This window comes from Oryzias latipes, chromosome 22, assembly GCF_053564925.1.
Source record: "Oryzias latipes strain Hd-rR chromosome 22, Olatipes_Hd-rR_3.1".
Taxonomy (NCBI): domain Eukaryota; kingdom Metazoa; phylum Chordata; class Actinopteri; order Beloniformes; family Adrianichthyidae; genus Oryzias; species Oryzias latipes.
Window position 1 is genome coordinate 18,408,229 of NC_136258.1, and position 283,095 is coordinate 18,691,323.

The following is a 283,095-nucleotide window of genomic DNA, read 5'->3' on the forward strand; positions in this document are numbered from 1 at the left end:
TTGGGGAAATACCTCCGGACACTGTGGGACTGCCTCCAAGCTGCAGCTGCTGCCTCTGTGTGTGCGAGTGCATGCACGTAACACATGCCCACTTAAAACTGTCCTTGTGAGTTATGGTCTCTGTCCTTGACGTCCAGATCAAACCTGTGAATCAAGCTGGTTGCATCTCCCACTGGTGTTACAGGCAACGACAGACACCCTTGCTCTGCCGAGCAACAGCAGAGAAAAAAAAAGAAACCAAACATTTCCTCATTATCCTTTTTATATAAACCCGGCTACTTCGTTTTCAAAACACGGTTAAGCAAAAAGCTGTTTGGCTTATAGTGTCCTCAGCAGGCTGGTACCCACTGACCCCTGCCCTCTCATTAGTGGGACGTAGAGTGGTGGAGTACCATAGTCCTCAGGTCATGTTACATATGGCTTGCAGTCTGCTGCGCCTTATTAAATGTCAGCTCTGAAACCATTTGAAAAAACAGAGGTCAGTGTTTTTAATAAAGCAAGAGTAAGAATTCCTTCTTTTGCTTTTTCACCCAAACACAGCTTTGAGAGTTGAGCACAAAACGAAACACAAATTCATAAGGATGTTTCTGTTTTAATGCATAATCGAAAACGCTCCAACTCAACTTCCTGCTCCGGCGGTGTTCATGAAAAAACATGCAACTCAAACCTTTCTTGGCAACCGCACCACTTTTCAGTTTAACTCGTGGCCACAATGGACAAAGGTGGAATTTGGAGTTTTCTGTGCCCACCCTGTCCTCCAGCTCCCCACCCCGTGAGATCCACAGACCTTGGGCTCTTTGCTCCAAATGGGATATTGTTCTGGGCTCCAACAAAGCTGTTTTCACCCTCTTCAATATTACAGGAGTTACCCGATACCTAACAATCAGCTAATCCACTACCCATGGCGACGAGGTCACCTGTGCTCAGGTAACTTTATCCAGGTTCCCTCTCCTTCCTGCTAGTCCGTGCCATTTTCTTCTCCTCTTCTGTGCCTGGCTAGTGAGCACAGACAAACAGCCTCTGTTTATTTAGATCACCGGCTAGATCATGTGTAACTCCTGGTCAGGATGGGCTAAGGAGACGGTTCCTCTACGTTACTGCAGGTATGTAGTACATGAAGTAAAATCCTCAGCTCTTCAAGTCAGTTTCATTTTTGTCTTACATTTCCCTGCAGGCTTGGTTAGGTGCCCATAAAAGAATCATTCGTTGGATAGAACTTCGCAATTTTACAGAGAATCCCCCGAAGCCGTGACAGAAGCTCAGCCTCTTTCCTGGACGAAGTGAGTGACAGCCCCTCAAACGCGTCCTTCCACATGTTGGAACAGTAGGGTGGTGGGGTTTGGCCTTCGTTTAAGGCTCTAAAGGCCATTGGATTGGATTGAGCTGTGTGGAGCTGCAGACCCCCCACCCAAAAGGAGCTTTACCTCTGGAAATCTCATTGCTGTTTATTTGAATTACAGGGGCTGAGATGAGAAAAGGAGGCCTAATGAACTCCAGGTTGCCAGGCATGTGCAAATAATCACGGCAGGTTTGCAGAGAGCTGCAGCAGGCTTGCTGGATTACAGCATACCACCCCCAAACCCCCACCCCCTCATCTGTCCTCAAAATTTGGCTACATGGGACTAAATGTTAAGAGGACATGTTTTTTTGTCTGTCTTACACTTGTAATTCTTGCAAAGGTTTTATATCGCCAACATTGCTTTAAAGTTCAAAAATCAGTCATCTAAATACAAAACAGAGAGAGATCAGATGTACATTTTTATAAATATAAACTTTTATTGCAGTATGGAGATTTAGAAAAATACATTCAAATAATTTCAAATAACAAACATATAATTCAAACTAAGATTAAAAAAACAAAACAAAAAAAACATAAAATTACTTTTTTTGCTCAAAATTCTTTTGGTTTGAGACAATAAAGCACTGAGCATTCTAAAAATCCAGTCATATGTCCCGACAGTGAAAAACATTAACAGTCCACTGGCATTTAGATGATGCACTGCTAAAAGTGGAGGATGTTTGTTTAAAAAGCTCCTATCATGAAATGAGGTGGACAGCCCTTCACAAGCAGTGCCAGCAGAGGCGGCGGTGATAAATCTCCAAAGCTGCTTTCGGCTCGCTGAGCTTACATTTAGAGTTGCACAATAAAAAATAAAAAAAAAGCTGTAAAAAAACAGAAATGCACTTGATTCCAAAACTTTTGTGATACCATGCACAGATAAAGGATTTCAATCTTTTTGTTGGTGCAGAGGGACAATAAAACAAAGCCAACTCTGCTGTTTCATTTCCCTTTGTTCTTTGAACTCTCCAAAAGTGCACACATTATATTTGTGAGCAATTGGCTTTGAAGAAAACTGTCATGACTGAGTGATGAGAATTATAGTACAATGACATCATATCTCTTTTACATGCTGCAGGCAGCAGCAAATTTAAAACATACGACAAAAAAGTAAAAACATGAGACCTTGAGATCTCCATTTTTATCTTTGCATCAAGGGTGACGGATGACACTTTTACTCAGAGCCGTAACTGTGAGGTTGTACATTGTTGAGGGGTGTCGCATGTGGACCAACCCATCAGCATGAGAGGCTGTTTGAAACTTTTTAGTGTCATGTAGTGCAAATGCTAAAACCAACCAATACTACTGAGGATTTAGGAAGCAGAAAGGCACATTCATCTTCACTTTTCCACCACTTCCAGCTCCACTACGTTGTTTTAAAAGATAGAAAGCACAAAGTGGTGAACAGAGACCCATTCAGAAGATTTAAAGTGCTTCCTGAAGGACACTTTTTTGTTTTCAAAATCAGCAGCTTTTGAGTGTTTATTGACCCATTCTTCATAGTCCTTCAGTGAAGCTTTTTAACTGACGAGTTTTGTAGCGTCTCTTCCTACCTCCCCTCTCATTCCAGAATGACCTTTTTGCTCTGACCCACATGACGCATTTAGTTTGGAGGAACGTCCCAGTCACGTGACGAAAGGCATTCTAGCACCTGCTCCTGCAGATCAGATCCACTCAACAGGAAGTAGCAGGTGCTGTCTATAAAAATGCACATTTGAACGAGGCTCAAACAGATATGGTGACTCTTTCTGTTAGCTCGTTGCAGTCATAAGGGTTCGTCTCACGAATAGAGCTTCTGAAATGTGCCACAAGCGTTTTGTTTTCCTCCACTCAAAGGGCTCTTTTCTGATTAGAGTGCATTATAAAAAATCAAACAAATGCAAATAATTTAAAGGAAATTCAAGGGTTTTGAAACACACACGCACACTCACACATAAGTAAAAAGAATCATCATATCAGGGGGTTGTGAGGCACCTCTGTGAGGGGTCAGATGCAAGGTTAAAGGTCAGCCATGTCTTCATCCATCTGCACTGTCTGTAGTTTGGCTAGCTCCTTGCCTCCCGCCGCTTCCATCTCGCCGCACATCGCCCGCACCATTTCATTCATGCCTCCAGACCCTGATCCATCTACTTTACTCTCAGGAAGGTTCATATAGTTGCTGTTAATACCAGGACCAATCAGGTGTGAAGATGAGGCTCCTTGTCGCCCCTCGTGGGTCCTGAGGTACTCTGTGGATTGGAGGTGGTGGTTGTTAGGGTCTGGTTGAGCCATCAGTGGTGCGCTGACAGTCAGGGTGGTGTAGACTTCTGGCTCGGGGCTGGACGAGCTGACAGCATCAGTAGTGGAGGCGGTATTGTGACTTGAGGCAATCTCCACTGAGTTGGGGTCTGTGTAGCTGATCTGACCGTCAGGGTTCAGGTGGAGCCCGTGGTGGTACGAGGAGTACATTCCTGCTTCTAAGGGCTCCTTTTTGATTGGCTGCTGGGCACTGCTGCTCATACTGTAGAGGATGGTGCTGTGGTGCAGAGACGTCATGGTCAGCTTGTCCTGGTGCTGGAATGAATCATCGCTGGAGGAGGACACTGCTACGTTATTCAGAGGCATGGAACCTATGGGACCACAGCACAAGATCAATGCAAATGATGATGTTAAACTGAAAAATATCTCATTCCTTTTTTTTATTTTAAGTACATTCCGTCCCTGCATATTTCAATTGTCTCCTATATTTTAAGCTCCAGCGTCTGTGGGGAAAAAAATTCACCAAAACACCAAAAATCTCCAATTTTCATTTAATGGTTTTCATTCTGACTGATTCAATTTTGGGGGATAAATTACCTGCTGGAATGGCTTATTTTTGTGTTGATGTGTTTCAGGGTTCCTCATAGTTCCCCTACTTGCTCTTGTGATCAAGAGTGTAATAGAGATGAGTGATGGTGTCTTCAAGACCTGTTTTTTTATTTATCTCTAGGGCTCCAAAAAGACCACGACTACTATATATATAGATGTGTGTGTGTGTGTGTGCTTTCTTCTTGGCTGTGTTATGTATCAGGCCCTTGGGCTGTGGCCCAAACACAAGCAAGCAATAAAACAAGTTTGTTGACCACTGGGGACATGCAACATAGCGCTGAAACATTTGAGGAGGGCAAAGGACAACACTGACCTGTCATAAGACTTAAAGATGTTAAATCTGTTTTTAAACAACCATACAGTTCAACAGGTAAAGGTTACTATTAAAACAAATATTTTAAAAAAGATGTAGTAAAATAATAGATCTTTATTCTGTCTCATTCAAATTTTAACAGCAAGGGGTTTTACGCTTTTTACCCACCTTGTTCTGTAATTGTTGAAGAAGACGACGCCGAAGAAAGTTGCAAGGGAGGAAGACCTACATCACTGTTGAGCAGTGAGCTGCCATCATTGTCTGTCACTCCACTTGGTACCTGGACTAGATTGTAGCCACCCAGATGTAAAGCAGCTGATGGAGAACTGAAAGTCAGCACAGAGGAGGCTCCATTCTGGACCGCCATGGTGTGAACCCCTTCTGCCTTGATGTCTTCCCCGTTTAAACAGCCGGAGTAGGTGTGGTACTGTAAGGAGGACTCCTCAGCACTGTCCAGTCCTTTTTGCTGTCCACTCTGCATCTGCATGTCCAGTCCAGAGCCGCTTAGAAGCACCCCACCAGACGACCTCAGTGGGTTAAACGTCAAGGGCTGAATGCCCAGGTTGAGTCCATTGAAGAGGATGTTTCCAGGGGAAGAAAGGTAAGACGAACCATTGTGAAATACAGTGGAGGGTGTGTTACTGGTTGCTAGACTTCCATTGTAGAGGCTGCCACCACCGGATCCTGGAGGCACCTTAATGTCCCCGATCTGTTGGATAACAACACCACTGTCCAGAGATCCCGACTGAATGGGAAGGGTCCCATGAGTTATCACTCCATCGGAAGAGTTGGAGAGCGGCCGAGGGGATAGCTCCTCCTGGCCTTTACTTGACTCATCTTCTGTGCTGTGATTGCCATCGGATTCACTGAAGACAGACAAGAAATTACAAACAACACATCAGAACAGTTTCAAACATTCTAATCCTCAAAAAATCTACTGGAAAAGAGACTTGCCCACATTTTTTTCTTGAATAAAACTTTACTATGTAATTCAATTCAGAAAAGCCCCCCCACTTATTTTATTCTCAAAGCCCGACTTCCTTTTGTGTTTGTTGTTGTGTGTTACTGTGCACCTTTGAAGAGCAGGGTCTGTTTTTGAATGTGTGACCTCATGGAGAGCTGCTCTGACAACCACCATCAACAACCCTGTGACCATTTGGTGCAATAAACTCATGAGAGAAAAAAAACCTGTGGCCTGACAAAACAAATGGCATTCAGTTTTGTTTCCCCTCTAACTAAATGCTACAACTTACATCTTCACTTATTTGGTTTCCAAAATAGAATTGATAAAGTGTTCGTTTTTTCCCCTTAAAAAAATTATAGCCTAATTTTCAAAAATGGATTAAATCACTTCTGTGCGGAAACACTCTGGAAACTATAAGAACAAGGAGAACAAGAAAAAATAATCAACGTAGAGCAAACAGACATCTTGATTTTGTAGCATTATAAGACTGTGCTGCGCCCTGTGTCAGTGCGCGCATGTTTGAAAGAGCGGGACAGAGGGGTCACCTCCGCCAGGTGTGCGTCATCTTTGTTCCCACAGAGAGAAACATGAAAGAATCGCTCTCTCATCTCAGTCTGTTTGTATGGGGGATTATGAAATGCAGCGCGGGGAGCTGATGGAAGCTCTGAGACCCTTTTGGTCCTAGAGGGGGGTGGGTGAGAGAAGTGATTATGAAAATGATTTATGTCCTGTGGGATTGCGCACGCACCGCCTGCACTTTACTAAGAAAAAAAAAAAGGAAACGCGCCCTTCTAAAGTCAACTTTTGAACTTTTTCGTTAAAGTTGCCATCTCAACGCGTCCAGGCCGATCACTAGTGTGGCATCTTGTTACTTTGTTACCTATGGTTTCCATGACTCTTAGTCCCGCTTCAGTTGAAACCGGATCTGAATGGCAACAGCTTCATATTTCAAAACAATAAAAGCGTGCTTCAACAAAATTTCGTTTTGTGTTTTAAACTATCAACAATTTTTGTTATTACATCAATCAAAATCAGCTTTTTAGAAAGAACTTGAAACTCCGTGGAAACAATCAAAGAAGTCGTTCCTTTTTTAATTACGTTTAAGAACGAGTTGATCCTAATTTGACTTTTACGCACGGAATTTGGTTGCTTGAATGGTGAATTTGTGTCCGGAAAAGGGGCCTGCAGTGCGCCTCACCTTTTTGATTGTGCCTCCGAAGGGTTTCTGTCTCTCTGCCTCCTGTTTTTAAACCAGTTGCTGACCTGGGTCAGGGAGAGTCCTGTTATCTTGGCGAGGTTTCTTTTCTCAGCTGGAGACGGGTACCTATTTTGATTATAGAGATCCTTCAGCGCGTTTCGTGACCTTTCCTTGAAACAATAAACAGTCTCCTCGCCGTCCCAGATAGTCCTGGGGAGAGGGTACTTTCTCCGGATCCGGTACTTGTCCACGGCGCCCAGGGGTCTTCCCCGCGCCTTCTCCGCCTCGGTATACCGGGCCTTGTACCACAGATCTTGCAAAAAGGTGTGGTTGGACGGACTGAAACTGTGGTTCTCTAGAATACTATAAAGCTCCTGATACCGAGCCTGGTGGAAAGCAACTAGAGCTTGGGCTTTAAGGATGCTTTCGTTGCCGCGGAGCAAGTCGCTCTGTGGCAGAGACCACAGGAACCTGGCCAGCCGGTCCACATTGCCTCCCTGTTGGAGCGCCTCGCAGACGCACGCTACTTGCTCCGGAGAGAACGCAAGAGAGGAAGCGGCGCTCACCAACAGCTCCGTGCGCACCGCGTCAGTGTTTGGAGCCGTGCGCTCCATGGACAACTCTGCTGCGTCCAGAGCCACAAGCTTAATACACTCCCGTGTATCCACCTCCTTCACATTTTCCCTCTTGATGTCATTTGCTGTTGTGACCTCTCCGGCAGAAGAAGAAGACATTTTTTTTGTTCAAGCCTTCCCTTGTAGAGTCACTCCTCCCAGCTCGATCAGGTTACCCCCTCGCCATGCGAACGCGATCGGATATCTGACAGCAGCTGTAAGGAGATATCTCTCTCCCCTTTTCCTTCCAACGTGACTTTTACTCTGCGGGGACTGGAGCTAGAGGGAGACACAGTTGGGGCTATCTGCAGGAGAGCCACGCTATTGGCCAACGAGGGCGCACATAAGGGAGGAGCAAGCAGGATCCATACACAAATGTTTGGCTTTCAGCTGTCATTCATCCAGGCTGCTGTTGTGCTTCACCTGCGCTAAAACCACAGATTTAGTCCTCTTTCTACAACAGATTTCTTTCGTTTTGTTGTCCGTGTTGTTGAACCAATAATTTTACATCAAAGTGGGAAATCAAACAGATTTGTTGTCAAAGTAATTTGGCAGATAGTTCACCCTCATGGCATTTGAAATGAAAGGCCCAGGCAAGCAATATAATTTACATGACATTTCATTTTTAGCAAAGATCTTGCATAAATATGCACTTTAATCTTTGTGAAATTCAATGTGGTTTAAATTTAGACAAAATACAAGGGACTGTCATTCATTTCTAATTCTACAGTCGTATTTTTTTATGTTTTATTTTTTTTGAAAAATTATCTTAAATATATATAAAAGAGTGAGTTTTAAAAAGCAGAAAAATACATTAGAAGTCCACAAACCTCAGAAAATTTGATTCAGTGTGTAAATACCAAAAACTATAGTTTTAAAACTTTTTGTTGATTAAATATAACAACAATTTAAAAAAAAATCTACACATTTTTATGAATTGATACCACTGAACCATTTTTTCATCATATAAACCTAAGAGCTTTTTTGGTAAATTTATTTTCTCACTTTCAACAATTTGTTGAGAAAAACATTCAAAATACTACATGAATTGCTTAAACATAATTATTTGCTTTAATTAAAAACATCGTGATGTCACACAGAAACATTTACGGTAAGTATTTTTTTTAAATTAGGCTTTATTATTCACATTACAGTTTAACGTTGACCTTGGTCAAAACTTGTAGTAGAAACAATGTTGTGACAAAATTAGTTACGTGTAAACAAGTAGTTTAGGTAAAACAAGTAAATAAAAAATAAATAAAATGTGTTTTTTCTATTTTGCAGTGTTTCTACAGGCGATTCATCTTGCCAATATCGTTGTGTAGGAACTAGTGTATGCTGGTGTTTCTCGTCGGACTCCTTTGAGTGTAACGCAGCGGTCCACCGGTTTGAAAACAGCTATAGCTAGTTGTTTGTCATTTCCAGAGGCTCGCTGATTTGTGTAATTGATGTTAAAAAATGGACGACCAGGGTTGTCCGAGATGCAAAACAACAAAATACAGGAATCCTTCGCTGAAGCTGATGGTGAACGTCTGCGGTCACACGCTGTGAGTCTTATTATGCAGGACTACTGACTGAGGTTAACGGGGGATGCAGTTGACTAACTAACTATAACTAACTAACACAAACATACAATATGCCTAAAAGATACGTTTTACTCTGAAAATATGTTGCATCTTTAATAGTTTGTTTATGCTCTACTATAGTGCAAGTAAGGACTGACTCCACAACAATCTGTGTTACTATAAAAATCCCCATTCCATATTTTAAGATGTATAAAGTTACCCAAGCAAGTAATTTGATCAAATATGAGTTCAAAACTCTTGAATCTTCTGATAATATTTGATTATATAATCTAAGTAGCTTTGTTTTAAATGTTTTAATCAGCTGCTCTTCATCTACACTACTGTATAGTTTAATCTAACTATTAAATCTTTCATCTTAAAAAGCTTTTAAATCCTATCTGAAATGATCTTTTCATAATTAAAGACACTATCTTTATAAATGTAGATTTCATTGTCCAATTTTTACTTATTTTTTATTATCTTACTGTCATACATAAACATTGTTAATGGTAATTTTCTTATACTGCTGCAGATGACAACAAAAGTTGTATTTTCTAAAGTTTTTTTATATTTATTTGTAGGATTTTTATTTTACAAGCCGACAGAAATCCAGCAGTAATTGTTTATTTATTAAAAGAGAAGCTTTTGTTTTATTTCTGCATGCGAGCTTTCTTATTTCTTCATTTTTGATGCATGTGCTTAGACAGAATAAAATTTATTTTCCAGTTTTTTTCCCTTAGCTGCTGTGATATGTTTACAGTGAATTTATATAATTTGGAAAATATGTTTTGCCATATGAGTTTAGCGTTAACACAACCTGCAGAAGTATTTTAATCTCAAATTTTTCTGCTTATGCCATATGCTATAAATAGGATATGTGCTTGTCTGAAACCATATTGACTATGTGTTTACGTAATTTTGAAGCCCAGTTAAGAGAAGGATAAACCTTCTTTATGAGCATAATGCAGTGATGGTGTTAGCCTTATGTCTTTTTGACCCTGACTGTTTATTGACTGTCCCATCAGGAAGTGGTCGTGCTTTGTCATCAGGTCACCATACTCATAACGCACTGCTGCTGTCCAGATGCAGAGCTACGGGCTAAAAAAAAACAATAATAATTTTGCAGAGGAGCACTTTGTAGTGATGTTCTAGTCCAGGTCACCTTGGATCTGTTCTGCGAGATGGTGCACCAGTGAATTTTTCCATCACTGATGTCATTCGGTGCTGAATTTAAACACCACAGACTCGTACTGCAGTTTAACCATTATAGACGCTTTTAAAAATTCTAAAAGATATTCAAGTGTAAGAAAATGTGATGGTTTACTCCAACTCAGGAAGACGTAGCCACTTTTCCAACCCAATGTCAAACATTATATTATTAATCCCAATGTTCTGATTTTAGTAGCTTGCTGTTCAATCAGCTAACAGTATTGATTGGAAGGTAAATGTTATCTACAATTTATATAATTTATCAAGCTAAATGATAAATGATGATTATAAATTAGCTTTTTTGGGATTGAATAATTGTTAGGACATAACATGACATAAAGTAAGTGCCTTAAATCCTTTTTCTAAATTGCAAATCATCATTTCTCCTTCATTAACAGCTTAACTACTGTAACTGTAGTCTCATTTCCGTTTTGGTACAGGACTTTTTTTCATTCGTCTGTCTCTAACATTGTCTTATCAAGCCTGTCTGCGCCTTTAAATTGAAATTCCAATTCAGCACATTTTGTATTTCTGTCACCAGGAGTATTTTTTTAGAGGGTAGCGGGGTTATTTATTGCCTTTTAGAATGACTTTAGGCAGATGTCCTTTGGCAGTTGACAGGTCAGATGCAGTGAAGAAATATGTTTTTCATGGTTTTTGTTTTTGTTTTTTAAGTGACTGTAGAATGAAAGACACATCTAATGAATGGGTGGATTATGTAAAGCTGCATTTGCAGTGAGGTGTGAAATGTTTTTTATGGATTTTGTGCAGAATACTTGTTTTTGTGAAGTACTTTTATGCTTTTTTTCCAAAAGAAAAAACCGTCAATGACAGTTTTAAAAGAAGCTAATTTCTTAGTATTGGCACTTTTCAGCTTGGTTATTACAGATTGTATGAGGATCAGGATAAAACGTCATCCAAAAGCCAGCATTGTTTTATCTGAACTTAGTCACTTGTTTGAAAAGAATTGGGGTAGAAACTACAAACAACAAATAACTGTTTATGCTGCTGTTTCTTTTTGCAAGAACGAGAAAAGGGGACATAGCAACGAACAGGGAATGTCATAAGGGGGTGGTAAGGTTGACTGTAGGGAGGTGAGTCTCTGCTGAGCCAGGACCCTGTTTGCCTTCCTATTACCACCCGCGTCTGTGACCTGCTGACAGCTGCAGATAAAGAGATAGGAGCCTTGAGCTTTGAGCAGGACAGGTGAAAGAGGGAGAAGCTCTCAGTAAGCAGCAGCAGCAGTTTTGGGACGCTGAGATGACCCACTTTTAGTTGTCTTTTTCACTTGAACGCTCTTTCTTACTTTAGGTGAATAGAATTATCAATAACGTTTGACACCCCACCTCCCCATTTGGTAATGCTTACAGAAGGCACTCTAAAAGTAGGTAGAAATCAAAATCTAGAGAAGATATTTGACACTTATTTTCTTTGGAGTTGCTCAGGATTTCCCTTTGGGGGGAGTTCTGTTGTGTGGTCCATTTATGGGGCAGGGGGGCAAGCCGTGCTCCGCTCCTCGGCCCGTGTTGATGAATCGCTTCTTTGTGGGCCTGTGGTAACAAGCAGAATCCCTTCGTCTACCTCCATATGGCAAGTCCCATAGATCTCCTGTTGCCCGAGGCTCCAGTGAACATCTGCCTCCTCCAAAGTGTACTTGAGTGGGGGCTCCAACTGGCACCAACTGGACAGAACACATGTCCCTCTCAGTAGTTTAGCTTTCATTTTTAATGTTTCATCAAAGCCGAGCTAAATCGGACGTGATAGCTGTGGGGCTTCGTTTTTGTTGTACAGCTGCGAAAGGTTTGGCGTCACACTCAGCAGGTTGGGCTTGTTTGACCCTTATGAGAAACGCGAGGTGTAAACAGACAAATTCCCAGTCTCTGCACTTTCTTCCTTAGCTGATTTAGCTTTGAGTTGTGCTGATGAAGTGAAAAGTTTTGCATGATGATCATAGTCCTCTGAAAGACACATTCCCCTGGGAACATCTGAGTTAGAAAGCCATGCGGCCAGCGACACATTTTCCCTTGTAGTCCTTAAACTCGCTTTGTTGCAGCATCAATCTTCAGAGGCAGATCAGGAAACCACAAGGTCCAGCAAGGTGGATTTCTTTGGCAAAAAAGCTCATGCAGAGCATACAGTGCATACGTTTATCCAAGCTCTGACCTGTTCAGGGGAGAATTAAGGGACAGTCCCAATTATCTTTGCTGTCTGCTCTTCCTTTAAGTATGTTTAATGGGTAAACGCCTGCCTGCATGAAGGTAGGATTGATGAATAGCCTCAGGCGTGTTGCCTCAGGTAGGCTAACTGACTGATTGTCAGAGAGTTTGCCATCGTAGTAAAGTGAAGGAAACTTTGAGCTGAAAAATCCTCGTCTCTGTTTCAACAGTTTTGGTGTGTTTATTGTTTGGAATTGATCCAAATCACAAGTACCAAATAAAGTGGCTGTTTTTATCTTGGAAATGTAGACAAAATCTAAAATATTAGACAATGTTTGCACAGAGTAAAAAAAAACACATTGTGAAGGCCATTAGAGAGCTTGTTATAAGACTGGGAACTAAGTTTTATCTTTACAGGTAGTTTGACTGTTTAACTATTTTTCTGCTTGAGTTTCTAGATTCTAAATTCAGCTTTTAAATCTGTTATAAATTGAAAAAAGTGAGGGAAGTTTAGAATGCTGAGAAGCTTTCAGCTCACAGAGTGCTGCGGTTGTAATGTCCACATATTTAGGATATAACCACTAAGGCTTATGGGAAATGTACACATGGGGTTATTTTGTGGCACAGCATCTATGACGTTATCTATTTGGAAACAATACATTTAACCAGTGAATGTTTTATTCAAAAAGTAACAAAAAAGTGAACTTTTATATTAATTGTGAAACTTTTCTTTTCTTATATCTTTTAAATAAACTGTCAGTATAACTTCAGTCAAGAGAACATTTCACAATGATCTAATTTTAATGTTTTAACTAAATGTTTTCCTTTTATTAGCTTGACATCAGTGTTAAATGGAAATAATATTCCAAATATTCAATTTAAATCAGTCTTTATTTACAAACTAATAGTGAATAAATGTTCAGTTTTAGTAACAGAAGTCCCACCTTTGTTTATTTTGAAACAGTTATCTGGGATGTCTCGTATCCTTGCATGTTAGATTTGAGTTTTTTAGAATGTGAAAACGATCCTGATATTGAATGGTATCATAAACTGAATCATAATTCTGTAAGTGGATTTGGAAAATAAGCAGTGATACCAAACTGGAGGGGGAAAAAAGAGCATGAATGCAACATTCTTGAAGTTAAAATGCGTATAGTTGGACTTTATTCTTTTTATCTGAGTTAATACGTTAAAGAAAACTTTATTGTTGCCATTCTTGCTTATAGAAACAGAACTGTATAACACCAACATGTTTTTCTGACCTCATATGTAAATAGATTGTTTTGTTCTCAATTATATTGATTAAAATGGATGATTGTTTAAGTTGGAAAAGCATTAAACATTTTGTAAAGCATTTATAAATAAGATATAGTGTAATTTTTAATGTGGATGTTGCTGAAAATGCGAAAATGTACCAGGAAAAAAAAAAGAATCCTGATTTAACACAAGTATAGTCTATATATTTGATGCAATTTGGTAGAAAGGCTAAAGTTTGTGAAAAAAACATCTTTCCAGTGCAGACAAGCGCGCTACCCATTGGCTGGGAGACTTTTTTCCTTTTGTTTTAGAGTCTGAGTCATCCTAAGTGACATTCCAGTCATAATCCCAGTCATCTTTAAGCACTCCGAGGAAACATCCTAATGCCCCATAATCACCCATTCAGCCTAATGATGCTTATCAAAACATAAAAACACCCAGCATTTCCTTACACGGGCACACGCACGCGTAACGCCGTCGTCTGTGGTGGGTCATCTCTGGAACGTCTTGCTTTGCTGGATATGAACACGTTTTTATTATTTTTTTCTTGTCTGGCACAGATGTGAGAACTGTGTGGAGATGCTGTTTGTGCGCGGCGCCGGCAACTGTGTACAATGCAACACGCCGCTGAGGAAGAACAACTTTCGGGTGCAGCTCTTCGAGGATCCGACAGTTGACAAGGAGGTGGAAATTCGAAAGAAGGTCATGAAAATGTGAGTGGGGGGGATTGAGATTGTGAGGTGAAGGGGTGTGGTTCTGTGTGTTTATGTGCTATACCATCCCTCCTCCCATTTCTTAAACTGCCTTTGTCTTTGTCATTACACTGTTTGTTTTGTAGACAATGAGTCTCCCTGGGGGGTTTCAAATGGGTTGGCTCTTTCTCTGCCAAATTTTACTTCGCAGCCCCTCCCTGGCCCTGCTCTTCCCCTCTTATTCGCTCTTTTTTTTTATATAATACCCCTTAATTTATGTTCTAATGTGTGTCATTCAGGTGGTATGCAGAAATGGTATTAAAATTGGCTGATTTAATGGAGGCTATAAATGTCGGCTCTCGTTAGGTTTTACTGTTTACATCGCTGTTCCTACTCTTCCTCTGCAGCTACAACAAGAGGGAGTGTGACTTCCAAAGCCTCAGAGAATACAACGATTATCTGGAGCAAGTGGAGGACATAGGTAAGGGGTTCCAGCTTGAAAGGCTCTTCCTAAAACAAGTGTTATTATTTCTCCTTCACTCTGGGGTGTTTTTAAAGGGATTAGTGCCAGCCAGGGGCACGGATTAGGGAGCACCTCTGCCAGTGTTGACACGTCTTGACTGGCAGTTCTCTGAGGACTTTGTAGATTGTCATTATAGGGAGGGCAGAGCGCAGGTTGGCCTGTCACTCCTAATGCTAATTTGTTCATCCCATTGAACACCTGTGCTTCTGCTCGCACCACTCAAAAGCTTTTTTCTTTTTAACCATCGACTATTATTTTTAAGAAGACATTTGTGAAAGCTTTAACCCATTAAGACATCACAGCCTCCCAAAGCCCAGGAGGACACATTTTCAAATCCGTTTATTTGTCCAGACACCACCACAGTCACCAAGTACAGATGAAAGAATAACCCTCCAAATGAAGTCAAACTTCTGTTGAATCCTTTAAGACTTTTTTTTAAAGTAACCTGGTGCGAGGCATGTTAATGTGATATGATGGTACAATTTCGATTTTATGATTTAATATCTGGCTCCAACATGGCAGCATCCGTATCGCACAAAAAATGGTGACTGAATTGACCTCCTTTGGTTGTAGCTGGTAGTCATTTCCTATGAGTGACGTCACACTCACTCAGTCGAGCTCTCATATACAATCAATGAGTTCTACTTAAATATAGAAAATCTCAACTTTTTCTATATTTTTGCATAGTAAAATGTTACTAGTAGCTGTTGTGAAATCCTATTAGTCTTACTTTAAAGCATTTTCTTTATTTTAAAATTAAACATTAATGTGTCCGATAGGTTGAGGCGCCTCTCAGTTGCTTTTGTTTCTATCTATATTTTTAGTGTACAACCTGACAAACAACGTTGAAGTGGAAAGCACCAAACTGAGGATGGAGCAATACCAGAGGGAAAACAAAGATGTCATCCAGCGGAATAAAGCAAAGCTTGTATGTATCTCTGAGTGGTGTATTTCTACATTTTATATTTGGAAGATGCTTTTATACAAAGCGACTTCTTATGATTTAAAACATTGGGGCGTTAACTGTCTTGCCCAAGGATATAGTGATGACCAAGCAATTTGAATCTATGTCTAACCAATTGGCAGACAGCTGCATAACCCACTTCCAGGAAAACCCAGCTTTTTCTGAATTTGTCAAAATATTGACAACACAACTTTAAAATTCACATTGAAAACACAGAGTGGACCATTTTAGGCTTTTGTTAACTCCTTAGGTGAATCATCTCCCTGCTGGTTGCTCCTCTCTAATATTTTTAATATTTGGGTGCAGAGATGAAGGTGGTTAAAGACTTCTGCAGTGTTTGTTACATGTTGCTTTTGAGGATGCACCCATCTGAAAGTTTTAGGGGTAGAAGTGCAGGAGGGTGCACTAATACCTCTTTAGTTCTTAGTGCACAGTGCACTTATTGTTTGCAAAATGTGTTCTCAGACACGAGAGCAGGAAGAGCTGGAGGAGCTGCTGCTGCTGGAACAGCAAAGCAGTGAACAGCGGAGACTGGATGTGCTGCAGGAGGAGCAGAGACAGCTGCAGGCCAAGAGAAAAAACAAACAGGCTCTTCTGGATGAACTGGTGAGAAACAGACACATTGCAAATTCATATTTATCGCGAAAGAATGGCAGGAGAACATGCCACCTCTTGACATGCAGTACGTTTCATCCCTAACCTACTCTTTGCCCGGGGGTTCCTGGCTATGGGATCATTAAAAGCTTATTTTCAGCGGTTGTGCTTTAGCCTACATTGTTCCACCTCTGTGATTTAAAAGCCCATCGGCTCCACTTTGTTGACCCATGGGCTTTGAAGGGTATTGTTCCTGCAGGGCGCCCTGCTGAAAGACCATCACAGATAGCAAACTAAGTTTGTTGTTTGTTTGTTTAAGGCACAGCGCCTGTTGACTGTAGGGAGATGAGATCCTCTTTACGCCCCCCCCCCCCCCCCCCCCTCCTCCCACACCAAGGGGTCGGCGGTGGGGAAGTCTCTAACTCTGACAGCGGCATATGTCTCTGCAGTCAGAAGGCTTAGCGCTTGGACAAAACATTCATCTGCTCGTACATTAGATTCTACTCTGATATTTCCGGGAGGAGTTTTTAACTGATCAATAAAACGCATCACTGGGAACTTTCAAAGCAAACGATCCTTTTCTAATAAAAGATTAGAATGACATCCATCATTGAGCCTGAATTATTCATCTGCAGTGATACTGTTTGGATTTATGGAAGTTGAGACTGCAATATGTTGAATATATAGACATTTGGGGTTTTTTAGGGCACTTTTACCTTACACTTTGAAGGGCTGACATTTTTTAGATGTATGTTCCTTAGAGTTTTGCATGATATGAAGCACTCACGATGGTAAAATGATCATTTAAACTGTGATACAATTCTATATTTTTTATTTTTAAAGCATTTTACAACAACAGGATCAAAGTGCTGCACAAATAAAAGTAAAGACACACTGCAAATCAAAAAAAGAAAAAATCCACTAAAATGAATATACATTTATTAGGTAATATTAATGCAATAAATGCCAACATTATGATCAAAAACATACAAAAATATAATTCCAATATTAAAATGTAAATATTTTAAGTTACAAAGTTGTATCAAAGACCAAGTCAAAGTCAAAAGGTTGGATTCTGTTTTAGAAGATCTACGGGAAAAGCCAGCTACCCTCTGAGCTTACGTTTAAACCACTGACCGGATGACCTGAATCTGTGATTAAAAAGAAAAAGCGACCTTATATATGATGTAATATTTCATAATAAAACCTTCAAACTTCTGCACATACACTGCAAAAACAATATTTATTCATAAAGCATATTTGGTACACAATACAAAGTGCTGTACAGACACGCCAACGCTTTTGCAACATACAAAAATATTACTATGAAAAGAAAATGTACTCAATAAAAGTACATTAAATGAAACGGTAAGTGTGGAGTTTTCTTATTCTGCTAATTATCAACACGTAGAGATAAAGTTTTGTAGGTGGGTTAACAGCTTTTGTTGTCTAAGCTGCAGTTTAATAATGAAAACTGCTAATAAAAAGCTAAATTCCCTTTGTTTCTCCAGGAAAAGTCTAAGCTTCCTGCCACTCTTTTACTCGCTCAGCACAAAGTCCGTGCTGCTCAGCTGGAGACTGAAATAGAGCAGCAGAAGCAAAATGTAAAGCCTACAAGTTTGTTCTCTACTGGAATTCAAATGGTGAGTAAAACTTGAAATGAAATTGTTTATGTAAGATGGGATATGGTTTGTTCATGCAATGTCAGTAAATGTCTTTCTTCTTAATGCCAAAGGTTTACAGTATCACAGGCCTTTACAGTTTAAAGCAGCAGAAGGAAGGCACTTGAACAGCCATCTGTCTTCCTCCAAGCTTTAAGTTATTACAAAACCACAAAAACCTGAACATGGGAATGGAAAATTCCTTTAGACCTAAAGATTTATAATGAACATAGACAAAGAGCATTTTCATTATTACTTAAATAGATATGATACCAAATATCCAAAATACAATGGTAAATTCACAAAATACTGTAAACTGAAATCCTGATTGATTGAACGGTTCACCATAGTGCCAGAAAAATAGTTGGTTAGGTTTTTCCAAACCCACATTTATCCTTAATAATGATTTCAAACTCTGTCCCCCTTTAGCTATTCAATATTTAAAATCTGAATAACCGGATCTGGCAGTCATTGTGTTTTAATGTAGTCTAGGGTTGCACGATATGAAGAAAAGTCGCGATATGCGATATTAGTAATTAGTATTGCGATAACGATATAATTTGCGGTATATAAACAATTAGCAAAACAACCAAAAATATTATTCCCATTCCATTACAACAGCTTAAAAATTATACTACAAATGACCCTTGTTGACATAGGAGGCGAACATGCAACATAATAGGGCGCCATCCAATTAGTTAACAACGTGAAGGGGTCCATCTGATTGGTCAAATGCAGAAAGGGATTCTTTCAATCCATTAAACACTTCAAGCTGCCATGAGATTGTTTGGCCAGATCTAAGGTAACCATTTATTGCAAATTTGCTGTCTTTTGCGATATGCATATTGCACAGCTTGATATTGCTATAACGATAAATTTGCGGTATATTGTGCAGGCCTAATGTAGTCATTTATTAGCCTGGAAGATGCTGTGGACTTCATGAAAGGTTATGTTAAGCATATAGTTTTATATATTTTTGTTTGTAAGATTTGGGATCCTTATCTCCACTTTTGTCGTATTGCCAATTCACAATATAAATAAGTGTGGGATTGCTAAAACCCTATTTTAGGGCTAAAACTAGGGATGGGCGATGTCCCTTAAATTGGCAGTTGACGATGTTTGCTTTTGTTTGATGGACGATGATATCGATGATTTATTACTTTATATATTTTATTTCCCAACTAATGACTCATCTGTGATGATCCAGTATAAACTGAGGGAAGTGACTTTAAGAAAAAAAAAAAAACTAACAAACAAAATAGAAAATAGTTAGTTTGCTCCTGCACACTTAGTCAGGTGAAACTGAACGGCTGGATATCCCCAATATTGCTTGCCATTTTGTTGCACTGCAAGTGTTAGGCTGTGGGTGTGAGGGGCTGTAAGCTAGCGGGAGAGAGTGTAAACAAAGGGATGATGGGAAAAAGGCCAGGCTTTTTTTTTTGGCACGGCAGTTTCGGTTTGAGTCACTTCTGTACCGTTTTGGTACCTTTTTTTCTTTTTTTCCCCGCATATGCATTGTTACGACCCAGCAGCTTTGGCACTCGTAGCGGGGAAACGAGAGTCGAGCTGCTAATCAACTAGCTGCGTTGACTGTCCTTGCCCCATACTCCACACGTCCTCAAACAGTCTCAGAGAGAGTAGAAAGAGAAATAGATTGCTCCATCTCCTTTCCGACATTAAAATCCATTTATTATGAACACACACGAACAGCGTAACAACATGAACCTCACTTCTCTTCATAGTTCTCTCTGTGATGTCTCTCTGATGGTGAAGGATTCAACACACAAGATTTCACACTTCCCATGAGTCTTAGTGGCTATAGGTGGGGCTAACCCCCAGGTCGCCACTGTATTAAATTTGCGACGAGGTGGAAGTAATGTTAGCCGTGAGTTTCCTCTGAGACGCAATTAGGTGACGGACAGTAAGCATGTCAACACATGGCTAATGCAGACGCGAGGCCAGAGATGAGGACCCCCCCCCCATCTCCTTACGCTCTCCTGTGTGGGAACACTTTGTTGTCATCATTCATGAAGGGAAAAGACAATTGGATAAGTCGAATGCTGTGTTTAAACATTGTTACACAAAGATAGCATATGCCTAAGGTAACACATCTAATCTGTTAACAAACTTAAAACAGCATCACCCGACTATAACAATCGGGTCTACAAGAAAAAAAAAAGTGCATGTTAAAATGTTTTTTTTTTCAGGCCAGTGTTAAGTATCCAAAGTTTTTGGTTCCTGGCAGCTCATAGTTTCTTATTTTATTAAGCAGATCACCTACATAGGTCAATTTTATTTATTGTTATGTAAAACCAATAAATGCATTTTGTAAGTAATTTTTTTCTGCCTTAGTTTTTTATACCGAAAAAACTTTATTAATCTCTCAAGGGAGAAATTCAGGTGTCCAGCAGCAAAATACACACAATAAATAACAATAAAATAATAGTTCATGAAATAGCAGTTAATATCAGGCAGATTTGTCCTATCAGATTGCTTCAGTGACCACTGTATCATATATTGCATTTGGAAAATTAAAACTCCTCGTCTTCCCCCAAAATTGGTCAAAGTTCGACAAACAAAAATATTAAATATTGATAACTTTATTGAAGATTTGCTTAATATTAATTGGGCTAAACTTAACTTAATTCCTTTCATGAATGAAGCTTGGGACTATTTTTCCACTGAGTTACTGAATGTTATTGATAAACATGCACCACCAACTGTGATCCGAGTAAAAGGCAAACAGATGCCGTGGGTAAATGGAGAACTGATTAGTCTGTTCAGACAGAGGGACAAAGCTTGGGAGAAATTCCATCGTACTCAAGACCCTGCTGATCGGGATGCTTACAAACGTTTAAGAAATATCTGCACTACAAGAACTAGAAATGCTAGATCGAACTATTACAAAGATAGTCTATCTAACAGTGCTAATAATCCAAAACAATTCTGGAGGCAAATTAACAACCTATTAGGAAAAACTGATTCTGCTTCAACTAATATGCTTATTAACAATGTGTGTACAAATGATCCGGCTGTTATCTCTGAGGCATTCTGTCAGCATTTCTCAATATCACCTCCTATTGAATCTCCTTCTCATTCCATTTCTCACTGTGTTAACTTGTCCTGTGACAGTACCTTTTCCTTCAGAATGGTCAATCCGACTGATGTAGAACAGGTCATAAATGAGCTCTCATCTACCAGTAGTGCTGGTCCAGATGGCATCGAAGCAAAATTTATTAAACTTGCTTCTCATGTGCTTTGTTTTCCCTTGGCTGCTCTTTTAAATCTCTCTTTTACCACGGCTGAAGTCCCCTTGGCTTGGAAACGTGCAAAAGTTATACCTCTTCATAAAGGAGGGAAATCTAATGACATGAGCAATTATAGACCAATCTCAATCATCAACAGTATTGTCAAAGTATATGAAAAAATTATCTTTAATCAACTTTCAGAATACCTAACACTTAATAATATTCTATCTCCTTTCCAATCCGGTTTTCGAAAGCATTTCTCCACAACTTTAGCTTTGTTAAAATTCACCAATGATATTTTCTCTGGTTTTGATAATAACATGTTAACTGGTGCCTTATTTATTGATCTTACCAAAGCTTTTGACATGGTAGATCACTATCTGTTACTGGACAAACTTCATTCAATTGGCCTTGATAGATCCTCGCTCCTTTGGTTCAACTCATACCTTCATCATCGTCAGCAGTGTGTGCTTTTTAATGGCAGCTATTCCAACTTTCTAAGCGTAGACAAAGGCGTTCCACAAGGTTCTGCACTCGGTCCCCTCTTATTTTCTATTTTCATTAATGACCTTCCAACTAAATGCATTTACAGCAATATTCAACTTTATGCCGATGATACTGTCATTTACTCCTCTAAATCCAACATTGTTGACATTCAGAATTCAATTCAACATGATTTTAATTCTGTTCAATTGTGGTTACAATCCAATAAACTTCTACTCAACAAATCTAAATCCTATTTTATGTTGTTTCAAAAAAGACTATGTCCTGTAGCTGCAAGTGAAATACATTTAACTTACCTGGACATGTCACTTATTTCAGTAGCAGAAAAATTCAAATATCTTGGTTTGTGGCTTGACTCCTCTCTCTCTTTTAGTGCTCATATACAGTCCATTGTCCACAAAATTTCGTATCGTTTAAAATTACTTTATCTATCAATCAATTGTTTTATTCTCTCAGTCAGGAAGAAAATCATCTCACAACTGATTATCCCGACTTTAGATTATGGTGACATCATTTATCAAAACACTACTCTCACTAACCTCCGACCACTGAACGTTATTTATAACAGCTTGTGTCGGTTTATTCTTCGTTGTCCATTTAGAACTCACCACTGCCTTATGTTTCAGCAACTGTCCTGGCTTCCCCTATCCTCTCGACGTCAATTTCACTGGCTATTGTTCATTTTCAAATGTATTAACCTTAGCTATCCAGACTATCTCAAACAATATTTAACTCCTTTTCAGTCTTCTTATAATTTACGTCATGCAGATCAAATTTTTTTTGCTGTCCCAAGAGTTAAAAAACAAATTGGAAAATATTCATTTAATTATAAGGCTCCCTCCGACTGGAACAATCTTCCTCTATCCATTCGCTCTTTAACCTCATTCTTTGCATTTAAAAATGCCTGTTTAGTTCATCTTCAACACTCATGTAACTGTTTTTGATTTAATTTGATTTCTTTTCTGCCTTTTATTTATTATTTTATTTCCTTACCTTAAATTAATTATTAATTACTAGTAGGTGCATTAAATGCCTATGTTTGTGTGTGTGTGTGTGGGTGTGTGCCTGTTTGTTGTCTTGTAAATTTTAAGTTCTTTTTGTCTTGTTTTGATATATGTAAAACTCAGCTGTATCTGTCGGTTATTTATTTATTTGCTTGTTTTGTTGTATTTTGAGGACCCCCTTGAAAACGAGATGACACATCTCAAGGGGCTTATCCTCTAAACAAATAAATTGAAATTGAAATTAAATAGCAGTACTAAACTGAAATGTACCAAACCAAGCCCTATGAAATTAGGAATCAAACCGAATTGAGATTTTAGCGTATCATTACACCCCTCATCGGAGTGGCTCTGCAAGGTGGCCGTTGGTGTGAACAAGAAGATTAGATGGAGGAAATTGATTTGCTGTGTTGACACCTAAAGGAACCCTAAAGACCATGATGCCCTTCCTAAACTTTAATAATTAAATAACAGTTGAAAAACATCAGACCAGACCAACATTTTATTTGTAAACGTATAGACAAATGAGTTTATTGATTAAAAATTAAGAACCTTCCTTGAGAAATATATTTGCTAAATCTGTACATACTTGTCGCATAGTCGTATACATTTAGTTAGAGTTTGGATGAAATGACCTTCTGATTCACCAATAAAGTAGACTGTAACAGTGAGTCCATGTTGGTAAAGGTGATGTAATTATAAATGAATGAACACTGACTCCAAAAGGGAGAGGACCAGTTACAGATTTGGTGTGAGTTTCAGTTCAGCACTGATATAAGTGGAGAACCTTGTTGACAGCCATGTTGATAAAACCTCAAACCTTCAAACAGGATCTTCTTCAGTGTCTGGGGGCTTCTTTAGTTTGAAAACCTCCCTTGACCCCCACAGTCATGTCATCACATTCCTCTGTGCAGGCAGTGGATCCCACAGAAACAGAACATGGGGGCTCAGGCCTCTAAATGTGCAGCCCTTTACCCATCATGTCTGCAAGGACCTTCTACTTGGCTCTCGTTCAGATTTCCAGTCGTTTATTTTCATTTTACTAGGATGAGATAGGCTGTGTCATCATCCCCACCCCTTCCCCTGCAACCCCCATGAGGTACGCTTGTCTTCCCACAGTTCAGTGGTGCGTGGGAGATATCTGCCTCATGCTCACCTAAAGGCTGAAATAAACAATTTACATACTCAAATTCTCTTTTGCAAAGAGACCAAAGCCTTATCCCACTACTAAAAGAAAGCAAAGAATCGATCCAGGAAAAGAAAATATGTCTTTGTATTTTGGTTCCTCCTATGCTCCTTGCAGAGTCTGTTGGTGGAGCAGAGCTTTCCCCACACATTTGCTCTGCTGGGCGAAGTGACTCCAGTCACGGGAATGTGTGGGTTTGGATTTCCTTCACTTCAGAGCAGGATTTCTGTTTGACTTGGTGGGGTTTCAGCACAGATTGGTGGATTCCTGCAGATTTCTGAACTCATTTATTGGCCAAGTTGGGGTTTCTTTTAGCAAAGGGGTTCATGCTTCTCATCAAAACAAAAAAAGCGTATTATTTGAAAATGTCTTTTTGATAATGTTTATTTTTAACAATAATAAATGATGTCATATTTACATTAATAAGTATTATATCTTGGGTAATCATCAAGCAACATACCTTAAACTTAATTAAACAAACTTAATAATCATCATAAAAAGATTGCCTTGGATGAAATATGCTACTCCGAAAAAGCATAAATATCTTGTATTTCCAATTTAGGAAATATTGAAACACCTTTTATGTTGTGCAAACATTCGTGTCACCTATATTTATCACATCATTTTAAATACCAGTAGTCAGCAGGGATTCAGCACCAAACCATATTGGCTGAAATAGCCATATCCACAAACATTTTAAACATTTACCATATTGGGGGGGCTGCAGTGGTCAGTGTTGGGGAAATTACTTTTAAAGAGTAATTGATTACTTTACTTCAGTTACTGGATTAAATTGTAATGAAATTGCTTTACTCATTCCTCAATTTTGAAAAGTAATTCACTACTAATTACCTTACTTTTGTAAAACAGGTTTTTTTTTGTTGCACTCTCTTCAAAGAGATCGCAGATAGAAGAAAAACAACACAGTTCGCTAGAAAAACTTCCCATCAACCCTTCTGACCAATCGCATGCCTCTTGGCACTTCTAGGGATTCTGGGTAGTTTAGTAATACCACATTATTTGACTGATTTGTGTTGCTTAATAGGCCATATAACTGTTGGTCTTATGTTCCAAAATTACAGCCGCGCATACCATCTAAAAAGGAATTCTTCAACTTTCCAACGTTTTCCTTTTTCACGTGTCAGTCTCGCATTGCATTATCTAATGATTTATATGGAAGAAAATGGGTGAGTCTAGCTCTCACTGTTCCCCTCATATATTCAGAATTATGAAAGGAGTCTCCATACCACACTCTTAAAATCAGCAGAATGATTGCATAAGTTTTGAATGAACTGTTCAGGAAGTACGGAGGGAAAGTTGTCTCAGTCCAGGTGTAATGCAAAGTGGGATGGGCCTGGTCTTGCCTCAGGAATGGTCTGGAATCACTCACTAATCCCTTACTTTGTAGAAACTCTATTGAACCACACATGCCCATGTGCGGGTGCACACACATAAATACACCCCGCTCCCCCCTCCAGCAGTCTAAGTACACATCCTTTGAAGTGTAATGTCTTTTTAAAATAGATGTCTGCTGATATCAAAAGGTAGACTGTAAGGGAGGGAGGCACCAATCTAGTGTTTAAACAGGTTGCTTGTTGTCTGACATAAAACCTCAGTCACAGCCCATCATGTATATAGGAGTCATTATAGTTTGTACCTGCTTTGATCAGAAAAACAGAATTAAATCAAATCAAACTTTATTTATAAAACACTTTTTATGCAAAAGGCAACACAGAGTGCTATATGGAATAACACAAATTTTAAACGTCAAACAAAAATTGAACACGCATACAAAAACTGTTACCCTCCCATCCGCTGCACTAACAGAAACTTTGTCACTTTGACCAAAAATGTTTAGAATAATATAAATCAAAAGAAACGATAAGCATAAAATCTTACTTTTGGGACAACTGGCCTAACATTGTGTCTCTTTTAGCAACTTGCATAATAATGTCAGTAATATGTGATTGAGTTTGCCTGTGCGGTGAGCTTCATATTACTTTCTTATCTAACCGTGTGCAGATTGTTCATAAGCTGCTACATGCCTGAACGTAGTTGACCGTGTCTTTCAACCTTGGCATAGCTTTCAGCACCATCCTAAATGAAAGGGCCCAGGTTCCAACTCCACTGGAGCCGAATCCACTCCTCAGGTGACGGAGCAGCTGACATACCTGATGAAGCCAGTATTGGCACCTAATGAAAGCAGGAGACAAACACGGACATAAACGCCCTACACTTCACATACACATTATCAACAAAAATGGTGGGGGGTATCTTTGGACATGTGGGTGAAGCTGCCTGAAGTAACCTTAGGTTTTTCTTTGCCTTTCTTTCATTCTTTACCTAAGTAGTTGAGTTTGGCAGGTATGGAAATCACACAGGTGCAGTCATACATGATGTCAGCTCTTTCAGATCTGTTTAACGTGGTTAAGTGCTCGGCTGTGACCTGTGGTCAACAGCACTGAGCAAGCTCTGCCTTATTTTCCTCAGACAAACTGGCCTAACTGGTTTTCGCAAAGTTTGTTGCCATGTACATGCCTCAATGCCAACGCTCTTCTTCAGTGTTTCTCACTTTTTATTTTTTATTTTAAAGCAGTTATTTAGAATCCCACCCAAATCAAGTAATTTAGGATTTATAAGCTAAGATTATGATTTAACTTGTTAAAGTTTTGTTTTCGATATAAAAACATGCTTTCATGAATTCAGTTATTTAAACTGTACAATTGTGTATTTTTGGTGAATAAAATGATACATTCTTGCATCAAAAATCAAACTAGAAATAGCTTTTAAAGAATGTAGTTAAATTGATTTGATGCAGCTATTAAGCATTTTTTAAGAAAAGACCAACTTGATTAATTGATTTTTTTAAAAATTATATATTATTATTATTTTTATTTTTTTGTTATATCGCGATATCATTTAAAATCCTCCGACACAAAAAAACAAGCATTTAAAACTGAAATTGCATTATTTTATAAAGCTTCTCAGTCATTGGCTTTCTGGTTAATTTGTTTACTCCCATATGTATTGATAGTTTGAAGGCTCTCTGAAAATTTGGGGTTACCTCAGTGGGGTAAAGAGAACTAAGATCCCTGATTGGCACCAACAAATGTGGGCATTTACACCTCTGCCCCTGCCCTACACTTGGCCCTCTTTATGCTGGCCATAACAAACACTGCCAACAGGCAGGACCAACCCAGCGGAAAAAAAGAGTTGTCAGCTTTAGGGGCTTTGCGCCGAGGCAGCTGCCTCAGTTATATTTAAACCTGTAAGGCATAGGGAGGCAGCAGTTTTTACACTTGCTACTTGGGGCTCAAAGCTCTTTATCCACACAGAAACACTGGCAGTGCCAGGACAGATGACGGACGATTTGGAAATCGGAAGGTTCTTCCATCTACTTAAAATGTTAATATCTTATGCAGTATTACATCTAGACCAGTGGTCCCCAACCCCCGGGCCGCGGATCAGTACCGGTTCGTGGGTCACTTGGTACCGGGTCGCAGAGAAAGAATAAATAACTTACATTACTTCCATCTCATTTATTTCCGAATCTGAAAGATGTTTTATTTGGAAAAATTGCCCGATTCTCTGTTACATCCGTCTATGTCACTCTAGACACAGGCCAAGGCGCTCTTCTCGGTCACATGATAGGTTACCGCTAAAATAAAACCAAGGAGCTAGCAAAATGAGTAAAAAACAAACGTCTTTGGAAAGTTTCTTTGCCAAGGGGAAAACGCCCAGCCAGGAGACAAAAGAGGAGCCTTCGACTTCTGGGAAAAAAGAAAGCTACATTTAATAGACAGCACTTCTTTTTTGCACCATGAGTGTGGGAAGGGGAGAAGATAATGACACCTGTGCGATGTACAATGTCATGCGTGTCAAAATAAAAGCTCATAGTTTGTTTTGTCACATCTCTTTTCCCCCTTCGTTGTAGTGTTGCTATATTACTCATCAGCCTACATTTGAAAGACCGGTCCGTGAAAACTTTATGTGACGTCATACCGGTCCGTAGTGTTAAAAAGGTTGGGGACCACTGATCTAGACCACTCCCTATTGTTTTCATTGTAACATTTTGTATGAGATGTTGGACAAACCAAACATTGAAGAATGACCTATGAACTCCTTAAGACTAATTTAATGTAGACGTTTTATCTTTTTAAGGAGGCGTCTAGTAGAAAGTGTGGAAAAAGAATATTATCTCCTTGCCTTTGATGCATCTCACCATTCTGATGAGTTAAGGGAAGAACAGGATGCTGAAGAGTGCTGATATTTATGCAGTTTTCCAAAAGCTTGAGTAGTTTTTTCTGGTAAATAGCACTTGGACAAACAGATAAGTCTTTCCTGTTTGGAGGAGAAGCATTTTAGTGAACCTTTTTTCTCATCCTTGTTCTTCTAAACCTTGTATATTAATTACTTGTGTTTCACAGTAAAAAGAAATCTGCAAAAATAATGAATCCAGTTGCTATGGTGTAAAATAAAAGAAGCTACTGGGAGGGAATAAAGGGAATAAACTGAAACATGTTTATAAAACATTTTTTAGTTTTTTTTATGGATTCAGATTTGACAAATTCATTGACAATAGCACCCATGGCCTAACCCTAAGCGTATCTAGAGTCAGCCTTAGTTTTGGCACGGATGCATTGCTCTTGTAGCTTAAAGACAATCTGACTTTTATGGGACCTCTGTCTCATAAAATATTCATGACTATGTGCCTCAACAGTCTGTTGCACTAACACAGTTTTTTTTCTTTCATTAGCGAGAAACACAACAGTATTAAAAATGATTATGTAGCATCATAAACATGTGATGAGTAATGAAGTTTGTTGAGTTAGGACTTCTGCATCATATTTTTCCACCAGTTTGAGGGATTCATAACTAATAAAGCTCAGTGTGACCATTTAGAAAAATTCATATTTAGAGTTGGGCAAAAAAATATTTTCAAAAGAATATGAGAGAAACCTGACATTTTCATCACAGAAACAAAATATGAAGAATAAAAATGTAGGATTTTTAAAAATATATTTTTTATGATAGTGCAGAAAGTGAGTATTTGGTCAAAAACAAAAGTTCACCTCAATACTTTGTCATGTAACCCTGGATGGCAATGACATACATCAAACATTTCCTTTAGGTGTTCTCCAGATGTATACATACTGTATAGGCCTGCACAATATACCGCAAATTTACCGTTATCGCGACATCAAGCTGTGTAGGCCTGCACAATATACCGCAAATTTATCGTTATCGCAATATCAAGCTGTGCAATATGCATATCGCAAAAGACAGCAAATTTGCAATAAATGGTTACCTTAGATGTGGCCAAACAATCTTATGGCAGCTTGAAGTGTTTAATGGATTGAAAGAATACCTTTCTGCATTTGACCAATCAGATGGACCCCTTCCCGTTGTTAACTAATCGGATGGCGCCCTATTAGGGCTGCACGATATGAGGAAAACTCGCGATATGCAATATTTAAGATTAATATTGCGATAACGGTATAATTTGCGGTATACAAACAAATAACAAAATAAACAAAAACATCATTCCCATTTCATTGCAACAGTTTAAAAATTATACTCCAAATGACCCTCGTTGACATAGGAGACAAACATCTAACATAAAAGGCTTCCATCCGATTGGTCAACAAGGTGAAGGCGTCCATCCGATTGGTCAAATGCATAAAGGGATTTATTTGATTCGTTAAATGCTTCAAGCTGCCTTAAGGTTGTATTTACACATTTAAGGTTTACGATTTATTGCGATTTTCACTGTCTTTTGCGATATGCATATTGCAGAGCTGGAAATTGCAATAACGATAAATTTGCGGTATATTGTGCAGGCCTACGCCCTATTATGTTGTATGTTCGCCTCCTATGTCAACAAGGGTCATTTGCAGTATAATTTTTAAGCTGTTGTAATGGAATGGGAATAATATTTTTGGTTGTTTTGCTAATTGTTTATATACCGCAAATTATATCGTTATCGCAATATTAATTACTAATATCGCATATCGCGAGTTTTCTTCATATCGTGCAGCCCTAAAGCTGTGCAATATGCACACTGCAAAAGACGGCGAAAATTGCAATAAATGGTTACCTTGACCCTTGTGCTATCCTAGGCACTTTAACATTGGGAGTGGGGTCATCTAGACCCACTAGACAGTGCTCTGAACCTTTTTTCTTCAATGATTTGTGAACCTCACTGGTGTCCATGGATTACATGAAATCTTTCCACCTTTATCCACCTTTGTCATGGTAGGGAGAAAACGTCAAAGTAAGGGTGGGGTCATCTAAGATAGCACAAGGGTTAATTGTGCTAAAACAAACTCATGGCAGCTTGAAATATTGAACAAATGAAATAAATCCCTTTATGCATTTAACCAATCGGAAGGACCCGTTTACCTTGTTGATCAATCAGATGAGCCCTTTTATGTTTGATGTTTGCCTCCTATGTCGACAAGGGTCATTTTTTGGAGTATAAGTTTTATACTGTTGCATTGAAATGGAAATTATGTTTTTGGTTGGTTTGATATTTGTTTATATACCGCAAATTATATCGTTATCGCAATATTAATCACCAATATCGCATATCGCGAGTTTTCCTCATATCGTGCAGCCCTAATACTGTAGCTAGCATTTTGGTCCATTCTTCCATGCAAATTGTCTTATGAACTTTGATCTTTTGGGGCTGTCATTGGACAACATGGGCTTTCAACTTCTTCCTCAGATTCTCAATTGAACTGAGGTCCAGAGACTGGCTCCAGAACCTCTAAATGCTTTTTAGTAGCGACTCTGTCATTGCCTTGTTATGTGTTTTTGATTATGAAAGATCCACACACCTGCCCCAGGTGGAGGAGTTTAAATATTTTGGGTTCTTGTTCACAAGTGAGGAAAGACCGGAGCGTGAGATTGACAGGCGGATCGGAGCAGCGTCCATAGTTATGAAGTCGCTGTATCAGTCCGTTGGAGTGAAGAGAGAGCTGAGCCAAAAAGCAAAGCCCTCAATTTACCGATCGATCTTGGTTTCAATACTCACCTATGGTCATGAGCTCTGGGTCATGACCAAAAGAACAAGGTCCCGAACAGAAGCGGCTGAAATGAGCTTCTTCCGTAGGGTGGCTGGGCGCTCCCTTAGAGATAGTGTGAGAAGCTTGGACACCTGCGGAGAGCTTGGAGTAGAGCCACTTCTCCTCCACATCGAAAGGAGCCAGTTGAGGTGGCTCGGGCATCTAGTCTTGATGCTTCCTGGACGCCTCCCTCGGGAGGTGTTCCGGGCATGTCCCACTGGGCGGAGGCCCCGGGGAAGACCCAGGACACGCTAGAGAGACTACGTCTCTCGCTGGCCTGGGAACACCTCGGGGTAAGATCCCCCCAGAGGAGCTGGAGGAAGTGGTTGGGGCGAGGGGAACCTGGGCATCTTTGCTTAGACTGCTCCCCCCGCGACCCTGTCCCAGATAAGCAGAAGATGGATGGATGGATGGTTGGATGGACGGACGGATGGAGATCCACACATTATTACCCTCATTGCTCTCACTGATGAAAAGAAGGTTTTTCCGGCCCAGAATCTCATCATGGCCCCATTCATCCTTTACTCAACACAGATCAGTCGTCCTGTTCCCTTTGCAGGAAAGCATGATATTCACACCCCCATGCTACACTGTGGGAATGGTGCATTCTTCCGCCTCCAAGTGGTGTTTATACCAAAGTGTTTTCTTTTGGTCTCGTCAGACCACAGGAAATTAAAATAAGAAGTATTGATACCCTTAAACGAAAAGGAAATTTTCAATCACTGTCCTTCCGATAATTGTCAAAAAACACCCACTAAAAATTGTTTACGTAAAATAAGCTGTTGAGACAAAAGGGTGGGGGGTGGCATTGATGTGTGCTTACTCTCTCAGGAGTCTGCTTTCATGCAGAACGTCGTTCCACTCAAATGTGGACTGGATTTCACAAGGACCATGAAAGCTCTCCGATTTTATATTATCTCATTGATCCCCAGTCCTTCAACCATGTCTCCCTTGTTGTGCCTGTGTGGTGTCGCCATCTCTCCCCCTTCTGTTGCTTTCCTTCTCTGTTGCATTTCAAAAACAACATTCATATGCTGTAGCTTACACGGGCTTTTAATAGGCGGTGATGAGTCCATGACTGAAAGCTTTACAAGTATTATTAGGTGTGCTGAGGGCTCTCTTGGGGGGGGTACACATTCTGTATTTGTGAACAGTATAGGTTCTCTGAAAGACTTGGCTGTGCTCTACTGTATGATCTTATATGTGCTGATGCCAGCTTTCAAGGTGCCCTTCTAAAAGAATGCAAATCACACGTTGGAGAGTGGGCGGCGTCTTATCTATTTGTCTCATTAAAAAAAAAATCTGATTTACCGAACTGCAGCTGTCTGCAACTCCCAATATACTTGCTTCTACAGCGCCCCCAACCTGGACATGTCTGCTTTCACCGCCTCTCACACCCCTCTATCTCAGCACCTTGCTGTGAAAGCAGTAGAAGTAAAAGTCTGAAAATAAAGATGGATGGAGAGATTGGAGAGTTTAAAAGGGAGATGGTGACTAGGATTGGGTTTAGTCCTCTGGGTTTGATTAGCCTGGGAAAGAGTGGGATGGACAAACTGTTTACTGGCACCAATAGGTTAAAGGTTAAATAGAAACCACAGAGAAATGTCATGCTTATATTCTTTCTTAAAATTCTATAAAACACAAGTTAGAGTGTGCATTTTTCATCAGGTCTTTTTGCATTATACTCTAAAAATCTAACTCTTTTTAACAACCAGCTTGAGTTTGATGTTACTGGTTTGATGTTATTAGCCTTTATTAAAGCTCATTGGTTGGAGAGAAGAGAACCTGTTTTCCCAGCGAGTGTATAGTCTGTAGTTAAAAGACATTTTTTGTTCCGAAAAGACATTCAACTTTCATTCTTTCTTCGTTGGAAAAACCCACTTGTCAATGCACTGCCACTGTCACTGCTGCACTCCTCACCTGCTCAAACTTTAGACTTACACTGAAAACAACAAGTTCTGGCTCGTAAGGATTTACAAACCAACCTGATTTGAAGTCATTGAGGAAATGAGAGCAGAGTTGTGAGGATAGATTAAAGCATTAATCTCTAAATGGATTACCTGCCATACATAGAGACTAGCCTTGAGCACCTAAGCTTTGAATCAAAAAGTCTGGTTAGTTTCTGATATATAATGCCTATATATTCAAAAGCTGTTGGACAGTGTAAGAAATCATTGGTGTTAATAAATCCCAACATTTCCTTCACAAAGAAAACCCTTCAATAAATCATAGGGAATACTATAACAGAAGATGTACATCAGTCTTCTGTTCTATTTAACTTTTTTAAGGTCTTTCATGTTTACTTGGACAAAGTTATCCTTTGCTTTAGTTTTAAATAACACATTGGGAATGACAATCCCAAGCTTTTGGAACTTTGAGTTAGGCTTTGGTCACTTTATTTGTGTTGGTTTGGATTTGTTTTGTGTGTGATTGTATGGGTCAAAATCCTATGTGAGGGAGGGAAGCGTAATCTGTGGTCATGAGGCATATGTTACTTGTTTGGTTTGGTTTTTCATCAGCTCCCTTCTGTGTTCTTCTGTACTCCCTTTGCTACCTTTTCTTGTGGTTTTTTTTGCTTCTTCTCTTATCTTTTTATATTTCCTTGTTGTCTTTAAGTTCATTTGCTTTCCTTTTAAAAAAAAGAGGTTTGTTCTCGGCTAAACATCTTCTGTTTAATTCTGCTTTTATTTCATGACCGTAGCTTGTCCTCTTAGTTTTTTTTCTTTCTGTTTTAATGTTGGAGAAAACACAGCAGTCTGACGCTGTGTGGAAATTCCCCTTTGATGGCAGAGCCTCAAATCGAACAGTTCCACTGCGTCCTTGAGAAATCTCAAATTTCTTGCTCAGTCTTCATTGTCGGGAAGATATAGAAACACAATATTCCTCCAAAGTCTTAGATTTGAGTTCATTTTTATCCGTTATCAGCCATGAAACATGCTTTAATTTGGCTTGATTTTGCTAAACTTTTGTAGTCCCAATATTTGTGAGTGAGTCAACCTGGATTATTACTATCATATGATCATCATGGACTTTTCCATGGTAAAACATTTATGAAGAAATGTGGTTTCTAATTGAAAGTTGACCACATTCATTGTCATTATAATCCAATTTCTGTTTAACCACATTGTTGATGCGGAGCCAGGTCTTCTTTGTGTGTTTTTAGGGCTATAATTACTAAAAATGTCATGTTTCTTTGTGTAAAATAGTATATTTGTGTGGTGTTTTTTCCCCCCAGAACCAGACTGTGTCTCTGCAGCCTTTGCCTAGGATAGAGGAAGCTCTCTACCACTACAAACCTCTTCAAGTTGAGACCTACGGACCCTCTGTGCCTGAACTGGAGCAGCTGGGAAGATTTGGGTACACAGTTATTTTCTCAGTTTTCATCTCACTGCAGCTATTCAGTCACATCGTTTTAAATGTTTTGCTGAAAGTTGCATTTACTGAAGTTCTCATATTTAGTGAGGTACTCAACTGCTTCTTGTTTATTCGGAGCAAACTTATATTTTATTGTTGCCACGAAAGATTTTCTACGCTTTCAATGCATTAGAATTGTGACAGACTGATGTTATCTGTAAATTGCAAGTAGCTTAAAGGGTACGCAAACCTTTTCAGACACAGTTTTTGTGCCAAATACAAATAATTTAGTTTTAAGAAAAAACCAAATCTGATTTGGTGTGTGAGATTTGTAGAAACAAACTTCCATGACCAGTAAGCTGAAACCATCAAACCATAGAAGAACCATCTCTTTGCTTTTTAAACTGGCAACCAAAGTCTGGATCCTCAATTAAAGCCAACATATACATTGGGAAATTATTCCTGTTTTTATCCGAAGTTTCATGTTTTGATAATAACAAAGACCAAAACATGGAGGGGTTTTAACACACTATTAGAAAATATCAGAACATTTAGAACTAATTGTTTGATTTTTTTTTTTAAAACAGGGTTCTTTTTGTGGACATCATTACCTGGGGTCAGTAAAAGATTGCAGTAAAAACTCCTAAGTATGCAAACGATTTTGGTATGAAACACATGTAGATCATAAACCTGTTTTGACTTGTATGGGAATTTCACAAAAATAACTTTATATTCTAGCTTTTCCACGTTTTGTTTTTGCATTTTTTTTATGCATATTAATTGGGATATTTTTTCACAGGCTTAAATTTTTTTGGAAATCTTAAGTTAAAATCTATTACAGTTTTTTTTGGTTTAGTTATCCCCATAACATTCCTATTTGTCTTCATGCTTGTGACTGGAGCTAGAAAATCTCCACTCCCTGTACTTGATTTGAAATAAGTTCATTCAAATTCAAAATTCAACTTTGTTTCTGGGACACTTTTCCTATTTCAGAACACTTTAAAGTGCTTTACATAAAATAAATAAACATTATGAAAAATAACAATCATGATAAAAGCCCCCCAACACACCCACACATTATAGAAAAACAAACTGAAAGAAACAGTCCATTGAAGTCTATTAAAATAAAAGTGTCAGACCTATTTAAAAGCCTAGCTATAAAGATTTAGTCTTAAATTTTTTCCTAAAAATCTCCCTAGTAGATGAAGCTCTCACATCCTAAGGCAAGTCGCTCCACAGGCGAGCTCCACCGTGCTGGAATGAGGCCTCGCCGTGGATTTTTGTTCTGACCCTGGAGACCACCGGCAGACCTGCACCTGAGGGCTGGGAGGGTCATAAACTAAAACCAATTCTTATTAAAAAAAAATTGTTTTAATTCAATTCCATTGAGACTTTTATAAACGGATAAACTAACCTTAAAATTGATCCTAAAGCTGAATGGTCCGGTGCAAAGATTTCAAAAGGTATAATGTGCTCCTTCTTTCTGGTCCTGGTTGAAAGGTGTGTAGTTGAGTTCTGAACAAACTGCTGCTGAAGTTTACTGGTTTGCTTGACTATGCAAACCAAATTTGGTTGTAAATTACACCTTATAGTAAACTATCAAACACAACATAAGAAAAAAGTTACTTAGCATCTGGAAAGAATAACTGTTTCAGTCAAAAAATGTGTAACTTTGCTCCTCTGTAGTTTAACAAAAAAAAAAGAAAAGATTTAAATAAAAAATGTTGAAAAATATAACCGAAGGGTTTAACAGTCCACATTATTAAATACGTTTGGGATCCAGTTTATGCTCTCCTCTTTTGTTTTTGGCCTGAGATTAAGAAACTGTTAGAAATGGCAAATTAGGAGGATTTTGATTTAAAATGTTGAGTTATTCATTTTTATAAAAAGTTTAATTCCGATAAATGTTTTAAATCTATGAAATTGGGCTGAGTTGGATGCGTGGCAATTTGCTTAGCGGTTCTCTATTGAACAGAATTATTAGGTAGAGAAAGAAGAAATACGAAAAGCCTGCCGCAAGCCACCATGGAGCATTGGCAGGAGCGTCCATTAACACACACAGGAAGTGCTTTCCCCGCCCGACGGCCCCTTTGGGCCAATCAATCCACGACGCCATTGGTCCAGCCTTCTCAGAGTGTAAGCCATCCATCAGAGCGTCCAGCGCCCAGCCGTCTGCACTTCAGCTGGCTGGCAATACAGCCTGCCCACACACTGAGAAAGGCCTGCTTTTATTGGGTGACAGGCAAACCGGGGTCATACTGCTTTGTGTCAAGCTCATTGACTTTGAGAATTGCTTCAACCTGACAGTAACCTTCATGCGACTGAGATATGCATAAGGTCAGCATGTTTACATTGTAGCTTTTTGTTTATTGTTTGTTTTTTAATGGACTTTTTTTCGTTCAGTCACATTTTACCTAATTAGCCAGAAAACCCTCTACTTAAGGCAAAACAGGTTTCTAGACTTTAAGCCGAATTACTACTTATTTACATTATATATTCAGGGAATTGCTGAGCCTCTACTTCTTTTGTCCAAGCCAATCAATATGCAGATGAAACGCGGCTCACAATTTTTGCTGCATACTAGATTTGAGACCAGGCAGGACTGATGTCAGCAGATTAGGGGTCCTGGAAGAACTCTGCCATACGGATAAATAAGACTTTCTTTGTGGGAGGGGACGGTTTCCATAGTGCTGACCCTCTGCAGTGACACGGACAGGCTGGATCAGACAAACCACATGTCCCAGGATGCATTATTGCTGACACTCGTGCACCGTTAGCAGTTTGGAATTCAGCAAAGTTTGACATTTAGTGATTCTATATAAACATTCAGGTAAGTTTACACACAGCGCAAAAGGAGCTCCTGTTTTCTCATTATATCATTTAGAGTAATATTTGCCACAATTGAACAGCATACGATAGAATGATAGTTGGTTAGCAAGAATACAGACAGTGTTCGAAGAGTGAAAAGTGGGTCCCCTGTGTACACTGCAGCTCCACTCCTGTGACCTGTGAAAGGAATATGTTTGAACTTGCAAGAAGATATGGATGTGCCAGAGTGTGGAAGAGATGGAATGGAGTGTGAGGGGGCAAGTACTTATTTTAAACCATGACTGTTTGTCTTGGTCAAGGCCCACTGTGACAGGAACACCACTGGTGATTTGTCTTGGACATGGTCATCAAGTGAGACTGGTACGTTGAGCTCACCCCCCCGTGGCCCCAGGGCCTCTGGGGCTTGTCTATTGCACAGAATATCCAGCCAACTCAAGACAAACTGTTGCTATGTTTTTTTTCCCTTTGATTTGCTCTTGATCTTCTTTTTTCTTCTCCTTTTTTCTCTACCTTAGTGTCGTTATCGTTTTGTCCCTTTGCCCCCCAAAAAAACCACAGGAGTGCTGCATGAATGCCAGAGAAAAGAGGCTACACCTCTTTTGCTGTCTCTCTTTCTCCCTCTTTCTGCTGTACCTGAATAAATATGAGCTGGGCTCTTATATTAAAGACATCTGGCTCAACACTGGAGCGGAGTAAAGGTTGCATATTCAGGGGGCCTCCAAAAGTGCTCGTTCAGCTTTAACCTCAGCTTCTACCTCCCCTTACACACAGAGGTACACAACCAAAGGATCTCCTCGTGTGCAAGGGTGTGTTGTGATTTGCCCCAGAGGATATGACCCTTAAAAAATTTTGCGAGTTTTCTGAATTGTTTTTTATTTTTGCCATCTTTTTGGCGAGCGCAGTGTTTTGCAAGAATTCTAACTGCAAATGCAGTACTTCAAATGTCTTGTCATTGCTGTTCACTTTTATGTTGAATAGTTAGAGCCTTTAATAAACAAAATCAAAGAAGAAGTAAATGTGGCTGTAGAGAAACAGAGAATCAGTGTTTAGGCTTGCATGCCTTTTTAGATGAATCAGAAACTACAGACTATAGAAGTTTTTGTTAAACCTCCAGAGTCTCCTATGTGCCAACTTATGAATACATTGTCAAAGTCACGGCTTCCTTATACCTAAAAACATTTCTATCAAAAGATCCTAGTGCGGTCAAAAAAAAGAATTAAAGAGCTTCATTTTTTATTTATGTAAATGGATTTTGGACCGGAATTCGTGCTTTACAAGCGAATACTTTTGAGTTCTGACTGCGTAGGCGATGAAAGAGTGGAATTTTGGACACGGACAAATCAGATGAGGGGAATAGGGGAAAGAGAAATTGGCTGTGGAGCGTTGAAAAATTTGACTCAAACCTCAAGTGCTGACAATGAACGCTCGCCAGAACAGTTGTTTGTGTTGGCACGCACTGCCCCAAAATTAGCCCATCTCTTTCTGACAGAAGTTGCTCAATGAGCTTCGCCAAATGCCAATGTGTATAATATTTTGAAGATCTGCCTCCTCCCCCACCCCACATTGCTTTCTATAATTGGTGGAAAAAGTGAGGTTTGCCATCGGGAGGACTCGTCGGGGATCCGTCTCTTGTTAGACAGTTGAAAGGGAGCAGCTGAATGAGTGAGTGTTTAGTCTGGAGTCCCTCTCCTGGGGATGCGCTTTTATGCACAAGGAAGTAGTCCTAAGAGCACTTTCCCTCACTAAGTCACTATCTGTGAGGTTAAATAGCCTTCGGTAGTTTGCTGTGACCCACAATCATAAACACGGGCAACAACTAATCATTTTCTCCTCTCTAAACTGCCTCTAGGTCTTCATTTGAAGATAATCAGTGTTTTTGTGGACACAAAAATAATACATAAATCACATGAGAACACTCATTGAAAATGTTGAGCACGCCGTGTGCTTACGGATCTATTTGGGAGACAAAGGTTAATGGGTCTCTCAGTGATGCTCTTTTTCCCATACATCCCCTGGTGCATGTGTTTTTAAATGAACTGTGTGTGTATTTTTTTGTTTTATTTGTATGTTGATTTATGTTAAGCGCTTCAATGAGAAGGAGGTATTCAGGGTAGTCGGCATTAAGTTCCTGACAATTAACCGTAGCCACCTCTGCCTGGTTAGTATGACACCCCCCAATCTAAAATCCCTGTCTTTTTTTAGGTTTTGGCCAACTGATCAATTGTTTTTGGCTCTGGGAGATTTTAAAAAATATTTGTAACAACTTCCACTTTTAATTACAGTGCTATGAAACTGAAAGCCAGTCTTTAAAACTGCAGTTTTGTAGAACAAGCAAAGCAGTCAAGAAATGGCGAATAGTTTTTCCATATTTCCCTGATTCTCTGATCCCTGCAAGGCACTCATCCATCTGTGGGGCCTGATGGGTCCGGGAGACCTAGGGGGCAGGTCAGAGGTCACTGACCATGAGGGACCCAAGGCACAGCACCAGGATGTCAGAGTGTGAGAGCTGACAGGAGCAAAGTGATGGCACCTTGGAGAGACGTGGCTCGCATTCTGGGCCGCAGAGACTCGTATGCTTTCACACTCTCCCACAAAATGCAGCTTTGATGCTGAAGTTATGGGAAGATGAGGTGCCAGTTAGCATGACCTCACTTGAACTCTTCCAAGGGCAACAGCCTTTGATCTACTTTTACTAGGTCTGATTATATTTTAGGGCACTTTTTTTTGTTTACCACTTGGCTAGCTAGAAAATCTTAAAATACACATTTTATTTTATTTTTTATTTGGCGCTTTCATAACAATGGGGTCTTCCCCTAAATACTTGGACTTGCCACTATAACCAGAACTTGCGGCTAAACTTGGTTTCTCAGATATCAGACACCTTCCACACTATACACTTGTCTCACGTGCTGTTGTCTTGTGTTACTGGCAGATATAGACACAATCACAAAGCTTCATTGGCCGTTTAAGTGTTTTCATAGCTTAGGTCTGGAAGCTGGACTGCAGACATACACAGATTTAGAATTTGCATAACCAAAAGCGAATGTAGGCATTATAATAGTGTGGGGGCAGGAGGCTAGTTATTTGACTTGTAAACCTGTCTGTGACAACAGGGTGCCACGTCTTTACACAAAGCACTTTTAGCCACCACCTTGTGTAGACACTTGTTTTCTGCACTTCTTGTTTCTATCAAAACTCTACCAGAAATGGAGGATATCATGGCTGCCGTCTGATTCTCCACCAGCCAACACCCAGACCATTATCCTGTCTGTCTCAGTAAATAGACCATTAACAGTCAGGGTTGGTGGAGGCCAGATCACTATTGTTTTCCCTTCCATAGATCTGAGCAAATATTGATCTTCTCTTGAAGTATGAGTCAAAATAAGCGCTCCCTGTACTTGACCAGAAGCTTTTTACTTGTGGGTAATCATTTCTAACCTGAAGTACAAGAAGAAACCAGAGGGAGAATTACTGGATGACAGAATGGGAAATGCATTTGTCTTGTTTTCATAATTTGAGAGAAGTCAGGCTTTTTGTCTCTGTGGCTCGTGTGCTAGACCAACCAGCAGAGAATCCCTTTGAGATGAAGGCTATGATTAAAAGTGCTCCGACTTTAATGATCATGCACACAAATGGATTTGAACCCCTAGCAGCTCCTCTGCTCTTAAAGCCAGTGGGGGGAATGGCCCAGCTATGAGCAGGGGGGGATTAACCAGCTCATTTTCCCCTCTTAAAGGTTGGAGAAACAAAACAAACTCCTGTCTTGTGGTGCTCGGCCATGGGGACTTGCCACACACATCTCAGGAAAGGAGGTGCCTCTTCCAGATCATTTATGAATCAACCCCCCGTAGTCAAACTCTCTTGCCCTTTTCTACTGAATAATAGTACACTCTGCTTTTTCCCAGTACTTCATATGCTTCAGTAACTGATACCTGCAGACGCAGATCCCCGCTGGGAAAACTCTTTTCTTCCTCTGTTTGTTGGGGATCTATTTCCAGTATGTTACATCTAACTGTCCAAGCTCCTTTTGTCCTGTATGTGTGTGTCTTTGTGCGTCTGTGCGTGTATGGGTGTGTCTCATGATAGCAGCCATTCACTGGACAGTATATTTTCCTCCATTGTGTACAGCCCCATTTGGTGAACGATGACACTGATGTCATGTCATTATCTTCCCTCTCCGGTGCGGTTTGCCTCCCTCCCTCTCGCTTCTTAAATTTCCTTGGGGGGGGTGTTATCAAGTGGCATCTCATAAGGTGAAAGAAAGATGCTCTGTGCGTCAGGTGGTTAGAGGAGTGTGTAATGCCTCTATGTGCCCCACCGCTGTTTCCATTAAGTAGTGGCTTTTTAAGTCTGACAGCCTCTACTGCCCCCACTAGGCTAGACAGGGTAGGTGCATGTCCATAACGGCAGTCTGTAATGAAAGATGACAGGTGATGCTTGAACAGGAGGGGCAGATCGGGAAGAGGCCTCATGGCTGTCACCTCTGCAGTTCTGGCTTTCTAAAGAAAAAAAACATTTCTCTAATTATTACATATAAAAACAAGCTGGGTTCTCAAGAACAGTTTTCGGATTGTCACTCACTCTCCTTCTGGGAATGTTTTTCAGGCGTCGCCCCCCCCCCCCCCCCCCCCCCCCAACTTCTGTTAACACTTTTTAACAAGTTCCCTTCTTAAGTAAGTGTTTGTAGCACTCAAAGCCCGCTTCTTCTCACTTTTGGAGTACACAGAAACAGACTCAGCCAGTTAGGAGTGATGATAAGCTACATGTTAATGGATAAGGGGATGTGTGATATATATGATGTAAGCTCGCCAAGCCCCCTCAAGCACACTCACTGGAGTACGACTTGAGATAATCTGATGGACAGTGGGTAGGCTAATGGCTGAGGATCTGTCTCGCTGGCTTTTCCCAGAAGAAGCTGCTTTCAGTGGAAAAGAGTGTGACCTCTGACCTGTAATGATGAAAGACCGCTGCTGACAGATATTGTATACCTGTGAGAGTTATCTGTGTTTTGACCGTCTGCTCTGCGGGGGGGGGGGGGGGGGGGGGTTGTTCTCACATTCTCCACTGGTAAAATTCTGCTCTATCGCTCGGTCTTTAATATCGACCCGGGCCGCTCTGCCCTTAGATAAACATGTAATTGCATTCGCGGATTGCGTGGATGCACACACGGGCACTCGTTGCACACCCGAACAATGCAGTCAGTGTGACATGTCTCTCGCGAGGGGTATATTTTTCTCCCTGGGAAGAGTGTGGGAGGGAGGGGCAGATGGAGCTGAAGTGCTGTGAGTGAAACTGGAGCTGCCTGAGGAATGCATGCAGTGTTTGGGGAGGACTGGAGGGGAGTTTAGTGGGTGAAGGGGGGAGGTGGGGGGTTATGAAGGGGTAGGATGGGTGATTAGGGGGTGACAGCTGAGTGCTGACCCCTCTATAATGACAAATCATCTGGCAGGTGTGTGGTTCTGGTCCCCCCTCCGTCTGTTCCTATCATTCCCAGGCCAGGAATCTCCACTGGCTTCTGGAGCACAGCGCTAAAGGAAGACTTCCGAGCACCCATACATGCTCAGGACTGCTCTTTTAGAAAGATGGGATCGCCTTCACTTCCATAAAGCTTCCTCTGCAGGGGATTTCACACTGAAAGCTTATATTTTTCACAAAATTTAAACAGGCAAGAATAATTAGGTTATAAATGTAAAAACAATGTATCCCCAAATAATGCAGGTTTTTTATCAAGAGAAGTTTTAAATACCCATCCAGATGAAAATTGTGTTTTTAACGTGTTCTTTTACCGTTTTTTTGATGATGGAGGACATATAAAAAGAAAATTATGCTTAAAATTGCATTTCTGAGTAGTTCTTGTTGAAATTGTTGTGAATCAGGAGCAGAAGGAAAAATGTCATTTTGAAAAAGCTTCTAGATGTGACATAGAAATTGCTACAGCAAGCCACAAGCTTCCTGGTCCGCTCCATGCTGATGCATCTACTTGTAGACAACTAGATCCATGTACGTCTTTGTTTTCTTCATCTGAGCTGGCATCTGGCCCAAAACTGTACGGCTGGATCGCTCCAATGTTGCTCGCCATAGAATTAACTTGAATTTTATCAAAGGCTACGATAATCATTCTGTCTTCATTTCTGCTCATCTGTAATCTAATACTATGTTGCTCGCCATAGTATTGGGTTGGGGTTTTGATGGATGATGGAAAGGGGCAAGCTTACTCCGTGCCACCAGTCCTGCCCACAACTCAGAGACAAATTTCTTATGAACTACTGCCGCGCTGCAGAAATTATGTTCTAGAAAACCAACAGCTTTTTCGATTTTGGCTAAACATCGCATTATCATAATTACAAGACCACTGAGAATTATTTCAGAATAGATCAAAAGATGATGGAGTGGGAATTTGAATCTAATATTTATGATAATTGACTTCTAAGACTGAACAAACATTTTGAGTCAACAGATGAACAATTTATTTTAAAAAAAACAGCGTCAGAGAGCATCAAGTAAAATCCGAACATTAGTGCTAAAAAAGACTACTTTGCTCCTTAAAACTTACAGTAGTGATAAAAAAATTCAGCTTTCTGTATTGTGTCAATGACAGGCTTCTTCTTTGTTTCCTTTAAAAACTGAAAGCGATTGCTCTATTTTATTGTGTTCTTACTCTGTGTAAAATCTACTTGCTAAATTAGTTTCTGTTCTATTGCTGGCCTTTTTTAAAATTTTCAATCCACCCTAAGCCTCTTTCAGCTTTCACTAGACAAATGTAGCAGACACACGAAGTCTAGACAAGAGGCCTTACACGTTTTCATCAAGTGTCTGCTTGTTTTCTCTACTGGAGACTCAGCTTTCCAGACCCCCTTTTTTTTCCCGAGGAGCTCAAACCGTCTGCCACAGTAGTGGCTGGACCTAAATGCAAGAAGCCGTTCATTTTCAGCTGGAAGTCTTGCAAAACCCGCCGGAACATTTCACCACTTATCTTTTCACTTTGAATTAGAGGTGGGGGTTCTGCAGCATTTTCCAGGCACCGGAGGTCGGGAATACATGCAGGGTTCCATCAGGAAAACTTCTCAGCATTATTAGCATTAGCAGGAAACACTGACCAGGTTTTTAGATTTCCAGACCCAAGTGGAAAAAAATGTGCTTAGCTGTAAAGGGTTTTAGTTCAACTTTAAGCAGAAGGGCAAAGAGGAAAATAACAGTAAACGGTTCAAGTCCCCAAGTTTTAACATTCGTGCTGCTTTTTATTCCAAGGGGACCAAACGAAAGAATGGAGGTTCTCTGGGGAAAATGAAATATGGCGGCCTCGTTCCCTTGTGGCGACTGCAATCTGAAGCAAACATTGTCACACTGTGTCACTCGGTTGTCTTCGTCACCTGCACTCTTCTTTTCCAGCTCCCCTAAGCGACATAATGGGCCAGTCCAAAGTGACCCATATTTACCCAATAATACAAAGCTTTGAAAAGACCCATATCCAGTTGCATCTAATGCTGCAGTGGGGCCCGGAGAGTGAAAGATGTTACCAGGCGAAACAGCTTGGGTTTCAGTGCCCTGCGAACAAAAGCCTGTCCAGTCTTTTGGAAGGGAGGGGAGGAAGAAAGAAGTGTGTGTTGTGGGTGGGTGGTTGGGTGGTTGGGGGGTTAATGGGGTGGGAGAGTGTTGCTCCATGCAGTGGCACTGTGGAGTCAAAATGGAATGAAGTGTGTATTTTGTTGAGGTGCCTCATTTTCTGATTGACACGTTTTTGCGGTTACGCCACGCACTTTCAATCGCTTTCTCGCCACTGTTTGACTTTCTGCCTTGTTGGGCCTTTCGAAATAATTCAGTTTCCTTATTCACGCGTGTGCTAGTGCACCACCCCACACCCCCATCACCCCACCGCCACCACCGGAAAACGCGGATACAGCCGCCAAGTTAATGGAGCACAACTGAACCAACTTCTGGTGTTCTAGACGAGCACAGACGGAGTTGTTTTGGCAGAGGCGGCTTTGTAATGATGATACCCAAAGGTGACTTCATCTCCTATCTCCCAGTCTTTTCCAACTCTCAGCCCCCACCCCCTCGCACTGATGCAGTTCACCTTCTTCCATCGCTCTCCTTCATGTTCTCCTTTTGCTCCCCCTCTCCTCAGGGGCAGGCAGGTATAAAGTTACACAGAGCTCTCAGCTTTCTTGGAAGGAATGACCACATGAGTAGCTTGGGGATTAGATTAGCAGGAAGAGCAGACTTAGCCGGGCTGTAAATAGCCCACTTTTTTCACCATTAAAAAGGCCCAGTACAATATAATCAATAGATAGCACTCATCTGATGCAGGAAGCCATACGAGAAGACCTCCCTCAAGTGCACTGAAGGACAGGCTACAGGAGCTATGGCTTAATGAAGTTATTATTAATCACTGGGCTTGCTGTTTTGAACTTGTGTGTTGTTTCTCTAGTGGGTGATGAGTGGTCTGATCTGATTGACATTCTGTGCCATGAGGTCCTCTGAAACTCTGTGCGTGTCTCACTTTCACTCTCTGTCAGAGCTTGTGTGTGTGTGTGTGTGTGGTAGTAATACCTTTTAGTCTTTGTTGAGGCATGTGACAAAGACGGTACAGCCCCTTTCAGTTCTGCTGTTTATGTATCCAGAAGACTAAATGGTTTGGTCCTCCCCAGGCCTGCAACCTTAAGTAAATGTTTTATACTTTAAAACATAAATCAGGCTATGTGGAAAAAACCTAACTACACTTTGTGAATGGAAAACTTTAATACCTATATTAAATATTTGATTTTTTTTTTTAAAGAATATTGAGCTGCATACACTGACTCACTAATGTTCCAACACAACTTTATCTTTTCTTGCCGTTTTTTTTTCCTTTTGTTTTTTTTATCATTGGAGAAGCACATAATTCTGGAAATGGTTTATTTGCAAACATTTTGGAGTTCATCGTTTGGCATTACATATAAATTGTTCTCAAGTGTTCAGCTGCCATTCCAAGAAGTGAACATGCAGCCGTTACACCAAGGTCTGTCCTTTTGTTTTGGAAATGAATACAAAAAAAGCAAAAGCCTCATGTCAACCTTTACAGACTAAGTTAATTTTTAAAGAACTTTAAAAGAGGCCATAAAAGCATTTTCATGACATTGGCAGACAGAAATCTGAAATGGACAAAGAACCACACAAGATGTTCAATTTCCGGGTGTGTCTTTACTCAAATGATTGTGATTCACGAGCAAACCAAAGAAAATGCAGTTTGAAAAAGCCTTTAACTGTGATGTGGGTCACAAACATCGGGCCACAAGCTGCTTCTGATGCATCGACTTATAGACGAATAGATCCGTGTACGTCTTTGTTTTGCTCAACCGAGCTGGCACCCGACTCAAAACTGTACTGTTGGATATCTTTAATAAAGCTCGTCATTTTTGTTGCACCGGCAATGAAACAAAGGGATGATGGGAAATGAGGGAAGGCTTACTCCACCATCAGTCCCACCAACAACGCAGAGGCCAATTCCTCATGAACTCCTGCAACTCTGAAGAAATTATGTCCTACCTAGAATATGACAGTTTTTTTTTATGTGGGCTTAAAACAACAATCATCATTAAAAATCCACTGGGAACACTTAAATAGAGGATCAGAGTGGGACTTTAGGTTGAGTTATATATCGATTGCCAAGTACTCTTTCAGTATTCCGATGAAGATGCTTCTTAGGGCCCTGCAACAGACTGGCAACCTGTTCAGGGTGCCCCGCCTTTGCCCAACAGTAGCTGGGTTGGCTCCAGCAGACCCCGAAAGGAATAATGCAGGTTCTGAAGATGGATGGATGCATCATAGGAAAAAGTCTAAGATGAACTTTCTATAAATTTAAATGTCAATAATAGGATGATCAGCAAATGCTTCCAATTTTTAAGTAAATTGTCCCCCAGTAGAAAAAACTCTAATATTTCTATGAGATTTTCACTCTCTTGGACATTTGTAACCAGTGAAATCTGTTGGAATTGATTTTGCAGCTCCTGGTTGCTTCTTGGTCTTTAGATGTTAAAGCTGAGCTTCACACCTTCTGCGTTTAATATTTTTGACTAAGGCAAAGCTGTGAGGTAGAATCTCATGTGACCAACACCGATTGCACTTTTGTTCTTCTCCCATTCACACACCTTAACCACCAGGCTGTGAGCCTCCCCACAGGTGTTGGGTTACTATGGAAAGCTGCCCGAATGTACAGAGAAATCACAGAGTACTGCCTGTGCTCTTGATTCACATTCCTCTTTGAAGTTTCCCAAGCTCACAGGAACACAGACCACAATGCCAGAGTGGTGTGAGGGCTTAGGACCGCACAGCCGAGGCTGATGGAAAACTTTGTCACAATCGTCATCTATTTCTTGCCTACATCTGTAATCGCTGGAAAAACAAAACAAAAAAAACCACCTAAAATAGAGGTTTGTAATCAAAGCTTCTGACCTCACGGTGTTCCACTGCTTATTAGCCCGTTTTAAGCTTTCGAAGAAGCAGAAAACGATTTTGCCGTTTTTCTCCCCATATTTCATTGCAGCTTCTAAGCAGAGATGTTCTTGTGTGTTCTCAGGTATCTGAACCACGTGCGGACCGCCCTCCCCCAGGATACAGCCGGAGGATACACCTCTGCTTTAGCATGTTATCGAGCCATTCAGGATGCATTCAGTGGGCTCTTCCCCCCAAAATTCTGAACCTGAACAGTCCCCTGTGGTTGTTAAGGCAGACCAGACAATAAGTGATGCTTTAGTAACAACATGTTGTTGTGGATAGTACTCCTCTGATCTTTTTTTTTTATAAAGAATTTGACAAATATATTTATATATTCAGCTCAGTTTTTTTTTTTAATAAAATGAAAACCTAAACTTTGTCATGTCCCTTTCATTTTTGCAAAAAAACAAACAAAGAGAAATTTTACTTTCCAACAGGGAGAAAGTTATAATTGGACTTAAAAGAAAGTCACCCCAGGAAAGTTTTTGTACAGAGAAGTAATGAAAAACAACAATTTTGCAAAAAAATACATAAAAGGTTATTTGAATGTTATCATTTGGAATGATTGGATTCTTCACATTTTTGTTTCTTAGAAGCTGGTTCCTCTGAAGGCTCTGCAAACACACACAAAAAATCTGTTCAGAATAAAACAATATAGCTTAACAGTAAAAATTCTGTGAAATACACCAGACTTTTGAGGTGATTCTTATGTTTTGTCCACTGCGTTTATAATAAAACAGGATTTTTTAAACCCAAAGCAAAGTAAGAAGTATTGCTGCAGATGTAGGTTTAATACTGAGATTCATTAATATATAAATACTGGTTAAGAGGCCAGTCATTAAACACCCTCACATAAAACATTGAGGGGCCAATCACTGTCAGTTATTACATTTAAAATCCCCAAATTTAGGCCAAAAAAGAACTACATTTTGTGCAGCTTAAATATTTGGTTGAAAACTATTTTTAGACTTTATAAAAAGAAACCCGTACTAACATTAATTACATTTGAGTTATTTAAGACTAAAACTCACCTTGAAGCTCGTCATTTTTGCAAAAGAGGACCTCCTTGGGAAGAGTGAATCTTATACACATCATATCTTTGTTGGGTGCCACATTTCGCACAAAATGCACAGTGCTCTTGTTCTCCAGTGGGAATCCGAGGCTGCTGGAAGCCCTCTTCACCATGTCTGCGCCAGGGTCTTCATCCTTGGAGAAGCCATAGCAATACACTGTGGGGAGGTTCAGGTCACAAGGGGGTTCGTTTTTCAGGAGGCCCCTGAAAGCATCCAGGAATTCCAGGGCTAATGCAGGCAGGTTCATGACCACGTGAACACCAGCCCCTCCCTTCACAAGAGCAGGCAGCTCCTGCTTCAAAGGCCCCCGGATGAACTCTCTACCATCCAGATTGAAGGTTCGGACTCTGCTCTCCACCTTGTTGAGTCTGCTGTTGTGCTGCAGCCATCTGTAGGACTCTGGGTTGAGGTCGTTGGCAAAAATGTTGGCACCCCGGCGGGCGGCTGGGATGGTGAATGGCCCAACACCGGCGAACACGTCAAACATGGTGTCCCCGCGTTTGACCAGCTGTACCACTCGCTCGTGCTCCGTGCTCAGGCGAGGGTTCCAATAAACACGAGAGAAATCAAACTCGTATGTCACTCCATTTTCTTTTACCTGAAAAAACAGAAGCAAATTTTAAATGCAGCTTTCATCACACGCAGATTATGAAAAATAAAAAAGAAACAACATAAAATAGTGAAATTAAAGCCCAGACTTTTGTGGGAATAAAAAAAATGTGAGTATTATTTGAAAAAAGTTCAGATTTCAGGATCCCATTAAAACAAAAGGTGCAAAAGTTTGAAAGCAATAAATCCTGTCAACTTGAGAAGATGCATTTAAAGGAAAACAACGATTTGTTTCCGCGGCACAATGCGGAACATCATTGTAAATCCCAGATGTCTTATGGGAGTGTATCTATCACCCGGTGTATAAATGTGAACACTATGCACTATAAAAACTGCTAAAACATCAAAAAAAAAAAAAAAGCTAAAATCTTTTTTGTATTTAACAAAATCAAAGTTCTTTACTTCCTTTTTATTATATATAAATGCACAAGTTACAATTATTTTTAAAGTGCCACATTACATCCTGCATACTTTAATAATTAAAATTAAATTTCTTCTCTTTGGACAGGCTTATTGTCAGACTAGGTAGTATTCAGAGAATATTTACGTTACTGTTATTTTTTTTAAATTAAATTTAATAAATGTCACTAGGATGCTAGAAGTTGAAGCTGGGGAAACAATGGTGCACTGGGGTTCTGTCCTCTTTTCTCATCTACTTCTGCCCTCCTCTCCTCTATTCTTGATCATTACTTAACATTTAGTTCTCCAAGCCTCTGTTTGGTGCAGTGCGATTCATGTACTGTCCCTCTTACCCTCTCCCTTCCTGGGGAGTGGGAGTGCTTCCAGATTTCAGTTGGCTCGTTCGTGCTCCTGTACCTGACCATGTACCTCGTCTCTGGCTCGCCTCTACTGCTGCTCCTACACTTGGCTGTGGATCCTGTCTCCGGCTCGTCTCGCGCCGCCCGCCGTCCCCCAACTTCAACTGGATGAAGATCATTTGCTGGGCTTTAAATATGTAGTTGTAGAGGTAGATAAGCTAATTCTCTCTAAAAGTTCTGGTAATCGCCTGTCCGTCCTGGGGGAGGATCCCTCCTTCATGTGAGCACCCCTGAGGTTTCTTCGTTTTTTCCAGGTTCTGTTATTTTTTTTTTAGGAGTTTTTCCTTACCGCAAAGGGGGGTCTAAGGGCAGGTATGCCACTTTAGTTTAGTCCGTTTAGTTGACGTTTTGTATTATCCTATTTTGATTGTATGTTTACCTTACAATTACCGGCATGAAGCTCACTGAGACGACTGTTGTTGTGAATTTTGGCTATATAAATAACATTGAATTGAATTGAAAGTGAATTTGTACGTACTTTGGCCACCATGTTTTCTTCTCCAGCCAGCACCTCCATCTTGAAGTTGCGGTAAGTTGAGTCAATTGTGTTTGTTTTGTTGACCACACAGGTGATACCAGGGGTTTTGTCCATAATCACCTGACCTGCAAAAGAATTATCATGTGGTTTAAATGCAAATAGCAAATAGTTTGTTCATTTATCTTAAAAAAACAAACAAAGACACAAGGGGAACCAGCTATTTCTGTCCACAAATTAAATAATTTGCAATTAAAAGAAAAATGTTATTTAAGTAGTTTTTGCTATATGCTCTTGTTTTTAAAAGAAAGTTACAATTTGATCATTTGACTCCTTATTTCAATGTTTTCTTTCGTTTTTCCGCAGAGGTGCACATTTTGCATTGAAGTCCATATGAGATTAGCTGCAATGCAGGTTTAAGGTTCTAAATTTAGGGCAATTTTTTTCCCAAATCGATGTTTGGTTTGAAAAAATTATAACCAAGAATCCAGGACTTAATTGTGCAACCCCATAACCAAAAGAGAGGACACCTATTTTACAGCTCTGATCACAAATATAATATAATTGGTTCTTTCGTGCTTGTAAACTTTCAGCTGGGATTAGCGCTCTCATAAGAACATCACACTTTAAAAACTAGTTTCTCACCGATGAGGTTCTTGTACAGCAGCTGGTGGTCTCTCAGGTTCATGTGTGCGATGTGTCCCACTCGGCTGAACCCCGACGTCACGTCCTGACCCTCAGGGAGCACCGCCTCCAGCACTTCTTCAGTCTTAAGGTTGTCATAGGTTAGCTTCAGCTCAAAGTTGTGCAGCTCATCAGAGACACTAAAGGATCTGAGGGCCTCAGCTTCTGCATCACTAAAGCAGCTTGATGAGGCCATTCTGTTAGGGTCCAGCAGGATTAATCGGAAGTCACTATTTCCTTCTTTATCCTGAACCACTCTGGACACACCGGGGCGCTGGATAGTGGCCTTTTTCAGGCTCTTCATAACTTTGTTTATAACCACAGTCGGAACCCGTAAAGCTGGAACTGTGATAGTCTGTGTGAAAGCATCTTTATCTAAAGAGGTCATGCCCCGGACCTCTGGAGGAGGCCTGTACAGTTTGTGCTCCATTACTGATTTCACGGTTAAGCCAGAACAAGCAGAGGCAGAATGGAAATGGCTCGGCTGCACAATGCCAGGAATCTTGCAATGAATTTGAGCAGATGCAAAGATTCTGCAGAGGATCCTGCATGAAAAGACAGTAAAAGGTGTAAGAACAAGATTTAAGGACATCATAAAACCTTTAGTTCAGTGTTTCACTCTAAACTAGGACTTTGTTTCACACCACAACTATTTATAAAGTTGTGTGGAACACCAGACCAATAGTATCTGTCTTTTTAGATTTAAATAAAAAAAATTGGAAAATTAAAAGAAAGTATTTAATTTATTTTATCAATGTTGTCAAATTATTTATAAAAAATGTATCCAAATAAAACATTTAGTATCGATTACTAAAAAAATACTTTCTAGGTTCTGACCTCTTTGATTTGAATTATTCACATATAAAGTGGTGTTATAGCACACAACCACATTCATGCGTGCATTACAAAGGTGACACGGAGCAAACGTATATTTAGACGGAAAAACAGCTAACACAACAGATCTATCTTTTCTTTCACAGCTATGAGTGTTTCGGTAGCGATGCAGTGACCTCTAAATGTAAATGGAAAGATGATGGATCATTCAATTCAAAACCATTTATAATCTTGATCATTTCGTATATTAATAAAGGTTAATGTCGTTTATTCAGAGGTCGATTGACCGAGTATTACTATAATGCCTTTTGAAAAGTAAAAAAGTGCTTTTGAAAAGCAAAAGAGTCCCATGTGGAGCTCAAAGCCTCACCTCATCCTCCGTTCTCAGGCATGCTTGAGGATTGAAGTGCGACACGGCGTTTGACCGGAGCGCACTCCTGATTGGTTAAACCAACAGAGAGCTCCTCTCGGATTGGGCATTTTTTTGGGTGACGTAAATTATGCGACGGAAGCAAGCACCGTGTGACGTTCGACAACAACAACAACGGGAAGCAGCTGACGGGCTGATAAGTAGTATTTGAAAAGTGACAGAGAACATGGACTCATAAAGTTTGCTGCTTTTGTGGTCTGAGACTCGTCGGCGAAGAAGGAAGATGAGCATCAACGGAAACTCGCATAAAGTTCTCCGCGGTGGTGAATCAGCCGGTTATTCAGAATCCAGTGACACTACACCTTTGCTAGGAATAAATGTGAGTATTCAGCAGCTGTCAGTGTTGGGGATTTTTAGCCCTGTAACGTTGATTATGTCAGAATTGTTGAAGTAGTTCAAGTATTTTATGGCGGACGTCACATGATCTTCACTAGACTAGTTCCTCTGTTAGTTCTGCCTCTGTCAGCAATTACTTAAAAGTCCACGTAAAGTTCGCTGTGATTTTTCAAATAATTAAAGCTCCTTTCCCCCCTTATAAAGGATCAAATAGAGAGCACAACCTAAATTATGATTTTATCTGTGTTTAATAATATTACAATTGCTTTAATTCATTTACAGACCAGTGCATTTAATAAACCACAAACATCCTATGTCTACATAAAAAAGATCTGATATAAAGACAATCTTCTGGTGGATTCATTGTAAATAAAAACCACCTTATCATTTTTAGTTTTTTTTAATAAAAGGTACTCTCTGTCATAGGTAGTTGGTTCCAAATTGCCAAAGCACCATTGTTTTTAGTGTTAAGTAAGCAAACACTTACCCCAAAAGTCTCAAGTTGTCTAATTCACTTTCCTTCTTTTTGACAAACATTAATTTTCTATTTCATGGATAATGCAATTGTATAAAGTCTTATCACTGGTTGAAATATATGTTTTGCAGTTTAATGAAACCAATTTTAAATTGAATTGAAAGTATAGTTTAAAAACACAAAAGCAACGGTATAATTCTGGTATAACTGATGTCTTTGTTTTTTATTTATTTATTTATTTTGTTACGACTGAGTTTTTGGGCCAGTTTCCAAACAAAATAAGTTTTTTTTTTAATTATGACTTTAAAATCTCGTAATTTAACTTTTGTTTTTCTTGGTGGCTGTAAAAATATGTCATATATTGTCATTTATGTTCAACATTTAGAATTTTGAAGGATTCTTCTGGAGCCTCGGGGAACCCGATCAAAATTTTTAAATTTAAGTCAGGTTTATTTTAGACCCAGTGGGACAAATAGTGAATCATTAACATTGTCTATTTCAGAGTTGTTGTTTTTTTAATTGAATGCCCATTCATGGGGTACCTGCACAGGGATAAGCTGGTTACTTATTTATCCCTATGTACTTCAGGGACCTGTTCTTGATATTCTGGTATCCCTGTAATTTAATTTGCAGGGTTTCAAACACAAGTGCAACCTTGCTATATTTACATCCATGTGGTAGTCACGGTGTACTTTCCATCTTTCAGTACAGTAACAGAGTGAATGCTATTGCGTGGCCCACAGGTCAATCCAAGCTTGTTGTGACACTGACACCGGAGTTGCCACTCGTTCTGTCCAGGATATCCCCCATTAGAGAGGTCAAGCAGTTTGGGCAGCTTCCCTTATCCTGAGCTCAGGCAGCTGTCCAGCAGCAAGCAGCACAAATCTCCCCCCGTCCCATTCCCATCTCCATTCCTTGATCCTGCATGCCTCTGCAGTGATGTTTCATCACATCCGTCATCAAGGCTGGCGCAAGGAATCCTCCCAAAAACTCTTGCAGAGCATCCAGATTTCTCCTTCAACCCTTTTGTTTTTTTCTTTTTATACAGGGGTTGGTGCAAAGCAGGTCCACGGGAGCATCTTTTGCCTCCTCTGTGTTTAACCTGATGAATGCAATTATGGGCAGCGGTATTTTAGGTCTGGCTTATGCCATGGCCAACACAGGAATTATCAGCTTCTGGTAGGACCCCTCTTAATTGGATTTTTGCTTTAAAATGTCTATGTGTCATCACCTGCTTCTTTTTTTTTAGCTTTCTGTTGATGTTGGTGGCCTGTCTGGCAGCATATTCCATCCATCTCCTTCTGAAACTGTGTGACCAAACAGGTGAGACGGTTCCCAAAAAATGCCCTCTATTTTCAGATAGCTGACCCCTATGAGTTCATCTGAGGCTTCACTCCCGGAGCATTCTGCCTCCTGATTAAATCACTCTGCCAGGACAAATGATGTCTTCTGCATTGAGTTGTTATTTGTTGGTTAGTTGCATCAGGTGATATTGGGAAATGAGTCAAGAAAGGTGATAATGGAAGCAGATAAGATAGAAGCTACTGTTTTCTTCAACATTCAGACCACAGTGTTGATAACCTTTTTTTGATTATTTTTCAAACTCTAGGTGTCAACTCCTATGAAGATCTAGGAGGTAGAGCTTTGCAAAAACCAGGCCAAGTAAGTTCTTTCCCAATGCTGCTGAGCTTCATTAGTTAACCTTTTTTTTTTTTTACATAGAGAGAGTCTCTCCTGACAGATTTCTTAAATTCTCTCCAGGTTCTTGTTGGCGTTACTATCATCGTCCAAAACATTGGTGGTAAGTCCCCCCCTTAGTCAATGAGCAGTAACAGACATTATTTCTGACATGTTGTACATGAAGCGATTATGTGGTTGTTATAAGAAACAGAGTGGTGACAGGAGGGCTTTTTCTGGAGGCTGACAGCGCCTCCTGCTGGTGGTCACAGAGGTTTAACTACCCCCCTCTGTGTGGCTATTATAAAGATTCTCCGATAACCTCTGATCCTGTAGCTGCAGTCCACTCATCCACCCCCCACTCCCCACCGAGCTTGAAACATGACTTCTCCTTCAATTGATCGCTGATGGTAAACCCCCCCCTAAACACACACCCTCTGTGTGGTTTATACCCCGTACTTCTGTCTCCAGTCACCATCTCCACTCACTCCTCAGACGACTAAGAGCCGAGGCGATTGCTCCTCTGGCATCATTAGCAGTGCGTCTGAGTGGATTACTGCCATGCCCTCTTGTATGTTTGTGGTTTTCCCAGCATGGGGCAGTATGTGCGCAAGTGTGAGAGCCAGCACTCCAGCACACGGCCATCCATACCCCCGGCCTCTTTTATAAGAGTGCAATTAGCTTCACTCTAGGTAAACATTCATCTGCTCTGCCAAAGGCTGATGGGCCAATTGACCTTAATTACTGACCAGCCCCTGGCTCTTACAGCCTGCCCCTCTCCAACTTCTAATGAAATGAAAGCGGCTCTGTCTCATGTAGTACACCCTCTCCAAGTATTTGCTGACCACACACAGGGAGCGCTTACCTCAGATTTCCTTGAACTTTACATACAGATGATGAGAAGTTGTGTTTTTGTTTTTTTCCGCTTGGTCAATAACAATCCTTTTTGTTCACTCAAGGGCCATTTATTTTTACAGATGTAAGTATGCTTCCACCAGGAATTCCCATAGATGTGTTGTGTTTGTAGTAACCAGCTGCACGACCATTCACCATTGCATCCTCCCTGCTGTGTGATGTCTGTCAGTAGTGTCCTTGTAATTTTTCTTTGCTTCATCTTTAATCAATTTACATTTTTGCTTGGAAATAATTTTTGCTTTAACAGGCGTATTGAGTGTGTTTGTGTCTGTGTGGGCTGGAGGGTTATAGAAGGAATTTTATTCTATAAACAAAAACAGGATCCCAGGGATTAGGGCAAGATTATTCAGAGGCGAGTGCAAAATCTGCCCTGGGGCAGAAATGTCTTGGGTTTTAGGAACTCAAAAAGTTATGTCTTAGTTTCTTAAATGTGTTTGTTCTCTGATTTCCCACCTGTAGTTTTTTTTTTTTTTTTCTCTTCGGGAAGTGACCCCGATCATCACTCTGATTGACTGTCTGATCACAGGAGGAAGTATCCCGTTTCCTAGAGAGTTTGGAAAAGAGTGGAAGTACCTGGATTAGCGTCAAAGATCATTTATGTTAGCATTCCTGCTTCCCCTCCTCCCTTTTCCACCCATTCCTCCAGTTCTCCACGTCAGCTCCTGCCTCAAACTCCCCCTTAATTTGACCACCTGCATAACTGTGCTAATCTACAGCATTGGTTTTGAGTTTAGCAGCCCCACCCACTGTGTGACACCCCCCCCCCACACACACACACACGTTTTGGCAGTTCCTCAGTAAACATCCTTTGACAGGATTCAATCATCTCCTGTGTTTGTGGTTTGAAATTTATTTTTTTCTTTTGCTTTTTCCTCCTTGGTGTTTGTTTATTTTTGTGCTCCTTCTTCCCCTGACAGCCATGTCATCCTATTTGTTCATCCTGAAGTCAGAGCTTCCTGCAGCCATCAGAAGCTTCCTGAGCCCCGGAGAAGCAGGGTGGGTACATGCAGCCCCGTTAGCTCCCGTCTGTACTCATCTTTCCTACACAACTGCAGGAAAATTGTAATTTAAATGTGATAATCTTAAAATGACAAACACAGTTTCTTAAAGTCCCACTTTGATCATCTTTTGATCTACTGTAAAAGTGTTCCGAGTGGCATTTAATTATGATTATGCTGCTTTTAGCCAAAATGTAGGACATAGTTTCTACAGAGCGGCAGGAGTTTATTCGAAATTTGCCTCTAAGTTGTGGGCGGGGCTGTTGGTGCAGAGCAACCCCACTCCCCCAACCCCCCTTGTTTCTGAGAGATCAGAGCAAAGAGCTTGTGACCCGCCCTTTGAATTTTCCACAAAAAATAAGCTATTTTTCAAACTGGATTTTTTTCGTCTGCTCCTGATTCAAACCGTTTTTCAAAAAGATAACTCAGAAAGGCAATTTTAAGATAAATTTTCTTCGTTTATGCCCTCCATCATGAGAAAACTGCCACAAGAACATGTGAAAACCACCATTTTCTTTCAAGTGCATCTTCAGGGTTTCAGTGCAAACTCTGCGTTTAGCGTTCCAAAGAGTCAAATGTGATGTTTTGCATCATAAAGCTAAGCAAACTTTTATTAACTTTCTCAAAATCCTAATAATGTGGGGGAAAACTCTCTCACATGCTTCATTTCTTTTGAAAAAGGTAACAAACTGAGCTGCTCATCATTTCTCAGCAGCCTCTCGTTCCTGTCCAAGAATGGGATGTCAATCACTTTATTATTGGCCACATTGGTTTAAGAGAGACTTGTAGGAGCTCTCAGCCCCATCCATCAACATCGAAGTCCTGCACACACAGCTGCTTTGTATTAGTGTGCTGCTTTCACTCCCAAATCTCTCACACATGTTCCCCGGAATCAGACTGATACAAGGGGAGATCAGTTTTGCCATTCTAATTACATCTCGCTGCTGAGGCCAGTAAAACGTTTTTTCTAAATGATCGGCTTTGGGATGTTAACAGACGTACGCTTGATTGAACCAAAGCTTAAATGAATGGCTTGCATGTTCAAAAGCATTCATTATCAATGGTTTGCTCATCTTAAATCAGCGCATGGAAACAGAGTTGAGCTTCTCTGTTAGAGCTAACAGGCTTGTTTGCCTTGCTTCTCTAACCATGTTTTAGCTGCACTGACTCCAGGGCAGGACTGTGCTGGGTCAGCCGGCTTCTTGTTGATCTTCAGCGCTGTGTGGCGACTGACTTGTTGGCAGTCATACTCTGGCCTTAACTCTGTGCTACGCTTCATCTTGTAGCGTGAAATGTTCCACATTTCATGGCTCCTCTGAGCATCCTGCGTCACCACAGTGCTTTCGGGGCCTTCTGAGGATGAGTCCAGCTGTGATCTGCACATTTGCGTGTCTATTAGAGGTCAAGGGACGACTGATTTGGAGCTCTTCGCTCAAAGCTTGGCGGGTATGGGAATAGAGATCGCTGGCATCGGTTATGGGGCAGAAACCACGTAGACGCAGCAACAAATCCATCAGCGCCGGTGCTAACGCCACAGCTGTGAAGCTGCCAAACTGGGGTCAGTGGGTGTTGATGTGTTTGGAGCAGGTGCTGCTAACTCTGGAAGCCCCATAAAGAGCAGTGGAGCCAGTCCCTCACGGCCTCACGCTGTGGTCCAGCATACAGCAGGGGCAGGCAGCACCCTTCCCAGCCGACCCCGACCTCGGCGGAGCCGGCATGCCTTCCACATGTGTCAGACCTACAACCCCTCCTCCTCTTCCTCTACTTCTCCAATCTCGAATAAACCTCCAGGGCTATCCCACAGCAAAGAAAAATACCCACCCTCTCTGAAAACCACTATTGAAACCTGGTCTCAGCTTACAGAGCAGCACAAAGTTTGCATGTGACTTACATAATTGTTATGTTTTTCATGAGCCTAAGCCTTTAATTTTTGCCATATGATGAATCTGTCGATCTTTATTTGAGCACAGAACGAGGCAGATTTCCAGAGATGCTCCACTGTGACCTGTTCTGACTTTGACCACCTCTGAACACAGTGCCTTAAACACCCAGACAGAGTTATTGATACTGTCTAACATTACTTTTTTTTGAATCCCCTGCTTTATCACCAACTTTTATTGATCATCTCACCTTTTTTTTCTTTTTAGAAATGCTTGGTATGACGATGGAAGGTTGCTTCTGGTCTTAATTGCAGTTTGCATTATTCTGCCTTTAGCAATGCTGCCGAGGATTGGTACGTTTGTATTTCTATAAAACATTTTTCTTTCAAAATGTAACTGGTTAAAAGTCTCTGCTTTTATTTTGAAAACTATTTTTCTTACTGTCACAGGCTTCCTGGGCTACACCAGCAGCATCTCCTTCTTGTTCATGCTTTATTTTGCAGTTGTGGTAAACTTTGCTTTTCCAAACATTTATCTGCATTTTTTTCTTTTTTTCCCCCCCTTTATTCCTGACTTTTTGTAATGTCTGGTCTCCAGGTTGTAGTTAAGAAATGGTCCATTCCCTGTCCACTTCCTCATAACACTACCACCCTCTATGGGACTTCCAAGGTAAAAGATTTCTTTATTTAATCATCTTAAATATCACATTTTTACTCAGCAATATCACTTAGAGAGAAGCAATCATCTGTTTTTCACTTAAGGTCTAATCAGGAGTGACCAAATCTCACTGTCCAGAAACTGTTTTTTGGCCGTTCTATTAATGTTTCAAAAATTCTTCTTCTGTTGAAACCTTTTATTTTGAAAATCTAAAATATCCACAGTATTTTTGCCATTGCAACTCACATAGCGCATCTACACCACAGAACCGGAAGATTTTAGAAAGAAACAAAATATTTCCTGTCCTTTTCTGAGGAAAATAGGTTGAGACTTGGATTTTACATGCGTTACACCGTCATAGGCATCATTTCCACTGAAATCGAGCCTTTAACACTGTCCAATTCTATTAAGCCTCATTTTGCAGCTGTTGGTTAGCGGTCCAACTAATTCTTTCCAGATCCTCCTGAGTAGTTAAAGCTAAATTTTTTTGTCGTTACATAGCAGTTTTTGCAATCCTCTTCATTTTCTGAAATCAAGTTTCCTTCATGGTATCAATAGGGTTTTAACTTTAATTTCAGTTGCAATGATTTATTTAGCGTACTTTTTTAGGGGTTTTTTTTTTCATTGTACTTGTTTTGACCTTTTAGTTTAAAAAAGATTGCAGAGTTACTGACCATGACGCTTGTCTTTTAGAAAACAAAACAAAACAAATAAAAACAATGGCTGTACACATTTTATTTTGAAAGAGTTATTAGCATGTCCGGACTTTTGACAGACTTCGTGAAATTCCATTGGTCTGAGGTAAGCCGTCTGCGGAGGCGGTCATGGCTGCGGGATTAGAGGGAAAACCTGGATGTTGGGTTTATTGATCGCGTTAGATTTGGTGAATAAAACCAGCCGTGAAGGACAGGAAACCCAAGTGACCTCGTCTGATCCTGGAAGTAACCTTTGACCTCTAGAAATTTTACACCAAACTATACGCATTGAGTGTTTTTTCTTTTTTTCTTTTTGAGGGAATGCTGTTGAAGTCTGTTTTCAGACAAAACGTTTATTTATTTTTTGTCCTCCAGATCTCAAATGTCTCAGAGAATGACTGCACACCAAAGCTCTTTGTTGTCTCCATCAAGGTGCGTACATGTAAGCATTGTATTTTCTATGTGAGATGGGTGCGAGAAGTGGTGCACACCTACAAATGACTGGACTGTGAACCAAAGCTGTGTTATGCAGCAGCCCTTGGCTGGAAAATTTGCATTTACCCTCTCTATTTCTATCCTCATTGTTTTCTTCATTCAGAGACGGTTTCAGCTGTAACTTTGCGTCACCATGTTAAGCAGCGCGCTCAATCATTTCCACTATGTGGCTCATGCTCAAACCCACCTGCTCTTTCATTCTGCGTAACAGTGTAAGCTGATAATTTGTTAATGACGGTTGTGTTGCGGTGGATTTGATTTACAGAGTGCCTACGCCATCCCCACCATGGCCTTCTCCTTTTTGTGCCACACGGCTGTCCTGCCCATCTACTGCGAGCTGGAACGGTCAGAGCTGCAGCTTTAATGGCTTCTGAATGAGTCTGAACTGCTCGGTGTAACTCTGATGAATGTCTGGTGTTTTTCAGGCCTACTAAGGCTCGGATGCAGAAGGTGGCAAACATCGGCATTGCCCTCAGCTTCTTTCTGTACTTCATTTCGTCTCTCTTTGGCTACCTCACCTTCTACAGTAAGCCTGCAGGGACATATGGAGTCAAAGAGCCGTCTCTGCAATCCCTCACTTGTCTGATTTATCACCTATAGACCATGTGGGGACAGAGCTCCTGCTCGCTTACAACTCCTACTTGCCTCGGGACATCTTGGTGTTGACGGTTCGGCTGGCCATCCTGATCTCTGTTCTGCTGACTGTACCACTTATTCATTTCCCTGTTAGTACATCAGCCACACAGTTTTCCTCAAAAAGGTCCCAATTTCCAAAATGTCTGATCAAAGTTGAAAAGCAATCCAGTTACATTTGAGCAGTTTTGGGCCTGATCTCATGTTTCTCTGATTGTTGCAGGCTCGTAAAGCAGTGATTTCCTTGCTGTATGGAGACCAGGAGTTCTCCTGGCTCATCCACGTCATCTTAACAGTCATCCTCCTCAGTGTGGTGCTACTGTTGGCCATTTTTGTGCCGGATATCAGCAGTGTGTTCGGAGTTGTTGGTGTGTTTTATTTAAAGCCTAATGTTGCAGCTTTAGCTGCGAGAGTTTGAGGCTCCTACCATGCTGCATGTTTCTTGAGCAACTCAAGAGCTTCTCCTCTTTGTTCTCCAGGATCGACCACGTCCAGCTGTCTGCTGTTTGTTTTTCCAGGGATTTTCTACCTGAAGATCAGCAACCAACCTCGGAGATCTGTAGACTCAGTTGGGGTAAATCTACTGTTTAATGACCTTCTCCCAATAACAAAATTGTGTTTTTAACTTGTTCTTGTGGCATTTTTCTCATAATGGAAAGACCTCTATAACGAAAATTAAGCTTAAAAATTGCATTTCTGAGTATTTCTGTATTCAAATAATTGTAAATTAGGAGCAGATGAAAGAAATGCAGCTGGAAACAGCTTGTTGTTGTGATGTAAAAAATACTCTGGGAAGGCGACAAGCTCCTTACACCTGGATACCTCCAATATAGCTTGCCATTTTTATTGCACCAGTAATGTTAGGTTGGGGGTGTGAGGGGCTGTAAGTTAGCGGGAGAGCATGTAAACAGATGGGTGACGGGAAGTGGGAGCGGGCTTGCTCCGTGTCAACACCCGCCCATAACTCGGAGGCAATTTTCTGATGAACTCCTGCCGCTCTGCAGAAAGTATGTCCTAGAAAATGAATGTTTGTTTTTTTTTGCTAAAAACGGCATAATCATATTTAAAATATCATTGGGAACGCTTTTAAAATAGATTAAAATAATAATCTGAGTGGGTCTTTAAATGCTGACTTTTTTTTCCTTTTTTGTTTTCAGGCCATTCTTCTTGTGATCTTTGGTGTCATCATGGGAACTGTCAGTCTCTCTGTCATCATCGTCACATTGGTGAAAACCCTTTAAGACACTCAGGTTCAAATCAAAAGAAACCAAAGGAGAGAAAAAGGAAACGAAAGAAGGGAAACTCATTTTAGAAATAGTTTTGATGATTTTATATACCAAATGTACTTTTAAATCTTCTTCCACTTTCGGCTGCTCCCATCAGGGGTCGCCACAGCGAACGAGTCGCATGGTAGATTTTGGCAATGTTTTACGCCGGATGCCCTTCCTGACGCAACCTTCTCAAACCGGGCTTGGAACCGGCAGAGGTAGAGAAGGGAACAGGGAGCAGCCCGGAGTCGAACCCTGGTTTCACGGACGGAAGGCGCCGCAAACCAGCACGAGCTAAACTGGCTCCCCACCAAATGTACTTTTAAATAACTGTTATAATAACTGATACTCTTTGTGGATGATCCTGCACTATTTCATACAAGAAAGCAACTAACCTTTGAACAAGCGTTCGCAATCATAAATGTTTACACGTGTTTATCATTTAATTTATGCACTAATAATGTACTGTACACAAAAAAACTTTTATTGTGATGACTTTTTTTTTTTTTCAGCCATTATTTTTACTATTTGTGGTCATAACTTCAGGGAATTTCCCCGTGTCCTCTCTTCCATAAAAGCTCAGGAAAATTGAATGATGATTTTTATTTGTTTTGTTTATTGGCAGAGATAATTTTGTAAAGTCAATTTGCTGTTTTCTGGATAAAAAAAATCTATCCTCACTTCGAAAATGAAAGAAAATCATAAATTTGTATTTTCTGTTTTTGAGGGCCATTTTCTTGTAACTGAAGAGGGAAATTGCTTGTTGTGTTTACTTTTATTGTGATTTATAATTCAAGTGTCTCCTTTTAACAGTTTAAAAAATTGTTTATGGTAAAAATCAGTTTTGTTACCAAGTAAAATTGTTTTTGGAATCGAAATGTGAAAAGCAGTTTAAAACTAAATGCAACAAATTCTAAACTGTTTTAAATTGTGACCTTGTGGATCTTATTTAATGTATTAATTCATAAAATTGGCTCTGATGCACAGTTTTATTTAACACTTGCTCATCTGTACTGATTGGTGGGTTGAGTGACAGGTTCCGTGTTTTTAGGAAGTGCCTCTTGTCTGTGTCATATTCTGGCTTCAGCTTGATGCTAACAGGAGCCAAATGCTCTACACATTTGTGAACACACCACTATTTAGATTGTCTCGTGGAACCTGCAGCCACTTTGTGTCTGCTTTTTAACCCTCAGAATGAAGCAAATCTGCTCTAAGTAAGCAGAGCTGGGAGATTTTCACATTTTACCATGTGGCCCCATCCCTTTAGTTGCCCCCTCAAGGACTGGAAGCCGTTCCGCCCTTTAACCTTCTCTTTTTCAGACAAACTTAAAAAAAGAGACAAATCAGCTGTTACAAATCTAAAAAAATGTTACTTTATACCCTTTTGGGGAAAAAAAGTTCTCACATAGTCTCTTTTTGTTTTACTTTTAGAGTAATTAAATATCTATGTAAATGGTCAAAATGGAAGATTCTGTATATATTATAACAATTTTTTTAAACTAATTTTTTTCTTTGGTAAAAATCTGCTTTAAAACTCAACCCATGTGTAGCTCAATACTCCCACCTAGTGTTCAACTGTGGTAGAGCACTGCTGTTTAGGACGCTTGGTAAAAAGTGATAACTAACCTGGTAATTTTACTGAATAGTTGTCAAACTAACAATAGTTATTAAAGGTGGAATTTGTATTATGTATTTTTTTTTATTTACTTTAAATATTTTCATGAGTTGCATGATGATGTTAGCATTCTCACCTCACAGCCAGAAGGCCCTGGTTCAAAACCCATCTCTGACCTTTCCAAAAGAGATTCTTTTTCTTTGTTTTTTTTGCCTTAATTTTGAAGTGATACATTTTTTAGGAATTTAAGTTTCTACATTTAAAAAAATTAAAAACAGAGAAATTGCCACTCACAGAAATACAAATGTACCAATCCTGGGCGGCATTGCTAAAGGCAGAATGATGCAAACTGCAATTAAGACCAGAAGCAACCTTCCGTCGTCATACCAAGCATTTCTAAAAACAAACAAAAAAGTTGAGATGATCTGTACGTCCGATCTAACTAGAAACTGTTTAAAATAAACTTGCAGAAAGCACAATCATTAATGAAAATATAACAATTCTTATCCTATTATTTGACTGGGTTTGATTTGTTTTGTGTCTTTGTCTTTACGTTTATGTTCAATCAGTTTTCAGTGGGGGAACAGAAACTGACTAAATGTTTAAGTTCACTTCAAAGCATCTCGTTAGCTTTTTGCCTTCCTCCTTTTTATTTTTCCTTCAAATATTTGTTCTTTTTGTTGGAAACATTCTGTCTCTGGAGGTTTTTGTTTGCTTAATCTGAGTCATCGCGACTGATGTTTCATATGTCACTGTTCATATATGATCCTTTATCTGAGCTGCTTTTAGAGAGACCTGATGAGCCCAGAGTCTCGGGATGAGGTTGCTTTTGTTTGGTTTTGACCCCCAACCACCCTGGGCCCGTGTTCTGCTTGTAGTATGACAACACCATCTCCTGGGGTTAGAGGATAGAATGACGTGAAGGAGCGCTGGTGGGCTCTTGGTAGAGTCTGAGTTTGATATTGTCTTTAGAGGTGTTGGCTGTGTTCTTTGAAAATGATTTTCTGTTGTTTGAGATCAGCAGCTGGTTCCGATCCAACTTTCAGGAAAACCGACCTTTGACTCATTCCGTGCTTGCTCGCTAAAAAAAATGTGGGATTCCGCTGGCACACAGTGATAAGAAGAGGTGCCAAAAGCAGAGTTAGAGTTATGTGTTTTTAGGTTCAGTTGTGGATTTTAGGCTGCAGTGGCCCTTGAAACGTGAACATCTGTTTTCTGTTTACTCACATAATCCTACCCAACATGCATTCATGACTGAACGGTGCTTAAAGGGCCTTTTCACGTGTTTTTTTTTTTGTAGTGCTGGCAGATGTGATGAGTGGTTTCCTTTGTTAGTCATGGTAGACGCTGCAACTCAGCAAATGCCACTGATATGGAAGGGTCATCACTGATTAAGTGCTTTCCATTTCTCTTTTCTTTCCTCCCTTCTCTTTCATTCTGTCAGTTATCTCCGTTTACCTTCACTCCATGATACTTTTCTGCTTTTAATCAATTTTCACGCTCCTCAGTGAACATACTCTTTGTGTCGCGGTAACAGCATTCCTTACTCTGAGGAGTCTTTTTGAAACACAACACGCTGCACTTACTTAAGAGTGTATGATGTTCCTGCTCTCATTTGTTAATGTTTTGTATGAAATCCTGTTGAAATTAGGGGAGAACTTCACGCAGTCTTTCAGCTATTAGAAGTAAACACATGGTGAAAACAATGTAATGGAAATACTCAGTGCTCTCTGAGTATTACATGCAACTTGACATTGTGGTGCCGGATTTTAGTTCACATGCACACCTGCATAGGTGACGTCCTTCACCCCACAGTCAATGTGGGAATTGGCTTGCATGCTGCATGTTTCCCAAAAGCATCGCCTTCCGTGCAACAAAAACCTCCTGCTGCCTTGAAAAGAGGCTCGTTTGACTGACATGAGATGACTCCCACTCAAACTTATATATATATATGCTCCTGGAGCTCTCATCTTCACAAAGACGCAGCGACGCAGAAGAGCTGATTCAGTGTTTGTTGATGCCCTTATACAAGGTCAGGAGGAGTCAAAGAAGCCTTTGTGGATGAAAAGTGGCAATTAAAATGATGTTACAGAATTTACAGGGCTATTTTGACACATAAAAAGAGGTAAGAAGGGAAATTTTAACCTAGTGACCTGCAATTAAATTGAAATTTCAATGTAAAAGTATACGAGAACAGAAATCTAGACTTGACCTCAGTTTGTATTCAGACTGGGAAAACTGTTTGGTGCGCTATATTTGTTCCGGGTCCTGAACCATGCGTTTGGTCTGTATTCAGACTGCTGTCAAGTGGATTTTCCAGTGCCGGACTGAAGGTTGTAAACAAAACCATGTGACCAAAGATCGCTTCACTCCCTGGTCAGGAATTACGAGGGCGAGGCAAAATCAACTTGTGGCAGAATTTATGGAAATCCTGCGATTTTAGTTCAAACTTTACGTTTCGCTCACAAGTTTTGAACGTCTCTGTCAGCGTCAGGCTCAATACTTTTTACTTGCTTTTTTGGCCCGGTGGAGGCATGCTGCAGGGCGGTTACTGGCAAGAAGAAGGCTAAGAATGTATGCTGATAACTTAGTGGTTATGACATATAGATTGTCGGAAAAACAGCGAGAAGAAATTTGTATCACGTTAAAAATGGTTTTGACGAGTCTGAATTCATCCAATCACATTTCAATGAGTTTCTATGAAGCATTTTCAACTGTGTTAAAATAAACGATCTAACAAAGAAAACCTGTTGGACCCTTTTCTCTTTGGCAACATCACAATTGTTGCTTCATATTTGGCCAATCGACTACGGTGGCCGTTTTGGTTCAGTTGTTCCCCTCAGAGGACGGATTGTACTCAGACTGAGGAATCTCAGAGCAAACGGAAGCTCAGTCCATTTGGAAACGAACCGAGACCACTTGTAAAGATGGTTCAGAGAGTGGTTCCTGGTCCCGGACCACGTTGTTCCAGATTATCGGGGAAAAAAACTCTGGTTCCCTTCAAATGAACCAAATATGTCCAGTCTGAAAACAGCCAAGGAACGAAAAGAAACAGAAATCTTTTTCTCTAACAGAATTTTTATACTTGCAGTATATGTTTTAGTTTTTTCTATCCCCAGCACATGTCTGCTTTTATTCTTTTCATTTTCTCTGACCTTGCACTCTGAACTTTGCAGTAACTGATGATTGCTATGAACCATCTCAGTAACTCTGAATGATACTTTTAATCTTGATTTCAAGAGTTGTTGTTTAAGTCCTTTTGTTGTCATAGTCTAGACTTTTTCTATGGTTATGCAACTTTTCTAGTCTTTTGCTGCTTTTTCCCCCCTTTATATGCTCATTGTGTCAAATTAAAATTGGCGTAACAGTAAAAACAAAAAATTTCTGAATTTTTTTTCCATCACATGGTATTTCAGTAAATGTCCTAACATGCAGAAATGATTTTGTTTGCACGTTTGCATGGGGCTATAATTTTTTTCTGGGAATTGGGTCGTGCTGGTTGAGGCCCAGAGCGGTCAGCAGTGAAATGGGGTTCAGTTTGTGTTTCTTGCCATCGAGTGGGGGGTTGCCTTGTGTCTGCGCGATCCCATCAGCCCCTCGGCTGAGCTCTTAATGCGGCCCTGACGCCTTTCTGGCGCAGGGGCCACACCACCTCACATCTGGAGCTAATTATCTTGGAGGGGCTGTGACAGAGTTCCCCAACCCCGACCACCCCCCTCCCCCCTTGTCCAAAGCAGCTCTGACCATGCTCATTGTTACATTCCTCTAGTTTTCACCACAACAGGCTTTCTTAATCTTCATTTTTATTCTAATGTATAATAAAAATTAGAAATCAGAAATTTCAGTTTTCCTTTCTTAGACTTGTTGCCCCTTTTTCAGCATAGTTCAGGAAAATTTCCAAAAAAAATCTGAGTTTACCTTTTCCCATTCAATGAGCAGAAGCACATTTTTAACCAAGTGTGATTTATAGGGGTCCTCTGTGTAAGACCTGTGTGGGTGAGTATATGTGTGTTCACCTGAGGGGAAGTTGAGGTCCTGTGACCAGGCTGCAGTTGGGGGCAAGCCCCACCCCCATTTGCTAGGTCCCACGACTGATGGGTCTAATTGAGTTTGTGGCGGTGCAAAAGGTGAGGCAGGGGGTGCATGCTGGCCCAGCAGGAGTCCTCTCACCGAGGTCAGGAGCGCTGGGAAAGGCCTGAGCCGAGCTCCACCTGAGCAGTGAGGGTTGAGTCGTGCAGGGCAACAAGTTGGACGTAAACTCTCAAATGAGAGTGGAAACTCTGCAGGTGGCTGAAACTAAGCATGCATGCAGCGTATCTGTCCGCTTCAAAATATGAACAGTATGTTGAAGTGTGCCCATAAAACCATGACATAAGAAGTGTAAACTGATGCCCAAACCAGCATGTGCTTGTCTGTTTGTGCTCTTCAAACTGAAAAGTGTGTGTGGCTGTAATGTGCCAAATACTGTAGTAAAAAGGAGAGCTGTTCAAATTGTACATTTTTTTTATTTTGAATAACTTTACCCACTGGGCATGAACACATCTAGTAGATATCCAAATCACAAAGACTATATGTGCATTATGCAGACATCAATTCATGGAGGTCTAATGCACACTGTCATTTAGATCTCCAATGGTGTCCCCGTCCCATCATGCCTTGAGCACTGTAACCAAACTGGCATTTTTCTCAAGGAGAGTTTGAGTCAACTAAATAGGGTAATTCAATAACATAAAAATATTTTGGAAGGTACATAAATGGTGGTTTTTTTGTATTTTAAACACCATCTTTCAGACTATTTATTATGCAACAGAGGATTGTATTCGTTAAGAGACACACAACAAGATCTGCACTGCTAAAGGACGATCTAATGTGGTCTAAAACTGGGATCCTTTGGTGAAAGTGTCTGTTCAGAGTATACTTGTATAGTATTTGTTGCTGCACCCTGTTTCTGTTGCCATCTGCCTTTTTATTTTAGGGAATCCTCATGTGTTTAAAAGTTTATAAAAGTCTGGTTTTTAAATGGGGTAGGGTTACTGTCAAAAAGAAAAAAAATGTGCACAATTGAATACTTTGGTATACTGATGGAAAATTAAGATGCGCTGTTCTGATTTTTCTGAATTAATGTTCTGTTCACACATGAAGTTGCATACACTCACTGGCCACTTTATTGGGCACACCTGTCAACTGCTTGATGACTGAAATTTCTACTCAGCCAATCGCATAACAGCAACTCAATGCATTTAGACATGTAGATATGGCCACGACATCCTGTTGCAGTTCCAACCGAGCATCAGAATGGGGAAGAAAGGGGATCCTTGAGCAAACCATGGTCATTGGTGCCAGACAAGCTGGTCTAAGTATTTCAGAAACTGTTAATCTACTAGGATTTTCACCCACAACCATCTTTAGGGTTTACAGAGAATGGTCCAAAAAAGAGAAAATATCCTGTGAGTGTCAGTTCTGAGAAATGCCTTGTTGATACCAGAGGTCAAAGGAGAATGATTCCAATGATGAACTGATTCTTGCTGATAGAAAGGCAAAAGTAACGTAAATGATTACAACCGAGGTCTGGAGAAGAGCAGCTCTGAACGCACAACACAGATGGGCTACAGCAGGAGAAGACCACACTGAGTGTCACTCCTGTCAGCTAAGAACAAGACACTGAAGCTATAATTCACACAGGATCACCAAAACTGGACAAAATAAAATTGGAAAAACAATGTCTGGTCTAAAAAGTCTCCATTTCTGCTGTGACATTTGGATGGTAGGGTCTGAATTTAGGGTCAACAACATGAAAGCATGGATCCATCCTGCCTTGTCTCAACGGTACAGGTGGGGGGTGGTGGTGTAATGGTGTGTAGGATGTTTTTTTTGGACACACTTTGGGCCAATTAGTACAATTGAGCATGGTTCCAACACCCCACCCTACCTGAGTGTTGTTGCTGACCATGTCCATCCCGTTATGACCACATTGTACCATCTTCTGATGGTTAATTCCAGCAGGATAAGGTGCCATGTCATGAAGATGGAATCATTTCAGACTGGTTTTTTGAACTTGACGACGAGTTCTTAGTTCTCAAATGGCTTCACAGTTTGTGTAATCCATGGACACCAGTGACCAGTCACCACCAGAGAAGATCACAAATAGTTGAAGAAAAAAGGTTCAGCGCACTGTCTTGTAGGGTCTAGATGACCTCACTCCCAATGTCAAAGTGCCTAGGAAAGCACAAGGGGTAAAAGCTCATACAAAAGTAAAAGTTGTGGGGTCTTCAAGTTACTTAATCATGAAAGAACTGTGATGAGCAATGAGAAAGACAAGGGTGGAAGGCAAAGAGGAAAAAGTTGAAGTCTTTTTGTGCCCTCTGCTGGACAAATGCATGTACAAGAACCATATATAACACGCCTTTCCTGCATGAAAACATGAGTCCTGTTGAATCCCGTTGACTCTGAGGTGCTGAGCAGCACTGAACAGGAGCTGGTCAGGGAAACCCACATGGAAGGTGATGTATGGCAACAAGATAAAAAAAATAAAGTATTTTATTGTGATCTAAAACATGTAATAGCCATCAGCGTATTCACCCGTGTGCAGCCAGGCAGTGTGCGGTGAGCCTGCTTTATCACTGTGACCTCTCCTGCTCAGTACGGTCATGTTTGAGAAGTTGTTTACAAGACAGTCTGGATCAGAGGGATGTGCACAAAGTGGGACCCCAGCTCTTTATTTACAACAGCTGGAACAGAAAGACGCTGAGTGCTGACATTTGGCAGAGAGAGGCGAGGGGTCAAGTCTGACACCAATAAAGTGGAAACTTTGATTTGGGGTATTTATGATGAGGCAGAAGCAGCACCCTCAGAGAGAAAAGGTGAAGCAGAAACAATGGAATTAAAAATGCTACAAAAAATAGCATTTAAAAGAAATTAAAAGCTCAGTTTTCCTCAAAATACAAAAAAGTTATTTAGAAGAGGCTGTAACTAAAACTACAAAATTTACCGGTAATAGGAAAACCAAAAAAGAAATGGGGCTCAATTATATATTTGTTTCAGCAATTCCATTCAAAGGATCTCAATGCCTTAATTTAATCCAGACACTTTTAAATCTTTAATAGCCAAACATCAATATACAAACTAACCATAAACAATAAGACAAGAAAACAAAAACTAGGATAATACAACTCAAAAATATACCACACAAGAATCTTCACGAGCAGAACATAACACATTTTTAACAGCCCACACATAAACAAAAGGATGTAGCACATTAGTTTAGCAGAGGACATTTCTTTCTATCTTTTGGTAACAACCTTTATTGAGACGGTAGGTAAAAGAAAACACTACAAATACTGTGCACCCTTCACATCAACAAGGGTTGACTGTATCTTATTGAACATAAAATATTTAAAAAAAATGTTCCTTTTTTAGATTAAATTTTCTTCATATTTTCCACATGCTCTACTGTATTTTAATTTCATTTAAAGTCCAGAAGAAAAGATTTAAAAAAGGGTGGGACCATTTACATTTGTATATTTGGAATATCCTCAAAATAATAAACACTTAAATAACAAAATTGAAATTTTTTGCCCAACCATGTCATTCAAAATGTAACATGACATCGAAAATATTAAATCGGATATTTACATTTAATTTTGTAATTATAAATACTTTTAATCAGCGCAAAATTCTCTGTGTACATACAATGATAAACTAGGTAAAATGGAAAATGGTCTCTTTACTTGATTGGTAAAGAAGACAAGACTTTTGTTTATTTTAAATCTTCCTTTCGCACATCATTGTTTGTTTTTGATAAATTTTATTTACAGATAAGATACACAAGTGTTAATGCCAAGGAGAAAGAATGATGTATACGGTCACAGTAGAGGTGCATCCCAAAATAAATATATATTAATGAGCAGTTTATTTAAAAAAATGTTTTCTTAAATTGTAAACGTTTAAAATTTTGAATTGAAATGTTTAAAAGAAATTAAAAAATATATTTAAGAAAAAAATAAAATACATTTGTTGAAATAGTCTTTTTTTATCTTAATTTGCTGATTTTACGAAATAGGACAGGTGAGGCTTCCTGACGTATCCACGACTACACCGCAATGCATGCCGGTCAATGTAGTACAGGTCTCCCTTTTCTCCAATTCGACTGCCCATGTAACCACGTGACCCACTAAAGCTGTGACAGGTTGGGAGGTTTCGTGTTTGTGTATTTTGGGTTAGTGTTCGCACTTTGACAAGTTATGCGGAACTGGCCGCCCGCTCGGCGTGTTGTTGCTGGAGCTTCCTATTACCCGAAGAGCTCAGAAACAGGTTTTCAGGCTGACTGCTCGCTGGTCCAGAGCTGCGACAGCTGACTTTGCACTGGAGCCAAGACGACGTGACTTTATTCAAACTCCGTTTTCTACTCTAGAATAGACAGTTTTTCTAAAATTAATATTTAATTTTCTTTTTTTACGTTTTTTCTTTACAACTTATTTGTGTTTTTGCTTCTTTATGCGCGCGCGCGCGCTTTGTCGAGATGAAGTTTAACGGGTACCTGAAGCTGCGCATTGGTGAGGCTTTGGACCTCAAGCCCACCACCGCCTCCACGCGCCACTCCGTCATCTTCAACAAGGCCCCTCTGGCGCTGGACCCCTACATGGTGGTGAAGGTGGACGAATACAAAATCGGACAAACTCACACCAAGCAGAAGACCAACCAGCCGACCTACAACGAGGAGTTCTGCATGAACGTGAACGACGGCAAGCAGATCGAACTGGCGGTCTTCCACGACACCCCGCTCGGATACGATGACTTTGTGGCCAACTGCATCATCCAGTTCGAAGACCTCATCAAGACCATCAACACGGGGGAGAACTTTGAGGAATGGGTGAGTAGGAACTGGGAAGTTCCCAGGTGTCATGGACTCCTGTTTTGATTCCCAGCTCATTCAGTCTGCCATCACAAGTGACTGATTGATCCTTTAGTTTTTAATAATCTTTATTAATCCCGAGGGTCAGATTAGGATTAAAACGTGTCCAGCCATTTTTCCAAAACAGCACACATCTTGAAAAGTATTTTAATTTACTTTTAAAAGTAAATTAAGAAAATGTCTTTCAAATGTGGACCAAAGTAATAAAATAATTTAACACCAGATTATCTCTGATTAAAACCCTTTTTGCAACAGTTATAATATGTAATCTCCTCAAGGATATTGCATTTTTGTTTTTACCTAAATCAAACTTGATTAACTATATATATTAAAAAAAAAAGATTTGCATGTGATCACATTCATGCATTTGCCTTTTTAGATCAAATCAAATACACACACATTTAGATTATACTGATCAAACCTCCCTGTCTGCAGGTGATTATTCAGATCAAGCCCTTTTTTTCTCTGAACCTTTTACCCAATGCCTCACACCTCTCCATCAATTGCGTTTGGTCACATTTAAATGAAGGGTGTCATTTTTCAGTGCTAAAACGTTCAAATCCAGAATTTCTTTTTGCCCTAATCACAATAAATTTACTTTTATTTTAAATCGACTAGGGTTGTAAAGTTACATCAGCTGATGTTTTCAACTCAATGTCGATTGAGGTGAGCAGAGTGAGGAGAACTGGATAAGTGTCAACTTCTTTCTAATGTCTTATGGCCTTTTAGGAGTTGGAATACGTATCAAAATATTCTATGAATTCTTATAGTTGCAATCAACTTTGTTATTGGAATTTATTCAAAGTCAGTTGCAAGTTTTCCATAATGTTGATCTAAATACACACTTAACCTTTATTTTGTTTGTATTTTACTTATTTATTTTATCTATTTGTCTCATATGTTGAAATCTATAATTGTATGTATGTATGTATGTATGTATATATGTATATATGCTTAAATTACAATGCTGCTGAAGTTGATGTAAGCTGAAGGCACTGATAAAATAGTAAATAAGTGATTAATAAACTTAAAAAATTGTGAAAATGTAGTAAATCACTTGATCACAATTGTGATCCAATAAAATAATCACTAACATATGATACATAGGGCAGGAAAAAGAAGGTTGACATGCAAAAATCTTCAATTTGTAAAGATTTCCAGCTTTAAAACAATACATTTACATGGACTTGGATAGTAGAGCAGAGTTGATGCTGCCAGCGGCTTTCCACCTGTAAGGCCCCATGCTCTGCTTATTGGCTTAGAGGCTTTGTCAGTAATCAGGAGAAAGCGTGGTGTGAAACTGGCATCAATGGGATGAAGAAACATTGAAGGAGCTGCAAATCACACGCAATGTCCAGGCACGTTCAACAAATGCAACAATTGCTTTGAATTTTTGAAGACTTTTATTCTTTTTAGCCTCAAACTTTCAGCACCTTAACCACATTTGGTTGATTTGTGGTTTAAAAATGTGAGAGGATCTTAAAAAGGGCCTTTTACCCTTTAGGAGATGAAACTGCTCCTCTTTAAGTTGGAGTTCCCCCTCTTCTGACTGACTTTCATCCCTCCAGGACTTTTAGAGCCTCTTCAGGTGTTAAAGGAAACCTGTCCAGACCTGGTGCTCTCTCTATAGTGCAAAATGCAAAGAAAACCTATCCCTTTACACAATCTTGCTGTAAATATTTATAAGTCAGTGTTAACTTTATTCCTAAAAACATTTTTTTCATGTTCCTTAACTAAACATATCCTTTAAAAGTAATACAAACAGTGCATTTTTTGCTCTCTTCTTCTGTTCCTCTTTATTCCATGTAAAAATGGGTTCATCTCTGTCAGTCGATTACATGCAATGAAGAAAACTTGAAGAGAAAGAAGTTTGACTCAGAAAGACCCCAAGCACCAAGGGGAAGTGGTGCAAAAGTAGAACTTGGTCTGCAGTTGGTTTTCTCACATCTTCAGTCAAACTCAGAGCTGCTATCTACCAGATCTAAAGTGAGAAGGGCCTTTTGTGCTATGTTGTGCAAATAAGCGCCAGGCTGGTTCCTCTCAGATGAGAGACGCAGGCCTCCACACGCCCACACCCGTGTTTGTCACAGCTTTCTCACCAGCTGATCCGTGCTTCAAGACTCTCTGCTTAAATCTTCTTCTGTTTTCGTTGTGCTGCATGTTCGATCACACTTCAGGATGCGGAATAATAAGAATTTTTAGCTTTTTAAAGTTGGATTTTATTTCAAATCAAATGGATCTTTACTTAATTCAGTGTCAACTCATACATCTGTAAATGCTTTTTTTTCTTGAAAGTAATTTTATTTTTTTGAAATGATAAAACTAATTTATGCTAATTTTTAATAGGAATTTTCACATTTATTTATGAAAGGTCCACTTCTGTTCAGTTTTAACCCCTGTACTTATGTGAGAACTGTTTTTCTCAACAAAAAAAAATGTTTTTTGGATGAAAATTAATTTTTAATGATTGACAAATAGTCAAATTGTAAAACAAATGACATTGACAGTGATGATGTGACACTACTGGTTCTGGTATGTTGCCCTACGTTTTTACTGCATGTGAAGACACATTATGCAATGGCGTCTAGTAAGGATGAGGAAACAAAGTGGGTCAATGCAGCCCCCATACATTTCCATGTGTGACTTGTTGTTTGACCAAAAAAAAAATAAAAAAGGGTGTTGCCTTCCCTATAAAGAAGTAAGAAAGATACTTCCTCTGTGATGATGCGGCATTAAACATTTTATTTTTAGCTGCAGTGGTTGGCTTAGAAATGAGAAATCTCCTGTCTCACACAAATGGACTTCTATGCAGTTTACTCTCACATTTTTAAAAGAAAGATGATGAGTTTAAGTGATTTCCCCCTAATTTTTAAACATTTGTTACACACCTGTTCATGTTTAGCAGAAAGCAGTCAGTCGCTGTGTCGCATGCAGTTATGACTTATGAGGTAGCTGTCGATACAACCTAGTTCTTGTGTCTTTGAATGGATGTGAGTAAAGCTTTGATGACACTCAGGAAGTGTCACAATGGAAACTAGTCTGAGACACAGGATATGTTTAGGTAACCAAAACATATTTATGGTAGCTCATATTTCGAAACGGTGGTCTGTTAATTGAACTTTATGATCAGTCTGCCACCTTAGTGAAACCAGTTTGTCATTTTTGGATTTGGCGCCTCCACGCATGTCAGTATTTTTGCCTCGTCAGGTTTTTCCAGGAAGGGTTCATGCTGCATGGGTGTGCTTTTTTTTTCTCAGTGACCTACAGGTTTCCTAGCAGCTCAGTCTTTTTCTCTGCCCGCCTGTTTGTGTCTACCTTCAATAAAGAAAAGTATTTTCTAAAATGTGAGTCACTGGCACGCATAATAAGAGGACTGCGTCTAGTCAAACCTGCTGCTCTGTTTTCCCGTAAAGACACCCAGATTCTTTTGACATCAGATCCCAGCTAAGGAATGACTAAAATGCAGTGTCACTGTTTTATCTGAAGAAGTTGTCATAGATGAAGCTCTGTAGCTGATGCCATCTCGTGTTCTGTTGTTGGGGACCATTTTGATTTGTTTGTTTTGAATTTTTTTTCTCTTGTAAATCTTTTTTTTGTGTGTGTGTGACGAACTTGTTTGTTTGGCTGTGGCTGTAGCTTTTGAACTTGTTGTTTCTTTTTATTCATCTGCAGATGGACTTGGAACCAGAGGGCAAAGTCTATGTCACAATTACACTCAATGGATCCTTCACTGATGGTATGGTTTCTGCATTTTGTCCACAACCCTTATTATCCCACTATCATGAGTACAAAACTTTGACTTAAGTCCAAATAATATAAATGTTTTGAAAATATCAAAAATTCAGATTTCTGTAGAATATTAAAAGTACATCAATAGTCCAGTTTAAATGAGTAAGGAAAGTTGTTTTAAATTGGTTGCAACATTACCATGTCATTGAGTAGCATAGTCGTCTTTCAATCTTTCATTGAGATTTCTTTTTGGAGAGATTTGAACAAATATTGTGATCAACACAAATACATGTGTTAAAAACAAAACTGAGACAGAAGAGATTGTGCTGATCATTAGTGACCAGTACATTCTATCATTTTTGAGCCTGTTCATGTCTTCTTGACAGGATTCCCTTTTGTCAAACTTCATCGATGCAAAACCATTGTCTGAGAATTTGGGTGGAGCATTTTCCAGGCATTTTCAGCAAAACAACGCTGATCGTGTTGGTGGCAGGTGCAATGAAAAGGACTGTTGGGACAGGGCTTTTGATTAAGATGACCTGACATTTAGTGGGAAGCAAACAACCTTAAACTGGACTGGATTAATATCATTACCTTATTAAAATTAACCTGTAAGATTAAAGGCATTAAATGTCTTAAGACGGGGGTGTCCATACTTTTTGCAAAGAAGGGGCAGATTTGGTGAGGTGAAAATGTGCAGAAGCCAACCACACACACTTTACAAACACTTATAACAACATTTTGTAGAGGCTCAGTGCAAATAAACTATTTAATGAAAAAAAATCTTTTTGAATTGATGTGATTGTAGGACAACTGTTGACTCACGTTATTGAACTTATTATTGGTCTAAAAAAAAAATTGGCAACATGCAACTTTCCTCATTACATAGTAATTGTTGGTGATCCTGGAGTGCTCTTTGCAGCCGTGAGCCTTGAAGTGTTTGACATTTGTGTTTCCTGCTTTTTGGATTTGGGATTGTCTGCTATTTTTTACAACCTGATAAAGGTTTTTGTTCTGTCTATTGATCGGCTGTGTGACTTCAGACTGCAACAGTAGAAACTCAGAGGAGGGTGTGAACGCATTCAAACGGTTTCTGTTGGCATGTGAAAAAAAAAACCCTGCTATCCTTACATGACGGAAGCTCTTACACGGTGAATGTGTATCATCTTCTCAGTAATAATAGTTCTTCCAGAACGACAGGGGAAAGTGGCTGCACAGGTCTGGCAAAGAAGTCGTTCAGGTTGCTTATTTCATGATGAATTCCTGGGATTTTCTTCTATATTCTAATTTCCTTATTTAAAAAAAAACAAACAGCTGTCATGAATGAATGAACTGATGCAATATAAACTTTAAATGATTTTCTCCATGTATTCCTCTGTATAGAATTCAATAGCATTACACAAAAGTAACATTTAAAACTAGTAGTAGTTAGATTAGAAAAGAAACTCACTTACTTTGTGTTTCGATTGAGATTTTTGCTTAAGTTCCAGGTTGACAGCGATCAGATATTAAATGCGGGACTCTTTAAGGGAAATTGAAAGCTCTGCATTACTCCTGTTTGTCAGGAGTGGTAGTTTACCAAAAAGTCGCCTGAATAAAAATAAAAAAAATGATGCTTTTTTTTGAGAGGGTGTGTGTAGTTTTGACTTGAACAGTTCAGACAGTAAACTGTTTTTTGTCTGTGATTAAAGTCACAGGCGGAGCAAGTCAAAGGTTTAGATGCATCTTTTTATTAAGATGAAAATAATTTATGACAACCAAATCAATATAGATTATCTACTTTTTTTGTTTTTTTTAAATGTTGGAAATGCAAGAATCACAAAGAAATCACTGGGAAGGTTTTAGGAGTCCGAGTGCCAGATCAGTTAGCACTACAAGGAGGTGAAATGCTAACAAAATGTTTCGTAACTATCAGGCTTGAAGAAAAAAGTAAGATGATATACACGCTGGGTTCATATGCAATCCTTTTATATACAAAAGAAAATGTGAAAAGCGGTTAAAATGCTAAACTGTAGTGTGAATGAATGCATGCAAGCAAACGTAAGCCGAAATCTGGATTAAAAGGTGACTGAGAAAACATGCACTCAATATGTAATGGAACATAAAAAGCTACTGATATTGAAACAGTTTTGTCTTCCCTTTAAATAATCAAAAATAGCTTGCAGAGATGGTTTTCATTTCTAAACGTGAGGGTTTTTCTTTGTTTTACTTCAATGCGGTTAAAACAAGAATCAGTTTTTATGGTTAAATCGTTACTGAAGTGATTCTTTAAGCAGAAAAAAATAAATGTTTCTGTTTACTTGACAAGTTTATTACTTTTGAGAGCCCAAGATCAGTTAGTACTTTTTAAGCTCATCTTGAATAGGTAAAAGATTAAATGAAAAAAAAAAAATTGAAAAATTTTGAAGACAAAGGGATTTTAATGATTAGCCTTTCAGCAAAAAATGTTGCAACCCCCCCCGTAAGATTTTTGTTTGGAGGTAAAAAAAAAAAAAAAAAGAAATGGTTGCAGAGAAGGGAAAAAAAAAGTCTTGGCCTTTACGTGTTTCCAGATGATGCCGTGACGACGGTAAAGACTCCGAAGCAGTTTACAAGAGCACGGCAGGGAGCCGTGAGGCGCAGGATCCACCAGGTCAACGGGCACAAGTTCATGTCCACGTTCCTCCGTCAGCCCACGTTCTGTTTTCACTGCAAGGAGTTCATCTGGTGAGAACATGTCTGCAGCTTGCATGGAATCGCTTGTAAGGACTGGGTCTAACAGTGTGCTCTTTCAAAAGGGGAGTTTTTGGAAAGCAGGGTTACCAGTGTCAAAGTAAGCAGGTTTTTTTTTTTTTCATTTATGTTTTTTGCGATGGTGTCTTAGTCCATGAATTTGACCCAAGTCTTTTTTATTTTTTTCCCCCTAGTCTGCACATGTGTAGTTCATAAACGGTGCCACCAGCTGGTGGTTACCGTGTGTCCACGCATGAAGAAAACTGCGAAAGATCAGGTAACGACAAACACAATTTCCCTCCAAAATCAGGGTTTCACGCTTCTAACAATTTATTCAAAATATTCACGATGTCGACGGTTTTACCTTTAGTGTTTTTGCTTTTATTTGAAAAGATTTCAAGCCCCCCCCCCTTTTTATCATTATTGCAAGGTATGCAAAAACAACCCCCATCTACACATGCAGTCGCCCACCGCTGTTAACACCTGCAGTGATCAGACCACCGTTCAGCTTCCTGTTTCTGCTCTACCCGATCACTGAAGTGTAGTCTGCGTATCTGTACTTTTCCATGCATGCTGCTTGCATGTCTTTCTGTTTCTATTAATACACCCTTACACTTTTTTAAATGATGGTTTGATTCCGTCTTACAGCATTTTGCTGAGCAGCTCAAGGTTTTTTTTTTTCCTAAATGGAAAACATTTGCAAGTACAGAAATGATCAAAAATAGAATCCCACTTTGACTTTAAAAAAAGGAACTAATGCATTTTATTCTGGTCTTGCTGACAAAAATACATTTTAAATAATGCGTTGTTTGCTTAATACTGCATAGCACGGTGTTTGACAACTGTGTGGATTTCTTGCAGCCCATAAATCAAGGATTCAGCATTAACGTCCCCCATAAGTTCAACCATCACAACTACAAATCGCCCACCTTCTGTGACCACTGTGGCTCCCTTCTGTGGGGAATTGTTAGACAAGGGCTACACTGTAAAAGTAAGGGCTGCCTAGAGAGTTTCTGGTTTTGCTGAAAGAGAACTTACTTGTTTCTTTTTTAGTCATCATTTTTTTATGCGGTTCATATTTTTCAGTCTGCAAAATGAACGTTCACATCCGCTGTCAGGGCAATGTTGCTCCAAACTGTGGCGTGAACAGCGTGGAGCTGGCCAACACGCTCGCAGAGATGGGTCTGCAAGCAGGAGGACTCTCCAAGAGAAACACAATAGTACTGCATCATTTTTTTTTTCAATCATTGTATTTATTTCAGTCAGAACCATTAAGCATGAATTAATCAATAAATCTTCTTGATGTTTGCAGGTCAAAAATGCAACCAACAGTCAATCAGAAAAGCAAAGGGTATCGTCTGAGAGGAGGGAGAGTACGACAAGTACAGAAAGCAGACAACAGATGCCTCGTCTGGGAATTTCAAATTTCACTTTCCTTCAAGTGCTTGGCAAGGGGAGCTTTGGAAAGGTGTGGTTTGCGAGGAAGCATCTGCCCACTTAATGAAAGAATGTTAAGCTTTACTCACCTCAGCTGCTGACGGCCTAAAGAATGCACTGAAGTTGTGCCTATATTTACCAAATAATTGGACTGCATCTCCAACCAATTCAGCCAAGTTGGCATACAGCAAACATTTCATACCAACATCACATATTCTAAACAGTAGCTGCTGCTTCATCTGCATTTTTGGTTGCTCCACTTATTCACAACATAACAACAAGGAACTGTAATCAGATGAGTTATGCTGAAGGACTTACTGTCATTTACAGTTTAGCTGCAAGCTATTCATGAGAAAACTGAAGAAGGCTTTCAGAGAACAATGCAAAAATATGTTTGTTTGTTTGTTTGTTTGTTGTCAATCAAAAATTTTTTGCAATATCAAAATTACCACAATGAGAAACTGCAGTTACTTGTTCGGTTTAGCCAATAAAACCGTATAACTCATTATTTCTACTTTATAAAAATACAAAAGGTTGTTCTGATTTGGCAGTTAATAAAAAAAGACGTTATTTGAGGCTTACAACTTGTTTTTTTCTCACTAAAAGTGCTGTAAATGTCTGTTGTGTTTGCAGGTCATGCTTGCAAAACTTAATGGCAAAGAGCGCGTTTTTGCTGTGAAAGTGTTGAAGAAGGACATCATCTTACAGGATGATGACGTTGAGTGTACCATGACAGAAAAGCGGGTGTTGTCCTTGGCCCGCTGTCACCCCTACCTCACAGAGCTCTACTGCTGCTTTCAAACACCGGTGGGTTTATTCAAGCACACATGCTGCTCTAGTTAATTTAAGCTTTGTTTTTTTGTTTTTTTTGGTTTTTAATTTATTTATTTTGCATTTTATCTGCTTTACAACTTCCACGTGATTTATGCTTGAACTTTTTCTGTTTTTTATTGTAATTTGGGCAGTTGGTCAGCAGGTGGCAGCACTGTACCACATAATAATGATAGGTTGCCGTAAAAAAGATCACTTTTGAGTTATGGACTGTAACAATGTTTGAATGTTCTCATCACTTCACACAAGCACATCTGTAAATTCCATCCTCTGACAGATTTTTCCCTCATTTACTATTTTCTAGATCACTTATTGACAGCAGCATGTAACAAGAGCAGAAAGATTTATGGGTTGGATTTAGATTTCCAATGTTTCCTGACTGCAAGCTGCGGTTGATTGCACAGAAACTCATTAGACATCAGAAATGTATGGGAAGCAGCCATGAACTGTCCTTATAGCAGCCTTACTGATTCTTTATTACCATGCATGAGATTATCTGTGCGGCTTCAGTGATCTTATACATACACATGTGTGTCATCTCCAAACTCTGACAGGACCGTCTCTTCTTTGTGATGGAGTTTGTCAATGGCGGGGATCTCATGTTTCATATCCAGAAGTCCAGGAAGTTTGATGAGCCCAGAGCTCGGTTCTACACTGCTGAGATCACGTCTGCTCTCATGTTCCTGCACAGCAAAGGCATCATCTACAGGTCAGAGTCAAACACAAGACATGTGCAAAACAAACTGCAAATACTCAAAATGTTCATTTCAGGTATGCTTTAAAGAAAAATCCAACACCTGGGCTTTTAAAGACACATCTTGTTTCCTCTCTAACTTATAAATCACATGATTTTTTTTTCCACATTTGTTGAAGTTTAAGACTTTCTTGAATTTGTTTGTCAAAGTTAAGTTGGGTATTTCATTAACATATGAAAATTCAAACAAACTGTCTTTAAATAAAAATAAAACCAAGTACATTATATTTGGCTATAGAAAACTGGAAAACATCTCTGAGTTAAAAAATTGAGGATGTTGTTCTTGAAAGAGTAAATGAAATAAAACTTCTTGGAGTAATTTTGAATCATACATTATCATGGAAACCACACATAACTTATGTTCTCTCTAAATTGTCCAAATCATTAGCCATCCTACATAAAGTCAAATATTTTTTAAACACAGCTACATTGTATATTTTATATTGTTCCCTCATAATTCCTTATTTGACCTATTGTTTAGAAATCTGGGGGCATAGTTACAAGTCAAATACAAAACCTATTTTTATTCTGCAAAAAAAAGAAATTAAAATTGTAAATCACTCTTCATACAATCAATCCACAAAACAAATATTTCCTAAATTAAGGGCAATTAAATTTTTGATTTAGTTGATCTTAGTACTGGAATTTTTATGTTTAAAGTTAAAAAACAATTTTTTCATGCCAAAATACCGAGTTTGTTTGAAATAAAAGTTAATAATTATGATTTTCGAGGTAAAGATATGTTTAAAAAGAAAGTGGTCAGAACTAATGCATTAAGGAATAGTATTTTGTTCAGGGGGTCAACATGTGGAATTTATTATCAGACGAACTGAAAAATGCAAAATCCATACTTCACTTTAAGAAAATGTATAAAGTTAAAATGTTTTACAAATACCTTCTGGACTGAGAGACTCTGGTGGTTGTGAGGTCATTTTGAGAAGTGTTTGTTTTTTTTTTTGGTTTTTTCCTCTTCTTTTTTCTTTTCTGATTTAAGATTCTAACAATTTGTAGGTAGATGTGATGTTTGTATTCAGGGTTGGGGAAATAAGCCTTGGCTTCACCCAACACCTTTTTCGGTTAGTTTTGTTCAATGTTTATGTTATTTTTTTTTTCCAATGTTTCTGTTGACATTGATCAGTGTCAATGTTTATGTTAATGTTTTTAAGTTGTTTGTTTAACATAACCAAAATAAATGTTTCTCATAACACAGATAAGACTGTACTCTTGATGCAGGAGACTCTGCAGCATGTCTAGTGTTAAAGTGTGTTTAGTTGGAGACCAATAGTGTTTACGGGTGTTAAAGGCCCACTCCGATCATCTATTGATCTTTTTTAGAATCATTCCCAGTGATATTTTAATTATGATAATGCAGTTTTTAGCCAAAAATAAAAGAAACAGTGTCGTTTTGCAGAGTGGCAGTAGTTCATCCGAAATTGTCCTCTAAGTTGTGTGTGGGACGACTGGCGTGGAGCAACCCCACCCCCCTTCCCCTTCCCGTTGCTGAGAGCTTGGAGCAGGGAGATTGTGGCTCACTAATCATATTTTCTATGTCACAAATATAATCTTTTTTAAACAGGGTCTTATTATCTGCTGGGAGAACTAGTAGAATGATTTGACCAAACAAATATTCAGAACGGCTTTTTTGAGCTTCATTTCCTACATCATCATAAAAATGCCACAAAAACTTGTTTAGAAACACCAAAAACACAATTTCAACCGAGTGGATCTTTAAGAACAAATCTACTAAGTCTGATAGAAAGACTCCAATGCAAACAAGTTGTTAGGATGCCGCTTTCAAGGTAAAGACGAGCCTTTTTAAAGTTGCAGTTATGGGTATAGTTTCATTTCCAAATAGCAGATCTGCCACACTGTTTCCTGACTAGATATCTAAATCTTTTTTCCAAATAAATCAAATCTTGTTGAGGTTTTCGAATAAAAAAAATGCACATAATTCAAAAACTACAATAAGGTGAGTTTTTATAAAAGATGAAACTGGAATGCTGGAAAGGGGATGCTTTGTGCTGCATGAATCTCTGCTCTGCAAGCTTTGTTTGGAACCTTTTGTATAAATGCATCCACACATAAGGTCATTCTCAGAATACAGTTATCATTTTGTTGCATCCGTCTTATGTGGAAGTCTTGTATGATTACCTGATTGGTAGATGCTACAGCTGGTTTCTCTTGTCCTTTTTATTTTATTTTTTTTCAATCAAAACCTGATTTTATGTGCTTTTTTAAAAAGAAATTAAAATGTATTTTATTTGTCTCGTGTAGTTTTATGATGTGGACTTTAAGTCTGCTAAAAAAGTGGAAGGTAAAGACTTTTTCCCCTCTAGTCTGTTTTCCAGTAGGTTAACACAAACTTGCAACTTGTACAATTTTTACCAGACTGTTGAAAATCTATTACAAAGTTGCGCAAATCAGGATATAAAAGCATTTCTCAACATCTCTGTTTTCATCATTCTACAACTCAACAGTTGTACAACTTCGGGAAATAACATGCTGCAAAAGCCAACCCAGGGGCAGGACATGCAACCCTTGAAAAATGGGACAAGCGAGAGTCAGAGGATATTAGGAAATGTTTTTTTTTTTTTTTTTGTGACAGGTTGTGGCGTGTAAGGGGCTTCAAAGCTTTTTCATTTCACAATTATTAATGCACACAAGTTGTAAGCAACTAGTCTTTGCTCCAAAAAAAATTCCTCAGCGTGTTGACTACAAACCCAAAGAAGCATATGCTGTTCTGACGTTTTACTGCTTGCATTCTCAAGAGTTTTCCTTTTTTATGTAGAATAGAATAAAACTTTATTGATCCCGCAAAGGGGAAATTACCACAAAGTAAATAAAATAAAAGTTTGCTTACCCTGTGCTTTTTATTTAAGATTTAATGAAAAAAGACAAGATGTCAACCAAATGAAAAAGCACATGAAAGTTATGTCTCCAGAATATTAAGTTCAAAATTCTTGAGACCCTCTTTGGAGTTTGTCTGCTAGCGTGGCGGGCCCCTGCCAGTACATGTTAAACTGCATTGGAGAACATCATGTAGCAGTAAATTCTGAGTTATATTTAGTGGTTCATGTGTTCTGCCTTCACTGGGCAGCATGACTTAGCTGTACAGGCCGTGCACAGCTCGATGGTACAAGTGCTGCAGATTAGTGAGCCAAAAATGGAAACCCACACCTCAGGTCAGGGCAAGAAGAAAGAAGCTGTTGGTGCCTTCCTGATTTAAAATTGTAAGCTCCAGTGACTAAACTGTGTATCCGCTTTCATCATTTGATCCATTGTCTGTGTGTGAAGCTCTTTGTTTCAGGTGCTCAGCGTTGGAAAAACCATGTCCATCATGTTTCCTGTTTAAAAATGTAGATGTTTTTAAATTTTGACTGTTTATAACTTTGCAATCTCATTACTTCAAATATATATTTTTGCACCTCTGTAATCCAAACATGTGGGATAAATCCAGCTTAATTCCAAAAACAAAAATATAAACACCCAAAAAACACTTTATTGTGGATCATGCGTTTCTGTTACTGCAACTGCAAAGTTGTAAAGTGTATCCAGTCTGAAAAAAAACAAAGTTCAAGGTCTAAGTCTGGGTGTTGCCTGTCGTACCACTGGGTGAGGTTGCCTTAAAAAAATAGGTCATTAATCATTTGTGATTAAAATCTCACAGGTAGGAATTAATTTACCAGTGGACATTTCATTCTAATATGGAAAGGAAATTGATTTGAAGCAGAAAATTCTTCTGTGCCAACAGAAGCAGAAAAATACAGATGTTCTAACAACAGAAAATGTATCACTAATTTAAAATCAATTGTCCATTTCTTTTTTCATGGTACTAAATTTGCTTTAAATGTGAAGGGCTCACATGCAAACATCACTGTTGTTTATATTTCAATTTGATTAAACAGACTAAAAGGTTTCTCATTCAAGTATTGTTACACAATTAATTAAAAGTAATGAAAAAAAGATAATCAGATTAATCCCACAAAACCAGTCTCTTATCAGTGATATCTTTTCAACCTCTTTGGGATTGTATCATCTCTTTTCATGATAATAGAAAAAAAATAAGTGTGTTATTTGCAAATTAAATCATTTCCTCTTCAGCCTGTTAGAGCGCATGGGATCCTCTGACCAGGTTAAGGCCTTCTCTGCGCCGTGACCTTTGTCTGCAGTTGGGTCACCTGACCCCAGATTAGAACTGAATGTCAGAGCCCCAACTAATCGCACTGTCAGATGACAAAGCACAAACTGACACTAACAGTTAGGAATAACTTCCAGTGGATGATTAAAGAGAAGGCAGCATTCACAAAAGAGCCCATTCTAGTATTTACAGTGCAGTTAATTCAAATATTTGTCTTTTTTCAATTGTTTTTAATGTTGAGAAATCAGTAGTGGGGTTTTTTGTTTTAGATTAACAGACAACAAATTTTTTGTGTTTTTCTCTTCTTTTATTTAATTGTTTTAAAAGGACAGTTTCATAATAGGTCCATGGTTAATGGACTTAACCCAAATACTAATAAATCATAAAAACTATAAATCCAAAGACCCCCAGTTGTTATTCTAAATATTCACAATTAATACTATTTTTTTTTTTTTACTTTAGGTATCACGATGAATAAAAAAAATCAGTTGGGAATAAAGTGTTTTCAAAATGAAAAATAAAAGAAAGTTTTATTTTCCAAATTTCCTTCATGAAAAACATCAGATATGGTCATTGTTTCTAGATGCTTCATTGGTATATAACAGCACCTTTTTTTTATTTATTTTTTTTATTTATTTAAATAAATCGTGTCTTTTTTTTATCTGCAGGGATCTAAAACTGGACAATGTTCTTCTTGACCAAGACGGTCACTGTAAACTGGCAGATTTTGGGATGTGCAAAGAAAACATATTTGAAGGTGCGGCCACAGGGACCTTCTGTGGAACCCCAGATTACATTGCTCCTGAGGTTAGTAAAATCCTTTTACACTGAACAGTACAGCAGGTAGCATTCATTTTTAACCATTTAAGTATGTAAGATTTTTTGTTATATTAAGGATTCAAACCCCAAGCTGTTAAAAACTATGTTTTAACCCAGTCTCTCCCAGAATGTCACAGAAGCTCTGCTGCAAATTTGAATTCAAACTTTATTTCTAAAACACTTTTAATGTAGCAGCAACACAAAGTTCTTTTATAGGTTTAAAAAAATATATATATTAAAAACCCACAGGATGACGTCAACCGTCCTGACCCATCGCACCCAACAAAAAAGGCATGAAATAACATATGCATAGAAATCAAAGTGTAAACTAAAAACCAACATGGAAGCCTGGCCTGATGCAAATGTGAGAAAATTACATTTCAAGGATCAGAGACCAACCCGATCGTTGTCACGGAGAATGTCACCATGGGACAAGCAGCCAGACCCGGAAAATCCCACTGCAACGACCCCGCGTGAGAATGGTTGGTCAGTGTGTGGAGGATCCCCCTGAGGATAATACTGGAGTTAAAACATCTAAAAAGAGTAAAATACAGAAAAAGGCAAAGCAAATATCAATAACCAAATAAAAAAAGGAAGTAGACCTTAATTGAAAGATGAAAATAGTCACAAAATAGTAAAGAAGAGTAAAAACAGATCAAATTGTTTAAATATCAAATAAACATATTATAGATATTTCAGCCAAAACCCAGAATTATAAAAGCTATGCCTTTTTTTTAAAAACATGAACAGTCTCTGCCGGCCTGAGGCTCTCTGGGAGACATGGAGCAGCATGGAAACTTGACTTGAGGTTCATTTTTAAGAAATCTGAAACATGGACTTGAGGTTTGGGACTTATTTTATACTTTAGTACTTCACTGGAAAAAAATTTCCCTTTCAAAACAAAAATATAGACTCCAAAATTTTTTCTGTTGTAAATATGCCAAAGAAACTAGTAGACTTGTCTTGGTAAGATTTCTTGAAAATCCTGCCCTTTTAATACAAAAAAAACTTGAAATTAGCTATAAACATTTAGGTCTCTTGCTCTGATAATTGAAAATATTATGTCTTGATTTACAAATGCAAACTTATTTTATTATGTATTATATCTTTAAAAGTAGGTACATTAATGTACATACATGCTTATACCCACCTCCCCCAATATCCTAATTTAAGTGCTACAATTGTACAACTAGAGAAGTTAAACAAATCTAGAGTCACATTAGAAGATAAATTTGTCAAAATTATTTGTAAATTATCAGTCAAAAAGACTAGTTTTATCAGAGATCTAAAATTAGATTTTTTCAAGTTCAAATGGCTTAACAAAACAATCAAGATTATTTACTTTACTTAAGTTTTGTCTTATATCAAAGTTGAAAAGATATTTGAACTGAAACCTGACAAATTTACTTTGTAATATTTTGTGTTTTCCAGTGTGTCTTAATATGACAAACCTTTGTTGGTTCCTGTTTTGTTCTTCTTGAGGCAAACGTGTAGCAGCGCAAATACCCTAAATGCAAATCATTGCGGCCCCTCTAGTTGCTGCAGTTTGACCCAGTTATTGTTGTGACCATAGTGACTTCCTGTGAGCACAGAAAACTAACTTTATTTTAGAGAATAGATGGCTTGATTTGCGATCAGAGGCTGTAAGCGGGACTCAGTCTTACCCAATAGTTACTTTTACCATTTTTACCAACTTCTGCTATTTACAGCAGATTGCAATCAGACCAGCAAAGGTTCAGTTTCAAACCAACACCTGCATTACTACAACACAGTTTGCATGTTCAGCTGGAAGCCCATAAAACTTTATAAGGTTGCACCTGATCAAGCCTCAGAGGCAAACTCTACGTATGTCATGTATTTTCTTTACATATCACTCGAACAGTTGCGAAGGTTATGGTAAAAAAAAAAAGGATAAATATGACGTTTATGGTCTTTCTCGGTTTAAAAATGTAACGTGTTCAGTCTCTGTTTTTAAAACCTCTGGAGATTCTCCGGGAAGATTTTGTTGTCTGTGTTTTGTTGAGGAATGACTTCTATAACACTAGGCCATAAAATCTTAGATGGTTCAGAAGAAATGCAGAAGTTTCCCTGTAAGGTCCTGCTGTCTCCACAAGGAATTCTTTGTCACATTTGTGGTGACTATTTTTCTGTTGAAGTGTCTGGAGGACATCTTAAATTCATTATTTATTCAATGGTACAGACATCACCTATTAGATAACTCTGTAGACTGCACGATTTATCCTCCAATTTGTTTTTCCAGTCATGTCTTGGCATAAACCAGGTCTGAGAAATTCTTCCCCTGACCTTGTGGTTTCTTTTTTTTACTGCATGTCTTCATAGTGTGACTTTTCTTCCAGTGACTTTACATGGACACCTGTGGATTCCAGTCGGTTTACTTAAAGACTGAAAGCTGCAACCAATGAAGAAAGATTTTGCATCTGTAAAATCAAAATGCACTTGGAACTTAATTTTTTTTAAACTGAGATAAATCTAAAATAAGTGTATAGAGAGATGCAGCCCTCCAGCTTTCCTCTTACACACACGCACGCGCACACACACACACACGCACACACATATATATATCAAAAGTAGAATTACTCGTATGTTTCTTTCTGGAGTTGAGGAGTTTTTGGGCCAATCTGTTTGTCCGCCAGACAAAAACATTTTTGCAACTGAGACCAGCTTCTTTCTTTACAGAAACTATGATCTCACCTAAACACCCACCTTGTTAGTTGGTTATTTGCATAGTTGGTGCTCAAAACTGACTTGTTTGTGAGTTTTTTTCCCCCCTGTAACCACCAGTAACGGTTTACATTTATGAAAGACCTCTTTGCTTGCCCTCACATTTTCCACCCTTAAAGACCCACTCCGATTGTCTCTTGATCTATTTTAAAAGCGTTTCCATTGGTTTTTATTTTATTAAGGTTTTTTTATTAGGTTCCTGTTTTTAGCCAGAATCAGAAAACCTGTGTCATTTCTTGGACATATTTTCTGCAGAGCTGTTATCTTACAGGCCCTCACAATCCTAACCTAACATTAGTGGTGCAACAAAATTGGCGAGAAGTATTAGAGTTATCCAGAGTTATTCTCAGACTGGAAAAACAAAGATAGACATGGATGTATTTTTCTGTAAGTGAATGCATTTAAATAAAAAAATACTCACAATTTTAATCTTAATTTTCATCATATATGTCCTCCATCATCAGAAAAATGTCACAAGAACATGTTTAAAAATCCCCAAAACATGATTTTCTTTGGTCTTTAACATCACTGCATTCTGTCACACTAAGTTCAAAGACTCAAATTTGTTTTTGAGACTTGCTAAATTGTTTAAAGAATTATTTTTTCCAATCTTGTGGTATGTGTGCACAGATTCTGCAAGAAATGATGTACGGCGCCTCTGTGGATTGGTGGGCCCTGGGGGTGCTGCTGTACGAGATGCTGTCAGGACACGCCCCCTTCGAGGCAGAAAACGAAGACGACCTGTTCGAATCCATCCTCAATGAAGAGATTGTTTATGCATCCTGGCTCAGCACAGAGGCTGTGGACATCCTCAAAGCTGTGAGTCTACTCTCACTTGACATTCAGCTTATCGTTTTCTGCACAGAAAGATTAATAATAAAGGTGGTCGGGCTGGTATGTTCTTTCCTTACCTGATTCCATCTTTGCTTGACTTTCCTCCAAAGATGCAATAATGACAAGAAATTAATCTGTAGGCAGCTTTGTAGATCAAAACTAATAATCTGTAAATATGTAAGCATCCTCTAATGAAGCTGCATATTTTAGTTCTTTGGGCTCTATTAGAGCTTTAGTCAAGAGGGCTGCCCTTTTGGGATTTCTAAAGAGTTACTGGAGGTTTTATATTTCTATGGCTGACATGCTCAGACTGTAGGGTGACTGGCAGTTCTAGGAACCATGCCAGCTAGCGGTTTGACCCCAGTCTGTTACGTAACTATATTAAGGCATGGTTCACTGGTCAGCTACAGTGCATGAGCTATAAATGAGACCACTCCTCCTCTCTCTATTGGTCCCGCCTTTGCACGCAGTTGTCCTGGTGTTATTGTTCGCGCCACATCACTCCAGCTGCTACTGCTGACTTGTCTCCAGTGTCACACATCCCATGTTGGTGTGAATGGATTTCAGAGCTGCTCTATTTTTACCACAGGCTGATCTGCTGGAAGGTTCTTCTTGTTCTCGTAAGCAAGAAGCTCAGCTGACATGTTGTTTTACTCATTTTATTAAGGAAGTGTTAGGTTTTTCTGTATTTTCAGATAAGGAAAGGCATTTTTTCAAAACTTTATTTCCTCAAGATGCAAAATTACAGGCATTTAAAAAGTTCCATGTATTGTGATTTTGCTCATCCTGACAAGTGCAGAAGAAAGAGGAAAAAACTTTGGGCAATAAAACAATATAAATTCAGGGATCAAACAAAAATCAGTCCAAAAGTGTAAACACTCTTGTCTAAAATTTTCAGCTGTAGTTGGGCAGTCAAAAGACCTGTCTTAAATTTTGTGTCCACTGAGCTATAGTTGGTATGCAGGGCCTAAACCAGTTCAGGGTGATGGTCTTGTATGCAACCAACAATAAAACATGCAAAATATATTTAGAAACCCATAAGAAAAATCAGTGGACCCATGGGGAGATTTCTCCTTAAGACATCTTCTAACTTCTTTTTGATATTCTCCCATAAAGATCTTATTTATATGTGTGTGTTCACCAACCACATCAACCACCCACATCGTTTCTCCCACATCTGTCGGTAGTTGTCCTTTTATAAAAATAGATTATCTAATAGGGGTTCTATAGAATCTAATTTTGTTTTGCAGAATGTTTTAAAGAACAGCTTTGACAAACTTGACATTTGTGTTCTTTAGCAAAACTTGAGGTGAAAAAGGGTAATTTAAGGTAATTTAAATACCCAACTTTATTTGTAATTATTTGAAACATATATAAGTCACATCATCAACTGTTAGACTCAGCAATTCCTTAATATTAAATATTTTCAAAAAACGTGGATTGCCTGTTAACTAACTCATATTAAAAATATGTCTCTCGACTGGATTTCTCATTAATGCTTTTTACTCATTTTCTGCTTCTGAGAAAAACTGCTTCTTTACATTGTGATACTGATGTGGCAGGTGATGCAGCTTACATGTAACCATGGAAACAAAGCCACAGCTTGAGTGGAGTACAATTTCTGATTTCTAGTCTTCTAAGCTGCCTGAACCCTCGAATAATCTCCCTTCCTGAGAGTTAATTCCGCTTAGAGAACCAGTACTAGTTTGATAGGTTGTGTTTTCTGTCTTTTTTTTACTCTACGCAAAAATCCTGCTTACGACAAATAATTTATAGTATGTCGTCAAATCTGTGCTTTCCTAAATCTCACAACTGTCCAGCTGCTGTGCAATGCACCTTCTGAATGTCCGGAACCATGCAACGTGGAGGAGCGGTCAGCACACACAATGATTTACCAATGTTTGGCATAATGTATGGAAGTACCGTTTATTGTTATGGTAACTAAAAATCAAACTGTTTCATGTCTGCATTGATACTTTTGAAGAAATAAACATTGAACTAAAAAGTCAAGTCTTTATAATGTAAACTTGGCCTTCCTTGAATGTTCATTGTTGTTTGGATCAACTATTTATTGCTCCTGTAGCAGGACATACCAATCTCTACAATGACTACAGGTTATTCTAGAAACCGTCGCTGAGGAAACAGGAGGCAGACACTCCTTGTCCCTGGGAGGGGGAGGGCGGGGGGTCATGGTGATAATTTGATCAAATTCCTTTCTCTCAGCAGCAAGGTCCATAAAAACCTTTTAACTTGAAGTTTGAGCTTTGTTTGGGACACTTCCTGCTACAATTAGCCCCCCACTGGACTGTGCAATAACAGAAACAGTTGGATTTCCACCAGTATTATTCTAATCTCCGCAGTGCTGGGAAGTTGAGACACTTTACTAAACTACTCTGACCTTCATCCAACTAAGCGGTGCTGAGCATGCGGCAGAGGGGTGTGTATGTGTCTGGAGGTGGGGATTTACTGGATGGGTGTCTGGCTTTGGTTCACAATGGCATTCCTCCAAAAATATCTGGTTAGGTCTAGTTTTTGTCTTAACACATGTCTACATAAACAGTCGACTGAATTTGGGCAACAAAACCATATTTTAATTTTCTTTTCCAGATTTTTTTTTAATGTTTGCTCGAATAAATCTCTAATTAATTTGTCATCTTTGGCTTTGAAAGTTGCTGACCAAAAACCCAGCGCGGCGCCTGGGCTGTGTGGCTGCGGAGGGCGGCGAATGTGCCGTGACCAGCCACGTCTTCTTCACTGGCATCGACTGGGAAAAACTAAATAATAGAGAAATGGAGCCGCCGTTCAAGCCAAGAATTGTACGTTAGACAAAATAATGCAGTAAGTTGTGTTTAAAAAGTTTCCTTAAAAATTTTATGACTAAAATCAATGTTTCATTTTTTTTCCTTACAGAAAACCCCAGAGGACGTGAACAACTTTGACCCAGACTTCACCCACGAAGAGCCCACTCTCACACCCATCGATGGTCCAGTAATACCTTCTGTCAACCAGGAGGAGTTTAGAAACTTTTCCTTCACCTCACCTGAACTACTTGAGATTTAGTTTCCCATTTTTGGCATCTTGCTGCTTTTCCTGCCTGGACAGTTTTCTGCAGTTTGTTTAAACACCACTTAGCAAGAAAGCAGGACTCTTCATCAACTCAAATGAAATGACTGGATGCTGGCCAACCTTTCCACATTACTCTTGGTTTTTTAACTGTCACCTGGCTCGATTTTATCGTTCATCCAAAGTGTTTACAAAATGCACTTATGCTGTTGTGTTGTAATGACTTGTCTCTGTTTTGCTTGATGTGAAAGAGCCTTTCTATTGCATCCTTTAATGCTTTTGCTGTGCTGTTTTTGGACATCACAGACACACACTCACAAGTAGAACTCTGCTGTTCAGCACACAAGCCTGAGGTTTCCTGAAAAGTCAAGAGTGTCCGTTAACTCCAGGAAAAGACTGTGAGGGCAGACTAAATACTTCCTCTTTGATTTCCGCCATCTCTGGAAAAAATACAAATGCTCTCGCCAAATTGAATTTTTTTTTCCGTCTAAATTAAAAAATGTATAAAGATAAACTGACAGTGAGTGGATTTATTTAGGAGATTTACCTCCTAATGTTTATTCTATAGCTAACTGCAGTCAGTGTGTTGGAAATGGCAACTTTTTCCTCGTCTAAATGGCTTTAACCGGATCAGACATGTTTGAGTTGGATGATGCAAGATTCCATCTTACAGGAAAGCAATGTGATGATTCATGCTGACAGGGGAAAACTCAGAAATGGGCACCACACCAGAATTTTTTTACTATACAGTACAGTTGCAATTGCAGCTGCTTGTGTTTTTTTGTAATAAGTGCAATCATTCTTTTTTTCTTCTTCAACTGAGCCACTAAAAGCTTAATGGGTGTCTCTGCAGGACACGTTTGTCTCTGTGAAACAGAAACTCAGCCAGATGAGGACTTTAACCTAACATTACTGTTACTTTGTGTAATCCACATTTGCCTCGACTCGCACATTTTCTCATTGCAGACCAAGAGAGGATAAACAGGAAACCACAGAACGTCTCTACAATCGCTTTTAATCGAAACAGGAAAAAAAACATGAGTGACAGTATTTTCTTGTCTGCTACGTGGGGAAGCATTTGGAGATTTGGCAAAAAAAATGAGCCCCGCTAAGCTCTTGAGGTTAAAACGGCACAGACGGACCCTTCCTGTGAGTTTGAATGTGGAAGTCGCTGAGCTCTACGTGTGTTTATCACTTCAAGCCCGTGTTCTGTGGTGGACTAGAAGCTGATTCAAGACAAAAGAAAAAATTTTGCTTTCATTCATTTTTCAACAAAAAATGCATATAAATTTACATCAAAGTCTGCTGACCTGTTAAGACTTCCCTTATTAAGTCAATAAAGTTCATTGTGTCTATAAGATTAACTGACTTATTGGGTTATGTCAGGTATGTGTAAAAACACAAACCGTGTCTGATAAAAAATAACCCAAGAAGTCAGTTACCTTATTAAGGATTTTCCTCCTAAGTAATAACCTGCAACATAACCACGGTTTGTGTATACTGTATATATGTCATGTTTGGCAGCTGTCTGTAGGTTATATCTGAATCCACCCCATCTTTAATTACATCCAGAGCTTCCGGCAGCTTCCAGCAAAACCTTATTGAGTCCCCAATCTCACTCTGCTGTCCAGCATCTTTGACTGATAATCCCTTGAATCGGAGGAGATAATGAAAAAGACTCCACACAGAGACCCTCCAAGTAATTCCCCTATAGCAATCTTCAGGTTGATGCATTTCCAGTCCACAGGCCTATTGCTTTGTACTCTCAAGCTTGCTGTTTCTGCAGCAGCTCTAAATGAGTCAAGGAAAAGTTTTTTTTTCTCTGTCGAATGATACCTTTTATTTTCATTTTTACAGAATTGTGTCTTTGAATTTTAGGAGCAGATTACAACACAAATAGAAAACATACTTTATAGTAACTTTCCATTTATTTTTGTAAGGCAAATGTTAACTTTGCATTGTTTGTGTTGATCCATCCATGTGTCTGACAAGGAATAGTGACAGACTACTCAAAACAAAAGATGTTTCCACTATAAAAGCACATAAATAGCATAAATAAGGTAAATTAAAAAAAATTGCAAAAGGCCTTAAAAGGTAGAATTTGTATAAAAAACATAAGATGTAAACAATTACACATTTTTTGTATGTTTAGATACAATTTAAAAATCTTGTATCAATTATTCCCTGGAACATACATACCTTAACCTATTTGCCCTAAAATTGCATTACTTTTAATAAGTCACGCGCCATGCAGGCAGCAAAAATGTGTGCAATTTTAAGCAGCAGGTGATTTTAGCTTGCAGCGCGCGCCCCCGTTGGTGGAAAATAAGGACACGTGATTGCGCGTTCCCGGGAGGCAGCAGGAGGAGTCAACGATCCTTCGCGAGGCAACATTGTCTTAGCAAGAAGCGCGTCTCCTGCGTGGCACATTTTCCTTAACCCTACGGAAAGTATACCGAATAGCCCGATTTGAGCCAAAGAGAGTTTGATTTATCCAACAAAGGATATCTGCCTCGAACTCTTATGCAACCCACTTGAGAGGCAACGGATTAACATTGAGGGATTGTGGTTCATTTTCTGACGCGCCCGGATACAGCTTCACACCGATAGAGAGGCTAAACTCAAGTCCTTTCGTCCTGACATGGACACAGGATTTGTACCCGAAAAGAAAAGGTAACGTCACAGTTTGCTAACGCCGCTACTCGTCTGCTTTTCGTTTTAAACATTTCTAAACATGTTTTTCTTTTGTTAGAACTTTAATATTCACTTACGTTTACTACTCTCTACGGTCCAAAATTTCTAGCTTACTGCCAGTTTGGTGTGTTTGTTGGACTTCATACGAATGTCATCGCTGCTAGTAGTGTCGTTAGCAAAAATGCTAACATAGCTAGCTGTCGGAAATGGTGTTATATTGAAAGGTCGGCGTCAACCTGTCTATTTACACTAAATCTTTATATTGAAATAATTTAATGTGCTGGAATTTTTAAAATGTAGTTTATTTACGTCATTAAAACCGTTCTCTGCGTTTCCCTCCATCATCATGTGCTTTTTGTTCGGAAACTTCTTTAGATCCCAGCAGATGTGGTCGATTTTCTAAATCTTAATAATTAATAATACTTCGATTAATATTTGCAGTTTTTATACATCTAGTTACATTTGAGTAGATCAGTGGATTTATGTGGTTTAATAGTATTGACTGGTCAGTGAACACCTGCTGCTCACGTGTGACTTGTGGCCTGAAGTTCCTCCTTGTCTGCTTAAGTTTTAGTCGTTTTGAATTTGAGACTAAAGATTCATTTTAAAACTCTTGTTTTAGCCTTTTGTTTTGCTGAAAGTTGCTTTTTAAAAACCCATTTTAGAAAAAATTTGTTTCACCAAATGCCTTTGGTATTATATTATTATTGCTTTCCAAAAAATAATTAGATTTAGAGTAACACTCAACCATAATAATAATAGCAACAATAGTAATAATGATGTAAGATATAAAGGTTGTACAAGTGTCGTGCAACAGAGAAACTTTAAAGTTTCAGTTAATTTCGTTACTTTTAAGGTTAGGCAGCCATGTTTATTATTTGAAAGTTGTAGTTTTTTTACACAAAATTAACAATCATTCTATAATAAAATGTACAATTCAGTGAATAGAAATTATTGATAAAAACAACTCATTTGTAAACTGAACTACCAGTTTATCAAAGCTGATGCAATGAAGGGTAATCACATTTTACTAAATTGAATGATGTCTGGATTTTAATACATTGACAAAGTAGGATATTTATGATAAAATAATTGTGTTCTTTACTCTATTACAATTGATCTGACATTTTGGTTTAAAATATTAATCAAAATATTTGTTGACATTTTTTATAGACATAATACATATTAATTTTTAGATTTTACATATTATTTTATAACTTTTGTAATGTAAGTTTCTCATCTTAAAACAGCCATGTAACTTTGAACATTTAGTATACAGTATTTTGCATGAAGCAGAAATGTAATAAAGAAATGTATGTTCAACAGGAAAAAGTAAAAAGAAAAAGGTTTCCTCCCAGCAAGACATATTTTCTGACTTCCCCCCCCCCATAACTTTAATTCCCTGATGTACCACTTAATAACAAAAAATTTTTACCTACAAAAGCTCATAATGATTATGATTCAGCTGCTGGTGAAAAATATGAACATAGTGAATAGTAGTAAAAATTTGTGATGAAAAAACCCTTATAGTTCAGAAAGAAAACTTTATTTTTTTACACTGGTCAAGCACAAAGAGTGGCTAAAAGTTGAAAACTAAGTACATATCCTACTGCATCTGTCTGCCTAAACAGCTAAATGTGTGGTGGTTTTAGAGCTTTGTTTAGATCTAGATAATGGGGTCATCATTTAAACTGGAAATAAACACGTGTTCAGTCTTGGCCATTGTGGCAGTTTATTCTGATTTAGTTCTTTCAGACCTCCGTAAATTGTTTTGCTATAATTTCTGTCTCATCTCTTAATCACAGGGTCTTGACGTCAATGGGAGTGGCTAAAAGTGTGTAGGAATTCACTGAGTGGCGATGGGTGCTTCCTGTGAGGCATTCAAGGAGCAGACTAGTTAGAACTAGAAACAGATTACCTGGATTATATAGAAGGACATGTTTCTGTTTTTTGCCAAAAATATAACTTTATGGCTGTTTCCTGAATTGAATTAAATTAAAGTTGAAATTAGGATTTTTGTATAATTACCTACTGTGACTATGTTGGGGGTTTTAACCACTGGGAAGTGCAGACTTAGAGGTCAGAGATGGATGTTATGTCATAACAGAAATCTTAAGTGAGAGGAACTCTTGTGAGCTGTTTAACTTTTTGATCCCTCATAAATATGCCAAAAGGCTAACGAAGATTGTTTCTTTGTCTTTTGAGTTGTTTTTTTTGTTTTTTTTGGTGTTAAAGCTGCAAAGATCAACGGGTTATGGGCCCAGAAGCAACTAAAAAGAAATCTTAGAAAAAAAAATATGATTGATGATTTTATTATACATGAAAATTTGTGGCGATTATCATGCTAACGTCGGGATAAATTCACAAGAATGCTCCATCACTTATATTTGATGTTAATAAAAGCAAGTTTGAGCAATGTCAAAACTTGCTTTTTGACCCAATAGTGAAGCTAAAGAGCAGCAGGCGCTCAGAAAAATGCAGATGAGAGATGCAGCTGTTAATCAAAGAAAAGCACTGAGAAATCTGAGGAATTATTGCTGCAGAAAGGTATTTTTAGCCTGTACAACCTACATTGCTACACCAGACAAGGGATGTTAACAGTTATGAATTTTAAGAGCAAAAACCGCTAACACAAAGATTGCCTGAAAGTTTTTAAATGTTGGGAATGGTTGTTAAAGATGTTAAGAGCAAAGTTTCTTGAGTTTAAACTTTTTGAAGATGTACATTTTAATTATAGATCATAAGGATTGCGATCAGAGGTGTGCAAAGGCACACTATGCCAAGTCAACAGTCACTTTGTGGATGTGATATCATGCACTGTGCAAAAAGTTGCTGTCATTGTAGCAGTAACACTTCCACAATGTCACTACTTGCTGACATGATGGATGGATGGATAGAAAGAAATTAGGAAATCTGCGATGGAACTGGAACTTTGCTTTAAAAGTCAATATACATGTGATTTATTCAGATGGAACGGTGCCAACTTCTTGAAAGTCATCTACTTGCATTCCCATGGAAGTGGCCACAGTAATACAACACACATGCTTTAAAAGTGCTTTATCATGCTTTTCTTAAGCCTTTCAGAGTAAGCCAGCCTTGTGTCTGCAGCGTGTCTGCATTTGCCCACGAAAACAAAGAACATCTAAACTTTGGCAAAGATGGATGTGCATATCAAATTAAAGTGTTTTTGCTGATCACCACTAGTTCTGTTCAGAAAGTGTGTGCGTTTGTGTTAGCCTGGGGGCGATGCTGGCAGCATAGACTCTTTCTGGAAGGGACAGTTCCCCACTTTGTGATGTCATAGTGTGGTTTTCGTGGGTTAGAAAGGGCTGGTGCTCAGAGCACAGGTTTTTAGAGGAATACTCAGAGGTGGGCGAACGGATCCAAATACCACTTTGGGTTGTTTTGTGAGAAATTATTATTATAATACACGTAAAAGCTCCAAAAGGTGGTGGTGTTTTTTTTTTTTTTCATGATGTAGGCCCTTTAATAGGTTAACATGGAAAACCTCTGACCAAATGCTGACAGATAAAAGGTCAGACTTACCAAAATGATCAAATTTGTCTAAAATGTAAAATAAATCTTCAAAACACTATATGGCATCCCTCACACATTAAAAATGGGATTAGTGGATCATTGCCACGTTATGTAAGGTTTGTTTTTTACAACTGTGAGGTGCAGGTGTGGAGGTCAGGGACACAAGTTACGTCATACCATTTAGTGAAAGTAACAGTTTGTTACTGCTTGAGAAGAATATATTTTTTGTTCTTAATAAATATGCCAAGAAGATTATTGATTTTGTCACCTTTTTGTCTCCGTTCTTCCCTATGAAGCTGCATTTTATTTACATTATTATATTTTTGCTTGAATTTAAAAGATAATTTTAAAACTACAAATGTTTAAAAAGGTCATTGTTGGAAGCTGAAATGGTTACATGACAAACTAACAGTAAATGTGCAAGAAATTATATTGGATCGATACATTTTTGTTTTTAATGAAGATTTATTTAAATAGATCTTTTAAAATCCAGTTTTACCCAGAATCACATTCATGTTGGTGTGTTATTTCGTCCAAGGCAGAAAGATTTTCCAGACAGATTAAAGCAATATTCTTTTGTATTTTGGCAAACACTAATTTTTAACTAGATAGATTTCGCTTTATCACATATCCTGGAAATCAAACCATCCATTGCTATGAATTTTCATAAATTGAGTAAAAATACAGATGCACGTATGAAAGCTAAATTGGCTAATTCAATTCAAGCTTGTGTGTTAAATCGATAAAAGGGCCTCTTTAGTTGATCTCCACATGAAGTTAACACCATATCCAACTTTTTGATAAGCCTTTTTTATAAGCAAAAAGAAAATTTCTGCTTCCAGCAGAGCTACATTTATCTGTAAGGGAAGTGTATTTACGTCCCTGTTTGTGACCGTTACTGTTTCTTTAATTTAGATTACATAATAGCACCATATTCATTCAACTGGGCTAACAGATGTATAGAGCATTTCCCTTGTGAAGTAGGTCAGCGCCTGGTCACAAAATACACAAACAACTGCTTGATATAACTCAGGAGGTTTTTGAAGAGGGACTATTCTTTTTTTTTATTCTTATTTTTTATTTTCCTCTTATCATATCGATATGTCGTCTGTTGAAAATTATGAATTTCCTACACTGCCAAATTGCTTTTGTAACTGCAAACTTTACTTATTTGAAGAACTTATGACTTTTTGTTTTTTGCTTTTTGTACTGGTAGCACTAATTACATTTTTATTTTCATTTCCAGTTTAAGAAGTAAAAAAAAAATTTGTTTAAAAATTTTCTGAAAGTTTAGTCTGTAAAAACACAACAGCAACACGATAAATCGGTCCTTTATCATGATTTTGGACATTTGTGATGTATTTACTTATCAAATTGTTTTGTCTGTATTGAGTTAATTTCATCTTTTTCATTTGAGTAAAAGTATGTCTGAAATACAGGACAAAGATGTAAGTTAGCTTCTCCATCCTTTCAAGCATTTGTTGTATTGTTTATTTTTTTATAAAGCAGCTAAACACATTTGTTTTACAGTTTTTCTTTTTTATTATTGGATGAAATGAACTGGGGAAAAATCAATAAAATATAAACCACCTGCTGTTTCATGTTCATGTGCTTTGATATTTGCTCAATTCAAATAGTCTTCATGCTGATGTGTAGAATGTAGAGCTTGTTTAACAGCCTCTATTACAGTGTGCCATTGTATCCCGGGGAATTATATTGGATTATTCCCAGCTGAATCCCAGCATCGGTTTTTCAATACTTCAGCAGGAAGGTTGTGCCTTCCATAGAGATGACGGTCTGGTTTAGACTTGAAACCTTTGTTACCCTAGAGGACTAATTATGTTTGGATATTCAATTTGCACATCACACATTCTACATGCAACGTTCATGTGCAAAACAGAAAACACGGCGTCATTCTGTCCTGACAGCTAATTGGATTAGCCACAGGTGAGGGCGCCTCAAATTACTGCTGGTTTTATCTGTAGTGGGAGTGCGTGTTAGATCAATTTTAATTCGATGAACGTTTCATAGCCAGGTGCTTTTAAGCTGTTGACTGTTTGTGGTGCAGCTCCTGTGGCATCTAAATGCATTTTGGGTAATGAGGTAAAGCTTGAGAGAAGACCTGAGGATGGATTCATCTTTTATTTACTTATTTATTTTTGAAGTCTCTTTTTATCCTCCCTAGAACAGATTTGTGTATCATTACCCCCTTTACTGCAAAAAATGTATTGTAGAATTAAAGGTAAGCTTTATTAAAGTTCCCCCCCCCCCCCCCCCCCCCCCCCGAAATATTAAAAAAACTTAAGCTAATATTCTCAGAAATAGGATTGACCTTTCAGCTTTATATTATATAAATTCCCACATTATTAACTCTCTTTAAGTGGACTCTCTTCAAATTTATATCAATTTGTTGACATAGCAGTACTGAACACGATTGCTTATGACTTTCCCAAAGCTTTCTAGGATTTGCTGGAATATTTGACCCTCCTTTTGCAAACAGGCCACACTAACACACTCAGACTGGAGGTGTTCTCTAATCAAAGCCATTGTAACAATCCAGCTGTATTTATTGTCCGTGTAAAGATTTCAAAGTGCACACAGATACCTCGCCAAAGACTAACCTAGGTGTAATAATTGTTTGTAATTGAGTATACCTTTAAAGCCATTGTTTTACCAAGCTCTGATTCCAAAACCACCGGTAGTAGTTTTTAAACAATAATCGGTCTTGATTTTTCAGCATCTTAAGTTGCATTCTTTTTTAATAAAAATTGTTGCTGACCCAAAAAGAAAAATACCATTGTAAACACTTACAATATAAATAACAATTTCTAAAGACCATTTATCATTTTTGATCCATTTCAAAAGTGTTCCTAGTGGTCTTTTAATAATGATTATGTTGTTTTTAGGCACAAAAAAAGAGACTGTCGTTTTCTACAACAGTTTCTGCAGACTGACAAGAGTGACTCTCCTCATAAGTTGTGGCCTGTAACCGTGGCATGAAACAAGCCCCCACCCCCCCCCATCTGTTTACATGCTCTCCAGCTAGCTTACAGCCACTCACAACCCCAAGCTAACCATATCAGTGTAGCGAAAATGATGAGGAATATCTTTCTATCTATATCTAGCTATCTAGCCGTACAGTTTTCAGCCAGATGCCGTCTCCAACCAGGAAAACAAAGACATACAGAGATCTATTTGTCTATAAGTGGATGCATCAAAATGGAGTGGAGCGGCACCGTGTTGTGCTGCTGTGAAAAAGAAAACAGAATCAACTTATTTGTGATTTTTTTTTTTTTTTTTTTTTTTTTTTTTTTTTTTTTTAAGTGATATTTGATGTTACAATTAAGTTTTTTTTTTCTTTTTTGGTTTATTTATTTATTTATTTATTTATTTTTTGCAAACAGTGGTCCTTGAGGGGCGGCTCCTCAAATGTTTTGGAAGTGGTGTAGTCGATGATAATCGGTATTTGTAAGGTAAACATACAATCAAAAAGGATCTTCAGGATTCCTGTTTAGTTCGATAGTTTAAATGTTGGCTTCTTTATGCTCTTTGAGAATCAGATTTAGTGTGTTAATCTTTAGATTTTGCTTGTACAATGTAGACAGCCCATTAATCTGTTCTTGGTTCATTGCATGAACAAATTCAGATTGGATCAAAAGCAAATAAAAGTCTGATGGAGCTGCTGGCCCAAGTTAACCTAAATCATGAAAATGTACCTTAATCTGTCTTGTGTCTCCATCTGAAGCTTAATAAACCAAGCTTTAAAATACATATCATTTTTGATTAAATTGCAAAATACCAGAAAGTACAGTCAGTTACCTAGAAGTCTAAAGCTTTGGCTGACTGAATAAAGGCTGGTCAGATGTCTGTCTTAGTGTGAAGTTCATCAAAGCTGGTGATTGGCATTGCTGTTGCTGATTGACCGCCTCTTCCCTGCAGAGTGAGTTCAGAGCGGAGGAAGGAGAAATCCAGGGATGCAGCGAGGAGCCGGCGTGGGAAGGAGTCGGAGGTGTTTTATGAGCTGGCCAAGCTGCTGCCGCTCCCTCACAACGTCAGCTCCAGCCTGGACAAAGCGTCAGTCATGAGACTGACCATAAGTTACCTGCGTATGAGAAAACTACTCGGCACCGGTTAGTATGTTTAATTTATGTTGTCGGGAAAGCAGAGCAAACTGAAAACAATTGTTTTGGTAAATCAAGAAAAGTATGATAACATTTAAACACGTGGAGTTTGAAAAAATGGGTAACTGTAAACCAGTTGTTTGCTCTAAACATACTGAGTCACACAACCTTACAGGCTGCTTTTGTTTGCTTAGTGTCCCAAAAAAGTTGACATTTCTTCTTGTTTATTAACACTGCCTCACTCTAATCTCTTTCCCAACTTCATGTTATTTTACCAGATGAGCCTAAACAAGAAGAGGAAACAGAGCTTGATATGAAATTCAACAGTTCCTACATGAAGGCTCTGGACGGTTTTCTCATGGTGCTGTCTGAAGACGGAGATATGATTTATCTCTCAGAGAATGTCAACAAATGCCTTGGGCTGGCACAGGTTAGTCCCGTAATATCAGAAACAGGACAGTAGAAAATTTCAAGAAGCAAACAGGAAGTTTGGAAGTAAGGCTAGACTTCCTACGAGAAAGAGGAACGCATGGAGATGCTCCACAGTTGTTCACGGCTGACATCTTTTTGCAGTTTGACCTGACCGGGCACAATGTGTTTGACTACACACATCCCTGTGACCAGGAGGAGCTTAGGGAGATGTTGGTGTACAGAACAGGTGAGCTGCAGCAACTTCAGAGGAAAACCAACTCCTGCATCCCAGATGTAACGTTGATAAGAAGAGTTTTCTCACATCGTGATGAGCAAACATGTTTTACCTTTGATTTGCTGCTGGGTGTTGATGTTAATTACATTTAGCTAAGAAAATGATTTTTACTAAAATGAGCTTTTTGGAGCAGATTTGCTGCCTCCAGCCCAACCCCCCCCTCCCCCCCCCCTCATTTTTAATCAGTCTTCACCCCAGTGAAAGTATGTATGTAGCTCAGTGCCTCCTCTTTGTAGCTGCTTGAAATGTAACTCTGGTTTACTTCTGTCAACTCAAGCTCAACATTTCTTGTGTGTTTAGGCTCCAAGAAAGCAAAAGAACCAAATCCAGAGCGCAGCTTCTTCCTCCGAATGAAGTGTACACTCACCAGCAGAGGGCGCACCGTCAATGTCAAGTCAGCTACATGGAAGGTTGGGGTCATTTTCAAGTCATAACAATATTTTAGGTCAGAACGTCAATGTCAGTTTCAATAGTGATAGACATGTGGTCAAGTTTATCAGGTTTTTTTCATGTTTAGTTTTTATTGAGTGTGAGGTTTTATTTGTTTAACCTTCTAGAAGCTGCATGACTGGTTAATGTGAGGCCTGTTCTGTATCAGTGCGACTGTAATAAGATAATAATGAAGTTACACAATAATCATAATGAGATTGCATTCATTGCCTTTTGAACACACTTCAGTTGGCAGGATCACAAAGCAGATAAACGACACATTTGGTATTGATATATTGTAAATTTAAGAAGGGGATTTTTTTTTTCTTTTTCTTTTAGAATATAGATAGGTGAAATGTTTGTATCCAAAATAAAGGAAAGCATTTTGTTGTCCTATACTGAATGTGTTTTTACTGTTTTGTGCCTGCAGGTGCTTCATTGCTCAGGTCGCGTGCACGTTAACAGCGTTGAAGCTGAGCAGAACAGTAACGGACAAAAAGAGCCTCCTGTTCCGTACCTGGTTCTGATCTGTGACCCAATCCCCCACCCCTCCAACATCGAGGTCCCTTTGGACACCAAGACCTTCCTCAGCCGCCACACAATGGACATGAAGTTCACTTACTGTGATGAGAGGTGGGTTTTTTTTTGTTGTTTTGTCTCCTCCTCCTCCTTTTAATACAGTAAGAGCAAAAGGTTAAGAGTGTGAACTCATTTAAAACATTTGTAACCACACAGAGCCCCCTACTGTTCAGTACTGGTACTGAAAGTCTAGACCTAAAGAAAATCTTTGTTTTGTTTAATCCAGGATCACTGAGCTCATGGGTTATGACCCAGAGGACCTTATGAATCGCTCTGTGTATGAGTACTACCACGCTCTGGACTCAGACCATCTCACTAAGACTCACCAAAACTGTAAGTAAAACAGTTTTGTTTTAAAAAAATTAAAACCAAAATTTAAACTTTAGCTTCTGTTTTAATAATATTTGAAATATATATATATATATATATATATATATATATATATATATATATATATATATATATATATGTGTTTTTAAATCAGTTAATTTTTTTATGCTTGTAGTGTTTGCTAAGGGCCAGGTCTGCACGGGTAGATACCGGATGTTGGCCAAGAGTGGAGGCTTTGTGTGGGTCGAAACACAAGCCACCGTTATCTACAACACCAAGAACTCTCAGCCGCAGTGTGTTGTTTGTGTCAACTTTGTGCTCAGGTACTGTGAAGTCTCTGCAGATTGGACAGTTGCGTCTTTAGAGAAGACATAATCATCAAAGCATTCGCAGAAGATTTTTCTTTGCTGCAGATGTAACTTTCCTGTCTTATGCTTTTTTTTTTTTGAACAGTGGAATCCAAGAAGAGAAACTGATCATGTCTCTGGAGCAGATTGAGGATGTGAAATCGGTGAAAGAGGAGCCGCAGGAGGCAGGCGAGGTTGGAGCTGAGAGCGACAAGACTGCATCAACGACGGCAGAAACTGGACCGGAGCAAGAACTGATAAAGCCCTTTAAGAAGATGATGGAGTCAGAACCGTTTGACACACTGTATGACCAGCTGAAGGAGGAGCCTGAGGCCCTCACCCTGCTCGCTCCAGCAGCTGGAGACACAATCATCTCCCTGGATTTCAGCCAGCCTGGTGTGTAGATCTATAACCGCATTCAGAAATGTTCATTATTAGCATCAGTGAACCCATTCTCACTCTGGTTCCGATTTTCCTGGTGAAGAACCAGAACCAGAGATCCACTTGCTGAAGGACACTCCTCTCTACAATGATGTGATGCTGCTCTCCACGAGTGACAAGCTGGCTCTTCCTCTGTCCCCTCTGCCGCCCAGCGAGGTTCTCGGTCTGTCCAACACACCTGATGAGGCCAAACCTGAGAGTCCCAGCGAAGCCCCACCCAACACATTGATCCCGGACAGTCCGGCGCAGGTGGGTCGGCTTGAAAAGCATATTTATTAAAAGTATTGACTATTTTGTTTTTTGAAGAGGGGACAATGGAAAGGGTTTTTTTTTATTGTAGACCGCCAGTCCGATAGACTTTTGCTTCCCCATGGATTCAGAAGTGAACTCTGAATTCAAACTGGATTTGGTGGAGAAGATGTTTGCCATCGACACCGAATCCAAAACCCCATTCACCACACAGGTAATCATCAGCTTTTACTGTATTTGTAGCGTCTTTATTTAGTTATCATCAAACCAAAACTGTCAAGAACTCTCATTGATTGAACTGCTTTGATCCCTAATGTTGACGGAGGACTTGGATCTGGAAATGTTGGCTCCCTACATCTCCATGGACGATGATTTCCAGCTGCCCTGTGTCGCCGTGGAGGAGCCACAGTCTTCTGGAGCAGCCAAACCCCTGAAGCCTTCTCCGGTTGGTGTTACACAAGACGCCCTCAGCTATCCCAGCTCCCATTTCAGCCCACTTAGCGGTTGCACGGCCTCTCCAGGGCCTCCTGACACTGCCAGCACCGCGTCTCTGCCCACCGAGACACTGGACAGGTGACGTCTCCAAACGTGAACAACTTCCGTCACATTTTAGAACAGCTGGTTAAATGGAATGTTTCTCTGCTGCAGAGCTGGAAACCTGCAGAAAGATGTCCACCTCTGCAGTCTAGCAGCTCCAAACACGCAGCGTAAAAGAAAGCTGAGTGATCTAATGGAGATCATCGAACAGGTAAGTCCACCTTAAATAGTTGATGTAACTTCACTTCCACAGATTTCAGGTAAACCATTTTTATTTGATGTTCCTCTCAGGGACCTTTGCCCAAGGAGTCAGAGAAAGGCAAAAAACTAAAAGCATCAGAGCTGGGAACAACCAGGACTGTCCTTTTGGTATCATCAGGTAAGAAAAATAAAAAAGACTGGGTCGGTTTCATTGTAACATGTCAGCTGAAGTTGATGTCTCTCTGACGTAGATTTGGCAAGTCGGCTGCTTGGCACCACTTCCGAGAGCTCCAGTTCTCCCTTCACTCTGCCGCAGCTCACTCGCTATGACTGCGAGGTCAACGCCCCTTTACAAGGTCGCCAGTGCCTCCTGCAGGGGGAGGAGCTTCTGCGGGCTTTGGACCACGTCATCTGAGCCGGTCTCTCCCTGCTGGACTGACTGGACACTACAACGAGTCCCTGACATTTTCATCCCCCCTCCTTCCTTCCCGCCCTCCACCCCACACTTCCTTATTTATGTATCCGTACGAGTTCGACTATTTAGTCCGGCTGCTGTTCGTGCACATCGTGTGATATTTGCAGCATTCCACCAAGACAAACACCACAGCAGCAGTGTGGGTTTTTATTTTTTGGGTTCGTGGGATTGTCGTAGTTCTTGGTTCATTTGTTTCTCCCTCTTCCTAGGGGGGGAGGGGTCTCTCAGCACACAGCGCCTTGACAGGTGACCCGTCTGCAACGGGTCACCATAGAACCTGGCGCTACTGCCAGCAGTGTATTGTAAGCTTCAGTCGCACAATTTCTATTTTCTTAAAGAAAAAAATGACTACCAGCAATATATATTAAGCCTTTTTAACGTAGTTTTAATGGGATATAAACAGTTCTATTTTTTTCTTCCCATACTTGTATGTTGTAGTACTCGTACCTAGAAAGATATGGCTTAAACCTGAAGTGGGTTGAATGTTTCCATTTAATGGCTGTCTTTGATCTAAACACAATTGTGTAGCAGTCTAGTACAAGTCACTTTATTTGTTGTTACTGTACATATACCAGGGAAATGTGTTCAGTGTGGCTTCACAGCTTGGTGTGAAGTTTTATCTCATGCAGGATTTACTTTTTTTTTTTTTTTTTTAAACATGAATTGGATTCATGGTTTTAGTCATTTGTGTGACGTTCTCAAAGCGGTCAGTTCTAATCCCATTTTGCTCATGTACATCCTAACACTTTCTTGCTCACTTAATGGTAGTCCATTTAATACCATTTCTTCTTGCCGTAGTTTTGAGTCACTCATGCTACTTTTGCTGTTTAACAATAAATGGCTTTAAAAGAAAAATAGGAGCGTTTGCAGTTGACCTTTTTATTTAACAAACAGTGCATTATGGGTCGGGGAAGACAAACATTTCAAATTAGATGTTTCATTTCTCAGAGTTATTAAAATGGCATCTGTGCTACTCAAAGGGAAACTTAAACGAAGAGTCTGTGTTCACATTTCCTCAGTGTGCCAGCAGGGAAGGCAGACATGACGCCTGTCCGTCTCCATCCTGTTACTCGATGAATTCAGGAGTCACTTGCAGTCGCAGCAGCTCCTTCCCTCTCTGCACCAGCATGGTGATCCTGTCGCTGCTGCGGACCGCCTTGTAGATCTCCTCTGAGGTGTTGACTTTAACGCCGTTGATCTCCACTACGATGTCTCCTGCTAGCATGCCGGCTCTGAAACGCACAAAGCAGCCCGAGGGAGAAATGAGTGGCACTTGAATGCATCACCTGCAATCTGGGTCATACTCGACTTCCCTTACAGCGCTTTACCTGCTAGCAGGCGAGCCAATGATGACTCTGTGGATCAGGATGCCATGCGTCACGTTGGGGAACATGGGGTCTCTCAGCTGCAGCTCAGTGATGATGCTACGGAGGGATTCAGACCAATATGGATTTAGATGCTCTGGTGATTTAAATATGCCGAAATCGCTGTGGTTACCTTGGAGTCAGCGTCAGCATCATAACTCCAATGTATCGAGCCTTAGTTCTAGATTCGCCAACTGAAGACTCTTAAAGAAAAAAACATAATCAGGTGTAGAGTCTGTACAGAAAACAGGAGGTCTTTTTATTTCTTACTGGTTTTCTTTGCTGCTTGATCAAGGAAGATTTTCAGCCGGTCAGATGGAATAGCAAATGAAATCCCAGCAGTGACCTTCATTGTGTTGATACCAATAACTTCCCCATCCTAAGAACAAGTGAGATATCAGTTACAACATGCAATCACGGGGCTGCATCTTATTTTTGTTTTTTAATTTAATCAACACCAAAACTATTGACTTAGTAATAAGACCAGGAGGAAGGAAGAGAAGAGCCTTGTGCCTTTCAGCTTAAAGCTGGCTTTAGGCAGAAACTGCAGCCGGGTCGGCTAACAGAGTCACTGCCAGATGGCTTCTTAAGTAGCTCAATCCCATTCATTTCAATAGAAAACTTTACAACAAAGAGAAAACTATTCCAAAACCTCATTCATGTTTAATACCTATGGCAAATATTAACATTAAGTCTCATTTTAATTTGAAAATGACCACATTAAAATGAATTAAATATAGATATTATTTAATGCTTGCATATGGTGCTCAATGTGTTGTTGTATTTGAGCTGAAAATCCGATCGAATTCAGTTTGAGGAAAACAAAACATTTGAATGCTTTTACTTCAATATTAAGCAAGAGCTGTGACTCACCAGATTAATCAGTGGACCTCCGGAATTTCCAAACTGCAAAAGAAGTTAGTCACAGGTGATGAGAAGTAATCCAACACCTGAGTAACAACAACTCCATTCACCCTTGATTTAAGGGAATGTCATTAGTCACGGAGTCACCGGCAGAGAACTCACATCGATGGTGGCGTCTGTCTGGATGTACTCCATGTTGGGGTTGGACAGGCCCAGCTCCTTGCTGTCCCTTTGCGCCGAGCTAACGATCCCGGATGTGATCGTGTTCCGGAGAGCGAACGGGCTTCCCATGGCGACCACAAACTCCCCCTGTCGAATATCTGACGACTGGCCCAGTTTCAGAGTGGGTAGTGGGTTCTGCACGTCCCAAAAGAAAAAGAAAAAAGCTCTTTCAATATAAGAAAAAAGGTGTTTCTTTTAGTCTCATTTTGTCCTTATGTTTGTGTTAGATTGCAGACACGTTGGTCTGTGGTTTTTCCCAACGATTCTGCAATCCTTTTGAGTAAAGTAAACAAATCACAGCTTTCTTATTCTGATGTAGAAAACCTGGAAATTACGATCTTCGCTGAACAGGAACCAAAACTAAAAGTCAACCGATGACTCAAACCAGCTCGTTTGACTCACTTTAGCAGAGATTCCTGTCAACAGTCAACAACTATGAACTCCAACTACACTAAGAAAAGATCAAACCAAAATATATTTTGTTTAAGCAGAAAGGATTTTTGGCTGCCGCTAACCTTTGTAGTGATTTTGATGGTTGCGATGTCGGCCACAGGATCCACGTCCTGCACGCTGGCGTGGTACATGTCCCCATTGGTGAGCTTCACACGAACGCCTCTCTTGTTGGCCACAACGTGTGCATTGGTGACGATGAGACCATCACTGCTGATGATAAAACCAGAGCCGTTCGACACCGGGACTTCCCTCCCTGAAAAAGGGTGTCTGTAAAAAAAAAAAAGTGCATTTTAAACGAACTAAACAGAAACAGATTTTTTTTTTCCCCAAATAAAGAAGTTCTGAAGCAGCTTGTTTTGCAACTTTCATATATGAAAGAAGTTAGGCTCAAAAACCAAAATACCAAGATTCTGAGACATGTTTTAATCATTAAATCTTAAAAGGTTTTCTTTAGGGGTATAAACTGAACAAAAAACAAAACTATGGAATTTTATATGAATCTGAGACAGAAAAGCAAAGTGAATTTATAGCATTTTTAAGTCAAATTTGATTTGACCCAGTCTGGCAAAAAATAAACATTATGTTGACCAAAACATTTCCAAAATGTGTCTTCAAAGAGGTCTGGATAATAGATTCATTTATAGATCACTACAAGTTTAGCTTTTACATTCAAATCTAGTACCTACTTCCAAATAAAATAATAACGGGAAGAAAAACGTTTTTATCTTGTTTTTTCGTGTAATTGTACTGTTGCAATGACAATAAAGGGTATGTATTCATTCAGATCTGACTTTTAACACAAAGGTTGCATAACTGTTCACTGATGTGTATCACAACCAGCCATTGCAATGTTGTTAAACCAACTTTAACAAAGACACAACATGTGGAAAAACAGAAAATCACTCAACCAGCAGATGTCAAGATAAGCTGACAGGGTTCAAATGAAACATTTGTTTTCTTTTTTTTTTTTTTCTTTTTTTTTTGTGGACGTTTGGCATTTTTTCTCATTAATTTACAACAAAAAACTATTTCTTTCAAACATTTCAGCCAGAACAGATGGGACTATTTTTTTGGCGACTCACCTGCCCAAGATCTCAATGTACACAACAGCTGGAGTGGACTTCTCCACCACATCTGCAATAAAGTTGTACTTAAAGCGGGGGCTGTCTGGTTTAAAGGGGGAGGCACAGTGAGCCGAGGGTAGAAGGAGCTCTAGAAACCTCCTGGACTTAGAGTCTCCTCTGACCCCTTTGTCCTTTTGGCTGTCCAGAAAAGCCGCACCACAGAGCCCCAAACCCAGCGACGTCCACAGGACAGAGCCGCCGCTCTGGCCACTGTCTCCTTCCGCCTCGGCTCTGTCGTAAAGACTCTTCCTCCCCGTGGGTTCTCCGTGGCCGCAGGTCACAGCAGAAGACGCCCGAGAAAACGTGTTCTTGGGCAAAGCGTTGAGTCTCTGACAGCGGGCTTGTGTCACCAAAGCGGACACAAAACACTTACGGACAGCAGCACTTACTGCCATGTTGCATCACTCACCACTTTACTGACACCAAACGCGACGTTAAATTCCAAGATATACCAAATGAGAAAAAGACTGTTCTGTAAAAATAGCAACACTAATAGAATATGTCCGGAATAAATACAAATTATTCAAGATACTTTCTTAAAAGTTGAACTTCTCGATTCAGTGGTTTGGGTGGGTGACAGCCTCCCAGGGATCGTTTCTTCGTCCACGACTCTACTTTGCTCGTTTAGATGCAAGTTTGCTTACTGCTGCCCCCTAAAGGACTAAGGAAAAAGTGCTTCCTCAACTACAACTTCCTCAACTACACAATGAAGTAGCAACAAATCCAGAAAATCAGAAAGAAAATCCAGAATATAAAAATAAAAACTTTCTTTGGATTAAATAAAAAAAACAGTATTAAATACAATATGTTTTTGTGTAGTCTTAACCTTTTTGTTTACTTCCTTTGGGAGCTTAATTGAGCGGTCATAGGCCATAACAACTACATAGACTGTCTATTTTGCTGACAGGCCAATTTTCTTTAGCCTTTTCCTGGGTTTTTTTACTATATTTTCTCTGACTAAACAGTTCTTCGTGAAATTAGGAGTGTTTGAACATTTTTTATCCATTGGATGTGTGAAACGCATATGGATTTTCTGTTGTTTCACTTGCATTCAAATGGATCCATGTACGTCTTTATATTCCTATTCTGAGCTGGCATCTCGCTGAGAACTGTACAGCTGTATATCTCCAACATCGCTTGCCATTTTTGTTGCACTGCAAATGCTAGGCTGGGGATGAGGGGCTGTAAACCAGCGGCATAGAGTGTGATGGGAAATCAGCAGAGGGCTACTTCTGTGCCAACAGTCCCGCCCACAAATCAGAAGCAAATTGCTGATAAACTACTGCTGCTCTGCAAAAAAACATGTCTTTAAAAAACAACACATCTGAATCTGAATGAATACATACCCTTTATTGTCATTGCAACAGTACAATTTTTTGGGAGGCTAAAACTGTATAATCATTATGAAAAGACCACTGGGAACGATTTTACAATAGATAAGTATGTAGTTGGAGTTGGACTTTTAGCCTTGTGACACAAAAAGACTAGCTATTTTCCCCAACACCCAAAGACTAAAAAGTATGTTGACATAGTAGTCCAAGCCACAATCTCTGTCTCTGTGTATGTTTGCATCTGTGTCCGCTGTTGGCACACATCCAGTCAAATTAGGTCCACGTTGGTGTGATCCAACACATCTAACCAGTCAAATTGCAGGACAGCCAAAGAAGACACTTTGTCAATCAAAGTGCCAGTTTCTGTTTTCCGGCGTCATTAGTTCCAGTATAAAACTTGTCAACTCAATAAAAGCTTGCAGTTTGGGCTGCACCATGGCGCAGTGGTCAGCGCTCTCACCTCACAATGAGGTCAATCTGGTTTGATTTCTGGCTTTTAAATTATGATTAGCTTTAATGTACAGAGCTTTGTTCATTTTTCAAATTGTGTTCAAGTGCTTTATTAATAAAGATGATGATGAAGGGTCTTCTCTGGGCACTCCAGCTTCCTCCCACAATCCAAAGACTTCCTCTTTAGTGGTTACTCTAGAGTCCAAAGGTGTGCATGTGTGAGTATGTGTGGGAGTAATCGTGTGACCTGTCCAATGGTAGCAGGGACAGGCATTACATATTGGGTAGTTAGTCTAGTCAATGGTTGTAATAAACATGTTACTAAAAATGAAATGAGTAAAAAATGCAAAAAATAAATTGTAAAAAATCTTAGTCAATAGTAAAGTCTACTACGTAGGTACAGAACATTTTTAACATATTACTGTAAAACATTACTTTTGTGAAAATTTCTACCACAACTACAAATGAAATATTATTAGTGTGCATGATTTTATCTAAAATGGGGTTCACACAGATTTATGGAATACCTCGGTTTGTAGAAAGATTTATAATTACCTAAATAAAAATGCAGAAAATTATATATTATTTTTATTAATAATTTAAAATAATCGAATGGTACATTAAATGCCAATTTCGCTTTTAATAAAAAAACAGCACATGTAGTTTGAAGTTTTTTGGTAATACTGTAGTTAGTAGATTGTCCTTTAATTTGGTTTGGGACCTGCATCCCCCCCTCCACACCTTTAGGGGGCAGTAATGACCCAATGTTGGTGTTGGCAACTTTCTAGTAGCACGAGTTAAAAAAACAGTGACGTTTTGTTTTTAGACGTACGTCATAGGGATTCTGACCAAACGCGGCAGCGATGGTAATTTTGAAAATAGCGGGCTAGGTTGCTAACTGCTACAACATCTCCGATATATGAGTTTTTTTTTTCTGTTGGAACATGGCGTCATATAATTTATTACAACGCGCTTATTCAAACTTTGAATCTCCCGCCAAGGTGTTTGCGCAGCTAAAATCTAAAGTGCAGAAAGAAGCCATGTCCACGAAGGAGTGCAGGTCAGGGTTTCACTCGCCGAAGAAGAAAACAACAAGCCTCTGGACAGAAGAGTTTACGGACACTCAGGGGTTCGATTCCGGTCTCAACGAGGCCCATGCTTTGACTCTGTCGCCCATAACGAGTCCTCAAAAAACGTTCGATTGCCCTCGTTCCGATGAGAGCGGCAAACCGCTGGACATGACGTTCGCACAAAAGGCTAAGGACAGTCTTTTTCTCGAGTCAACGGCGATGTCCCACACCCTGGTCAACAGATGCCAGACAGCGGAACAGGGGTGTCCGATCAGAGGCTTGGACTGTCTCGGCAGCTACAGGTCTCCGGTGAAAACGGCGGGGAGGGACACGCGTGACAACAAACGCGCTCCTCCTGTGGTCATTGGGTGTTCTCCAAACACCCTGTTCTCCCCGATGAGAAACAGGAAGAGGAAACTGGAGCAGCACGAGTTTGGGAAAGTCAGTGGAATGACTGAGGAGAGCCAACACGACCAGCATCTCAAGATGGACGGGAAAAGCTCTGCTTTAGGTGATGGGAGAGGACGAGGAGACGGAGGAGGAGGAGGCTGTACCAACCAGCCAGAGATGCTCAGGGATCACATGTTCACCCCCAGAACCAAGGTTCAGAAACGTGAGTCAGTGCTCATATAGATCTCCAGCAATACAAAAATTAAACACTAAATACATTTCTTACTTTCTTTTTTTTGATAATAGATTGTAGCATTGCAATTGAAAGGCTCCCCGTTATGTCTCCTGCCAAAATGTTTGCTTTCATGAAGGAGAGGGAAAACAAACTGCAGAAGCTGGAAGCGGGCATCAGCAACAGCCGACGAGATCTCTTTGGTGACCATCACAAGAGCAAAACAATGACTATGCTTTAGGGGTGTAACGATGAATCGAATCCTTTTCCTACGACCCAACCAGATCGTTCTGATTTGTTAATCGAATCGACCTGTACAAGTAGCAAATTCAAAATGAAATAAATCGATTATATTGATATTGGAAAATACCTTGTGGATTGACGGACGGTAGGTTTATTTTACTATAACGTAAAAACGACAAAGTGCCATCAAAGCGGACAACACACATGTGCTGACAGCAAAAAAATAATCAATCCGTCATTCCAGTCCAATGTGTGGAAACACGAAAAACTTAGCAAGAAATGTGACCATACAGTGTGCTAGAACTTTCTAATATCGTTCCCTTTGGATTATTTTGATGTGGAAAAACAACAGTGGGCTGAAATAAAATGTGTATAGATTTGCCATTATTTTATTGTTTACTTATTTGTTTATACACATATTTAATCTACACTTAATTGTCCTGCAAGACTACAAGGAATCTAGAAAACTTCACCTGCACTGTTCAGTATCCAGGTATTTATCTCTGAGTCACACTCGTTGAATTTTTAGCTAAAGAGGATTTTAGGTCAGGGAATCGGATCCATCAAAATTAACCAATATCAGCTATTAATCGTATCGACGCCACAAATTATATATGTAAATTGAATGGTTAAAATGAATTGTTACACCCCTGATAATATTTATATGCCTTAGGTTATTTTGCAGACTGCTGGGTTTTCTTTATTTCCTTCTTTTCTTTTTCTGCAGGAAACTTGCACCAAACCCAAGACATTCCTCTTCCTTCAGCTGAAAATCAGATGGAGACCACTCCCAGGAGGCATATTCCTGCTCAAGAGTCCGTCGGAAACAGGTCCGACAGTCAGTTGGACAGCAGTCGCTCCACCTGTTCCCAGAGAATGTCCACTTCGCCGGCACCCGTTTTGCTGGAGGACCCGCTGGTTCTCAACTCCCCTCAAATCTCCATTCCGAAAAAGTGTGAGACTAAGTTTGGCCTCAGGCATTGGCCCAGCCAAAGAAAATTCCCAGTCGTGAGTAAAAGTTGGATTTGAAGGAGTCATTTTAGATCACAACAGAAAATAGAAGATTTTTTTGGAAGTAATTTTCATTTTAAAACTTTAAGCTTCAGGATGATTGGATTTCACACCTGAAAAACCTGAACCCTGTTTTATCTTGGTATAAAAGTCATTTTTTATGCAGCTAATTCAATCAATCAAAAAGTGAAAAGTTTCCTGAGTTATGATGAGGAAAATGAATACTTCAAAATCTTTTTGTTCATTTTTTTTCTTTCCTTCCCAAGGAGAATGTGGTTTATCTGAAGAAGTGGTTCCTGAGGAGGAGCAGTAATGGGCTTTTTGTGGATGGAATTCACAGGTAAAGGTTTCTTCTGAAAGTTATCACATTAGTGGTTCTGTTGCTTAGATTGAATCCTCCAGGAAACACACAGAAGCTCATTCATTTATGTTGCATCTAAATCCAGAGAAGACAACATTCCATGGCACAGTAACATCATTGCAGAGAGGATCTCCAAATCTGTGCTGAGGACGGTCTCAGGAAGAGTTTACTTCTTAGTTGGCCGCATGATCCCAAATGTTACCTCTGGTGAGTTTGTTTACTGTTTTGTTTTTGACTGCCACTAAAAAATCTAAATAAAGCAAGCTGTCATTAGATTTGCTCATAAAAAGTTCTTCCTTGCCTTCTTTTGCAGATTTTCCAAAGTGGTTTCTGAAAAAGTTCGCTAATGGTTTCCCATCCGACTGGAAGGCGCTTTATGAGAAGTTTCTGTCTGAGTCAAAGGAGTAAGAGTTTTTATTTGAAGTCTGAAAGATTTTCTTACTTTTTCTCGGTGATTAACTTTTATTTTTCTTTCGTCAGAGAAAAAAAGAAGAAAACCGACAACACAGGCATACAGCCCACTAAAAAACCAGAGGCTGCTTCTGTGAATTGTTCAGCGAGGAAAATGAGGCAAAGGGCGCTAAAGACGCGTAAGCAGGACACATTCAGGAGCTTTAATCCGAATTCTGCTTTTCCTTCTTGATCATCTCCATTAACGACTCGTATTTTTGGTGTATTTAACATGTTCTTGTGGTATTTTTCTGATGATGGAGGACATATATTAAGGAAATTAAGCTCAAAATTGCATTTCTTTATATTTTTTTTGGAGCTCCATTCTGACGCATCCATTTGTAGACAAATGGATCTGTGTTTTCCTCGTCTGAGCTGGTATCCGGCTGAAAACTGCGCAGCTGGAAAGCTCCAATATTGTGTGAGCGCCTGTAAGCTAAGAGCGCGTGAGAGAGCGTGAAAACAGATGGGCTTGCAAGTCACAACTCAGAGGCTTATTTCTAATGAAGCCTCTCTCCCTCCTCTCCAGTACTGCTGCTCTGCAGAAACGATGTCCTAGAAAAACTTTTGGCTAACATAATTAAAAGACCACTGGGAATGCTTTTACAAAAGAGGATCAGAGTTTAACAGGTTCCTCTCTTGTCTTTCTGCTTTCATCGTCACCAGCTGACGTCAGTCCTCAGTTGTTGTCTGCCTCCACCAAAGTGTCTCGGAGCGGCCGCGTCATCAAGCCTCCTCTGGAGTACTGGAGAGGAGGGAGAGTCCTTCTAGACGCAGAGATGAACGTCACCATCCACGAGTGTTACGACAGCATCCTATCTGTAAGTAAAGCTGCAGAAGAGGTGAAAGGAGAGATTTATTTGAGGTTTGAACTCCATGTTATTATTTCACACAGGACTCCATGGCAGAATCCCAGGAGCCTGTCCGTGATTTCCTGCCTCGCAGCAAAGGTAGGCACAGAGAAAGGTACTTTTAGCAGCGACAAACACTCAAGGCTCTCACAGATCAAACTCTGTTCCTGTAGGTAAAAAGTGCAGTAATTTGGCAACTGTCGAGGAAGTGTCTGTACCTGTAAGGAAGGTCAAGATGCTCCAAAAACAGGGGAAAAATGGGCCTAAACCTGGAAAGTTTCCAGATTCATCTGATGCTGCTGTGGAAACGTGCAGCAGCACTGAAGAGGGATCTAGAAGAACGACAAGATCCACCCAAAAGTGCAAATATCTATCCACAACAGGATCACACAAAGAGGCCTTGAAAGAAAGTGAACCTAAGAGGCCGAAGCAGAGACAGATAAAGCAAACGGGGAACACGGACATGTCTCCCACGGGAAAGGCGAGCAGGAGACGCACCGTCCTGGCAAATTTTAATTCATCAGAGAGTCTGACAACCGATGGCCAGTTTTCCTTTGAGGAAAAGAAGCCTCAGAAAAAGCGACAGGGCAGGAAAGTTCCTCAAAAGCCTGAACAGAACCACAGTCTGTCGTTAAACCAGTCCCAGTCTTCTGAGGAGAATTTGAAAAAATCCAGGAAGACAAATCACAGGAGAAGGAGAAACAGAAAGCCACACGAACAACAAAGACGGGTCAAAATACCACCAACAGTGAACCCTTTACCAACACAAACAAGCAAGAAGCATCAGGTACAGAAACCAATACTAGATGAAGATGAATGGACAGAGGAAGAGCTCAGCAGGCTGCAAGAGTGAGTATTACTTTTCATCCTAATGTTCAAGCTTTTGCTGTGTGTGAGTGCGCCTCGCATCCTGACGTGAATCAGCCAAATGTGATGGTTTTTCCTTTTCCAGAGTTGTATCCCGCTATCCTAAACACATTGCCGGCTACTGGGAAAAGGTTGCACAGAGGGTAGGAACACGCACAGCCGGAGAGTGCCACAAAAAGCACACTTCCCATGGAACATCCCAGAGTCCTGCTAAAACCCACAGGAGGCAGAAGAAAGGGAAGGCAGAAGCAGCCAAGCATCCGGGTAGGATCGGAACACCAGAGCACCACCTGATGATGAGAGCGCCGTTTCCTGATTGTTTTTTTTTTTACACCCATTTGTGAATCTCTGTGCAGCGGCAGAGCAACCCGTGATATCTGCCAGAGCGGGAACGCTGAAGAGGAAACAGCAGGTGCGCCACTTCCTGGAGACCCTTCCCAAAGACGACATGAACGATGCTTTCAGCTCGACATACATGCGGAATAAACGGTTCGAGGTGTGTTTTCAAAGGTTTTCTCCAGAGATTTTAGACACTATTCAAGAGTGAAGACTAACACTTCCCTCTTAATCCCATCTGGATGCTCAGGTACCTTCCCTGTGTTCGAGTGATGATCATGACTCCATGCTGGGGGATCTGGAATACCAAACTCCAAAGTCGACCTGTTTCCCCGAAGTCAAGACTCCTCAGTGTTTGCACATCACCCCCGGCATGATGGGATCCCCAAACACGTAGGAGTTTGTCTTCTGCTTTCTGACTAATGGTGACACACAAAAAAGAGTTACTCATTTACTTTTTTATTCTATCTTAAATTCCAAAGGAAAAGTGATGACAAGTATGTCTATCAGCTGCAGAGAAGGATGAAAAAGAATCAGTTTAATGTTCAGAAGAACCCGGCTCCTTCAAAGGTATCCACGATTAAAAACATTACCCTTTTATTTTGAAAGTTTTTTCTGAAAATTTTCGTTTTGTTTGTGTCGTCTAGAAGTTCATCGCCACACCAGGAGTGAAACGGGTGATGAGGCGATGCGGTGAAACAGGTCAGTGTCTTTGAATGATTAATTTTTTATCCATTAGTCTGTTACGACTCAGTAGATTTACATGGAAGACTTTAAAGTCCCACTCCAATCATCTTTTGATCTATTTTAAAAGCTTTCCCACTGGTCTTTTAATTATAATTATGAGGTTTGTATCCAAGATCCAAAAACCTGTGTTGTTTTCTAGGACATAGTTTCTGCCGTACAGTTCTGATCCAGATTCCATCTCTGACGAGGAAAACAAAGACCTACATGAATCTATTTGTCTCCAAGTAGGCGCATCAGAATGGAGCAGGGCAGGGAGCTTGTACATCACAAATAGAATTGTTGATCTCCTGATTAATAATTTAAATAAAGAAATATTAGGAAATACTATTTTGAGCTTAATTGTCTTAACACATCTTTTCCTCCATCAAAAATATTGCCACAAGAACATGATTTTCTTTGAAGTGGGGCCATAAGAACTCTATATGGGGATTGAACAAAGGTGTTTCTGTTAAGGTTATGTATCTGTAGGAGGGTAGTGTAGTGTTTTAAATTAATCATAATTATTTTGTATTTCTTTAAAACACCTCATAATTTTTCAACCTGGGCAATGAAAGCAAGAGGGCAAAGAAATGACCAAATTTCCCTTTTTCTTTCTATTATAGAAAATACTTCTTTCGTTGTTTGGGAGATGTTTCCCGGAAAGGAGGAAGAGTCGCCTGAAAGTGGAGAGGAAGAGGATTACTACTTCTCAGATGACTGAGTTATTCAAAGTTGAAACTTTTTTTTTTCTTTTTTTTATGAATGCAACAAAAGCCAATAAAATACAGGAAATCTGTAATATTTTAACCTTGTGAGATGTTGGTATTTTTTGGGGTTTATGAGTCTAATGGATCTGCTAGAGATTTGGGGTTTTCAAAGCAACAAAATCCAACAATTTTATGTTGAAAAATGTAACAGATGTTAACTTCAGCAAGCAGTTAAAACCCTAGTTAGATCACATTTATGAATCATTGTGGAACTAGTTTTTAATAAAATAATAAACAAAGAAAATCCGTTGTAATCAAGTGGAGTGAGTGGGGGAAAAAAACAAATTTCCAAATGAAGCAAGATGTCACAACTTTTGCTTTTTGTTCATTTGAACTTCCACTGGAACTCGACACGAAACGGTAAAAACAGCTGCCTATACAAAAACGTGGGACAGAGTTTTATCGTGTACAAGTATTTTTTCCACTTGCTGCATGTCTATTGAGTTTTCTTGGGTGCACAGACCTCACAGCGCTTCTTTACGTTTCTGCTGACCACAACCTAAAATAGCAAAAAGATCAGACACGTTTGTAACATCTCTTTCTTGCAAAGTAAAAGTCAGACATTTATTGCAGCAGCACCACACGGTTACTTTAGGCCTGGCAGATGGTGGTTGGGCGGTCGGGTGGATGGGGCACCAACATTCTTCTCATTTGGACTGGTAAAGTATAAATAACTATAACTAGAAATTATAAGACGGATAATGATAAGTATGTAAAAAAAAACTCAAACAAAGCATAATAGGGGTGGGGGTATAAAAAAAATAGCCGAAACAGAACACTAATGGGGGGCCTTTCTGTGTGGAGTTTGCATGTTCTCACTGGGCATTTGTGGGTTTTTGTCCTGTTCCTCCCACTGTCCAAAAATATGTTTCATACGTTAATTGGTTACTCTAATTGTCTATGGGTGTGAGTGTGTATGGGTGTGTGATTTGTGGCCCTGTGACAGACTGGCGACTTGTCCAGGATGCTTTCCCTGGCCCCTGCAACCCGTGACCCCAAGAGGGACAAAGTGGGTTTAGAAGATGAATAAATGAATGAAGGAGCTTCCTTCTACTCTTTTTTAAACAATTAATCAAATTCTTATTGACAAACTGAACATGTAATGGATTGAATGTGTCATGCTGTGCGTGTAAGTGCAAATGTGCTTATATAAGGGCGTCATTTAGTCCTGTGTATATAAATGGATGTGTATCTTTTTATTACTTTTTTGTCCTATCAAATTCTGACTAATTGTCCTAAGTCTGATATGTCTGTGTATAGATGTATACTTTTGTGTTTGTCTTTTTAAGTATTTCCTTTTTTATTTTGATTCCTGAAAATAAACTTATTCCAAAAAGCTGCTGTTCTTGTCCTCTGAGGATTTGAGGTCTCACAGCGCCTTTCCCCTTTTTAATTAAATTATTTTTTTAAATAATCATTTATTTACTTTAGTAACCCAGAATTATTGTAAATGTAGACTATTTTAAAAATAACGCTATTTAAAAAAAAGGGGGAGGGGGTGCTTCGGAACGGGATCACGTGCAGAGAACGTCACGTGACTCCTTCGTCCGCAGCGTAAGCGACAGGAGCCGAGGAGCGACAGTCAAGGACGTGATGAAAACTCTGTGAGTCTTTCCTATAGTTTCATTAAAACGCGTATTATACATAAATATTAAGGTTCTGGTTAAATATGTAACAGTTGGATTTACCGCGCGGAACCTTGAGTGTTTTACTCATGGTGACCCACATTCAGCCACCGCTGACCTTAAAAGTCCAGCACAATCGAATCGTATCGTGAACAGCATAGATAAAAGCAATATTTATGTGTTCAGAAATAACCTTTTTGTCATGATCCACTTTTACTCAGAACGTTAAAATACACTTTTATATTGTGATTTGCTGTTCGGAGCTTCCGGGTTCACGTGGGCTGCAATTTTCTTCACACTAAAATAACTTGGTTTTTTTTTTGTTTTTTCTACTTCTGCAGACTTTTCTTCTCCATCCCATTTTTATTCAGCTCTTTGGTTTGGAGCGGATATCTGGAATATGACCAAGATGTCCTGTGAGCAACATTTAAAATGTTTTGTTGTTTAGATTTTTTTGTGGTTTTCAAGTTCTGTTGTGAACTTTTTTTTGTTTAGTTTGAGACCTCCAGATCAACTATGTTAGAATTAGCTTTATTTTGAAAGGGCAACTATCAATAATAGATATCAGACAAAAAAAAAAGTAAATAAATTAACAATCATCACTAATTTATACCCATATTTCATCCTGTTCAGATGTTTAGAGCTTCTCTTTATAGTTTTTTGTTTATTTAAAAAAGCTGGGTGCGAAATAAAAATAATTTAAAAAATAGCCATAGGATCACCTTCTGGCTGTTTTTCTAATTTTTATTTCTATCATCCTTTGATCATTTATAAATGCTTTAAATCTGCAGGATTCCAGAGGGCTGGACCCATGCGGGTCGAGTAGACCCGTCAGAGGAGCTGGAGCTGACCTTCGCTCTAAAGCAGCAGAACGTTCATCTGCTGGAGGAAACACTCAGACTGGTGTCAGACCCAGACTCAGCTCAGTACGGTAAGCAAGCTTTAGCCTGCACAAATCTCATTCGAACCTTCCAAATCATGGGTCACAACTTCCTGCTCCCCAGGTAAATATCTTAGCCTGGAGGAAGTAGCTTCGCTTGTGCGACCGTCTGAAGTGACCCAGAAGGTGGTGCGTCGCTGGCTGCAGAGTCATGGGATTTCAAACTGCCTCACTGTTCACACTCAGGACTTTATGCAATGCACCATGACTGCAGAGTAAGCTATTTTTGTTCTTTCTACACCGCTAAGCTGCAGTCATCACAGATATAGGCCTTCATCTCTGTGGAAATGTCACATAAAAACACTTCTCCCTTTTGTCTTGTGACACAGTTCCTCTTTTGGGGTTCATAAAAATCAATTTTTATTCTCAGTTCACGGAAAATCACAGATCAGATCTCGGTCAGAGTTGTTACCCGAAACACCTTTAAAATTGCACATCTTCGTTAAGTTATCAGTCATCATAACTGATATTTTTCTTGTAGAGGTTATTGTTTGTTGTCAACACTAAAGTGGCTTTTGTTGTTTTTTTTTCTCTAAAGGGTTGCTGAAAAGCTACTGCAAGGAAGCAGATTCCATCATTACATCAGAGACGGCCAGTCTTTGACGAGATCCTCAGCTCCGTACTCGGTTCATGATGACGTTCACCCACACCTTGATTTTGGTAATGACATTTCTCTCAACTACAAAATGTTTTGCCTTGAAACTATTTTGTTGGTTCAGTTTAACCCATAAGAACCCATGATGACATCAGTGCAACAGAAAAATATCAGAAATGGATTCTGTGGTCCACTTTGTTTGTGGTAAAATAGTCATAATTTTATTTGTACGAAATATAATGGCTCTGGGTTCTTATGGGTTAAGGTTCAGGGCTAATATTGGTTCTGAAACCCCGCAGTTGGAGGTCTTCACCGTTTCCCACCGAAAAGCCAGGAACCCAGAGAGAGACGCCAGCACTTCAAAGCGGGGCTGCATCTCGGAGTGACGCCTGCCATCCTGAGAGCTCGCTACAATCTAACGGCAGCCGATGTGGGATCAGCTCAAAACAACAGTCAGGCTGTCGCTCAAGTACGACTCTCAGATGAAGTTCTGATTGGTTAAAGCACTTTTACATTTTTCTAAACAGGTTTTCACTTCTCTTTTTAGTTCTTGGAGCAGTACTTCCACCCCGCAGACTTGGCGGAGTTCATGAACTTGTTTGGCCGGACGTTTCCGCATATGTCTCAGGTGGATCGAGTTGTTGGTACCCAAGGTGGAGGAAAGGCGGGTCTGGAGGCCAGTCTGGATGTAGAATACATCATGAGCACAGGAGCAAACATCTCTACTTGGGTCTTCACCAATCCAGGTCTTTAAACTTTGCTTTCGATCTCAGAACACGAGGAGGCGAACGTGTACATATCTCTGTTTTTGAATTGGAATGGATTAATCTATTAGTGGTTAAAAAGGAACCACAAAATGAAGCACAAAGATATCCTAACATGAAATATCCAACAAGATAGATGAAGCTAAAAACCTTGAAATTAAAAATCGATGTTCCTAGTGCAGGGTTCTACAGCCTTCAACACTTAAAGAGCCATTCGGGTCGATTACTTAATCACCACAACCAAGTAGGAGCCACAAAGTTTTACTTCACCCCTTTGAAAAATAAGACACTTATTCGTATTAATGCAATTGTTAGTATCAAATGGCAGCCAAAAACAGCCTACCCTACTTTTTTTTGCCTGTTTTCTCGTGATAACGACATCTGCTATTTTTTTATTATAAGAAAACAAAAGTCCAAGTTCCAAGCGATACGCAGTCCTTCCATAGGTCACCTCTCCTGGATCATTCTGTAACCGTGTAAACGGCCTGATCCCCTCATCTAGCCGCTGAGGAAACCGCAGGATCGCTGAACTGCAGCCGCCTGCGAAGCTGCAGCCGGACCAACCTCCTCCTCAAAAGAAGACAAGTGATTGGATGTTGTTAATGAGCAAAGCGACAACATTGGCACCATCTCCGCCTGAGTTAGACCAACATTATCAATTATGATTTGATCAGTTCTTATGACATTTTCTCTGATAAACTGCTTAGTTTTCCTGCGGACTGTTGAAAAAAAGTTTTATAGCGGACTGAATTGGGTTAGGTGGCTGTTTGGGTTCTGCAAATGTCCGGAGCTTAGTGAACGCACCACGCATAGACGTTGTGGCTCTGGGTTCCTTTATTCGGCCTGTTGTCGGGGGTTTGGGCTTCTAGGATTTAGTTATTGGCTGAATAAGTGAAATAAAGGGAGCATGAGACAGAATTAAGGTGTTTGAGGAGTGTAGCTCCACCAATAAACCCAAAAATTGACTAAAAAAACAAAGTTTGGGGAGCGTTTCCTTTCCTGTAGTTGAGTTGTTGGTGTAAGTTGGTTACGGTCTAAAGTAACCGCAAAATAAGGAACTTAAAACGGATTACTCCTTGGCGTCTCAGTGCAGGAACGGGAGAGAGTATATTGTTCGTCATCACGACAAAACAAAATTTGTTTTCTAATGTTAATGAGATATTAAATGTTTTCACGAGAAAACGGTCAAAAAACAGCAAAAGTTGAAAATTGAGAGACTGATTTGTGTTAATGGTATTGTTAGTATAATGATAATTATTTTTGGCATAAAGAAAACAAAAAAAATATAAAGAGAAAATAGACTTTAGTTGTTAATATGAAATAGTTTCACATGACTTCCTTTCAGTCATGTGCCATATATCTCAATGCAGGAAATGTAGTTGTATTGTAATGTCAGTGGGGATAACCGAAAACAAGAAGCTTGGCCTGTCCAGTTTATTGTTATTGATGCACCTTAACCGTAAATTTATGAACCTAACAAATTAAAATAAAACTAGAGCTATCTTTGTGACCCAAACACATTTTTTGGACCATGCATTTTTCAAAAATGTCCAGCTCCTTATGTATAAATTCTAGTTCTGGTTACTGACCTTACACCAGGTTTTTTGTTGTACACAGGACATACAAATCAGTCAAAACATTGTTTATGACTTTGGTAAACTACAAATCTGCATCGCTCGATGGGATCTTGGAGGATTATGGGTACTGTAGTCTTGTGCAAATAAGTAAAAATAAAGTATAACTTATTGGACATTTTTGTGTCTTGATGCGCTTTATAGTCATAAGAATCAGTTTCTTTTTAAAAGGAAAAACAGTTTATTTTTATTCGCCCAGAGAGCCTCAGTGGAGAGGTAAAAGAGCCCCATGTGGCTCCATAGCCTCATGTTGCAGACTATTGTTCTAGAACATTCAGACACCAAAACTCACTTTGTGTCTTGTCGTTGGGTTTCAGGCCGTCATGAATCGCAGGAGCCCTTCCTTCAGTGGATGGTCTTGCTCAGCAACATGTCTGACCTGCCCTGGGTTCACACCATCAGCTATGGGGACGATGAAGACAGCCTGTCCACAGCCTACATGACTCGCATCAACACAGAGTTTATGAAGGCTGGCGTCAGAGGGATCTCCCTGCTCTTTGCCTCAGGTCAGCGATCGGGGAGGGACGATGGCGTTTAGAGAAACCTTTGTATGTTTGAGGTCTGAGGCCTTTCTAGTTTGAACCTTGGGCAAACCCCACGCCGTCCCCACCAAATGTTCACAAGAACACATTGTTGACGATGTGAAAAGATTTAATATCATAAAAAATGTATTTCTTTGAGGAAACAGAGTTAGGTGGTGTCTTATTTGATCCTCTGTAAACTAGCTGTGTCCAATTTGTCAACATGAATTGAAACATGGAAGTTTAGCACCTCACAAAATAAAATAATTCACAGAATAATAATAAAAACTCCAAAATAATAGTCCTTCTGAATTACGTAGAAACACAGTAAAGGAATTTAAAAAAATTGCTTTTCACCCAATCCCGGCTGGGACCTTTTCTGTGTGGAGTTTGGTCGTTCATGTGCATCTGGGCGCTTCCTCCTTGAGTCCAAAAACATGCTTCGTAGGTTAATCGGTGACTCTAAATTGCTCCTAGCTGTAAGTTTGGGCTATTTTGAATATTCACTTAAGTGAAGTCAGAAAAAAGTAAGACTAAACCAGTCAAATCAAAGGAAAGTTTGCCTCCAAAACCAAAATCTGCTGGAGATTGAAGATTTATGTCAACTTTACTAGCTGCACTGGTTCACAGCCAATCAGGATGCAGAACACAATGAATCTTAAAAAAAGAAAAAGAAAAAATCTTCAAAACAGCAAGACTGCAAAAGGTGAGCTATGATATAGCGAGGCAACACTGTAATGTGATTTTACATTTAGTTCTTTTTGGTGGGTTTGTTCACATTGCGTAAATCTGCCTCTGTTTTTGGCACAGTTTCAGCCCGTCAAGTAACTACAAAGTCAGGCGTCTTGTGTTGCAGCAGCTGTGATCTCACCTTTCTGTTTTGTTTTTGTCTTAGTTTTTGATTATGTCTTTGGAAAACAAAACGTCTCGAATGACACTGAACATAAAAGACTGCGAGTTTACCGATCGTATAACAGAAAGGATAATTAGTCTCCATGGTAACGCGTTCTCTAACTCCCTTTAGTAAGGGATGGGATAAAAAACGTATGAACTTGCTGTCCTGTAGCTCTATTTTTAACATGTAACAGTACTCCAAAAGCAGCTGCACGTCAACAGGACCGCCAGTGTGATTGTCTGTTACGTCATTTTAAATATCATCTCTTTTTTTCCGTCATCTTCAGGTGACAGTGGAGCCGGATGCAGACATCTGGGTAAAGAAAAAAACTCCTTCAGGCCCAGTTTTCCAGCGTCAAGGTAAAAAATTAAAATCCTGGGGGCAAAACTCCAAAACAATCTGACCTGTCCTGGAGTTAAGATGAACCTCTTCCCTTCAGCCCTTATGTGACCACAGTTGGAGGAACATCATTCAAGAACCCATATAAGGTCACATATGAGGTCACAGATTACATCAGTGGAGGTGGTTTCAGCAATGTCTTCAAGATGCCTGACTACCAGGTGACGGCATCAGATTATAACCACTAACGTCCCCATCACTTCAGAATGATAAAGCTTTTCAGCTCTGATACCGTTTAACAGGTGACTGTGATGTACAGGTCACCGCAGTCCAAGGTTACCTGAAGTCTGTGACAGCCACCCTCCCTCCTCAGTCCTACTTTAACACCAGCGGTCGAGCCTACCCAGACATGGCTGCCCTGTCGGACAACTACTGGGTGGTCAGCAACAGAGTGCCCATCCCCTGGGTGTCGGGCACCTCGGTAAATCATGTTTCAACTTCCAAAGTTACATTTCCAAAGTTGCTCTTTCTTGACATCTGAAGCTTTGACAACGCAGCTAATCGGATATTTACTGGAAACAAATTACCGCTTTCAATGAAGTCTATGTTAACGTGCATATATGAGCATTTTGGGCTTCAAAATTCTCGCGTTCATGTGTAGCTACACACATTTTTAAGACTATGCCTACAAAACGCGCAGCCATTAAACGGATGTTTTGCTTGTAGGCAAAATCAGGGACTCAGATTTGGCAGTGATATATGGATAGCCTTCACAGAAGGGCCGACCGCTTGAACATTGATCATGGAGGAGAAATTAATAGTGGCCGGAATTCTGTGACACCAAGTCTTTTATATATCGGAATAGAGTTGTGAAAGAAAAAGCCTGAAGCAAAATTTGCAAGATTTGCACCAGACATGTGCTAGTAAACAGTAGAGAAAGAAGCAGCCCCTCCCTGCTTGTCCAGTGTGAACACCATGGGCTAAAAGACTAACATTCAGTGCATCCTTGAACGGGCGTCACATGTCAAGTGTGTCCGTAGTTTTACATGACCATCAGGCTTTTCCTCAATCCAATCATGGAAGCATTTATATTAAATGCAATTTTATTTGCAACACTCATTTTTACTGCTCCGCAGGCGTCCACCCCCGTGGTGGGAGGAGTGCTCTCGCTCATCAACGGGCAGCGTTTGCTGAAGGGCCTGCCCGTCCTGGGCTTCCTCAACCCCCGCCTCTACAAGCTGAAGGGACAGGCTCTGTTTGATGTGCGTTCAATCAGTAGTAGTTTATATAGTAAGGATTACATACAATGTATGTTTTGAATAAAGTACGACAAACTTTTCTAGTCACATCTAACAATAAGTGGTTGAAAGGAGATGATCATTTTCCTTTTTAGGTAATTTTTGCTGTGGTTGTTGTTTTCTAGGTGACTGAAGGTTGTCACCTGAGCTGCCTAGATGAACAGGTTCAGGGGAAGGGTTTCTGTGCTGCACCATCATGGGACCCCGTCACCGGTTGGGGGACGCCAAACTACCCCGAGCTCCTGGCTGCCCTCTTAACTAAGTAAACAGGAAGTAATGAAGAGGAACTTCCCTATCTGCTCTAGGAGCAAATACTGAGTGTTTTCTTTTTTAATCTGGTGCCTGATGCTTTAAAGCAGGACAGTGAAGTTGGCACTTTCTGTTTTGTGATTTTGATCTCAAGGAATTTTAAACTTATTTTATATTTTCTGTTTATTCTCTAGTCTTCAAACTACTTTTTAAAACTCATTTAACCCTTGTGCTATCCTATGACTCCACCCTTACATAGACGTGTTCTCCCTACCATGACAAAGGTGGATAAAGGTCGAAAGATTTCCTGTAATCCATGGACACCAGTGAAGATCATAAATCATTGAAGAAAAAAGGTTCAGCGCACTGTCTAGTGGGTCTAGATGACCCAACTCCCAATGTTAAAGTGCCTAGGATAGCACAAGGGTTACATACAGATGCAGGAGTTTAAAATCATCGCAATCCACTTTTACTGCATTATTATTCTGTAAGACCTCAAAGAAAGTCAAGTTATTGATGGATATTTTTCTTGAAATTAGTCTCTTTACATACTTTTAAAGGCATATGCAACTTTTAATTATGCAATAAAACCTATAGGCTAAGGTATGAACGTTATAACATGAAGAAAAATATCTGAGATACTGTAAGATGTGTTGGTAAAAGGTCTGTTTACCATAAAACTCAACAGGGATGAGCTCAGAATGTGGACTTGAGTCTGCTAGTCTTTTACTGCAGACATTTTTTTTTATTCTTTTTTTTTTAAACTTTTTTACCATTTATCTTCTGCCAATGAACAAAATGCACTATTGTGGATTTTAGAACATTCTGTCAACCAGCACTTTGGTTTTAAACTGTTACACCACAAATTGTTTGAAATTCAAAAATCTGTTCTTTTTTTCCATTTAAGGTGTCTTTTTGAAAATGTTGGCAAACTACCGTCATACTGGTTTAAAACTGATTGCTTTAAATTACAATAAAAATAAGAATCTTTGTTTACTTAAATGTGTTTTAAAAATGGCTTTTCTGCATTTCCACCCATCTTTTCGTAAAATTATCTTTAATGTTTCTCGCTTTTCTCACAGTTTATTAATTTGAAGTTTTCTTAAACTCAAGACAAAAAAAAAGACTTGTTTTCTTGGTGCGGCTGGGAAAAGGTTTTAATCACTGGTCATTATTGAAAAACACATGGCTATTATTGAGTTGTAAAAAAATGAAACTAGGTAAAGATGACTCCTCAATGGTTAGAGGAGAGGGCAAAACGTGCGAAACCTTTTGGATTCACCACAAAGCTTATGTCAGACAGTGTACAATATGCACACTTGGGGACAGATACAAACTGTAAAGTTGTCCTTGCAGGTCGATGCAAATTCTATGGGTTAGACAAAATTTCAACTCGCTGCGCTCAAATATAAATATTTTTTAAAATGTTTGTGTCAATTCATGAATGAAATCATCTTCATAGGAAAGGAAAAAACAAAGATCAGTTGACCTGTTTAGGCAGAGCAGAAGGTAAGAAGGCCAAACCAGAGAGGTTGAGGTTGTCACATTTTTTTGTGTTATCAAAGAGTCCACAAAAAGTTTTTTCTTTTCCTGTTTGGATCTAGAGAGTCAATACAAAGGGACTCGTCTCACAACAAAGCAGGCCGTTGAAGATAAGTCTGTGAGGAGCTGAGGTGGAATGCTCCACCGGCAGTTAGCCCGTGGCTGAATCACTGGTTATTTTTTGCTTTGGCGTGTGTGAGGATGTGAGACTTTAAGTTGGTCGACTGGGCGAATTTTTTGTTGCAGCCGTCGAAGGGGCACACGTACGGGCGATCTCCAGTGTGAATGCGCACATGCGTGCGCAAGTTAAAGTCCAGGGAGAAACGTTTGCCGCAGCCTTCAAATGTGCACTGAAAAGAAAAGAAAAAAAGATTTCACCGCTGCAGTTTTTTCCCCCCTCCTGGATTAAACATTTGCAATGAATAAACGCACCTGGAAAGGCTTTTCCCCTGTGTGTACAAGTTGATGCCTTTTTAGTTTTGAACTTTCTACGAAAGCCTTGCCACACTCTGCACAAACGTGCACACGAGGCCCGTGAGTGTGCAAGTGTTTTCTCATCGCCGAATTGTCCCTGAACATCTTTGTGCATCCCTAAAGGAAAAAGAACAAAGAAATTCAGGTCATAATCACCTGTATATCTGGTCAAAGAAAAAAAAAAGTATTATTTGGTGAACAACACTCACTTTATGCGGACAAGCAATCGTTCTTGGTGCATCATCTTCTTTTATTTTTCTTGGTTTCATTCTGAAACACAGTTTTGACCAAGTTAAAACAAGCTGGTTTTGTAATAAATGACATTTTCTCTAACAAGAATTTCAGGTATAAATCCGTTCACTGACCGTGCAAACTCTGCCAGCTGTTTGGGATCTGACAGGTCAATGCCCGGGATTCCTCCAGGGGGGAGCTTTTTTCCAGTCATGTATTCCGAATAATCTGGCGGGGAGTTTTCCCCTGTGATCTGCTCCCCGTGATCCATATCCTTCTTGTCATCTATGTAAAAGTCAAACATTTTTTAAAGAGTTGCTTTGCTATGATGTTTACAAAAGGAACAGATAAAAGGGATTAGATAAATGTGAATTTATAATAATTATTATAAATTAATACATTTTAAAATGTATATTAAAATATCTCAAACATTTTTGGGAATCTATGTTCTGGCAATATTTTTTCTTTTAATGTGAAATTCAATATAGATTACAAAATAAAGGACAAATGTATTAAAACTAACAGCAACAAAAACACGAAAAAATACTGGACGCCATACTTGTAGACATATTTTTTTTAAAGATTTGATAAAAAATAAAAAATCATGTAGGAAAACATTTAGTATATAAAAGTAACAGCCAGAAATGACCACATTTTAAAAATGATTTTTAAGACAATCAAAAGCCAATTCGATCATTAAGTTGTTACATTTATCCTTTTACATTCGTGTAAAAGCATGTTATAATAATTATAAAAAAATAATCTAAATGTCTGCACTAAATGATAAAACATTATATCTTATATCATAGTATACCATTAAAAATTGTGAACACGCATTTAATGCAAGTTCGAGAGCTCAGAAATCAGAGGGGTCCCCAAAGGCACCACCCCCGCCTGCTCTAGCTAACTGAACTGCGCCACAGCGGCCTAGCGTTGCCGCCCGCACTCGCTCCCACTGTCTCCGCCATCTTCGTCGGCCAAATAAACGCCATTTTTTCGGGCCGCCATACTTTCTAGACCGGGGAAATATGGCGGCGCCCATTGACACATAAAACATGGCTTCCCATAAAAACAAAAACAATGCAAATGGAATTTAAGAGGCTTGAAGCAGAGAAAAAGAGTCCTTCTTTGTCGGAGTACCTACCAGGCCTCAGCGAGGCCCAGTCACACTACACGCTGAGAACAAAGCAACTGACCAGCTTGCAAGAATTCTTTCCCAACTTACCTGATGCCCACATAGTGACTGAAAACTCTCCCTCTAGAGTCTTTATCTGGACCTGTTTCTGTTCCCACTTTCGGCCCATTTCCCCGCCGGTTAGGTAGCTCTTTTTGCCTGCTTTCTTCCCGCTTGCACTCTTCTTCATGCGGCCTGTTGAGCTTTTCCCTGCAATCGTAACCAGAGTCTGTTCGATGTAGTCCTCTTCCACGGCGGGGACTGGGATCAGAATTTGGTCCTCGAAACCGTCGTCCGCGGGCAATTCCGAGTCCTCCTCGCCCACCACCTCTTCTCTCGTTTGCACCAAAATCACCTCCTGGTGCGAATGGATCGCGTTGGGATCGTCCGTGTCAAGCGGCTGCAGGGCGATCATCGGCTGGTGCTCACCGTCGTCTCCGACAATAGTGGTTTCGATTGTCTCTACTTCAATTTCGTGCAGTTCAACTATTTCGGCTGGCATCTCTGAGCCGTCCGTTTCTATGTACAGGGTATCCCCGGACGCCATGATTAATTTTGTATTTGTACTTATTACTGTGCTGTCAGTTCCCCCACTCTTGCCCGTGTATGCTCAGGCTTTCTCCTCCCTCCCCGAACAACTCTACACAACGGAACTCTCGTCGCCACAATGCCCTAGTTTTGAAATCTCGCGTGATTCTGTGGTGCAACAAGATTTGAAAACCTCAACAGATTCCTATCAAACAATTTTATACAAAATTTGATTAAATTAAAAAACAAAATCAAAATAAAATCTTTTTTGACCTTAGAAGAAAATTTACAACTAAAAGTGCTCTCTTCAATATTAAAATACCTACATCCATCTCTGAGTATGATGTTTTTTGGTTGATTCTCCTAACGTTGAAGTATTTTATTTAAAAAAAAATGTACAACCAAAAAATGGAATTAAAATGATACACGCATTTTGATCATCTTATAAATCCTGTTATAAAGATGTTGAAGTAAGAAAATCATTGTCTTTAAAATGAGTATTTCACATATATATATATATATATATATATATATATATATATATATATATATATATATATATATATATATATATATATATATATATATATATATATATATATATATATATATATATATATATATATATATATATATATATAAATATATATATATATTTATATTTGTGTGTGTGTGTGTGTGTTAGTAACCACCTGCGGAAGGGTATGAGGGGCGTTTTTTTTAATAAATTCTTTATTTATTTAATAATTTTTTTACTTAATCAAATTACTGTATAAAAACATTTTATTTCTATATTTTGTATTTTTTTATCACAATAACTTTCCTATTATATTGTAGGAATTTATTGGGATCAGACATTTTTTTCTTAGAAAGTTTTTACATAAGTCACCTGTGGTTTTAGTTTGGTATTTTGCCTTGTGAAGATGAAAACCAGTCTCACAAATGTTAGGTTGACATTTTTAAATGTTTCATCCACCAATCAAATCGCAGTCCTTTAAAACGTGATTTGGATCGCGTGCAGCAATAAACTAAGGGCTACAGTTCAGGATTCCAAAAGCAGCACGAGAATCTGATTCATATGACACTATTTTCACTTGTCAGCAGGTGCATGCGTAGCCTCTAGCCAGGAGAGTGGGGAGGGGCCTATGATCACACCTGTGCGAGTGGGTGTGGCTTGGCAAGGTGAAGGAGTGAGGATCCAGAACGCCGCTGCTCCTCACACGGAGCCTGAGGAGCCATGGGGAAAGCAGGTGGAAGAGTAGACTTTGAATGGGTCTACAACGACCAGCCGCACACATCCAGGAGAAAGGAGATTCTCGGTGAGACCTCACATTAGTTGCCTTTTCTATATCCAGCTGTTGGTTCAGGTATATTAAGAGTGTCGGATTCAATTCCTCACTGGAGTCTACTTTTTAAGCGGCAGCCGGTTAAACCTGTTTACTGGCCCATGCCTAACAAACTAACAATTGATACAGTAACGCAGAAACTGATATGGATCTGTGAATAAATAAAACATTGTAAAGTATTTTTCTTCTTTAATAATGAGTGGAATTATTTTAAAACGCTTAGAAATACATACTTTTGAGCAAAAATATATATTTTTTGAATTTTAAATTTAAAATAGCCTTACAATCTGTGTTTGTAATGGATGTAACATATATATATATATGTATATATATATATATATATATATATATATATAAATAAATAAAAGATTTACATTGTTCTATAAGTGCTTTTATAACACTGTTTGCGTTATATTTGTGACATTTTGTTGGCTGAAGTAGCATTTTTCCTAGAAAAGGCAAATTGACTAAACAAGACTGACAACTCGTGCACATTTTTTTTTTTTTTTTTTTAGTCAGGATAGAAAATTACTGACACTCAAACGTGACAAGGAACGGAAAAGCTTAGCTTTAAGGAAGATGTGAATTTTGCTTATTATAGTGAGAGTTTGCCTTAAGGTAATCATTTTCAAGTTGGGATATTAGGAGCACTAAATGCAAAAAATGAAATATCAAAAGCCGTTAAGGAGAATCAGGTTTGTTTCTCCAAAAATATCAACCATTGGAATAGTAATTTTTAGTAAAATATTATTATTATTTTGACTAATCTACACATTCTTAGGTAATCAGTGTATGTCTCATTTGTAAATGCTGGTTTAATGAAGTGAAAAGAATAATGATCCCACCTTTGTTTAACAGTTGCACGCATGCCCTCGTTGAAGAACAAATGAGGCGTTTTTTGACACCATTGGACCATTAATTATTAACTATTTTTGTACTATCCTTTGTTATTCCTCAATTATTGCAATTATTCAGCTGTTATAAAAGGATGCCAGTGTGAACAGGGAAGGGGATTATTCTTGATTGACTTTCTGACATACATGTGGACAGATCTGAACCTTATCTTTCACGTTCAAAGTCCATCAGTTCCCCGCATGAATCCACCTTGTTGATAAATTGTTCTGCCTCTCATAATTGCTGGATGATTTAGAGAGGCAACTACAGATACTTTGCTTTCTAATGTTTAGTCATTTATTCTGTTTAAAATCTTTTTCCATTTGAAACTTGAGCCTGAAACAACACTCTAGTCAAGACCATACAGGACTGACGTGCTCAGGTTAAAATCCTATAATGGTCAGCCGCTCTGTGTGTTTTCCTCTGTGCCATTAGGGAGATTATTTTTTACTGGCCCTGGTTATTCATTCAACTTTATGTCCTGTAGGTGGGCTTTGTCAACAGCTGCATGTCTCATATTTTCCAAAAAGAAACTGACCTCTCAGCTTTAGTTCATGAAAATGTTCTAATTTACATCAACTATGTAGTTAGGAAGGAAGTGAGCGGTTGAAAAATGAATTTATTTGCAGCAAAAAAAAGAAGAAATACTAGCCCATTAATGGAGACTGAAACATTTTAGTTACCAAAGGATTCAACATTTGCATCCAGATATTACACAAGCATGATGCAAGCAAAGCAGCTGCTGCCCAGATTTGCATTAAGGGATGTCCTCATCCACCCGTCTACCCACACCCATCAGCTCCTGCAATCCAGAATTTTCTGGTGGCCGTTTACCACCCAAAAAATTGCGCCACAAGCTCTTTGTTTCATTCCAAAGGTGCGGTCACACCTGACATATCCTGACTTGTGTAGTCTCATTAGTAGATTATAAACCATAAAGTTAAAATAATGAGGCGGACAGAGTTTTTTTTGTTACAGCCCATGTTTTTCTACCACTCCTTTGCTGTAGCTCCTTGCATTTCATGTCCCTCAGCGCAACAACACCTCTGCCAATTAAATGAGTTTTGTCAGCAGGCTTTTCCCAGGAGAAAGGCAGCCTCCTGACATATGCCACTGTGCTCTCACAACCTTTTCAAGTCACTGAAATTAAAATTCGTAAACAGCTGTATCTGAAATATGAACCACATTCATAAAAAACATTATTATTTAAACACCCACTCTAATGAAAATCATGTTTTTGTGGCATTGTTTTCTGATGATGGAGTACAGGTATTTAAAGAAATTTGAGCTTAAAACTGAATTTCTAAGTATTTATTTATTCAAATTATTGTGATTTAAGAGTAGACAAAAAAATTCAGTTAAAAACAGACTGTAGCATAGGTGCTATAATCGGCGGGCCACTAGCTCTCTGTTCTGCCCCATTCCGATGCGTCCACTTGTAGACGAATGGATCAATGTACATCTTTATCTTCCACATCCGAGCTGGAAGCTAGGTTTGGGTCGTGAGGGGCTGTAAGCTAGTGGGAAAGCATGTAAACACAGGGATGATGGGAAATGAGCACAGGCTTAATACGCAGGGAGTTAAGGCCTGTTCACACCGGGACGAATTTCGCCGGCGATTTTCGCCGACGTTTAACGCCTCGTGACTAAACAAAGGGCACCAATGAGAGTGTGCACACCGACGCGAAAAAACGCCACGCGTCAGAGCTTCAAAAAAAACACCTCAGGTTGAACGAAATTGCATGTTCGCTCAGCTCATCGTCAGCGAAAATCGCCTGGGTGTGAACACAAAAAACGTGGCGAAAAACGCTGGCGAATAACGCCGGCGAATAACGCCTGGCGAATATTCGTCCCGGTGTGTACGGGCCTTAAGGCTCTCAACTGAGGTGAATATCTAATGAACGTCTGCCGCTCTGCAGAAACTATGTCCTTGAAAACCACATAGATTTTTTATTTTTGCCAAAAATTGGCATAATCCTAATTAAAATAGGAACGCTTTTATAATAGATCGAAAGATGATGGAGTGTATTTTTAAGCATAACCTTACGTCTCCTTTTCTTTTCTTTATTTAGCCAAATATCCCCAGATCAAGTCTCTGATGGGTCCAGACCCCCAGTTGAAGTGGGTTGTATCTGGCATGGTCCTTACTCAGCTCCTGGCCTGTTACCTGGTCCATGACCTTTCTTGGAAGTGGGTCATCTTCTGGGCCTACGCCTTCGGAGGCTGCATCAATCACTCCCTGACTCTGGCCATTCACGACATCTCTCACAATGTCGCCTTCGGAAACAAGCTAGCAAAGTGGAACCGCTGGTTTGCCATGTGGGCCAACCTGCCCATTGGCGTGCCCTACTCTGCCGCCTTTAAAAAATACCACATTGATCACCACCGGTACCTGGGGGGCGATCAATTGGATGTGGACATCCCCACAGATACCGAAGGGTGGTTCTTCTACACACCAGCCAGGAAGGTGCTGTGGCTGTTCCTCCAGCCGCTGTTTTACGCCCTGCGACCGCTGGTGGTCAATCCTAAACCGGTGGGGCAGATAGAGATCCAGAACACAGTGGTTCAGCTCACTGCAGACGCAATCATCTATTATTTCTGGGGAGTGAAGCCCATTGTTTACCTCATCGCTGGATCTATCCTGTGCATGGGATTACACCCCATCTCCGGACATTTCATCGCAGAGCATTACATGTTCATGAAGGGACACGAGACGTATTCTTACTACGGACCGCTAAACTGGATCACCTTCAATGTAGGGTACCACATGGAGCACCACGATTTCCCCAGCATACCTGGAAGCAAGCTTCCTCTGGTGAGTTATTTTCTTTTTATAGCATCACAGATAATGACTAATTCCTCAACAAGCAATCTTTAGACTTTAGTCATTCTTTGGTAGAATGAGAACAAACCTCGAGATGTGATGAGATTGCTTTTTTTGTTAAAGCAGAACACATTCAGAATCATAACTCAAATTGAATTTTATGGTAAAATGAAGCTCCCAGCCTCACCACCAAGTGTTTCTTTCATTGGCAGGTCAAAAAAATCGCAGCAGAGTATTACGACTGTCTTCCCCAGCACACTTCCTGGTCCCGGGTCCTGTGGGACTTTGTGTTTGACGACAGCATTGGACCATATGCCAGAATCAAACGGGAGTACAAGCTGAGCAAACAGGAATAGACCGCGAAAAAAACAACGGAGAAAAGTCATTGTTTTAGGAAATATCAAGATTGTTTTGCAGGTTGTGTCTGAATGCAAATTATTGCACACCTTTGCCGTCTTGCATTCATGTTACTATCAGGAAAAACCCCAGAATATTCACATTTCTATGGTTTATGGAAGCAGGAATTCAGCTCTGAACAGCTGGACGGTTTTCTTATCAACTTGTGGTCCTTCCTCAAACCTTTAGCTGGGACTGTTGCCTGTAGCGGGGAAAAAACTGTGCATGACTGGCAAATATTTCCTCATTTAAAATCTGTAAACTATTGCAGAACCTGTTGGTTCCTTATCTTGCTTGCAATAATTTGTCAGGTTTTCTAAAAAAAGAAAAGAAAAAAAAAGTTTTAAAAAACTGTTTGGTACCTCGATTCTGTTTCACACGCAGCACGCAGAACAAAGCTGAAGAAGAAAAAAGGCGATGAAAACGACTTTTTAATTATGAGAAGAGCTTTTTTTCATCTATGACGCCTCGTTTTGCCTGTTTGCAACACTGTAAATACTCTGATTACATCTGGAGGAAGTGAACAGAGTAAAATGTTCTTTAAAAGTAACTAAAATTTGTAACTCAGTTTATTTTTTTTCTACTCTGTCATTTTCAATAAAATCTGTTCCCCAAGATTTTTCCCTTTCATGTCTTCTTGGGTTTAGAGTATACTAAAAGAAAAAGAGGAATAGGAAACCATTAATCATGTCTTCATAGTAGATGAATATGAATCCACCAAATAAAACACAGCAGTTATAGAAAAGTCACAACATAAATCCTGTTTTTGTGTCTTTTTTCGACGCCCCTTACAGAAACTTGACTGTTTGTGGTTTAAAAAAAAAGGTAGAGATGAGCAGCACAGCACACATTGGTTTGTCTTCGGATGAATTTACTTCCAGTTTGCAAAACAGAACTTTGCTGAGCGCAGACAGAATGCAAATTCAACTAAATCCTTCCCGTGGAGAAACATTTAGCCACCGTCACAAACCCTCACATTACCTCACAGTACATTCTTCTCAAGGCCAGAGCAACATCTTCCTCTATTTTTTATTTTTACTATAATTTAACATCTCATTTAAAAGAAGTTTCATTGAAACAAACAGAGATAGTAAATGTACCACCATTTGTGTATATGTGTGTTTTTGAGTTTTATTTTGAAAGCATTAAAAAAAATCCATAGACTGAGTTTCATGCAAACTGGAGGATCTAACAGAGAAGAGGGTCACGGATTTACGAGGAAAAAACCAGGTGGCACATGTACAGTTATGGGCCTGCTTTGTGAACGGGAGTTGGCTGTATTGCATGCTGTTTGATTCACTGTTAATTGGTAATGAATACGAGGATCAGAGGTAATTTTAGCAGCTAATTATCCTTCAAAGATGAACCGATTTTTTTCCTTTTGAAAAGGTTTGACGCACAACACCGGCAGGAGGAAGGTTATGAAAGGTTTTTCCTCTTTTTTTTTTATGGTTAAAGGGCAGATGGATCTACAGCACCAGTATGCCCGGATTGTGCTTCATTAATAATTTTAGAGGGGGAAACACAAAAAAAACCCACCAGAAAAATATAAAAGACTGACATAAATGGTGTGCAAGATTCCTTTGTCCTTCTATAATATCCATAAAATACTCATCAATATCACCACAGTTTTTAAATAATAAAACAGTAAAAACTTAGAAAACGAAAAATATTTTCTTCTTAAGACTGAACAGAGAACAAAGAGCTGCAACCTTGGGCTGACTGAGTCTAGGTGCACAGAGAGGACCACGACACCAAACTCAATACCGAATGTCAGTTCATTCTCGCTTGATCTTTTAGTTCATGTTTCTCCCTCCGTCCGTCAGCTGCTCATTTGCATGAGCCCTGCTTCCTGATGTCACCTCTTTGTTCTTTTTTCCCCAAAAGTCTTTAATGTTGGCACAACGTCTCTGCAACGGTTAGCGCGGCATTGCCAGGTCACAGAAACATTGAGAGAACATTCTCTGGTCCTCGTGTCTGTGCATCTGCGCCTCCAGCTCCTCCTGTCGCTCTTCTCCCGCTCCTCCATCTGCGCGCTGGGATGAGATTAGGATGTACTGATTCTGCCGATCTCTTGTCTTATGGCTGCAAAGACAGAGAGGAGGGTTGGTTCATGTGGGTTGTTATTAAGCAATGAACTGTAAAAGCTAGAATGTGAAAAACATCAATGATTAAACATGTTGAAGAACTTTTAATAAAAAGAAAAGAAAAAAGCCTCACCATTAATGATTTCATCTTTGACCTTATGCAACTCCCGTACCACTTCATCCAAAATTTCCTGCAGGTTAACAAAGCAAATATTTTCAGTGAACAGTGTGTTGACCCGAACATGTTCTGATAACGAGGTAAAAACTCGGCGGCTTTTGACAACAACCTGTTTCATCTTGTCAAACTCCGTGTCGCCTTCTCCGGTGCCGACAGGCCTCACTCTGAAAGAGCCAGATGAAAAGTCAACATCAACAGAAAATCTATTCGGAGTTAAACTTCCCTCCGTTACAGACCTTGACACGAGCGAAGACTTATCTGTTGAGTTGGACCGTTCCCATGGCTTCTTTACAGCATCTAACAAAACACAATGAAGAATTAAAAACACAATCTCAGTGTTGTATTTCACACCACTCACCGCAACAGCTGTGATAAAAATACAAAAATGTCTCAATTTAATGAGTACTCCATTTGGATAATGAGTTTGTTGTAGCATTTAGTTTGTAAATCATTTTAAGTCCAACTCTGATCATCTCTTGATATCTTTTAAAAGCATTTCCCAGTGGTCTTTTATGTAATACAACCTTTATTTTGTCTGCTTCTGATTCACAACGATTTGAATAAAGAACTACCGTACTAAGAAATGCAATTTTAATTTTCTTAATATATGTCTATTAATAAAAAACTATCACAAGAACATGTAAAAACACCCAAAACACACGTTTTATTAGAATGAGCCTTTTAAATTTTTGTTTTTGTGATTCTCAGCTTTAGGCAGATTTGATTTAATCTTTTATTTTTGTGCTTCTTTCAAGAGGTTTTGACAGAAAACAAGAAGTGATTGTTATGCTGATGATGGCACCCTCCTTTTTTTTTTTTAACCATTGTGCTATCTTAGATGACCCCACCCTTACATTGACGTGTTCTCCCTACCATGACAAAGGTGGATAAAGGTGGAAAGATTTTATGTAATCCATAGACACCAGTGAAGATCACAAATCATTGAAGAAAAAAGGTTCAGCGCACTGTCTAGTGGGTCTAGATGACCCAACTCCCAACGGTAAAGTGCCTAGGATAGCACAAGGGTTACAGTTTTTCCTCAAAGGCAAACAAGTATTATTTATGCAATTTTTAATAAATCAAACCTGATTTTTTTAGATCAATTGTTATTAAAAACCTGATAACTTTTAAGTCCAGCTTCCACTAATAAAGTAAAACAACTTTATCCTGTCAATTCTATAGTAAAAAATGTCCTACTTTATGAGGATTGTATGTTACCACATAAAAGCCAATAAGTGATCTTTCTTAAATGATGTTTAACCCTTGTGCTATCCTAGGCACTTTAACATTGGGAGTTGGGTCATCTAGACCCAGTAGACAGTGCGCTGAACTTTTTTCTTCAACAATTTGTGATCTTCACTGGTGTCCATGGACTACATGAAATCCTCTCCACTTTTATCCACCTTTATATGGAAGCAATTCTGTAGCATAAATAAAAAGCAAAGTCAAAACCATAAATGTGTTTTCATTTTCAAAATAAGCTGCATTTTTTGACTCAAAAATAAAATGAAAAAGCAATCCACCAAAATGCTTTTTCTTTTCCTTCCTCAACACAGCTTATTCTGTCACTTAATTAAAATGATAATGAAAATGGTATATGACATTTCATTTTCAAAATGTTTTCTGTCAAATGAGTAGCATAATTCATCTAGAAAAGTCTAATTTGACAATTAAAATGGATTAACAGAAATGCTTCTAAAATGTAACTGCATCAAATGAATCAAAATTCAAACGAAAAAGCAATATTTCAAAATGCTTTTTCATTTTATACTCAAAAACCGCTTATTCTGTGTCATAATTAAAACAAAAATGCAAAGAGGGGATTGCATTTGCATTTTCACATCCACCCTGGGAAACTTGTCTCAATTATCATTTAGGAAAAGCATTTCCAGAGGGGAGGCGGGGCGATGGCGTCACTGCTTTCTCCGTGTGTCCGGCCGCTGACAGACACAGACAGACTAGGAGCAAACTGTGTTAGCGGCAGAGAAGACGGTTTTGTGATGGTTGTGAACTTCTGATGACTTTACACAGCTTCTCAGGACTACATAGCAGCATGTCCGCCTTCTGCGGTCCTCCTCCTGACGCACCGCGGACAAGCTTTTGTCTTCGGACCTAAAACCGGGTCTTGTTCACAAACCGCTGGACCTGGACCGCTCAAACCTGGATTCCTGGATCTCAATGTGAAAAATGCAGCGGAATGTTCCTTTAGCTCCCTCGCGAATCAGAAGCTGCGAATCGTAAGCCAACTTCAGCATCGTCTGACCGCACGGATTTAAAAGCATATGATCGAGCGGAGCAGGTCCTTAAATATAATCATGACAGTAATAAAAGCACATTATGAAGTTAGTCTCCTGCAGCTTTGCGCTGAGTGAGTGTCGGTCCAAGCAGCAAACGATTAGAATGGTGAAATCTGCTATCTGTTGATGGAGCTCCAGCTGTCATCAAACAGCAAATTCAGCGCGAAGCTGCAAATAAATGTGTAAATATGTGGGAATTACATCAGTCTTTATTTTGTTCTGGACGCCACTGGAAACACAAATTCATATGATGGTTTCTCAGATCGTAGCAGCATTTCCGCCTTCAGCGATCATCGGAGCTTGGTGCTCCGCTGTGCGAAGGCAGCTGGCGGTCCGAAGACAAAAGCTTGTCCGTGCGTCAGGACGAGGACCGCAGAAGGCGGACATGCTGCTATGTAGTCCTGAGAAGCTGTGTAAAGTCATCAGAAGTTCACAACCATCACAAAACCCTCTTCTCTGCCGCTAACACAGTTTGCTCCTAGTCTGTCTGTGTCTGTCAGCGGCCGGACACACGGAGAAAGCAGTGACGCCATCGCCCCGCCTCCCCTCTGGAAATGCTTTTCCTAAATGATTATTGAGACAAGTTTCCCAGGGTGGATGTGAAAATGCAAATGCAATCCCCTCGTTGCATTTTCGTTTTAATTATGACACAGAATAAGCGGTTTTGAGTATAAAATGAAAAAGCATTTTGAAATATTGCTTTTTCGTTTGAATTTTGAGTCATTTGATGCAGTTACATTTTGGAAATTAAAAAGCATTTCTGTTAATCCATTTTAATTGTCAAATTAGACTTTTCTAGATGAATTATGCTACTCATTTGACAGAAAACATTTTGAAAATGAAATGTCAAATACCATTTTCATTATCATTTTAATTAAGTGACAGAATAAGCTGTGTTGAGGAAGGAAAAGAAAAAGCATTTTGGTGGATTGCTTTTTCATTTTATTTTTGAGTCAAAAAATGCAGCTTCATTTTGAAAATGAAAATGCATTTCTGGTTTTGACTTTGCTTTTTATTTATGCTACAGAATCGCTTCCATACCTTTAGTGTTATTCCTGGTAGGGATAAAACATCAATGGTCATCTTGACCCTATTGGATAGCACAAGGGTGAAAGGATTCCTGAATTCTAATTTATTTCTAAACGCTCCAGCCAGAGCACTGACTGTTTTTTATTCAGCAGAGACTGCTTCAGTTTTCTGAGACTCCATGTGAAAAAAAAAAAAATTCCCCAATAATAGATAGAAATACCTAAAAACTTTTACTCTAAAGCAACATGTTTTTTACATAGCGGATCCCCTTGGAATCTAAAACTGGAATTTTCACTGAGTGGAAGACACAATAAAGCACCATTTTTGCAAAACTATTCCTGATCATTGACACTTCATTTTTTAGTTTTTGCTGATTAGCAACTGATTTTTTCCCCCACATTTTTTTCAAGTAAACATGTCTGAAAAACATTTCATTGTCAGTAACATCGGTTAGAAATTTTAGGCAAATCTTGCGGCACATGAAATTCAGGTTTCTCTTACTTCCAAACAGCATAAACATAGTTTAAAGACATTAATGTTTGGTGTTACATCTGAGTTTCATCTGTTGTTTGACACAAGCAAAGATGGCAAAAGTCTTGGCTTGAGAGTGACAAACCAAACCATTATGTGATATCATGTTACATTAATTTCCTAGTATGCAGAAAGAAAAATATAGATCTTTACAAGGACACATATTTTTGAAGTAAAAGATTTGACACCTTCCTCAAAGGGTCAAACATTCTTAACCCTTGTGCTATCCTAGGCACTTTAACGTTGGGAGTTGGGTCATCTAGACCCACTAGACAGTGCGTTGAACCTTTTTTCTTTAATGATTTTTTATCTTCTCTGGTGTCCCTGGATTACATGAAATCTTTCCACCTTTATCCACCTTTGTCATGGTAGGAAGAACACGTCAAAGTAAGGGTGGGGTCATCTAAGATAGCACAAGGGTTAAATAGTAAGTCAAACGTGTTGATGAGTAAATATTATAGTTTAGTTGCATTTACAAAACAGACTAGCCAAATTCCAAGATGTAAAACTCAAAGGTGAAGGTGTTCCTCATACCTGTTGAGTTCTGCTGCCCTGACCCTCGGCCACTCAAGTCATCCTGCAAGTGAGACAGATATTTACATTAAACTTGTGTCTCAAGTACATTTAATTTAAAGCAATATTCAAAAACGATTTTTTTCCTTCAGGAAAAAGAAAGATTAGGATAGATTATTTTAGGATGAAGCTGTGTGCTAAAGTCACCCGTTTTAAAAAAAACTATGTTTTACGTCAACAGAAATATAAATTTCATTTCCAAGCAGAGTTTTAAGGATATCCTTGGGCTCTTTCAGAACAATAACACTTACTTCATCGGGTTTCTCCGAAGCTTTTCGTCTAAAAGGAGAGAATGAAGATGAAGATCTGGATCAGTTCAGGTATATTGATCATTTTCTTTATTTTCTTTTTTGTCTTTATCTGTTCAGCAGCTGAGACAGAAGCAAAGAGCATCAAGTTCTAGACAGAATTCATTTTTGCAGTTGGGGTTTAACCTGTGTGAGTTTAACCTCCTGAGAACCAGCCCATACAGTCATGTATGTCCCCTCCATAGAGGACAAACGTTTCGGAAATGTGTCCTTTGACTCATTCAAAGATCTTTCTAAGACCTGATGTGCTCAAATAATAAATCAATGATATCTCATGGGTTTAGGGGGGATAATGGGAAGTTTGGGCTCCTAGGGAGATAAAACTGAGTCTATAGAGGTCATAAAGGTCATCTCAGGAGGTTTTGAAGTTATAGAGAAATTATGTTGGATTGTGTGTAATATGTCCTGTCTGGGACTTTACTGAGGGATACAGAAACGGCCTGCAAACAGAATGCTCACGGAGCTGTTGTAATGAATGTAATGAAGAAGAGGAAGGGGTGGTCAGCGATGAAGGTGGCTGATGGATTTTTCATTACGGTATTTGTTTTGATCGGATTCATTCAGGTTAAACATTAATTTCCTGTGATCAAACCATTTTTCTGTGCAAAAGCACATTATTTTTTAATCTAATTATTTTTTTAAATATGTTGAATATAAAAGTAGCTTAAAACACATTACAGCTGTACTGCTGTGACCTACATTTTATTACTATGACCTGCCAAACCAGGAAGAAGAAACCCTGAATAATGTTCAAACAGACTCTTTTTCCTCTACATGTCTAACTTGAAAAGCGTGTGTTTGAGCAGGTTTTACCTTCGAGCTAGTAAGGCATTCATCTCTTGCATGAGTCCCTCCCCACCACCGCCGCTGCCGCCACTGGACCTGTTGGAGTCACTTTTTCCACCAGAACCAGGTGGACTGCTTTCATCCTGAGGGAAGAAAAAATGGATTTCCATCTGTCATATTCAGAGTAAATGTGTTGGTTTTTTTTTATCAAACAGTTGAAACTAGTGAGTAAAATCACCAGTCCACTCATGAAACTCACCCTGTTCACTCTCCGTAGTTTGGCTCCAGCCAGAGCTGCAGCCAGTCCTGAAGGTTGGTGCTGCATCCCAGGAGGAGCGCCAGGAGGCCCTCCACCAGCAGGGAGCGGAGGGGGCATGGGTGGGGGCACCGCCATTGGCGGCGGTGGACCCGGAGGTGGCGGCGGTGCTGGAGGACCAGACATGGGTGCTGGAGCTGCAGAAGGAGGAGGCGCCACAGAAAGCATTGCAGGGTGCCCTGCAGAGACAGGAGGGCCTGACAGGAGCAAAATCACCGCCAAGTTAATAACCGTCTAGAAAGGTTAGCATTCATTCACCCCTTTCAGTGTAGTAATGCTAGTTATTACAAGCATGAAAGAAACTTCATGTTAAAACTGCTGCTAAGAGGTAAAGCTTTATGGGGAAAAAAAGGCCATGAAGATTTCTCTGTTGTAATTTCTGGTTTTGCAACAAAAGGTAATCAAAAAAATTAAAGGTTTTGGTTTTAAAGAGGGTCAAAGGGGGTGCTGTTTACTGAGTAAGATAATGTACTGCTAGAAAAATTAAAATGAAAGAAATAACGAGAAAAAAAATCACATTTTTAGTCCCACTCCGATCATCTTCTGATCTATTTTAAAATTGTTCCCAGTGGACTTTTAATTATGATTACTGGAATGTCATTTTAAGCAAAATCAAACAACCTGTGTTGTTTTCTAGGATATAGACCGTTGAAGTGGAGGAAGCCTGTCTCCATTTCCCATCATCCCTTTGTTTAAACTCTCTGCCTAGCTAGCTTACAGCCCCCAACAAACCCAAGCTAACATTAACGGTGCAACAAAAATGGTGAGCAATATTGGAGCAGTACAGATTTGAGCCAGATGCCACCTCAGACGAGGAAAACGAAGACGTTAATGGATCCGTTTGTTAGCAAGCGGATGCATCGGAATGGAGTGAAGCAGAGACCATGTGGCCCGCTGATTGTATTGTGAAACCTATAAGCTATTTCAAACTGCATTTTTGCATCTGCTCTTTATTCACAAATCAGAAATTGTATACATAATGTTACTATATGCTACAAGAACATGTTTTCATCGGAGTGGGTCTTTAAAATCCAGTTGGAATCAAAATCGAAAGTTTCTACACCAGGAAAGAAAAAATTTATCATATTTTCTGGCATCCAGAAAGTTAAACAACATTCTACTCTAAAATCAATTCAAGTAAGTGATCTAAAAATGTGTTAACATTTAACAGCTCTGGCACAATGTCTCCAGCCGGATTGTTTTCGTTGTTTGGACTCAAGTGACTAAGATAAAGTCAGAGGAAATGAGGCGAGAAGCTCATTATCCTCTGACTGTCGTGTAACCTGAGTTAATGTAATTTCCTGAGTTTTATGGGATGTTTTCTAAGTACTGTAGTTTTATAGGCTAAGATGACCCGCTGTTCCGTCAGGGGGGGCAGCAGGCGGCATGTTAACGCCCAGGTGGACAGAAGCCATTCAGAGTCTGACAGCGTAAAACCTCCTCCTCAACTCCTCCTCATACTTACTGCTGCTGGCCATGGAGGCCGGCTGCGGGACAGGGGAGGGGGTCTTCTTGGGTGAGCCCCCATCTGACATGGCAGTGTAAGAAGGGGGCGAGGAAGAGGAGGATGTGGTGATGGGGGGCTGCTGGTGGTAAAGCTGCTGCTGCTGCTGTGGATGCTGCTGAGGGTGGAAGGAGGACTGGTACTGGGGCTGGTGAGCGGGGCCCCCGGCTGGTTGGCCTAACAGGGGGGGCAGGGGGATGGCCTCGCAGTACTGTGGCGTGAGTGGAAGATGCTGAGAGTGAGGAGAGTAGCAATCGTCTGGCTGGCCGTTGGACTGAGCGTGGTGCTGGGGGTATGTCACAGTGCTAGGATCAAGAGGGGGGGGCTTCATCCTGGTGCTCACGGGCGGGAGGGGGTGAGCTACCGGGAGGACCGGCTGTGGGGGCAAACCCTGCTTCACAGGCATGGCCATCATGACGGGAGGGGAGGAGGCAGGGGGACACTGGGCGTACATCTGCTGCATGTGAGAAGCAGACCAGGTGCCGTGTTTGGGGGGGAGCATTACGTCCTGCTGATGCTGTTGCTGGAGGTGGCGGGCGGCTGATGGGGGGGACAGGGGGATCTGGCGGACCTGTCGGCCCTGGGTATTCACGCCCGTCTGGACGGGGGAAAAGGCTGAGGCCAACGAGGTGGAGAGCTGCGAGGACAGCTGAGCCTTGTCCCTAGCAACCCCCACCTCCTTCTCCTGAGAGGGGGAGACGGAGGAGGGAGGAGAGGAGGAGGAGGAGGAGGCCACGCGGACGTAGGAGGGCGGCAGTGTGTTAGCTCTGTACTGTCTGTACTCGGGAGGAGTGTCTGGGTGGGTGGGAGGGGTGGAGACTTTATATTGGAGGGTGGAAACGACTGTGGCGGGCAGAAGAGGGAAAGACAGAGAGAGGAAGAGGAGATGAAGACGAGGATGGAGGAGGGTGACAAACAAAGGAGAACAGAAAAGAGAAAAACGTGAGAAGAATGAAAAGCAACTGAGCAACCAAGCAAGTAAAAGATGAGAAAAACCAGGAGCAGTCCAAAAAACAGAAGCCAGTAGCAAATAAGAAAATGCATCATAAAAAAGAACAAGCAGCAAAATGCAACATGACTGAGCCATGATCAGAAAGCATGTGGCGTTTCCCCCCCAACAGCAGCTGAAAGAAAGAGATGGCGACTGAGCATGTTGCAGGGACACCGGGGTTGGGAGGGGAGCCCAGGAGGGGGATGTTTAAGTCTGTGTGTGCGTTTAAAATAATAAAAGCAGACTTGAACATTTACATTTGTGCATGGATTTAAAAGAACCAGAAACAGGGGGGAAAAATCAACAAAATAATAGCGTACAGGCTGGGGGCGGGGGGTGCAGCTGAAATCAGAACAGGGGAACTAGAACAAACCAGAATGAGGACTCTAGGAACCTGTTGAGTCAGAGGGCAGAATAGGTGACATTCGTTCACGATGAAGTCACCTGTTTGCTTTGGATATGCAGAGACAGGCTTGTCTGCGCCCCTGGATGTAACAGCCCTCGTTCATTCAAACAAATATACATTTGGCAAAAAAAGAAAAAAACAACTAAAGCTAAGCAAACCTATGTTTATTGCCATGGTAAAAGGTATGTGTGCTATGTGTGGCTGACCTCCAGAGCAGCTTGTTTGTGTGAGTATGTTTGTGTGTGAGGCACACAGGCGGTGTGTTTATATTGCGGGGTGTGGGTGTGTTTGCTGAAGGCTCACCTGAACCTGACGTCCGCCGCTCCCTCTCCTTGTGGGCCTGCATCTGATGTTGCTCCATCATCCTATCAAGCGTAGGGATGACACAACTCTTCATCGGCGTCGCTGCTGTCTACATACCTCAACCGTTTCCTCCAACCTTATCTGACATTTGTAGCTTATTTTTTTATGATTATTTCTTTATTTTTTATACACTCACTGACCACTTTATCAGGCACACCTGTCATTAACGCAAATTTCTAATCAGCCAATCGCATGGCAGCAATGCATTCAGGCACGGAGACATGAACCAGAGATAATCAAACCGAGCATCAGAATGCGGAAGAAAGGGGGTTTAAGTGACTTCGAACGTTGGGGCCAGACAGGCTGGTCTAAGTATTTCAGAAACTGCTGATCTACTGTGATTTGTTTAAGCTGATTCACTGGTTCCAGCTGATAGAAAGGCAAAAGTAACTTAAATGGTTACAACCGAGGTCTGCAGAAGAGCATCTCTGAACGCACAACACATCCAACCTTTGGGCAGATGGGCTGCAGCCGTAGAAGAACACACCGAGTGCCACTTCTGTCAGACTCGTACAACAATTGGAATGTGTTTGAAACGTCACAAAAAGTCTCATCTTTGACAGAAAAGGACATTTTTTTGGAATATATTGAATTTTAATAAAAAAAAGCAATGAGCAGGAACAAGGCAACCAACCAGATGAGTGTTTGCTCGTCTTCGGTATCCTTTCACACACACTTACCTTCTCTGTGCTTCACTTTCTTCAGAGGAAGGCCCATTTTGGCGCTGAACCACTGGACCTGGATGAGGGGAAAAAAGATCAAACCGACTGAAACAGACTTAAAAAAGCATGAACGTGTTTTGTAAAGCGTTTGTAACATCCATCCATCCATCCATCTTCTACCTAAACCAACTCAATCCCTTTCGGAGTCTCTGGGTTGCTTGAAGCGGGGTATATCATGGATGAGCCATTTTTATAACACAACAAGGCTAAATGTTAAGACCCACAGCTTTGTGTTCCACAATATAATTACACAATAACCAGCTTAGCCAGTTTAGTGGTAATGAGGTAGAGCGTCCTTCCTGAGACTGGAAGGGCGTAAGTTCAACTCCAAGGCAGAGTAGTAAAAATGGAACCCAATCCCTCCTTGATGATACTCAGATTTAACCCTTGTGCTATCTTAGATGACCCCACCCTGGAAAGATTTCATGTAATCCATGGACACCAGTGAAGATCACAAATCATTAAAGAAAAAAGGTTCAGCGCACTGTCTAGTGGGTCTAGATGACCCAACTCTAAAGTGCCGAGGATGGCACAAGGGTTAAAAAAAGGGCTCTTTCTGGAGCTGTGACAAGATCAGATCCTATTGGTCAGAAGTGAATAGAAAAATCAACAATATAAGTGGACTAGATTTATCGAAGGACTTTACTGTGATTCATCTGGGCAACTTACCTCAGGATTTACAGTACTCTAAAAATACCTCTGTTTTACATTGTTAGCGGGGACAAGAAAAGCGATAAACCAGAAGGGGCAGAGCAAGAAACCAACAACTCCACAGGACTGGACGTCAATTATGAAAGATATTGATGTAATGAAGAGACTAACTCTTATATTTGTTAAATACTGAGAAGTGTGGACTCACTTCATACATCAAAATAACACCTAAAGATGTAAGCCCTTGTTTGTATTTGTTTACCTTTTTATTTGTTCATTAACTAGACTTATGGGGGTTTCTAGGTGTGTATATGAACGCAAATAATGTCAATTCTAGATGCTACGAACACTTAGGGGTTTGTGGTCTGCTTATACTGTTATTGCTAGTGTTACAAATAAAACTTAAAAGTAAAAAAAAAGGGGTCTTCAAATCTCACTGGGATGTCCTAGTTAAATAAAGGAAATAAAAAAAAGAAACAAGAATATTCAACACATAGATTAAAAGAAATGTTAAAAGTTTTGTCTTCAGATTTTCTGAGTTTGTATTTAATAAAACCAACTGTAATTTTTGAAACATTTCTAAATAAAAACAGGCTGTAAAAATCTAAACAAAAGCAGCCACCCTCATGTGGGACGCTGTGTCCAACACAAGAGGCATTCAGCTCTTATCTGTTTGCTCAGCTGTTAGACAGGTCAAGTAAGTAAGAAAGTAAATAAATGGAAATGTTTCACCAGTAATCTGCATTAAATCAAAGCACAATGACAGAAATGAGAGCTGGTTGCTGATCGTTTCCTCAACTACAAGATCCACATGGGAGCTGCTTCTAACACAGAGCATTGGGTGGAGAGCTTCTATATCAGCAGGTCACCCCCCATAAACCTCCTGCCATGGCGTCAGATAACCTGGTAGGGAGGCAGCAAAAACAGGACATTTTGGAAGTATTTTATGTTCTTCTTATTGCTGGATTGATGTCCCCTTTCTGATCCATTTCAGAGCAGATACACACATCTATCAACACCTGGGTACCAATTAAAAGGGACAAACTTCTGTTTTATTCAGTAAAATGTGAGCTTCACAGATTAGACAGAACACGCTTCTTCATCTTCTGCTTGATTTTTTCTGCACAGCTCATCAGCTGGTGGTAATTACATGAATCCATCCTCTGCAAAGCTGCACAATTTCTTTAGTAATTAGAGGCTTTAGAAGATTGTGATGTTTGAAAGACTTTCTTTGATGGACGATGACCTCAAAAGAACAGCAGGAACATTAGGGGGATAATTGAGCTGAGGTTCAACACCAACACTTTGCAGGCTTTAGCGTTTCCATCTAGATTAGTATATTTATTGGCTGTAGAATCGAATCCTTCTTAAAAATAGTCCTGAAATTTGTCCTACAAAGCAAACCTTTCTGTAAATAAAAACAGCTTAAACATGACCCTTATTTATGAGTGTCTAACTACCAACAGTTCTGATGCTGGTTGCCGCAGCATTAGAAGCTCACGGGCGCAATCAGACTTAGATTTTACTGACACCTGAGAGTGTGGTGCCTTTCTGAGACAAAAGAAAAATCAATTCCTAGTACCTTTCCTTCTGCCTCATTGTGTGCTTAAACAGCCTCCAAGGTAAAATGGCTGAAAGGTCAAAGTCTATCAGAAATCTTTCCACGAGACAACAAGAAAAAGAAAAGATTTTCAGTGTTATTTTTGTGACACATGAGGTTGCAATTGTATCCAAACCTTGCAGCATTTAAAATTCACTAAATGCAACAGAAACATGTCTTTAGAGCAAATATTCTGACTGAAGGGAGCAGAGGCTGATGGGAAAACAATCCAGCTTTCTTACATCTGGTTCAATCACAAGACTCTGAGCAAAAACAAAGTACAAATCCATGACTCACACACCAATTAACACATTAGTTACTGTTTCACTATCTTGTTTTATGACAGTATTCCACAGGGTCGTGGATTGAACCGTCAGCACGTCCTGCTGCACTACAGCAGCTCGTGAAAGTCTTCGCCTCTTAAAACATACCAGCAGTCATTTAAAGGAAGATAAAATAGGGGACACATCTGCAGTCACACCATGACTTCACTGCATTTTGCTTCTCACCGCTGGTGCTGAGCCAAAGATAAATCTTGGGTTGTGTTAATTATTAACTGGTAACAAATAAAGATGTAGCTCCCGCTGGGTTAACAGGCATTAGCTTTTTCTTATCTCTGGGAAATGTTGATAAAATTAAGAATCTTTGAGAATTTTTTAACTAAGAAAGTCGATAAAGTTTGTTTAGAGATTTAGAAAGTGTACTTGACTGTACACAAAGTTCTTTTTTCTATCTAATTTGGTTAAAAAAATCCTGTTTTCTTTTAACTGTATCTACAAGTGTCAGGGTAAATAGAGGATGGTAAAACAAGAAAATCCATGCACGGATCACAAAGCGTAAATGATCCGTTCACTCGTGGATATGTGAGAAAGTAGCTAATGTTTGGTTTTCCTCCATCTGCTGAGCTCTGTGTTGCCATGGAAAGCAATCCTGACTAGTGGACCTCTCCAGAATGACACTTACTGAGGACCACAACGGCTGAAGAAACACATCTAGGAGCGCCAGGCGACATCCCTAGAGCTGGAGTCATCATGGTGGACAAACGTACTTATATTCTGCTAAAAAAACGACTTTTATATGACGATTCCGAATCACTGCTGCTGATTTCTACAAAAAAAAAAAAACCTTGAAGATGATTAAAAGTGAGTCCCGTGAACAGGCTCATATGACGCAGCCCAAAGGCGAGCGGTAAAAATGGCGAGCAGCCCCAGACGACACTGAGGCTCCATGGCAGATATTTTAGCCACTGATATGGCAGTCACAGGAATGGGATGGGATGACACTGCACTTAAAACATATCCACTCACAGCATAAAAGTAGACTGTAACCAGAGATGCTTTGAAGCTATTTAGTGAACCAATACAGCTCATCCTTTTAATATTATCAATTCACAGTCTTTTTAATCTTAAACTTGCAAATTTAAAAAACAAAAAAAAACAAAGTGTAACATGTGCAAAAATATAAACTACTGAAAAGAACAAAGTGAACAAGAAAAGTTTTAATGTAGTTTTAGAGAGAAGCTACAGTACAGGTTAATGCCCAGCAGAGGGCAGCAATGCTCTGCTCTTCACCAGTGGTGTTCGTTGTAGCTTTGTTAATGCTGTTTTACTGTCCAATTTGTCATGAATTATATATTTACATTTAATATATTCTATCATTCATGCAAATCTCATCAACGTGATATTATAAATATAATCCAATGAGGAGACCATCAAAACAAAAGAGAAGTTGCAATGTTCACTAATTATATGCCATTCAGTGGCACATATGGCAGCTTAATCATAACTTGAATTGTTGTGAGATTCAACTGAAAAACATAAACAAACCCCCATAACACCCATAAATGTGATGTATTGGTGCTTTGTAGAATAAAAATGTACCGCTTTGGTGAATTCTTCCTTCCTGCAGGTCTGAAGCGCTTACCTCCGCTGTCAGGTGAGCTGAGGACGTTGAGGGCAAACAGCATGGCATTAGAGAAGGTGGTGGCCTCCTCCTTACTGGCAAAGTTCAACCCATAAACCTGTCGAGCATCACGCCATTGATGGAAGGTGGGAGTCGCCTGGTTGTACTTCAGGCCTTTCACTATGGAGTAGTTGATCACCACCTGAGAACGAAAACGAGACCGACATCAACGAGCTGCTCATCAAGCAGACCACAAGGACTCAGTTATGGAAGAAACACTGTGTTTCACCTAATCAATTGACTGCTTATGAGAACTGGGCTGAGTGGCCCCGCCCCTTCGTTCCAAACAGGAAGTACCTGCTGGTTCTAAGAAGCCAAAATCCCACAGACTTCTACTGACACAGCTATTACTCAATCATTATATTTGTCAGAACCAGCATTCTTGCTCTGTTACCTTTTTTTTTTTTACATGTTCTTGATAATCCAAGTTCTTTTTTTAAATGAAATTTTACCTATAAGTAAGTCAAGTTATAAACTGACCAATCAGATGCCTCAATGTGGTCTCACATGTGGCCTTCCAACATGCTCAGTCCTGATTGGTCAGAGTTGTTTCCATAAAAACATTAACTCTGACAGACTCAGAACAATCATCTGCTTACAGACAACGTCTGGTTCCAACATGGTGGCATCCTATGTTGAGGAAAAATGGCAACTGAATTGACTTCACTCTCACTCAGTCCAGTTCTCAAATACAGTCAATGATAACAACATTCTCTTTATCAGTTATGGTGATTAAAACAGCTGACTACATTTACATTTAAACCAGATCAAGTCTAAATCTACCTTTAAATAATTTCTACGTTCTTTTAATGAACCAAAACGAGCCGGTTTAAAATGAAACTGTGATGAAAGTGGAGAGATTGATTTCTCATTTCAAATATCTTGTTTCTACAGTTCAGAATGTAACAGTTCCTCTATGATTAGTGCTTTACAGACCAAATACGAGAGATTTTTATAGAAAACAAGAGATGTAGTTATTAAAGTCCCGCTCTGATAAAAATCATGTGTTTTTTTTAACATGTTCTTGTGGTAAATTACTGATGATGGAGGAAATACATTAAGAAAATTAAGCTTCAAACTGCATTTCTAAGTATTTCTCTATTCCTCATCTGAGCTGGAATCTGGCTCAGAACTGTACGGCTGGACAGCTGCAATACTGCTCAACATTTTTTTGTCCTGCTAATGTTAGGTTGGGGGTGTGGTGGGCTGTAAGATAGCATGAGTGTGTAAACAGAGAGCTCTCAGTAATGGGGAGGGGAAGGGGGGGTGGATTTACTGTTTGCAGTTTAGTCCACAACTTCTCATTTTTAGGTAGAAATCTACATAATTTGTTTTAGTTTGGCTAAAAAGGACATAATCATAATTAAAAGACCACTGGGAATAATTTTAAAATAGATCAAAGATGATCGGCTTGATATTTTAAATTTTCTCTGTTGTGATAGGATTATTTTACCATTTGTGTCTCCGTTGCTTCAGTTTATCTCATTTGTAGCCAGTATGGAGGAAAAAAATGTTCCTTTCAGATTTCCTGGATGCCAGTGCGCCTGTCTGCTGCTTCCTGGCGTCTTTTACCTGCTGGTCCTGCAGTTTGACGCCCACCACTCTGAAGGTGTTGTTGGCAGTGTTGTGGTAGATGTTGATGCGGCTGAAGCCTTGCTGGCCGGGCTTGATGGGCACCCACTTCTTACTGGCGTCGTCGTAGACCATCACAGAGGCCCTCGCCTGGCAGATACTCTGCTCACTGAAAGAGGAAGAAGAGGAGGGAAGTCAGTCCAGAATCAGAGCAGCTTCACAGTCATCATTTATAGACAAAACACAATCAGAAAGTCAAAAAAACAAAGATCTGTGTTGTGAGTAAAGAGTTTCTGTATTTAACCCCCCCCACAGTGTTGTTTGCCAGCTTTACAAAAGAAGGGGAAACTCTTAATCTTCTTTGCCCTTTTGGATACAACCTTTAGGAGTCGCCATGGCAACTCAGCCACCTCCATCTCCATTCTTGATACATTTTTAAATTCCTGACGTATTTACCAGACTTGGGACCTGCACAAACTAGATTGTGCCCCCTTGTGGTCACATTGGACCACAGCGGTGATTGACAGTAAACCAAATGGGATCACGGCTACATTAACTAATAGGAAGCACAACAATCAGAATAAATGTTAAACTGGTGAGATTTGTCCCAGCAGTAAGTGGAAGTGTGGTTGGTATTGTTGGTCCTATTTCAAATGAAGCAAAAACTATCAATTTCTAGTGAGTTAGGAGGACAATGTAAGACTTTTTTTTTACTGCAAAAGACCCCAAATCCATGAAAAACTCAAACAGAAAACACTGTGAATATATCTTCTGTAAATTAAAAAAGAATCCGCATGTTAATTTGTCTGCATCATTTCAGACAGAAAGACTAAACACAAATTTTGGCATTCCCAGTCCTCTGCTCACTTACAGAAACACGTTTTCATGCATTAAAGGTTTGTTAACAGTTTGCAAAAAAATTGCTTTTGCTTTTATCAAAACGCTGTTTTCTGCCTTCACTTCACCTGCTTCATTCAGCCGGGCACAATCAGAAACAAAAGGACCAAAACGAAACGCCACTGTTGCTGCTGTTATTATGACCGATGAGGAGTAATAAAGCACTTTTGCTTTTGCAAGTGGATGCATCAGAATGTTTTTGTCTCCTTCTGATTCAAAATAATTTAAAGAAGTACTCAGAAATGCAGTTTTTAGCTTAAATTCTTTTACATATGACCTCAATCATGAGAAAATTGCTATAAGAACATGTTAAAAACACCCAAAGTTAACAATAAAAACTGCAGATGAAAACATTTACATCACTTTTCTCTCCGCCCTGTGAGTCAAAGTCTGAAAAGTTTGATTTGCTTATTATGTATTAATCGTTACATTTACAAGTGATTTTTCTTTCATCCAATAAAATCATTATCAGATTCTTCTAAACCTAGAAAAGGAACACTATTAAAAGGGGGGAGAAACAGAAAATATAAAGCTTAAAGTGCTTAAATTTCTCAGTTTTCAACTTAAAAGGTACATTTTAATTTCTCAATCAAAGAATGACCAAATGCTGTACAGAAAATCTGCTTGTTAAAAATCCGGCAGCAATTTGTTTAGTATAAACCCATCAAAACTGCATTTATGATCCAGGTTTCAACCCGAGATCTTAGAATATTTGTTTTTATTTCAATTACTATAATTCTAATTAGATGAAATGTAATACATTTGGTGGTTAATCAACATAATTAATTAATAATTAACCTAAAAAATTGGTTTCTTTTTTCCTAAATATGTCAAAAAAAGAAGAAAACTTTAGAGGTTTTGGACCTCTGAAAGCCGTTTTCAGCTGCTTGTTTCCAATTTTCCTAAGGAATGACAAAACTAAAACGCCAAAAAAAGCCATCATGTGTTACCTCCCAACCAATCAGAGACCTTTAACATAGAAATGACAGGACATCGGACTTCTCCCAGTCTTCCAGATAAAATGCATACGACTACGAGGTTTTATGCTGTGATTCTTGTTCATTACCTTGGCAAATACCCCTTTTTTCCAAAGACAAAGATCATTGTTTTCAATTTAGGATTTAATGAAAATCTAAAATAAAATACTGAAGAAAAAGAAATGTGTATTTGATGCATTTGATCTGTTCCTTTAGAGCTTAGAAATTATGCTCAATTAAGCAAAAAAACATATAGTTTCCCAGAAAAAAAGGCCAATCTGAGGATTCTGACTGCAAAGTCATCAAAAGACGTTCCCTCCACATGAGTTTTAGTGTCCCTAATCACATAATCAACTCTTTCCCCACTTCAGAGAGACCACCGGGCGGGGGTCTCACTGCGGAGACAAAACGGAGGGAAACAGGGAGGAGGCTGCATCTCTATTTCTGGAGCAGCTCAGGCCAGATGGTGTCAAGGCCAAGAGCTTGAAGAGGATGCTTTCCTCTAAAGAAATCAGCAATAAAAGCCTTTCATCGGGTTCTTGAGTGCACATGCTGAAAAAGAAACATTGCAGAAGGACTTCCAGAGCATCCCAGAGAGACTTGAACACACTCGCGTGTGTGACCTTGTGCGGTCGATGCCAGATTGGATCCGTTTGACAGATGAAACTGGATTTTGGAGGTTGGGTGAAAGCGCAGAGCATAGAGCGCCTGGACACGGATTCTGCTGAGCTGAAGTAGAGCTCTGTTTATTCCACTTTAGTCATAGTTCATTTCAAAACAAACACAAAAGAGAGAAAAGAGGAAGCAGGAAAGATGAAAAAAACACACAAGCAATGGGAAAAAAAAGCAGAACCGAAATCTGACAAGAAAAAACTACAGCTACATTTTAATTTCTGTGTAAAGTTTGGTCCTGAAGAAATTCTTTTATGGAATTTTCTTTGATATAATTATGAAACTAACAGGAAATCTTTTTTTCCTGAAAAAATAAAAGAAGATGCTCAAAAAGAAAATTGACTTATAATTTGAATACATTTCGCATTTATAATTTAATTTAATATTATTTTATCTGTCATTTTAGTTTACTAAAATGCTGTGCTTTTAAACTCCTAAGATCTCAGGGCTCCAGTTAGGCAGAATTAACTACTGTGATAAAGGCCAAAATATTATGCCTTGATTGTTTAGTACAAGTTGAAACTATACAGTTAACCGTGTGGGGGATAAGGATTTAACTGGCAACAAAAACCAAATTGTGGCAACACAGAATCTCTGCTTTCGCAGTAAAAAGTCTCTAAAGATTCCTTTGATCGCTTTTTCTGAGTTACAAAGTGAAAACTGTCAACAGATGGTGAAATACTCATGTGCAGAAACTCCCACAAACGCAAAAGCTGAACGCATCCAGATGGTGAGTCACTCGTATTCCCATCCTGCAATTACCACTCAGCGAGTAAAGAGACAGAAAAAAAGACAAAAACCAAGGAATAAACAAAAAATCAACCACTTTAGCTGAAGCTGGAAACATAAGAGCCTGCAGCTGTATTCTATTCTTTGTCTCATAGGTTAAATTAATGGTGCAGCAAGCAAAACATTAAAGGAAACAGCTGGAAAAACACAAGAAACACACTTTATTCTTAAATGTGAATTTCTGTACAAACCCCACTTTGAATACCACGGGGTCTGAACAGCTCTGTGTCCTTAAAACACCTACAAAAAGATTTATCTCTGGTTAGTGGAAACAAGTTTGGTGTCCAAAAACTCCATTCCAGGGAAACGAGAGCAGACCATTATGCTCACTGTCTACATAACCTGAGGGGGAAGTGTCATGATATGGGGTTGCTAAGGCCAAAAACAGAATAGGCTTTATTGGGTTTTCTTTTTTTTTTTATTATTTTGTAATTTTTAAAAATTAATTGCTGCTTAAAAATTGAGCTGCGGTCAGCAGATTTTAACTAAATTATTTGGATGATGAGGTCAGATCACTCCCTGAAGAAATGTTTGTATTTCCTCCAAAGATGTTGAAATCATCTTGTGGCCTCTGAAAAGGCCAGACAGAAGTCCACACAAACACAAACTTACCGCACCTCTGAAAGATTGCCCAAAAAGTGTATTTACAGCATAATCCATCTACAGGATAAACTCATTTGACTCCAGAAGACATTTTTCCTTTGAGTTTAATCGTTCATGTACTGTTTTTCAGAGGTTCTATTTCTTTAAGGAAAGAAATACCAAACTTGACTTCATTTCCATATTAGACGCTCTCCAAAGGCTGTGTTTTTGCTGGAATGAGCAAAATTCCTTTGTGGAAACTGAATCATTTTCACCTGACAGGCGGCCATAGGCTCTAGTAAGAGGACAAAAGCACACAGAGAAACAGGGAACGGCAGGAATCGGAAGGCTTCAGTCGTTCAGAGTGCCTCCTCAAGTCAAATAAACCCTCATATATAGACGGCTGGTGAAAAAAGGAGGCCACACTCGCAGGCTTTTGAATGAACTAAAGCGCTCCCGGCACACATGGTTGGACATATGTGCTCACTTCAGCCCACCCTCCTCCACTCAAATCCTCTACATACACAATCCTCTGCGTGCATCCCCCCACCCCACCCCCCAGCTCAGTCCATTAGCAGACCTTTCAAAGCTGCAGGAAATCATTGCTGATCTCGTCTGGAGAACATGAAGTGGAGCCTCCAGCTGACATTTATGCAGCTTCACAGACAGATTCCTGCATGAATGACGTTCAGGTTGGAAATAGTGCGATTGAGGGCATGTGCGCCTGGTTTGGGCTCCACCAGAGGGCAGGACGTCTGTGTTGATTGGCGATTATCTTTGTCGCTGTGCTAACTGTCTCATTGAAGCATCTAACAAAGGAAGGACGCATTCAAAACATGTTGACATATGTGGAGCTGCTTCTTGCAGAACTAAAATAGAAAAGAAAAGAAGGAAGTTGAAGCTTGGAGGAGTTTTTCCTCAGACATTTCACTGGAGAGTTTGGTTGATCTCGTTTAAATCACAGGCAGTCAAAAGTGCTCTGTGCATTAGACTTTTCCACTTTTTACTGAAAGAAAAACTAGAAAAAAATAGATGTTCATGGCATGACCTCTAGAGGATTAACTTTGTTGCTTCTTAATGCATTCCTTTATCGTAAAATCTATCAGTCTCTGCACTCAGTGCGTCTGCCAATCACATCGACCGTTTACAGTGACATAAGAATGACGCAGAACTGTTATTATATAGTTTTCATTTATAATTGGAGGGAACAATACGTTTAAAAATATGATATTTTCTTGTTAAAACAAAAAAATATACATAATTATTAAACACATTTGAATAAATCCTTGAACATTTTTTAAATAGTTTAAGGAAGATTTTGCCTGTTTTTCAAATGTATATTTTATATTATTGTTTGTGTTTGTTTATTTTGGGGGATTTATACATGTGTATGATGTCGTCACACTTTGATATTTCTTATTAGCAACTTTTGTATGAAAATTAGCATATAAATAAATATTATTTTGATTTATAAAACCCTAAAAACCCTTTGATCTAAAAGACCTGATTCAGCTTATCGGCTCTGCAGTAACGTGATAATAAGTCGGAATTTGGATCAGAGGTTTGAGTGGAACACCAGTCTACATCAGGGATGGGGACTAGGACTTGGATTGCACAAGTGTCACATTCAGAGACTTGAGGGCTGGGACTTGTAAACAATGTTCACATGATTATTCTCTTTTTTTTACCTGCAGCACACGGCTGTCAGGTGTAAAAATTAAAGTTCCCCTTACAGTTAATTTGCATCAGGAACACAGAGATTTGACTTCAGCAATAAAACCAGAGACTTCAAACGTGCGAAGCAGGACTCGTGAGCCTCTCTACATCTACGTCAACCCTTTTTTTTTTTTAGCTTTTTAAAGCCAAAAAATGTCAAAATCCGCAAATGGATGAAATAATATTCAGCAACATTTCTATTTAAATGAACAAATCCACATAAAATCGCTGTTCATACTTTAAAACTCAGCCAGACATCATCCAGCATCCGTGTAAAAGGAAGGAAGAAAAGAAAAACACAATGAAATGAACAAGTGAGTGTCAGAACCTTAAGAGGCAAACGTTCCTCACTTCATTTAAAAGCCCTTTTTTATTTGACAGCAGAGATTTTTATGTTTTGAACTTTCTGCTCCCCTCAAAACCCTGCTCTTGAGTCAGAAAATGTTCTTTGCCTGGGAACAGACATGAAGGCGAGTGTGGCAACAAGTCGGCACGCACAAGAATCTAAGGCTCAGATGCAGGATTAAAGTGGTGAACAACAACTCAACCAAAGAAACTGCATTATGTTGCAGAGGGTTTAAAAAAATGAGCCTCAATTTAATTATTTGTTTCTTTTCACCTCCCGAAAGATGTCAGGTTCAACCTACCGGTAAATGATTTTTACGCATTTTTCTGTCTCTAGTTGCAGAACTAAAGGGTCCGATCTGAACAGGACGTCCATCAAGTGGATTAAAAACATGAGACTGAGTCCCGTTATGACAAAGGAATTTCATTTTCTTTCAGTTTGGCTCCAAACTAATCAAGCCAGGATAACCCAGGCTGAAACGTAAAACGCTCACAGAAATGCCAAGAACTCTTTTCTGTTGTTTAGTATGCTAAGCTGCAAAACAATAACCCCCTTTTTTTAATGAAGCACAAGAAATGAATAACCGAGTCTCCACACATAGCTTACCCTGCTACCCACATCCAACACAAACCCAAGGAACAATAACGTTTTTTTTTAACATTAAAGAAACAGACAGATAGTCGTTTTTAACCGGTGGTTCAAGTGAAGAATCTATAATGTAATTGGTGAAGGAGGTAAAGTGACAGTTTTACATTAAGTGGGTGAGGCTGCACGCATTTATTTAGAACTCAGGTGGGTGCAGAGGCCCAGCTGACACAAGGGTTGGATTAGAGGCAGAGCCTGGCAGGCGGATCATTACCTCACTGCAGTCTTAAATCTAAATTAACCGGGACTTAACTCCTGCACAAGACCTCTAATCTTCTCCTGGGGGGAAAGTACAGTTCACAGAAGGAAGGAGGCCCCCCCATACCAAAAACAGAAACTTTAGAAACGACAAGCAGTGAGCCCACAAAATTCTAGAGAACGCAGACACTCAGGTTGTAGTTCTCCTTTGCATGTAATGCGATGCTGCCAACTGCATGGAAGATGCAGCTTAAAACAACACAGGGAGCCAAAAACTTAAAAGGAAATGATTTTTACCGTCTAGTTCCTGTCAAAAGGAGCTGGTATCCCTAAACTCTCTGTTGACATCCATCCAAAAGCTGATTAGTTAAGTTGTTTCTTTTTAAGTCAGGTGCACTGTAACTTTCACCTGTCAATCGTTGAAAGAGACTCAAGAAGGGAAAAATTCAAAATTTTTAAAGCTAAACTCTATTATTTTATTGTGTAACCATTGACTGTTTATAAAAACTAGACTGAGTGAGTGTCTCGTCACGTCATAGAAAACCAAATTAAATCCATTTTTTTCGCGACACGGACACCGCCATGTTGGAGCTAGCCGACGTCAGTAAGCAGTGATTGGTCCAGATCGGTCTGAGTTATTGTTTCCATGGCAACCCCTATAGCCAAACAGGAGTGAGCTTGTTGGAGAGCCACACTTGAAAGCGGGCCGCACACAATATGTCTATCAAACGTTTTGAATGTTGGACCACTGACAGTAAATTAAAAACTGGACTGAACAACCACACCCCCATCGCATTCCAAATAGAGAAATAAACAGCTATTAATCAGTTATATACTCATCAGAATAACCATTCTTGCTCTACTACATCGTTTAACATGTTCGTGCTAATCCTAATTTTCTGTTATGATATTTTTGCTGTAGCACAACTTATTTAAACTGACCAATCCAATGCCTCAATAACAGTAGGTGGCCTCGCGTTGAACGTTTGAAGTGTTTGATTGAGCCCCAAGCCCGCTTTCAGTGGTAGGAGGGTGCCCTTCTCACGTGCTCAGTCCTGGTTGCCATAGATATGTAGATGGGCCAATCACGGCTTACTGAGGATGTCTGGTTCCAACCTGGCAAAGCACACATCGCGGAAAAATGGCGACTGAATTGACTTCATTTGGTTGGAACAGGAAGCAAGGCATTTTCTATGAGTGATGTCACACGCAATTCTTCAAGTTATATTTTCTACAGTCAATGCGTTGGACGAGAAATCACATTATTTTATCGAGGCATCTGATTGGTTAGTTTATACCTTAAATAACGTATAAAAATACTATATTAATATTATAAAAAAATTAGGATTAGCAAAAAAGGTATTAGAGCAAGAACAGTTATTGTGACAAATAGAAGGACCGAGTAATACCTGTCTTTTCTCCATTGAAGTCTTAGCTTCTTGGAATGCCAAGGGGGCGGGATCACTCAGCCAACATCTCATGTATAGTCAATGTGTGTAACAACAAAAAATTTAATTCTATGCTAAGACTTTATTCAATATTGGAAATACCATCCAAACATTTACGGTCGTAACATCATACGTTTCATCTGAAGCTAAGGACTTTGTGTTTACAGTAACCACTCCCTATCACTCCCTGACTGACGCTTTGCCCAAGTCTCCAGCCGTAAACAGCTCTGTCTGTGCGGCAGCAGATCTTAGACTGATGCAGCACTGCTTCACATAAATGCAAATGTTGGAAGTTTAAACACCAAGCTGTTCCTATCGACAGTCCCCACATATAATTAAGAAAATGATCATTCGTGGAGAATAGAAGCTTTATGTAACTTTATGTAACAAAGTATCTCCAATTTACAAACCACTGTAACAATAAACAGTTCTGTTTTCTTTTCCTGTAGTGTCTGTCTATATTAGATTTTTTTTAATGTAGTTCACATGATCTGTATTGTAGTCATTTCCTGTTTTACATTTAAATCTTTGTTTTGTTGTTTTGTTTGGACCCAAGCCTTCTTTATCAATATGTTTCTATTATGTACCATTCACACTTTACATTCACGCCAATCTAACTGGGCCCAATAAACCACTAATCCATCCATCTATCCATCAATCAATTTTTCCAAACCCACTTAATCCTTTCTGGGTCACAGGGTTGCTGGAGCCTATCCCAGCTTGGTTTATACATCACAGTGATCAGCCATCGCATCAATCATATCCACTATCCCGCGGTTGGTTTAGTTCATGCTAATGTTGGCTGGTTTTGCTTGCGACTGTCTGCGAGAACTGCGAGGAACTTCTGAGTGCTGTTTATACTTTTCAAGCGACGCCAATCGTCTCTAGTGATGAACATGAGGGACATCTTGATCATACACCTGCTGCGTCTGAGAAGGCAGGATGAGGATGAGGAGGAAGTGATGTGTTCGCCCACAGAAGCCGGCAAAAAACGGAGTACAGCATAATATTTCTATTTTGAAAAATTGTGGACTTTTCAATTGCATTACGGTCGTGGGTGATAACATCAATAGGGTTGGGTTGATAAAATTGATTGGATCTGAATTGATCCAAGTTTAATAAATCAATAACACATCCATAAAAGTAGAGGTAAATCTTTTATGCCTTTCCTTTTCCGGCGACCTAACACTACTCCCATGAGATTTTGTGAGATTTGGCGAGATCATGCTTTGAAACAATCATGGTGTACAACTGTAAACTGCTAGACAGTTTACAAAATACAATCAAAAGGTTCATAGAACATTACTAATATACTCGGATACATCTACAGTGTAATTATAACAATAACAACAGTTAAGCCAAAGTCTACTGGATTGATGCTAACGTATAATGGCATTTCCCATAGAACGGCTAATGCTAATGCTCGGCTGACCTAAACATACATTGCTGACTAACTGGACAGCTTTATATACTCACAGGCAGGAATTTTCCAAACTCTTTTAAAGAAACATTTTTTTTCAAATGTAACCATTTTTCCACCTAGTGGCCAACCAGAAACGCCCTCCAGGAGCAGCAGAACATTTATTTTGTCGTATGAGGCACTTTAGAGCCTTTAGAATGTTAACGATCTGTACATTTATGTTGAAGCTTCTCTGTTTGAGAAACCATGCAACACTGTAAGGTGTTAACAGTCTCATTGGTTTATTATTTCACTAATACATTTTCCTGTAGTGAACTGTAACAGATTAATATGAATATCTTTAAAACCTATATAGATTTTTCATGTTTTTCATGTTACATATGTCTAAAAATGTAAACCGTGTAAATTCAAAATAGAATAGAATCGATTCTAGAAATTGTTGGTGATGCCCAGCAGTGTCATCAGCAGCTGTCCCATTTTCCAGTGATCGGAGCGGTTCTGCTCGATGGCCCAGCAACCAATGCAACCAGAGTGATTACAAATTGCCTTGAAGTATAAACACAGTCCAGTTCTCTCATACAGTCAATAGGCTCATCTATAAAAAAGTTTAAAGGCCTGTTCACACCGGGACGAATTTCGCCGGCGATTTTCGCCGACGTTTAACGCCTCGTGACTAAACAAAGGGCACCAATGAGAGTGTGCACACCGACGCGAAAAAACGCCAGGCGTTAAAGCGTCGAAAAAAAAAAACGCCTCGGGTTCGTTTTTTTTTTTCGACGCGTCGCGTCGAAATCTACTCGACCAATGAGAACGGCGCTTTTGCTCACGTGTCTGGAGCTTCTGAAGTTACAGTAAAACACAACTTGGGGGCGCTCAAACACAAAACTGCCTTGCTGAGCACACATACCAGCGAAGAAGATAGACGCCAAGTAGCGTCTACACTGCCGCGAAGCAATAATGACGGACATTCTAAAATATCCCCGAACCAAGCACCAGTTGGAGCAACTGGTGCTTGAAATATTCATGTTTTCTTTGTTTGATTCTGACAAGCGCGTAAATACTTGCTCTCTTCTTCTGAGTGAAAAGCGACTTTAAGAAGCGTAAAGTTGCGCAGCGCCACCTTGTGTACAGGAGTATTTCTGTTTTACATTAAGCGCCATCTAATGTCAGGGAATGAAATTGCATGTTCACTCCACTCATCGTCAGCGAAAATCGCCTGGGTGTGAACACAAAAAACGTGACGAAAAACGCTGGCGAATAACGCCTGGCGAATATTCGTCCCGGTGTGTACGGGCCTTAAGACGACATCTTTATGTCAAACTTTATGTTTTTTTTTAACAATGTGTGTATCAAACTGAACGTAATAAAGTCTGTCCAGTTATTATTTTTTTAATAAAAGAATATGTTGAAATACATTTACCCTGTATTGACAACAGCAAGCACCCACTAACTCAAGATTATTGCTGCTGTTATTCTTTAGTGTCATCAGGTCAGCTATGCGACATTAAAAAATAATTCTTAAATAAAAAAAGCTTAATCCCAAAAAAATCCTAACTTTTCGCTCTTTGCTCCATTTTTATCCTGTCAGCAGAAATTACAACGGATGACGGAGAAAGAAAGGAGAACGAGGGCCTGAATTTAGCCAGAAAATGAGGTGTTAGAATGAATGCAGAGCCCCTTCTCTGTGATTTCCCTCATATCAATCTGCAACCTTTTAAGGTGGAGTCATAAAAAAATGCTGTATTTCCAGTCGCTAGAAAACTAAAGTCCTTTTTTTGTGTGGACAAATGTAAAGCATACAGCTGCTATTGCTAAATAACCTCCATTTAATTTCTACGCAGCAGTTTTCAAAGCCAGATTAAGATTACAGATTAGTATTTTAGCCAGGATTATAATAAAGTCTAGAAAGATTTGTCCATCTGTTTTCCTTTTAAAATGTAACATTTTTGCTTTTTTTCAGCGATTTTCGTTAATTTCAGCTTTACTTTTCGTCGCTCTGACAAAACTGGGTGAGAGGAAATGATGGGAGTTAAAGCACCGACCTGGCAGCAATGTGGCTGTAAAACAACCCCGAGTCACTGACGCTCTGAGGAAGACAGTACCGCACCACTTGTATCCGATGTACATCCATGTTGGCTACAGCACACCCCTGCAACACTCTACAAACCCCCTCCTGTGCAGCAGTTCACAACAAGAGGTGGTGCAATCCCACCACTGAAAAATACACAATCCACTGAAGATGCTGATAAAAACAAACGTGAATTCCTGCACTGATGCTTCCAAAAGAAAACCTTCTGATCCATCCGATACAGAGAGGACTGAGTGAGTGACAGACGGACGTAGATGAAGTAATTTACCAGCCAGTTGTTTGGCTGCATCACAGAGCCTGTTTGTGTGTGTGTGTGTGTGTGTGTGTGTGTGTGTGTCAGAGCAGCTATTGTCATAATGTTAACCCATGGGAGATTACCTCATATACCATCTAACCCCTCCTCCCAAATACAGCCTTTCCGGATTGGGGGTGGAGGGGTGCTGGTGTAATCTCGCCAACCTCTCCTCTATCAGCGACCCTTCGTTTCCATGGTCACCCACTTTGAGAGAACACCAAATGAACAACCGGCGGTCTATACTGTTATAAGCTGCTATTGATCGGACAGCTCCACCACAGTGGGCGGATGGGGATGGGGGGCAGGGAGAATTTGGTGAGTTGCGGATTTTCCATCGACATCCATGGACTGATTAGCACCAATCTGAGTCGGGGGGGGTACTGACTGCAGGGACTGTTTTTCACAGGGTAACCCAAATAGGAGGTCAAGCAATTAAGCAGACAGGTCATCTGACATTCATGTAAGCCTCAGGAGGAGGCAGGGCATCATCAACAAAACAAAACGACATAAAAAACACTTTTAAGAAGGTTTTCCCAAAATTTTAACAAATGATTTGACTGTTTTCTTTTCTTATAAGGAGAAAAACGTGTTCAGTCTCCAAAGTTGCTAGATTAAGGTAAATTGGGGATAAGAATCCGTGATGTGAGTTTTTAGCACAACCTAGTGGCCAAAAATGTTAAAGGTAAATAAAACATTTATTTGAGAAACGAAAAAATATGAATGCAAATGCAAATTTTCATTTCAAGAATTAAAGCTGTTTATCAACATCATACACTTATTTAATTTAACCTAAATGGCCTGAAAAGCAATAAGCTTTCAGCTGCAAGAAATCAGATCCCGATATCACACTGATTATAGGAAGTTAAAATATCATTTATTTGTGTTTATTCGATTTTAATTAAGGACACTTCGATTGGGACCAATATAATTTGTTAATACAGACTTTTTTACTATTATTATTTTACATTTTCAGTTGATGTAGTGATTTTGTCCCAAGTAAAAAGTGTAAGTTTTGCTAAAAAAAAAGTGGAAAAAATTTGGATGAATAAAAACATATGGGCAAAATGTTATTAATTGGGAAAGGGTTAAAATTTCAGAATATGCATTTGGTAGATCGAGTGTTTTTATCTTTTTTTATTTTAAATTCTATTGGATTGTAATTTTTTGTTTGATTGTGTTGGATGTAGGGGGCGGGGTTTAAGGTCATTGTTCCAAAATATTTTTTAATTGTGTTTTTTCAAAGATCTTTTAATTCTGTAAAGGACTTTGGGTAAATTTTATATGAAACGTGCTTTATAAATAAAGTTTGATTTGAATTAGTGGGCTACATTTCCTGGTTTATTGTGCTGTAAATCTATTGTATTTACAGCTACAAACTATACAGCCTCTTAAGCTTTTATATTTAGCTTAAACATTTCATGTATCTGACATAAAGCTGATAAAAGATGTTATTATTCCTGGGAATATTCATCTTTTTTCAAGCTATACAACTATAAGGTTGTATTGTTTTGTTCTCATACATTGTTAATCCACAACAACAAATGTTCTCAGGAGCAGTTTAAACATTAATGTTCCTCATTTATGACGGAATAACACCCTAAAATGTAAAGATTACATATATCCATTATATATAATCCATATAATCCAGCACCATTTAAAAAAGGCAGACAATTTTTATATACAGTTAAAAATAAGACATAAAGTAGTAACAAATTACAAACAGAAAAATCAGTTTTTTTTCAAGATAATTTGCCAAATTTAATGTTAAAAAAACAAATAAACAAATCTGACAACTACGATACAAGATTTATTTGATTGTTTTTTCAAACAATATTTATTCTATTTAGAACCTCTTTTATTTCAGTCTTTAAAATAAAGCCTAGGTGAACCTAGAATCAAATGATAACGTATCCGGTACGCTGTGAAGTTCTTTAGAGTTGAGAGGTCAGAGGGCTTTGATTAAAAAAGGTGTTTCTGGGGTAAAAGGATAAAAATTCTTTGCTATGGGTTCTTTTGAGTTTAATGCATGATAGGAAACTAATACATCAGCCCCCCCCCCAGCTTGCTCAGAGCCATTTTGCTCATGGTGACACTAATCCTGATCCTTAAAGAGATCCAGCCCTTCCGTTTGGAGGTAAATACCGGCGTTCAGTCCTCATTTAGTTTTATTAGCGGTGGAATCGTCAGACATTCATTCATTCATTCATTTTCTTAACCGTTTTATCCCTTTCGGGGTCACGGGGCTGCCGGAGCCTATCCCGGCCACTTGTGGGCGAAGGCAGGGGGGACACCCTGAACAAGTCGCCAGTTTGTTGCAGGGTAGAATGTCCTCACTCACACACAAATTCACTCCCGCACTCACACCTATGGTCAATTTAGAGTTGCCAATTAACCTATGAAGCATGTTTTTGGATGGTGGGAGGAAGCCGGAGACCCCGGAGAGAACCCACGCATGCACGGGGAGAACATGCAAACTCCACACAGAAAGGTCCCCCACTGATGCTCTGTTTTTCACGTCCCCCAGCCGGGACTTGAACCGGGGGCCTTCTTGCTGTGAGGCAAGAGCGCTAACCACTGCGCCACCGTGCACCCGTCAGACATGTTTTCATACATAAGCATCATGAATGGAGGCTCAGGGGTTTTCCATGGGATGCTCCCAACTGTAGATTACATGCAGTGAGTCCTAAAGCTTTGCTCCACATCTGTATTTGAGCTAAAACCGCTGTAATCTGCCAGCACCGTGATATGTGCAGACATCTATCCGTTTATCAACCCCCCCCCCCCCCCCCCCCCCGCTCCGAAAAGCGCTTATTCAGCTGTTTGCAGATTTTCTCAAAACACGGTGGAACGGGTCAGATCAGAGCAAGAAGGGAGCAGGAGCAAGAACACCCCCCGCCCCCATCTTCCCGGGAGAAGACTAAACTAAAGCAGTCGGAATCAAACCCACAGCTGTCAAAAAAGAAAACACTGGAAAGACAGAGAGCAAGGAGGAGACTTTCCCGCTGTTCAGAGAGCAAGATTTAGCTTCTTTCAGGGAACAATTCCACCTTAAAAGATGAAATCTAATTCAGATTTCAAAAGAAGAGACAAAGTTTAGTGAAAGTCTCCTGCGCTCTTACCCAAAATCGTCCAGGGAGTACATGTCTGGAGTCTTTAAGCACAGGGGCAGAGGAGGTAGAAAGCAGATTATGCAGGAGAGAGGTCACAACACATGTTGTGCAACGCCGATCTCACTTCCCCTCCACATCCTCCGGCGAAAGTTCTTTTTCTCAAAAACCCCGCCGGCCCGCGGCGCAGAGCAACGAGAAGGAGGCCGATGGAGAGGAGGCTTTAGCGGAGTGACTGAGGGAATGCTGGGAGAGGCAGAGCGGGGGAAGACATGTGACTCCTGCAGACCAGTCATCTCTGCCCGCCTTAAGGATTGGACCGCCGCCTTTCGACCTCCGAACAAACAGCTCCACCGGATGAAAATTACATGTTAGGCCTTATAGAAAGCCAGACCGCCTGCCTCCCTATAGCAAATGGAACGCTCCAAAATTAGCTTGAAATAAATGATAGAGTTTGAAAAGCTGCACGTCAGTCACAACCCCCTTAATCCCCACGTTAGTCGGAAAGAAATGGCAGCAACACGCCACATCAATCATTCATGGAAAATCCTGCAGGATGCCAGGAGGAGCACTTGTAAGAATATTTCAATTTGTTGAGCCACAAAGTGTAAAACCTACAGCTTGGTCAGATTTGATCCTCGACCCGGGGGCTCCATCTGGCAGGAGCAGTCCCAGAGCAGTAAGCTTCTTTTCTGCGGCGAGCCGAGGTGTACGCCACAAACAAAGAGCAATCTTAAAGATTACAGCCTTTGTATTTCAGAAGGCACCCCTCACTGATAAAGCCAGAAAGCCTGTTAGTTAAATTAACCAAAAACAAAAGACTATTCAAACAAAAAATCAAGCAGCAGATTTGGGTGAATCCCACTCCAATCATTCTTTTTGAAAGTGTTCCCAGTTAATTATGATGATGCCATTTTTAGCCCAAACCTCTGGCGTTTTCTAGGACATAGTTTCTGCAGAGCAGCAGCAGTTTATTAGAAATTCACCTCTGCGTTGTGGGTGGCACCAGTAGGGTGGAGCAACCCCTCCCCCCCTTCCTGTTGCTGAGATTTTCTACTTTTTCTACAACGCAAAAACAATCTTTGTCATTTTTTCATCTGCCCCAGATTTACAAGTAAATTATTTTTCTTTATATCTGTCCTCGATCATTAGAAAAACGCCACAAGAACACTTCAAAAACCACCTTTTTCATTGGAGTGGGTCTTTAAAAAGCAGAAACTCTGAATGTGAACACTTAGAACATTATTCTGCCAATCAGGAAATCAGACAGTGGTCCAAAAACAGTACCATGAGGCACTCCACTTGATAAAGGTGACAATCCCATTTCGTTTGGTAGAAAATAAGAGATTATAACTGATAAGAAAATTAGATAAAATTCAAGAAATAGTTTAGAATGTCACAATTACATGTTAAAATCACTAAAAACACCATTTTCCTCGGAGCACTTCTTTAAGTCTGAACTGGGAGCTGGGTTGCAAAATTTGATCATTCAACATTTATTTATTTTTTACTAAATGTTTTATTTATTTAGAGAATTTTTTTCTGTTTTTTTCCCCAGGAAAATAAAAATGATTAGAGATCGCTTTAGGTTAGGATTGTCTTAAACTGGTTAGGATTGCAAATTAGGATAAAAAAAATTGGCTTAAATAAATAAATAAGAACACAGTTGATGGAAGAAAACAGTAGATTGTATTAAATGATGGTACCTGACTGAAAGACAGGAGATAAATATGAAGAAGCATCAGACTGAAGGGAACGAGTTCATGGCTGACAGCTCTCATGTGAAGGCCCAAAGAGTATGTATAGCAGTCCCACATCCTGATGAAACCTCCCTCATGCATCACACAAGGAAGACTTGAGGTTATTGCCAAGTGTTCGTAGCTAAATTAAGGCAAACAATTATAGTTGTGTGACTGATAAATCACAAATACCGCTACCTTGGAAAAACTGAATCTTAAAAAAGTAAATTTCTATTTCTTGTTTCAAGAAAAATTGTCTGTCTTGCAAGAAAAATAATCTTATCACGGAAGTTTTTCAATCTTAGTTTAAGAAGAAATATTTAAAACAAGATCTCTTGGTAAGATTGGCAGAATTATTTTTTTGCTTACTTAAAGAAAATCTGCCAACGGAGTGAGATGTTTTAGGAGACTTTTACAGATGAAAGTGACTTTGAAGTTGATCAACTTTGGTAGGTGTACATTTGTCAATGTGTATCTGCAGCTAAGCTAAAAATCTGCACAGGGATGTAAAAGTCACCATGTTTAAATCAGGAGGCGCTCTTAGAAGCTGCATTCAGGAAGCTGGGAAAGCAATACTGAGGAAAAAATGCTGGACGGGGGCTGTAAATACTTTTCACGGCATGTGGGGAAGTCATCTGATCCCGCCATCATGTCAGAGAACACATGATTAACACGCTTTTTGCTGCTAAACTTAAAATAAGTTAGCACTTCATGCACTAAGTAAGAAAGACGAGCTTTATGTGTCGGAGTAGCAGCTTTTTTTCCCCTTTCTTTTGGAGGCTTTTCTCTGGATTCAGTGACTGTGGCTCCCATGATTCAGCCTCACGTGGAGCTGCCAGTCTCTCTCACACTACCTTTCCCAAAAGTGAGTCACCCAAACAGACGCCCTCCTACAAACCTACTTGCTGCTTTCCCTCTTGCACAGAAATGTCAACAAATAGTCTCTCTGCACCAATCAGGCAGCAGAAAGAGAGGGGGAAAAAGGCCTCTGCTTACTCTGCGCTCCAACAATAATGGACTAAAAATAAACATGTGATCCACATGTGCTGCAGTGAATGGAAGCACCGGGGCTGAACTAAAGATCTGGCTGAATAAAGGCGGAGAAGAACCGGGTCACCTTGCTGCTGCTTGATTTAAGACTTCCCTTTTGGGCATGAGTCAACAAATGGATCTGCGTTGACAGGAAGTGAACGCCAGGAGCCGAACTGCAGGGAAAGGCCGGAAAGTGAAGCGCATAAAAGCTAGGATGGAAGTTGGGTGAGGTCTGCAGGATTGTGGAGGGATGCTAAGACGGAGCAGCACCACAGTGGAGCTGAAGAGGCCCGGGGACGCACATGGCAGGAGCCCCAAGCAATATGAGGGAGGGGGGGGGGGCTGTCAGGATAAATGTGAAGCCATAAAAACAGGATGGTGCCGCTACAGAGAGCTGGAGGAGTCAAACTACAAAAAGCTTAAAAGGACGGTTGCATAAATAGATCAGTGAAGGCTGATGCTAGAGATTTTGGGGGGAGGGAAAGGGAGTCTCAAAACTGGACAAAGGTGTAATATAAAGCTATAACAATGAAAATACACTTTTCTTAACTCCATAGGTTGAAACTGCGCAGGTTGATCTGTGGAGTGGGTTTGTGTGTGTTTTCGGGGAGGGGGCTGGTAACCTGCCTGGCAACCACCAGAATATACACATCCCCCTCCTCCTTAATGCTGCTGCCATGGTTATAAGCGTCCTCCCTTTAGCTACACCCCCGCGTGCATGCGCGCGCGCGCTCCTTTAACATGGCACCGAAAGGGTCATATTTAGAGAAGCAGGTATCACTAGTGCGGAGAAAAGCGAGATGCTCTCGTTTCCATAACAACGTCAATCTGGCCTCCGTCGATACACAGGGCGGGTCCTGCGGTGACAATGGTCAGAAGGGAGGGGAGGGGGGTGAGGGGAAGGAGCTGGAATGACTAAAATAGCTGGAGCCTGGATTCGTGAAGTTGAGGGTTCGAACCCTGTTTTCCTGCAAGGCAGCAGAAGGCCTGGAAGCTGACTGCGGATGCGGCGTGGAGGCAGAGGGCCGCGCGCGTGCGCGCGCGTCGGTGCGCATCTGTCATGACGCGTCAAGCGGAGCGCATGGAGCTCACCTCATTTTCTCCTTCTTTATTCCGGCTCCTCGGTTGCTCCGTGGGTTCAGAGCCCACCCGGGGCTCCACTCAGACTCCTCTGTGTGGGTTTGGATGCGGCTGCTGAGTCAGGCGGATGAGTCGGAGACGCTAAACGACGTTTTCCTGCAACCGCTTTGTGCTCCGTTGTCTCTGCTGTCGGCGGCTGCTGCGTCTCCCCGGGTCCATGATCGGCTGTGGCTCGGTTGAAAACGGTGGGCGGTGGTGGGGGTCAGCCTTCGCCTTCTTCAGACCACATTTTCTTCCCATTCAGTGTTTTGACGAAAGCGCAGAGATTTCTTTGGGGGGAAACGCTGAGACGGCGTGAGAATGAAGAGGTGGGCTGACTCAGGGCTGCCCCCTCGCGGTCACAATGAGAACTTGCAGACCCCTGACGACCACCGACGTCAACAACTTTTTTTTTTTTGGGTGTGGGGTGGTGGTGGTGGGGGGGGGGGGATTATGTCCACGAAAGGAAACAAAAGTAGTAAAACAAAATGATATTACCAAAGGTGTAATGTTGTATTACCCCTGCTGCAGTTACAGCGACCCAAACACAAACAAAGATGAATACATAAAAACACTTTTAGGTCTCACAAAGCAATGTCAAAAACTAGCACACAAATAACAAAAGAATACAAAATATACAAAGCCCTGGACATGGCATTTTAAAAAATCCTCAAATTAATCATTTGTGACCACTAAAGAGTCTTTTATGGTCACAAATGAGCATGTTTTGGTCACAATTATGCATTTTGTGGGCAGTAATTAGTATCTTTGTATTGTCAATTCTTAATACTAATTTATGTTGTGCACACAACATAAATTAGTATTTGCACAAAAATACTAATTGGTGCACACAAAATACTTGTATGTATGCAGAGAATGCAAATTTGTGCCAACCAATTCCCAATTTGTAAAAAAATATATTAATTTATGCGCTCAATATACTTGTATGTGTTCACCAAAGGCTAATTTGTACCCATTCAAGGCTAATTTGTTTCCAACAAAATACTAATTTGTACAAAATAATAGTATGTGCCTACGAAATGCTAATTTGCTAAAAAAAAAATACTAATTTGTGCGCACAAAGCACTAGTAGGCTTATGGGCACACAAAATGCTAATTGGAGCTCACACTATACTTGCATCTGTGCACAAAATGTTAAATTATTTGCACAAAACACTAGCATGTGCGTACAAAATGCTAGTTTGTCTGCAACAAATATTAGTATGTGTGGGAAAGAGCTAATTTGTGCCCACAAAATAGTAGTATGTGTGCTCCAAATGCTACTTTATTTGCACAAAATACTAGTTTGTGTGTGCAGAAAGCTGATTTATTTTGCACAATATACTAGTATTTGCGCACAAAACGCTAATTTGTTTGCACAAAATGCTAATGTGTGACCACAAAATTATAACCGTTTGCACAAAATACAAGCTTGTCCACAAAATGCTAATTAGTGTCTACAAAATTGTAGTATGTGGGCATACATTTTTTCCCCCCACAAAAATACTAGTATGATCGTACAAAATGCTAATTTGTTTGGACAAAATACTAGGATGTGCCCACATAATGCTAATTTTTTTCACAAAATTCTAGTATTAGTCTACAAAATGCTCATTTATTTGCAGAAAATCCTAGTATGTGTTCATAAAATAAAAATTTTGTGCGTACAAAATAGGCTACTAGTATGTGCACACAAAATACTAATTCGTGCCCACAAAACTGTGGTATGTGCACAACAAATGCTACTTTGCGTATTTGTGGCCCCAAATTAGTCATTTAAGGAATCTTTTTTTGGTCATGTTCATGGCTCCATACAAAACAAATATTAGATATGACACATTTTTTCAATTGTAATTGAACACTAAATTGTTTTAGTAAAATTCATATTTTATAAATGCTTCATATTTTGTTTTCAACTAAAATCAAACATAAATATATGTTTTAATTAATAAACACAAAACCCCCCAGTCATAAATAAAATTTAAAAGACACTGTCAAAGGAATTTCACTTTTAATGTTACTCTTTAGTCAGATGTTGGATGTGAATTTTCAGGCTTTGTGTTTTGTTTAATTTAAATCAGGTCTGTCAGAAAATACATTTGCCTTTCTTTCTGATCAAAACAACTCCACCAAGCAGCCAATCTTCCTCAAACTTCAATCAAACAATAGAATTTTCAATACTTGTACACACAGGCATGCATTAGCTTAAAGGGTGGAAACACAGGAAATTGGACACAATTTTAAGGAACATATACAGACTTTGGAAAAATCCCATCTAGAGCTAAAAAAGTAACAGACCTGCTCTATAGTTATCAGGTGGAAGTAGTGCATTGTAGCGAAAAAAAAACCTTCAAAATAAAGTCAACTGACAGTACACATTTGACAATTACAGTGCAGTGGTCTCATCCTTCCCCGTAACTCATCCTAATTCAATAAAACTAAACGCTTTGTTTTGTGGAGGAAAAATAAAGCTTTTTTTTATTCTTGAAGCACATCGACTCACTAAAGCTGAACAGGGATTTGTTGCAGAGAAAGTTGGAGAAAAAAGTCAATTTTTCATCAATAAATAATAGTCTTTTATTTTGCAAGATGGTTGGGTAAATAAAATATAAACCTGATATTTAAAGGTTTCTTACAGTGTGATTTGAGGGCAGAATCCATTCTAAACTTGGCATTTTTCACACAGTTGATGCCAACAAGCAGAAGCAGCTGAGGGGCCATGATATGTGAAAAACAGGGGAAAAGTGTTGCTTCTCTAGTGCTTTCCTGAGTTATTAAATATAAAAGTGTTAGAAAATCAGAAGTTTTTTTTGCTTTTTTCACTGATTTTATGCTCCTCCTGGGTCTCTGGCCCCATCAGTCTCTCAATAATTGCAGAATCCAACGAGTGCAACCATAAAACCAAACCTTTGGTTTGTTTTTGTTTTTTTAAGCTGGACTTTTTTCAGTTTATGTAGCCTATGGGGAAAACAAGTGTCCTTTGAGCGTTTCACACTGCAGCTCCAACACTGAACCTCATCTCTGTCAAAGCTGGAGTTTCTGGCTTCAGATCATGGAGATCTGCTTCTTTCATTTTGGTCGTTTCGGAGCACTTCAGTGTTTATTGAGGACCGTCTGCGTGCTCAGACGATCCTCCACTGCATCACGCTCATGTCCTTTCCACCGGTTGACACCACAGAGCTGTCGTCATGCAGGAAGGTCACGTTGGTCACGTGACTGCTGTGGCCGCCGTACACATGGCTGGGAGCCTGAAGAGACAAAAAAGTTTTACTTTCAGAAAAAATGAAATCAGTCACAAAATTCAATAAACGAAACAGACTAAGCTAAACTGGGCCCCCCTGCCCTTAGACCCTCCTTCTCTGTAAGGAAAAACTCCTAAAAAAAACAGATTCCGGGGAAAAAAAAGAAGAAGAAGAAACCTCACAAACATCCTACCCTGAACTGGGAGCAGGGGTACAAGAAGAGATGGACTTTCCCAAAGTCGTCTCCACTAACGAGAAGGTTCTTGGCGTTGGAGCGACATGCTGCATTGATGTCGGTGCCGTCTGAGCCGTCAGGCCACAAACCTGGCAAGAGTCGGAAAAAGGATGAGTGGAAGTCACCCAAACAGAAGGAAAAGGAAGGATGGAGCTGCGCTTTACCGAAGACCTGGAAGCCCAAAGTACAGGTGTAGGTGGCCCACTCGATGTCCCTGGTGGTCTCCACACTGACCACCTGCTTACACACTGATGGGATCCCTGCCAGGTCAAAGCAGAGGCTAAACTTACTTTAGTGCATTTGGATTAGAAAGACCCACTCCAAGGAAAATTGTGGGGAAAATATTAATAAAATAAAATGATGACTTAATTGACTTGATTTGGTTGATCTTATTTTCTTACCAGGAATAAATTGTGATCACCTTTATCAAGTGGAGTACCACATGGTACTGTCTTTGGACCACACTTTGACTTCTAATTAACAAAATAATGTTCTAATGGCCTTTTTTGGGAAGTTACAATCAAATCTGCTGCTTTTTAAAACCATGATTCTGATGTTTTTAACACAGTCTTTTAGCATTTTTCTGATCACGGACGACATTTTTTAAGAAAATTAAGCTATGAATACAAGTCAATTTGAAATTATGCAGAGAAAGATTATATAATTAATAATGGATCATAAAAGTTTTTAAAAGTCAGAAAGTTCAAGAAAACAGGCTTTGGAATCAGAAGCTTAAACAAAAGGGAGGAAAGCAGTCGTACTTACAGTAAAGAATTTCATAGTCGCCTGAATTTGACACCAGGTACTGAGAGTCCGCCGACCAGTCCAAATGGGTTATAAAACTGGAGTGACCCTTTAAAACACACAAATTCAGATTCACTGATTTAGAAATTCACCAGTTTCTGATTTATCTACAACAAAAAGAGAAGAATGAAGCAAGATTTGGAGCTAAAAATGGGAAATAAACAAAGAGATGAAGGCTTAAGGGAGGTGGCTAAATGCAGGAACTCACCGAGCATTTCCCCACTCGACTGTACTTCCTGCCATTTTCTGCCACCGCGTAGATGTAGATGTAGTTGTCGTGGGAACCGATGGCCAGGAAGTTGCCTTCTGATGGGGACAGGAGATGGTGATAACATACACCGATGAGTGTTTGCTGAGTTCAATTATTAACCGATTCTTCAATACAGGTTAGAACCGGCGCAGGACAGAGATGTTTTTATGGTCTCACATGAGATTCTGGAGAACAGGATCAAGAATCTGCGTTCTACTACACACATTTTGTACATTTTCCGTATATGAAATTCCAGTCTTTCGTGATACATGCATGATATACGTAATTCCTACATGTTTCTTGCGTTTGTTGATGTCCGCAGAAGTTGGTTGAGAGTTTCGGCCGACAGGTCTTTACGTGAATTTGGTTTTGAATTGTTTAAAATTTTTGGTCGGTTGAGAATTATGTAGTTTATGCATATTTTACGAAGTTTATACGCAATTATTACGTAAATCTAACGCAATAATGCATGACTTTTGCGAGATGTGTACGCAAATTTGTGGCTTTCCACGACCGTTCCACCTACGTCTAACTGACTTTTCACCCATTTACCACAGATGTATAACTTTGATTTCGCGTAAACGGCGCACAAATCAATAATTGACACGCAAATTTTGGGCCAGATTTGGCTTTACGTTGATTTAAGTGTTCTTTGCGTGGTTTATTCGTACTTCTTCCATGGTTTTAACGTGGTTCAATCATGATACATGTGTGAACATTTCACATAACGACCAGAAGTTTTCTCACTTTTTCCCCGTATTCACGTATTCCGTGAAAATGTACGTAGTGGCTGTGTGACACGGCCTTTAGGAGGAGCGCAGGTTTGTCTTGAAGCTGCCTTTGAGCCTCAGTGGAACATTGTCGTGCGTGTGGTTAGTGTATCGTGAAATATTTGTAAGAATTGCACACACTTATGACGTACAGATGTAGATGTGTCCTTTCACCACACTAGTTGCTACTAAGGTGCGAGTACTGGCTCCCTAGTGACTGCGCTCAAATGCTGCACGCATACACGGTGTGTGCAGGGAAGGACCTGTAGGGTGGCCACATTCTGATTGTCTAATAGTCTACTTTCTTAGAGTGATTTGTTCCTTTGCCTTTTTTCCCCCACAGACAGCCAGTATCCACCCGTAAGGGCAGTTGTGACTAAAGCTTACCTGGCCCGTAGCGTATAACAGACAGCTGTTCATTCCCATCTGTGTGCACAGTCACTAAATCCTTGGAGTCGGTGTCCAGCACCAGCCACCTGCAGGTTCAAACACAAACTGCTCCACAATCTGGGGAAATTGTTTTTTTAAATTCATTTCTTTTGTTGTTATCTTTCGTGAAACCGCGTCTACCTGCCAGTTTGAGTCCCAACAGCAACCACAGCTCCAGAAGGATGAAAGCCTGCAGACTGGGCGGCGTCCTGCAGATGACAATCAAACTTCAACCGAGTGAAGTTTTGATGATGTCACAACAAATATGATTCAGAAACTTTTTAGAGAAGGAGAATTTATCAAAAATATCTTCATACGATTAAGCCATTAAGAAATAGTAAAAATGGGGAGAAAAGTATGTAAAAATACTTCTTATGAGTGGTGAATGAATCTGAAAATTAATTAAAAGTATTTATAGTAGAGTTTATTTAAATAAAGGTATTTCATAGCCAGCTAAACAATAGCTAAAATTATTAATCAAGTGTAGTGTAAAGATGATAAAAATCATTTCTCCTTATGTGTCCTTAGAAGTTTGTAAAAAATGCAAACTCATGGTGGGTTTTGTGGTTTTCGTGGCACACGCCAGGGGGCGGTGTTGTTTAGACTCACATCAACAGTCTTGGTCCAGATGAGCTGGTGAGAGCTGGAGTCCCACAGACACACCTGTCTGTCGTAACCACAGGTCAAGAACTGAGGCTTGCAGGGATGAACAGCGAGACCCCACAATTCATCAGTGTGACCCTAAAAAAAAAATTAAAAAACTGTTGGGTGTCTTTGAACATTTTTAAAGTAAAAACAAAAACAAATACAAAATAAGAGCTTTATTGAGAACATTAACCTGTGTGATGCACTTGAATTCTCCATCAAGGCTGCCCTGCAACACGAAGTTCTTTGTGGTCCCAATCAGCACCGTCTCCCCTCGGCCTTCTGCTACGGTCCGGATGGGACCGAACAAATCTGGCACCTGCAGGGAGAAAATGGAGCAAGCAGCTGCTCACTTGGAATCCAGCACTTGTTCCTTCTACACCGCGTGGCAAGAAGATTTAAGAGAACCAAAAAACACCAGCTATAAAAAGAAAAGAACATCAGTGAAGGAACAAGCTCTTTTCTATGAGCTTGGACATGAAAACACGTAAAAGATTCACTATCGTAAAGTTAGAACTGTTTTCAATCATTTTGAAAACCTCATAACCACAATAAGATCAGGTTTTATTTCATTGAAACATAAAAAAGTGGGGTTCCTTTAAGGTTTTGTGAAAATGATGTGATTTTTATATTTTTATATAAACATTTTCATAACTTTTTAATCCACTTAAAGAGTACTTTCAATTCTTTTGTTCCTCCTCCCATTTCCTTTAGTTTTTCTTCTTACTTTGAACACTTTTCAGTGTTTTAAAAGTTTTAAAAACTTTAAAAACTTTTTGTTGCTAAACTTTTATTTTTAAACATATCTTCCTTTTAAATAGTGGCAAGTCTCTTGTTTTTAAGTTGTTTCCTTGTCCTTTTTGCTGCACAACAGGCACCTTTTGAAAGCTTTTTCACAGTTTTACCTCCATGGTTTGTATCTGCTGATAGCTGCCGTCCCAGGAAATAAGCCTTCGGTCTTTCCCCCCAGACACCAACGTGCCGTTTCTCAGCATGCACACTGCAAAGACGCTGGCCTCGTGAGCTCCTTGGATGACGTGACTGATCCTATTAGTGCCTGTAAGACAGAGATGAGACGGATGAGGGAGGCAGCCACAAAGGTCAGGTGCTGGGAGGGAGGCAGCTATAGTTGAGCAGGCGTCACACACAGAAAACAGAGGAGGACTCAGTGGATGAAGCAGAAGGCCTTTAAGGATATAAAGCCCACTTTTAGCTTTGTTTTCTTCTCCCTGATCTCCTGAAAACTTAGTGACAATGAGCTGGTAACCATGGAAACATACCCACACTTACACCTACAATATATCATTAACAGTTGCCTCGAACCTCAATTTAAGCTTGAATCGGTGTACATGAAGGAGAGGATAATTACATCCCTGTTTAACCCTTTAACACTGGAGATGTCCCCAGCGACTCGTTAAATAAGACGCGCTCTTTGACCTACCGTCATTCTGTGAACTTTCCTAAACAAAGATTTTTACCTTTTCCCCACACCAGGATGTTGCCATTGGAGTCTCCTGTTATTGCATCTCCATTCTCCGCAAAGGTCACACATATCACAAATTTGGGCTTCTCTTGTTTCTGCAATAAACATATAAACAAACAGGTGCTCTAAAACCACTGTAGAAGGACTTGTAGCACACCACTTGATGGATTGCCTCAATTTCCAAATCTTTTGCCTTGATTGATTCAAATTCTCCAGGTGTCTTTTTTTATTTACCTCAAACAGCCCTTGTTTCTTGACCAGGATGCCTTTCTCCAAGGTCCAGAAACATAGATGAGACTTCCCACAAGTCACTACGACGTTGCTGTCTGTGGGATGGAAGTCTGCGGCGAAGACTGACTCATTGGAGCCCTGATGTGATGCACAGACAAAGAATTTGGTACAAAAAAAGAGCTGTTGGAGCACAGAGAGAAGACTTACATACCTTAACCTCAGCAAGTCTGTCCTCTCTCTGCCAGTCCCACAAAGACAGGATGTGGTCATTGGAATCGTCAACCACACAAAGAGTGTTGCCTCCATTCTAGCCAGCAAAAACGTGCAAAAGTCAAAGTTTAATTTCCATTCGAAATATTGATTGTGATTAATCAGAAATGCATAGAGGGGAAGTGCAGGTGTTTCCATACCGACTTGGAAAAAGCAAGGCATACTACTGCTCTGTCAAAGAAACCTGCACCTAGCACATGAAGGGTGTTGAGGCTGACAGAGTCCCATACGCGAACATGTGGAGCCAGCTGCTGCATGGGAACATTCAAGCAGGAACAAGAGAGAGAGAGCATCAGTGTTTGAAACAAGGAGCATCTGCAGCAACTTTTTTTTTAAATAAAGGAGTTTATGCATGTAATGTCTGAAGCACTTCATTGGCTCAATGTGGAGTTAAAAAATATACTTACTTTTCCATCTGAGGAAGTGCCGGCCACCTGCCCAGTTGCTATGGTGATTTTATCCGGGTGGACTGCCAAGCTAATGAAGACAAGAAGAATAGACATCTTAGACAGTTTTTTTTAAATTCAAGAAGACCCATTAAATAAACATGAGGGCATACAACATGAAAGGCTGGAGCATGTGCTGGAGCTTGAGACACATTAAGTCAATTTTATCCCATTTTAGACAAAATACTAAAGTTCAAACGCTTGGGCTTCAAAGCATCCTTTTAATCTTTAATCCAATCTGTTTAAACAAACGTATGTGAATAAAAACCCAAGATCTCACTCATTCAATATTTCAATTACTGAAAAGCTTCTGTCTAAATGACTGAGAACAGGTTTTCTGAGATAAGCTTGTAAAAAAAAAAAAAAAAAATTAGATATAGCCTTTCCTGTGCTAATGCAAGTCTAAATGCTGTAGAGGGTGTGATGCTCTCTGCTTCCACTGACCATTTGATGTCATCCGTGTGTCCTGTGTAGTGCCTCTGCAGCTGCTCGTCCACGTTGAACAGGACGACCACCGAGGCTATGAAATACACCGTTTCCCCTGTGGGGAGCAGGTACAGGTTGGAGCGACAGTCTCTTCCCCTGTAACCATAGCTGGAAGTTCAAAACTGTCAAGGAGGGAAATTCCAGTTGATTCTTTCTATATTTTCAAACACAAACGGTGCAAAAAAAATCCAGGTTTAAAATACATGCGCTAAAAAGTGGATAACATTTAGGCATAGAAACACTCCTATTTTCTCCCCCATTTAATCTCTTTCCTTTATGGCTTTTTATGAGGATTTCTGCATGACTAAGCACTCAATGAGAAGAGCAAAGACTCTGGCAGAGTATAAAATAAATCAATAAATGGGATCAAATTCCTTTCTAACTGCTTGTTCCATCCTGGACCAGCTTGTGTGCAGGTTATTATTGTCTGCAGGCTGCAGAGCAATGAGCTCAGCGCAGACAGTGAAAGAGAATATCTGAGCAAATGCACTCTGACAAGTAAGAGGCAGGAGCATCATCTCTAGCATCCTCTCATAGATCACAATCCAAAAATGACCTTATTTTGTTTCCTTTTTTAAATTTAGTGTTTGATGCTGCAGAAATAGTGAAACCAAAAGAGCAAAGGCATGCAGGTGCTCTATTATTACTATTATTAATTCAAAAGCAAAAGGATACACCCAGTCCAATTTGAGTTTGTTGCTTGGCAGCTCGGCTCTCGCCTCCAGGCAGTAGCTGTCCATTTGGTCTTTGTTCATGTACATGGTGATGGGGCGACCCTTCAAGTACATTTTCACATATCCTTCATCTGAACAAACAGAAACAGTTAGTCAGACACAAATATACAGAGAAATAACGGCTCAAAGCCAAATTTACGGTGTCAAGAGTTAGTCAATAAGGACTGAAGCGCAAATGTCATTCATGAGGGGTGGGAAGAGTGAGTAGAGCTGGAAAAATATGTTTTTTATTCACACGCAACCAGTTAAAGGTGGTAAATGATTAAGCATGCAAACAGAGCTTTTTAACTGGCTTTTATTAGTCATTTTAAACACAAACTGGTGACAGCAGGAAGAAAAAAGCTGCAAAGAATTTCACAAAATGTTCACAAAGTTTAAATGGACAGAAAAATTATTCAAATATTATTATTTGAAAACACACGGGAATAATGGGGGAATGGAAAATCCAAACTAAAAGACATTTGGAAATGAATCAGAAGAACATGGGGAGAAATTAAAACCAGTCAAAATGACAACAGGTTTTGTGTGACATTTAAAATACAAAAAAAAAGATTTTTAGTATTCACATTGATTTGAATATAGGAATACGCAGAAATTCAGTTTGAAGCAAAATTTTCTTCATATATGTCCTCCATCATCAGAAAAAATGACACAAGAACGTTAAAAACAGAATTTTTATCAGTGTGGGTCTTTTGATTGATGGTTGCACGGTTCATATAATTTAGTTGGTGGTCCATGGGTGTCCTGAATGACCTAGTAACAAATCTGAAAATACTGGCTGGGTGTTTTAGTTGCACTGCAATAAGTGGGAGTATGCAAAGGAGATGGCAGAGTCCCAAACTCTTTCAGCTTCAGGCTACAACTTGGGATCTTTCGGATTGACAACACATTGACAGCGGCCCCTCGTTTGGGCTTTTTGCTGTCGGAAAGTGGTTGAGGTTTGGCGGTTGAACGAGCCATAACACCAAAAGTGGAGCATTCAGCGCTCTTCTCTATCCTTTTGACAGAGTTGTTGAGGTAAAGCTGTACTGTGACTGTGAGAAAAGAGAAAAGATGATGATGATGATGATGATGATGATGATGCAGTAGGGCGGTTATTGAGGTTTTCAGGGCCGGATGAATGCAAGAGGGGGAAAAACAGAAACAAGTAGGTTTAGGAGGCGTTTAGGGTGGAGAAAGCTTTTGTAAGTTATTTAGAATTGGGTAATACTTTCGGTTTATGAATAAAGCATAAAGCGCCAGTAAATCAGAGTCACACACCCACCCAAAGAAAGCTAAAGGAGGAGCGAATGTAAACATGAATCAGCAGAATTCCTTTGGGGGTTACTAAACACTGGTGTTCCACTAAAGCATGTTGAAACGTCCATCTCTACAGGATATGTCAGCATCCACGCTGAAATACACAACTGAAGTCCTAACATATAGGCAGGGGCGGAGCTAAAAAGCTTTGCCCCCAATGCTTGAGTAAATATTCATATCATTATTGACAAAGATTAACAAATCATCAATACAAGCGTCCTTAAGTTTTACAAGCATTTAAAAAGCAATATTTTGAAATAAAATCTTGAGCCCCTCAAATGACGTATTTGATTCATTCGTTTGTAATGGCCGCCCACTCTGCTGTTTTCATTTGCCACCCTTCTAAAGTCTTCTGCCCCCTTCCTGCTCCCCATGTTCTAGCTCCGCCACTGCATACAGGAAACACATCAAAGCCCTAAGAGCAAAGGGAGCATACATAAGACAGCACAGGGTCAGCTGGTTTAATTGATTAACTCAACGGATACGGGGAAACACAGATGGACTGGCCCACTGCCGCCACTCTCACTCACAGAACAAACCAATATGGCAGATGTGTCACCAATCTAACTGGCAATTATTGCTAGTTTATCCCTGCTGACACGTTCAAAACCGGAAGTCTTTGACTGGAACCAGACATATCGCTCGAAAAAAATATTTCTTAACTGGCAACCCTAACAATTTTGTCAGTTTTGCCTGTTTAAGGCTTTTTTTCTTCAATTCTTAACAATTTTGTTAACGTAAATTTTGAAAAAATAAATTTAAAAAAAGGCAGTTTTTGCCCCATTTTAAGCTGATCTTGCTTGCCACAACTTTAATTTGTACTGGTAACTGTTTCGGTTGCCAGTACCAACTTTTTACTGGTAATCTTTTCTTTATTTCTGAAATTCTAATGTTGGTTTTTTATTATTTATTTTACTATTTTAATTGTCCTTGTGATCTTTAATTTTTTTTGCATTGACTGATTTGTTGATGTGATTTGAACATCAGGGCCACCGTACATTTTATGACAAGATACATCTGGTCCAAAACAAAATCATTGCCTGATTTGTTGAGAATTTTATTGAAAATATTTGAATTGCCTTATATATAATTGTTTATTTTTTTTTGGTTAAACATAAACTTCAGTACATGTTTAAAAAAACAACTCTGACTTTTGTGGCAGTTCAGCCCAAACAAGAAGCTTACAAGCCTTAAGAAAACTGCTTCAAAGCCTGTGTTTATAATGTAAGCGAGCAGAAGACAAGAGCAGTGGCTAATCTGCATCAAAGAGCTGCAAGAGCTGGGGAAAGTGGCTCAGAGCAGCTGTGGGACAGCAAATGTCAGGCATCTTTGTACTGTTACTACAGCGACAGGAAACAAAGTGCCCTTCTGGCTAAAGTGGGGCTCCAAGCAAACAGACAAGTTGGGCGAAGCAGAAGCCACTTTATCTGCGGTGAGCAACACATGAACTGCAAACAATCAGGAGCTTCTTTATGAATTCAGTCTAAACATTTTTAGTGAGGCTGCTTTCACACAGTCTATGCCTCTGTCTGGACAGCTCAGATTGGATTTTTCAAACCTCAAAATGAAATAAATTAAAGGTAGACTTCAAATGTACTAACTGCAGATGTGATTTTTTAAGTGAAAAGTAATTATCAAGTGTCCAGAGAGCTATGCAGACAGGGGGCACGAGGGGTTAGGAAGCCTGGCCTACCTTTGCAGTGGGTCACACGTCGCGTCCCTTGTAAAGATCAAAGAGACACACAGGCACCAGGTGAAGAGCGGAGCGCTTTTTTCTCATCATCAGACGTGCCTCAAAGTTAATTTAGCAAAGTTTCTACGCTGAAATGCAGCCATTTCTGTTATTTGACATCTGATTTATATGATTTAACGATCAAAATAAATCAGCTAAGGGGTGGGGTCAACCCCAACATTTTGCTGCCAAACAAAGAAAAAACACGCAAACAAGTAGGGCTGCAAGATATGAGGAAAAATTGCGATATTTGTAATCAACATTGCGATGATGATGTAACTTGGGATAAATGAACAAATAGCTAAACAACTATCATTTCCATTTCACTGCAACAGTTTAATTTAAATAAAATTCACACATAACTTAATTTATACTTCAAACACCTTCGTCTACATAGGAGGCGAATACCTAACAGCTCAGGGCTCCTTCTGACTGCTCTATGATGTTAAGGGAGTCCATCCGTCAGTCAAATGCATTAAGAGATTTATTTGATTCGTTAAATACTTCAAGCTGCCATAAGATTGTTTTAGCACATTTAAGGTAACAATTGATTACAATTTTCACCGACTTTTGCAATCTTGTGCAAAAGAAAACTTGATATCGCGATAACGATAAATTTGTGTTATATTGTGCAGGCCTGACGCAAAACAAAAAAAACTATATAACCCATCAGAAATTTTAACAAAATTTTCAAAAATGGCAAAGTGGTCCGGTTCAAACACTCTCACACTTGAAAATGGGTCAATTTTGACCTGAACACAACAAGGGTTGAAAGTTCACAAAATAAAATTAAATTTGATTAAATTTTAAATTAGCAATAAACTAGATGTAAAAACTATCATACAAAGAAAAATGTGGGAAAAGCTGAAAAGATGGTTAAGAAGAATTGACATTGGAATGTGAGGATTTAATGAAATATGAAGGGATGGATGATGGGAAAAACATCCATTGAGCTGACCTTAAAGTGACTTTTTGCACTTTAAGAAATAATCAAATGAAATGATCTCCAACCTTTTTCAGGCCATGGACCGGTTTTCTGTCAAGCTAAATTTTCATAGACTGGCCCGTATGATGCTGAAGTTGGCATCTGATTAGTTTTTGTTTTTCTAGTTTTCTTCAACTTTTGAGGGCAAATTTTATCTTCTAAACATAATAATAAACATGAATCCACAATTTAAAAATCTTTATTAGCAGCATGTTCATAACAGACAGCCAGTTGCTGACTGAGTGATTTGACAGACGTCAAAAATGAGTTGGATGAAATGGAGAATCTATTTGTTTTCCGAAATCAAATTTCCTCCAGAATCAAATTGTAAATAAAGCATAAAAAAAGTAGATTGTGTTTTTCTATTTTTATGTGGCCTGGTAGCAACTGTCCCACAGACCGGTACTGGTCCTCGGCCTGGGGGTTCGGGACCACTGAACAAAACATTTCCGACGAAGGTTTTTAAAGAGCAAAGAAAAATCCTTCAGGTGTGATGTTAAAGAGGTACAAGTTCTTACCTGCATTGAACACCGGGTCCCTCTGCTTGCTGTAAAGCAAACACACAGTTGGTCAATAAGCTCCACATTTTCATTCTTTACTTCAGCGTCACATCAGAAAAGCTTAGGTTTTCCAGTTTCCCTGTTAAAACAGTTTAAACTAGGAGAAGAAGCAATGGTCCTACCTGTCGCTTCTTTTGCCGCTGGAGTTGCTGCCAGTCGATCCGGCTCGAGTTCGGTTGCCTTTGGCGTCGCCCGAATCTTTCCGAGTAAGGGTCCCGACGTGCTCATTAGAGTTGGCTCTCCTCACAGTGCTTCAGAGGGAAAAGCAAGAGAGGGAACTTCAAATTATTTTGTTCCATTTCCACTATAGGGATGCCACAGCTCTGGGTGTTAAAACCGTATGTTACAGCATTGAACAGAATCACGAGGAAAGTGAATTACTGCATCCCTAATGTATACCAGTATGTTTACGTTCAAAGGGTCAATTTATTTTTTATTATTTTATCACAGTACTCCAGGCTTGGTATGAGTCAAATGAACGTTGTTTCATGATTTCCCTGGTTTCCACTCCTTTTGTTTCCTAAGAAAAGTATTTTGTCTGCATTTAGGAAGTGTAGCATTCACACATAGACCTTATAATGTCTACTAAACGAACCCCAACCAAATCCGATTCAAAGCTTTTCATCTTCCAGAGGACATTTGACAAACACCTGCATGCTACTTTCACGCCGGGGTCGGAAACGCAGATTTAGAATAGGGGTGTGAAAGAAAAAGCCTAGAACGAGATTTGAACCGCTTTGACATTTCAGACCAAGGCTCTTCCAACTGTAGGTCCAAGTGCTAGAATTGGCTAGCCATAGGCGGTTTTAGCGCATTATGGAACGTGCCACACAAACCCAGTGTGTGCGTCAGTGTGTGCAAAACTGAGCGTGAAGATGTTGGAGTCATCCAAAAATCTTTTTTATCCAAATCGAAAAACAATCTAAACCAACACAGGAAAATAACAAACTAAAGGTATTTACGTCAATAAAGAAAAGGTTTCGACTTTAGGTGAGCAAACCAATAAGAGCTGAAGGCCTCTTGTAATGGACAGACTTGACCTTTATAAATCTTCTGACACACGAGGAGTTTATTTGTATAAACCTTTTTGCATTTGAGGCTAATTTTTATTTAGATTAATTATGTTTGAATACATTTGTTGTTGGTTTCTACTTATTCCTACTCTAAATCTATTTGCCACAATCATAAATGCATCATCAGGACCGAACAGCCTAGATCTGCATGTTTGAGCTGCAGACAGCACAAAGGAAAAAGCTCAATCAGCAGACTGATGGTCAGTAGGCCTGTGGGTCATTTAATCCCCCCTTCATGTGACAAAAAAAAAAGTCCATTCAGATGCAGAAACCATCCACTGCTGTTATCGCTTCCGCAGAGGTTGGATGTTCTTTGGAGAGAAGCCGCTGTTTGCTGGTTTGTCTCCTGAGAAATCATACCCTCATAATTGGGCCACAGGGTATTGAAGTCGAGGAGTGTGACCGGGCTTTATTTTAGATTAATCCTTCAAACAGACAACAAAAACACAAATAAAGCTCAAGAGATTTATGATCTAAACAAAAATAAATGGAGGTAGGAGCACAGGCAAGAGAAAATGTGAGTGGTAAAAAAATATATTCAATTTTAGGGAATAGTTTAATGGCAGAAGATGACCTTTTAAAAGCGTGAGGGAGGTTAGATTTTGACCAAATGGTAAATTGGGGACACTCTCACCTTAGGGGCAGGTAGAAAAGTCTGGCAGAAGGAGATATATGGGACAAACTGGACAAAAATGCAGGACATTTGAAAAAAAAACAGGATTTAACATCACGGAGAAGGAGAGAATACTATCAGTGAAGGACAAAGCTTATGAACTCAGAAGGACACACCTCAGAAAGGTTTTATTTTTGTCTGACAATACCTACTCAAGTTTAAAAAAACTTTATTGCTCCCCTATCAGATCAGATTAGAACAGCTACACTGCAAAAACAGGCCTGTTAGGCCACATACACACCAGGCTTGTGTTTAGAATAAATGAGACATATTTTTATCCCCATTACCTCTTATTGGCTGCTGTGTTTGACTCCTTTCTGGATCCAGGTCCAGACGGGGAGGGCAGAGTGCCGCCGCCTTTCTTTGGTAGGATGGTCCCATTGTTTACTGTTGGCCTTAACGGCAGAGTGGCGATCATTGGCCTGGCTGGAAGAAAGAGAAGAGCAGCATGTTTATCTGTAACAGAGAGACGCTATAGAAAATGGCTCCAACCAAATGAAGTCAATTCAGTCGCCATTTTTTTTACAAAACAGATGTCACCGTGTTGGAGCCAGACAATAACAGTACGCAGTGATTCGTTGAGTTAGACAATAACTACTCAATACAATACCTACTTTTACAATGTAAAAGCGTTTTACACCAAATCCGTAAATCAAATGTTTTAAACGTTGGACGAAAGGCCACATGCTTTTATTAAGGCATCTGATTGATCAGTTTATAACTTGAATAACTTGCAATAAAGAAAAATACTCCCAAAAAAATTGGATTGCTTGAGGATTAAAAAATGTCTTAAAGCAAGAATTATTATACTGACAAATAAATAACTGAGTAACATTCTAACGAATTTCTCTATAGAAATCTGGGATTTTGGCTTCTTGGAGCCAGCAGGTGCGTCCTGTTTGGAACATGCGAGGGGAAAGGTCATTCAGTCCGGTTCTCATATACAGTCAATGGGTTAAATGCACACAGCCATTTGTTCAACACAGATTAGCTTAGGATAAACACACAAAAAAAGAAAACATTTGGGTTTGGACCACAAAGTATAAATAAAAAGCATCCCAGTGTTAGCAACCTGAAATATAGTCTTTTTGCTAAGCGAGTGCATTTCTATCCGTCTCTTCATGCAAACATCTGTGTCCCCACCCCCCAGTGAAAGGCTAAGCAGTGACAGGAAGGTGCACATGAACACACCAGACCAGACTACAGTCGGCCTACCTGCCTTCCCAACACTGCTGTCTGCTGAAGGGGACTTTCTCATCTTAGGAGGGTCTATGCACATACATGTAGTCAACAACACAACAAAGCACAGGGCAATAGACGACAGGAGGAGGAAAAGATCAATGAGTCAGAGGAAAGGCAAGAAAGTGGAGCTTAAAGGGGAAATTTGCTGCACACACAAAGAGGAAACAAAGACAAAAATCTACTCATTTGGTTTAAAATTTCAAAGAAGGGATTGAAGTTTGTTACCTTTGGTGGGGCCCCTGCGAGACCCCAAAGCCTGCTGCTCCTCAGACAGGTTTAATCTGCGCACTACATCGGCCAGAGCAGATTTGAGGAGCTGGATCTCATCCTCCTGCATCTGGACCCTCTGCTCCAGGGATGCGATGCGATCGGTCACCTCCATACTGCTGGTTGCCGATGCGCTGTCATCTGAGAAAACACACGCAGATCACATCCGGCGAGTAAATACGAGTCAGTGTAATGTTGCAATAATCAGAGATGGGGCACTTTTTGCTGTGTTTTCAGTTTGAACCCCCCAATGATTCAGATGTGACTTCTCTTTTATTCATGAGCCCGATTTAAATATTTATCTGGTCCCTCATTAAACTTAACACAATATTGTCATGTCTGCAGCTGATACCCTGATGGAGGCCAAGAGCAAGCCACTGGGGTCCACTTCATCAATGCACACACACACGCACACGCACACACATCTCCTCCATTGACAGTTTGATTTTTCAATTGCTTGATGAAATAATAATGTAAATCACTGTGTTTTCCCAACAGGCTTGTAATAAAAGGTCTGATGAATTATGCATCAGAAAGCAGGTTCTGGTTAATTATTCTGTGTTTAAACAAAAAAAAAACCCTGCACACACTATAATGATCGGTAACATTTTGGAACCAGAAGATCTTTGTTTCAGAAGAAGCTTCCTCAGACAATCTGTGTGACAAGATCATACCGCCAAATTAATAGTTTTTGGTTCCGAAAAAATGCAATTACAGGTTTTCTCATTCAAATGATTCTTTCCTAGCACAGGTTTTCTTCTTCAGGGCATCTAGACTCATAATATTCATCTAGCAGATGGTTTGTTCATTGATTGGATTCGATAGGATTCGACTTGACTTGACCAACTAGATACAACTTGGTTGTGTTATATCCTCATGATGAATGATCAAATAAAATCAATCTTTATTTGTTTAAAACTTTTCGTGGATAATGCTGCATCTTAAAGCGTTTCACAAGAACCAACCTTTGGGTTACTAGTATAAGTGGACCAAGCAGGTGGCATCAGCAACCAGGCAAACAATCCAAAACAGCCTACTTCCAAGTGATGTTGCTGAAGAAATGAATTTATTTTGTCATCTTGAAACCTAGGAGGGCCTCTTGAGGTCATTTTCAAAACGTCCCTATATAGACTATGTCACCCCCTTTAAACTTTCAAACAGCCAATTAACACAGAACACAAGAAAGACAGCATTTTTATTTACAGTTTTAAATGCCAAATGATTATTTTATTTCTTATTGGATCCATTTAGGTAAAATAATTGGATTGTACAATATACCTTGACCAAGTGAATATGATGTCATCAATCGATTGTTTTTTACTTCTTATTCCAATGAAATTATGTCAATTCAGTTGCCATTTTTCATGTTATGGACATCGCCATGTTGTAGCCAGACAACGTCAGTGAGTAGAGATTGATTCGAGTCTGTCTGTGTCATCGTTTCTATGGTAACCATTCTCGCCAATCAGGACTGAGTTTGTTGGAAGGCCACATTCCTACCACTTGAAAGAGGGCTACGGAATTTGTTAATCAAACTTACTTTTATTGAAGCATCTTATTGGCCAGATTATAAATTGAATCACTTTCACTACAGAAATAGTATCATGAAAAAAATGCACGATTAGCAAGAGCACGTTAAAAAAAAAAAAGGTAGTGGAGCAACAATAGTTACTATTGTCTTCTTGGAACCAGCGTGCACTTTCTATTCGTAACATCAGAGGGGAGGGGTTACTTGAAGTTAGTTGAACCTTTCTTGTATCAAATCATGATCCATGTATCAAGATTTGTATCGAATCATTCGAGGGGAAAAGATACACACCCCTATCGTAAACCCATTCCTTGAGAAAATGGATGGATAAAGCTTCCAGGTGTTTCCAGGTGTTGCAACCACAACACAAACAACACTTTTCATCTTCTTGCCTCTCAACCGTCTCTGCCACAGATGCTACAGTTGGTTTAACAATGTCTAGCCTACCTGGTTTGACGGTTTTCCAGCCCTTTGACTTCATACTCATGTATAACGTCCGTCCACTCTTCTGTTATCAGTTCAACATCTGTAAAGGGTCTGTTACTCCTCCTGACACAATGACAGTGGGATCCAATCAGCTCTAGAAGTACAATGACTGGCTGTCACTGCCAGACTCCCTGGTTCTGTGCTAACATCCTCTGTGCTTCCTGGCATGTTCTTACAGCCTCATAGCAGCCGCATTCACAGTCAGGGCAGATTGTTGAGAATAATTTTCGCCTTCTTCTGTTCTTTTTCCTGAAAGAATCTGTGTCTTTGATTCAACATTTTTCATTTCCTGACATACCCCAGAGGCCTAAATACCAACGTTCCCATTTCATGCTTACAAGAGCGAATCGTTTCTGGCTCTCAGCCTTCAGCAATCAACATCAACAACTCCATTTCTGTGATTCCGCCTCAATTTCTGCTTTCATTACCTGCTCACGATGCGGTCAGGTCACAAATTTAAGGCACATCTCAAAAGCTTTTTGCTTGCTGGTCATGCTGTTCCCCTGTTACCTCCACCCTGCTTGTCCATCATGTCCGAACCTAACCTGTCCATGATCTCATGATCATATCCCCACCTCTTCTGTGCTTCAGGATGGGAGCGCTCAGATCAGTGAAGAGAAAAAGACCAAAATATTGAAAGGTGGGTCAAGAATCTGATTGTTTGAAGGAAAAAAAGCTCTGAACTCTCTGAACTTTTAGTTTTTCAGATGAGCATTTCAAACACAGTAGCTGGTGGACCACATGAAAATGCTGCAACATGATGACAAAATGGTAGTAAACCCTAATAACACATTTTCATTTTCTTCCAGTTTAATATATTAAATAAAACTCAATTTTAAGATAAAAGTTCTTAATGAAAAAAATGCTACAGAAACAAAAACCCAATTTTACTTGGAGTGAGTCTTTAAGTTAAAGTTAAGTTGGTTGTTTGAGTTGATTCTATTTTTATTGACCTCTTTTAAGGGGCCCAGGTTGTATGTTTTCTTATGTTTCTAATATTCTTCTTGGTCGCTTGGTCCCTCATAATCTGGCTTCAGCTGTCAGTTAACAAAATCTGATTTATTTTTCAACAACCTGGACAGAAAGAATAAGAAAAAACGTAGAGTAACCACATGGATCAACGGGTGGTCAGGAAAACCCATCAGCAGCAAAGCAAAACATCATGGTACTGAAAGGGCAGCAGGAAGTGGCCTGTCACAACACACCGACGCGCTTTCCTGTTTTGACTCACATCACCGCTGTTTACAAAATCTAGTTTGCGGAGCAGCGTCTCACCAGGTGGTTGTAATTTCTTTACTCCAGTGCACACGGCTTTGGTTCTGTGCAGCCAAATTACCAGTTCAGCTTCTGCATGTTTTTTACCTCCTGGAACAGCAATTTCTGAGCCCACAGAGTCGACTCAATTCTGACGGTTGTTGGCCTCCATAGCAGCAGTCTGGAGATAATCCGAATCAAAGAGTAGAGAGATGTAAGAAGATGGATGGATGGATAGTATTCTATCATATAGTTCAAGAGACTATATTCAAGAATACATTTGGTTTGGGTTTTAAAATAAGAACTAATATTATAGACAGATTTTTTTGTATTCAAATAAATTCTTAAGTTGACTCTGATGTAAATTGAGTAATGGGTTTTTGTGTATTTTAGACACTTTTATCCTTTTTTATGCTATTTCCACACACAAAAAATACATCTAACTGCTTAAAAACATAAAAAATCAGACATTTAGCACAATTGCAATTGTTAGGTCAGAGACTAAAAAAAGGAGTAAAATGACCAAAGCATAGTGCATAGAGTTGCTTTAAGTGCCATTGATTCTTGGTATAGCGCGCACAGAGCAGCAATCAGCCTGTCTGTAGTGTTTTTAGATAATCATCTGTTCAGATTAGGAAGACAGCTGCCTGGTTTACAAGCTATCTCTAATGGCTTCTGGTCCTCTGAGGCTCAGAAGCTAAAAATAGTCAGCTTTTACTGAAAACAGAGGAAGTCCTAACAAACAGCCAAGAAAGAGATTAAAGGAGAGGAGGAAAAAAAGAAACGAGGGAGGAAAAAAGGGTAGTGTTTCATGTCAAAACAGTGAAAACAAATTTAGATAGACCAAACAAAAAAAAGGGTGTTTGTGTGTTTGGGTCACGTGGGGGTCAAAGCGTCTCTGAACATACCTTCCTGGAGCCAGGCGCAGGTCAAACCGGACACCGATCCATCCAATAATCCTCTAACACCTTGTTTAACAAGAACAATAGACGGAGAAACATCCGCAATCTCTTTCACGTTAGCCGACATAGCAATAAAATCTTCTTAATCAGAATCAAAATACTGTATATCTAGAAAAAGAAAATGACTTATTTTGCGTTAGGCTTTACGGAGACGTCAAATGGCTGAGAAAAATAAGCAGCAATGAGTTACAGCTAGCGGAGGTTAGCATTCTCAAAGCATGCCCAATAAGATGAAGGCAAAAAAAAAAGTGAAACAAGGAAAAAGTTCACCCTCAGCATAGTTGTCATGGAAACTAAATCAAACCATCGCAGCAAAAAAGTTGCTACAAATTTGTTTTTCGTTTTAAAGTTGGATTACATTAAATAAGGAATGCTTATGCAGCAAGCCACCTACTGGTTACGTGGGAGATTACACCTGTTGTTGGTTCCCTTTATTTTCAAACAGGATTCATACCGAGAGACATAGAATCATTCTTTGGTGCTAACCACAGCTATTTCCTTATGCTAAATTTAAATATTTAGGACTATTATTTAATAAAGTTTTAGTGTCAGCCGTTGCGTACATTTTGAGCATATTGCACATATTTGAGCATATTGCACGAAAATTGTTCATACGTGAATATACATGGAAAAAGTAAGAAAAGTTGTGGTCTGCGTGTGGAATTTTCACAGACGTATCACGAATGAATCACGTTAAAACCACGGAAGAAGTACGAATAAACAACGCAAAGAACACATAAATCAACAAAGAACATGAACCGTGGGTAATTTTTTCCGCTGTTTATATGGAAGTCATAAGTGATTCGCGTTTCAATTACAAAATTTGAATGTTAAATGTGCGCCGTATTTGCCATATAAAAGTCATACATCTGTGGTAAATGCGTGAAAAGTCAGTTAGACATATGTGGAATGATCGTGGAAAGCCACGAATTTGCATATGCATCTCGCAAAAATCACACACAATTGCAAAAAGTTTACGTAATAATTGCGTATATACATAAAATATGCGTAAACTGCGAAATTCTCAACTGACCCAAAATCCTGAACACCTAAAAACTTAATTCATATAAAGACCCGCCGGCCGAAACCCTTGATGTATACCACGCTTGTATCACGAAAGACGGGAAGTTTATAAACGGAAAATGTACAAATTGAACACAGCGGCTGTGTGACAAAGTCTTAAAATCAGAAATGACCCTTGATAGATACATGGAAGCATTCGTGCTGTAGAAAAGTATTTGACCCAAACGTTTTTTTTATGTGAAGTCTGATGCTCGCTAAATATCTTTGCTTTCCAATCATTTTAAAAATATTTTTTATAATTTCTATAGATTAAGGCACCAAGATACAGTAGGTTTATTCAAAAAGAAAATGTACAAAACAACTTCTGAAAAGACAGTTTAAAGAATTCAAAGGGAAAATCACGAAAAAAAAAAGAAGAAAACATGGCTTGTTGAAGCGGAATACGTTTTGCTTAACTGTGGTGCATAGTATATAGAAACCAATGTTTTAACACCCTGCTTAACCGAACACACACTCCTACACGCTCTGTCGGTAAGGAAGTGTTCCCAGCATGGCGGAGGGATTATGCTGGATATGTGGAGCAGATTGGGCTGAACGCTGGTGATCCTCTAACTCTGGGGGTTTGGTTTCTATTCTCTCTGTGTGGAACCCCTTTCAGAGAGAAACAGCCTTTTCTGTGAAACGTTTGAAAAACCTTCTCAAGTATTTTAGCAGCTTCTCATCTAGTTCTCACACATGGAAAATTCTTAGAGAGAGAATTATCTGCCTGAGTGAGTTTTGGGTAAAAATATCAACCCTTTTCAGAAAAAAACAACAATTTTTTTTCTTTTTTTTCTGTGAGGAATCAGACCAATACACAGATACTCTGTTGAATTTCCAAATGACTTTAAACTGGATTTTATGTAACCCAGAAGACCGTGTTGATCACTTGACCTCTGCGTGGGAACAGCTTGAGACTTTAGGAAATTCAACTGAGACTAACAAATAATAGCCCCTTTTACGTTAGAACAGACTCTTCAGAGAATGCAAACAAATTTTACTCCTTTGATTGGGTTTGTTTATGCTTAAAAACAGACCAATAGGCTAGTAGTTTTAGTATCATATACGGGTCCATAACTGTTTCTTATCACAACACTAAATTTTTCGACACATTTCCCACTTTTTTCTTGCTTCACACTTTTTTAAATCCATCATTTTTTTAAATCCAAATGTAGGGCACTATATTCCCTTTACTCCTCTAAAACAGTCTATCTGGATCCTCACTGTAATGAACCACACCACCTTGTACTTGCAAGTCAAGCAGTGTCTTTTTTTTGTCTTAAATTACTCAACAAACTGTGCTTATTGATGCAAAAAACTGTGAAAATTCCATCCAGCGCACACCTGGGTTTGAGTCCTGCTGCTGATCCAGCAACAGCACAGATTCACAGGAAACAGGATTTTCACAAATCAAACAGAGTGAAGTGCAGCAGAGGAGGGTTTCCTCACTCCAAACACGGGAAAATTCTATAGATCAGCTGTCTGGAGGAAAAATTATGCTGTAAAACATGTTTAAAAAAGGTCTAAATACCATCGTAATTAGTTTCTGCTATTCAATTTGTTGTTATAATCCTTAAATTCTACTTTTACACATGTAGAATAAAAAGGAATTATTTGAGGAAACAAAGACAGAAAGTATATGAGAAGTTACCAAGAACCTTGTTTTAATTTAATGTCAATTTCTCTTTGAATCCATCTGGCACTTTCCCTATAAAACCTTTCAGGTTAAGCAGTTTATATTTAAGGTGGAAGGATGAATATTTTATGTCCAGTGGTGACAAAAAAAAGTCCAAAAGGTAGGTTTCAATTTTCAAAAAGAAATTATGGCAATAAGTTCTAGAATGAATGATAACCTTTAATCCCAGCTACCGTCTTTTGTTTGTATTCATGCCTGCATACATTTTTTACTGATAATGTGATTTCTTCAAACAAAAACATAACTGCATCACTAAAATCAGAACTACTAAACAGTCAATGGAGAAACCGGGCTGTCAGAACACCATGGTGTCTATTGTTTGGATGCTCATTCCTGCACCTGTGCTTGTGATGAATTGATTTTTAATGGAATTTCTAATGCGGGTTCTCCTCTCCTCTGCTCTCTTGCCATCTGTCACAGACAGACGGCGAGCATGTGATGGAAATGCACTCTCTGCCGGCTCCGTGCGCTGGGGCTTCCCCCTCGCCACCTCCATCAACAATTAGAGTGCAGTGGACCTTCCAGGTAAAATTATATGTTAGCATCACAGCTGGGTAGGAGCAGTCTTCTCCTCCTTTTATAGTTAATAGATTTTGCATTTGGAAGCGTGCACGTGGGTGCAGCCGTGCAGAGACGTGCAACAATTTGCGTACAAATAGAGACATTTTTCTGCGTAATGTCAGATAACAGTGATATTTTAAATGTTGATCTGAAACTAAACTTGACGCCTCTTTTTGGAGTTCTGCTGACTCCTGTGATTTATGAAAAGATGCCCCCCCCCACACACACACACAGGTAACATCCCATGCCTCTGCGGAGCACAATCAGGGTTTCAGGAGCTCCTTTTAGATGCAGCATGTGCTCTCTCTTTTTGGGATATTTTTAAGCATCCGTGACGTACCGTCCAAGGTCGTGTGCTGCCTGTCGACTCTCCTGACCTTGTGACGGGACGTGCGCATGAAAAAAAGGGAACACGCACAGATTTTTTTAGCGCAACAAAAGTGCAGAGAAGCTGTCCAGAACATTACAAATCTATTAAAAATCACTGCCAAAAAAGGCAGAATTAGAGTTTATATTTAGCACTAAAACTCACACTCCACTGCTTTCTACGCCTGACTGTTTTAGTAGGTCAAAACAGGAAGTAATCTGAGACGATGAAAGGGGAGGCACAGTTTAGCACAAGGAAAAATGCAAAAATGGATCATTTCTTAATCTATGATCAAATAAATAAACATAATTACATTAACAAAAAGCTAAAATAATGATAGTTTTCTCTGTACATAGGAAAATACAGAAAAGATTGGTTTGTTTTGCTTTTCGGTTAGTAAAAATGGGATAAATAAAAGGATAATCCCACGTACCAATGTCCATTCTCTAACTCAGCACATATTTGAGATATGTAGACAGGTTTTACGAGCATGGAAGATAAGCTGCCAAGGCTGCTCGCTGTTATTCTAAGATCATGTTAAAACCTTCTTGGTATGTTGAAGCAAAAGCATAAATGCATTTTTCGCTACTTGACCAACTGCGTCACCAAAAGATTTATCCTTAACAAAGTTAAGAACTTTAATTCTTACCAAAAAAAATTTTTAAACACTTTTTTAAACATATTTTTCTTTTTCTTTTGTGAAGGTAGATCATTTTTTATTAAAATGAAGGGAGGCTGAGAAGTTTATGAAGAAAGCCCCCTATTGGTTATTTGGGGAATTGACCTGGCCTTACCTATTCCCAACATTCTGACAAATCATCAAATAAGCTTCTACGTGATAAAGCGTGAACATAGAGCTGAGATGGTTACAGAAATGTAATCCGAAATACCATAGCTAACTATGGGCATGATATCCGATTGTAAAAATGTGCCCATGTACCCTTGAAGTGTCAAGAACAGAAGATTTAGGAGGATAACAAATAGTTTTTGAGATGCTTAAAGGACAAACATTCTCCACAAAAACCTTTCACACAACAGCAGGTTTCACATCCAGCCTCATTTTCTAAGTTAGCTCTTCCCTTACCACATTAGCAAAACTAGATTACTGTATTGTTTTGACTGACATCAAACCGATTTTGACAGAGAAGCCTGGAAAATGCTGTTGGAAGCTGAGTTGCTCTTGATTTTCTATGTTCATCTAAAGTTTCAGTCACACGCACTCATGCAGGGGGTGGGCTGATCTGTTGTCCAGGTCCGTGGAGGGTCGTAGAGAGGAACAGCTACATCATAAGGGCAGCACAGGTGTGTCTTACAGTCCCCTTGAGGCCCATATGTCCACCTTAACTCCCTAACGCTGGAGATGTTGCTGGTGTCATCTAAACAGCACACGCTCTTTGAGATCCCATAACTCTTCAATGCTTTACGCAATCAACATGAACCCGCCGATTCTGACGGAGAGAAAATCAGCTTTACATATCGGCCTTGCATGGGTATGAAACAGATCAATAACGTAAAGTGTTGGGTAACGGCACAAAGTTGCTTTTCTCTGTGACAGAATTAGCCGGAATTATTGCATCAACGGCTGAAAAGTTACAGTAGTCGAAAGAATGTTAACACTGGAGCTAAAGTTCTGGTGCTTAAGAGTAAGGGACGACATGAAAATGGAACGTACAATTGTTGTGAGAGTGATATGCGTATTGTGATGTACCGGTATTTGTAAGCATTTGCACACACTTATGATGTACGGTTTGTGTGGTCATATGGTACCCTTTACACAGAACTCTAGTTGGTGCTCGTACTGACCTCTTACTGGTCGCACGCAAATGCCGCACGCACAGGGTATCCATTTAGGACGCCCGCACAAATTAAACTGCGTCTAATTGACTAATTTCTAATAGTCAAACTGCACACAAGGAGCGCACACTTTTCACATGAACAACAACAAGCAGCTCCTTGCACAGTCCACAAGGGATAGAAAAATCCATACTGCGCCCCGCGTATTCCATAAGCATTCTCTATGACCTATTGCCTACAGCATGGCTGTAGAAACTAAATGTGCACGAACATTTTTGCCCAACGGGTTAACCAGGTGGTCTATGACCTTGCTATTTGGTGGGGGTCAACCATTTGCAGGTTAGCTCATTTTTTACTCACATCCAGCCAGAATTTAGTCTTAAGGGCAGTTGGGTCTAAGGCTGAAGCTAAAATAGGAATTGGTGCAACTGCTTCTCATTTCTCATTTTAAGGCCGTGTCACGCAGGCATTATGTACATTTTGCGCATTTTCCACATAGGATATCTTGGTCTATCGGGATTCTTGTTTCTCTTTCGGCTTTTTCCATCAGGGGTTGCCACAGCGAACGAGTCGCATGGTAAACTTGGCAATGTTTTACGCCGGATGCCCTTCCTGACGCAACCCTCTCAAAGCAACCGGGCTTGGGACCGGCACAGAAGTGGAGAAGGGAACAGGGAGCAGCCCGGAGTCGAATCCTGGTTTCACGGACGGAAGGCGCCGCAAACCAGCACGAGCTAAACTGGCTCCCAAATCTTGGTCTATCGGGATACATGCATGATATACGTAATTCCAAAGTGTTTCTTGGGTTTGTCATTCGTCGATGTGTGGAGATGAGACGGGTCTGTATGTGAATTCGGTTTTAGGCTATTCTAAATTTTTTGCTCAGTTGAGTATTACGTAGATTATGTGTATTTTTTGTACTTTGTGTGATTTTTGAAAAATGCATACACAAATCAGTGGCTTTCCACAACCGTTCCATTGATGTCTAACGGCGTTGGACATACAGTCAGGGACATAACTATTTGGACAGAGACACATTTATTTCTAATTTAGTTTCTGTACATTACCACAGTGAATTTTAAATAAAACTCAGATGCCATTGAAGTGCAGACTTTCAGTAATTGGACAAATGAAATAACTGAAAACATAATGGTCATTACTAATATTTGGTTGAAAACCCTTTGTTTGCAATGACAGCCTGAAGTCTTGAACTCATGGACATCACCAGATGCTGGGTTTTCTCCTTCTGAATGCTCTGCCAGGCCTTTACTGCAGCGGTTTTCAGTTGCTGTTTGTTTGTGGGCCTTTCTGTCTCAAGTTTAGTCTTCAACAAATGAAATGCATGCTGAAAGATCAGGTGACTGACTTGGCCATTCAAGAATATTCCACTTCTTTGCTTCAATAAACTCCTGAGTTGTATGTATGTTTTGGGTCATTGTCCATCTGTATTATGAAACGCTGCCCAATCAGTTTGGCTGCATTCACCAGGATCTGCGCAGACAGTATGTCTCTGAACACCTCAGAATTCATTGGGCTGCTTCTGTCCTGTGTCACATCATCAATAAACACTAGTGTCCCAGTGCCGTGGACGTCCAGGTCTTTTTGCGTTGCCGAGTTCACCAGTGCTTTCTTTCTTTCTCAGGATGTACCACACTGTTGATTTTGCCACTCCTAAAACAATTTCTGGCATATTTTTTTTCTGTTTTCTCAGCTTAATGATGGCTCCTTTAACCTGCATGGAGAGCTCCTTTGACCGCATGTTGTCTGTTCACAGCAAAATCTTCAAAATGCAAGCACGAGTCCTCTAATCAACTCCAGGCCTTTTATCTGCTTCACTCATAATGATATAGCAAGGGAATTACCCACACCTGCCCATGCAATAGCATGGAAGTCAATTGTCCAATTACTTACAAGCCCATGAAATAAAGGGATTGTGTTTAAAAAATGCTTTAGTTTTTCACATTTTTATGCAATCTTTTTGTTCAACCCATGGAATAAAAGCTGAAAGTCTGCACTTCAATGGCATCTGAGTTGTTTTATTTAAAATTCACTGTGGTAATGTACAGAAACAAAATTAGAAAGAACGTGTCTCTGTCCAAATATTTATGGTCCTGACTGTATATGGGCGCACATATCACATTTAAATTATGTAATTGACACAGGAATTGTGAGCCAGATTTTGCTTTTACGTGGATTTACATGTTCTTTGCATGGTTTATTTGTACTTCTTCCATTGTTTTAACGGGGTTCATTCCTGATTCATCCGAGAAAATTTCATGAAATCACCACAGTTACTGTATATATATATTCTCACATATGACCAATTTTCACCCGTTTAAATTGTACGTAGTGGCTAAGGGTTTAACACCCATGAAGCTCAATGAGTATAATGTACATTCTAAAGCGTATATCACCTGAAAAATAATGTTTAATTGATAGTAACCTTAATAACCTTTAACCTTTCAATAGTTGTGTCAAATGAATCAAATAGCTTTATTGGTGAATCAAACGAAAAGAAGCATTTTGACCAAATGCTTGACTAAAAGTATGAAAGAAGGGAGACAAAACAGCTGAAAAGTGTGAGAATGGAAGGAAAGAGAGGAGAGGACGCCAGCACGACTTGTGACTAAATAAAACACAGGAGGAAAAAAAACATAGCTCTGAGCTCCACTTGGAGCACAAGATCAAAGCAGGAGAGATTCTGGAGAAGAGATGAGAAAGAGCGAGGAGGATGAATAAAAATGGAAAATAAATAAAAGAAGAGTGGGGGACAAGACTCAAGGAGCATTGATTTTGGGAACTTGAAGAAGATAAAAATGTGTTGTGTGCTCTCACTGACACAGCTATTGGAAATCAATGCCCCCCTTTAAATGAATCAGCAGAAGCAGATAAGTTACCAGATCAGATCAATGATATTTAGATCAGAGATACATGTGAAAACAGGTGAGTAATGGCACAAATTTTCTTAAATCACAAATTTTTCTGTTCTTTATTCAACATTTTGAGTAAATTTTGATCATAATTCAAACACAGGTCGGAGTTTAAAGCATGGATTACTGGAAACAGTTCTAGAAAACAAATAACAAATAAATAAATACTTTTTATAATCAAGGAAACTAGAAGCAAACAAACTCTTATTTTGAAGGATGCTTCAATATCACAAACCTTCTACCAACCCCTAAACCCATGACTACTGTGGTTGTTGTTAGCACAATCAGGAAGCCAATCCTAATCCCTCTGATCCTTGACGATGAATCAGAAGGTGGCGGAGCTTGCAGCCCACCTATCGTATCTTCAACATCACTAATATGATCTTTTTCTCCAGCATTTTTTTTTCATGTGCTCCTGATTCACAACAATTTGAATGAAGAAATACTAAAAAAAAATGCAATTTAAACCTTCATTTTCTTTATACGTCTTCTATCATCAGAAAAATGTCACAATCACATGTTAAAAACATCAAAAACAAGATTTTCATACCCAATTTCAGGAATATACATCTTTTGATTCATGTATGATCTTGTTTATGGCGCCTTTTCATGCTTATAGATGAGGTTGGTATTATTGCAACATGCAGATAACATCATCAATAGCTGGGATGTATTACCCAAGTCCAGATGCTGGGAACGGAACTCAAAACAGATTCATTTCATTAAGATGAGATTTCCTTTAGTGACTTCCTGCTTCAAACGAACGCGGGAGGCCTCACAAGCTGCAGTCAGCGGGTGAATCTGTCTGTCGGAGGGCGGAATGGGGCTAATTTCTGCTTAGAGGGAAATCCTGAGGACAAAACACGCAGCCTGCTCTTGTCTGGACGGCTCAGCTGACCCAATCCCTGAGCATTAGTTTGGCTGGATGCTCCACGGCAGAGAGGAGAGCGGGGTGAAAGCGGGGAGAGAATGACATCAGCAGCGTTAGCTTTTGAGTGGATCTGGACGCCGACAGGCCCAAACGCGAGAGCCAGGGACCCCCGGAAACACGTCCAGATGTAACTTCAGCCGTCTTTGAGTTTGTGTGAGAAAATCAAGAAAATTCCAAACAGCAGCACCAGTGAAAGAATCTCATCTTCATCTCCAAATAAGTCAAAAATTCTCACCTCATTGGAAGATTTTCTTTAAATAAGTAAAATTATTTGCTAATAGAGTAAGAAAATGGTCTTACCAAGAAAGAAAGAAAATTCTAGTCACTAAAACATGTTTTCTCAAATTAAGATAATTAAAAAAATTAGGTCTCTTCTTATTTTCTTATGATTCAGTTTTTCATTTTCGGGACTTTTGTTTTAAGACTGAATTGTGTCTGATCACATTCATGCTGCAACATGGTGAGACATACAAAACAGGAAATGTAATGGTTTCCATTCCATTTTAGACCCTGCTACACCTGTTCTTCAGGTCAATCTGAGCAACAAACCACTGACAGGGGTGGTATTACTTTTTAGCTTGTTAGCCACAGAAGTCAGAGCTTTATTTCCTCAGAAAACCAGATGCATAACTCCTGAAAATAAACAGATTAGATCTCCGTGCCTTTATTTACAAAACAGGCAGTTACGTTTTTATGACTTTCAAGCGTTGTTCCTGTTCTAAATGCCGTGATGCATAAAAATATTGAAGAGGCAAATTGGCCCCCACCAGGGGGAAACCTCCCTATAGATCTTTGATTATCCAGTTTTACAAAAGTCTGAACCATTGACCTTACAACAGAACTGGAGTAACTGACTCCGCCCCCATCACGTATCAATCAGGAAGTACCTGCTGGCTCCAAGAAGTCAAAATCCCTAAGACTTCTATTGAGAAATAAACAGCTGTACTTGTTCTGGTTAGTTTTTAAACATATTAATGCTAATCCTATTTTAAATGTATCTTTTTATTGCAAGTTATTCAAGTTATAAACTTACCAATCAGAGGCCTCATTAAAGGTATGTTCAGTTGAACTTAAGCTGAACATTTGATTGACAGATTTTGTAGCCTGCTTTCAAGTGATAGGGGTGTGGCCTTCCAACAAGCTCACTCCTGATTGGCGAGAGTGGTTGCCATAGAAATTTTGAGTCAGGTCGACTTGGATCAATCACTGCTTATTGCCATATCGCAAAAATGGGGACTGAATTGACTACATTGGGTGTACTGAAATTGAAGGGCTGCATCCTTTAATGGCCGCAGCTTTCCAGGGGACGTTAGCCGGGTCCTTCTTCGAGCGGATAGGCTGGATGTGAACCGCTGTGAATTTGGACGAGCCTTTAGATAATTCTTCCCGTTACATTAGCAAATGTCCTGTTGCCTAGCAACCGTGAGTCCCGAACAGAGAGAAGTAGTGAACCAGGCATGGCTCAAATCTTCCTGGCTTATTTGACCAAACTTTTAATCTTGTGGTTGTAATTATAAAAAGGTGTAATTATTTCCAACTCTGGGTCCCGTTTTACAGTCCGCCATTGTTGTCAGAAGACCTCCAGGTTTGGCCGCAATGCATCTTGGGATATGGACAGCATAAAAGGATACCCCAGACTAATCCTTGAAATCGGTAAAAAGGCTGTGTTTGTTCAATTTGGACAGAACTCGTTGCAGCGCTGTGACTTAAGCAGCCTACAAATGCAGTCCAGGAAGAAGGCAGCCCTAGAATTTGGACCCAGCCGTAGTATTCTGCTGAATGATTGATTGACACATTTTGTAGCCTACTTTCAAGTGATAGGGGTGTGGCCTTCAAACAAGCTCACTCCTGAATGGTGAGAGTGGTTGCCATAGAAATGTTGAGTCAGATTAACTTTGACCAATCACTGCTTATTGCAATTTCGCAAAAAAATAAATTAAAAAAATGGTGACTGAATTGAATTCATTTAGCTGGAACCAGAAGTAAGCCCTTTACCCGCTCAGTCCTGTTCGTATATACTTAACAAAGTTTGTTTAAAAAAATGGTTGAAGTAGCACTTTTCCACTCAAACGATTGAACAATGAAACTTTATTGAAAACCCAAGACTTTGAAAAAATGTCTTACACTTTGACTGATGACCACTTCTGTCCTAAATTAATCAGAGCAGCACAGAAATGAACATGAGAGTAAACTGATGTGTCATGCTGCCCCCCCCCACTCTGAGTCAGTCTCCCCCATTACAATAAAAGCCTGGAGGATTTTATACCACTAAACATCAGGCTGTCCTGCTGTGTCACGGCAGATAAAAGCTCATTTCATTCCAATCAGTCTCGAGCACAGAGATTAATTTTTACTGGATCTAGTCATCCTCTTTGTTTACTAGTCCTCCTGACTGATCCAAGACTTCCTGATCACTTTGATCTTGATCTCTGAGCAAACCAGCCTTCTCTCGTGCTGTAAATCTACTTTTTCGTGCCTTAAATTAAGGATCAGAACTCCGAGCTGCTGAAAAATGTCTGCTGATCAAACAGAAAGTGGTTTGGAGGTTTTACCGTTGCAGAACTGCAGCAGCGATGAAGTGTCATACAGGCTGCTGTAGCTGGAAAAGCCGTCCTCCATTCTCCTCTCTTCTCCGTCACTTCTTCAGCCTTCACTCCAAGGTGCTCCCTCCATTCACCTCGCGCGGCTCAGACTCCCTGGCTGAGTCACCATGGTAACCCATTAAACTCCGACTGTGTCGCGTGAACTCCGGCTGCTCTTGTTTTTAACCTCTCCGAACAAACATACGAAAGAAACTAAAAAAAAAAAAAAAAAAAAGTGAGCTCCGATTCATGAATGGAGGGGGGATGATAGGTGCGCCTCCTTCGACTCCTCTTTCCCTCCTGTCGTTCTGAACAAAAAAGCTGTTAAATCTCGCTGATCTACAGCCTGAAGAAAAAACAAACACAACAGCTTTAAAAGCGCTTGAGCTGACAGCGCGCGCGCGCGGGCGGACGGGCGTGTGTGTGTTTGGAGAGGCTGCGGGACAGCCCAGCTTCGTTTCTGTCACTGGACGAGTCGGCGCGTGAGAGGGGGCGGGGCCTGCAGGGAGGCCCGCCTCCTCCACTGGGCTGAAAGGATGGGAGGGGCTTACGGGGATAAAATGAGGGGTGTCAAAAATCTCTTAGGCATCGCTTCAAAATGTTATATTTTTCCAAATAAAACATTCTTTCAAATCATTACTTGAGTAACATAAAAAAATAAAATAAAAACTAATGAAAATCAATATAAAGTTACTCAGATTAGATCACATTTTTTTTTATAAAACTTTAATAAAAATGCAAATTCAGATATTTGTCACCACAGAGTATTAGCACCACCATCAATGAAACATACAAACAAATATGACGATGCATAATTATGAAAGAAAAATCAATAATTTGTAAGACTAAAATTTTAAAAATCAACGGAAAAAGTAAAACATTTTAAAATTGTAAAATTAAAAAGTCCAAGTTTCACTATAACAAAATTGTAAAATGAGGAAAAAGTAAGAACTTTACTAACAATAAAGTTAAAATTATGAGGAAAAAGTCATAATTTTATAACAAAAACGTTTTACAAGAATAAAGTCTTAGATTAAAAAAAAAGGAACATTTTTATTTTATAAAATCAAATCAGGAGAAAAAAGTTACAATTTTATTAAAAACAAATATGCAAAATTCAGAATCAAGTCAAAATGTAACCTTTTTTCTTGTTTATTTTCTCTTATGGTAAAATTACTTTTTTCCCCTTAATTTAAGATTTGACATAAGGTCACTCTTATTTTGAAGGTGCAGTAATGACACTTTTATTTTTTTTATTTGCTTTTGTCTTTGAGATTTTAAAATGCTGCAAGCATGTTGGCAGTATAGTCAAAGCTGAATTATACTGGTAATCGATTTCCCCATCGTGGGATAAATGAAGTTCCATACATTCATTCATTCATTCATTCATAAAACTTGTTTGACATAATAAATCTTTATAAAAAAAAATCCAAAGAACTACAACATTAAAGTTGACCATTCACATTTAAAGGTAAACATGTATAGAGAAACACATTCAATTTTTTTTTTTTTTTTTTACAAACTATTGATGATCGACAGGTAAAGTAAAAAGCATATCTGTCAAAAATGACAATGAAACAAAATAAATTAGAATAAAAACATCCACTGCAGTTCCCTGTTCTAATACTACAGATTCTGTAAATGTTTGCCATAGCTATCCATTTAGCAAAGCATGGTGGAAGCTCTATCACGGTATGGGTTTGTCTTCTGTGGTATTAAATGCTACAAAAAAATTGACAATTTCCTTATAAATTCTTTTTAACATTCAATGTTTTAATCTTTACAAAACAACCAGGTGATTGAAAGAAATTGCCCCACAGATTCGGTCATGAGGTCGAGCACGTGTCCTACTCAGGCTGATATTTTTCTGTATTTCACTGCGGGCTCATCCATGCGGGTTATAAAACGATGTGAGGACACACTTCAACAAGCTTATGCCACATTTCTCCTAAAGCTGCAACCAACCCTTGGTGCCAGGCACTGCCGTGGGATCTCTGCTGTGCATGAACGCCATTATTACTCCGTCTGCTGGCTTTATCTGCCCCGCTGCAGACTTCACAGAGGATCCCTAAAACAAGGACTGGAGGGGGGCAGAGAAAGGGAAATAAATGGGAAAAAGGGGGATTGGGGAAAGACAGAGAGAATTGGGATGGAGGGGGAGGGGGCTTAAAGATGCTGGAAAAGGGTGAAAATAACCAAATTAAAAAGTGAACAGGGTTGGAGTTTAGGGAGGGAGAATCGAAGGTCCTCAAAAGTGGGGGTGGATTTGCAGTCTAACTGGGGTTTTTTTTCATAAAAAGGGATTCCTCTGCATTATTTATAACTCCAGCTTGAAGGGGAGCAAAATAATAAGCCTGAAGAAGAAAGAGCCTATTGCCCACATTTATGGGAACACTTGTCGTCTGATATCACACAACGGAGCTGACAAAAACCACAAAAAAATACAAAGATGTTGTGAAAACAGAGGATGGGGAGATCATAAGGCTGTCTGCGTTTGCAGCAGATGTCGTGTTTTCAGACAGGATGCTCTCTGCATGCAGGCATTTGTATCTGCCACCCAATCTCAACAAAATTCCTCCTTTAAAGACCCATTGTGATTAAAAAAATTGTGATATTGACATGTTCTTCTGGCATTTTTCAGATAATGAAGGACATATAGTCATAGTATAAGTTTAAAAAAGCATTTCTGAGTATTGCTTTATTCAAATTGTTGTAAATCAGGAGGAGGTGAAAAAAATAGTGTTTGAAAAAGACCGTATTTGTACGTACGTACTTAGAAAATATGCTGCTCGCTGCTACGCTCCATTCTGATCCATCCACTTGCACCAGTGGGGCTGTAAGCTAACAGGAGACGGATGTTGGGAAGTGGAGCCAGGCTTACTCTGCGCAAACAGTCCCACCCACAACTCATAGGCAATTTTCTAATTAACCCTTGCCGCTCTGCAGAAACCATATCCCAGGAAAAAACAGTTTTTTGGATAATGGCTAAAAAAGGCAAAATTATAATCAAAAAAATACTGCGAAATATTGCTTTTAAAATAGATCAAAAGATGATCGAAGTGGCACTTTAAACGTTTTTTACTCATCGAAATAAATATATTCTGTTAATTGTTTTCCGTTTATGGGTTATTTTAGTTTTCATCTTACTGCAAAACAGTTTTTTCTTTTTTGGGGGGGGGGGTAAGAGAAAAAAAACCTGTGATTTTCCGGCTTTGCCTTGCCCAAAAGCACAACTGACATAAACATCCTTTGTCTATTGTTTGAAAGGCAGTCACCACGATGTTTGGTCTGTTCGGATTATTATAAATCTCTCTGTGGGTCTGATTTAGGATGCAGATTAGGGACAAGTCTGTTCTTTTTTTTCTGGGTCTCCCTCTGTCTTTCTGGCGTTGATTCAGAAGAAAAAAAAGTGGAGTACATCCCCATCCAAATCCCCCAGACTTCCATGTGCCACCCTCTTATATGGAGCACTGAACCCTTGTATGCGGCCCAGTGGGAGGTGGTTGACGCCTTTAAGTATCCCACAGAGGGAAAAAAAACAGCTTCTTTTCAGAAGAAACCCTAAAAAAAATCAGCTATCTCATCAGAATAACTAAGTCTCAAAATGCTGTAACCTGTCCCCATTTAACTGTGGCGTTCTCCGCTGATGCCGCCAATGCAGCATCCACTCTCTGGTGGCCTTTGAAGGTCATCTTCAGCATCAGCAGGAACCCCCCAACTAAAAAACTGCTGACATTTCTTTTATCAGTCGATGATCAGTCAGTCTGTCAGTGGGCCAGGATTATGCATGCTCAAATCCAGAGCTGATGAGGAAAGAGGAAAGAGGGTCAATCCTCTGCTGCATCCAATAGTCATCTGTGTGACGGTTAGATGACTCTGAACCCCCCAAAAGGATCCAGCATGAACCCTCAGTGATGAATAGAACAAACATAGAACAGAGCAGTAAGAAAAGTCTGTAAAAATGTCACTTTTTGATTTAAATATTTTACAATTTCTTTATTTAAACACTGCAAATGCATCAGGCCGCCACCCTCAAATGGAACCTGAGCTGTTTTTGATTATTCATAAACGGGATTTAACCTCTCTTTTTTTGCAGCTGAAACCATCATTTATGCCTTTATTATAGATTACTGCAACAGCATACTTAATGGTGCATCCTCCAAAATAATAAATAAGATGCAATACATTCAGGACTCTGCTGCCCGTCTGCTCACTCACCCGCTCTCGTGAACACGTCACCCACATCCTCCAGAAACTTCCCTGGCTCCCCATCACTCAGCGCATCAAATTCAAAGTTCTCCTTATCACCTTCAAAGCTCTTCATACATATATGTTATACCCGCCCTACCTCACCAATCTGCTCCAGCGTCACATTCCATTCCACTCTCTGCGTTCCTCTGACGCAAACCCTTTGTCCCTCCCCTGTCGGACCAAGCATCAAACCTGGGAAGACAGAGCCTTCTCCATTGCTGCCCCGACCCCCTGGAACACTCTGCCCCAACACCTCAGAGACTACACTGACCTCCCAATGTTTAAGAAATCACTAAACACTCATCTTTTTAAATTCGCTTTTAATCTTAAATATGACATTTTTATGTTGACTGTTTTTTACTCACGTGTTGTAACGCGTCTTTGTGTGCCAGTTAAAGCGCTATACAAATAAAATGTAATATTTCATCATTATCTTGCTAATAATTTGGCCCATATTTGTTTACAGAAAACAAGTTATCCAATAATCTTGCTTTGTTTTTATATGTGCAGAACACATTTCTGTTATCGGATCCAAATGCATTCACTTATAATACTCTTCTCTGACATGACATGAAGAGTTTGAGAAATATGCATGTCATGTTTATGCAAAGTATAAATCATTATCACTCAGTAAATGTAAAAAATAAAGTAAGATGGACAGGTTTTTCTTTTGTCAGCTGTTGACAGTTTACATGTTTATTAAAAAAAAACTTTATTTTTGGGTTTATGGTTGTATATTTATTTACATGATCCATCCATTTTCTGAACCCACTAAATCCCTTTTGGGGTCACAGGGTTGCTGGAGCCCTATCCCAAAAACAATTGGGCAAAGGTGGAGTACATCATGGACAGTTTGCCGTTCTGTCGCACGGCTATTCTCTGTCAGTTACGAGGGTTGATGAACAAGAAGGACCCAAATACAGAGACGGGAGGCACGCGGTTCCAAGGCTAGGGGTTTATTAACATAACAGAAAACACTGCTGAGCAAGGAAACCAAACAAAACTCACTGCGGTTAAACAGGCAAACAGGACAGAAGACAGACAGGGAAACGACAGTATGGATCAGCACATGAGAGAGGGAGAGACAAGACATTTATACAAACAGGACTGACAAGACACAGGTGAAATCGATGAGGAGAGATTGGGATCAGGGAAGTAAAACTCAAAACCATGACATACAGGAAACCTTCAAAATAAAACAGGAAGCAGAACTCAATTCATGACAGAAACAAAAAACCCAAACCTTGACATTTACGTGATATTTACAAAAGATTTAAAAGGCAACATGTTAAATATATAGTCGATGTATATATAATACCTTATTATGGATAGCTGCAGATCCAGAAGTCAAGTAATATGTTGTCACAGTGTATCTGAGTGAAATATTGATACACTCCCAAATGGATGCTCAGCAGGGAGTCTTTAAAATGGGGATTTGAACCTGCAGTCTCCCAGGACATTAAGACAACAATTTCCTGCTTTGCACCCTTGTTTAACCATTATTTGCTGTTTTCTCCGTGTCTCCTCAGATTTCTGTTGTTTTTGGGTGATCATTTCTCGGTCTGCTCTTTGGTGGAGGAAACATTCCTCTAAAGGTTCAGGGTGACTGCGGCTTCACTTAATATCTTTTGAATGATCTTGCAGCAAAGACCAAAAAAGCAAATATTTTTTTAATAATATTTTTTCATGGCTCTTTATTTTGTCTTGTGCTGAAGGTCAAGTTGAATCCTCAGCCTTGCAACAGAAATTTATGCAGCCTTAATACATTGTGAAGTGTCTCAGAATGAAATGTAAACGCTGGAAAATCTTCTTGAAGACCATGAAAACTATGCAGAAATCTAAAATTAATACAAATAAATATATAAAATAAAATTATTCAGTAGGAGTGGGATTATATAAATAGACTTCTTCCGATTCTTTTTCAAACAATAAATCAAACTCTACTTGACTTTAGTTAATAATCACTATGTACCAAATTTATTGAATCTAATGTGACCCATGTATATTTATTGAATGCATAACTGTAAAAAACCTCTATTTATGATTGATGAGACAGTCATATGTTTGTATTTTCTAATCCATTTTTTCCTTATTTCTGTAATGAGTTTGATACATCTGTGTGATTTTGTTGTATCATCTACAATCAGTGCTTAAAATAAATCAAGTGAAATTGAAAAGAAACTAAACAAATTATAGAATCAAGTTGAAGCAAAGCAAAACAAAATAAATTCGACTATCTAAACACTTCAAATTGTGAAATGTCCATAATTTTTTAACAGAAAACATTCTCTTAACCCTTGTGCTATCTTAGATGACCCCACCCTTACTATGATGTGTTCTCCCTACCATGACAAAGGTGGATAAAGGTGGAAAGATTTCATGTAATCAATGGACTACAGTGAAGATCACAAATCATTGAAGAAAAAAGGTTCAGCGCACTGTCTAGTGGGTCTAGATGACCCAACTCGCAACGTTAAAGTGCCTAAGATAGCACAAGGGTTAAGCCTGTCCAGGCTGCAAACATGTGCATCTATTTTTTTTTTTCAAATAAAAGCTTAGACAGGAGCACTGATATCAAAGCAGCAGAAAACTGAAGCCAATGAGGTGAAATCGACTCGTAATTAAGATACCTCTTTTTGGGGGCACTGGCAGAGCTCAGCTTAAAACATATTTTCTGTCGCATGTAGTGTCAGGAATCTGGAAGTCAGATTTCATTATCTCCCAGAAGTGCCTCCGTGTTTTGTGGCAGGTATGTCAGCTGATGTAATATTTATCAAGCTGCAGTTCCACATTGCAGTAGATTTGAGGTGACGGGGCGCCATGTGTAGCCCGGCCTGACAGCCTGCGTGTGTAAACTGAAGGAAACTGAAGCCAACTTTTGTCGTTTGTTGTAGAAACGTGACCCAGATTCAAGAAGAGATGCCAGATGAGGGGGCTGAGAAAAAGCTGCATCATTCAGAAGGAAGAGACAGACTGGATTCAAACCTACAAAAGGGGAAATAGCTTTAAAAAAATCACTAAGCTGCCAGAAGAAACCCACTGTGATTGGCTTTAGAGACAGCTACAGGGAACATGGAGGGGATGTGAGCGTGGAGTCTAAGACGTGTGAAGGCAGCTGTGCACTGCAGAGCGCCGCTGTGCCAAGTGATGATGTTACAACTCAGAAAAACTGGGTCACTCGTGTTTTAATGCAGTTGAGCTGCATCCAGAAATCCAACAATGCAGAACATTGGCGGGGGGTTTGAATCAGGAATTTAACCGGCAAAACTAGCACTTCGGTCAATAAATAAACCTCAAATTGTCTTGTGGTGAAGTTGGGTAAATAAAACAAACAACAAACTGTTCGTTTTCTGTGTCAGGAACAACGTGGGAGATCACAGAGGAAGCATGTGAGCGAGGAAGAGGAGCATCTGCTTTTGACCTCAAAATAGCTTTTAATCCTGAGGCTAGGAGGCAGCGTTATATAGATCTGCAGCTTCTCTGTTATATGGACTCAGTAAGATTTTAGAAGAATTAGATTAATTAAATAAACAGTTTAGCTGCTTTTTTTTGTTGCATTTTTTTTCCCAACATTTGTGTCATACATCGCAGCACCTGAGTCAGCATTTTAAAAGCCGATCTTCTAAATCTCAGAAATCAGCTTTTAGATCATTATTTTATTATATTTTTTATTGCAATAAACCCAATCACACATTTACATTAACTATAAGCTAACGGGGCCCTAGTGACTAGCAAGCTGTCCAGGGTGTACCTGGCCTTTGTTGCTGGGATAGGCTCCTGCAACCCCATGACCCCAAAAGGGATTGAGTGGGTTATGAAAATGGATGATGGTCGTCAGTCTTATACACAACCGAATGTCTTAAGTCACAAATGAGAATCAATCAGCCATAAAACCTGAAGCACCATCAAGAACCACAACCTGTTTGAGATTTTATATTTGTCTCTGTTTTCACTGGTTAACTAACTGTCAGTTTGAAGAGTCACTGAGGAAAACCTGGTTGCCGCTCATTCCTACACCTACATGGTTGGCAACAACATATCTCCCCTTTCTACCAGCTCTCTCACTCAAGGAAAGCAATGAAATGCGATGAAAATCACATTTCTGTTGTTTCTAACATGTTTTTGTTGCATTTTTCTCATGAAAAAATGTCAAACAGCAAAGATTTTCAGTTGTGTGAAAAGCTTGTCATAGTTACACAAAATTACAATGTAGTATTTGGCCAACTTTTCAGTCGATACTATTTAAAAAAAAAGTGGAAAACATGCAAAAAATATATGTAATAAATCACAGACAGTATGATGTTGACATTCGGTACCGTTTAGGATAAAGATGGAGCCACTTTGAATAGTTGTTGAACTTGTTATATTAAAAAATTAAAAACTATTAGGAAATAAAAATTCAAATGCATTTTCCCAGCTTCTTCCCATCTGTTTCATCCTTCCAAAATCTATTGTCATCATCAATCATATAATCTGATCATGTGGCTCTAGATTATATATTTCCGCACATTCAGTCTGTTTTACTGAGTGAGGTCATCAGCTCAGAAGAACTGAAATTCGTCCTCCTCCTCCTTTGCATGAAATCCCAGCTCTGCAGAGGTGTGTGTGTCTGTTACGGTCACACATTTTTATTGCTCTGTGTGCAGGACTGTGCGTTCTCCTAAGCGATGACAACATTAATCACATCTGAGCAGACTGCTTAAACATCCACACCCTTCCCCCTCTTTCTGAAAGGCCAAGAACTCAGCTCTTTTCTCTGGAAGCCGGCTCAAATCAGCGTTTTTTCCTGAGCGCTCTCATGGATGTTTCAAAGTCAAAACTGGCTCCAAATCTCTGGTTTTGTTAAAACCCTGCAGCACAGTTTTCAGCCGAAACGAGGAAGAGCATCAGCAGAACCCTGTGGTGTCCACATCCAAGGCACAGATGGATGCTGACGTCAGATGGGCGCATGCATCATCATCATCTGCACTCTTCTGCTACACACTTAAAGACACACTTGCTGCTCTGTTCCACTGCTCCATGAGGTTGGAGGCAGTTGAGTTTGAACTGAATTCCACTGATGCTCTCCTTAATAGAAATGCTTTGTCAGCAGCAAAGTGGTTACCTTAGATCAGGGGGGGGCCAAACTTTTCCCAAAGAGGTCCAGATTTGGTGACAATGCAGTGCAAATGCAATGCAACAATGCATTGATCAAAACGCAAAGATCATTTTTTTGTGATGGACTCATTTTCATGTCTTCATATAGAAAACAAATGCATCTAAGTACATTTTTAGCCAAAATTTCTGTCAATTTTGTTCATTTTTCACATCGTTGATTCCCTGAATGTTTCATCTGGTGGTCCCTTCTGATGTTGAGCTTCTTGAATACAGCCATAGTCTCCTGGCATGTTTGGCATACAGTTATTTCATATTTGATTGAAAAAAAGGTAATTTCCTCTTGTCCTGGAGGCAGTGACCCTCAATGTGCTAGAAAGGGTGACAGAGCGGTGTTGCCACAGGTTTACAACAGCTTAAAACGTAATTTAGGCAACCATACAGCTTTTAATAGAGGCTGGGGGGATGCAAAATATTGATTCAATGAAAGCTGCATTTGGCCCACAATTGGACTTTGGACATGCCTGCCTTAAAAAATGTGGTTAAAATTGCAGTTTTCTTTAAGACAACCTTTAAAGGCTCCTGCAGCTGTGACACCACAAGAAAATAGAAAACAAAATCTGGTTTGATCTAAATGTAATGTTGTAATTGCCACAGTACCATTGTTCGAACACTGCGTGGCAGTCTCTCACCTTACCAACCGAGCTACCCAGCCGCTATGGCATAAACAGCCGCTAAATTCAAGTTTCAACCGCTTTTAAACATTCTTCACTTTTTCTCAGTAAAGTCTTCTTCTCATGGCCCTCCTAAGCCACTCCCAGTTTCTTCATTTCTCCACATTAACCCTTTTTTCTCCTAAAGGATCCTGTTTTTTTCTCTTTCGCTTACAAAATTTCTCCTGACTACCAGCAATGTAGATCTGTCCTCTGTAGAGCATGTTTCTTAACCCGATTATCACCAAACTACTACACAATACTGAATGAACTCCTTTTGGTATCTACAGAGAAAATTTGGGGCTTTTCAGTGATACCAAATGTGACCGGGTGGGGCTCTGGGAATTGTAGTTTTTGGTGGATTTAACCCTTGTGCTGTCCTATGACCCCACCCTTACATCGAAGTGTTCTCCCTACCATGACAAAGGTGGATAAAGGTGAAGAGGATTTCATGTAATCCATGGACATCAATGACGACCACAAATCATTGAAGAAAAAAGGTTCAGCGGACTGTCTAGTGGGTCTAGATGATCCAACTCCCAATGCCAAAGTGCCTAGGATTGCACAGGGGATAAACAAAATTGACTGTATTTTTCCCTGGTTGTCAGTGGGATTACACCGCCTTCTACAGGAGAGTGAATGAACTACAGCAACATTTCTTTTGTTAAAGCTGCTCTGGTCTCAAAGCATAAAAATCAACTTAATGGACATAATACTGAGCATTATAAATTTTATTTTAAAACGTTACCTAAACCTTCCACAAAGTCATATTTGCTGAATCATCCATGCAAACCCGCTGAATCTTTTTTTGGGGTTGCTGGAGCCTTTCCCAGCTACTATGGGGCAATGGGTTGCTGAATCATTGTTATGAAATTATTATTTTCTCATCTTAAGTCTCCTGCTGAGCAATTACTGCCAATAAAAGCTAAAAAAAAAAAATATATATATATATATATATATATATATAAGAGAAACATCGAAACAGCTAGCCTGGACATTGTAGCTGTATCTGCAAAAAGTGAAAAACAAAGATTTATTTTAGTTATTTGTAGTCTGTTTTGACTTTAAAGGTCAGCAGAAGGAAACATATCATCAAAACAGTCCCAACAGGACAACTGGGTTCAAACATGCTGTAAGCTTGAATCTGGAGCTGACTAAATGGGGTGTTACCAAATCATGCTGCAGTTTATTGCCAGGATAGAAAATTTTAGTCCAGACACACTGTTTATGATTAAGAAGCAATATAATGTCAAGACGATAGCTTCTGTAATTTATTTTGAGTATCAAGTTATGAAATTTGAAATGTCTAGAAGTTTATACATTTTTTTTGGTCTTTTTTTTATTTGCTTCCTTTTAATTTGATTGATAAACCAATCAATCAATGAGCTCAGGCAAACTTCCAATTTCCAATTTAGGGAGAAACTAAGAAATATTAAAAAAAAAACGTCTTAAATTTCTCCCCTACATGCCATTTCCAATTACATTAAAAAGTATTTTTTCCTTTTCAAGGTGATGCTAAATGTCTGCAGGAGTCCTGGATTAACTGGCAAATCATCAATTAGCGACGTACGGTGGGAAAGGGTTCAATTTCACATAAATGTGAGGACAATCAGGATTTGTTGACCACGCCAGGTGGATTCAGATTAACAAAACGCGTGAGAATTGTCTAGACTTTAGCAGATTGACGTGGTTTCCTGGAAAATGTAAGAAGGGAATGACTCAAAGTAGCAACTTCAAAGAGTTCTCATCCAACTGAGTCATGTTCAATCAGGCTGAGGAGGGAATCATGCATGGATTACAGCAGAACAGGGAAGAAACAAGCCACTTGGAGATTAACAACAACAACAAAAAGCCTGGAGAAGTTTCCTTTATTCTAACTGCTGTTCGCAAAATCATCAGTTTACTTTGACACTAAAACATCCACTGTTTGGACAGTAAGTCGGTTTGGAATATAGGCCGCTGAAGCAAATGAAAAAAAGCACAATAAAGAAGAAGAAAAAATCATTATAATCAAAGCAAAAAGGTGGCAGCTATGAAGAACCTACAATATGACACAATTTTTAGTTGTTTCACACTTTTTTCTCATGTATATAATTCCATGTGTTAATTCACAGTTTTGATGGCTTCAGTGTGAATCTACAATTTTCATAGTCATAAAATGAATGAGAAGGTGTGTCCAAACTTTTGGTCTGTACTGTATATATACATATATGTTTTCTAAATCATGAGTCACTCCAAACAATAGGAAAACAGAGACTTATACTCTGAAAAGTATACTAAATGAGTAAAAGCATGACCTTCTCCTTTGTTTTCCTCTTCTGTTGTCTTTATTCCTGTTCATTTATAATATTTTTTGGAGCCCAAATGACTTTGTTTACATGAAACCAGAAAGCATTCGATCCAAGACTCCATATAAGGCCTCAAATAAAACTGGATCCTGAATAGTTGCAGGCTGAGAAGTCCCAAAAGACAAAAGACCCTCCCCTCTCTCAAAACTGACGGGATGCAGATCCACTAACAGTTTACAGATTTGAGATATCAATCTACAGCGTGGATCCACTTTTAAGTCACATACTCTGAATCGACTCACCCATGGGTGGTCCCTCGCAGTCGGACATGCTTACAGGAGAGAAGAAGTGAAGAGGACAATGTCTTCTCTTTGAACCTCTCTTTTTCACTGAAAGTCTCCTTTGTTGCAGTTTCTTGACAGACTCTTCCTGCCCTTCTGGACTGACTTATTTCCCTTTCAGAGTGCTTGCTGGACTCCACTCACTCCCACTTTTCACAGCCTGACCAGTGGTCAGAACTTGTGTCAGTCAACGCCACACACTGCGCCATTGGACTCTAAATTTGTAACCAACAGCCCTCCCTTGGAGAACTCTTCTCTCATAACAGCAGGCTGTTGTGGTTTCTTGTGTTTCACTGACTCTTAATCAATTATATAAAAATGTATATTACATTACAAAGACACGAAATGTGTTCAAATGTCAGCTGAATTTCTTCTAAACGTTTCACCCACTGAGACTTCTCTCAAAGAGCTCCTGTTCTTCTGGCAGCAATACCACCAGTGTTCACTAGGGGACAGTGGTGCCCCAGTTAGTTCCTGCTACATCACATTTAAAAGCTTGTCTTTGTTGTTCTCAGCTTCTTAAGTGTCCTGGGTACTAAGCAAATTCCTGGGTCAGGTGACTTTATTTTTTCAGACCGTAAATGTAAGCATGACCTCCACGTTTTGTCCATTTTTACAAAAACAAGTCAGAGGATGAGTTTGTGAGAGGTTAGGGAGGGCAAAACTGGTTCTTTTTTGTATTTTTAATAAAGGGGACAAAAGGAAGGTGCTTTTTTTGTAGCTGCTTCTCAACGCGACACGGATTCCTAATCCACTTAAGTGTGCCAAACTAATTCAGTGCAGCTTTGATTAGTCCCTCCTCTCCTAACGTGGTTCACTCAGCTGACCCTTTGTCAGCTGAAATCCAGTATTAATATGAGGCAAAGGTTCAGCATGTGACTAAGTGGGGTCAGATGCTAGACTTGTCCAGCATTTCCAGTATCAGGAAGGGTAGGATTTAGCGGCAGATGTTGGTGGGGGGACATAAGGGTGAGATGTCAGAGGGCTTCTAGCTCTGTGATCTATCCTAGAGGCCCGCCACAGTTGCCACGCCGACCTGCAGGTCCAGCTTTCAAGCCGGGACCGGCTCCGCCGTTTGATCTCCGGCTCACGTTTGCAGAGGAGCCCGAAGGCCCTTCTGCAAACACAACCTAAACCTTCACCCCTCTGAGACCTCTTGACCCCGTGAGCTCTGGCAAACAGAGAGCAGAGCAGAGCAGCTACCAGGGACTCACTTGTTTTTTGCAACAAATTAAAAAAAAAACTAAAACATATCATGTTGTCATTTTTTTAATACAAGATGAATTGAAATTTCGTACAGCTGAAATATGTGCCCTTTTTGACATTTCTGAGTATGTTTACAGTGTCAACATTGACATTGTTAATTGTTTTAAGTAGATTTAAGTCAGAGGACACAGAAGAAACAAAAGGAATTGAGACATTTAAGTCCATTTTCGGACAATAATAAAACAAATATTTTAAATTTAAGTAAATATTTTCAAAATATAAGTTTATGTGAAGCTACTTCTAACAACAAATTCCAATTTTTCATTCCAGTTCAGTTTCTTTTTTTGCAACGCTTGTCCAAAGGTCGGCATTGTTCTACATGGGAACCGGCAGTCTGCGAGAGGAAGTGAAGGATCTTGAATTGGGCTGACCCAGGGGACAGCTCCTTCACATCCTGTCTGAGGCTGGTTTAAGCACAGAAGGGACTGGATCGAGCAAACCACATGCCAGCTTTGTTTCATTGAAGCGTTCATGGTTGGGCAAAGTCTGAACATTCCAATTAGCCTGATTTTTTGGAGTAAAATTCACTTTTTTTCTCTACGATCCATGTCTGAGTTCCACTGCTGTGACTTAACCTCCAGCCATCTTTTGATCTGCTTTAAATGCATTCCCAGTGGTCTTTTAATTATGATTATGCCATTTTTAGCCATTAGTTAGCACAGAGCAACCCAGACCCCCTTCCCTATCTTGCTGAGAACCCTCTGTTAACACGCTCTCCTGCTAGCTTACAGCCCCTCGCAACCCTAACCTAACAATATGGGTGCAACAATGATAATGAGAAATATCAGAGCTGTGTGGTTTTCATCCAGATAACAACTCAGAGGAGGAAAACGAAGACATATATGGAGCTAGTCATTTGTTAGAAACATAATTGTGAAGAGCTGGTTTAGGAAGAGAAGGAATTGGAATTTGTATTTAATAATTTTTCTTTTGATTCAAGTTGACATATTTTGTTATCGGGTATATTTTTTCTAAGGTGATAAATAGGAATTTGAACACATCTGTTGAGTAGTTAACCTTCATTTTGCTTATTTCTTCTTCTACACATTTATTCCTTTCTCATTTTTAGGTCAATTTCACATGTGGGTCATTTGTTACCACCAGAGTTTGGTTAAAAAAATTAATTATCCATGTTGTTCCATTATATAATAGTCCTATAAAGGGGACGTGGCCAATTGATTTTTGAGCCCTCTCACATCGTCCATTCCAGAACTTGTTTGTCCTTATTTATTGAATCATTATAGGTTACATCTGATTAAGATGAAGGTGAAGATGGACCAACAAAAACTGATTTGAAAGCAAACCAATAGGAGGACAGCAGGGGTGTCAAACTCCTTTTCACCGTGGGCCGAATCAGTATAGTGGTTGTCCTCTAAGGGCCAGATATAACGTATGTATGTATGTGTGTATTTATGTATGTAAATAAATGTAATGAAAAATAAATATAACTACTCATTAATGTTAAATAACTAATTTATTTATTTACTATAACTTTTTAAAGTGACTATTACAGTTGCATAAAAAACATGTGTTTGCTTGTTACTTTCGCATAAATCCTTTTAAATTGGATTCTGTCAGGTTATCTTATATGGACAGTGTTTAAGTCCTAATGTCTAGTTGCCCAATCCAAATTTTCAAGTCCAAGTCCAATAAAAATATATACTCAAAGGAAAAAATATAATAAATAGCTTCATACTAACAAACTTTCCCATAATATTTACATATCTTAAAAGGTTTCATGACTTTTTTCTGTAATTTTGGCCTCTTATTACTATTATTATTATTACTATTTTCTTAAAAAATTCCCATCAGGTTCTGCTTTATAGTCTTGATTTAGTGACGGTCTGGTTAAACTCTTATTGGTTATTCAAGGACAGATTTTTATGTACCTATTTATTTGGATTTTTTTATGCTTCTTTGTCAGTTTGCTTTGAGTCTCATTAAAAACTATTTTTCATTTATGGATATTTTAAAAAAGTCTCCTACATCTTATAAGAGAAATCTCATTAAGCGTTTAAAATCATCACTATGCATCATAAACGATAACAGTCTTTACAAAAAAGCTGCAAAAAAAGCAAGCAAATTGAAGCCTTTTTGAAGTGTTTTGAGGATCTCAGAGGATTGCCAAAGGGAAGAGAGAAAGCTGCTGTAAAATGCCAACGTTAATGATCCTCCAATTGCAACAGGAGCAGTGTATGCAGGTACTAATGAAGTCCTAATAGTGTCAAATATAACAGCCTCTGAATGATTCCACTAACTGTTTTATGGCTCTGTGGGCAGAACCCTAATTGAGGACTTGTGGCAAGGAGCTGCAATTCACAGCTTTCTGCAGGTTTAACGGCCCGAACATGGAGGCCAAAGCTGCACTTTACTGTGCCAAGAGGAGCACATGTGTGATACTGATACAATGTATTTCATCATGTCTATTTTTGATAAAAAAGGTCATCCGAAAACACATTGACCTTACAAAATGTTTGATCTTCTGTATTACTGCTCATAAATGGAAGGGGCTTCAGTCAAGTCTCAAATCTTTGCCCCTAAAGTTCAAAACAAGGCTCAATGTTTAAAAATTAGAGCTAAATCAAATTTTTTATTGTCACAAATGGACAATAAACAACTTGTAAGGACACAATAATCTGCATTTTCAATGCAGAAGTATTGAAAAGAGACATTTTTTTTACATTTTCAGACCTGACAACAGGGGCGGTGCTAAAGGGGGGCAGGGGGGAATAGCTGCCCCACTGGCAAAAAGCTTTGTCCCCCAATTTATGAGTCAATATTTGTATCCTTATTGACAAAGATTAAGAAATCATCAATAATGATACTTAAAAGCTTATGTAAGCACTGCAAAAACTACAAAAGCAATATTTTTGAATGAAATCTTAACCCCCCCTTAAATTATTTGCTGTGTGTCTGTATTGTGTGTCGGCCCATCTGGGCTTTCAAGACTTTCTACACATTTCTTTTCCACTGCTTTACATTAGTAATAGCACCTTGGCAAAATAAAAATGAAAAAACCTCTGAATTTTCAGTTTTAATAACAATCAAAAAACTTAAATACGTTTGTTGATCCTTTCATTGGTTGCAACCCATCCCCCCCACCCCCCCAATAAAATGTTTAGCACCTCCACTGCCTGAGAGTTATGAACTTGATCCAAAAACATGTACGGTAAATTTGAGGAAAATTGCTAAGAAGTCCCAAACCTCAGATCTTAAGGCTGTGTAACACACCCGCTACATACATTATTTGCATATCGCACAAATGAAAATTGATCATACGTGAATTAATGTGGAAAAAGTGAGAAAAGTTGTGGTCCGCGTGTATCACAAATGAACCACGTTAAAACCACGAAAAAAGTAAGAATAAACCACGCAAAGAACATGTAAATCAACGTAGAACATAAACTGTGCGTGATTATTGAGCTGTTTATATGGAATTCATTAGTGATTTGTGCGTCAATTATGTAATTTTAATGTGATCTGTGCGCCGTTTACGCGGTATTAAGGTTAAACATCGGTATACATCCGTAAAATGTCTGCTAGACATTTGTGGAATGGCCGTGGAAAGCCAGAATTTTGCCTATGCATCTCGTAAAAATCAATTGCCTAAGATTTACGTAATGATTGCATAACTATGTTAAATATGCAAAAAATGCATAGAAATACTTCAAAATTCTACATTTTTGGCCATCATCTGCACCATTGATGTTGCCTTTGTGGTCCTTAAATGTCGTTTCCAAATAAAACCACCTTTTGGCTAAAACTCACTGAAGATTCTTGCAGACGTTTTCCTATTAAACAGAAGGATTTGAAAGAACTAATTAATTAAATTTATGAGACTGCCACTCAGGGGGTCCTGGTGTATTTGTGGTTGAGGATTAACTGTAGAGAAGGAAGCAGAAGCCCCCCCCCTGCCTTCACTGCCTCCTGCTGAGAAACAGCCGAGGTGTGACGAAGGGGATTCCAGAGCTCACAAACAAAAGGCAGACGCTTTGATTTGAACCGCACTGATAGATGGAAACTGGCTCTTTAGCCGCCATGCCCCCAGGTTGGGAGGAGGTGGTGGTGGTGGGGTCCAGATGCTTCACAGCGGTTGTGACCTGGGATAAGAGGAGGGCTGGGGAGGGGGTAAATGAATGGTGAAGCTGTGGAGTGTTTGGCCTGAAGGAGTGTTGCGGCTATAGAGGAGGACGTATGCTGTAAAACGAGGCTCCACACATATACTCTGCATGATGGATGGACTGGTGGGGAGCAGGAGGGGGGCTCTGAAAGAAAAATGACCCCGAATGCTGCTGTGATCTCCTTGGAGGGAATGCTGAAGGGGGCACAGAAACATGTGGAGATCTCATAACCAAAAGACGAGACGAAGCGTTAAAAATAAACGCCTCCTAACACTTTAAACAGTGTGTTTCCACCAATCCTTTCAGATTTACAAGACACCACTTTAGATAACTTTTAACTTCTGGTTGACTTCAGGGCTTTTAAAAACCTGATCCAGCCCCTCCCTTTATGTAGGCAGGCAGAAAATGAAAGCTCTCTTCACACATAACTAGCTCTGTCCTTGAGGGGCTGCTAAAGCCATTAAAAGAGATCATATCGGCTCCAGACAGACAGACTCAGTTCGACAGCTGGATTGGCCTGCACACTAAGATGCCTCTGTGTTTGGAACAAGCAGACTAAATGTCTGGCTACTCTTCAGAAGCTCTCAGGTGTGACCGGCCTGTCTCTTGTGTGCAGCAGGCAGACACAGAGGTGTTTCAGCAGGGCCTATAGAGCCAAATGAATATCTGCTTTATCCCCCTGGTCACAGGCTGCATATGTTCCTTCTCTAACACAAGCCAGATCTTCTTTCCTGCACAACTATGCAGGCTTTCACTGACTAAATGCATATTTTTAGTCTGAGCGAGGGTCAAACGCTTTGCCAACGACCTGCCTGACACGTAATTTCTCCCAGCAGCTGTGGCTTGCAGCTCTGCATCTGAATCCAGTTCTGTAGCTCACCCACAAATGAACACGTGTGTGTGTTTGAAGTAAAAGCAGCAGATTTTTTTTTTTTTTTAACTCAAATGTCATTCCCACTGCAAAGTTAGAGCAGCTAAAGCCTGAGTTCCACTGAGAACAGCACACGAACATGCACACGCGGCTCTTCCCTAAAATTGCTGATGGCTTGTTTTCATGAACTGATATTATTTCCAGATGGAGGTCATGAATAAAACCTGACGGAAACAAGTCTGGTGAAATTGGAAACTTAAAAAAACAGAAATGGAGGCATAAGGAGCCTGGTTTAAAAAAAGAAAAAGGGGAAAAAAATGTTTTTTTTTCTTTGCTGCCTCTATGAGACGCTCTGAAAGAGCACCCTGTCAACTGCCTGTTTAAAAAAACAGAAACTCAACACATGAACAGGCAGCTTACTGTGTTTTTAAATATTTCATCATGGGACACTTGCAGCTACACAAAAGGACTTTCAAACAAGACAAAATACAAAGGAGCGCTGAGAATGAACATAAAGTAAACAAAAAGCTACAAGAGAGGAACTGATACACCAACCCCGGGCAACGAAACGCAGATGAGAACAAAGAAAAGTGGCACAACGTGCTGCAGCAGATCTGGAAATAAAGAAAATAACATGCTGTAAAAATGTAAAAAGCAGGATCATTTGCATTGAAAAGTGAAAACTTGCAAAGAAATTTAAGATTTAAAGAGGTTCAATCTATGGAATCTTTTTTTCTATACTTTATTTTTTCCTGTTATTTTTTCAATTTATTTTCACTATTTTTAATAGTGATGGCTTCCAAAAAAATCAAAACACTGATGCAAGTTGAAGCTACAGCAATCAGTGCAACTTTAAAACCATAAAACATCCTCTGCATGTCTATGATTGTAATTCACTTTTTACAGCTCTCCATATGGTTGAACCTCTAACCAACACCAAAAGTAGTGGATTACATCAGTTTGGCTCTCCTTTAATTCAGAGTCTAGATCTCAAACAGTCAAGTTAGTTTAGATAACTTCACATGGGAAGGAGACATTGCATCATTATTATTTTTGTTTTTTTGATAGACTGAAGTCCTCCAGACATCTCAAATCAATAAAAAGACTGATCTTCTGTGCATTTTTGGAGGAAACTTTCAAAATGTTACACATTAGCCGACATATTCAGATCCTGTAAATCAATGCTGAAAGGATTTCTTTTGCTTTTAATTATGTTTTCTCATCTGTTTTTAATCAAGAGTCATCGAATAGAGTTTTATTGCATCTTTGTTATGATTTTCATTCGTCATTTGTGCAGTATTATTACATTTGTTTTGCCTTTCATGTTTTCTGTAAATCTTTATGGTCTGCTCTGAAGAAAGGTGACAGTGTTGTTGTCAGTAAACATGGAAGTATATTAAGTGCGCATGGGGTGAATTTTGTCAGCTATGAAGACAAATAAAAGGTCTGATAGTAACTAACAAGAAAATGAACTTTACATGCATAAAAAACAAGCCTTAAATGAACAATTTTATATAGAGTCAGCATGTGAAAAATATTGTAAGTGTATCACCAACTCCTTTCTGTTAAGTGTCTTCAGGGGGATGAATTGAATCGAATCGAAACAAAACGAAACAAAACAAAATGAAATGAAACGAAACGAAACTAATCGAATCGAATCGAATCGAATCGAATCGAATCGAATCGAATCGAATCGAATCGAATCAAAAAGCAACTTTTCAAATATTTTGGGACACCAAATTAACCTATTTGAAAATGGGTCAACGAACAAAACAAAAACCAAGGAGACCCAGGAACATGTATAAAAAGCTTGAATTTAAAACCTTGATGGTCGCAGTCACACCTGATGTATTTAAAAAACAATTTAATCTATTTCCCTTGATTCTTTTGAAAGCCCCGTCATAAATTATCCAACACCAGGTAATGTCTTTTTCAAATATACTAGAAGAAAATTTAACTTTTGCTGTAAGTTCCTGAGTGCAACATAATTTCATTAGCAGGTCATGAACTGAGCTTTGAGACTCTTTTTGTTCGGTCTGATATGAATCTTTTTTGCATCTTTTCCAGATTGTATTAAAATGTTTTGAAATACACACCTGGGAATTGAAAAAGAAGAGCTGTACTCTCCTTTCTGGAACAAATATGAAGTTCATTATTTGTTCCAGATAATGACTCCATTTCATGAAGATGTACATCTTGAAACTCTTTCATTTTTATTTTTTCCCCTACTCTTGGATATTTATTTCAGTATAAAAACAGAGAAAAAGTTTAGGCTAGTTTTACAACCTCTTCACACGAACTTGTAATTGTTCTGATAACAAAACACAGACTTAGAGGAGCAGGAACACATTATGGTAACTAAACAAAACCAGGCATGTCATTAGTTTCCCCTGTGTGTGTAGAGTATGGGTTGTCTGTCACATGTATACAAAACACAAATGTAAGTGATGTCACCACAGTCTTTAGAATGGGCTGTTTTTTATCTTTTTCAGTGTTAGTTAAAGCGGTGCTATGCTGGCAACTAACATTTACTGTTAACATAACAACATTTTCATTTTCTCATCAAAAAATGTCCTCTTTTTTTCAAAAAACAATTTGAATATTATATATTATTCATGTTATATATTATTTTTCATTGAACTTCTAGTTTTTTCCTATGTTTTTCTTTCCATTTTACAGGTGTAACAACTTTCTCCCCCAAACATTTTTCCCGAAATCCTTTAAATTCCTTGTTATAGTCTGTTTATTTCAGCGCAGATTAAACATAGCCCTTTCTGTCCAGATGCATTAGTTGCTCTTGTTGGTTTAATCTAATCTGCAACAGACACCTTATCGTCAAGATCAGGAATAATCAGTCTAGCTTTGTCCTGACAGCAAGGGGGCAAACTTAAAGCAAAGGGACCCTGGGGCGTCCTTTCTGTTGGTTCCATAAAACAAATTTACTGACAAGGACATGACTTTCCAAGTTGGTCGTGGTTTAAATAGTAAAAAAGTGACCACACAGATACCTTTAATTTGTGTTTTCTTTCCTTCTTTTACCTCTTAGCAAAAAGTATTTATTATTATTAAGTATACTTGAGAATAAGTATATGGCATGTATACTATAGTCCAGGGGTCTGAGGGTCCAGAACCGCATGTGGCTCTTGTTCAGTTTAAAAAAAGTTTAAAAAAGTAAACCAACTTAGCTCTGATTTATTTTGGATCGTTGGATTTACAAATTTCTGGCTCCACGAATAGTAAAAGTAAGTTGTGTTTTTTTTATCATTGCCGACTTAACACTGTAATGCTGAATTGGGAGGATTTTATGTGACACAATGTGTCTTTTATTTTATTTTTAATTATTGCAAAAATAAGCGATAGCTCTTTTTTATATATTATAAAAGAAACAATAACATAAATACAAATAAGCATCTTATACTTTTTTTAATAGTAACATTGTGGCTCCTATTGGGGGTGTAGTCAGTGAGAAATCAACCTGAATGGCGCTTTACATGTTGACAGTTTTTGCCCCCTGCTAGTTTTTTTTAATTTTGACTAATCCAAGCTAAGTGCTATCCTAGGCACTTTAACATTGGGAATTGGGTCATCTAGACCCACTAGACAGTGCAGTGAACTTTTTTCTTCAATGATTTGTGATCTTCACTGGTGTCCATGGATTACATGAAATCTTTCCACCTTTATCCACCTTTGTCATGGTAGGGAGAACACGTCAATGTGAGGGTGGGATCATCTAGCATAGCACAAGGGTTAAAATAGATCAAAAGATGATCAGAGTGGGACTTTAACAACACATAGCAGATTCTTTTCTTTGTTGTTTTTCTGTGCCAACTGCAAACTGTAAAAGTTGAATTCTACAGCAACAAATCCTGCTGGATTTCCAAAGGCCACCCTGCAGATCTGCTCTTATCTCAGCCTCACCAGGTTCCTCCTAGCAGGGACAGATGGCAGCCCATTCATGTGCAAACCACAGACTGAGCTCCGATTGTCCTGAGGACATCTTCTGTCTTACAGTCAGCCTCCCCCAACCCAAAGAAAAAGCTAGTAAGTGACTTCATTTACATTTATTAATTAAGGCTTATAATGAGCTCAGCATGCTGGTGCATTCGGCTGCTATTATGCAAACTGCAGAGCCGTGTTGCATTTCGGATTAACTTCAAGTGTGAGCCTGCGAGCAGATAAGAGACATAATTAACAGATATTCAAAATCCTCCCGGCCCCACTGGGGAAAAAAAACTTGCAGCAATAATGATGCAATAACAATGCTAAGGAATCAAATTCAAAACATTCTGTTTATAGAAGTACAAATTGTACAAGCAAAAAAAAAAAAAAAACCGAAAAGCATTCATTTTTCACTGAAAAATAAAGGTTTCACCTACAAGGTGCACATAAAATCAAATGCACAAAACATGTAAACACACTTACATTTTTGATTGTATAAATTAGGACAAATGTTTGCAAAACTAAAGTGGAATGATCTCTTTGGCGTTTGTTGATGTGTAAATGTTCACTGTTGAGAGCCAAACCTCAGAGCGTTTGTCTAAAAGCTCGCACGCCTTTGTTATCTTCAGGTTTCAAACCCTGAGATGCAGCAGTTCCTCCAGTTACTGCTCAGGATTAAAGTATTACTACAGGATTGAAGCCTAACAACAAAAACTAACACATGCCACATAAAAAGGCCACGTATTGAAAAAAAAAAAAAACATGTCAAGGTTTTTTCCTTCCTAATTGTACCTGAAGGGAAATCCTTTTAAAATGGTTGGCGGAGGAGCAAGCTGGCAGTCAGCCTTATAAAAACTTCACATTCACTCGCTCGCTTAAAAAAAATAAAAGTCTAGAAGCAAGCTGCAATTCAAAAGGGGTGCGGGGGGGCATTGCTGCAATGGCAGAGCTGGCTCTCATCCCGTTTGGTCTGCGATGCGTCACAATGAAGGAGTCTCCAGAGATTTCTTCACGTATACCTCTGATGAATCATCGGGCACCAGGTGACTAAAGCTGCGCTTGAAAGAAGCGAGGAGGCGACCTGCAGAGGAAACAGATGCGGTCAACGTGTATGAACTCGCTGTATTTCAAGTTTATGAATACGTTTTAAAACATTAAAAAGAGAAACCTGCCGTTAGAAGTCTATGTCATACTGGGTTAATTTGACTTTAAAGATTTGTATGCAATAAAATCTACATTTTACCACAGTAAATGAATAACTTTGATCTCCAAAAGTAGGTTTAAAAATATATTTTTTTAATCCAATAACTCATTCTGTATTTAATTTTTGACCAACAAACAACATACTACTATTTATGCCACTGTTTTTATTCTTACTCATGCAATTTGTTTCTCTAGCTGTCATTATTGTTGTTGGGCTGCTGGAACAGCACAATTATTATGGTAGATCTGTAAACCTGTCCATGTCTTCTGCCCCGTCAGAGTGAAGCTGCTGCACTGAGAGTGGGAGTTGCAGACATGAGCTGCCTCTTTGGCACCGTGGACGGACAGTACGCAGCCGTGCTGGCTGTAGGAGGGCCAGCAGCGGTAATCCACGTTCCCGGAGGTTCCCACACCGCGCATCACAGTGTAGTCTAACCAAGAAAGAGAGACGTCACTGAACATGAGGCCAAAGGGAATTTTTTATGACTATGTCATTCTCTGAAAATCACATGGAAATTTATAATAAAACATGAAAAAACTGCATTCTCTGTATAAAAAAACATTACGATTTAGTTCAATTTAAAGGCCATGTCACACAGCCACTATGGACATTTTGTGCATATTGCACAGAAGAAAACTGTTCATACATGAATACATGTGGAAAAAGTAAGACAGTTGTGGTCTGTGTGTGAAATTTTCACAGATGTATCACAGATGAACCACGTTAAAACCACTTAAGTAGTACGAATAAACCACGGAAAGAACATGTAGGTCATTGTAGAACATGAACGGTGCGTCATTACTGTGCTATTTAGTAATTCATGCATCAATTATGTGATTTTAAAGTGATTTGTGCGGCGTTGATGCGATATAAAAGTCATACATCGGTGGAAAGCCACAAGTTTGCGCATGTATCTCGTAAAAAATACTGCACAACTGCATGAGATTAGCGCAATAATTGAGTATAAACTATGTAAAATAAGCGTAAACTGCGTAATTTTCGGCCGACCAAAGTATTTTTGAACAGCTCAAAACCGAATTCACGTAAAGAATCGTCGGCCGAAACCCTCAACGGACATCTGCGCACATCGACGAATGACGAACGCAAGAAACACTTAGGAATTTCACACAAGTATCATGAAAGACTGGAATTTTATACATTGAAAATGCGCAAAATGTTAGTAGAGCCTTAACATTTATCCTGCAAGCAAATCCAAGCATTCACCAATTCTAAAAAGTTATACCAAAAAACTTGAACAGTTTTAGTTTTACTGCAGTTTTTGCTGAGATATTACTTTGAAATGTTTGACACGTCAACAAATGTGCAATTCCCCTTTAATTTCTAAGCCTGGAGTTCACTTCCCTCCCTCCAAACATTTGTGTTACATTCATCATTATAACTCCCCCAGTCAGGCGTCCCGAGGACCGGGCCTTAAATCATCTGCTCCACATTAGCCGGAGCCAAGACACAGAAACACACATTCGTCTGCACACATTTTCCAGTAATGGACAAAAGCTTCATCTGGGGGGGGGGGCACATGGTTTAAACTGCTAACCTTTCTAAATGGCAAAACACAGCCTGCGCTTGCATGTGCACAAGAAAAATACAACAAATGGGGGTTCACATTCAGAAAACGGACAAATCTCATCTCCTTTTTACACATTTTTAAATCTCCCAAAATGTAACCAGATATTCTTAGGATTGAGGCTCCCACCCTCCTTACAGCTGGAGAATGTATTTCCACATTTGGATTTCTACATTGGATAAAGATATTTCTCAAACGAACAAACAAATTTGTTGAGTTTGGTGAAAATATTTCACTGAGCTCCACCATTCCCTGAATAGCCATTGCCTGAATTACGCAAAACCGTAAACCAACCTAAGTTCATCTTTTACTCCTAACTCGCCTTAGAACAAAATGTACTGATAAGAAAAATGCCAGGCCGACACACAATTTAACAACAATGTCAAATTTTATGTTGTGTATACGGTGCACATAATGTTAAAATTACATAATTGAATCACGAATCACTAATAAATTCAGGCTTTAGCGTTGATAAACATGTTCTTTGCGTGGTTATTCATATTCCTGCCGTGGTTTTAACATGGTTCATTCGTGATACATCTGTGAAAATTTCACACACAGACCACGACTTTTCTAATTTTTTCCACGTATATTCATGTATGAACAATTTTCATCCGTGCAAATACGCGTACAGTTTAGAGCCAAATCCGTATTTTTTCTACGTCACAATTACACTTTTTTTCTAATGCCATTTTTGTGTCTGCTCCTGATTCACAACGATTTGGATAAAGAAAGACTCAGAAATGCAATTTTGAGCTTAATTTTCTTATGTCCTCCATCATCAGTGAAATACCACAAGAAACATGTTAAAAACACCAAAGTTATTATCAGAGTGTGTCTTAAATAAAGTCCACTGCCACTTTGGCTTGACCTAACGGCCCCGTTTTCATTGTTTAAATGACAGTTGGACATTTTCGGGAAGATTTTACTTGCTTGCTTGCTAGATGAGGTCAAGATAAGACAATCGGTGCTGGCTGGCTTTTAGCACAGAAGACTAGTCAGGGTTTTTTATTTTGTTGTAACAGGAAACAAAAAAACAAAACGAAAACCAGCAGGCTGGTCTGCCACCTCGTGAATACCTCAGTTTTAGTTAACCTTAAAAATGTGCAGAAATAATAAACAGACATTTTTTTTAGCCTTATCACACGCTCAGCAGCTGCAGTTGCACCACCTCCTTGTTAAAGCTCAAACACTCCCTCCCTGTGTCAGTCAGGGTGCCCCAGTCTCTCCACCCTCGGACCTGTGATTAAACTGACAAAGCGCTGCTATGTAAACAGTCCGGCATCTGGGGGAGGGAAAAATGTCTTCGCAGGAACGCCAGCCGCCGTTCTGTTATTAATATTTCATGCTGCTGAGAGGAACGGCGGCATGGTGAGTGGAATCAAGGAGAGAAGAGGAGGGAAAGAGGCGGAAAGTAAAGAAAAATAAAGTATCAAAAAGGTTTTTTTTGAGGATTGGATTTGTAAAATTGAAAAATATATGTTGTCTTTGTATTTTTATGCTTCATAAAAGGAAGAAAAAAGAAAGAGGAACTAAAACTCTACGCATTCAAGACCAAGTTCTTTTAATTTAAAAAATAGAATTAATTCCTTCCTGTTGGTTGAAAATATCGTGTTCCTGTGACATTTTTCTTTTGATGGAAGACATATCTGAACTGAAAGAGTTTTTATTTGGGATTAGAATGATTGTTTTACATGGTACATGCTTTTTTGTCTTTTTGTTTTTTATATATATTGTGACTTGTAAAAAGCTCCTTGCGACTTCAGTTCTGTGAAAAGTGCTTCATAAATAAAATTTACTTACTTACATCAAGGAAATAAGCTTAAAATTCAGAGTATTTATTTATTTATATAAATCCTTAGCCGACAAACAAATACTGTGTGGAAAAGAGCATATTCGTGACCTAGAAAATTCGCTGGGCGGGCCACAAACTCCATGATCCGGGATGTTAATAAGGAAGGGAAGAGGGGGCGGAGTTGCACTGCACACAAATATCTAATGAAATACTATGGGAAAACTTTGAAAACAGCTGAAAAGATGATGGGAGTGGGTCTTTAGAGGAGAGATTCTATATTTTCCCCTTTTAGATAATATAAAAACAGAGGTTTTTTTTTTATGGTAAAAGCAACCAAAAATCACAAAAAAAGGGCAGGAAGAAAGTTTCCAGGAGAGCTTTACAAAAAAGTAGCCTCCATTCCACCAGCACTGACCTCTGAGTATGGATGGAGGTATGTTGTCCAGGTGTAGTCCTGATTTATACAGGTGGAGGATGTGTTCGAAGGCCTCCAGCGTCTGATTGACATCAGCTGTCAGTTCGCCTGGACAAACATGAAGAAGTAAGTAGCAGGTCTGAAGAGCTTCCGTGCACTAATAAACCAGATTCTCGGTTTTCCTCCCCCATGCGATCCCAACAGATAAAAACTCCAAAGGAACACGGCTTTGAGCTCATTACAAGAGGCATCCTGACAGGGGCATGCCGATACACGACGCTTGCATAATGGAAGGACTCGCTTTCTGATCTTCAATAGTTAATCACGTCAAGATGAGTCCCGTCCTCACCTGTGGTGTTCATGATGTGGTCGACCAGGTGTGTGAGCCTGGGCGGGGCCTGGTGAGGCAGCAGGTAGGTGAAGAAATACCTGCGGCCAGTCAAGAAACAGCATTCAGGAACGGATCAAGGAAGACAAGCCCTGTCAAATCACGCCGGCAGAACATGATTTTTCTCACTCTGCTTGCTCCTCGGATGACCCATAAATCCTCAAACCCAGTAAATCCTGATCCACTTTTCCACCTGTTTGTCTTTACTACCCTCCGTTAAGTGTCAACTTAACCTGTTTTCAATCGATCACACATCCACCGTTAGGGCAAAATGTTTATGAAGCACCTGTAGGCGTTGTAGATGTTCCTCTTCTCGTTCCGACGCTCACACAAGCCCTGAGCCGAGCAGGGCAGAGAGAAGTTTCGCTGCGGAAACTGCAGCGTGCAGTCTTCGTCCGTCTGACAGACCGTCTCCTTCGGGCTCCCGTCATCCAGGTCTGTGAGCTTCAGCTCGCCGGACACGGTGACAAACTGCTGCGGCTGGAAGTCCAGCAGGCCTATGGAGCCCAGCGGGGACCGGGACAGGAAGTGAAGCAGCCGGACCAGGTCCAGACACACCTGGAGGTCAGAGATGAGAACACCTGAATACCTGGACTGGGAAACTCACATAAAGGAGTTTTATAAGAACATTTATGATGTGAGACTTTCAAAATACACTTTTTTTGTGTTAGTCCAACTCCAGTCATCTTTTGATCTGTTTTCAAGGCCTTCGCAGTTTTTAACCCTTGTGCTATCTTAGCTGACCCAACCCTGACATAGACATGTTCTCCCTACCATGACAAAGGTGGATAAAGGTGGAAAGATTTCATGTAATCCATGGACACCAGTGAAGATCACAAATCATTGAAGAAAAAAGGTTCGGAGCACTGTCTAGTGGGTCTAGATGACCCAACTCCCAATGTTAAAGTGCCTAGGATAGCACAAGGGTTAATACATGATTATACATTTTTTAGCCAAAACAATAAATCAGAGTCATTTTCTAGGACAGTTTCTGCAGAGCTGCAAAAATCCCATCATCCATCAGTTTACAGTCAGATGATGGGATCCAGTCAAAAAATATGCCACAAGAACTTGTTAGAAACACCAAAAACACGATTTTCATCGGAGTGGGTCTTTAGGACAAAGTATTCAACAACAATAAAACATAAATGGGTATTTATTTTTCTCGTTTTAAGTATTTAAACAGCCTATTTTCATCTTATTTTTCTCAACTTTGTCTTATCATTTTTGTCAAGGTTTCATCACTGAACAAAGAACAAACAAAAAAACATTCAAACATGAGCCAAAGATAATAAAAATTCAGAAACTGAGAAAACTTATGGAACTATGTTCAAACAATCTTGACTTGTGAAGAGTTTTTTCTATTCTTTTGTGATTTTGTGAATATTTATTATATTTGTAAGTGGTACGAATGTATGCGAATGATATAGTAAGATGGGGGGGGGTTCAAAAGATTTTTCTCAGCCACTCGTTGTTTGATCACTTTCTGTTTATCATTTTTATTTAACTACAACAAAAAATTCAGAAAAATCTTTTTTCTAATTTACGATGAATAATTTTACTTTGTGCTTGAAAATAAAATGATAATGTTGTGGAGCCTATTGTTGTCCCTTTTCAAATATTAGGGAATCAACATGAAGTTTTGGATGCTTCTGTCCGTCACTGCAAACATAGCTGCGGTGTTTGGTAATGCTCGGATGTCACTCGGTGGGATGAAGGGTACTGGATGAAACCAAACACCCCTGGATTACTGCAGCTGAAAGGAGGGGGGTGGCCCCTGCAGGCCGGGGGTCCCGTCATGCCCTGCTGTGGGTGACGCAGCAAAATGAAACCCACAATGTGGAAAACAAAACAAAAAAAGCCACAATTTTTTTTTCTCCCTCTCCTCCACCTCCCACCCCTTGTTTCTTTCAAATGCAGCCATGCACAAAGACGGGTGCATATCTGGATCACTGGAGTGTAAATTCAGATCCTGCTGACTATCGCTGGGAGTGTACCTTCGATGGGGGGTGGGGGGTGAGCTAAAACCGTGCTTTTAGGTAGGTGGGTGGGAGATGACACCCCAGCTAAAGGTGGATTAGCTCCAACGTCATGTCAGTAGGGAAAATGTTGAACGTTTGGAGGGTTTCAAGCATCTTCGACGCATAACTTCTGCCGGCCTACCCTGAATCTGTCCTCCCAGGGGCTCTGGAGAAGCTGGATCATTTGGAGAGGATCCCCCCACTCCAGAATGACTGCCAGACGTCCGGCCTCGACTCCTCGTCCTCCCTGGACTCCCGCACAGTGACCCTTTAGCTGCAGAGAGGAAAGAAGGAGGCTTTGTTAAAGCGGTCGGCCGTTTCAGTCACTTTGTGACAGAAAAGGAAAGTTTGAAAGGCTGAAATGTGACAAACAAGGGATTTTTCCCTCATGAAATCATTCACAGCTAAAACTGTCAAGACAAGCATGTGAATTCAGTTCACTTCTCAAAATTGGCTGGAAAAGTTTTAATGAAGAAACTCATGATAGCAGGCATTGTGCTCGCCTGCCAAATTTGACCCAAGGGTCACAGCAGGGACAGGGAATTTAATCCAATTAGAAGAAGCTCAGTGATACAGACAAAAAAAAGTGAATTTAATTATTTTGTCTATATGTAGATGTAATTTACGAACCAGAGCTCACAAACTATAATAAAAAAAATGACAGTTTACCTTTATGATGTTTGGATGCTGCAGTTTACGCAGGAGGATCATCTCCTTCTTCAGTTTGTAGGAAACCAGCTCCCAGCAGCCCTCGGGATCCTTGAACTCCTCTAAGCACCTTTTCATATCTACGCCCTGTTCATTGACCAGCTTTAAGGCCACAGACTGACCTCCAGCCAGGCTCGCTTTAAAAACCAGCTTGGTGTATCCCGAGCCGAGCACCTCCAGCGCCTGCATGTCCACCAGAGCCTCGCAACCCACTTCATCCAGATGCGCCTCCGTGGAGCCAAGCGTGACCTCACTAGTGGAACCCACGAGAAGTCGACTTTCAACCCCTGATGGTTCATTGCCAGCCTCCTGGTGGAGCAGCGGGATGAGTTCTCTGCGTCTCTCCTTCAGCTGGCAGAGGAACGCGTCGCGCAGCAGCTCCTCTTCATCACCAGCAGCAGCTGCGCCGGACAGTTTGGCTCCAAACTGCTGCACACTGCTGATCAAGAGCAACAGCAGCGCGCAGAGAACCACAAAGGCCAGAAGGGCAGCCACGCGTAAAGAGCCGATCATCTCCCTTTTGGCACGGCCGCCGCGCCACCGCTGGAAGGACGCACAGCCGCGGGCTGAGGCCACCACTTGCTCCCAGTTTGGGGAAAGTCTTTCTGCAGGAGAAACGTCTGGTTACCCGTCTCCACCACCTCCCAGAAACTCCCTCTGGAGGTGTGTCCTGTCTGCGCGAAACTTTACACCCAATGGACAAAATAGCAGGAGCGCACAACCTCATGCTGCCATCCAGACCTGACCATGATAGCTAAATAAGTCCAAACCTTTTGCAATAAATGAACAAAATAAAGCACGCAAATAAGCCCGTCTCACACTATAAACATACATTTTTTAAAATATTTTAAATTAATTGATCTAAAAATTCTAGTTTTTCCCAAATTTTAAAATTTTTATTCCTTAAACTAAGGTTTTGCAGTGCTGAAAAAGTTATATGAACTTTTTTGGACAAACACAATGTTTGTCACTTCTACAAAGTGTCCGCCAGGTGGCAGCAAAGCACATCCTACCAGATCTTAACATTCCCTTTCTAACAACCCACCCCAAACATGTTCACAATGAACAAGAAAAGCAAAATTTTTGATCAAAAATATTTTTCCAAAGCAAGAATAAAGTTAGATTACAAAATAACTCACCCAGAAATATAACTAAAAAAACAAACAAACAATTGAATTGCAACTTTATGCACACTAAAAACGTCCAAAATAACCCAAGTGGGCTTGTTTTTGACCCAATTAAAAGGCTAAAAAGAGATCTTACTTTTTGCAGGTTTATTTTAACAAAACATAAATTGGGTTGAAAAATTAGGATTGCTCCAAAAAGGAACCCAAAAATATATACCAACATGAATAAGCCAAGAATTTTGTCTAAGAAATAACTGAAGTGTGCATGACTGAACTATAAAGATACAAACAAATCCCCTTTTGCAGCAATGAAATTGGTGCAACAGAATGAGGACAATTTAGTATTGAAAGTAAATAAAGATAAAAAACCTAATTAGTTTAGCATTTTTGACCTTTTTAACAAATTTTTGCTTCTGATTTATTCCTGAATTTGATTGAGTTGCTGTTTTCATTGAAAGACACGTTTTCTACTCTCATTTTGTTTGTTTTCTGCCCAGTGTACCCTTGCGACTCTCTGGGCAGCCGACTATTTTTGTGTCACATCTTGAAGCAGCTCTGCAGCTGTAATGAAGCCTTTTCTTCCCCCCGTCACCGTTCACAGGCAGAAATCTGCCACAGGAAATTACCATGGCTGCCACCACCGTGTACCCGCCACAAGCCAAGCCCTCTCCTCAGCTTCTCATTATATGTATGTCTGGCATACAGCCTGTCAGGCTGGGGAGGTGTGTGGATTTGTATCTTCCCCTCAGTGTAAGTTAATCAGTATTTGAAGTCAACAAAGCATTAGCTTTATCAGCTGCCTCACAGGCTGCTCAGAAAACTCCACGTCAACCAACAACCTCACTGCTTTTGGGTCAACTCTGTGAACCGAGTTTCTCAAAAACATCCCAGAGACTTCATCAGCTGCAGGTGGAAAAACATGGACTCTCACCGGCTGCTTTGAATCTTTTGAAGTCGCCTCTCTTATTATGATTAAGCAATCAACATTTTTGCCAAATGAAATCTTGATAAATGCATTTCTGAGTCAAAAAATAACATTACACACATGTTAAACATATCTGGAAAACGAGGCAAACATGGGTCTATTTGTCTGCAAGTGGATGCTTCAGAGAGGGGCGGAGCAAGGAGCTTGTGATGCGCCCAGCATCACAAAAACGTTACAGCGTTTTTTTCGTCTGCTCCTGATTCACAAGGATTTGAATAAATAAACACTCAGAAAGGCTTAATTTTTTTATTTGTGTCCTCCATCATGAGAAATATGCCACAAGAACATGTTGAAAACACCAAAAACATAATTTTTATTGTGTTTTGGGTGTGTCATTGTAGAATAAAACTGTAAACTTCACTTTTAAACAAAGTTCATTAAAGGTAATGCTCAAAATCTTGCAGGAAATAAATAGCAAGAGTTTACTTTACTTCAGAAAATAACTGAGGAAACTATGTGGTAATTTTAGTTACAACCTAGCTCTCTTTTTTTGTCACTGTTATGAATCAAGGAAGATAATAAAAGAATTAATGAAATGTGTTTATTCAAGGATTTATTTGTTTTGATTTGTATTGACAATTTGGTTTCAATGATAATTTTAATGGAATTCTATTTTTTAGGAAATCTTACAGTTCACATAATCGCTGAAATAATCTCAAGAAATCCCGGGGGGAATTTGTTAGACTGCGCGTGCCAACGGGCTCGTGAACGCGGAACCTGCTCGTCGCTCCGTCCTCGCGGCTGGTTGGACAACAACCGTGCAGCATCCCCGCCGCGTCATCCCACCTCAGCCAATCAACGCGCAGCTGGACGCAGCGCTCCTGCTGCTCCGTACAGTAGCAGCCCCAGAAACAAGCATCTGAATTTCCTCCATCTGAATATCAGATCCGCTAATTTCCGGATCGATTTTAAGGGAATATTTCTCCTCTAAATCTGAGGGAAGATGGACGACTGCGCCAGGATTGGAGAAAGCTCGGATGCCATAGTGACGGATGACTCTTCTGTGGATGACAGGGACGTTCAGCAAGCTGGCCAGAGGTGGGCTGGTCTTTCTTAATTGTGATTTTCCCAGAAACTATGACCAAATCAGTGATAAAATAAAATAAAATAAAAAAGATGAAGTGAAGTGTTTTATCATCTGCAATTAAGAAGCTCAACCTCCTCAGATGTGTTATAATTTATATTGACAAACATTTTACATTTTATATTTTTCTCATTTATTTTATATATTTTTAGAATCAGATGTGATGAAATCCATGTGGATGTGATGCTGCTGTTTGCTCTGCTCTGCACAGTAGTGAAAACGTAAACCACACACCAATCTGAGATCTGCTAAGTGTCATCCTCTCTGTTGTCAGACTGACACTCACTTTGTACTTTCCTGACAGCCCGACACCAGCAGAAGAAGAAATATCCACAGTCCATCCCACAGGCTTTTAGCACAAAACATGCTTCCTTTTTGCTCAGGAATGAGGTGCAGCTCTTCTCTCTCTTTATTTTTTTATTTCTTTGGTGTCTTTTTTTCACAGCTCAGTTTCAAGCATGAATATTTTTTTTACTTTTCTTTTTTTTTTTATTACCCGTGAAGGTTTTAAATCACTGAAAACATGAAGCCAATGAGCAGCTGTATGCTTTTAAGCAGTTTTCTTTTATTTTAAAGCTCTTGCGACACGATAGTAAAAGTATGACACATTGCATTTTTGATTCCAGCATTTTGTGAATTTTCTAAACCTTTGATTTTAAAATTGTGGTTTTTTGTTCTCATTTTAGTGCCAATTGTATTGATGGATTGATGTCCATCTGGGAAAAATGGAAATTAGAGAAATGCTGCCTTCGTGTACTGCTGGCATTATTGGAAAAATGACTGTCCGACTCAAAAAACACACATGAACATCAGAAAAACAACAAAATCTTCAGACATCACATGAATGCAGAATCATTTTCTGTACCTAAACAAAGGTTAATTTATCCATAGAGCACCAGAAGAATTAAAGGGAAAATAAAATATTGATGATGATTAACAATTTCATTTAGTCCAGTTTGGTCTGAAATAATTTATTGGGCTGCATGTGGGCCCCCCAGGCCTTAGTTTGCTTCACCCTGATCTAAACCCCTAATGCTGAGTCTTTGATTTGGATTATTGTGGAATCGACAACATTACCTTCCTTTTTCAGGCCGGACGCTGCCCTATGCCTCTGAAACTGTTGAGCGTCTTTGTCCTCATCAGAAACCTTGTGTTGGTTCTTGACTATGTCGAGATTTCCCTTTGCGTCCAACTTTTCTGGTGTTTCACACTTTAGGTAATTAGAATCAGAGCCTTTACTGTTTTTTTGAATCATTTTCCATTTTTGTGCCAAACAACGACTTTTCCTTTTAGAATTTTATTTGAAGCCGGGATTAAATGGCACTTTTTTGTGGGGTCTTTATTTCCTTTATTTATTGTGAAATGGCTAGCAAAAAGGAAATTTAGGTTTAGGAAACCTAAGTTTAGGAAATTTAGGCTGAAGTACAAAAAAAAAGGAAATGTAACTGTACAAAAACATGGCAGTGGCACCAACACATGTAACACACTCCAGCAACCATGAGCGTCGTAACTATTACTCGCACATCCACGGGCCGCTGATCTCAGCAGCCATCTCTGTCAGTCTGCATCTTATTTCTTCTACCCTCAGCGCGTCCTCAACTCAGAAAATTACAGCTACTTAGACTGCATTGCACCCTCTACTGTTTCTTCGCATTATTAGACACTAAACTTGTTAAACTCGGAAAGTGATTTATAAAATTGGATTTCTGGTTACAATATAAAAAAGTCTGAATTATGTAAAGCATGAAATAGTTAGAGAATCTGCTCTCATTGTGTTTGGAGACTCCATGAGTCAAATGGTAAACCTCCATGAAGGGATCCATGTATAATTTAGGGATCTTAAATTATTTGGTACTTTTTGATTTTCTGGCTCTACAGTACATTATTTATTTGTTATGTCGCAACATAATTGCAAAACATCCCTCATTACTTCCACTAATCTAAAGGAGCAGTCTGGCTCCTGCTCTGTTTACTCTTGTCGCCATGGCAACACAGCAGAAATGATGGCTGAATCAGGTGCGCTGCAGGAAAACAAACATTTGCTGCAATTATGGAGAAGCTTTTTCTTGTGGTTTCTGGAACGTTGCAGATTTAGATACGCAATGTTAGTTTATTAGCAGTTGTGGTTTACTCTAACAGTTAGAAAAAAACAAATTTGGGATCTGATTCTTTCAAATAACATATTGTTCTCTGTCTCTCTGCAGTGCTCTGCATCCTGATTAAAAACTAATCAACTGCTGTGATGGACTATAAACCTGTTAGATGTCTGAGATTAATTGACTGAAGTCACTGGAGTTTATCCCAAATTTCTAGTATCCTGAACCCATTGAATCCCTTTCAGGTTCATGGGGCTGCTTAAAGACCCACTCTGAGTAAAATGGTGGTTTTAACATGTTCTTGTGGCATTTTTTTAATGATGGAGGACATACATTTTGAAAACTTTATTCAAATCGTTGTGAATCAGGAGCAGACCAAAAAAATCTCACTTGAAAAAGCCTGTATATGTGACGTCAAATCTACTAACAACAGGCCAAAAGCTCTTACCTCCGCTCCATTCTGATGCATCCACCTGCAGAAAAATAGATCCATGTACATCATAATTTTCCTCATCCGAGCTGGAATCTCGCCCAAAACTGCACGGCTGGATAGCTCCAATATTGCAATTTTGTTGCACCGCTAATATAATCTTGGGGTTGTGAGTGGCTGTAAGCTTGCAAGAGAGTAGTAAACAGGGCCTCTCAGTTTTGGGTGATGGGAAAAGGGGTGAGGTTGCTCTGTACCAAGAGTCTCACCCACAACCGAGAGGCGAACTTCTAATGAACGAGTGCTGCTCTGCAGAAGCCGTGTCTTCTAGTGGGACCTTAGATGCTGCAGCCAGCTTGTTAGGTCATCCCAAGTTCATCCCTGATGTGGGAGGAGAGTATTCCTGATTCAGTTTCTATAGTTTTGGGTTGTTATTTAGTTGGCTTTGCTTACCCCTTTGTGTTTGATGTTTGGTTTGAAAAGCTTTGAGCCTCAACCAAAATGACAGCTCGTCAAATAAAAAATAAATAAAGACTTCATAAAAGTGTAGTGGTCAGTGCTCTCGCCTCACGGCGAGAAGGTCCTGGTTTGAATCTTGGCTGGGACCTTCCTGTGTGGAGTTTACATGTTTTACCCCTTGTTCTCTGGGCACTTTGGCTTCCTCCCACAATCCAAAAACATGCTTCATAGGTTAATTCAGGATTTTGAATTATGAGTGTGACTGGCAACCTGTCCAGGATGCACCCTGCCTTTGTGCAACAGTAGCTGGGGTAGGCTCCAGCAACCCAGTGACCCTGAAAGGGGTTCTGAAAAATGGATGGATGGAAAATTTGGGATAAACTCCAGTGACTTCAGCTATTTTGGAGCACGTCTGGATTTATTCGATCTCAGACTTCCAGCTTTCCGGTTCTAAGTTGTGAAAACAGTCTCCAAATCCCACGCATACTTCATTCTCCCTCATCCCATTTCGGCTTTAATTGGCCCTCCTTGTGTGCATTCACAACAGCCTGTTTTTTCCAGAAATTCATTCCTCAGCTCACTAGTTCTGCTGATCTCTGCACTTCTCTGCATGTGAGACGCAGCAGAGCCAAGGACTGGAATCTGGAAACGGAGAATCTGCATCTTTGGCTTCTGTGGCTCCTCTGCCAATCCTATCCTCAAAATGACGTTAAAATGAGTTTGTGACTCTCTTTTCCTTCTTTCAGCGACATTCCGGTTCTTTCTCTGTGCCCCCCCGACGGGTCTGCTGAGACCCAGCTGGCAATTAGCCAGTCTGACAGGGAGCTTTGTGACAGCTGCAGCAGCCTCGGCAGACCCTCTTCCTCTTTCCAGCTTTACCACCAAGTACGTCTGACCTTTGGCTGCATTGTTGTGCAGCACGGATGCATTTATAGCCATAAAAATAGGGGCTGCATTTGGGAGGCGGTGCCAAATAAAGTCATTATGTGGCCCAGAAGACCGAAATGTAAAAGGAAAACTTTGCAAACTCATCTAAAAATATAATGATAAGAGAAATCAAGATATTCTAGTTCATATTATTCCTTCAGGTCATGAAAACAGTTTATTTTTATCAAGCTAAAAGCTAAATATGATGAATTTAACAACACAAGATGTGCCGACAGTGCAATATTTAACAATTATGAGGCCAAAAGTAATGGAGTAGCTCCGAGAAGAGACATCAGAAATAAAAAGAAAATATATGAACTAGTGAAAAATTAGTAAATGAAAAAATAAGTGCAAAAGAAACAGAAAAAGAAATAACTTCTCTTAATAAAAATTATCATTTTAAGGTTTAGGTTTGTCAAAGCGACTTTTGCAGAGACATTTGACTGTACATCCCATTATTTTGAGCTTTCTCCCGCTATCAAGCACAGTGGTGGAACTATGATGGTTTGAGATCGCTTTTCTTATCAGGTATTTTAAAAGCAGTTTTGATCAGAAGGTTAAGTGTAGTAAAGGTATTGTACATGCTGATAATTTCAAATAGAAAAACAAAAAAATAAGAAGGTTTGATATGAAAATCTTAAGTATTTACAAATTTTACCCCAAAATGTTTACATTTTATCAATTTTTGCTCAGTAAACTTACATTAAATTATTGCAATTTTTATTTTGTTTTTAAAATATTTTTTGTCTTTTAGATGTTAATTTAAAAAATCTGACATTTAGGTTTATATTTTTAAAATTGAAACTGACATTCCTTTCATTCTCCATCCGGTACATCATTTCTTTTGTTTTATTGATTTCTCCTCTAGGTCCCTCACTGCCTCCACGATTCAACAAAGCAGAAAAAATGCCGGCACTGCAGCCCTTGCAGTTCGGCCAAACCGCACGCCTGTCATTCAAACACAGCAGGTTGTCACGGCGAGGGAAATGTTCTGGTCAAAGTGGGACACAGCAGCGGTTCTGCCCATCAGACATCGAGTCACGGAGCGGTCAGATGTCACTGGCTCCACGGGTCAAATGAGAGCCGGGCACAGAAACCGAGGCAGCATCACGTGATCACAGTCAGGTGAGTTTATCAGCAGGAACATCTTTCATTCCAATACTCAAAAAAACTTGTGCTATCATGTCTGTATTTTGTTTTTTGTTATTTTCTACTCTTCTCTCATAGGCCACATCAACAATTGGTAAACTGTACTGTACTGAATCTGAACAAAATCTAATTAATAAAGTGGTTTCCATCATTTGTCAGGAGATAAAAGAAAAGAACAAACTTTAAAAGTTCAAAATGCTGCTTTGAAAAAGTGGGGAGCGAATGCAGAACAAAACGAAGTCAGTGAGCTCAGCGCAGCATCAACAGATTGATGCTAGAACAATTTGGTTAGAAGTTATTCTATATAATAAATTTGTCAAAAGTTATTCCAAGGACTTTTACTTTTAGATTAGAATAGAATAGAACACATTTACTTTTTAATGTGCCTAAGACTTTTCAGTGGTTCTAACCTGACCTTAATCTTATAAATAAATTACAGATTTTTGGTTACCATTGTTCAAAAATAATTCCTTACCTTACATCATTATTCCCTCTTAATTATAAAGTGTTCCATAAGTCCTCTAAGACTAATTTCTTTCTTTCTTATATTCCTGTACCTGCAGGATGTAGAATATGCACAAATACAGAGCATTTTTATGAGGTGCATATAATGTAAAAACTACCATAATATTGTTTCAGTTTTGGTGAAGTGAAAGTACTCGTAGGCAAACGGAGGAGCAAATCCCAGTTTTAGTCTGTTGGGTCCGTAGAAATAATAGATACAGGCATTGTGCCTTCGAAAAACGACTCTACCTAATAAATAGCAAGTTAAAATGATGGCACCTTGCTCACAATATGACAGCAAATACCTCTGTGATACAGGAACACAGTAATAAAATTAAAGCCTTAGGTCTTATGAGGACCAGCAGGACAACAGTCTGTTAGGTTCATACGGAAAAGGTGAAAAAATTCCGTATGTGGCATTCTTTAACCCTTAAATCTCTTTGTTCTCTGACAAATCAAATGTGGTAGTCTGATCAAATACTCAAGCAAGTGGAAATGGAAAGAGTTAAAAATTACTTAAAGTTCCTAAGTAATGGCTTACAGTGCATTTGTACTGCAAAAGGTGATACAGTAATACATTGCTTTTGTAATCCGTTACTCACTTGCAACACACTGTCCAGTGTACCCTGCTTTCAACAACAGTGGCAGCAGGGATAGGCTCCAGCAACCATGTGGCCCCTAAAGTGATTACCCAGGTTTAGAAAAAAGGATGGATGGATGGATGGATGGATGGATGGATGGATGGATGGATGGATGGATGATTTACACTAAAAGCGAGTGATTTCATAACACACTCGTATTCTAAAAATGAAGCAATCCCGCATGGTTTTGTTGTTAAGATGATTTAAACCAATAAAGTTGGACGTTTTTGAATAGTCTCAGGATGTCAAACTGTTGTGTTTCCTTTCAAGTTTCCATTTCTGTTACAAATTGTGTAGTTTTATTAAATCGTTTCTGGTCGTTCACAGATATGGACGACTTTGCAGCCTCCTTAAAAGGTAAGCAGTGAAACCTGTTTTAGTAAATTTTCATTTTTTCTGTTCTTTTTTTAAACATTTGTTTTGTAACACTGAAGCCTTCTCCTCTGTGCTTTTTTTCGGGCAGTTACTCCCGATTGATCGTGGACTATCCATCACTGCTCCTGCTGGGCTGTGCTGTTCTGCTGCTGGGATGCTCACTGGCTGGATTTCTTATTGGGCCTTTGCCAGACTTCTCTGACCCCATGCTGGTAGAAAACAAGACATATTTTTAAAATTGCTGAATCAAAACAATAACCCAACAACCCTCCATTAGAGACAGATCTCAGATAGACACCCTGCTAGACTATGACGTGGAATCGTATGAAAAAAAGTGAACTAGTGGTCATTTTCTCTTGGGATAATCACACAAACTCAAATTTTGTCCGTAACATTTTTTTTTGTACATCATTAATACCAGAAATAAAAGCTTTTCATACTAAAAATCCCAGAAATCGTAAATCAAAATTGTTTTACATTTATCACAAAGAGTATGAGACAACAAGTAAACTACTGGAGCATAATCCTAAAACGGTACTCAAATTCATTTATATTTTGGCATTTTTGTGGCAACAAATACATTTGAATTTAAAAAGAAAAAACTTGATTATTTCTGTACATTTTTAATCTTCAACTCACCGATGTGTTTTGACCCAGTTCCGGACTTGGGACAAGCACATGGAAATAATGAAGTGCGCCCCCATGTGGTCGCGGTAATTCCCAGCATGTACATTATTTGTCTTTCTTGATTCACTTATAGCCTACTGACAGCAATGCACATTTGTCCCCTGTAGGACTTTTCTAAACGGGAATATCTCCAAATAACTGCGAGATACTGAATGAACCTCTTTTGGTTTCTACAGAGGACATTTGGGGCTTTTCAATGATACCAAATGTAAGGGGTGGGACTCTGAGATTTAATGATTATTCGACCTAAGAGGGAACAGCTGAAAGACAAAAATGTTCGGCTGCCTGGTTGCTGTCTGGGATCAGTTGCTGTAGAGTGCCTTAGCCAAATCCCACGTTTGTGTCTTCAGGGTTTTGAGCCGCGGGGAACGTACATCGGAGTTCGGCTGTCCAGCTTATCCAAACTGCAGGAGAACACTGGTCCGGGGAAAGCCATGACTGCGGTACCGCAGCAGCTCAGTGGAAGGTCAGCCGTTTCAGTTTGTATAATAGATGTGTAGAATTTTTTCATAAAGACAACTTGAAGGCAAATCTGATCCATCCACCCTCTTAGTGTACATGTACTCAAAATTAACTAAAATAGGTTTTTATTTCCGTTTCTTTGGATTTTAGTTGAACATTTTCTGCTAAATCACAAATGCAAATACGATTGGTTCTTATTAAAGAACCCTAATAATTTTCTTTTGGAAGGGTTATAAAATAATGCATTAAAATGCTTTGTGCTGCGTGTTTTTCAGTCTTTAAAGGGTCTAATTCATATTTACTAACAATATATTCAGACGTTGCAGTATTTTTAGCTGAGTAGAAGCTAACGCTAACACTTTTTCTGAGAAACTTTAAGGACATGTGTTCTGTTGTGTCTGTAAAAAGGCTGGAGGACGTCTTCAGTCAAGGCAGTAATGGAAGTCGAGGTTCTTCCAGAGGTCTTTTTAAGAGGATGTTGGCTACAGACGCTTCACCAGACGCCTTCCTCTGTGATGCTCCAGGTGAGAAAATGCCGAGCTGTCATTATTTTTGTTAACAAGGCTGTTTTTATGCCTCTGAATGATAAATGATTTCACACATGCAAACTTTGTGGTCTTTTTTAAACTCGTGTTTTTTCCCTTCAGCTTTGACGCTGTTGCTCTATGTACATTTTTCTTTAAAAAATTTAAAAACCACCATTTTTCTTTAAAAAAGAAAAATGGTGGTTTTCCAGGACATGGTTTCTGCAGAGCAGCAGGTGTTCATTCGAATTTTGTGGTGGGACTGTGGTGGGACTGGTGCTGAGCAATCCCGCCCCCTTACCCCTCCCCATTGCTGAGAGCTCGGAGGAGGAAGCTTGTGACCCACCCAGCGTATTTTTTACGTCACAAATACGATCTTTTTCAAACAGCTTTTTTTTTGTCTGCCACTGATTCACAACATTTTCAATAAAGAAATACTCAGAAATGCCATTTTAATCTTGATTTTCTTTGTATATGTCCTCCCTCATGATTAAAATGCAACAAGAACATGTACTTTTACAACTTTTACTGTTCTAGAAAGATCTGCAAGCAAACTAACTAGCAGTTCAGACCTAAGAGTTTGTGTGGCTCGACTTTTCTTCCAATCCCTGCTGGCTGTTCGGCTCATTGATGTTGAATCCTTTTCTGCCCTCAGGCGAGAGTTTGGCCCGACTCGTGTTTCGATCCGAAAACTCAGCCAGTCTCTGGAGTCTTAAGGCGATTCAAGCCATGTGTGCAATGGAGGAAGCGAGGGTACGTTCTGCTCCTTTTGTCATTTTAGACAAAACCTTTAATCTCTCTTTCATCTGCCATCGATTCCAGTCCAATAAAAATAAATCAAATAAGTAAATCTTTATTTCTTCGTTTTGTGTGAATCAGATTCGCTCGCAGGTCAAATTCCAGGATCTGTGCCAGCTGCACGTGAAAGCCGAGGGAACCAGGAGAGGCTGCTGTCCCAGCTGGTCTCTAGGGAATTACTTGGCGGTCCTTTCTAACGCCTCCTGCTGCCTCAGCCTCAACGCCCAGCAGGTTCTGCAGCTTCCTCTCTGTTACAAAACAAATGCAATTTAAGAATTCAAAGCCTGTGTTTTTTTTTATTAAAAAAAAATCTAGCTGAATTGTTCTGAAAGAAATATTTAAAGTAAAGTTAAGACAAAACTTTTATTTATAGATGCTTGAAAAGAATTTCTCATCCTGCTTGTTTCTGATTTGATAATACTATATTTGCACATGTTCTTTTCTGAGGACTCATAGTGATGGAAATCCACACATCCTTCTTCTTTCTCTTTCGGCTTTTCCCATCAGGGGTCGCCACAGCGAATCATCCTTTTCCACCTCACTCTATCATGGACATCTTCTACCCTAACATTAGCCAACTTCATGTCCTCTGTTAAGACATCCATGTATCTCCTCTTTGGCCGTCCTCTTGCCCTCCTGCCAGGCAGCTCCATCTCCAACATCCTTCTACCAATATATCCACTATCCCTCCTCTGAACATGTCCAAACCATCTCAGTCTGGCTTCTCTGACTTTGTCGCTAACACAGGCAACATGAGCCGTCCCTCTGATGTACTCGTTCCTTATCCTGTCTAACCTGGTCACTCCTAAGGAGAACCTCAACATCTTCATCTCCGCTACCTCCATCTCAGCCTCTTGTCTCTGTCTCACTGCTACCGTCTCTAACCCATAGAGCAGAGCTGGTCTCACCACTGTCTTGTACACCTTTCCTTTGAGTCTTGCTGGCACTCTTCCGTCACACAACACTCCTGACACTTTCCTCCAACCGCTCCAACCTGCCTGCACTCGCCTCTTCACCTCTTTTCCACACCCCCCATCACACTGAACTGTTGACCCCAAGTACTTAAACTCCTGCACCTTCTTCACCTCAGTCCCCTGTAACCTAACGCTTCTACCTTGATCCCTCTCGTTCAGACACATGTATTCTGTCTTACTACGACTGACCTTCATGCCTCTTCTTTCCAGAGCAAACCTCCACCTCTCTAGCTGTTCCTCCACCTGCTCTCTACTCTCACTGCAAATTACAATGTCATCCGCAAACATCATTGTCCAGGGAGATTCCTGTCTTACCTCGTCTGTCAGCCTGTCCATCAGCATAGCAAACAAAAAGGGACTCAAAGCTGATCCTTGGTGTAGTCCCACCTCCACCTTGAACTCCTCTGTCTGACCTACAGCACATCTCACCACCGTCATACTTCTCTCATACATGTCCTGAACTACTCTGACATACTTCTCTGCCACTCCAGAAGACCTCATACAGTACCACAGCTCCTCCCTCGGCACCCTGTCATACGCCTTCTCTAAATCTACGAACACACAATGCAGCTCCTTCTGACCTTCTCTGTACTTTTCCATCAACATTCTCAAAGCAAAAATGGCATCAGTGGTGCTCTTACGGGGCATGAAACCATACTGCTGCTCACAAATCTCCACCTTCTTCCTAAGCCTGGCTTCCACTACTCTTTCCCACAGCTTCATTGTGTGGCTCATCAACTTTATTCCCCTATAGTTGCTGCAGTTCTGCATGTCACCCTTGTTTTTAAAGATCGGAACCAGAACGCTTCTCCTCCATTCCTCAGGCATCTTCTCACTCTCTAAAATCCTATTGAACAACCTTGTTAGAAATTCCACTGCTGTCTCTCCTAGGCACTTCCATACCTCCACAGGTACGTCATCAGGACCAACGGCCTTTCCGCTCTTCATCCTTTTCAGAGCCTTCCTAACCTCATCCTTTCCAATCTCTGCTACTTCCTGCTCCACAACAACCACATCTTCCTCCCTTCTTTCCCTGTCATTTTCCTCGTTCATCAGCTCCTCAAAATACTCCTTCCATCTTTTCTGTACACTCTCCTGAGTTGTTAGCACCTTTCCATCTCTGTCCTTAATCACCCTTATCTGTTGCACGTCCTTCCCATCTCTGTCTCTCTGTCTGGCTAGCCTGTACAAGTCCTTCTCTCCTTCCTTTGTGTCTAACCTGTCATATAGCTCATCGTAAGCTTTCTGTTTGGCCTTTGCCACCTCTCTCTTCACTCTACGCTGCGCTTCCTTGTACTCCTGTCTACCTTCCTCAGTCCTTTCTACATCCCACTTCCTTTTAGCCAACCTCTTCCTCTGGACGCAGTCCTGTACTTCCTCATTCCACCACCAAGTGTCTTTACCATCTTTCCGCTTTCCAGATGACACACCTAGCACCTTCCTACCTGTTTCCCTGATAATTTCTGCTGTAGTTTCCCAGTCCTCTGGAAGCTCATCCTGACCACCCAGGACCTGCCTCAACTTCTGCCTAAATTCCTCACAAGTTTCTTCATTCTGTAGCTTCCACCACTTGGTCTTCTTTTCTGTTTTCCCTCTCTTCTTCTTCCTGACCTGGAAATCCACCTGGAAATCCACACATCCAAAAGGTCAAATTTGCTGTAAATGAATGACCTTACAGATCTCATCTAATTCGGATCTCTGCTGTATGTCTTTCTAACCAGGTTTCAGATGCTCTAAAACTTCTCCAAAAATGTGCTCCTTACTACCATGAGGGGCGTCTGGTGGAGGCCTGCGTGGAAAGACCGGCGCGTGGCAGCTGCTTCACCGTGCCCTCGCGCTGCAAGCAGTCCCGCGTGGTTTTCCAAATCCTGCACTTCCTGGTGGACAAAGACTTCCTGGGCCCGGACACCGTAGAGTACCAGATCCCCACACTGAAGTACAGCCTGATGTTCCTGCCGGTGGATAAGGGCGAGCCAATGATGGAAGTTTACATGAACAGCCTCGAAAGCAGGGATCTGACCTACAATAATACAACCATTACTGGGATTGATTTTGGGATTAAGAAGAGTCTTTTCAAGTACTACCTAACCAGAGATTTGGTGTACCTAGTTTTGGCTGTTTTTTGTCTTTTGTTCACCATGGTTTTATATCTGAACTCTGTCTTCATCGTAGCGTTATCGATTCTTTCGATCGCCGGCTCCCTCTTGACGTCCTATTTTTTCTACAAGGTGGTGTTTCGCCTGACTTTCTTCCCCATGATCAGCCTGTCAGCAGCTCTCATTCTCTTAGGAAGCTGCTCCAATCAGGTTTTCATCTTCAGTGACTTCTGGAATCTGCATCTGATGCAGAATCCCTCCGCCTCGCCAGGGAAGAGAGTAGCCAGAGCTCTGCGTGAAGTTGGCTATTTGATTCTAGCATCGGGGCTAACCTCTAGCGCTGCGTTTTGGTCGGGTTACCTCAGCAGTATCACAGCGATCAGGTGTTTCTCTGTCTATCTGGGTACCTCATCGTTAATCAGCTCCCTCTTGTCTCTGATTTGGCTGCCATGTGTGTTTACGTTGCGCGATCGCTACAGAAAGGCCCATCCCGCGTCTTCGGCCGCACAGGGATGGAAGCCCTGCTGCTCCAAAAACACAGAGGGCTTCTGGGAAACAAGCTCTCACAAAAAATGCCTTTTCATGGTCTCGCAGAAGCTGAGAGAAGTCAAACGAGGCCTCACAGACACTTCCAGTTTGTTGTTCCTGAAAATCTTGCCCTGTGGAGTGATCAAGTTTCGGTACATTTGGGTGTGCTGGTTTGCCGTTCTGGCGGTGGGGGGCACGTACATGTCCTGTGTGGAGCCGGGAATGAAGCTGTCAACCCTGGAAAGCCAGGTCGCTCAGCTTTTTCGCTCCAGTCACCCATTCGAGCGGTACGATGCAGAGTACAGCCACGTTTTTATGTTTGAGAGGCAGAAGCGTGGCGAGGATAAGCCCGTCACATTAATGCTTGTCTGGGGTGTCAAACCAACCGACAATGGGGATCATTTAGACCCAAGGAGCAGTGGCTCACTGGTCCTTGACCTTGACTTTAATATGAGCCACCCTGAAGCTCAGATATGGCTGAGGGATCTGTGCGGACGAGTCCAGAACCAAAGCTTCTACTCCTCTCCATCCCTGGAGGATGAAGACCTTGTGACAGAAAACATCTGTCTTGTGGATCAGCTGGTGCGTTGGGTCTCTTCCAGACGGTGCTCGGAAAGCCATTTCTGCTGCAGTGGCGTCCATTTCCCATACCCCCCCGAGGTTTTTGAGAGCTGCCTCAGCCTGATGCTGGTGGAGAGGTACACTGAGGGTCGTCCACCGCCAAGTGACAGCCTATACTTCCATCTAGACGGCAGGGTCGCGGCCCTTGTGCTGTCTTTTAAAACCACCTACCTCTACAGCTTCAACTTCAGCAGGACCAGCGTTTTTTACCAACAAATCCTGACTTGGTTCAACGGAGAAATGTCTGGAGCACCACAAGGACTGGAGAAGGGCTGGTTCGTTGGCCCGTTGTCTCTTTTTGATCTACAGCAGTCTTTGAGCACAGAGACGCTGGTTGTAGCTGGCTCCTCTGTGGCTTTCACCTTTGTTTTGCTACTCCTGACCACATGGAACATTGCACTGAGCATATATGCCACCGCTGCCGTCGGAGGGACAGTGTTCGTCACGGTTGGCCTCCTCGTTCTCCTGGAATGGCAGCTGAGCGGCCTTGAGGCTCTTTTCATATCAGCAGCTGCAGGGTTGTCTGTCGACTTCGTAGCTAACTATTGCATTTCCTACAGTTTAGCTCCTCATTCGGATAAAATTGGAAAAGTTGTGCACTCCACTAAAAAGATGGGGTGTCCTGTAGCAATCGTTTCTGGTGCATTCTTCTTCATGGGCGTCGTTATGTTACCTGCCACAGCCTTACATTTCAGGAAGCTTGGCATCTTCTTGTTTTTGGTGAAATGCGTCGCCTGTGGATTTGCCACTTTCTTCTTCCAGTCGCTGTGCTGCTTCTTCGGGCCCAAGAGACGCTGCAGAACAATACAGCTGCCATGTCTCTCAGAGCGGGCAAATGGTGCCCTGACCCCTTGCCCCGAGCCTGGTTCCTCGTCATCCTCGGCTGCAAACGGGGCCTTTGGAAAGTCCCATGTTAGACGGAGTTATGACAGAGAGCCGGACGGGTACCTTTACCCCCATCACCAGCGCCAGCAGAAACAGATGGAAGGTGGGGACGACGTGAACAGGAGGGCGGAGCAGTACGAACTGCAGCCACTAGCTTATCGACTGAGCGACAGCTTTGAGAACAGCACCTGCACCAGTAAACTGTCCAACCGACCGTCTGTGCTCTCTGATGAGATAGAGTATTGTGAGGGAGAGTTGAGCAACACCAGCAGAGACAAGGAAAGCCATGCGATCTGCCAAGCACCTCCTGCTCTGCAGACCTCCTCCCCTTATAGGGAGCCCACTTTGAAAAACGCTGCAGGAGACAAGCTGCTGTGTAAAACATGCACAGCTGCGGTCAAGGAGTGGAGTGGCACACCCCGCTCCGTATCATCAAGCTTCATCAGCCAAACGCTGGATACCTCTGACCAGCTCTTACCCTGCGGAGGCAACAACGTTGTAGATGGCGAAGGTCAGCGTGAAGAGCCCCTCCTGTACTGCTCTCAGAGCTCCTGCGAGGGTTTGGAGGATTCCTGTGACACGTGCCTCAGTGACGTCGAACCGGGGCCCCCGTGCCTCGACAGCACTGCCGAGGTCCACCTGCAGCCGGGACATCTCAACGGCAGGCGAGAAGCGCTCCGGCTCTCGCTGAGGGAAACCGTTTACGAGGCCGGCAGCAGGGACTGGCTGAGCCGCAGCGAGGAGGTCGTCATTCTACCCAACAGTAAACCGGACTTACCCGACGTTTGGATAAAGAGGGATGGACAACAAGAGGCCACCTGCTAGGGCGAGCCGGAGGAAGCAAGAAAACACTGTGCTTTCATCACTAACTTAAAATAAACCACAGAAATATAATAAACTGGAAGAAAACTTTCACTGAAGTTTTATGTTATTTAGATGTTGCCGGCGACATTTCAGGTGTAAAAGGTTTGAAACCAGAATTTTAATGCCAGTGTTGCCATTCTTTTGACTACCGTAACTCTTCAACCAGTTACATAATTCACCTAATTCCAGCAGATTCAGAAGAAAAGCGACTTTACGACATTATAAAACTCTTAATGATAGTAACGTGCTGTATTTCGGTGCAAAGCCGATGTGCCAGTATCAACTGGTTCACGTTGATCTCGTAAATGGTCGAAAAGTCATGCTGGGTCGAATAGCATGTGTTACTTAGGTGTCACCAGCGATACTAAAGCTTCAGCTCCAGTGTTGACATTACCGTAATTCTTCGACTATTTAGGCAATCGACGTAATTCAAGCAAATTCTGTACTTCATAAAAGTACATTTGCACTGATGTGCTAAACTTTACAGTGGTGAAGTGCTTACGCAATCAACGTGAATTGGCTGATACTGACACGGAGAAAAGCGGTTTTGGCGGTATGCATTGTCGCTTTTCTCAGCGTCACAATCCGTTGGAATTACATTAATCATGTAAAAGGTCAAAGAGTTACGCTAGGTCAAAGAGAGCCTATTTAGGTGTCGCTGGTGACGTCTCCGGTGTTAAAGGCTTAACACCGGAGCTTTAGCTCCGGTGTTAAGCCTTTGTTGACATTCTCTTGACTACCTAACTATTCGACCATTTACGCAATTAATTTAATTACATCCGATTCTGAGGCGCAGAAAAGTACATTTGCGGTGACATGCAAAACTTTACAGTAGTGAAGTGTTTATGCAAGCAGCATAAATACGCTGATTTTATCAGAATCTGTTGAAATTATCTTAGTTGCATAAATGGTCAAGGAGTTCATGTATTTTGAAGACTGCGTGTTATTTAGACATTTCTGGTGTTGAAGGGTTAATAACAAATCTTTTAGGAAGTAAAAGCCAACTTCACATGTGACATAGGACAGCATATCAGGGTAGAGGTTTATTTGAAATAAGCCTGGTCTGTGGTGTTTTTAATTCCTAGTTGACTGCGTTTTGATGAATTGTTTTAGAGCAGGAAAATGCGAGACTAGGACTGATAAACGGCGGGCCAGAGTGGAAGCTTTCCATTCAGAAGCATGCACCACTTGAAACCACAGTTTATTTAGCACTAACTGCATCTGCTGGACTGACCGTGTGCCTCAGACTTTATACTTTTCTGCCTCTGATGTTCTTTGGAAAAAACAGAACCTTTTAATTTTTTTTAAACTAAATTCAAGTTTAATTCCCAAAGCTCAATATGTTTCAGTTTTAATGTAGATTTCCAAGTTACAGTGATAACTATTTGAGTAGCCTTTTCTAAATTTAAGCTAAAAAAAAGATACAAATTAAAGAAATGCAGCATTAATGCTGGTTTTATTTCTAGGAGAAGCTGCAGGTGAATCTTTTGCATGATTTGACCTTTCTAATAAATTTGCATCTGCAATAATGCGGTTTCTTGAATCAGCACAAAACAAAAGGTTGCTGCTGTTGTCACCATTGTAGAAGTACTTGTGGCTGCAGCAGCAGCAGGAGGTCCCACTGAGGTCTCTCCGGACCTCTGCATTTGAACTTCTCAGTCCACGAAGGTCGTTGCTGTTTCTCCAGCTGCGACTTAGCCTAACGTGCCTGCTCTCAACCAATCAAACCTTTTGTCAGATTATGTTTGTGTCCGAATTCCCTCACAACTCCAACTAGTGTCCATTGATACTCCCTAGATTGGTAATTATAGACCACAATGCATTGCATTTGAACATTTTTTTAAATAAATCATCCAAGTTTTCGCCAGCAAAACACAATGGATTTATTAATAGTTGTCATAAAATGATCGTACTTATTGGGTTTTTACTTCGGCAAATGGGTGATGTCATTTTTGCTATTTAAAACAAAAAAAGGAGTGAGTAAGGTGTTCAAATTGTGTTAAGTATCATGCCAGACGCAATTCGCACGTTTGGGGCATCATATTTCAATGCTGAGTTAATGTACAGACACGATCTGAGGTCCTGCGGTGGGATTTGGGCAGCAGACGTGGCTAACCTTTAGGCTTGTGACGTTTTCTGTGACTCCATCAGGGGGTTGAAAAAAAAATCCAATATGGCCCCCTAATGTGAGGATTTTCGTCCTGTACTTCCATCCACTTTCTTAACCTGCTAGGGCCGCGGGTGACTGTCCCAGTTACAGTACTGGGCGAAGGCAGGATGCTCCCTGGACAGGTCCCAGCCTGTCACAGAGCCCATGGAGCTGTGGTGATTGAGCATCCTACACTAGCCAGCCACCTGGTAGACAGTGTAAAGCAACCGCCGCCACCCAGGGTCCCCGGTTGACTGCCCAGCAGATGAACAGCCGCTGCAGTTGCCATCATAGCAGGCGCAATCACTCCAGGTCCATGGGTTTATGATGTTACTCTCATTTTCATCAAAACAATAATTTAAAAAAAATCCTCCAGTTTTATTTGTATTTCCTCTCTCTGGTAATGCGGGACAGAAATTCTGTAAACTGAGCCGTAGACAGAAGCAGCATTTACAACAGCTGTCACATTCAGGTGAGATTTAATGTACTGCCAGCGTCTCTGAAGGATCTGTTGAACCCAGACACGGCGGCGTGCTTGGCGGCACCTCTGTCCAAAGCACACAAAGCCAAGCTACTCACTCACTATCATTCATGTTTTCCATGGTGTGGCAACGAATGAAATCCAGAAAAACATTGGCGGTTCACATTCACGTCTGACGCCTCTTTTTTGGCGTGCGAGTCGCGTCCGGTGTGAACGCAGCTTTAGGGCGTAGTGAGGGAATTTAGACTTAGAATCCGTCTCCCTCAGATGTGATATGGGGCCGTGCATCACGCAAAACAGAAGCTTCCAGTTACCTGTGTGTGTGTGTGTGTGTGTATATATGTGTGTCAAAGGCTACTTTTTCCGTCTACTGTCATTTTAAAAAATGTTAACCAAGTTTCGGTGCCGAAAAAAACCAACGTTTATGATGATTTGAATGCTTTATATCACCTGCTTATACATGTTTGGAGCATAATGGTCTGCCTCTCTGTTGAAACACGGCCAGCAGGTCAAGTGTTTTTATCAGCTGTTTCTGCGTAGCTCAGTATTCCTGACATAAACAGCATGTGCCAAATGTTTTTTAGCACTCAAAGTGTCTTTTTGTGCCAAATGTTTACTGTAATTTATGTGATCTTGATTCTAAAAGGATAATGAAATGGGTGTGATAGAAGTTTAGCATGAATGGATTAAATATATATGTGAGGGGAGTTTTATCCATTTTTACTCAGAAATTTATCTTTTATTTTCCTGCACAGAAAGACCTGCCTTCCAAGATAAATTGTATAAATTACATAAATGCAAGGATTATAATTTGGATTGTATAGAAGTATCCCTATTGATAATGTTTTTTTTTGTCTGGAAACAATAAAAAAAAACTTGTTTTCCTGCAAGTTTCAAATCTTTATTGTTTTTCCTTTTGAAAGTTCTGCTGTCAAAAAACAGCAACATAAAAAAACTAAGAAAAGAAGTTTAGCTGCTTTTGCTTTGCAGCTTCACCAAGGTTCTACCCAGTCCTCTTTGGCCCACTCGGGCAAACGTGTGAAATACTCAAAGTCCGGTCCTTTGTAGCGTAAAGCGTGGAGATACATGATCAGTTCCTTCTCAGTGGGATCTGGTCGCACTATTTTACATTCACTGCATAAATGGTCTTGACTTATTTTCGGGACATCAGCGGTCTTTTCGCTTCCGTTTGCTGTCGTTGGAGGTAGATTAATGGAGTCTTTGACAGAGGTGCTGTCAGTGATCACATCTGTCTCGTCACCACAAGGATCCACTTGTTGCCGACACTTGTCTGTAAAGTTTTTCTCGGCCACTTCTTTCCCCCCTGTGAGGTCATTCAGCAAGTCTGGGTTTTCCTGAGAGCGATGCTCTTCCACCAGCGCTTGCAGTATTTCCTCGTCACTCTTTCCCACAACTCCCCCTTTCCCTCGGTTAGGACCCCAGGCAGAAGAGCCATAGATCGGATCGTTCAGGATGGGGAAGCCCAGGAACTGAAGGTGAACTCTGATTTGGTGGGTGCGGCCTGTAAGCGGTGAGCAACGTACGACACTCGTTTTCCCGTTGAAGCTGAGCCTCTGGAAAACCGTTCGGCACTCTTTTCCCTTTGGGTCGACTCTGCACAGACCGACTTTAAAGGACACGACCAGAATGGGTTCCTCGCAGACCAGTTCACCTTCAGGAAACTCGCCCTCCACTCGACAAACATACTCCTTCTCAATCTGAGGAGACGAAGAGAGGCGTCACTTTCAGAGAAAACAACAGTTTGGCTCAAGCGCAAGGCTTCTTGCACCTACCTCTCTGTCTCTCACCATCTTGTCCAACTTCTTGGACGTCTCGACAGTCCGGGCAAAAAGCAGGACACCGGACGTCAGCCTGTCCAGCCTGTGGACGGTGTGAAGCTCCGAAACGCCATACTCTTTGCCGAGAATGAAAATCACAGTGTTGTGGCGGAAGCGGCCACACGGGTGGACGGGGATGGACGCTGGCTTATCCACCACCAGCACTTGGCCGTCATCCACCAGGATCTCCAGGGGCGTACCGACCACAGGAGGCTCATGGCGGTGGACAGTGTTCCTCATGTGGTCATTATTCTGCAGAATGGACACAAAAATTCAAGATAACCAGGAACAGCTGGCATTCAAATTTATTTAAAATATCCCACTGGAGATATTTTGGATCATATTTATAAGTGATATGTCTGGTTATTACTTTGCATCACGGGAAATAATTGAAGGAATTACGTCAGAAACAACATTTTCAGGTTGTGAAACTAGGTTTTTGGTGTTTTTTATGCTACATTTACACCAGCCTCACAAGTTTCAATGAAAAGTCTATGCGAACACACGTAAATGTGCGTTTTGGGCTTACACATTAAAATCTCTCGCATAATTCTCAACACGTCGCTACACAAGTTTATAGGTCTTTTTTGGTGGGGGGTTCTACATATAAAATGCGTGGCCATTAAACTTGTTTTTAAACCAGTTACCGTAGTTCAAAAGCGCATTCTCAAACGTGCATCACTTTCTGGCGATAGGGGAAATATATAAAATAAATTAAGCTTAAAATAACATTTCTTGGTATTTCTTTATTCAATTGTTGTGAGTCAGGAGCAAAAGAAAAATGCTGTCCAAAAAGGAGCACACGTGATGAAGGGGGTGTGATGGGCAGTAAGCTAGCGGGAGAGCCTGTAAACAGAGAGCTCTCAGTAACAGGAAGGGGGCAGGGTTTCTCCGTGCCAGTGGTCCCGCCCACAACTCAGAGGTGACTTTCTAATGAACTACTGCCGCTCTGCAGAAACTATGCCCTAGAAAACAACAGTTTTTCCCCCCTTTTTGTGGAGGGTGGGGTAAGAACAACATAATTATAATAAAAAGACCCCTGGAACCATTTTAAAAATAGCTGATTAGAGTAGGTCTTTAAGCTTCCAGATTCCGACCAACCTTGAGCACCACGGACAGGTCCTCCACAGGCGCCTCGTTGAGCCGGATGCGACCCTCCTTGGCCGCCTGCTGATAATACTCTACGGTCTCCGCCCTGAACTCGCTCTCGAACACTTCCAGCAGGCTCTTCCCGATCCAGCGCCCTTTGCAGTAGGTTTTAAAGTCAAAATAGTAAGGATGCACCTTCCTCAGCCCGCCGTCGAAGTAGTAGGACGTCTCGCTGAAGTGCTCCTGGCTGAAGCTCACGCCCGGGTTCCGTTTCTGCGGTGGTGGAACGTACCTCTCGCCCGGACGTAGCGTCTTCCCTCCCGCGCCCCTGCGTTTTTTCCCGCTGACATTAGCCTCGGAGTCCTCGGCTATTTTGCGTTTGCCTGTAGTTGCGCGCGTGCTCTCAACCTCTGACACCACGGGCTTTGAGTCCGCCGGGTTCTCTCGAGCCGGTACCTCCGGTTCCATCATTAAAACGCTTCTCCGACAGGAGCAAAGCCCCCTGGGAATTCGGTTAAACTCAAAAAACGAACAAATGCGAATTGTCCGTCTTTTAACTTCAGTTTGGATAAACACGCTGAACGGTAAGCTTCTACCCAATATACCAGCATGCATTGCGGTGTTATTTGACCGGAGGGTTTTCCGTTTTCTACACTTCCGGTTCCGGGTCGACGCTGGGCAGCACGCTTAGCTTGCAGTTCCCAGCAACTTACAGCCGACCATGTCCCTAAACCAAAGCCTGGCGGTGTTTGGACTAAAATACATTAAATCATCGGCTGATGTCTTGATGGAGGACGTGTCAATCATTAAGATCCAGCAGAAACTTATGCTGGAGCGACTGGAGGAGGAATTAAGTGATTATTTACTACTCCTGGACCAGCAGAAAAGGCAATAATATCGTGGAACGACTAGACAATTAATCGGGAGGCAAATTCGACGAGGATAAAACCAGGGAGAAGGAGAGGAACTCCGAGGAGCAGTAGGTGGATGTTTACCTTAAGTTTAATAACAGGATTTTATATGAATCTTAATACCATCAAGTTATTCCATTCCCCAACAGGAGTCTGAAAAACCAGTGATCACCAAGGTTTGAGAACAAAATAATGTGGAAATTGCCAGGAAAACTGAAAGGGCAGAAAATTGCGAACACTGGGGATGAAACTGTAAAATATTGATCAAAATAAACGGAACACCTGAGCTGACCAAAATTATTGCATTTAACGACATGGGAGAGTGAAATATGAGTCCAAGAAAATCATCATTAGACAGCAGAGCTCTTCACTGGATTTAACTCCTCAAACAAGGACATCAAATATCAACTAATGTCAGCTGTAACTGGGATCAGCAACAAAAAGTTCTGAACTGTGAACATCTTGACCTCAACATATTCAGTTCAACGGATAACAGCCTGCAGAAAGAGTTACGGACTTGCATCAGATGTGTGACCATGATTACTGGAATAGTGTTCCCTCGTTGATTGTGAATTTTTTAAATTCTTTATGCATAGTTTTTGGTGTCCTGAATGACTGTTGATCTTGTCAATCAATCTCTGTGCCGTGTCTTCTGTAAATCTTTGATTTGACTCTAAAGTGCTGTACCATACTGTGTATTTTAGGTTTTCCTCCTCAACAAAACCTACCATGTCATCCAAACGTGCTGCACCGTCAAAGGCGCCTGCGGTAGCACCCAAAAGGCAGAGAAAGATGCTAACTGTCACCCAAAAAGTTGGACTTCTGGACATGCTAAAGGAAGGTAGAAGTTACTCTGCCGTAGGGCGCCATTACGGATTAAATGAATCGACGGTGCGCTACATAAAGAAGGAGGAAAATAACATAAGGAGGACAGCAGCAATAAGCTTTAACAAGGATGCAAAAAGGGTTGTAACTGTCCGCAACAAGACCATCATAAGAATGGAGTCTGCTTTAGCTTTGTGGATCAGTGACTGCAGGAAAAGGAACATTACGCTGGATACCAACATTATCCGCACAAAAGCCAAAGCCCTTTATAAAACTCTTGCTGGCAGTGATGACGTACATAACGGCAATGAGCAGGGTGATGTGGAGCCCAGTCCATCAACGAGTGCTTTGCACTCAGAACCAAGTCCGTTTTATGCCAGCAAAGGCTGGTTTGACAAATTTCAGAAGCGCTTCGGACTTAAAAGTGTTTCCCTGCAGGGAGAAGCCACCCCCGCGGATGCCGCTGGAGCAGAGGCTTACGCCAAAACCAAATTTAAGACCATAATCAAGGAAGGGACATATAAGCCTGAACAAGTTTTTAATATGGGTGAGACGGGGTTGTTTTGGAAACAAATACCCTCTCAGGCCAAAGCCTCTGGGTTCAGGGGCCAAAAAGATCGAGTGACTCTGGTTATGTGTGGAAATGCCGCAGGCTTCATGATAAAACCGGGCCTTATTTCTAGGTTGAAAAATCCAAGAGCCCTAAAAAACAAGAATATGAGTGCTTTGCCTGTTTACTGGATGCATAACACCATGGCTTGGATGACAAAAGCGCTAAATCTGAACTGGTTCAAAGGGTGTTTTATCCCGGAGGTCAAGGGCTATCTGACGGAAAAAGGACTTGACTTTAAGGTGCTTCTGCTCATAGACAATGCCGGAGGTTTCGCCGATGATCTGTCGCATGATGGAGTTCAAATTGAGTTTCTGCCGCCAAACACTTCATCGCTGATTCAGCCCATGGATCAAGGCATCATCCGCACTTTCAAGGCGCTCTATACGCGGAACACCCTCCAACATCTCGTGGATGCTATGGACTCTGATCAGAATTTCTCATTTAAAGACTACTGGCGCGAGTACACCATTGCGTCATGCCTCCAACATATTCAGAGAGCACATCAGGAGATGAAAAGTGAAACTTTAAATGGCTGCTGGGAAAAACTCTGGCCAGAGGCGGTGCACAACCCTACCGAAAGCCGTCTTGATGAGATCCATCGTTCTGTGGTAGAAACAGCAGTGAGTCTGGCTAAACGGCTCAGGGGAGACGGCTTTGATGAAATAACTTCTGATGATGTGAATTCCCTGATTGACGCCCACTCACAACCGCTGACAGATGAAGACCTAGCGGAGATGACAAAGCCACCAAGCGAGGGTGAGGTAGAAGAGGATAAAAAGGCACCAAGTGTTGATGTCGACAAGGAGGATGGACTAACAATTGATCACTTGGCAACCATGGTGAGAATGGCCAATGAGCTTCAGCGAGCTGCTCAAGAATGGGACCCTTGTACGTTTCGTTCATTACAGTTTTCAAACGTAATTGAAGGTAGCATGTCCATTTATAAGCATCTCCTCTACAAGAAGAAAAAAAAGCGCCAACAGCTACTTCTTAACAAGATCTTCACACACAAAAATACATCCGCAGCGAAGCCTTCAGTGGAAAAAGATGCAACGGTGAAGCAGATCAAGGAAGAAGAGCTGTGATGTCCTCAACCTTGTTGGATGATTGTTAAAGACTGGCTTCAATGAAAATTGTGTTTATGTGTTTGTAGCATTTTTCTCATGATGGAGTACATATATATATTAAAGATTAGGATTAAAACTGCGTTTCTGAGTATTTCTTTATTCAAATTATAGTGAATCACCAGACAAAAAATGGTTGAAAAAGCACGTAGTTGTTGTGTAACAAACTCCAATCCCTGCTCCAAACAGTTCTGATGCATCCACTTAGATCCACGTACGTACGTCGTATCTGGACCTAGGACAACTAAAATAAATCAATGAAGAATGGAGCACAATTCCACCCATTCATTTTTTGAACCCGCGGAATCCATTTTTGAGGGCAAAGAGTTGCTGGAGCCTATCCCAGCTACTGTTGGGCAAAGGTGGGTTACATCCTGGAAAGGTTGCCCAGCTGTTGCAGGGCCACACATTCACATCTAGCAGACAGTTCACAATCATCAAGCATATGAAGCTTGTTTCTGGACTGTGGAAGAAAACCCATACGTTCACAAGAAGGACATTGAAACTCCACACATGAAGAACCAGGACCTTCACGCCGTGAAGCGCTACACCACCGTGCAGCCCTGGTGCATAATTATTATGCAATATTGTTGTCAAACATGCTTTATTTGTAGTTTTACCAACCACTGATCTTTAGTTTTGGTGATTTAGCTAAATTAGTCTTTAAAGTTTTACATTTCAGCCTCATCTTTGTAAACACATTTACTCTATTTTTTAAATATATTTTTAAACTAGTAAATTTAGCTGAAATATTAGCAGTCAAATGGTCTTTAGTGGTTAGTTAGCATTACTCACGCTGCATTTCACATTATTTTCATTTAAAGTCTTTAATATGCACTTTTTTAAGTTCATAGTCTAAATTTTGTGAACAAACTTTTAACTTTGACATATTATTTAATATTTTTGAGCTGTCTACTGATATAAAAAACGAGGTTATATTAGGATTTAACATTTACATGTATAGCAATTTTTTCACATTTTAAGAATGTTTAAGGGCAGATTTATTCATATTCAGGCTTCACAAATTTTACAACAATAAATAAATTTAATAACTAGTCAGTTCTAATTTGTACCTCTCACTTCAATTACTGGTGAAGAATATCTTTATTAATAATTTTATTTTTTTAGAATGGCTTTGAACACACAAAAAAAAGTTATTGGTACATATTTTTTTGTTTTTCCATTAAAAAACTATTTTGGCACACAAGAAATACTCGGGACGTAAGCAGGTGAATCTACAAACACATGAAAATATATATTACTTAGTTAAGGTTTTGTGGTAGATGTTATCATCAAAGCAACAAAACTCTTCTTTCTCATTGACCATTGCGTTCTTACAGACTAAGGATTCTGGGAAAAGGTCAATCCAGACTGCGATTTTAACTCTAGGATCTGTTCAGGCGCACAGAGCGGAACTCCTCTCTCGTACGTTGCTAGGTGCCGACCCGGTGGAACAGCGGGTGTCATGGAGACAGGCGCTCGGTGAGACATGCAGAGGACTACAAGGCTCCGGAGGCACAGCACCAGCGCCACCTCCTGCAGGGGCAACCACACTGCAGTCAGAGCTCGCCTCTGAGGAAACAAGGAAAGAGCGGCCCGGTTCACGTAGGAACAATTTGGGAATTTTAGCCGGAAGGCGGTGTCTTACCCTGGCCACTGGCGCCTCTTGTCTGTGAGGGGGACATAAACCACTCCCATTAAAGCTTTCTTGGTGAAGGTCCCATCGTTCTGCCGGTCATACTGTTCTAGGACTTGGTTGCCACCTTCAGGGCCCACTGGGAGAATCAAGCGCCCGCCAGGCTTCAGCTGCTCCAAGAGCTAGAAATGTTAATATAAGATTTACTTTATTTCTGCATATTGAATATAAAAGAAAAACATAATAAGAAGAAGCAGTGGTCCTTACAGCTTTGGGAACTGTGGCTGCAGCTGCACCAACATGAATAGCATCATACGGAGCTCCTTCTGGATAGCCAAGTCTCCCATCTCCCACTGCAAGCAAAGAGACACACACAGAGGTCATTTCTGGCCGCTTCATTCAAACATCTGAGAGAAGCTCGGCGACTCACCAAGCAGCCTGATGCGTCCAGATGACAGCAGCTCAGGGTCGTCGGCTTGCACGTTTTTTATAGACATTTGAACCAGCTCCTCAATGTGTTCGATGCCAACTACTCTGCCACTCTGCCCCGTCTGCGCACAGCAGAAAATACATGGCCGTTTTTTGTGCCCCAGAACCATAAAAGAATCTGTCAAATTTGTCTAGAAGTTACCATTTGGGCAAAGCAGGCCGTGAGATACCCGCTGCCGGAGCCCACGTCCAGAGCAGACGCTCCTGCAGAAAGTTTGTCACTTAAAAGCTCCAAAGCATGAGCATGCTGTAAAGTTAAGCCAAAGAAAACAACAAATAAATGAGAATACTTCACATGTCTTTCAGCGGAGATTTAAGTTTCTAACTTTAAGACACACAAGGGAGAGTTTGAAATTATATTATAATTTGTAAAACTTACAGAATGTTTCTGGAACTCACCATGTGAGGTGCACTGATGGTGGCCCTGTAGCCTGTAAAAAGCAAACATTGAAACACCATGAATGTTTGAAGGCATCTATAACAAAGTAGAAAACTTTTTTCTGGTCTCAAGAGAACGGGAACCCCAATTGATGTCGCCTGTGGTTTTTGGAGCACGCCATCACTCCCGAATCATCACTCCTGTCAATCCATGTCCCTTTTATGGTTTAGCCTCTCAATGGATGACAATGCCCCCCCCCCCCCAGTTTAAAAGAATAACTATACTAGCAGATGAGTCGACTGCCAATCTTCTCAGTCTGATCATGTGTCTCACAATAAACCGGATCAGAAATCCAGCCCCACAGATGCTGTGAAACAAATCAAAGGCGTTCAGAGGTGGTCTAGCACTCCATTTTCTGAACCTGCTTAATCCCAGTTTGGAGCCAGATGCCAGCTCAGACGAGGAAATCAAAGACGTAAATGGATCTAGTTGTCTGCAGGTGGATAAATCAGAATGGAGCAGAGCAGTGAGCTTGCGGAGTGCCCAGCGGATATTCTACGTCACAAATAAGCTCTTTTTCAAACAGATTTTTGTTTTTTAATCTGCTCCTGATTCACAACAATTTGAATAAAGAAATATTTTCTTAACATATGTCCTCCATCATGAGAAGAACGCTACAAGAACATGTTAAAAACACCATTTTCATCAGAGTGGGTCTTTAAAATGTACTGATCAACGTATGTAGCAGGATTTCGGACTGTTAGGGTCTTCTGTAATGCCAAGAGAAAACAGAAACAAGTGGAAAGTTCCACAAAAACTGCGTACCTATGGTCTGTGGAGAGTCTGCATAAGGATAGTCTCTGGAGTAAAGCCCTCTGTCGGTTGCCAGCATGGCATCAAACACTCGGTCACTCCGAATGACCCCATGATCTGATAGAGAAGAACAGTCATAGTAGTAGCAACAATCATACAATAAACCCAGTGGTTTTCTTTGCTGCGATCATTTATTTTCCTGCATCCTACTGTCAGCAGCATGACTCTTCGTGGAAGCTCTTTACCTCTTAGTCTGCTGACGAGGTCTGCATGTGTTTTGCCACTAGACATCCACGCCATGGTCCGGGACAGGAGCACACCCATGGGGACCGCCACTACAGCCAGACGCAGAGCCGCGTGCATCTCCCCCTGCGGAGCTCCCTGCAGCATCGGACAGCGTCGTGCACAGATAACCGCAGCATTAAACAGTAACAATTCATTTCGGTGTGGGTGCATGCAGTAGAACAAATTATTTTTCCAATAATTTAACAATTAGGCGATATGCTGCTCCAGCTTTTAATCCAGTTGATCCAAAAAGTTAAATTATTACATTTAGTGTAATGTATATTAAATTAATGTCACTGGTATGAAGTCACAATTCATATTAGGTTTTTTAAACGAAGATTGTGTTCAATAAAACTACTAAACAAAGGTCATTTGCGCTTTTTTACCTTTGGTAGTGTGGGCCGCCGTGACTTTAAGGTAAAATACACTTCCGGTCTGTCTCCTCAAACGCTAAAGCCAATAGGATTAGAGTATTTTACCCACGTGATACAAATTCATCCAATCTAACTCAAAAGCGCTGGCTGACTGCTCATAACATCCAATCATGTGCTCGGAAAAAAGGAAGTGGGATTTTTGTTGATAAATGGTTGTCGGATCATGGAGACAGTTAGCTAGAAAAGTCTAACTTTAATCTTTTACCGTCAGCTTGCGGTTAAAAAAAACAGCAAATTGTACGACATCTAACAGGTAAACTTGTTATTTTATGGAGCAGGTACAAACATTGAGGAGTTTACACAGCGTAAGGAATTATTAGAGTAACTTACTCAGTAAGCTAAAAGCACAACACCACGACGTACGGTCGTCTCGAAAACTAAATGAAATTTGACGCAGAATTTATCAGCATGGTCACCTACTGAGCTCTGCTGTTTGTGAAGGTTGGACACCATCACCATGGTAGACGACTTCGACAACCAGGAGGTTCGGTCCAGCGGGGAGCTTTGGACGGAGATCTGCTCCGGTTTGCCGGGAGTTCCGACCGAGACAGCCGCGGAGAACGACGCGGAGTTCAGGGACTCGTTCTACCCAGAAAGCCTAGGCGGAGACCACCAAAATGGACTAACTAATGGAACCAGCTGCTCTAGCTCATCCAGCGCTACCTGGAAACCTATGGAGGACTCAGATATTTACATCGCCAGTTTAGGTCCTTGTCTTTCATTTTCTTTCTTTCTTTCTTTCTTTTTTTCTAACTCATGGTTGCAAGTATATAAGTTTACATTTAGTATCGGAATACGTTTGTTTCCCACTGACATCGCTATCATGTTTGTGTTTGCATCGTTCCACAGAGAACCGCCTGAGGAAGATAAAGGGTCAGCCCGGTGACGTCACCTCCAAGGAGATCCTGCGGTCCTTGTCTCAGGCCAAGAAGGAATGCTGGGACAGGTTCCTGCACGACGCCCAGACCTCCGAGCTCTTCCAGGGTGCTGACATGGATGAGAGGTGGGATGTATAGCCTGACATTTCACTCAATCCTCATACGATGCACCCAAGGTGGCATTTATTCCTTCTCTGCAACATCTGACAATTTTTAGGGAATAGTTTCCAGTATGTCTGCACAATATGAGGAAAACTTGGGATGTCAGCAATCAATATTACGATGACGCTATGCGATGTATGATCAAATAGCAAAACAACTAATAGATCATTTCCATTTCACTTCAACAGTTTTATTTGAATAAAAGTCCAAATAAACTTTAATTATCCTCCAAATGACCCTCTTCTGCATAGGAGGCGGCCTTCTAACATAAAAGCATTCCGTTCAATTGGTCAACGTCAAGGGGTTCGTTTGATTGTCAAAAGCATATTGATTCATTCAATACTTCATGCTGCCAGGAGATGGTTAACGTTTAAGGTAACCAATTTATCGTGCTGGCCTAGTTTCCAGAATAAAAAAATGTTTTTTATAATATTTTTTATCCTAGCATGGGGGATGGATCCTTTCTATTAAAGAAGTAAACGAATAAATAAATAAAAAATGAACAATAAATTAAAAAATGTGTCAGTTTCAAATAAAAATGTATAGTTTTATGTCTCTTAATTTAATTTAGAATTGAATGAATGCAAAATAAAAAGACAGGAAAACATATTCAATTCAATTCTGTAATTTTTATTTTAAAGAATTATTTTTAAGTAAGAATGTTCTTCCTGAAATTTCTTGTACTTTTGTATTATTATTATTTTTTACATCAGCATCACATTTTTCAGAAATAAAATGACGTCCGTCTTTTCGTTTCTCTTGGCATACCTTGTGTCCCCCCCCCCCAGTGCTCTGGAACACTTCAAGAGGTGGCTGATCCCAGAAAAAGTGGCCATCAGTACAGAGGAGCTAGAATTCCTCTTGAGGCCATCGCAGAAACAGGAGCCGGCGGAAGCCGACCAAATGCGAAGCAAGGAAGAGCCGCACGACTCCAACAAAGACGATGCTCTCAGCCCCAACCGTTTCAAAGCAGAACTCTGAAAAAAGATCCGCTTTTTGTTTGATGATTCCTCGTCCACCCTTACATCCTTTTTTCCCCTCCATGATGTCACAACCTGCTCTTTCTTTTTGTCTTCTAACCTCATCTGTGTATCTTGTAGCTGAATATACGATCATTCAACATCATTTTATTAAAGACGCAGGTCTTAATCAGAGGTTCGCATGCTGTGCCAAGTAAATGACACTTAGAAAAGATGGAAACTGTTTATTCTGTTCATAATTTTCTTTTTTTCATTGGTTATATCTGATGACTGTAATATATTATTCCACCATCAAATCTATTTTGTTTTTATCATTTTCATGTCACACTAAGCCTAAATGTTAAGCTTTTCCTGGTTTGTAGATGTAGCAGATTCATTATTAAATCATAATGTTCTGGATTGAATGTTTTTTTTAAAAATATTTATTTAAATTTTAAGCGTGTGCATGCAACCAAGTCACTAAAGACTTGACAGTTTCTTTAGCTTTAAGAGAAGAGAATTACAAACTGCTCCATTGGGAAAATATTGTTTCCTTTTAAATCCAAAAGGGGAAAAATAAAGTAGTGTGCGCAAAAGATTTATATATAAAAAAAAACTAAAAGAGCCTTTTTGGAGTTTTTTTTTTTTTTTTTTTTTTTTTACAAAAAGTAAAATTCTGTGCAAGGATTTTAAAATAAACACTTCAGGCATCTAGAATAAATTAAGAAAGCCCCTCTAGCCCCCGAAAGCATCTTTTTTTCCATCTTCAATTGTTTTGTGTATACAATCAATAAAATTCTGCAAATTTGGTTAATTCTAATACTCTGGTTAATCTGAAAAATAAATGGACATGCTAAATTAGTCATACTGGGGAATTTTGTAACCCTTGTGCTATCCGGGGCCAAGATAAGCATTGACGTGTTATTCTTCCTAACATGACAGAGGTGGATAAAAGTGGAGAGGATTTCATGTAATCCATGGACACCAGTGAAGATCAAAAATCACTGAAGAAAAAAGGTTCACCGCACCGTCTAGTGGGGTCTAGATGACCCAACTCCCAATGTTAAAGTGCCTAGTAAATTAACTTGATAGAATCTACCCATAATTTTACATAAAGAAAATTACACAGCAAAAAAACCTAAATTTCATCACTGGAAAGTGAAAGGACTGGTTAAACACAAGTGCTCTTCAGTACTTTGGGATTTAAGTCACATTTTGCTGTAATTTCTATTCCTCGTACTCAGCTGTGTTTCATAAAGACCTTTAATTAAAAGTTAAAAAAACTGCCTATATTTTCAGAGTTGCCTGAAGTTAATAATCTTAAAGGTCTACAGAGACTAAGCCACTCCGCCATTGGTCAAACACTCTTGAATAATTTCCATCTTCAATTGACATGAAAACCATCTAGTCGTCCATTTTTTTCTCCTCCCGCTTCATGTTGTTCATCACAGTGTTGCAAAGGGACTAGAATCCATCCCAGGTGTTGCCGTGCAACCTAAACAGGCCATCATTTTGCTCCTTAACAGCAAATTATCTTCACACTTGGGCTAAATAGTTTTCCTCATTTAATAAACAAAAACATTCTTTCCACTGAAATAATGTGGAAGAAAATGAGTAAAAATTCACAAAAAACATGAACCAATGAAAATCAAGGAATGCATCGGCCGTTGAAATTATTTTTTAAATAAAGTTATGAAGTATTCCTCTAAAAAAGTTATGGTCTCTTAACTGTCAGACTTCTGCACCTGTTAACATTATTTCAGTCCATTCCTTAACTGAGACAATTGTCTTAGATGACTTTCGACTGAGAAAAAACGTTCTAAGCAATTCAAATAAAATAAAATAAAACTTCATTTATAAAGCACTTTCATTCATATGTACAGTAAAATACATTTTCAACCTAGAAACTCAAACCAAAAGCAAAGATCTTCACACCCAAAAGGAAAAAAAAACACACACAACTGTCTAAGTCTGAGAGTTTGGAGAGTTTTTTTTGTACCTTACCTGGAGGACACCTTCAGGAACAGCCTGAGAACCAACCTGAGCCTCTCTCATCTTCTTTTCTTCCCAGAGCTGCTTTGTTTGACCACAAAGCTGCACTTTTGTTTCACCCATTCAAAGGACAAACTCCCAGCATCTCTGGCTCATCACCATTTATGGTGGAAAATTCCAGTCTTCTGATTCGATTTTGCCGCCGCTGTCCTCCATTCCTCTTCCACAAAGTCCACTCAGTGATGGATGGTGACGTAGCTTCATTTTGGAGTTCACCTCTGTTGTGTTTGGAGGTTGTTCTGGCAACACCAACATTTGTCATTGTTCTCTTGGCAACACGCCCAGGAAATTAGACCTCGGCTAACCTTAAACCCTTTTTCGTCTGCCTTTTAGTAATCAGACTGATTGACCACAACAATATAATTTTGAGATGACAATACATGCTTAGTGAATTAAGTTTAAACCATTAGTGTAATAAAAGTTAAAGGCAGTTTCTAACTATTCTTCACATATGGTATAACAGCAGTTTAGCTCAGGCAGTAGAGCAGGTCGATCCCCGCTCCCCCCAGCCAGCTGTCGCCCCCTAAGCGCTGCTAGTCTGCAGCTCACTGCTCCCCCGAGGGGATGGATTAAAGTGCGGAGAACAATTTCCCCATTGTGGGATAAATAAAGTGTCAATTATTATATATTGTATTTGTTATTTAGTTTTAGTTTAATTACTTGCTGTTTGCTGCTGAAGTTAATTTCGGCCCTTTCCAGCAGCTGAGCAAACAGAGAAGAGCTGAAGGCCTCTGGAGTTGGACATATTTTACTGTTTTGAATCTTCTGATACACGAGATGCATATTTGAATAAACTCCTTTAGCATTAGAGGCTAAACTTTATGTATTTGTTTATGTTTGTATATGCTTTTGTTGGATTGGACGGGGGGGAAAATAGATGGAGAGAGTGGGATGTTAGCAATGGGGGAGAAGGGTTCAAAAGAAAGTTAAAGAATCTGGAGGATGAACAAGAAGGGGTTTGAATCATGAAGCAATGAGTTGTTGAAGGTTTATCATTAGACAGGTGTAGATGTTAGCTCAAAAGGGCGGGTTCTGTCCACAGACACACTCAAATATTACAAACATACCTGTTGGCAGTAAAGATCCTCACACACAAACATGTCAACACAACAATAGCTACCACACACATACTCATGGATACAAATACACACACGTCAAGTATATCATTCCATCACACAGGTGTAAAGGTGAGCTGACACCTATCCTCAGGTGACTGTTTGTGTTCTGCTGTGGTTGATGATGGTATGTAAAAAGAGGGGGAGTGCCCAGTTATCCCCACACCCACAGGACTGAGGCAGTTGTGCAGTCAGGGCCGCCCATGATTGTCTCAGTGAAGACCTCAAGCCGCCAAACATCTCATGTCCTGTTGCAGTTTAGAATTTATTTACGTGCATTCATTTCCATCAAGGGTGTCAGAATCCAGGCCTCAAGGGTCGGTGTCCCACATGTTTTCCAACCAACCTGCCTTTGAAGTTTCTTATTGACTAAACACAGCTGATCCAGGTAATCAGCAGCAGATAATGCAGGGTTCCTGGAAAACCAGCTGGAGGCTGGCCCTCAAGGCCTGGATTTGGGCACCCCTGATTTTGATCCTCCACAATAAAAGCTTTCAGTTCCTTTCATTTGGCTTAAGGTTTTCCTTTCTGAATCTGCAGGAAAAACAGAAAAGGAAACACAATATTTCTCATTATGTGTTCTTTCAAGAGGAGAAAACATTCTGTCTCTAACTCTCTTTGACAAAAATAACTTTCACACATAACAGGATTTTTTTTTACAATAATGTTCAGAAAGAACAGAAAGTGAACACCTCGAATATAGATATGTGACATTTTTATTTTCCATATTTCCTTTTTGTTGGGATCCTTAAAGTTCAAACCTTTGGGAAGCTATTGATTTTCTGTCCTCAAGGATCTATAGACATGAAAGAAAGACATTTAATGAGATTTTTGTCTGCCATCCTTCTTCCATGTAATTAATCTCTGTAACAAAAATGTGACCCTCTTGGGTCAAAAAGCAGCCGTATATCTGTAGGAAAATGACCTCATGTAATCTGGGATTTAGTCATAAAGACTGCTCAATGAGCTTTCTTCCATTTAACCTAACGAATCCCAGAGCTGGGCCCGATCTCAGTGACTGACTCCTTTTTAATCATAATTATCTTCAAGGAAAAATATTACATAGTAAAAAAACAACTGTCCTGAAGCTTCTTTTGCCTCCTGCAAATAATTTCCAATGATTTGTGGTATCCATCATTGCACAGGCTTTCACTTTAGCCCCAGCGGTTCTATTTTTCTTGATCCTTTTTGTTGGATGGCTCCATCTGTTTGCTCTACAGAGAAGAAAACAGCTTGATGACAACAGATGAACGTTTACATTTTGGGATTCATATGCATTTATCGCTCAAACAGGCCCAACCTAACAACCCCGGATATAAAAGGGACTCCAGCGGATTCTGCTTTTAGAGCCTCAATTGGCCACTTATGCGTGTTCATCAGATGCACACGTGAGGTTATTTAGGACCTGCGCCACACTGAGGGGAAAGCTGGAAATCCAAGGATCCTGGATAATTGCTGCCAAGAGCTGCATGTGAAGATTTACAGTTTGCACAGAGAGAGAGCGTCCTACATCTCCCTTAAACCCAATTTTCAATCACTGCAGGACATAAAAGGCGTATTAACTGCTGAAAGTAAGACACTTTATCTTTTGATGGAAAACAGTTGCTCTGAATTTGACGTCTGGGAAAGACAAAACACGGCTGCAAAAGAGACAGGGAGGCGAGGTTCTACGGCTAAAGATGAAGCACTTTGAGGCACCATTCGCTGAAAATTGTCAACAGAATTTTGCTCAGTTTGTTAACAAAGCAGAAAATTGTACTCGAGGTCATCTCGACCTGCTCCACAAAAAGCCATTATAGCAATAAACCGAACAAAAGCCATAATTAACTTTAATTTTTCCTATCCATTTTAGACCAGATCATTTCAGGAAAGGGAAATTATTTGAAATATTGGCCTAATAAACAACTAGCAGATTTCATTTTGTAATTTTTTGGGGAATCTTCTAAAGCAATTAAGCAATTTGGTTTACATCCTTTATGAACCAGTGACTGTATGAGAACTCATACAAAACCCATCAAAATGGCTTTCCTTTCAACTCTAGTGAAATCAAGTCACCGGTAATTCAGACGCCATTTTTTCAACAAAAAAAAAGGACGCCCACATTTTGGAGCCAGACGACATCAATAAGCAGTAACTGGTCCAAGTCATCATTTCTACTGCAACCACTCTCACCAATCAGGAGGAAGATTTTTGGGAAGTCCACACCCTCTGGGATGCAGATGGAGAATGGTTATTCTGACAAACATCGTGACTGAGTAAAAGCTGTTTATTTCTCCATAAAAGTCTTTGGGATTTTGGCTTCTTGGGACAAGGTTGAACCAAAATGTGAAGGTGTGACCCTCTGCTGTGATTGGTTGGAATCAGAGAAGACAAGGAAAAGCCAAACAGAAAAACAGCGGAACAGCTGTTTCAAGAAACAAATTAGACAAAATAGTACACAAAAATACCAAGTTAGTTTTGGAAGTGAGATGGAACCTGTCTGCCTCAAAAAATGGAATTGGCCATCACATATTTCTATTTTTTTATGAAATAGTAAAATGTCCGAGTTTTGTCTGTGAGATGTATGTGTGTGACGCCATTCCAATCTTTCAAATAGTTAATACTGAACCTGTTTCGTTCTTTGCTGTGATATTCATCGCAAGACCTTGAGAAACGGCAAGCACGCTTTTATTACTTTTGCCTGAAATGGCATCAATAAAAAAGCTGTACAGGAATATTATCAGACAAAAGAAGAACAGCCCCTCTGACCTTCCTGCAGGAATTCACAGCTCTGCAGCCTAATCATTTCCCCAAAGTGAGTCCTGATCACCATAATCCTGCTCCTGTCACATCGATGGGGCCAATGTAAAAGCACCTGAGAGGAGGAAGACGCTGAACAAACCACATCGCACATGTAGAATTAAATACAAATATTTGTTACAGTATTATTTTTATTTTGTGTTTCTTTAAGATTTGGTTTAAAAAAGTGAAATACTCTGAGGTTTATGATCTGTCTGAATAAATCTTTAGTGAACAAAATGTAATAATAATCATCATGTCACCCCTCAAGGCATTAAGTATTGACCTGATTTGGATAATTATTGTTTTCACAGTAAGTCTCTAAATTTAGACGCCCATTAAGTCGGGCACTGGCCACTTCTTGTCGGCTTCCTGCGTCACAGCCTCACGCTGCTCGGCTGTGCGGCTCCGACAAGGACACCAACAGTTCTTAAATAATGTTAAGTATTTGGAATAGTTACTTTGCCGCTGCTGCTGGAGAAAAAAAGAACGTGTTTTGCCTTCCAACGGGCCAATTTGGATCCTGTTTTCATGGATGTGTGGCGGCACTGTGATCAGCCTGTGCTTGTGATCAAACTCACAGATAATAACAGATTGATGGAGCTGTAACCGCCTCTTAGAATCTATGTGTTGCATGTTATTTTAAATTCACTCATATATAGTGTGTTGAATGGTAAAAAGGGGGCACGCAATGAGAAGATTTGCTGTAAAACATTCAGAAAATAAACAGTAGGGGGTTCTTAGAAAAGGTTGTAATTAATGTATAAATTAAATCTAGGAGTTTTGTAAAGACATGAATATAATTTCGCCTGAAGGAGATGACTCACACAATGAAAACTGTTGTGTGGGTCTCAGTCACACACAGAGACCTCCTCATTCTGAAGCAGAGAGGGACACAGTGAGGAGGTGAGACGGCAACACTGCGAGGCTCCCTTCAGCAAAGACAACATCTCCTGAAGGTACTTCTCTCTTTTTTCCTCCACACACATTTATTTAGAAAATACTTGCTTCAAAATTGATTCATAATTGGCTGAGAACAAGTTGTCAGTTGTGTTAATTCTATTGTAGTTCATTCTGCATGCTAGAAGAGACTGCTTTGATTCACAGATTGGAAAGATTTTAAATAATGATGTCCAATTTGAAAGTTCTTAATTGTTGATAGGAGGTTACTAAATAATTAAGCATTAATTAGAAAAATTTAAATCTGAACATAAAGACATAAAGGGAAGTATTTTTATGAAAACAATACGTTTTAAAATAGGGTAAAAGATGCTACTTGGCCTTGCTGAGCCAGAAAAATAAAAATAGTTTTGTGCAGCACAGGTTTTTTATTTAGTTTCCTGAACATCTCAGGTCAGCTTTTTTGTTCAAAACTCCAATGATTAATTTAACCCTTTGACACGTGAATTTATTTCAGGCTATGAAAAAAAACCTGCATTTGCTAAATTGAGGTAATTTTGGAGCAAATGTGGTTTGATTTCCATCAGTAAAATGAAAGCCTGGAGCAGCAGACGTTTAAAGATTAAACCACATCAGTAAAGGAAGGATAAATAAATGGAGGCCATTTGAATGAAGACAGTAAAAGGTATATTTGATTTTGCCTCTGCAGCGATGGACTGGAAAAGCGCGCTAAATCAATCCACCCAGAACTCCTCCTCCCCAGCCTCAGACTCACCGCCCTCCTTCTCTTCCTGCTGCAACGCCTCACACCTTCTCCTCTCGCCGCCCCTCTTCTCAGTCCCCTCCTTCTCTGGCTTTGACTTCCTGATCAGCCTGAAGCTCCTCTTCATCCCA

The 283,095-nt window shown here is 39.9% G+C and overlaps 19 protein-coding genes and 1 long non-coding RNA gene across 52 annotated transcripts in view; 11 read left to right on the forward strand and 9 right to left on the reverse strand.

Annotated features, from left to right (window-relative positions):
* The first annotated feature begins 1,004 nt into the window (after positions 1–1,004).
* Positions 1,005–1,587, forward strand: LOC144988938 (uncharacterized). Its single transcript, XR_013653035.1, has 3 exons — positions 1,005–1,103; positions 1,175–1,280; positions 1,461–1,587. It is a non-coding gene; the product is annotated as an uncharacterized LOC144988938 (long non-coding RNA).
* Positions 1,588–1,752: 165 nt separating this feature from the next.
* Positions 1,753–7,550, reverse strand: six4a (SIX homeobox 4a). The gene is made up of 3 exons (XM_004082549.5): positions 6,662–7,550; positions 4,668–5,365; positions 1,753–3,948 (listed from the first exon to the last, which is right to left on the reverse strand). The coding sequence occupies exons 1-3, from the start codon at positions 7,393–7,395 to the stop codon at positions 3,338–3,340; spliced, it is 2,043 nt and encodes a 680-aa protein (XP_004082597.1). The 5' UTR covers positions 7,396–7,550; the 3' UTR covers positions 1,753–3,337.
* Positions 7,551–8,610: 1,060 nt separating this feature from the next.
* On the forward strand, positions 8,611–47,932 carry mnat1 (MNAT1 component of CDK activating kinase). The gene is made up of 8 exons (XM_004082279.5): positions 8,611–8,822; positions 14,023–14,175; positions 14,562–14,635; positions 15,502–15,605; positions 16,107–16,247; positions 17,747–17,878; positions 34,138–34,259; positions 47,641–47,932. Exons 1-8 carry the CDS (start codon positions 8,734–8,736, stop codon positions 47,759–47,761), a joined length of 936 nt encoding a protein of 311 aa, XP_004082327.1. The 5' UTR covers positions 8,611–8,733; the 3' UTR covers positions 47,762–47,932.
* trmt5 (tRNA methyltransferase 5) lies at positions 47,885–52,560 on the reverse strand. Its single transcript, XM_004082281.5, has 5 exons — positions 52,422–52,560; positions 51,179–51,762; positions 50,537–50,661; positions 48,590–49,229; positions 47,885–48,172 (listed from the first exon to the last, which is right to left on the reverse strand). The coding sequence occupies exons 1-5, from the start codon at positions 52,424–52,426 to the stop codon at positions 48,111–48,113; spliced, it is 1,416 nt and encodes a 471-aa protein (XP_004082329.1). The 5' UTR covers positions 52,427–52,560; the 3' UTR covers positions 47,885–48,110.
* Positions 52,552–62,525, forward strand: slc38a6 (solute carrier family 38 member 6). 2 transcript variants are annotated; one of them, XR_013653033.1, is made up of 16 exons: positions 52,552–52,800; positions 54,341–54,471; positions 54,542–54,615; positions 54,902–54,954; positions 55,054–55,093; positions 56,802–56,880; positions 59,030–59,115; positions 59,212–59,270; positions 59,360–59,431; positions 60,490–60,546; positions 60,875–60,954; positions 61,035–61,135; positions 61,210–61,369; positions 61,466–61,610; positions 61,722–61,816; positions 62,400–62,525. XR_013653033.1 is itself a non-coding variant. In XM_011490345.3 (16 exons), the coding sequence occupies exons 1-16, from the start codon at positions 52,705–52,707 to the stop codon at positions 62,481–62,483; spliced, it is 1,377 nt and encodes a 458-aa protein (XP_011488647.1). In that variant the 5' UTR covers positions 52,552–52,704; the 3' UTR covers positions 62,484–62,525. The 2 variants fall into 2 exon arrangements, 1 of the variants encoding a protein (XP_011488647.1); XM_011490345.3 differs by having other exon boundaries at positions 61,210–61,334.
* Positions 62,526–72,206: 9,681 nt separating this feature from the next.
* Positions 72,207–94,609, forward strand: prkcha (protein kinase C, eta, a). Of its 2 annotated transcripts, none has more exons than XM_023951758.2 (14): positions 72,207–72,994; positions 76,709–76,772; positions 79,318–79,471; positions 79,543–79,577; positions 79,672–79,754; positions 80,339–80,468; positions 80,564–80,697; positions 80,790–80,945; positions 81,548–81,721; positions 82,300–82,454; positions 87,306–87,444; positions 90,829–91,017; positions 93,702–93,870; positions 93,943–94,609. In XM_023951758.2, the coding sequence occupies exons 1-13, from the start codon at positions 72,644–72,646 to the stop codon at positions 93,855–93,857; spliced, it is 1,920 nt and encodes a 639-aa protein (XP_023807526.1). In that variant the 5' UTR covers positions 72,207–72,643; the 3' UTR covers positions 93,858–93,870; positions 93,943–94,609. The 2 variants fall into 2 exon arrangements, with proteins under 2 accessions (XP_023807526.1, XP_023807525.1); XM_023951757.2 differs by having other exon boundaries at positions 93,702–93,848.
* Positions 94,610–96,423: 1,814 nt separating this feature from the next.
* hif1aa (hypoxia inducible factor 1 subunit alpha a) lies at positions 96,424–109,596 on the forward strand. 2 transcript variants are annotated; one of them, XM_023951296.2, is made up of 15 exons: positions 96,424–96,768; positions 104,266–104,456; positions 104,726–104,877; positions 105,021–105,105; positions 105,454–105,563; positions 106,013–106,215; positions 106,388–106,494; positions 106,667–106,814; positions 106,945–107,234; positions 107,323–107,528; positions 107,620–107,742; positions 107,854–108,101; positions 108,177–108,276; positions 108,357–108,444; positions 108,518–109,596. In XM_023951296.2, the coding sequence occupies exons 1-15, from the start codon at positions 96,737–96,739 to the stop codon at positions 108,679–108,681; spliced, it is 2,247 nt and encodes a 748-aa protein (XP_023807064.1). In that variant the 5' UTR covers positions 96,424–96,736; the 3' UTR covers positions 108,682–109,596. The 2 variants fall into 2 exon arrangements, with proteins under 2 accessions (XP_023807064.1, XP_078796433.1); XM_078940307.1 differs by having other exon boundaries at positions 107,620–107,741; positions 107,847–108,101.
* Positions 109,597–109,604: 8 nt separating this feature from the next.
* On the reverse strand, positions 109,605–113,392 carry LOC101174474 (serine protease HTRA2, mitochondrial-like). Its single transcript, XM_004082277.5, has 8 exons — positions 112,727–113,392; positions 111,707–111,911; positions 111,132–111,326; positions 110,979–111,011; positions 110,376–110,484; positions 110,239–110,308; positions 110,070–110,165; positions 109,605–109,973 (listed from the first exon to the last, which is right to left on the reverse strand). The coding sequence occupies exons 1-8, from the start codon at positions 113,161–113,163 to the stop codon at positions 109,808–109,810; spliced, it is 1,311 nt and encodes a 436-aa protein (XP_004082325.2). The 5' UTR covers positions 113,164–113,392; the 3' UTR covers positions 109,605–109,807.
* A 1,963-nt stretch (positions 113,393–115,355) lies between these two features.
* On the forward strand, positions 115,356–121,893 carry mis18bp1 (MIS18 binding protein 1). Its single transcript, XM_004082545.5, has 16 exons — positions 115,356–116,232; positions 116,316–116,444; positions 117,212–117,492; positions 117,762–117,835; positions 117,942–118,063; positions 118,170–118,260; positions 118,337–118,446; positions 118,973–119,127; positions 119,202–119,256; positions 119,331–120,006; positions 120,110–120,288; positions 120,381–120,520; positions 120,611–120,753; positions 120,843–120,930; positions 121,008–121,062; positions 121,710–121,893. The coding sequence occupies exons 1-16, from the start codon at positions 115,494–115,496 to the stop codon at positions 121,805–121,807; spliced, it is 3,135 nt and encodes a 1,044-aa protein (XP_004082593.1). The 5' UTR covers positions 115,356–115,493; the 3' UTR covers positions 121,808–121,893.
* A 1,459-nt stretch (positions 121,894–123,352) lies between these two features.
* On the forward strand, positions 123,353–131,715 carry tpp1 (tripeptidyl peptidase I). Its single transcript, XM_004082276.5, has 13 exons — positions 123,353–123,457; positions 123,820–123,894; positions 124,270–124,409; positions 124,483–124,633; positions 124,957–125,078; positions 125,313–125,482; positions 125,561–125,759; positions 127,729–127,917; positions 129,114–129,186; positions 129,267–129,387; positions 129,486–129,647; positions 130,303–130,428; positions 130,590–131,715. The coding sequence occupies exons 1-13, from the start codon at positions 123,447–123,449 to the stop codon at positions 130,728–130,730; spliced, it is 1,680 nt and encodes a 559-aa protein (XP_004082324.1). The 5' UTR covers positions 123,353–123,446; the 3' UTR covers positions 130,731–131,715.
* A 125-nt stretch (positions 131,716–131,840) lies between these two features.
* On the reverse strand, positions 131,841–134,786 carry yy1a (YY1 transcription factor a). Its single transcript, XM_004082274.5, has 5 exons — positions 134,186–134,786; positions 133,095–133,245; positions 132,939–132,999; positions 132,688–132,846; positions 131,841–132,605 (listed from the first exon to the last, which is right to left on the reverse strand). Exons 1-5 carry the CDS (start codon positions 134,679–134,681, stop codon positions 132,423–132,425), a joined length of 1,050 nt encoding a protein of 349 aa, XP_004082322.1. The 5' UTR covers positions 134,682–134,786; the 3' UTR covers positions 131,841–132,422.
* A 983-nt stretch (positions 134,787–135,769) lies between these two features.
* degs2 (delta(4)-desaturase, sphingolipid 2) lies at positions 135,770–140,739 on the forward strand. The gene is made up of 3 exons (XM_023951985.2): positions 135,770–135,981; positions 138,975–139,717; positions 139,939–140,739. Exons 1-3 carry the CDS (start codon positions 135,900–135,902, stop codon positions 140,080–140,082), a joined length of 969 nt encoding a protein of 322 aa, XP_023807753.1. The 5' UTR covers positions 135,770–135,899; the 3' UTR covers positions 140,083–140,739.
* A 237-nt stretch (positions 140,740–140,976) lies between these two features.
* evla (Enah/Vasp-like a) lies at positions 140,977–177,432 on the reverse strand. 6 transcript variants are annotated; one of them, XM_011490344.4, is made up of 14 exons: positions 177,043–177,430; positions 157,999–158,167; positions 156,388–156,568; positions 152,172–152,229; positions 151,432–151,493; positions 149,693–150,574; positions 148,171–148,424; positions 147,939–148,054; positions 147,069–147,096; positions 146,779–146,821; positions 142,624–142,684; positions 142,497–142,551; positions 142,343–142,400; positions 140,977–142,207 (listed from the first exon to the last, which is right to left on the reverse strand). In XM_011490344.4, the coding sequence occupies exons 1-14, from the start codon at positions 177,045–177,047 to the stop codon at positions 142,170–142,172; spliced, it is 2,010 nt and encodes a 669-aa protein (XP_011488646.1). In that variant the 5' UTR covers positions 177,048–177,430; the 3' UTR covers positions 140,977–142,169. The 6 variants fall into 6 exon arrangements, with proteins under 6 accessions (XP_011488646.1, XP_011488645.1, XP_020569259.1 ...); XM_011490343.3 differs by lacking the exon at positions 177,043–177,430 and adding an exon at positions 173,192–173,476; XM_020713600.3 differs by lacking the exon at positions 177,043–177,430 and adding an exon at positions 169,731–170,099.
* A 1,631-nt stretch (positions 177,433–179,063) lies between these two features.
* Positions 179,064–223,918, reverse strand: eml1 (EMAP like 1). 20 transcript variants are annotated; one of them, XM_020713595.3, is made up of 26 exons: positions 223,727–223,858; positions 211,049–211,291; positions 194,884–195,066; positions 194,632–194,685; positions 193,704–193,842; positions 193,378–193,425; positions 191,793–191,921; positions 191,629–191,657; positions 190,087–190,113; positions 187,036–187,165; positions 186,319–186,468; positions 185,836–185,905; positions 185,569–185,679; positions 185,370–185,465; positions 185,162–185,296; positions 184,923–185,022; positions 184,350–184,501; positions 183,638–183,763; positions 183,409–183,540; positions 182,941–183,008; positions 182,758–182,846; positions 181,559–181,656; positions 181,312–181,399; positions 180,711–180,806; positions 180,505–180,635; positions 179,064–180,317 (listed from the first exon to the last, which is right to left on the reverse strand). In XM_020713595.3, exons 2-26 carry the CDS (start codon positions 211,113–211,115, stop codon positions 180,192–180,194), a joined length of 2,574 nt encoding a protein of 857 aa, XP_020569254.1. In that variant the 5' UTR covers positions 211,116–211,291; positions 223,727–223,858; the 3' UTR covers positions 179,064–180,191. The 20 variants fall into 20 exon arrangements, with proteins under 20 accessions (XP_020569254.1, XP_078796439.1, XP_020569257.1 ...); XM_078940313.1 differs by lacking the exon at positions 193,378–193,425 and having other exon boundaries at positions 223,727–223,889; XM_020713598.3 differs by lacking the exon at positions 211,049–211,291 and having other exon boundaries at positions 223,727–223,885.
* Positions 223,919–234,069: 10,151 nt separating this feature from the next.
* Positions 234,070–242,834, reverse strand: pkdccb (protein kinase domain containing, cytoplasmic b). The gene is made up of 7 exons (XM_004082543.5): positions 242,040–242,834; positions 241,513–241,644; positions 239,636–239,907; positions 239,311–239,390; positions 238,962–239,069; positions 235,420–235,596; positions 234,070–235,043 (listed from the first exon to the last, which is right to left on the reverse strand). The coding sequence occupies exons 1-7, from the start codon at positions 242,589–242,591 to the stop codon at positions 234,943–234,945; spliced, it is 1,422 nt and encodes a 473-aa protein (XP_004082591.1). The 5' UTR covers positions 242,592–242,834; the 3' UTR covers positions 234,070–234,942.
* Positions 242,835–244,998: 2,164 nt separating this feature from the next.
* disp2 (dispatched RND transporter family member 2) lies at positions 244,999–263,820 on the forward strand. 2 transcript variants are annotated; one of them, XM_078940309.1, is made up of 12 exons: positions 245,128–245,228; positions 245,427–245,495; positions 245,579–245,664; positions 249,003–249,141; positions 250,052–250,308; positions 251,805–251,834; positions 251,941–252,064; positions 252,890–253,005; positions 253,410–253,525; positions 254,181–254,278; positions 254,405–254,554; positions 257,019–263,820. In XM_078940309.1, the coding sequence occupies exons 3-12, from the start codon at positions 245,639–245,641 to the stop codon at positions 260,250–260,252; spliced, it is 4,290 nt and encodes a 1,429-aa protein (XP_078796435.1). In that variant the 5' UTR covers positions 245,128–245,228; positions 245,427–245,495; positions 245,579–245,638; the 3' UTR covers positions 260,253–263,820. The 2 variants fall into 2 exon arrangements, with proteins under 2 accessions (XP_011488641.2, XP_078796435.1); XM_011490339.4 differs by lacking the exons at positions 245,427–245,495; positions 245,579–245,664 and having other exon boundaries at positions 244,999–245,228.
* Positions 263,798–266,463, reverse strand: rpusd2 (RNA pseudouridine synthase domain containing 2). Its single transcript, XM_004082271.5, has 3 exons — positions 265,861–266,463; positions 264,715–265,011; positions 263,798–264,639 (listed from the first exon to the last, which is right to left on the reverse strand). The coding sequence occupies exons 1-3, from the start codon at positions 266,461–266,463 to the stop codon at positions 263,914–263,916; spliced, it is 1,626 nt and encodes a 541-aa protein (XP_004082319.1). The 3' UTR covers positions 263,798–263,913.
* A 2,942-nt stretch (positions 266,464–269,405) lies between these two features.
* On the reverse strand, positions 269,406–273,957 carry pcmtl (l-isoaspartyl protein carboxyl methyltransferase, like). Of its 5 annotated transcripts, none has more exons than XM_020713767.2 (9): positions 273,778–273,910; positions 272,884–273,019; positions 272,651–272,755; positions 271,846–271,877; positions 271,589–271,693; positions 271,388–271,508; positions 271,225–271,310; positions 270,970–271,139; positions 269,406–270,893 (listed from the first exon to the last, which is right to left on the reverse strand). In XM_020713767.2, the coding sequence occupies exons 1-9, from the start codon at positions 273,814–273,816 to the stop codon at positions 270,881–270,883; spliced, it is 807 nt and encodes a 268-aa protein (XP_020569426.1). In that variant the 5' UTR covers positions 273,817–273,910; the 3' UTR covers positions 269,406–270,880. The 5 variants fall into 5 exon arrangements, with proteins under 5 accessions (XP_020569426.1, XP_078796453.1, XP_078796452.1 ...); XM_078940327.1 differs by lacking the exon at positions 273,778–273,910 and adding an exon at positions 273,310–273,373; XM_078940326.1 differs by having other exon boundaries at positions 270,423–270,857; positions 273,774–273,957.
* On the forward strand, positions 273,815–275,776 carry ccdc32 (coiled-coil domain containing 32). Its single transcript, XM_004082269.3, has 3 exons — positions 273,815–274,064; positions 274,207–274,360; positions 275,186–275,776. The coding sequence occupies exons 1-3, from the start codon at positions 273,815–273,817 to the stop codon at positions 275,376–275,378; spliced, it is 597 nt and encodes a 198-aa protein (XP_004082317.1). The 3' UTR covers positions 275,379–275,776.
* Positions 275,777–282,123: 6,347 nt separating this feature from the next.
* Positions 282,124–283,095, forward strand: part of prlh2r (prolactin releasing hormone 2 receptor) — a 3,141-nt gene continuing 2,169 nt past the window's right edge. Inside the window, exons 1-2 of the mRNA XM_004082540.5 lie at positions 282,124–282,260; positions 282,911–283,095. The exon at positions 282,911–283,095 is cut by the window's right edge and continues 708 nt beyond it. Coding sequence (XP_004082588.1) covers positions 282,913–283,095 — 183 coding nt within the window. The 5' untranslated portion in view covers positions 282,124–282,260; positions 282,911–282,912. The remainder of the gene's footprint in view (positions 282,261–282,910) is intronic.

Bases quoted from the DNA above. Each gene is read 5' to 3' on its own strand.
- six4a (XM_004082549.5), bottom strand. From the start codon at position 7,395: ATGTCTTCTTCTTCTGCCGGAGAGGTCACAACAGCAAATGACATCAAG. The intron at 5,366-6,661 runs GTGAGGCGCACT...GTCTGTCTTCAG, and splicing joins TCGGAGGCACAATCAAAAAG to TGAATCCGATGGCAATCACA. The intron at 3,949-4,667 runs GTGGGTAAAAAG...GTGGTCCCATAG, and splicing joins TTCAACAATTACAGAACAAG to GTTCCATGCCTCTGAATAAC.
- mnat1 (XM_004082279.5), top strand. From the start codon at position 8,734: ATGGACGACCAGGGTTGTCCGAGATGCAAAACAACAAAATACAGGAAT. The intron at 8,823-14,022 runs GTGAGTCTTATT...TGTCTGGCACAG, and splicing joins AACGTCTGCGGTCACACGCT to ATGTGAGAACTGTGTGGAGA. The intron at 14,636-15,501 runs GTAAGGGGTTCC...CTATATTTTTAG, and splicing joins GGAGCAAGTGGAGGACATAG to TGTACAACCTGACAAACAAC.
- trmt5 (XM_004082281.5), bottom strand. The intron at 49,230-50,536 runs GTACGTACAAAT...CTGTTTTTTCAG, and splicing joins AAGAAAACATGGTGGCCAAA to GTAAAAGAAAATGGAGTGAC. The intron at 48,173-48,589 runs GTGAGTTTTAGT...GTGTGTTTGCAG, and splicing joins CAAAAATGACGAGCTTCAAG to AGCCTTCAGAGGAACCAGCT.
- slc38a6 (XM_011490345.3), top strand. From the start codon at position 52,705: ATGAGCATCAACGGAAACTCGCATAAAGTTCTCCGCGGTGGTGAATCA. The intron at 61,136-61,209 runs GTAAGCCTGCAG...TATCACCTATAG, and splicing joins TGGCTACCTCACCTTCTACA to ACCATGTGGGGACAGAGCTC. The intron at 61,335-61,465 runs GTTAGTACATCA...TGATTGTTGCAG, and splicing joins TACCACTTATTCATTTCCCT to GCTCGTAAAGCAGTGATTTC.
- prkcha (XM_023951757.2), top strand. From the start codon at position 72,644: ATGAAGTTTAACGGGTACCTGAAGCTGCGCATTGGTGAGGCTTTGGAC. The intron at 72,995-76,708 runs GTGAGTAGGAAC...ATTCATCTGCAG, and splicing joins GGGAGAACTTTGAGGAATGG to ATGGACTTGGAACCAGAGGG. The intron at 79,472-79,542 runs GTGAGAACATGT...CTCTTTCAAAAG, and splicing joins CACTGCAAGGAGTTCATCTG to GGGAGTTTTTGGAAAGCAGG.
- hif1aa (XM_078940307.1), top strand. From the start codon at position 96,737: ATGGACACAGGATTTGTACCCGAAAAGAAAAG. The intron at 106,815-106,944 runs GTACTGTGAAGT...TTTTTTGAACAG, and splicing joins TGTGTCAACTTTGTGCTCAG to TGGAATCCAAGAAGAGAAAC. The intron at 107,235-107,322 runs GTGTGTAGATCT...TTCCTGGTGAAG, and splicing joins CCTGGATTTCAGCCAGCCTG to AACCAGAACCAGAGATCCAC.
- LOC101174474 (XM_004082277.5), bottom strand. From the start codon at position 113,163: ATGGCAGTAAGTGCTGCTGTCCGTAAGTGTTTTGTGTCCGCTTTGGTG. The intron at 111,912-112,726 runs GTGAGTCGCCAA...TTTTTTTTACAG, and splicing joins TACATTGAGATCTTGGGCAG to ACACCCTTTTTCAGGGAGGG. The intron at 110,309-110,375 runs GTAAGAAATAAA...TTTTTCTTTAAG, and splicing joins TCAAGCAGCAAAGAAAACCA to AGTCTTCAGTTGGCGAATCT.
- mis18bp1 (XM_004082545.5), top strand. From the start codon at position 115,494: ATGGCGTCATATAATTTATTACAACGCGCTTATTCAAACTTTGAATCT. The intron at 116,233-116,315 runs GTGAGTCAGTGC...TTTTGATAATAG, and splicing joins CAGAACCAAGGTTCAGAAAC to ATTGTAGCATTGCAATTGAA. The intron at 120,007-120,109 runs GTGAGTATTACT...TTCCTTTTCCAG, and splicing joins GAGCTCAGCAGGCTGCAAGA to AGTTGTATCCCGCTATCCTA.
- tpp1 (XM_004082276.5), top strand. The intron at 125,483-125,560 runs GTACGACTCTCA...TTCTCTTTTTAG, and splicing joins ACAGTCAGGCTGTCGCTCAA to TTCTTGGAGCAGTACTTCCA. The intron at 129,388-129,485 runs GTGACGGCATCA...TGTGATGTACAG, and splicing joins TCAAGATGCCTGACTACCAG to GTCACCGCAGTCCAAGGTTA.
- yy1a (XM_004082274.5), bottom strand. From the start codon at position 134,681: ATGGCGTCCGGGGATACCCTGTACATAGAAACGGACGGCTCAGAGATG. The intron at 132,847-132,938 runs GTGAGTGTTGTT...TTTTTCCTTTAG, and splicing joins CGATTGCTTGTCCGCATAAA to GGATGCACAAAGATGTTCAG. The intron at 132,606-132,687 runs GTGCGTTTATTC...TTTTCTTTTCAG, and splicing joins CAGGGGAAAAGCCTTTCCAG to TGCACATTTGAAGGCTGCGG.
- degs2 (XM_023951985.2), top strand. From the start codon at position 135,900: ATGGGGAAAGCAGGTGGAAGAGTAGACTTTGAATGGGTCTACAACGAC. The intron at 135,982-138,974 runs GTGAGACCTCAC...TTCTTTATTTAG, and splicing joins CAGGAGAAAGGAGATTCTCG to CCAAATATCCCCAGATCAAG. The intron at 139,718-139,938 runs GTGAGTTATTTT...TTTCATTGGCAG, and splicing joins CTGGAAGCAAGCTTCCTCTG to GTCAAAAAAATCGCAGCAGA.
- evla (XM_020713600.3), bottom strand. From the start codon at position 169,819: ATGGATGTACATCGGATACAAGTGGTGCGGTACTGTCTTCCTCAGAGC. The intron at 148,425-149,692 runs GTAAGTATGAGG...TGCTCCTGTCAG, and splicing joins GGCCTCCATGGCCAGCAGCA to GCCCTCCTGTCTCTGCAGGG. The intron at 147,097-147,938 runs GTAAAACCTGCT...CTCTCCTTTTAG, and splicing joins AATGCCTTACTAGCTCGAAG to ACGAAAAGCTTCGGAGAAAC.
- eml1 (XM_078940310.1), bottom strand. From the start codon at position 199,222: ATGTCGGCTAACGTGAAAGAGATTGCGGATGTTTCTCCGTCTATTGTT. The intron at 195,067-199,101 runs GTATGTTCAGAG...GTGTTTTCTCAG, and splicing joins CTGCGCCTGGCTCCAGGAAG to ATGACAGCGCATCGGCAACC. The intron at 180,318-180,504 runs GTAGGATGTTTG...TTGTCTCTTCAG, and splicing joins ACCCCTGCTCCCAGTTCAGG to GCTCCCAGCCATGTGTACGG.
- pkdccb (XM_004082543.5), bottom strand. From the start codon at position 242,591: ATGATCGGCTCTTTACGCGTGGCTGCCCTTCTGGCCTTTGTGGTTCTC. The intron at 241,645-242,039 runs GTAAACTGTCAT...TCCTCTCTGCAG, and splicing joins AGCATCCAAACATCATAAAG to CTAAAGGGTCACTGTGCGGG. The intron at 239,908-241,512 runs GTAGGCCGGCAG...TCTGACCTCCAG, and splicing joins CCTGGGAGGACAGATTCAGG to GTGTGTCTGGACCTGGTCCG.
- disp2 (XM_011490339.4), top strand. From the start codon at position 245,134: ATGGACGACTGCGCCAGGATTGGAGAAAGCTCGGATGCCATAGTGACG. The intron at 253,006-253,409 runs GTCAGCCGTTTC...GTCTGTAAAAAG, and splicing joins CCGCAGCAGCTCAGTGGAAG to GCTGGAGGACGTCTTCAGTC. The intron at 254,279-254,404 runs GTACGTTCTGCT...TGTGTGAATCAG, and splicing joins GTGCAATGGAGGAAGCGAGG to ATTCGCTCGCAGGTCAAATT.
- rpusd2 (XM_004082271.5), bottom strand. From the start codon at position 266,463: ATGCATGCTGGTATATTGGGTAGAAGCTTACCGTTCAGCGTGTTTATC. The intron at 265,012-265,860 runs GTTGGTCGGAAT...TCCATTCTGCAG, and splicing joins ACCTGTCCGTGGTGCTCAAG to AATAATGACCACATGAGGAA. The intron at 264,640-264,714 runs GTAGGTGCAAGA...TCGTCTCCTCAG, and splicing joins AGATGGTGAGAGACAGAGAG to ATTGAGAAGGAGTATGTTTG.
- ccdc32 (XM_004082269.3), top strand. From the start codon at position 273,815: ATGGTAGACGACTTCGACAACCAGGAGGTTCGGTCCAGCGGGGAGCTT. The intron at 274,065-274,206 runs GTCCTTGTCTTT...ATCGTTCCACAG, and splicing joins TATTTACATCGCCAGTTTAG to AGAACCGCCTGAGGAAGATA. The intron at 274,361-275,185 runs GTGGGATGTATA...CCCCCCCCCCAG, and splicing joins GGTGCTGACATGGATGAGAG to TGCTCTGGAACACTTCAAGA.
- pcmtl (XM_020713766.2), bottom strand. From the start codon at position 273,816: ATGGTGATGGTGTCCAACCTTCACAAACAGCAGAGCTCA. The intron at 271,509-271,588 runs GTAACTTCTAGA...TGCTGTGCGCAG, and splicing joins CGGCCTGCTTTGCCCAAATG to ACGGGGCAGAGTGGCAGAGT. The intron at 270,858-270,969 runs GTAAGACACCGC...TTGCCCCTGCAG, and splicing joins AAGAGGCGCCAGTGGCCAGG to GAGGTGGCGCTGGTGCTGTG.